General features: G+C 41.2%; 4 protein-coding genes across 8 annotated transcripts; 1 reads left to right on the plus strand and 3 right to left on the minus strand.

Annotated features, from left to right (window-relative positions):
• Positions 1-246: 246 nt before the first annotated feature.
• On the minus strand, positions 247-45,548 carry esamb (endothelial cell adhesion molecule b). 3 transcript variants are annotated; one of them, XM_028970554.1, is made up of 8 exons: positions 45,360-45,548; positions 13,420-13,565; positions 12,532-12,733; positions 11,955-12,110; positions 7,271-7,315; positions 4,517-4,639; positions 3,670-3,799; positions 247-3,075 (listed from the first exon to the last, which is right to left on the minus strand). In XM_028970554.1, exons 1-8 carry the CDS (start codon positions 45,430-45,432, stop codon positions 2,721-2,723), a joined length of 1,230 nt encoding a protein of 409 aa, XP_028826387.1. In that variant the 5' UTR covers positions 45,433-45,548; the 3' UTR covers positions 247-2,720. The 3 variants fall into 3 exon arrangements, with proteins under 3 accessions (XP_028826387.1, XP_028826389.1, XP_028826388.1); XM_028970556.1 differs by lacking the exon at positions 45,360-45,548 and adding an exon at positions 14,065-15,381; XM_028970555.1 differs by lacking the exon at positions 7,271-7,315.
• A 3,496-nt stretch (positions 45,549-49,044) lies between these two features.
• arl8 (ADP-ribosylation factor-like 8) lies at positions 49,045-56,283 on the plus strand. The gene is made up of 6 exons (XM_028970052.1): positions 49,045-49,353; positions 53,232-53,292; positions 53,370-53,517; positions 53,595-53,678; positions 53,931-54,082; positions 54,765-56,283. Exons 1-6 carry the CDS (start codon positions 49,308-49,310, stop codon positions 54,811-54,813), a joined length of 540 nt encoding a protein of 179 aa, XP_028825885.1. The 5' UTR covers positions 49,045-49,307; the 3' UTR covers positions 54,814-56,283.
• A 3,238-nt stretch (positions 56,284-59,521) lies between these two features.
• grik4 (glutamate receptor, ionotropic, kainate 4) lies at positions 59,522-203,863 on the minus strand. 3 transcript variants are annotated; one of them, XR_003742932.1, is made up of 22 exons: positions 203,288-203,863; positions 154,815-154,924; positions 132,880-133,014; positions 121,668-121,832; positions 114,127-114,224; positions 108,291-108,456; positions 103,733-103,911; positions 100,474-100,527; positions 96,819-96,980; positions 92,720-92,872; positions 91,473-91,577; positions 85,834-85,941; positions 82,394-82,597; positions 78,814-78,927; positions 71,773-71,882; positions 71,273-71,446; positions 69,656-69,821; positions 66,897-67,122; positions 66,637-66,765; positions 66,114-66,232; positions 61,366-62,375; positions 59,522-61,132 (listed from the first exon to the last, which is right to left on the minus strand). XR_003742932.1 is itself a non-coding variant. In XM_028959152.1 (21 exons), exons 3-21 carry the CDS (start codon positions 132,959-132,961, stop codon positions 61,995-61,997), a joined length of 2,895 nt encoding a protein of 964 aa, XP_028814985.1. In that variant the 5' UTR covers positions 132,962-133,014; positions 154,815-154,924; positions 203,288-203,863; the 3' UTR covers positions 59,522-61,994. The 3 variants fall into 3 exon arrangements, 2 of the variants coding, with proteins under 2 accessions (XP_028814985.1, XP_028814997.1); XM_028959152.1 differs by having other exon boundaries at positions 59,522-62,375; XM_028959164.1 differs by lacking the exon at positions 203,288-203,863 and adding an exon at positions 202,259-202,531 and having other exon boundaries at positions 59,522-62,375.
• Positions 203,864-258,821: 54,958 nt separating this feature from the next.
• Positions 258,822-260,398, minus strand: LOC114768880 (uncharacterized). Its single transcript, XM_028961318.1, has 3 exons — positions 260,061-260,398; positions 259,835-259,956; positions 258,822-259,610 (listed from the first exon to the last, which is right to left on the minus strand). Exons 1-3 carry the CDS (start codon positions 260,396-260,398, stop codon positions 258,835-258,837), a joined length of 1,236 nt encoding a protein of 411 aa, XP_028817151.1. The 3' UTR covers positions 258,822-258,834.
• Positions 260,399-288,358: the final 27,960 nt, after the last annotated feature.

A 288,358-nucleotide genomic window follows, 5' to 3' on the forward strand; every position in this document is an offset into this window, starting at 1 on the left:
CACCTTGGTGGGGCCACTTCCTTAACTGCTAGGCCACCACTGCCCCATGTAATGAAAATGTAATGAAATTAATTAAATGTAAATGAAGTGCTTTGACTGGCACACATATAACCTCTTGCCTTCTGCCAATCTAGGCCCTGTACTGTACTTCTGAATGTTTCTCAGGACAGATTGCATTGTTAAACTTCCCTGTATTTGTCCATAAATTGTAATAATACATAAAAGCAACACAACCTTTTATAATAACATAACTTTATTGAACAAATGTTTAATGAGTGAAGGCCATTGATAACAAAATATGTGAAGTGTAATATATAATAAATACTGATATCTTTCATTGGCAATAACCTCAAAATTGCTATAATGACCAGATGGATTTTGTTCCATTCTACACACACACACACACACACACACACACACACACACACACACACACAAGAAAATAATAAAGTAAAATGAATGGTAAAAGAACCCAGCGAAACAGTCCATGTCACTTTGCAATAAAGTTGTGAAAACCCACAGATTAACAATCTGCCTGTGCTATGTGCAAGATATGATCCTGATTAATGTATTGGGTACGTTAAATACAGTACAGAAGATAGGTAGAAACATTTGGTAGAAGCCCATGTGGGAAATCGGCAGCCAGTGTGGCTCAGAATGTACTAGTCCTGAAGTGCTGTTCTGTGGTGTCTCCATTAACATCTCCTTAAATGTTTCAAAGGCAAAAGACAACCGTTTTGAAAAGGAAAGTCAGCTGGTGTGATGAGAGCCCACAACTTCCCATGATGCAGGGGGAAAATAAAAAGTCTAAAATGTTCTGGCAACTCACTACACTTGACCTACATCTGACCACAGAGCATTAAATTTGAAACAGGCCTCAATGCTCAGAGGCTCCCTGACTGGTGATTCCAGCAAACTCAACACTTTCATCTGAAGTATACATGAACGGTGCTCACTTCTGTGATCCTGCGTGTGAATTCTTTATATGTTATGCAAACGTTTGCAACTCTGCAAAACAAGTGCCCCGTTTCATCTAGAAAAGTCTTTTAAAATGTTCTCCATTCCCCAGCTGCCAGACCAACAATGCAGTTTTAAGAGACCAAAATCAAACCAGACACTAATTTATAACAAAAAGAATGTTTTAATGAATACCTGCCTACATATCACGATCTGTCTCCTGATAGGAAACCAATAACATGGCAAAACCATATTTTACCCAATGCTATCAAATACAATAAGGTAAAGCTACAGAAAATGAATTAAGATTTCAACAAATACAAGAACACGTCTCACTCCCAGTCTGGATGTTCACTGCATGGAGTACGTTCTCTGTCCACCAATCAGTAGAAGTTTCTTTTACCATATCTATCCAGTACAAAGTCACAGAGAGAATGAAGCCATTCCCAGGAATCGATGTGCATAGGCAGCAAAAAGCCCTGGAATGTCCATCACAAATCAGCAATCAGCAATATTGGGAAGATTACTTTGTAATTTGTTACAATTACAGGTTACCCTATTTGTAAATGTAATAGTACTGCAACTTTTGCAACTACTATAATAAAGTAATGCAAACAATTACAGTTGATAATTTTTTCATTAATTTGTATATTATGAATGAATATTCTTAACGGTTAACCAACTTGAAATTTTGTAATCTGGCTGTGTTTACCTTATATAGCAGTATTAAGCACTGAATACTGTCAAACCTCTTTCAGTATATGAATTTACATCATTATAATTGATCAGTTTAGTAAAGATCAAATAATAACAGCCACCAGAAGGTCAGGCTTCAGACTTGATCATTCAGTTATAAAACACTGCTAAATCAAACATTTAACATTCAAGAGCACTGAATAATGTGAAGAACTTTATGGCTGGTGGAGGATTCTCCCCTCTTCTTCACCTCCGTCCCAGTAAACCGGTCACTGTCAAAACACCTGGCCGGCCTGTAGCATCCAACGTTTTTTCACCAGAATATATTTATGAATAATGGACACAACTGTTCAAAGTGAAATTTAGATTTGAGATTCAGATTTAAAGAACACTCACAGTGATGAGGAGCAAGAAATGGGTCAATAAAATACTGTCGCAGCAGTGGCTGTGGGCGGTGAAGCAAGACTTGACCAAGCTGGCAATCATAATTAACTGATGGAACAATGTTTAATTTTTTTTTTCGATTTTAAAAGTTTAACCACCAACATTCATGCTATTTCAACAGTTCACATTTCAACATGGACCATTCAAGGTTTTGAATAATAATAATAATAATAATAATAATAATAATAATAATAAAGTTTACAAAGTGTTTTGTTTACCCTTTAAGGCCTTTAGAGCTGTTCTATTCATGACAATGAGTGCCAGCCACATTTCCATAATACAAACCCCGTTCCCATCTGACATGCTTATATTTGCTGTGGTCATCACAAAAACATTGCACATTTTAGTGATATTACACAAGTACTACTGCTACACAGCATTTGGAATTTTTGGAATTTTTTGGAAAAGAAATAAATAATAATAAAAAGAAATTTGTAGAAAGACACTGCAGAGTTCACAGATATGCTGTATAGAAAACTATACACATTAATTCATCTTCGGTACAAAAGACCACAGCATGTGCTAGAACACTGCTGCTTTCTGCTGCTTCCTGCAGCATGTAGTCATGGATTTGCAGCGAACCCAGCTTCACACTGGTTGGTGTATTCAGTGTCGAGTCAGTGCTACACCAGTGACCCTGCTTGATGGTGTGCAGGCACAAGGATCGGCAGGGCCCCTAAGCGTGCCATGCTAGCATGGATTCGTGGGGTTCGAGGCGTTTGTGGTTGTGCACCATCAGTCCTGGGGGAACGGGGTGAATGCCTGGTGGCATTGTAGCCTGGAAGACCCTGCAGCGGGTCAGTCACAGCAGGGTCAGGGGCGGGGCTGAAGCTGTAGTGGTTATTGAGGTGCTGTTGGAGAACAGGGTGAGGGGTCGGGCTCATGGTGATGGACGACAGCGTACCATTCTTTGAGATGATGTCCGAACCGGTCCCACTTTTGGCCCAGGAAACGCGCTTTGGGGCCTGAGCATCCTCCCTGAGAGTGAAAGAATCAGATTTTTGGTGTTTTATTATCAGGGGTGTGAATGCTCCAGGGTGTGAATGAATGACTGGAGCTTTTTTTTCCGTTATATTTCAATTCATTCTATTGTTTGAAAATGCAGTAGGCAGAAGTTTACATTAATTTGGCCCAACCCCTTTCTAATAGTATAATTACTTTAAAATAATTATTTTATCAACTAAATAATATGTTTTTTTAGCCCGGCATACCTTAAAACTTGAAGCCAGTTAAGTAATTAAAGATAAACTCCATCTGTCATGAAACTGGAATATGATCAGGATAGATAGATTGGCCAGGATATTAAAAGCACCTGCATCAGTTTGAGCAGGTCCAACACATAACAGCTCTGATCACCAAGGCACAAAAGTGTTCAGGTACCAAGCAGAATCCAGTCTTTTCCCCCCAAGCATTATCATGACTAGTACTGAGAGTTCCAGTGAAGACCTAGTCATTTGGTCTTAATCATTTAGACCCTTAATCATTTCGTCCAGCTTCCCATACATGTACACAACACATCCCACACGATGCAAACATGCAACAATGGTAATAATGTGAGTGTTCCTTTCTCACTTGATCTCATTGGCTATTTCCTCCTCTGTGTCATGTTGCCTTCTAAGGATGAAGAGAAGGAAGAGAACAATGGCCACAAGGCCAACAACTGAGCCAACGGCGGCTCCGGCAATCATCCCTGCACTGGTGGCTGCAGAGGGAGAACACACACACATGGTCAGACCTCTGGATGTACAGTCTGCTCAAGGAAGGAGTAGAGAAGAATTACTGGCATAAAAACAAACACCATAACCCACATAAATGTTAAAATGACCATTATAGTGTGTTCAAACAAAATTTATTTTTACTTTTTACAGTACATTTTCATGTGTCGGGCAAGTTAACATGTTATTATCAAATTTACACCAATAATTCTGTTTTTTTTTTTTAATTGTTGTTTGATTATTTCTATTATGAAAGTCTGGCTCAATATATACATACAAATAAACCTTGGAGCAAAATTCTGTGTTTAGTTAAGGTGACCAGACCTTTAGTCTTTTTATGACCTTAAGGTTGCTGTCTGACCCCCTACCCATTTTACTTTAGTTTGAACGTTTTGAGCATTTGTTTTGTTTTTATTTTATTTTTGTGCACTGGAAAATTGCACCACAATTAAATTGCACCAAAAATGTTATTGTATGAGGTCTTAATGTTACAATGACAAAATGAAAGAAAAAAAAATTAAGAATTTATCACTGAATGATATGCACAACAATACAATTGATTGCAATTAATCACAGACACTCGATAAACAGTCAGCACTAGTTATAGCACGTACATACAGTATGTTGTAAAACTGTGAAAGACGATTAGAAGGTCCCAAGCTGAAGTGACCGCAGTACTGACAGCTGATGTTCCTGATACTCACGAGCTGAGACATCCAGGTTGATGTAGCAACTCTCTGATCCAGCAGTGTTGCTGGCCCTGCACACATACTTGCCAGACATGCTTTTGGTGAGGTTACTCAGCCTGAGGGTGCCCTGTCTCTCATCTGTGAAAATGGTGAAACAAAAAAGAAGCTGCAAGACAGTAATGTTGCAAATAATCCATATCAATTTTACAGTCTGACCCTGCTAACAGGTCAACCAGGGGTGAGGGAACAAAAGGTCATGGAGAGGGAGAGCCATCGTTGTGTTTACTGTTCCACTCATGGCCTGCCAATTAAAAAACACAAAATGTTGATCATCCTCTCCTATCACCTCTTGAGGTACAGAGTGACATAGCTAGATAGTGAGAACACTGTATTTCAAAACGCACCGTTAATGAACTTAAATGCTGAATTTAAAATAATTTTGTGCTCAAGCAGCATTGTTTTAATGTAAAATACCTAGCTAAAGCAATCAGTCTATGGCCTAAGTCAGTTTTATTTATACAATTTCAATAAATAATTGAAAAAATCTGCTTAAAATTAATTCAATAGTCAAACAGACATTTTTGCCTTTTCTGATTGAAATCTTATCTTACATCAGTAAGTGTTCAAATCCATGACTCCCTGATTGTTAACTCAAGGACTCCATTTGCATCAGTGTTTCTTTTATTTCTGCTTATTTCCGGTAGACAGGGAGGCTGTAAACAATGCAACCTATGATATTATCATCATAAAACCTGTCAATCTGTCAGAATTTGAAATCGATGAAGAAGAAAAAGTAGCAGCATAGAACTAGGCTCTATGTTGCCTGCTGCAAACTTGAGCAATAAACCGCAACATACAGTGATGACAATTTGTTTGAAAATAATATAATGTACTGTGTCTCAATAGATTACGCTGTTATCTTTTCAACTGCTTTCCACTTTAAAAAACAGCCTGCTCGTGAACTGCGGCAGATTATTCCAAGTAGAGCTTAGAAATGTGGTGATTCCTGACCTTCAAAGCAGTCTGCCAGTCAAACAATATTCTAAATCTGTGCCAGTTTGCTATCTGTATTACCGCAAAGATTGGAACACTTGTCTTTTTTTTTTTTTATGCATTTATTTTCAACACGTGGAATAAGCACAAAATAAAAAAAACACAAGCCTACAGTTGAGTTATCTCAATCTTCTCAAGAAAACAACAGGCAGTCAGATGCTTTCACATGCATTCAAGATGCTCCCAATTTCTCCCCTATTTATTTATTTAAAGCTGTGATTAAAGTGCTGGCACAGACTCTGGCAGAATGTTTTTTCATTTTGCACCATCTGCTTCTGTGCTGCCGACCTCAGAAAGACCAGGGGTGCAAACTGGCCTATGAGGGGCCATTCAGGGTCTAAGCCATACTAGTTTATATTTAGTGGTTTACAGGATGCAAACAGATGCATGTTTTCCTCATTCTGCTTTCTTCGTCATGCACATGAATGGTAATTTTCAGATTTCACTAATGTCCTTAAACTGTTGACTAAAAACTGTTTTCTAAAATCCACACAAATGTATATATTAATTTTAAAATAAATGGTGCTGAAGGTTCGACAATGTCTTAAGTAGACAAGGCCAATGTCTATTAACATGATACACACCACAGAAGGGGGACTACGTTGACATTCTTCAACAGAAGACGGCTGAAACTTGGACATTAACTGGGTGTTGTAATGGGACAATGATCAAACCTGGCTGTAGAATTGATAAAGCAGCGTATCATGAAACTTTGACCAGGGTGTCTGAAAATCTAAGGAGCCAGCTTCCTGGCAGGAAACAAACTCATTTAAGGGAACAAATTTCAAATATCCAAATTCAACCCAAAATTTGTTTGTATATATTTAGGATTATGTCAGCACACAGCAGTGGTTTGGAAGGCTTTCCTTGTTTGGAGATATTTGGTTCAGTTGATCTAATCAGCCTGCAATGTAGAAGTGTACATTGTTGTCTGAATTCAACATGTGGAGTTAGTTTTTTATTCTGCACATATAAAAGATTTCAACTGGAAATGCATATTTTGTTCAGTCCTGTTGCACATTGTTGTATTGGTGACATACTAAAAGAGGGCACGTAAACACTGCCATATGCTTGCAAGGTGAAAAGGTGACTTCAGGCTTAATGGCAGAGAGGATAATGTTATGAGTACAGGGGTTTAATGCACATGATAAACAGAAATATGGTCACCAGCCGCCACAGAGAGAAAGGAAATCAATCTCACGGAACCTCCACTGCCTGAGGTCTGTGTTTAATCCAGGCTTTGTTGATACAGTAGAGATATTGAATAGTAATGAGGGTATCAGAGCAGATTGGAATGGTACTGATGTTCGTAACTGCTGAGAGGGTGGATTGTTGAGTGTAGCTGTCTGGGGTGTGTTGGGAATGAATAGGATGTTGTACATAGGAAAACTATTCTGCATATCTGATAATAATCATCTACATCTATGGTTCTCTTATAGGCACATGGATTTGTGGGAGAAGGTTCAGTTCTCAGTTGAGCCATGCCAAAAATGTACCACTCTATCCCTCAAAACATCAGCAGAGAGCAGAAGATCCCCTCCCAAAAAATTAACCAGCATCTCCTCAAACATGGCAGAGGGAGAATTTAGACTTTTTGGCTTTCTGCATCAGCTTGGATGTAGTGTGGCTCAAAGAGCAGGCATACGAGGAGAGGTTACTGTGCCTACGGGAACGTGGGTTTAACAGGGAAACAGGGATGGAAGCTTCAACCCTTACCCAGGTACCCGAGCACAAGCAGGGGCTGAGGACAGGCTCTCCAGGCTGTGAGCAGCAGACAATGGCAGAGACAGGACAGGGCAACAGATATGATAATGAAAGATTCCATGTACACACAGACAACCTAATATAGCTTCCCATTTCCAAGAACCTCTCCATCAGACAGGAATCACATCACACGTGATCAAGGATCAGGGAGGGAAGACTGTGGCTCAGCCAGTAAGCTATGAGCCAGCTTGAGACCAGCCAATGAGGTTTAAAGGCATGTAGGGTAAACAGCTGGTAGGTGGAATCAGCAACATGCATTCTTATCTGAGCCATACATCCAAAAGATCCCTAAAAAAAAAAAAAAATTCATCTCCGGTACATCATCCAAAACATTGTCATCATCCTTCAAGATGGTTTGAAAGGAGAACTACAATAAAACTGGATTAACAGAGAACAGACTACACAAGACAAAGCACCAGACAGAACTGTAGAAAATGACATTCCAACCCAAAACATAGGAAGTCAGACAGATTCTGAGCTGCTCAGTATGGTGCTAAGAGCACAACTGTGGATTAGTTCAGGAAACTGGCATTACAGTCAAATGTCAAAAATAGTTCCTGCCAACTGATTACTGGTATCCCACTCAGAAATAAAATATAATCCAGTACACTCAAATACATAACAATATACTACAATCTACTTACAAATGTCAGTGTGCAGATATTTATCCAGTATATACATGCACAATGCAAGTTAAAATAGTAATATATATTGTTATATGTGAAATATGTCACTGCTCTAAAAAAATAAGGAAACACATACATTCAATTGGGGAAAAAAACAATGCTGGTTTATTAATAAAATAGTGATTTATAATTAATAATTGTGCTGATATATTTATTAATAGTGTGCAACCTTTGTAGGGTCCAGGTATGGCCTCATGCTACTAGGGTCAGACACTGACCCTAGTCAAATGCAAAACTACTGAAAAGCAGTTAAAAAAGATGAGGAGCTCAAATCTGTCTGTGGCCTCCACCTACAAAACAAACCCTGTTCACTCTAAGACAAATAAAGTTTTTTGAATTGCCATTAACACCAAAAAAGCTGACGCTGATTTACAACCCTTTTTTACAACCCCTTCTGCTACTCAACTGACCAGATGAATATCCTAGAAGTATACCTAATTTTTGACAGCGTATTATAAAAAGCACAGTAGTGTGTAAACGGTTTAAGCAGGTGTGAAAAATGCTCTAAAATAAAAATGGTTTTAAAAACTGAAAACTGTTAAACGTTTATTTTCATCAGTTAAAAAATGCAGTGAACAAACAGAGGAGAAATTGACATCAAATCAATATTTGGTGTGACCACCCATAACCTTCAAAAGAGCATCAGTGTATACTTGAATTATACCTAGCACTGGCTCCTAGAACGTCTCCATTCCTGGTAGGCTAGCTGAAATAGTTTAGCCTAATTGTTGGGTTGTTGTGTACTTCAACTGACTTGTTAGTTCCACTGTTAGTTTGTTTGTTCATGGCTTCACTGATATTACTGTTAATTATTGTCAATTGGACTGACTCAGGTAATCAGGGTGTGAAGAGTGTGGTAGTAGCCTAGTGGGTAACACACTTGCCTATGAACCAGTAGACCCGGGTTCAAATCCCACTTACTACCATTGTGTCCCTGAGCAAGACACTTAACCCTGAGTTGCTCCAGGGGGACTGTCCCTGTAACTACTGATTGTAAGTCGCTCTGGATGTAAATGAATTGAATGGATGTGGCATTCACCCTAACAGAAGATAAAAGGACCAGCTACAACATTGCTTGAATAACTGCTTTACTAGGTGTATTGTATCCTAAAAATGTGTTTCATATAGCCCACAGATAAAGAAGATACACCCCTCATTTCAAATGGGGAAACCGCAGGAAGCTCTCACAGCCTCTTCTATCCCCAAGGCTCTCCACAGTGGTCCATGGTGCTTTATGGAACTTAATGGAACAGTTTTCATTCCAGACCACTGACGTCATCTCTGAGTTGGTATCTCTTCACTCTTTTGACTTTTTGGCGCTCATCGAGAGAACACTGCTAGCCCGGCTGCACTTGCCTCTGCCTGCTCACACTCTCCTCGCACTACTGGCATCTCTCAAAACAATGTCATTTCAGGAAACAATATATTCCTGAGTCTAACGTCTCTTCCATCAAATACCACTCTGTCACTGTTACACATCAAAATAAACACATCATCTCAACTACAACTTTCAAGAAACATTCAAGAGTTGGATATCCTCCTGGGCTTGATCTCCTCGATAACTTCAACATCCCTAATGACATGATGCATTCTAGTGGATTTAAGATATTCCTGTCACCCTTTGACTTTCTCCAGCCCTTTTCAGAACAGTCTACAATCATTTCTTAGGAATCTCAGCTCTGTTTCTCTACCTTATCTCTCTTCCACAGCCCTTGCTTCCATAGCAACCCCTACCAAGTCAAGACCCTCAACTGTGGTTTTACTACCTTTTCATCACTCCCCAAAGCCATTACTGCCCCTGCTTGCTCTCCTCTCTCACCAGAGGACTTTTCCACCTTGATTACAAGATATTTCCCTCCAATCACACCCAACTTCCTGACTTCTCACCACTCTGTGACACTACAGACCAGTATATCTTCTGCTATTTCTTTCCAGTCCTGGAACAAGAGGATGATTATAATAAGCTCAATTAATTTCTGTCCTAGCCCTGAGTCTGCATATCCCACTGAAACTGCAGTACTAGCCCGGTCAGAGGAAACACTAACTCTTATCTTCAAGGTGAATAATGTACCTGCTCCTTCTTGTCTTTATTTCTCAGCATTGAAGATACCATTAATACTGTCTCCAACTCCATTTATAAAAATGCTGCCCCATGGAACCTCCACCATGATTCAATGTTGTCTGTAGGCACACAAAAATTGTATCTCTCTCCAGGCATCTGGCAAACAAACTGCCTTCTGCTGCAGCCAAATAATTAAAAATTCAAATCATCAGTCCAGAGCACCTGCAGCCATTTTTCTGAACCCCAGGTCCTACTTATTCATGCACAGTTGAGTCGCTTGACCTTGTTTCCATGTTGGACGTATGTTGGACCAGTAGCATTATAATGAACATGCAATGTACATCATGACACTGCACTAAACAGCTACTCTGCATAGCACAGTACCTCCAAACATTGACAGATGATCTATATTATACTTTGGACTTTTCCACCACTACAGTTGTAGGACTTTTTCTCTTCTTGGGCAAATCCTCACAAACCCTGCACTGACACCAATTTCAGGCTTACTGTACCCTTTCTTTTTTTCTGTCTCTCCTAGAGTTTTTTTTCTTGTGTGGAGTTTTTGGGGCAGTGGTGGCCTATTGGGTAAGGAAGCTGACTCATAATCAGAAGATTGCTGGTTCGAATCCCAAGCCGCCAAGGTGCCACTGAGCAAAGCACCATCCACACACTCTCCACGGGCGCTTGTAATGGCTGCCCATTGCTTCCTCAAGTGATAGTTAAACGCAGAGACCACGTTAACTGTGTGCTGTGCTGTGGTGTGTCACATGTGACAACTAATGACTTTCACTTTTTCCTTGTGTGCAGAAGGGTCAAGTGCGGGGGGTGTCAACTGTAGGGCCTGTCAAAGCCCATTGAGACATATTGTATGTGATTATGGGCTATATAAGAAATAAATGTTGCTGATGTTGCATGGCCTTTTGGCTGCAATTCTTCCATGAAGACCTATTCTGGTCCTAATTCTCCGGACAGTACATGTGTGTTCCTGGGCTCTGCTGGTTTCTGCCAGTTCTGAACACATGGCACTGCAGGCCATGTGCAATACACTTTGTGTTTTTATTTTACTTGGCATCCACTGAGGGTACAATACGTTTCTTTGTGTTCCTTCAAAAGAAACCCCAGACTGATTTGAAATCTGTGCCTGTGAAAGACCTTGCTGACACAGTATAACTACCTTGTATCTTGTTGCTGCATTCAGTCTTGCCATGGTGTCGTGAAACTATCATCTACAACCTCACTTTGGTAGCAGAGTTTAGTGGTTTTGTGAGTTTTAAGTCTCCTACACAGATGTTTCTCCTTCAGTAAATGACCGGGTTTCAACTCATGTTGATGATCATTAGCACATGTTTGGTATAACTGACTGATCATACACCTGAATATAATCCCACTAAAACCCTGCCTTTGTGTAAGTGTACCTATAAGAAATGATGCTTGTTTAAAGGCAAAGGGTAGTAAAACAAAAACATTCCATCTGTTTGTGTCTTCCTGTAAACTGGATTGGAAAAAATTGTAGCTTCATGTCACACAAAATGAGTATTAAATGTAAATAAGTCAGTAGCTCATTTAGTAGTCAGTGATGGATTTGTCGATGGATTTTTAAAATTTTCAGAGACGATATATTTCTAACTATTTTTTTTTACAAATGTTTGTAAAAAATGCAAATAATTGTGGTGTAATAGTAACATATTAACACGTACAGTAATATACAGTAAATAAATACAAATAAACCAAAAAATGACTTTGGGATTAAAAATCCTGGCATATAAAATTGATGTGACCAGGTCATATCTAATAAAATGATTAATGAACTAATTAACTTGTGTTGAAATGCGTTTGAAATAATGTTGGTGAAGGCACATAGAAGTGTTTGGAAATGAACGATACTCACTCTGCATGGGAGAGAAGTACACTTCAGAAGCTGGGGCTGCTTTGGTCCACTTGTACTGTGGGACAGGTTTGCCCATCTGAGACTTGCAGCTCAGGGTGACGTTCCCTTTGAGCACTGGCCGGCCTGTCATACTGCATTCAGGAGTGGATGGAGGAACTGAAAAAGAGACAGAGACAGACGCTGAGGTAGCTCTGGAAGCACAAAGGGATGAAAAGTTAATCTTCACAGTGATACTGCCCATGGCACAAAAATGATGAAGTACCATGCTGGTCGGCTCATTGCACAAATGGGCTGCATGTCATCTGCAAAGACTGGGCATGGTAAAAACAGGGCTGGTGTTGGTGGCATTTTAAATGACCGCTCTGACAATACACAAAAAGTACTACTTTTTCAGCCTGTGTCACAGTTTTGACTATAATCAAGTGAAATTTCAAGCTACAAACTTAACATTTAAATTCTAGATAGGGAAGTGTCTTCCAAAACAACAACAAATCCAGATTCCTTTTGGAGGGTCTCATATCATCAGTGTAATATGGAGGTCAACACTGGATCAGATGGGTGTAGCTGTGTGTCCTACCCTTTACATTGAGACTCAGTTCCCCAGACAGTCCTGGTGCTCCGGGGATGATGACATTGCACAAGTAGCGGCCGGAGTCCGACTCCTGAGTGTTGTTGATGTAGATGGAGAGGTTGGTGGATGGCATGGAGAGGGTGAAGCCCACGCGCTTCCTGAACTCAGGACTCCCCATCCCAATCTGGCCTGAACTGTAAGAGATGATCTGACCACAAACATGACATATGTTTTAGAATGCTAGTGGTGGTGGTAGTAGTTGAAGTTTTATATATAATTCACAATTAATCATAACCAACAGAAACCATTAAAGGAGAACATTTTCATTTATGATTTATGATATATCATACATGATTTAGAGGACTAGCTCTGGCCTCAGTTAAAAACTAGTGATAACATTCTAAATTCTAGTTATTTTGTAGCATAGCATTGTTATTAGAAGAATTTTAGTCACTTTGAAATTTATTCAAAATAAAAAAAAATAAAAATAAAAAAAAAATAATGTAGCACTGCCCTTCATTTCTTAATAATTTACTTTGGTCCTGGTTCTCAGGGCTGTTCCCTCTGCCTTCAGCTGATATCTAACAGATGTGCACTGAGCAGCTGATGAATAAACTACAGCTCCAGCCAACACATCACAGCTGAACACAGCAGGTTTATGGAGGTTTCCATAGTGAAAGTTGTCATTAAAAGGGAAATCCTCCCCCTTGTGATAATCCTGACGCATGTGCTAATGGACAGGGATGGCTTTCTCAGATTCTCTGTAAAACTTCAGAGATTATGATTAGCCCAGCACACATGATGGGAATGGACCGGAAAAGATTTTCTCCCTCGGTCCCAATCTGGAATTCCCACAGTGCAGGGCAGACAGGACCAAACATGGAGAACACTCACTTGTTTGGAGTCATTGGCCATGAAGTTCCAGATGACCGTGTTCCTCTCGATGTCAGACGTTGGGCTGTACCAGGCTTGCAGCACCACAATTTGCCCCTTGACAACCTCCATGTCCTTCCGTGGCATCTCCACTCTCTGAGAATCACCTGCGAATGAGTCCTGGATCTTTAGAGAAGCCATGTCTCATGAGAAGAGACAACCATCACCGTGCGTCTTCTTCCCCGCCTCGCTCAAACGCTAAAACATCATAATCCAGCCCAGGCATAATTTCTAATCCAAATAAATACTTTCAGAGGAGACGCAAAGCCTTTCGGGCTCTAAGGGATAAATGAGGGGGAGCAAGGAAGAACCCATTTAAAATTGGGATTAGAAAAGAGTGAAAAATAACATAAAGCTGTCTTGATTAATAATGCATTACTGAAGCAAACAAACCAGAGATAACAACCAAGATAATAATAATAATAATAACAACAATACTGCCTTTCAGCACATCAACTCCATCACCTTAATTATTACCTGGCCACACGTTCTAAAGTGTCGTGCAAGAGCAAAAGTTCAGAAATGCACAAAACTTCAGAGCAAACACACTGTTCTCTAGTCTAACCAGCCAAACATGAGGATGTGTGTGAGGCGGGACACACTTACAGGGCGTGTAGTCCCCTGAGCTGCTCAGCTGGAGGTGGATCAAGTGATCCCAGCACGCAGCGGCGTCGTGCTCAGCCAGCTTGGTGGTGGGTCCCACACGCAGACAGCCAGAACGCAAGCTGCCCTGAGCTCCTTCCCTCGCCTACTCACCTACCGGAGCCGAGCACATATACAGCGGGGAGACGAACCAGAGGGGCGCAACTGTGCATCTGTGTGACGTCACCAGCTGGCATCTTTCACCGGGCTTAAAGTTGCAGCGACTCCATGTCTCCTTATTACCCAGGAGAGTATCTGACCCTGTTGCCGCGCTGCAACCCCCCCTCCACTTTTCATGTTGTCAGGCTGGTTAAATCCAAACCAACTAATCCCAAAACAATCCCCAACTTCAATCTGGAAAAAAAATTCTATACGGTATTTTAGTGAGAGTAGAGACATTATCTGAAGAAGATCATTCATAAAAATATGAATTATTAAATTAAAAACAAACCAGACTTCAGACAACAGCTAGAATTCATGTGCATTCAGCAATGGGACAAACTGAAGGAGCCACCTTTAGTGCAAATGATGAGCCAGTAGATGATTAATTTCCTGGATATAATAAAATGTATATACAATCACATGTATAGTGCAGTTAAGCCAATCAAATCAGTACTAAGGTAGAAATCTCTCTCATTCTGAGCCTGGAGAATTATTTTTCACATTTCACTGGGTCTGTCAGCTATAAAGTGAAAATCATTCAACAGAATCATAATCGACATAAAAACAGCAATAATTTTCAAGTGATACAGGCTGGGGTTTGCTCTGATCTGCGTCATTCTCCAGATTACCACCCAAATGAGGCAGAGCGAGCAGAGCAGGGCCCAGAGTAAAATAGAGTCCCCTCTGTCCCCAGGGCTACTTGAGGGTCTATAAGTACAAGGGTAATTAATGAGCTGCCATGCTGCACTGCGCCACTCATCCTGGGTTTATCTCAGCACCGCTGTGTGACTCCGGTGTTTTATTAAATCAGGAAAATCTTCTTTAATCTCTCTGCACTCATCCTCCATCTGTGCGTTGCGGTGCCGCTGCACACTATTACGCCAAAGGTATGGGCACAGTACTGAATCATCTAACAAATCTTACTGAATCACACACTGACACACAGTCATACATAAGGATGTTTTATTAAAATTCCTGGAGATTCCTAAAATCCTTAGTTTCACAGAACGGTTCTATGCTATCGTTCAAAAGATCAGGGTCACTTAGAAATGTCCTTGGTTTCATGAAAAAAAATCATGAAATTAGTTTGAATACAAAAAAGAATAAGAAACACTCAACTAGTGTGATTGTTGTGTGGATTATTTATTCCATTCCAATGTACTAACTATACTATGACCATTTAAAATACATTTACATTTAGAGTATTTATCAGACGCCCTTATCCAGAGCGACTTACAATCAGTAGTTACAGGGACAGTCCCCCTGGAGCAATTTAGGGTTAAGGATTTGAACCTGAGCCTTTTGGTTCATAGGTGAGTGTATTAACCACTAGGCTACTAAAATAGATTTCTAATTATAAATTGATATTTTAAAGAAACAGACTTGCATTATTGTACACAGCATCCTTTGGAATTCAAGACCAACTCTTGCAGATAATGGTCCTGTCTCCACTTACATGTTTTCAATAAATCAATCAATAAATTTTTATTTGTTTGTCCCATAATACAGTAATATGAAAAACTGTGTTTTGTTCAAGCACCTCCCCTTCCTTTGTAACATGACAATTAACAATGTCTACACAGGATGATTAATCTGATGTTGGTTTAAATGGGAAAAAGACCCAATTGTTCTTAACAACAAAAAAAGGATATTGTCCCCATGGCTATGTATTGAAATGATCCATGGCAAGCTGCCTCGTTATTTCATTAACATTTATGCAGATGAAAGGTGTGGAGTTGATTACACAAGTGGAATTTGCATTTGAAATGTGTTGAGGTGAATGCACAATATGGCACTTCTCTCTTGGGGGCATGCCATATGGAGAGACTGAATTCTAATGGACTCTAAAGTTGACTCCATTTGCATGTTCAGATTCAGTCAAGTACAGCAAAACTCACAGGAGGCATTAAACAGAATAAAACCCAGAACTGTGTGTTCTGGTGAGTACCATCTCCCTGATTCTGGGCTAATACTGATGTTTACAATGATAATTTTGCAGTAGCTTTTTCGGTTACTGTTGCCCATGCCAGACTGTAAATAACCAACCAGCACAAAATTATCAATCCATCAGATGTCCTTGTCCAATGGAAGGTTTAAATATCATATTTGTTTTGCTAAAATGCTTATCAAAAAGCATAATATGAGCTGTACCGATGTCTGGCTGATAAATCAATCTTTAGATCGAAGCTTTAACAGAAGATTTTTATAAGTTGGTTCCGCACTCATAATGGGTAGCTGCACTGCACTGAGTATAAAGTGGGTATGGAAAGTATTCAGACCCCCTTGCATTTTTCACTCTTTGTTATATTGCAGTCATTTGCTAAAATCATTTAGTTAATTTTTTCATCATTAATGTATACACAGCAGCCCATATTGACAGAAAAACACAAAATTGTTGAGATTTCTGCAGGTTTATTAACAAAGCTCAGTATTTAGTAGAAAGACCCATTTGATCTAATACAGTCGAGAGTCACTTTGGGAAAGTTTTTCACACTGGATTTGGGGATACTCTGCACTCCCTCCTTGCAGATCCTCTCTTGTTCTGGCAGGTTGAATGGTAAATGTTGGTGGACAGTAATTTTTAGGTCTCTCCAGAGATGCTCAGTTGGGTTTAAGTCAGTGCTCTGGCTGGGTCATTCAAGAACAGTCACGGAGTTGTTGCAAAGCCACTCCTTCATTATTTTAGCTGTGGGTCATTGTCTTGTTGGATGGTAAACCTCTGGCCCATTCTGTGGTCCTGAATACTTTGGAGGTTTTCGTCCAGAATATCCATGTAGCCCTGGCCCCATTAATCTTTCCCTCAATTACAACCAATCATCCTGTCCCTGCAGCTGCAAAACACCCAACAGCCATGCTTCACTGTTGGGACTGTATTGGACAGGTGATGAGGAGTGCCTGGTTTTCTCCACACATACCGCCAAAAAGGCCAAAAAGTTCTATCTTGGTCTCATCACACCAGAGAATCTTATTTCTCACCATCTTGGAGTCCTTCAGGTGTTTTTTTTTAGCAAACTCCATACAGTGTTTCATGTGTCTTGCACTGAGGAGAGGCTTCCGTCGGGCCACTCTGCCATAAAACCCCAACTGGGCTGCAGTGATGGTTGACGTTCTACAACTTTCTCTGTCTCCCAACTGCATCTCTGGAGCTCAGCCACAGTGGTCTTCGGGTTCTTCTGTACCTCTCTCACCAAATGGGTCAGTTTGGCTGGATGGCCAGCTCTAGGAAGGGTTCTGGTCATCCCAAATGTCCTCCATTTAAGGATTATGGAGGCCACTGTGCTCTTAGAAACCTAAAGTGCAGCAGAATTTTTTGTAACATTAGCCTGATCTGTGCCTTGCCATAATTCTGTCTCTGAGCTCTTCAGGCAGTTACTTTGACCTCTCATTCCTTCTCATTTGCTTTTACAAGCATTGTGCGCTGGAAGGTCTTATATAGACAGGGGCGTGGCTTTCCCAATCAAGTCCAACCAGTATAATCAAACACAGCTGTACAATGAAGGTGTAGAACACTCTCAAGGACGATCAAAAGAAATGGACAGAACCTGAGTTACATATATGAGTATCACAGCAAAGGGTCTGAATACTTAGGACCATGTGATATTTCAAGTTTACTTGGTTAATTAATCTGCAAAAACAACTTTTTCTGTCAATATGGGCTGCTGTGTGTACATTAATGAGGAAAAGAAGAAAACTTAAATGATTTCAGCAAATGGCTGCAGTATAACTAAGAAAAAAATTTAAGGGGGTCTGAACTATAACCACAAAGCATGGATTCAGCTATTTATATTTCAACAAGATCATTGTATTTATCATTATACATGTATTGTACACTATTGTAGTGGTGTACAGAACCCAAATGTCCAAAACCTAGAATAGGCTTCTTTTAATTAAAATGGAAAAAAAATTATAACATCATGGGAGAACTAATTCACTGCAGACTATAGTCTCTGCTGTGATTCATGTCGACCAAATGGGGGCAGCAAAATGCAAGGATTGTTAAGGAGCAACATCTCTCTGTTCTTAATGATCGCGAACAATCTGGAAAAATCTCAGTTTGAGGTTTTACATCCACATGCCTAATTTTACAGAGTGATTTCAAGACAGGGATTTTATGAAGACATGACATAAGCTTTGTTCTAGAAATAGAGTAGACATGGTATAACTATTTTTTGTGGTTAAATAAACAATCAAGTTGTAGTTGGGTCATTACGGAATCAATATCCATTATTTCTCCGCACTAAAACATTTAATTTATATTATTATATAATGCTTTGTATAGATATACAATGATGGGTACTGACAAAGAATTGATAAAGAAATTTTATAAGACATATCATACACTTACTTTATTTGACAAATCAAAGAAGCATGAATGCCATAAATATAATAGTGCAGCATATACTCAGGCTAAACAACAAAGGCTGTATTCAGGTCCTACATAGATGTCCTTGCTAAGTGACATTTTCCTTCAAAGAGTGAAAACAATAATAAATTGGGGCCAGCATCTTTTAATGGGATTACTTATCTTAACCCACACTGCTATTTTAAGCAATATTTGCGTGTGCAGCCTCATCAAAGGACTTTGAAATCCTTCTCTCCATTCCAAAGTCTTAACTGGTTCTAACCCCTCACCCAACTGTTTTCCACTCCCACAATCCTGACAGGCATGTTAAGAAAAGCTGCCGTGACCACTACACCATAGACACAGATCAGATTATCTGACAACTTTGAATAGGGGATAAAATTAATCAGAAACACAGACATCATCTGATTATCACAACCCCCGCCCCTTCCACCAAGGCAATTCCAGGGACAGTATTTTTTGTTTCAATCGGCAAAGATCTGGGACAGGAAAAATGGTTAAAGGCAACAATACTTTGCTGATCTAGAATCATGAGGGTGGAATCATCCCAGGTCTACACCCTCAGCAATTACAGAAAGAAATAAAAGAACTAACGTAGCATCTATAAGAACTAATGAAGATGAAGCCAAATTAAATCCATGAAATATTTGCAGGAGCTAGTCCCAGGAGATGTGGCAATTTAAAAACACTACAAGTACTAGAATTTCAAAACTATGGAGAAATTACTATAATGATTTTCTGGTCCATGGAAACCAAGACAGGTTTCTGAGAAGGCACCAGCACAGGACCACCGCCTGATTCACACTCATGCACAGCTTGCACTGTTTAGTTTGAATTGTTTTTATCTGGCTTGCAACAGGAGTTTGCAGTCGTCTGTTGCATCTGTCATGTGTTGCATGTGATGGGAGACCTGATAAACTGCACCTCAACTGGCACAATTCTTACCAGACTGTTGCCAGATACATGATTGTTTCAACTCCAACTCCATATAAAACTGCACTGTCCTCAATTATGTTTGAGAAGCCTTTTGCCAAAAATATATCATTTAAAACAGACCAATCTGGAAACAGGAATTCTGGTGAAGACTTCACAGACTGAAGGTGCATTTGCCCTGATGATGTTAGATTATGAGTGTTGTGATAGGTTCCCTATGCTGGAGTCCACACGAAAGGAAAAAAATTACACATTTATCATGCAAATGCTTCACCAGCAAGGGCTTCGTGTTAGCTGTGCATGTTTTAGGGCAATAATACACGCAGCTCATCCCCTCTGCTGCCTGCGACATATGGAATCAGTCTCATCCAACAAATCTCAACAAATATGAATTCATGCAACAGCCAGATGGATGGGTCTTAAATAATATATTCCATATGATCCACTTCTGAAACAGTGGCACACTATTCCTTTACTGTCTGACTGTTAATAACCAATTCAGAAAACCATGGCTCCTTAAATTTTGATCTATTTTCATAAATATATTAACATTTTCTTATTCTTGGGGGTGAATAATCAGTTCTACTAGACTGCCAATTGATCTCATTTATTTTTTTAGAAACAATGTATTCAGACAGAAAAAAATATACATGTGCTAATTCTGGTATTTCCTAATAATAATAATAATAATAACTAATAATAATTAAAGTACGATTTGTAGCATTTTACGGACTAGATCTGAGAGAACAAACTACCTTTAATTATATGTGTTAGTGTTGATATTTTAAATAAAACAGCTTAACGATAACGCTAATTCTCTCCACTATAGAAAATGTATAGTGGTCTACATGGCTCATGACATCATTTAACAAAAAGATTACAAATGCTACAAGGGTATTGTACGAACAGTTTAAAATTATCATATTTTGAGAAAAATTATGGTAGACATGCAATTTCCATTCTGATGTTGCTCAGAAAATGTTAGGGTTAGTTACAGGCTTTAACCAGTAACACCCATTAATTTCTGTAAGTCTGACGTGTTCATACTCATTGCATCTTCCGTAACAGCAACTCCACCATGCAACTCCTCTCTCAAATCACTCATCATTGTCTACTTTGTGCATCACCACGTGTTACATTGTGTATTTATTGGCTGAAAAGGCACATAAGACGAATGCCCATTAACAAGTATGTCTGCACAACTTGTACAGTATAGGATTGTATATTATAGATTGTATATTATAGAATTATTGATTGTAAATCGTAGTTTCCATGACATACTTTTGCACGACCAATAGAATCTAAGTGTGCGAGTTTTCTTTCTGCCACTTTGAAACACACACACGAAGGGCTATAGTTACAATTACAAATGTTATAGAATTTAATCTGTAAAGTGTGTAAAGTGAAGTGATTGTCACACGTGATACACAGCAGCACAGCACACGGTGCACACAGTGAAATTTGTCCTCTGCATTTAACCTGCATCACCCTGAGTGAACAGTGGGCAGCCATGACAGGCGCCCAGGGAGCAGTGTGTGGGGACGGTGCTTTGCTCAGTGGCACCTCAGTGGCACCTTGGCAGATCGGGATTCGAACCAGCAACCTTCTGATTACAGGGCCACTTCCTTAACCGCTAGGCCACAACAATAGAGGCCTTGAATGGAATCTTTGTATTGTTCTCTTTCAAAGTGATTGCCTATAACCTTTTTCAAAAGAAAACATACAATTTCTATTCTGTGACTGAGTTGATAAAACACTGAAAAACTGACATTTACTTATTCATTGTTGATTTGTATTACAGTAGAACAATAATGTCAGTTCAATTCTTTACCTTCTGTCACTGCAGTGAAATTAGACATTTTGTTTTGAAAAATTACTACAGGGCACCATCTCTTCACCAAGAGAACAATACAAATTTTATCTGCTCATGGTAGCAAATCAAAGCATCCACAAAGGTGTATGAGACTTTAACTCTTGTATTTGAAAACATCATGTGACCATGTAGGAAATTTATGGCATGCATCGTGATTGGATAGAAACATGAGATCGGTGAAGGTTCACACCTCTAGTGTAGAGCAGAATTCTTTGATAAAAAGTGTGTAAGTTCTGGTGCCAGATTTTAACACTTATTTAAATACTTTTCTAGATACAGCAATCCCCTGAAAACTCCCCTGAAAATAAAAAGTTGTGAGCTAAAATTTTCAACTTGTTCTATTGTGTTCACCCCTGGTGTGTAAATAACTTAGTTATATACTGTAAAAGTTCCAACTATATGAATTTACACTGACACACTTGTCAGTGTTATTGTCATTACTATATTATATAACAGAATTCAGCATGGACACTTCTAATATCAGATTAGCAGTCTAATCCTGCTCTTGGAAAGAAAGGCTGTCTGAGCTGGTAAATCAATCAATCAGTCTAAGCAATTTATAAAAGGATGTCACAGTTTAGAGCTGTGAAGTTGGTGATGAAAGAGACAGCAGTTCACAAGTGCTCTTATGATGAATGCAAACTTTGGACAACATTTTCCCTCATCTGGATGTGGGTCACCGAGGTCTCCCTGTCCCTCGGGTTTGATTCTCTGCTACAGAAACTGGCTTTAGGGACGTGGGGACCTCTCTGGTGGGGAAGGAGCCTGAACTAGTGCGTGAGCCTGAGAGGTTCTGGATATAGTTGGAATCGCCTCAATGCAAAGTTCGGGCTCTGGAACCAGTCTACTCGAGAGGGGCTTTTCAAGAGAGGCGTTGAGCAGGTTTGGGCATACTTACTGCCACCCAGCTCTTGGCCAAACCCCTACATTGGGATTTGAGGGTTCACTAGAGAGCATACCTGCTGGAGACTCCCCCTGCTGGGGGAGTAATGACAGTAAGACCTGGAAGGGTGTGATGGGGATGAATTCCCCCAGATTTGAACCAGAGTGGTGTTTTGTTAATGGACTTCTGTGCTCATCACGGATTGTTCGTAACAAACATCATGTTCAGACATAAGAGTGTCCATACAGTGCATCCGGAAAGTATTCACAGTGCATCACTTTCGCCACATTTTGTTATGTTACAGCCATATATTTCCTAGAAATTCTACACACAACACCCCATAATGACAATGTAGGGAAGTTTACTTGAGGTTTTGGTAAAATTTATTACAAATAAAAAAAGAAATTACTATACACAGCCTTTGCATCTCATTCCCCCTGATTATCCTCCTTGAGATGTTTTTGCAGCTTTCCACCTGTGGAAAAAAACAGTTGTTTGGACATGATTTGGAAAGGCACACACCATCTATGTAAGATCCAGAAGATGACAGTTTATGTCAGAGCACAAACCAAGCATGAAGTCAAAGCTGTCTGTAGACTGAGGCAGGATTGTCTCGAGGCACAAATCTGAGGAGGATTACATAAACATTTCTGTCGTTTTGAAGGCCCTGATGAGCAAGGTGGCCTCCATCATCCGTAAGTTCCGTAAGTTCTAAACCACCAGGATTCTTCCTAGAGCTGGCCAGCCACATAAGCTGAGTGATCGGAGGAGAAGGGCCTTAGTCAGGGAGGTGACCAAAAACCTGATGGTTCTGTCAGAGCTCCAGAGGTCCTTGTCCTAGAAGGACAACCACCTCTGCAGTCTCCACTATATGGTAGAGTGGCCAGATGAAAGCAGCTCCTTACCAAAAGGCACTTGAAGGACTCTCAGACCATGTAAAACAAAATTCTCTGGTTTTATGAGACAAAGACTGAACTCTTTGGTGTGAATGCCAGGCATCACATTTGGATGAAAACCAGGCACTGCTCATCACCAGAAAAAATACCACCCATACAGTGATACATGGTGATGGCAGCATTATGCTGGTGGGTATTTCAGCTGCAGGAACTTAGAGAACAGTCAAGATAGAGGAACTCGGTGGTTCATTTTTCAGCAGGACAACGACTTACAGCCAATTTATCCAAGAAGCCAAGAAGGAGTGGTTCAGGACATTTCTGTGAATGTCCTTCAATGGCCCTACCAGAGCCCAGACTTGAATCCAATTGAATCCAATTGAACATCTCTGGAGATGTTCAATTGAAATGGCTGTGCAAAAACACTTCCCATCCAAAGCTGATGGACATTGAGAGGGGCTACAAAGAGGAATGGACAGAGGAGGACTGGAAGAAGGTGTGTCAAGCTTGTGGCACCATATTCAAAAAGACTTGAGGCAGTAATTGCTGACAAAAGGTGCATCGACAAAGTATTGAACAGAGACTGTGAAGTCTTAAGTACATTTGCCTAAACCTGTTGTCATTATGGGGTGTTGTGTGTTTCTGAGCAATTCTGAGGGAAAAAAAAGTATATAATCGATTTTGGAATAAGGCTGTAACATAACAAAATGTGGAAAAAGTGATGCGCTGTGAATACTTTCCGTACGCATTGTATGTGCACATAGCATCAGGACACCCTAGGTTGAGGTTCAATAAACTTATGGTTGTGTCGTCAGACTTGCAGTCACATGTCTTGGACACTTGGCTAAAGATAGTGGTGATGCGGTCAATTGATCACCACCTGGTGGTGAGTTAGTTTAGTTGGTTGGGTAGGATGCCGGTCAGGCTTAAACCACGTCTCAGGGGAGGTGTGGGAGTCTGAATGGACTATGTTCCATGCCTCCATTGCTGAGGTGGCTGACTATAGCTGTGGCCGTATGGTGGACATGCCTAACTATGCCTCTAGTCTGGCTTGGGAACGCCTTTGGAGGAGCTGGAAGAAGTGGCTGTGAAAAGGGAAGTCTGAGCATCCCTGCTGAAGCTGCTGAATACTGTTGTCCTAAACACAACCCTACTGAACATAAAAAAGAACATTTAAACCTTCTGTGCTAAATTCTATAATGAATTACTTTGTTTCTTGGCATGAGTGTAGTGGGCAGTTGGTATGACACAAAGTTTGGGTGAACATGCAGTGCAGACAGCTGTGAATGTGGGACTCCAGGCTCAGGTGCAGCATGGTGATGCCAGGGCTCAGGCCTGCATGTGCAGACACACACACATACACACACAGACACAAACCCCAGAATGCCCAATGCAGACTCCTCCTGCACAGGACAGGCTTCACAAAGATCATTCGTCCATCTGAGCCCGGCTCACTAGCCCCATGTGGATGGCTCAATTCACAGTCCCCAGCTGGCTGCAAGAGGATGTCTTTTTATTAAATCTTTCTACTACTCTTAAATGTGCCTTTGTGTAGTGTGTTTTTTCAATTTAAATGGGCCCAAACACTCAAAATAGGAAGGGCAACTAACCCTAGGTAGTTTAAAGAGTCCTTAATGACAATGGATTGAAAACACTTTAAAATGACCCATGTAACAGCATATGAATCAGTTTGTTAATTAATAACCTATCTTCCTGCATGATCACAAAGACAGTTCAAATTTGCTGTTGTTTTCTCATAAAGTCACTTATTGGTTTTCTATTATGCACAAGGTCATATGGCAAATGTGTAATTAATAGGATGTTAAAGTTAATGTAAAATGTTAGTAATCCTGGTAGGGAACAGCAACATCATTACCCACACTTTCAGTTTAGGTCTAGCTCTCAATAAATTCGTCCTAGTTAAAATGCTCCTATCTATGTATCTTTTGTAATATCCAGATAGTGGGACATTACTTCCCATCATAAAAAGAATCCAGAAACTGTGCCGATACAACTGATTTCCAAAAATAAATCAGATGGAAAGGACCAGAAGAACAATGTGCACTTTCAATTTTTCAGTAGTGGCCGACAAAGTAAAAAATCCTGTGGATTGATCACCCACTGCTGAAGACAAGAGGGTGGTCGGGTTCGAGGGGATGAGATTGACTCATCTGGTCTATATACAGACAACAGATGGCAGCATGTCAATTTTATGGATAACTGACCATAAAGTCAAGCTGTGAACACCTGCAGGCCCCACCCATCTCAATGGTGGGATGAGGTCCTTTGTAACAGCAGGAGGCCTTGGTGAAACGGCCTCCAGTCTTCAGGCTATTTAACACCTTAACAGCACGAAAAGAGCTTGCTTAATATGGTCAGTATGGTGTACAGCGGTCATTACTCTCTCTTCGGCTGAGCTGTGGCAAGGTCATGCTTGCTTTCCCTCACCCTTGTTTATTTAATAGCACATTTGGCTTGTTCATTTCTGAGCCTTTTTACTCTTAATCCTATCGATGTAACCAGTCTGTTGGAAAATACTAGTGAACTACGGTCAGTCAGGATTTAATGCCGTTAGTGCAGAGTGACACTTAGAAAGTGCCAGTAAGTACCACTTCACTCAAAGCTCTTGTAAAGAGAAAAAGCACCATGTTTCTCTCTGATTGTGTGTGTATTTTTTTGGCCTTGGCACAGGTAACAAATCACACGCTAAGAAAAGCCAGCAAGGTATTTCATAGCGATAAAATGTGTACACACAGCATTTAACAATACTAAATAAATAAATATATTCTGTAATCAGGAGACTGCATCAACGCAGGTAACTTTCTCAACACTGATCTGCCACAGATTGCACTTGTCATGAAGTCTATGATATCTGATGTAATATCTGATGTAATATTTGCAATATATGAGTTTTGTCTGTGTACTGTGCCAGCTGTGTAATGGTTTGGGCAAGCACTCAGCCAGCCTTCCAGTGAGGACAGAGAGAGGAGTTAGAGGTTTTCTATTACAGAGCAGTTGTCATTTTTGACTGATGTGTATGTATGTATGCTTCACATAAGGATGATTTATACACCTTGCCAGGGATACTATTTTTGAGTTAAAAAAAAACTTACACTTGTAAAGTTCTTTGAACTGAGTATGGTAGAATTCAAACTCCTTGGGGGATGTTGAGGATTTCATTTTCAATGAATACAGCTAAATAAGCCCTCAGTTGTAATTACTTTTACTACAGTTACATGTAGTGCTATAATCTCACTAGTCTGTTTAATGAGAAACGTGATTTGGCTAAAAATTCATTCATTATATGAATGAATGAGGTCTTTTGTTGGTGGTCATGTATACACTCAACCTGTGAGATTTGTGAACATGACAGGAGGACACAGTGTATTTGGTTAAACCTTTGTGGCTCAGACACTTATCCTTTAGTGATTTGAACTTAGCAGCAAATTGTTGAGGGTGGTAGCGTGATAGTAGCCTATGAAGCAGAAGACCATAAATTCACAGGTTCAAAATCCACTTACTAACATTATGCCCCTGAGCGTCTCGAGGGGGACTGTCCCTGTAACTACTGATTGTAAGTCGATAAGGATAAGGTCATCTGATAAATGACCAAATTTAAATGATACAATTTAAGCTCTACTCAGAATGTGCCCAAATGTATCATATTATATATACACATTTTTCCAAGTTGTAACTTTTTGTGTGTAAATAATGACTCTGAGAAGTCAGTGGATGTAAGCATGTGCCTGTGTGAGTGGAGTCCCCTGTGTGTATGTGTACATGCATGTTTCTGTGTATGTGCCTGCATGAACCCTGCAAGCCCCTCCCCCACACTGACTGTGTGGTACGGTGCTCTTTGAAAGAGGGATTGGATGATGTTTCTTATGCCAGGTCTCTAAGCTGTCTCTTCACACCATAATCTTATTATCAGACCAAGCGTCTTTAGAGAGAAGGAGCCGAGGACAAGCAGATTAAAAGCCATACAAAGAACATGTTGTAATCTGCTGCCATTCTGCTTCCCTTCACCACACAACTGCAGTAGTTTTATAAAGGTCTAATAATACTGAGAGTATATGGAGTTTCCACTACAGCTGACTAATTTACCTTATGCAAAAAATTGAAATTTTAATATCAATTATTACCTTCCAGTTACAAAGTGTCACTGATATAGACAACAAATACCACTCAACTGCTCAAAATATCCAGCCATAACAACCAATACTCATACTGGACCAATAACTATGATCATACATACATCTTCTAATATGCATTCTCCTGGGAATTCTCCTCTTTGGCTCACTCCACAAGTTTTCAACAGGGTTCAGGTCAGGGGATTCAGATGGCCATGGCACAACCTTGATTTTGTGATCAATTAACCAGGGTTGATTTGGAAATATATTTCTGGTTATTACCCTGCCTGGAATATTCAACGATGACCCAGTTTTAGTTACCTGTGGAGGCAGCCTGGCATTAATTTAAAATATCTAATATTTCACTGAATGCATGATGATGTGTACCCAAACATTGTTTTAGGGGCCTTTGAAAAAAAAGCAGCCCCACAGCATCAGGGAAGCTCCACCATTATTTGACACCTTTCACAGGGTCTTTTTCATTATTGTCATTCTTCATGAAGCATTGAACGTACCTTGAAAATTTTATTGTTATTTATTATTATTTTATTTTTTCCGATATGGTTCCAAAGATGTGGTTAAATTTTACAAACTCAAGCCACTTTTGTTTCTAAACAACTAGGAGAAAATGCTTTTTACTGGCATACGTTCCAGATAATCTGTGTGCATGAAGGTGCCATTGGATTGGGGTTTGAGAAAACTTCGGATTTCACTTCTTGCAAAGAATTATATATTTTTGGCTCTTTTACCATCTTAAGTCCAGTTAATAACCACTTTTTATTGTTGCAGTAGAAACATTACTAACAGTAATGTATTTTCAGTTGCCATTTTCTATAACCATTCCATAGATTATAATGAACACACATCATCTGGCTCCTCAGTATTCAATCACTCTAACATAATACAATTTAAATTGTGAACATGTCAACAATTGTGTCAATTGTGTTCACGACATTTATTTATTGATGAGGGACTTGGTTGTGCTTTGCATAAATGAACATGAAAGGCTTTGCTCTGATGGGCTGGGAAGCATGGGAAGGTAATGAACGAAACAGTACTTATCTGAACATTTAACATCTTAACATTACATATATATTTGTGTGTGTGTGTGTGTGTGTGTGTGTGTGTACTCTTGGGGGACATTATCCCCCACTTACAGCATGAAACATGCTTGTTTGTTAAAGGTCAAACAAGAAGCTTTGATGACAATTTACCCAATGGCCCTTTTTTTAAATGCATTCCACAATCATTACTTACCCTAAGACCTGTCAGCTTGTGTATTGATGTGTTCTGAAAGGCCAGAGAGGTATTCTTGTAATCATTATTTACTAACAAATCCTGTGTAAAATGTGTATTGATGTACGCTGAAAAGGCCATCATGGATCTGTTGATCTTCAATTCAGCATCTACTGCTTCTGTAGATAAAGAGATATATTGCACTGGCAACCTCGGAAATGCAGGTCATGGGTCAGTGCTGTAGGGCTGTAAATTCTGTATGCCTGTATTGGATCATGTAAGTATACTTAAGCAATGAAGAATTAAAGAAACACACTGTCCAGTCCAAGATATAGAGAAAATCAATTTTAATTCAAGGGCGAGACATTGTCACCTGAAATGTAAAAAAAAAACCTGATTGATTTTCAATACATGTCTGATTTGTTCTTTAAGCTCCAGGACACATATAGAATCAAAAAGCACACATATATTGAATATGTATGTCTGATTTTTAATATAAATATTTTTAAATATAAAATGCAACTTCTTAAATTAAATTATAATTGTAGCACATGAAAACTACACTGATCACAGGCTTGTATGTTTAAATCTTTTAAGGAAACACTCATAATTTTATCATGATCAATTTATTTTTAATATACAGACAAAATGAAACTGAATTTATGCATCCATCCATGACATATTTGCTCTTTATTCTTCAGTAATATCCTTGAGAATGCAAGAAAGTTGCATTTCCTAGTTATTGCATGACATATCTGTGATTCTTCTATAAAAATGCCAATTTACCACCGTTCATGGCTGCCTACTGCTCAAAACAAGTCATGAGTTAAATGCAGAGTGCACATTGTGTATACTGGCTGCTGGGTACAATCATTTTCATGTTATTTCCTTTACCTAGTATGGTCATTTGTTTAGCAACGACCCAAACAACATGCATATGAATTCATACATTTAGTATATTCACATATACATACAGTACAAGCCAAAAGTTTGGACACATCTTCTCATTCAATGTGTTTTCATGACCATTTACATTTTTTAGATTCTTACTGAAGGCATCAAAACTATGAATGAACACATGTGGAGTTATGTACTTAACAAAAAAAGGTGACATAACTGAAAACATGTTTTATATTCTAGTTTCTTCAAAATAGCCGCCCTTTACTCTGATTACTGCTTTGAACACTCTTGGCATTCTCTCGCTGAGCTTCAGGAGGTCGTCACCTGAAATGGTTTTTCAACAGTCTTGAAGGAGTGTTTAGCACTTGTCTTAAACACCACAGTCTTAAACACCACCCATAGGTGTTTGGCCCCTTTACCTTCACTCTGCAGTCCAGCTCACCCCAAACCATCTCGATTGGATTCAGATTCGGTGACTGTGGAGGTCAGGTCTCCACTTTTCGGAGATGTCATGTAGTGGTGGCTTGAGACATCATATCTGGGCTCCAGAACATGGAGGAGACGCAGTGTTCAATCATAGTTTTGATGCCTTCAGTGAGAATCTACCAATGTAAATGGTCATGAAAATAAAGAAAACACATTGAATAAGAAGGTGTGTCCAGACGATTGGCCTGTACTGTATGTATATGTGAATATACTAAATGTATGAATTCATATGCAATTGAAATGGTAGCTTAAAGTGTAGTGAATGTGAAGTGATTGTCATTGTGAAACACTTCAGCACAGCACATGCTGACACAACAAAATGTGTCCTCTGCTTTTAACCATCACCCTTGGTAAGCAGTTGGCAGCCATGACAGGCGCCCGGGGAGCAGAGTGTGGGGGGGGGGCGGTGCTTTGCTTAGTGGCACCTGAGTGGTATCCTCACATCAAAGATCTAGTCAGCTGACAACCATTGGTTGCACTTTTAATTTTTGTCAACCCACAGTCTACACAGTATTTATTCTTAACTGAAATTGTATCCTGGGGTCTTTATCTAACAAAGCAGAACCAAAAAAGTTGATGCAGTTATAAATCACGGCTAAATTATTTAACATTCAAGAGCATAAATTTTATAGTTTGTTGGGGTTCCTCCACCCTTCTCCTCTCCATCCCAGTACACCAGCTGTCAAAACACCTAGCAGGTCTGTGGCATCCAGCGTCTTTCTCCAGCAGACCGCCTTCCTCACAGTGTTGTGGTAAGACAATACAAATCAGCACTATAATCACTGCTATAATCATCCTCTCCTCAATCTTGGTTTTAGAGCTGCTTCAACAAAATATTAAAACATTTTTTATTTTGACTGCAGTGTGGGGTAGAAGCTCTATATGCCAATCATTTTATATTTATATTATTTTGAGTTTTTTTTTCTTTTTCTGACATCTCCTTACTTTATAATGGCAGACTTTTCAAAACTTTCGGAACAGTTTCGTTGTCAAGACCAGCAACTCGTCACATTCAAAAAACAATGTCCGCTTCACAGGGATTTTTATAGGCACAGAGTGCTGATGGGCTGAAACAAATAACACATGATTCCCGCTACACCACTATTAAGCATATAGACAAGGTTTTGTATACAATATTAAGATGTAACTAAAATTGTAATCATGAATCTTTCAATAAGTAATTGTAATTTCTTTAGACCTTTTCCTCCAGTAACATTACATTTTTAATTAATTTACTGGCAACTCACATAGCATGGTGACAATCAAGGTGTGTTCCTTAATTTTGTGGTAATATTACTTGTCATTAAAAGAAGAAAGAGATATTTCTCTACTCCTAATCAGTCCATACAGGAAGAAAACAAATGACTATTTTTAATGAAAGAGTATGAAGAAATTTAACAACGGCCTTATAAGGAACATGTGCTCAGTCCTTTCAGCACCATTACCGACATGTTAGTGGACATATTGCTACACTCCCCGTAGGAATACTGGAAGGATTATTTCTGTTCCTGCTGTTACCATGGGGATCATTTTAACAGCGCATGTCTTGGGAGCTCTCTTTTCTTGGCACCAGCTCCTCATCTGCCATGCTGCCAGGGCAATTAATTGTTTACAATGGTCATGGAAGATTCATGTCATATAAAGTGAAAAAAGTGAAGTGACTGTCATTGTGAAACACATTGTGAAACAAGCGCAGCACACGATGACACAACAAAATGTGTCCTCTGCTTTTAAACAATCACCCTTGGTGAGCAGTGGGCAGCCATGACAGGCGCCCGGGGAGCAGCGTGTTGGGACGGTGGCACCTCAGTGGCAGCTTGGCGGATCGGGATTGGAACCAGCAACCTTCTGATTATGGGGTGGCTTCCTTAACCACTAGGCCACCACTGCCTTGGGAAAGCGTTCCTTTAGTTTGTTGGTTTAGTGTGGGTCCTCCTTATTCCTGGCCAGAAGTATATGAAAAGATCATAATTCCCTAATCAAAAGTGTCATTTGTGATATTACCTGTGTACAAGTTGTATTAAGAGAACAAGTTCCTCAACTCGGTATCACCAACAAATAATAAGATGTCCTTTCTTGCACAGAATTTATAGCAGCTAGATTTTTTTTTCATATAATTTGCCTTCTGTGGCTGTGTTCTGTGGCTGTGGGGCTTCGGATATTTCCATTACTTGGTCATACGTCATTATTTTAAAGATCGTATTGCAAAAGCCAAATGAAGCTATTAATTCCAAAATTACTAACAGAGAATAAATTGTGTTTGAGATGAGCGTGGCACATAATATGTCTTTCTGGAGGAAAAGCCACTTTGCTCTTATCAGCTCAGAACAGGGCTAGTCCTTAGGAAAAGGAAAGTCAACTGGGTAATCTTTCTGACTGAAATAGATGGAGGGTAAAATTCCAGATGGTACTCGATATGATAGCCACTGCCAACTTTGATTTACTGCAGCCTCATGTCACAGCAGTTCAGTGGCAAGCTAGCCACTGTGGAGTCATATTCCAGCAGAAGCACTGGAGAACGTAAGGCTGTCTCGGTGCAGCTCACACCTGAAGCCTCATGAAGGTTGGACTGTTGGCAGCCCGTGCAGTTACCATGATGGGATCTGGTCCTTGGTGACAGTTAATAGACAGGTTGAAGCCCTTTTAGTGCTCTGCTGAGGAGGACTGTGAGATTAGGACATGTCCTCCAAACGCTCGAGCCGCCTGAAGTCACTTGTGATAACAGCTGTGATTTCTAGCCCAATTACTGTGGAGTATAAAAGTGACACAAGGCAATGAGCAGCCAGCAGGGTGGAACGTTTACACTGACCCCCCTTCTTCACCGCGGACTCCTTCCATCGGCCCAGGTTGGCAGCAGGGAAAATGAGTGCCGGCCTCTGGCTCTTCCACAGGATGAGATCCAGCTCTGGTCCATGTGGATAAATGAGCCAGGAGATAAGATTGCCACAGTTGCACAGCAGGTCTGTCCAGATGAACTGGGGGGAGTGGGAGGTAATGAGGTGGCAGTGGTGGGGGGTGCAGGTGACGCTATAGCTGTATGCATCCGAGCAGAAAGGGAAGGAGAGCGAGGAGACATGAAGGTGAAAACTTTCCTGCTGTTAATACGCAGGACGCAACAGCTGCAACCTCAGGTGCCTCAGTGAATCGGATCTGTAGGCCCAGATTAACCTCACGAGACTGGATCAGATGCTTAGCATAATGCCCCAACAGACAAAGCCCAGAAAGACTCCAGTTAAATCAGGACCACCTCAATAAACCATTGAAAGCAAAGTCCTTGCAGCACAGAAAGTCCTGAAAAATCTCCTTTAACCACGGGCAGGAGAGTAGTGTACACAATCAGCAAAGTTTTCCCTATGAACCCCTGTTGCATTCTTAAATTCACCATCTAAAATGACAATTCTGTTGATCATGAAATAATTGAAATAACTATGCCATAAAACACAATAAAAGATTCAACCAAACGCATAGATTCAACCAAAAGACATTTCATGAAAAGTAGTCAGCACTATTCAAAATTTTCACAGGTAGATCACAAATAAGACAAATGTCAATATGCGGTGAATATTTCGTTGATTAGAAATGTATTGGGATCTTGCTGCCCTCTGCTTGTAGTCCTTCAAAGATTTTCAATGAACACATAACTAAAATAAGTGCATTTCATAAATGGATGATACATAGAAGTTTATATGCAAGTTATGCCAGAACCGCATTCTTCTTTAACCTTATCATGGTTAATAATCATAATTTAAATCAATTCACAAAAGTATCTATATTTCTACCAACAGTGACTGCGAACGTTTGTAGAACAAATGTTGATATTAGAGCCAACACTGCACCAGTTCCCTTTTTCACCATTGACGTACTTTCAACAACATGCCAACATCACTATAAAGTGCATAGGTCCTCATTTGTTAAATATATATTTAACATTTAACAAAGTATACTTCTTTGATCTGGTCATGTTCCACTATATTTAAAGATGATGTAATTCAACTACTATTGAAGAAAACAAACCTGGGTAAGTCTATATTAAGCAATTACAGATCAATCTTAAAAAAAACGAAAAAAAAAACTTTTGTGTTCTTTTAGGAAACACCATTCGATTGAGAAGGTTCTTCTTAACGCCTTCAACCTTCTGGTGGTGCTTTTTTGGTGCTTTTATTAGTTGATCTCAGTGCAGCATTCGACACAGTGCACAGCTCAGAGCGGGGAGAAGGTCGAGGCGAGACACGTCAGCCGTTTATAACTATTTCAAAGTGAATGAAGACAACAAAACCAAGGCGGACTGCAAAATGTGCTCAGCGAAATTGTCCAGATGAGGTTCAAAAGTGTATTTAACACAAGTAATTTAATCAAGCACCTAAAATACAAAGAGTTTAACCATGCTTCTAAACCAACACAACCCACGCTGCAGGAAATGTCCAGACACAATCCACGTGCTGTGAAAACAACACAGGAAATTATCGAGTACATTGCATTGAGTGACCAGCCACTCTCGGAGGTAAAAAAAAAAAAAAAAAAAATGCCCAGAAAAGCCCAGATATGATGTCCCAAGCCACCGCTACATGACTGACACGGAGCTGCCTAAACTACACGACTCCATAGCCTACTGAAAGCCTCCTCTGCTTCACCGCGTATATTTGGACCAGCAGTGTTGGCCCCGTGTCTCTAATTAGCATAACCTCCCAGTGGATAGACGAGAGTTGCACTGTCACTGTGTAATTTATTTTTTTTAGTTAATTATTCTGTAATATGTTGCATACAACATGCTTTTCATTTAAAATAAATGTTCTTGATTCCAAACTTGTCCCTTCTTTTTGATTTTTTTTGTTAAATTATATGACTATATAATTTCAATCATGTTTTTATTAAGTACTCTGTATCGATATCGGCGAGTACTGAAATGCAAGTACTCATACTCGTTTTACAAAAAAGTGGTATCGGTGCATCCCTACCCTAGACCATTACTGTTTTCTCTGTATATTCTTCTATTTTCACAGATCATTCAGTGCTTTAACTTTTTGAATGTAGCAACAAAAATATTTTGGGGGTAAATGGTTTAAATATACAGTTTCTTAAAGTGCATCTTAATCCATAATTTTTAAATTTGTCATTTAGCTGAGATTATTATCTTGAATTAACCTTCTTATTACTATTTTCTTTGTTCAGTAAATAAAGAAATCCAGATGGACTGAAATGATACCATACTTAACCCAACCCTGACTTCAAATGTACCATTAGATGTTATAATACTTTTTACTGCTACTGATCTAGACTAATGCATTTGACATTCTTGATATTTTTGACGCTAGCTTTGCTTTAACACCGTATCTTGGTCAGATGCTTCATGTAGACATGCATTCAATATTTTATTGCATTCCTTTAAAAGGAATCTATGATGTGTGTGTGTTTATTTAGGTTAGTGTGTGTTAATTAGGTTGCAAAAAGTTGCTGTTTAAGGAGACCTGATCAGTTGTTACTCTGTAAAAACTATCATGATAAATAAAACTACTCTCATATAGGCAATGGTATAATGAATTTTTCTGAATCACACAGCTTGTTCCTGCACATCTGAATAATGGTGCCTCATTAGTCCTGTGCTGTTCTGCTCATCAAAAGCACCTTCCTAACAGCCTGCCCACCCCAGTCCACCCACTGTCACGTCTCTGACCTCATTTCAAGGGGGAGGCCGCCTCATTACCAGCAGCTGTTCTAAAGAGTCCCACAGACCCCTCGCCCACGTGTCACGACCGAACTGCACCTCCAAGTCCTACAGGAGATGGGTAAATGACAAGTGAACAGTTTCATTATTAAAAAATCCCCATGTCTCTGTGCAGGACAGTGTATGAAGATCACTGGATTCCAGAGGAGCTCAACTTGCTTGTGCCTCTGCACACAGGACTTGGATGTGATGCTTATCACCTACTCTGTAATATCACCCACAAACTGCATAGGGTCTCCTCTGGAAGTCTGTATCTTTCAATTCCGTTACAATTAAGCAGTGACTAGCACCAGGATTGGACATTTACATTGTAGTGCATTTACAGCGACACCTTTAAATAGGACAAGATGGATCTGGTCCTATCAGTTCAAGGCGAGACTGTACTGACTGTACACAAGGTCGGCCTCTGCTGCCCTCGGTCCTGGAGCCCAGCTTAGCTCTCCCAGAGTGGTGAAGCATTATTAACCACTCTCTCATCTTTGAGTTGCAGCTCAAAATCCCAAATCGCCCTCCTGCTCTCACTGCTGACCGAACTCGCAGGCAGTGGCAGAACCTGGCTGCCAAGACCCAACTGGACGCCCACACTCTCCGGGTGATCTACTACGAAGGCCTGGCTCCCAGAATTTGCAGAGGAAATGCCCTTCGACATACCAGATCGATTGTCACCATTTGGCACAGCCGAAAACCGCCAGTTCTACCACCACTGTGCACCAAACACCATGACCTCCAACATCTCCGCCCAGACTGCCCCCCACTCATCCAGACCATCAGGGGAGCCCATGCAGCTTGGATGGACCTCCCTCACTGCCACTGAGAGGGAGCAGTGGTCTACGTGCATACTGTGCTTCCTCATCTCACCACCACGCCATCTGCCCGATCCGGCCGGAAAACGCACCCCCCCCCAGCTGATTGGTGTGACGTGATCAGCTGAGAACCCAGGCCACACCCACAAAAACCACTGCCTCCCTGCTCACTCTGTCTGCCATTCTGGAGCGGGATTCACAGTCCATCACAGCATTCCGACTATGTCTGGACTCCCACACCGAGACCTAGTGGTGACCTTCCTAGTCACCACCATCTTCACCTCACCTCTCCTCCTGGGTTTTCCCTGGCTTCCCTCTTGGGTGCTTCCTATTCACAAAACTGGATCTACCCTCTGCCTACAACATGATCCACATCCGTGAGAGCAACGAGTGGAATACCGCTTTCATCACTCCCACCGCTCACTTCGAGTCACTTGTCATCCCCTTCGGACTGTACAATGCATGCGCCGTCTTCCAGCAGTTCATCAATAACACCTGGAGAGTTTATGCGTACCTGGATGATGTCCTCATATACTTACCATCCTTCAAAGCTCACGTCTGACATGTGAGAGAAGTCCTCAAGTGATTGCCCACTGACTGTATCGTAAGTTGGAAAAATTAGCTTTCCACCAACGCTACACCACATTCCTGGGTTTCTCCATCTCGCCCCAGGGTGTGGCCATGGAGCCCAAGAAGCTCGAAGCGGTGGCCCCTACCCACGATGTTGAAACAGTTTCTTGGGTTTGCAAATTTCTTCCGTTGTTCATTCCGAGCAGCAGCAATACGGGACCTTAAACTGCTAGTCAAGTGGGTGCTGGATGAGTGGCGGCACTGGTTACTGTAAAAAAGACCATGTGGTGTGGGAGAAGAGAATAGAGTGTGTAGAAAAAACTCTTTCTCCCTCCACACAAAGCACTGTATTCAACCACTCCAATTTGATGTTACCTGGCAGAAAGTGGCATGGCACAGTAGAGGTTAAAAATGAACAGTTTCTAATTTATTAACACCGGTAAATAATTATTATAGTTACATGTGAATATTGAATGTAAAAAGGTACCAAGGTTACAGAGAAAGTAAAAATGAGAAGAAAGAGTAAAGTGGGAGAAGAGAAAGAGAGGGGGAGAGAAAACCCCCTGAGCAAGAAGCTCAGAGGTCCTTTTTCCACATGTGAGCAGACTTTTATACCCCTGGCCTACAGGAAGTTGTCACTGGCCTACAGGAAGTTGTCACTGGCCTACAGGAAGTTGTCACTGACCAATCCGAACCTGTTGTTTCTGATGTCACGCCCCCGGTGCCTCCCATTCGGGGAAGACAAAGAGGGTGGGCGGTCCTGACGGCTGATGCTTCACATGTAACCGTCAAACAAAAGACATGCAAAACAGAGGTGTCGAATCTTCACACACAACCATCGACACAGGAATGTCACACTTCCCCCTGCAGACATCTGTTATGCAAGGCAAAAGCAGGCTCCCGTGATGTCCATTCTTACATTACAAAACAGTGATACCCATTTTCTGGTCTGGACCAACCACCAGAACCTCATATCAATCAGTCAAGCCTCACGAAAGGTGAGGTGGCAATCTTCTTTGAACAGTTCCATTTCACCCTTTCTTACCGACCCGACAGCCAGAACACTAAAGCAGACACCCTTTCACGGCAGCACACCTCTGACCTCCAACCACCTGAATCCACACCCATCCTGCCACCTGACTGCATTGTGGGACCCCTCCAGTGTTCCCTGGGAACCCCATGTGGGTGACCATGGTCCATCCAACGTCCCATCAGGGTGCCTTTATGTCCCTGACTCCTATCGGTCAGCCATACTCCAGTGGGGCCATTCCTCCGCCCGGGCCAAGAACCCTACCACTCTGGCTGTCAGCCCATCCTCTCCCAGTTCCGCCACACCCCTGGACCCACCTCACCTTGGATCTCGTCACCAGTCTCCAAGAAACAGAGGGACTTAACACCTTACTGACCATAGTGGATTGCTTCTCAAAGGTACCTACTGTTGATGGTCGAATTAACAGTTCATTGGACATGTTTTAAAAAGGCACACACCTGTCTGTATAACGTTCCACAGTTGACAGTTCATGTCAGACCACATACTAAGCATGAAATCAAAGGTATTTGAACTCTTTGATGCGAATGCCAGGCGTCACATTTGAAGGCAACCAGACATGGCTCATCACTGGACCTATAACATGTCATATTGAAGCATGGTGGTGGCAGCATCATGCTGTGGGATGTTTCTCAGATGCAGGAACTGGGAGACTAGTCAGGATAGAGGCTGACTAGTCTAATAGAAAGATGACTGCAGCAATGTATAGGGACATCCTGGATGAAAAGCTGCTCTAGAGAACTCTTAAACTCAGCAGTAAAACGACGCTAAGCACACAGCCAATATTACAAAGGAGTGGCTCAGGACAAGACTGTGAATGTCTGACTCTGAATCTGGATAGCTCTTAAAATGCCTGTGCATGAAGGTTCCCATCAAACCTGATGGAGCTTGAGAGGTTCTGCAAAGATGGGTGTAACTGGCCAAGGATAGTTGTGCCAAGCTTGTAGCATCATATTAAAAAAATGGGGCTGTAATTGCTGCCAAAGTTGCATTGACAAAGTATTGAGCAAAGGTTGTGAATACTTATGTACATGTGATCTCAGGTTTTTCATTTTAATACAATTGGCAAAACATCAAGTGTGTTGTGTGTAGAATTCTGAGAAATCATAAATTTAATGCATTTTGGTATAAGGGTGTAACATAACAAAATATGAAGAACGTGATGTGCTGTGAATACTTTCCGAATGCACTGTATATATCAGAGTTTAATTGGACTGGCACATATATTAATCTACATCTGGAACACAGTGGCTAATAGAGATAAACTATACTGGAACATGTACGACCATCTCAGTACACAAACACCCCAAAACTGCCACTGTGAGAAGGAATAGTGCATAAATATGGAAATTTTTATATATTAGTCTGAGCCACTCTAGAATAGGTAAACAGATCATGGTGATCAGGTTTTGTTTTCTGCTGCAATAGCAACAAAAATATTCAGCCATGTCAACAATTAAAATCATTTTTAAAATGGGGTACAAAAAATTATTATTATCAATTACTAAATTAATCAATTACAAAAAAGATGATCAGTTTCCACAGATCTTTACTCGCTCCTCAGATCCCTGCCTTTCTTTTAACTGCACCCCTGCAGTAGTGCTAATGCACCGCTCATTACTCTGGGGACATCTTTCTCTCTCACTCTCTCTTGCTCTCTCTCTCTCCACCAGCAGGAAAGAAAGCTTCACACCCACATGTCTTACCTAGTGATTGACAGCATATAACAAGAAGACAAAAAACAAAGAAAAAAGATACATGAAAAGGGCATGCAACCTGCTGCTGGCCTGTGTGACTGGGGTTACAACAGAAGTGAACGCACTCCAGCCTGCAAATCAAACACTCAGCCCACATATTCCATTCCCAACTGATGAATTCTAAAGATTTATGAGAAAGAAATGAAAAATGACATGTCAGTAAATTCTCTTTTTAAAATAAAAAAAAAAGATCATAATCAACTTATCTAAACACACACACACACACACACACACACACACACACACACACACACTTCAATTCATCTTTATCATCTCAGTATGAGCAAGAATGTTGACTGCATAACTAAACACTGTACAGCAGTGCAAAATTGTTGTAGTATTAATGATCACTGTGATATTTTATGCCGAAATAATTTATCATAAAATATCTGCTAATTAATCAGGCCAATTAATAACCATTACAAAAATACACAACAATTTAGAATTTATAGACATTGTCTAAATACCTTTTTACTTTAAAGGAATCCAGATCTCAATGCAGACAATTAACATGCTCAATGTCCAGTGTAAAGTGATGTGCGACTGTTTATTATTAAATTGTTGTATTTTTGTCAGAAAAAAGCTCTCTAAATTCTGGCATCTGCCATTGGAAAATCCATATCAGTCAACGGCTAATGAAAATACCAACCCGAGTCCACACGGCCGCAGCAGAGAAAAAAAAAAATCTTATTTCCCAACTCTACATGCATGGCAGGCATGCAATGTGGGACAGGAAAACCTGTGATACGTGTAGGTTCTACATCCTGCCTAAGGCACATTCTGAAATAAAGCTATGACACAAAAGTGGCTGTAATTTGTCACTGTAGACCTTGACTGTTAAAATCTCTCTTAGTGCTTCTGCCGCATAGTATGTGCCACGAGAGGAGGCATTGACTTCTAGCCACACGAAGCCAAGAGCACAATCAAGGACTGATAATTGATCATATATAAGCATACTATCATTACCTGAAATACTAATTTTTCCTAAAGGTATTAATGTTAAGCAGCATTTCTCATTTCTCATGAGGGAATCTCTAAAACATCATGGCTTCCAAAAATGCAAATCTATATTTTTTAATTCCGTCACATGAGACTCGTGGGTTAATTTAATTTTTTTCTGGAAAAATGGAGACACGACTTCCTGTCTGCAGCAAACATTGTGGTTGGTGAATGGTGTTGATGATATAATTTCAGCGAATGCTGACTCACTACCAGCGTTTAAATAAGGGAAGACACTGAATAATAATGAGAAAGGGCCACAGACCATCATAATACTTAAAAGCGTAGGTCTTTCCAAAAGAGTAAAGAAAAATGCCAAGGTGCTAGTGAGTAAAGTCTCGTCCTGAGTATCAAAAGACACTCAGAAACTGGGAGGGGGAAACCACAACAGCATCAGAAGATGCTGTGATCTGCCTGTGTGACAGGCAGATCACAGCACCACAGCTTCATACAGCTTCAGCTTAATGGTAGTAAGCACGATTCCATGTGTAAAGGGAACACCTTGAATTGAAGGTCTGATCGGCCGAGTTACAGCAAGAAAGCCATTGGTGAGATGCCAGAATAAGAATAAGAGTCTTGCATGGGCCAGAAAACACCACAACTGGACTACGGAAGACTGGGAGACGGTGTTACGGATCACACAGGATTGTTGTACGCGGTCAGTAATGCAAAAAAAAAAACGTTCTACAACAAAGGATTTGACCTCAACGGTCAAACAACGAAGATGAATTCTGCATTCATCCTAGAGCAAGAATCAAATTCATTTATACAAAAAGCAAAAACAGCCAAACCTTCGGGTTTATTGCCACAACTCGAACAGAGTGACTCTAAGAGCCTGTGGCGGGGACTACAGACAATAACGGACTATAAAGCACCAACATCTGGTTCGGCGAACGCGGACGTGTCTCTGGCAGACGAGCTGAATATGTTCTATGCTCGCTTCGAGGCTGCAGCTAAAGGCGCTAGCGATGCTACGGCTAGCGGCTCCAACAGCTGCAGACGGGAGGACACTGCCAGCACCGAGAACGCGTTCGTCATCACCGAGCATGACTTGAGGAGAGCCTTCAAGAGAGTGAACACCAGGAAGGCAGAGGAGAATCCTCAGAGCCTGCGCGGACCAGCTAGCACTTGTGTTCACAGAGATATTCAACCTCTCTCTATCTCAGTCGGTGATCCCCACATGCTTCAAGGAGTCCATCATTGTTCCGGTCCCCAAGAAAACCCATCCTGCCTCCCTCAACGACTACCGCCCTGTAGCCCTCACCTCAGTAGTGATGAAGATCTTTGAACGGCTGGTCAGAGACTTCATCATTTCTTCACTACCAGACACACTCGACCCACTACAGTTTGCGTATCGTCCCAACCGGTCCACGGATGACGCCATATCACATCTCCTCCATACTGCACTCACCCACCTGGACACTCGGAAGGGAAATTATGTTAAAATGCTCTTCATTGACTACAGTTCAGCATTTAACACAATAATCCCTTCCACACTCACCACCAAGCTGGAGCACCTGGGACTCAGCTCATCTCTCTGTCAGTGGATCTCCAACTTCCTAACTGGGAGACCACAGGCAGTAAGGATGGGTGGACATGTCTCAACCTCAATCACCCTCAGCACTGGAGCCCCCCAGGGCTGTGTTTTGAGCCCCCTGCTGTACTCCCTGTACACCCATGACTGTACAGCCACTACTAACTCCACCACTATCATCAAGTTTTCTGTAACACTCTCGTGGTGGGCCTGATCTCTGACAACGACGAGATGGCCTACCTGGAAGAGATTGGAAATCTGCCGAACTGGTGCCAGAGGAACAATCTCCATGAACGTCAGCAAGACTAAGGAGCTAATAGTGGACTTCAGTACAATGCAGGAGAGGACCTACCAGGCCCCGGTCATCAACAGGAGCCCAGTGGAGAGAGTGGACAGCTTCCGTTACCTCGGTGTTAACATCACGCAGGACCTGTCATGGTCCTGTCACATCAACACCGTGGTGAAAAAGGCCCGGCAGCGTCTTTACCACCTCAGACGCCTGAGAGACTTCAGACTGCCCTCCAAGGTGCTCAGGAACTTCTACTCCTGCACCATAGAGAGCATCCTGACGGGAAATATCTCAACCTGGTTCGGGAACAGCACCATGAAGGACAGGCGAGCCCTACAGAGGGTGGTTCGATCAGCCGAACGAATAATCCGTACCAAGCTCCCTGACCTTCAATCTATTTACAGCAAACGGTGCTGCACCAGGGCCAGGAAGATAGTGAAGGACCTCACCCACCCCAACAATGGACTCTTCTCTCTGCTGCGATCAGGGAAGCACTTTCGCTCCCTGAAGTCCAACACAGAGAGAATGAGGAGGAGCTTCTTCCCGCAGGCTGTCCAAGCTCTCAACAACAGTACATAGAACTCATGCACTTTCACCCCCAATCACTCCGGACTCTTTTGCACAAAACCACTTTGCACAAAACCACTTTGCACAAAATGACTCTGCGCTTTTAGGTCCTTACTGCTCTTTCTTTTATGGCTCTTTCTCTAAACATTGTAAAAAACTAACTCATTTGCACACCTTCACCCTACCAGTTACACATATTTTATGTTAAAGACGTAAAAATGTAATACTTGGTTATGTTTGCAATATTTGCATATTGGTTCATTGTTTACTTGCAACATTTGCAATACTGTGGTCTGTAGCAGTTGCAGAAAGCATTTCACTGCACATCATACCGTGTATGACTGTGTATGTGACAAATAAAATTTGAATTTGGCAATGGCAATGCTGCTGTTCAGGCGCTCAGCAGACACGCCCACCAACAAGCACCAATGAGATTTGTGAACGCACAACCTGGTGCTGGAAAAGGTAGACCCTGATTGGCAGATGTGCAAATTTCCGACGTGTGTGACAGAGTAAATCATCCTGAATTTGGTCACAATCAATTAATCGCAATGGCATCAGTCAGACGCCTGTTGGCTAAAAGCTAACCTCCAACCTGAAACATGCACCTACTAACTGGTAACCCGCCTCACCACAACCATAAACCTTCCAAGAGTAATGAGGTCTGGTGTTACGGCTTTAACACCCGACAATGAAGGTGGGAATCAGAAGTTGTTGGTCCGTCTATAATCTGGGTACGGATCCTGCTTTCTAGACCACATTTCGATTCCATAAAAATCATCCCATAAAGCCTCGGATTTGCTGGAAAATGTTAACATGAAGACAGACCCCGCAGAAACATTTTATCATGTTTTTTAGGGATTACTGCAGCAGATATTAACAAGAGCACACAGATGCAACAAAGCACCTGGACGCACCATATAACAATTCACTGAAAAGCAAGCATGAAATAAAATTGAAATGCTGTTGTGACTTTTACAAGACTAATGAGGAGCGTATTCAAGGACCCAAACACCGACGGAATGGGTTATTACCTGACGCAGGTCTGTCACCAGTTCACCAATGCTTGGTTAATGACAAACCTTTAAAATTGCAAACTGGTTTTATATACTGTACACAGCGTTTGTACATATGAGTTATCTGCAACCATCCACCCAGTTATTATTTATGACATCATTTTAAAAAATGATCATATGAGTATGTTGCAACAATTTAACATGTATAAATAGTAGAACATTGCGATGGCAAGTCTTTTTTACCATCACAGCATACTGAAGCGCTTTTACCCGACACAACAATCAGCCACCTTTCTCAAAAATGTCGAAAACCTAAAAACGGACCCATTGGCCAGTAAACGGCCGAGAGCAACGGGGAAGAGGGTCTCAAGCCCTGGCGGCAGGCGCAGCGTAACAATGACTTACAATTTAATCTGGTCAGGCGGGGCTGACAGCGAATTTGTGCCTCGTCCTTGCCTGTAAAAATGCCAGGGCAATTCATCGGATTACAAGCGTCCCCGACTTGGGCTGCTTCGCTCGAGATTAGACGTGTTCATGCCAGGGCCGTCATGCAGCAGTCTCTCCTCCTGCCAAGAAACTGGAGCAGCAGTCAAGTGAGCAATTTCGTCCTCTTCACAAGCAAAGCTGCTTCCATTCATGTTTTTTTTTTTTTGTTTTTTTGTTTTTTCCATCGGTGAACATGAGTGGGGATTCGTTTATTTGAGACTTGGACGTGTGCAACTGTGAGAACTTTTTTTTTTTTTTTTTTTTTTTAAACCACTGACTGTTTTACTACTACTGTTTAGATGACATATGAATATATGTGTACAGTTTTAAAAAAGAAAATGTGTTCAAGATTTATAGATTTATACCAGTCCAACACGCAGTGAAATGCATCCCGAACCGCTCTGCATTTTTCGACTGAACACCGACAGTTATAAAATAAATGAAATTGAATAAAAAGACCAGAGAAAAACAATGAACAAATATTTCTGTTGGAACAGAATAAAGAACGCAGGCGTCGCCTGGCAGTGGCTATGGATTGTGCACTGAATGTGAAGTAAAAGTAACTAGTTAAGATGAAATGGGTAAAAGAGTGAACTCTGAAGTCTTTACCTGGAGAAAGCCACAGCCAGAGCAGGACCACCGACACCCAGGCTTCGGGTCTCCCGGAAAGCCCCCCCTCCATCGCCCGACATGAACCGACCGCTGGGGCCACAGAGGCCGCTGCGGCTGCCTACATCCGACTCGCCTGAATCCTCCGTCCGGTTCACGCAGCCCCGTCGTCCATGTCGCGCCTCGGCTTCTCTGTCCAACAGGTGACACGCGCGCCGCGCGCGCCCGCCCGCGGCCAATCAGGGGGCAGGGCGCGGGTGACGTCAGAGTTTCGGGCGTCAACTCAGTCAAATTCAGCTGTTCAATTCATATACAAATATGATGCAGAGGAACATTTCTGTGTCTTCTGCTTTGCGTGAGTATCCAGCAGAAGAAACACTTGACATCAAACTACTTGCCGAACTCAATTTGTCCAGCTCTCCGGGACTCTACATTTTAATCTAAATACTACTGAGCTGACAGAAGATGTTTTGCCCACTTTATATCTGCTTATCCTCAACCAGAACCAGTCCTGCCATGAAGCCCCAGTACGACCACTAATCCATCACCAGCACAGTTGGGCAGGGATCTGTCAGGGCCATGTTTAACCGAATCAGGTGTGTGTGTGTGTGTGTGTGTGTGTGTGTGTGTGTGTGTGTGTGTGTGTGTGTGTGTGATTAGAAATGGCCTGGGCTGCTATAGATGGGGTTTTAAGTGAAGCCAGGCTCTCAGCTTGTGCAAACCCTGCTGCTTTCATAAATATGATGATGCAGTGTAAAATATTAATGTGAAGGGTGCAGTGTTATTTTAATAAACCAATGTGTTTTAACACATGATAGGTTTATAACGCCATGCCAAGGGCAAGACATTGCAGAGAGTTTGTGGCCTCGTCGGTGCTCATGTTCCAGCCAACCGGCTAACCTACTGATATTTTTTTTCCAGATCATCCCTGACTGATTTTGTCAGGCCGCAACAAGAAGTTAATATTTGACTGGCAGTGGTTTGAATTTTTCATGACCCAGTATTTTGGGAGCAGTTTCACCTCCCTTTTGCCCTTTCAGGGAAACTGGCTCCGTCTTAAGCCCTTAACTTCCCTGAAACTGTTACAGTTCTGCAATGTCGACCTCTTATCATTTACCATAAATCCCCACTTGGGTACTGAGAGCTGACATCTACTGTATTATCTTTTTCGAGTGGGCAGCAGAAAGAAACTATAAAAGCAAAGTCACTACCTCATCATGTTAATAATAACTGTTAATAATATCTTTTCCAAGTTCCAGGACTGCCCAAATTCCCAGGATTCATGCCACAGTGGAAGCAGAGGAAATCTGAGAGTGATGGCCATAATGAATAATTCAACAGTAAAATGTGCAGTTGGCACAAAATTCGTCTCTGCACAACCGCTACCATGCAACCAGGCTGCCATTCCAATTAGGAAAAAATATTAAATGTGTGTTATTGCTACTTGAAAATGTAGTTTCCGGAAATATTGGAGTCTGAAATCTTTCATTCTAATTTCCCCATTTTTATCTGTTTAGCTAAAACAGATCCAGTCAAATATGTTATATTTCATGCATCCATTTTCTAAAAATAGGTTTACAGCACTATGTGGACATTTCAGCAAGTTCGCCATTTCTCTTGGACTGTGATAGGGACTGGAAAAATAATTATTTGCATCTTAGTTCATGAACACAATCTAATGTGGCTCTGCTTGGGTGCCATAGATGGGGCAGTGGTTGGCCTAGAGTGTAAGGAAGCGGACTCGGAAGCTTGATCGTTCAAATCTTGAACCGTCCCCACACTCTGCTCCCCGGGCACCTTTCATGGCTGCCCAATGCTCACCAAGAGTGATGGGTTACAAGCAGAGGAAACGTTTAGTTTGTGTGCACCGTGTGGTGTGCTGCAGTGTTTCACAATGACAATCACTTTCACTTCACGTGCTGCACATCAGACTGCAGTAGAGAATTTCTACAGGACGTACTGCCATCTAGTGGTTAATAGAATTACTGCAGCGGTCTCTAACGAGAGCAACTACTGTTAGGTGAGGAGACCTTTATATGTATGAGGTGCAAGGGTGCACTACTTTACTTACCCTTTTACACACTTCATACTTATTGTGTTAGTCTTGAGTTAACCTATCACAAAAAAGGAAACAGGGTTAGAAAATCCTTGCTATATAGTTGTCTGGTCTTGAAATCCTTTTTGCTGGGTGTCCATCATTTTTATGATCATCAGCTTCTTGGTCCATCTTGGTCAACTGCACCTTTACACGCTGCTGCACTCTACATGTGAGGAGCGCAGTGGCACCTGGGCGGTTCGTGATTTGAACCTGCAACCTTACGAGTCACTTCCTTAATGAATTACATTTACTTAGTTACTGCCCACCCCTGATCAGAGTGAATGGAATTTACAGGACCACAGAACTATTAAGCACAGATTGTCCTGGGGTGGACCCTGATAAGTTATGAAAGTGAGTGAGTGAGCGAGTGAGAGACAGAGAGAAGGCTTCATGAGTGCAGCTTTGCAGGTGGCATCACATCCTGAAGGTGGCGGCCTGGTCCCCAATGTCAATTTGATGGTGGCTTGCATGTGGTTTGTGTAAGTGTGTGTGTGGGAGGGTTCCTCAATGGCTGCCAAGTTGACTTGCCAGTGCCAGTCCATGCCAGTTTGTGCCAGTCCATGCCAGTTCGTGTGTACGTGATTCTCTGGCAAATACTGGACAACACTGGTTATCTGGAGGCTGAATGATGGAACTCAGTTCTTGCAGTTTTTTTTAATAGTGAATAAAGTAAAAGAAAATGTAAAAAATTTATTATTGCATTGTGGTAGGGATTCGGGTGTTGAAGGCTGAGTATTGGGCAGGGCACTCTCTGTATTCAGGATGTCTTGTTTGCTTAAGATGTATTTGAGAGAGATGTGCAGGGAGGAGCTGCAGAATGAGGATTTATTTGAATTTGACTTGGCCACACCACTGAAAACACTTTATTGACTTTTCACTGGAATGTAAGGCTTTGTTCTCTATAATTGAGGCTATGGTAGGACCACATGTTTCTCTTTCAAGCACAACCATTGATTGTAAAAACCAAATTGGCTCTAAAGAGTGAAGCCATGACAGGTAAAGTGACTGTTGTTGATTGCAGTACAAGTTTCATCGAAATCTGATCACTTAATATATATTTTTTTGCTTCTAAGAGTGCTCCAATCTTGCATTTAGAAGTTTTAGCACAATAACCTTACACAAAGTGACCTTTGCAATGCAATCCAGCCATTCTGGTCATATTTACTCCCAAAAATCCCAATATTTCAAAATGTTCTGGATAAAATATTTTGAGATGTTCAACATATAAAAGTCACCCCCGATGCAAAAGTCACTACTCTGGCAATGCTTCATGATAGGTCAGAAGTGGTCTTGTTCGTTTTCTGATGATTAGGGAAGTGTCCTATATGTAATCGTTTTGGAATATGTTCTGGTATGAATGTTTATTTATATCCCTTAAAACGTTTTCTTTCGCCATCGTGCACATTAAAGCATTTAAATTGGTAATTTAATTTAAATATTTTTTAAAAAAATGTGCTCAGTCTCGCGCAGATTTGTCTCAGGATGAACAAATTGGCTCCGATTCGTTCCCCGGTGCTGAATCTCGATGTCCGACTCTGCAAGACTCAGATGGACTGGCGGATATGACGTCACCACGCCGCGTATCAACTCTGCGGAACCCGAACGCCGCCGGGCTCCTGCGCTTGTGTGGAAGTTCGGGTCGGGAGTATGAGAGCTCCGCGCCGGCGGCCGTTCTAGTCGGGGCCCGCGGTTCACGCTGCAGCGCGCCGGAGCTTGCTAGAGGGCGGAGATGGGGAAGTGAGTGCGGCCGCGGAGCGGTGACGCCGGCCAGGCGGCGTGCTGCCCATCAACGTGGCGGAGAGAAGTGCGTCGCTGTTCTACCTACCTCAGCTGTTCACGCCGGAGCAGACATGGGTCTCATATTCGCTAAACTCTGGAGTTTCTTTTGTAATCTAGGTACGTATCTTTTTTTTTAGACGACGACGACGTCTGTAGCTGGACAGAAACTGATTAAGTCGGAAAATTTGTTCCAACTTTTCAGTCAAGTGCACATCTGTGTTGCGTCCGCGGCTAACGGGACTCTGCAGCTAACGGCTAACTAGCGCGTCGCTAACTAGCCGTTAGCTGCCGGCTTTGATTGTTAAAATCTACCGACATCTCCGTACAACGTAGTGCGCGCTTTGGCATATGCAGGAGTGAATAATGTAATACAGTTGTTGATAAACCAACTGTTCGGTTGTATCTTGGACGCGGTTGATGTAAGCGAACAGTCGTCTGTTTTTAAAAGATGTTCATTCTCACGAGTAACAGTTCGTCTGCATTCTATTTAGAGCTAAAATTAATAACACATGCATACGTTCATTTATTCGCCGCTTAAACGTGAAAGTCCGTCTGAATGTGAGTTTGCTGGCGGGGTCTGCAGCAGGTGGCTTTGTGAGGGACACGCACACCCAGGGGTCCCTCTGTGGAAAAGACTGCAGACGGACGGTCGGGGGACAAAAGAAGCCCTTTTCCTCCCATTGTTGCTTGTGTTCAGAAGTCCCAATGTCCGGTCGGATCCGGGATATCATTCAGTCCACAGCCAGCTCCGACATCATTCTGTAGCATTGTGGATGTGGAATATGTTTTTATGTAGCCTGAAGCATGTCCCCAGCACAGGATGTATTTATGGTCTTCAAACTACAAGTCCCCAAACGTTTCCGTTGTCCAATAAAGACAGACAGAGAGTCTCAAGAGGGGAAGTGGTGGCCTAGCTGGTAAGGAAGTGGAACCAACAAGGTGCCACTGAGCAAAGCACCGTCCACTCACACTGCTCCCCGGGCACCTGTCATGGCTGTCCACTGCTCACCAAGAGTGATGGTTAAAAGCAGAGGACACATTTTGTTGACAATCACTGCACTTTAATGAATCTGTTGTTATTGTGCCACCTGAACCATAGCCTTATGGTTGAGTGTGGCATGATTGTTGAGTTCTTCTTCTCCAGATTGTGCCAGCAGACCCTTGTTTAGCCTGAAGAATTCGACAGGTAGCCTGATTGTTGGATAACCGTGTGGCCTAAATCCTGTCTGCAGGTGGAGGATTGTACTCGTGGCCTGCTCAGTTGTGGCTTCATAATCCCATCAATCCTAATCACTTGGAGTATCCTGCAGTAGTAGTGTTCTGTATAATTGGTGATGGTTGTAAGATGTACATGGTCTTTGTATAACTGTATAACTGAGTATGACTTCTGTGAAGTCATATAAATGACACATTCTTCGGTCAGATGTACATGTAAATATAAATCACTATGGTACCAGTAAATTAATCACGCAAGTGAAATGTATTTTAAATGCAGTCCTTGTTGTAGTGAGAGTGAGTCATTGTGAAACACTGCAGCACCCATCACCCTTAGTGGGCAGCCATGACAGGCACCTGGGGAGCAGTGTGTGGGGACGGCGCTTTGCTCAGTGGCACCTTGGCAGATCGGGATTTGAACCGGCAACATTCTGATTACGGGGCCGCTTCCTTGACCACTAGGCCACCACTGTCTCAGTGGTGGAGGAGGAGCCATCTACTCCTGTGAAGGACCTTCAGAAAATAAGGCATTGTTACCCTGGCTCTAGGTTTTGGCTAGTGCTGCACGATTAATCTAATTGCAATTGTAATAGCGACGTCAGTCTGTGCGATTTACATGAACGCAAAAAGCTGCGATTTAAATTATTAGTACATGGATTGGATCGGCAACATTTCACTCATTCTCTCAAAGTTTGCGAGCTGACTGAAGTCTCACGTCAGTCGAATGTGACGTGTTTGGTCACATGACTTTCGGTTCGGTTCAATGGAGACCTCAGATTCGTGACTCGCATAGACATCTGGGTAGACGCCGCATGACGAGCTGCATTGTACGTCAACGTCGCCGCCATATTGCGATAGGCTCTGCTATGGAGAGAAGTGCATAAAAATGCCTCACTCTTGTGCTGCTTGGGGCTGTACAAACCGCTGTACGCTCCAAACCAGATCCCGGGGGATTACATTTCATAGGTAAGGCTGGACCATTGTTTTGAATATATTTGGTCATTATAAGTCTTAACCTTAGCTAAGATAGCGAAGCTATGCATTCCTGTGTTCAAGTCAGCCTCTAAACAACGTTTTGGCTAAACATAGGCATTAACTATTTAGACTGTTAGCTGTTTAGTTAACTCTTCTCAAACTTTGAAGGTTTCCTAAAGAAATTCACCTCAGTTTACAAATCTTAACCTTAGCTAAGCTAGCAAAGCTATGCATCCCTGTGTTCAAGTCAGCCTCCAAACAACGTTTTGGTTAAACGTAAGAACTATAATACAGGATTTTATAATGGCCAAATATCATCAAAACAGTTGTTTAGCCTTACCAGGGTTTGTCATTCGACAGTAATGTAAAGAGTTTTTTGTGATTTATTTAATTTTGTAGAATATTGTATGAAAGCACTGGGCATTTCAAGTTGTTATAAGTAGTTTGTATGTTTCACTTTGAAATTAAACATTTCACTATTAGTAATTTGTATGCGACTTTTCATTGATATACAAGCAAGTGTCCTTTATCATATCGCAATCGCATATAATAATATTGATCTCAATAATTGCAATATGTGTGTTTTTTTTTTGTTTTTTTTTCCCCAAATCGTGCAGCCCTAGTTTTGGCTAACTTTTGGTTTATAGATTAGTCTTGAAGTCTTTGTCCTGCCTTTAAAGCAGTTTTTGAGAATAATTGAGAAATAATTTAACCCCATGCAATTATATGGTTCATTTATATATATATATATATATATATATATATATATATATATATATATATATATATATATAATTATTGCACTAAATGATTTAGTATTCCAATTTTGATTATAGAATTATTATATTGTAAACCCCATAACAGCTGTAATTGATGGAGTGAATAACTATAGTGACATTTTGAGATTTTATTTCTCTGCCTTGATCCGTGTTGACCTTTTCATCAATATTTTGGTGCATGGTATGGTAAGGTTTCTTCCACAGCTTATTTTGCATGAATAATCACTAAGTTGTAAAAATTTTAGGCTGCCAAAATTAAATTGATAATTTTCCTTCTGTGTTCAGTCATCATTTATTCTGACCCAGTAACACACATGCGGTTTCTACACCTCTGCAGTAATCTCAGAATTTGTACCTTTATTATTGTCCTTATGCTAATAGACCTTTTACTTGCTAAGATGTCTAAGAAATTGACTCTGGGATACCAATTCACTATAAATCAGATCAGCGGACTTGCGTCTTTTCAGTTAGAACGGTTTTCCATTTTGCTTCATCCCTGTCTCTACAGCGGAAGCGGAGATGTGAACGTCAGGTTAGGTTAAGAGCACAGTCATCTGATGACTGACTGAAAAGTTTGTTTTATATGGTTGTGATCATTTTTAACACTAGTTGCTGAGGGTGTCGGTGCATTTTGTGAACCACTGGTGCAGGGTGTATGAAGGGTTTATCATTAATTGCTCATTATATTTTTCTCCGCAAATGATCTTTATCAGTCCCCAGCAGTGAGTCTTCTGTACCAGTTTCTCAGGCTACTTCCATTGGCCAGCTCTGATGCTGCTGACCCAAGCAGTGCAGGCAACTACCACAGCATGCTTACAGGAATCAATGTCCTGCCTTTTCCTGGTCTTACTGTACTTAAGCTAATGAATACATACATGCACATAAACCCACACACACATATGTGTGCATGCATGTTTTTATGAGCTTAAGTACAGTAAGATATATATATATATATATATACATACACACACACACACACACATACATATATATTGTGTAACATGTATTTATTTTCTTCCCTTTCAGAGCACAAAGTGATCATAGTTGGACTGGACAATGCAGGGAAGACCACTATTCTCTATCAGTTGTAAGTATTGTAGGAAGAACCAGAGTGTGCTGTGAGCTGAGGCATGGCTCTGATGGTGTTAAAATGCTGTGTTGCAGTTTGATGAATGAAGTGGTGCACACCTCACCCACCATTGGCAGTAATGTGGAAGAGATTGTGGTGAAGAACACACACTTTCTAATGTGGGACATTGGGGGACAAGAGTCACTCAGGGCATCGTGGAATACGTACTACTCCAACACGGAGGTAGGACAGTGCTGGCTTGTGGAACCTCTTATGATCATTACTGCTTGGCATGATGTATTGATCTCTCTCTGGATCAGTTTGTAATTTTAGTGGTCGACAGCACGGACCGAGAGAGGCTCGCAATCTCGAAGGAAGAGTTGTACAGAATGCTGGCACATGAGGTAACTGAGCACATGTTGAGAAGATGTTGGAAGCTAGTATTCTGACTGTTTACATTTACGGCATTTATCAGACGTTGTTATATAGAGCCTCTTTCAATCAGTAGTTACAGGGACAGTCCCCCTGGCCTGGGGTTAAGTGTCTTGCTCAGGGACACAATGGTATTAAGTGGGGTTTGAACCTGGGTCTTCTGATTTTATAGGCGAGTGTGTTACCCACTAGGCTACTACCACTACGGTTTTGTCTGTTCTCAGGATCTTCGAAAGGCAGCAGTATTGATCTTTGCCAATAAGCAAGATATGAAGGACTGTATGTCAGCAGCAGAAATTTCCAAATACCTCACACTCAGCTCCATCAAGGATCATCCCTGGCACATCCAGTCCTGTTGTGCCCTCACTGGGGAGGGGTAAGTATTCACCCAGTGGAAACATGTGAATTTTGTGATGCCCGAAATGAGCGATTATGTTTGTGCGTTTGTTGGGGTTGGCATGCAGCAAATAATCATTTTAATGTTTTCGTCTTTTTTTTTTTTTGTTATTCATATACATTAAGGGATTTGAAATGAATCATATAATCGATGCATCACGATGCAGACGGGGACTATCGCATCAATGCAGTGCAGAACATGATTGATTAAATCATATTGACGTTGCTTGTTGATTTTCTGCCGGCGTTATACAAATTCTCATTAAAAAGTAGTGCCAGTAGTGACAAGACAGTGTACAGGTATGTAGAAAATGTATGCCATGCATCGTTAATGAGGCATTGATTATTTTAATCAAATCGCGAAACTAGAGACCTCTAATATGCATATTCTTTCCAAATTCAAGAAAGGTCAGTATATTAATTCATGCCCTTGTTTCTATTTTTATTTTCAGCATGGACTGCAATAACTTAAAAGAAAAAAGCTTGTTTATTTGATCAACATTTGAGATATACACACATACTCTCAAACACCACAACACGTTACAACTTGTATAAATTTTTTTCACTTTGTGAAAGAAATATCTCGTCTGGCTTCTAACAGAGCAATGCATTGTGCTAAAATGTCATTTAATTTAATGCATGCATTCCTTCCTTCCTTGCAGACTCTGCCAGGGCCTAGAGTGGATGACTGCTAGGGCGGGACTCAGATAGCCCTGCTACCTGGTCTTTTTGGACTAGGTTGATGGACATTCTCCTCATCCCAGACAGATCACTCACATGCCCTGTCTGGTCTGCTTTTTTTTTTTTTTTTTTTTTTTTAAAGATTATTATTTTTAAATTCACCCGTGTCTTTGCCAGATTTTTTGTGAGGCCTGAAAATACCTGGCTTTTAAGTGCAGTATTACTGGTTGCACACAAAGTGAATGCTGGTAGTGTCAGAAGCTCCATATTGAAAACTGTCAGGTGGATGGAGTGAAGTCATCATTTCAGATTCTGAAGGGGTTTGTTTTGGGCTATCTTAGACCATCTGAGCAGGAGGGGGTCAAAAAGCAAGTTGGTAGTCTGGGGCCAGACTCCTCTTAGGGCAGAAAACTGCTGCTCCTATGTGAACTGTTTACAAAATTTCAGGTCAAACGAGATCATGTCATATAAAATGGTTTTGGGTTTGTAGTGTGTCAGTATTGCCTGTTATCAGGCATGGTATTGTAAAATAGGTCAATCTTCCAGCTGCATGTTCAGCAGCTGGCAATTTGAGGGAACAAGCAGTACGACCCATGTTTCGCTCAACCTGGTTAAATTACATTAATAATACTAACACCAGCATGGGGGGGCATGCCTGACTTTTCTTATGTGCTGAGGTTTTATTTTACCGCTTCAGCTGTATAAAACATGGAGTCCAAGGCTCCTTGCCCTACCATTCTATAAAACATAAAGCAAAAAAATTATTTCTGCTTGTTTATTTGCTTTACCCCATGATATGGCTGTCAATCACTTTATTCCCATGCATATTTGCAATGAAGCAGAGTAACTTTGTAACTACTAATTATGAAAATTGTCATGAAAAATGTAATTTTGGGTAAAGTACATGTGAATCGTCAGAAAATAAATTGCACCGCAATCTGCCACCAGAGACATGCAACCTTATTTGTGTGATGATTGGTTTGATTTTGCTGTTGATGTTTCCAAATCATGTTTAGAGGAAATCAATTTTACCTCTAAAGATCAGTTCAGACAGTAGGGTTTAAAAAAAAAAAATAAAAATATTTTTTATAATAAACCTAGCTGACTTTTGATCCTGATTGTTGCTATGAATCTCTGATTGGGGTGTACTGTTTTTTTGTAATAATGTTTTGCGTTCAGCCTTGTGCATGTTCAGGCCTGCAGAGGTTGGTTTATATTTTTGCTGAAATTCAGACTTGACATGATTGCACACACTTGTTATGCACACTTCATACATTGCTGGAGAATCATGAATTAATCCCAACAAAAGTTGTTGGTCAGACCAGGGATTTGTATGTATTAGAACTCTCAGCCTGAGCTGGATGTCTCTGGTTTCAGATACTGAATCCTTGCTTTCTTGCTATGACCCCATAATTCTTCTTTTTTTTCTTCTCATTAGTAGTTCTCTCTGGGGATATAATTTCATTTTTTTTTAATAAAGGTATTATTTTTTTAAAGGTTGTCTTGATATAAGACTGATGTTTATTTGATGCAGGTTGTCAGGCTCCCTCTTGTTGTCAGGCTCCCTCTAGTGGAACCCCAGGTTTTTGTGAACCCCCAGCTGTGAAGGGGTGTAACCATGCATGTAGGGTTAATAAGTTCCAAAATATATAAATAGATCAATATTAAAATGACATTAATTTCTCAAAATTGTCAAACATCATTATTTAATTCAATGTAATTAAATTAAATGTGTCTTTTTCACTATTTATTTAATCTGGGCAAATGACAGAATTACTACTGTCAGTCTGACCCATCAAAGTAAGTGGGTGGGGCTAATGCTCATGTAGCCTGTGTTTATACCAACATGATGCCACCATTCATGGTTGCTACCATATTGGTCAGAAAGTGATTAAATAACTCAAACCACCTTAATAAATTCCTGTGGAAAGGGCACCAAATCACCCAGTAGGCCACTACCATGATTAAGGTGAATTACATGGAACAATGAAGCATTGGCTGAAATCAGTCATGACCGCACTGTTGGTACTCTATTCACTAATAAATACAATCTCACTATCCTTAAATGCTTAGTCCTGGAGGGCAAGGACTAAGTCCAGGCATGGTGTCTGCTCACCACTGGATGCACACACACACACCAGTCACTCACACCTACGCTCAGTTAAGAGAGGCTAGTCCACTTAATGTCCATATTTGGCTGGCAGGATGGAGCCCTGCGGAAACACAGGGAGGGCATGCAAATTCCGCCCACACAAGGTCACAGTCTTGAAGAAGTGAGGCCACGTCAAAACCTGCCGAGCCGCTGTGTGGCACCTCATAAATACAATATTGAACAGACCTTGGGGAAAATTAAGATGTTTGCCAAGAAGCGCAAATGCAAGAAAGGCAGGAATAAGGTCATGCAGTTCTTCAGCAGCCCATTTGAACCTCCTGGTTCTACAACCTGCACTGGCACACTACTGCGCTCTTGTTGCAGTTCTTTATGAAGCTGTGTTTTACTTGTTACACAATGTGGTTGTGCACAGCCGCAGCAATGATCCAGCAGAGCCACCTGCTTCTCAAGTATTCCCTTCTGATCCACCAGCAGCCTGTCTTGTTTTAAGGGAATACTGTGGAGAGAACTTGAGAGATGCCTCCACAGGACCTAAATAAAGCAGCAGCAATGCTCCTCCAGACCCACCTCCTCCTCGAGTGGTCCCATCTGCTGTACCAACGGGCCCTACTTTTTTAGATGCCTCACCAGGACCTTCACAATGTAGCAGCAATGCTCCTGCAGACCAATCTGCTCCTCGAGTGGTCCCATCTGCTCTAGCAGCAGGCCTTACTTTTCTAAACGCTTCACCAGGACCTTCAACAAGAAAACTTAATCACCATAAAATATCTGAAGAGTCAAACTTGAATTGCAATCTTGGAGATTGTTTCTAATTTAATTTAGAACACTGTCCAACAAGACACAGGCTGAACTGCATGAACTGATAAACTATTTGAGAAGAGTGTTCTGTCTGAAAAGGATAACAGCATCTTACAAAATGTTGGATCCGCCAGGAACATTAGACCTCTGTTACTTGCTTCCTGTGGCTTAAGTTCAAAATAATATTATATTTTTAAGTTCAAAATATTGTCTATCTCTTGGCATCATGAAACTAGGACATTTACATTCCTTTATTTAAAGATCATGTTCATGGGAGCATTGTGCACGTAACAGGTGAAAATCTTGCTATTCCTTCATTCATTTTTTGGATTATTGAATTCTTTGGTGCACAATATTGTTGCCGTTTTTTTTCTGTGAAAGGAACGTTCCTTTCCAAATGGAATTCATTGTTTTAAGAACTAAAGAAATGCACGAATCACCATCAGCTAATTTCTGCAGACCCAACCTTGTCCTCCCTGTTCAAATCATTGCAGTATTTTCATCCTTCTGATAATTCCTCTGTAGATTTCTTGCATGATATTATTGAGGGTATTGGTACGAGACCACTGTTGGAAGTACTGTTGCACTATTTGCAGAACTATGTTGCACCCAACAATTTGGCCGTATGAATTCAAAGCTTCAGTTATGGCTTTATTGAATGCAACAACAACCCCCTGCTCTGAATTTGTCAGAAGGCTCAAATGATTTGGGGCTAAATGCTATTCAGAGTTGCCACTTTCTGCATAACATAATTTTTGGCGATTTGGTAAGTACAAGTGATGAACATTGGCGTCTTCTTTTAGTATTGCTACAAAAAGTTAACATTGTGTTTTCACCAAATACTCTGCTGGGGTACCATGATCTACTTAAAGCATTTGATAGAAGAGCATCACAGACTGTTTAAGAGTTTTTTGTCAAAACACCATGTAATGATACACCACCCTTGTTGCATTAGCTGGTGTATGTGATATATAAAGTATAAAAAGTTTAAAACATAACTAAAATTTTATCTAATCAGATGGCTTGTAATCAGGAACTATTGAAAATGAATAAATGGAATATTGGGCTGGAAAAAATGGTGTTGGATGTGATAGAAGGAGGCAGAGAGGTAGCAACTTTGCTACCTTGTACTATCATTATGCATGTCAGATAGCAAAACACCATAGGTTTATGATTTGCCCAGGTCTAGTAATATGAGGGAAGGTTGAGCTTGAGAGGATTCAGTTTTATCAGATATCATCATAGATTATTTAGGATGATATTGTGCTTTTTATTTGAAATAGTGTTCAAATGAACTCTTTAACTCTTTAAATCCCAGCTCTTCTGTCTGGAATATGCAGGATCACGGAACCTGATTCTTCCATTAGCTCTTACATAAAACCTACCTGCCCACCTCCAAAAATCTCTGCACCACCTTTCTATGTCTCATATACAGATGACTGATTCGGAGAGTTCAGTGGACAAGTAAGAGCTGGTGGGAATTTCTGACCGTTGCAGTGATAAAAATCCCCACAGATACAGGAATACAGGATCTGGTAAGGGGGGGGATCAGCTTGCATAGTGCAAGATGAATGGATTAACATTACTCAATGCTTCATTGTAACTCATATACAAAAATCTCCCCCAATGTATTATTTTGACTTGTAAGAGAAATATTTGCCAAAACCACCAGCCTTTTTATTTGTTATCTTTTCTTAAAAAATATAAAGATTTGTGGACTATTTTATATTATAGTAGATCATGTTTTAGATTTATATTGGTTGATATAACTAACATGTAATATAATGTAATAAAAATAACCTTGAAGTAAAAAGGAACATTGTGGGCTCAGTAACGTGTTCTAGTCTGGCAATTAAATAGCTCAGACAAAAACCCTCATGACAGACTGGATTTAAAAAAAAATCTATTTATAGTGGAATTAAAAATTACAACATAAGAAAATAAAGCATATAAAAATATAGCAGCCTTATCCTGCTATTCACTGCAAGACTCCTCAGTGGTGGCCCTGGAACACCAGCATGTGCTTTGTCCTTTTCCAACCATTCTCTGTTAAAGAGTAACTGGAACTACACTTGACTGAACTGTTCTTGAACTTTTCCCCCTTCTGGGGTTTAGAAATGTCTTGCGCTGCCTGACATTTCATGACCTCAGCGAGAAGTGGTCGTGAGTGTTTTGTGGCGTCGCCTTCACTCAGGACCAACATTTAGTGGCTACAGAGTAATTCCAGTGTCAGCACTGAGAAACCTTGCTGGTGTGAAGTAGATCTACACAGCAGTAACAGTTTATAATAAAGACCGAGCGCGCACACACTGGAGCCTCCAGGTGGACTGTGACACAGTTGAACACATTTGCACACAGCGTCCTTGCTGGTTTTCATTTTCATCCATTTCATGCTTGACCTATGGCATCGGGCAGAAGACCGAGTTCAGTTTTCAGGTCAACAACAGCGCTTCTGGCAGAACAGACACCCCACTTTGGGCTGAACTAAACTCGCCATTGTTTATTCATGAGTATTCAAACCTTATGCACAGAAGTATCCATTCAGAAAAGTACAGATGTTTCAACGAAAATCAAGATATCAGAGTTGCTACATTACTGTGTCTGAGGTGTGTATTTCTGAAGGTAAATTAAAAAAAAAAGAGGAGTGGCCGAGAGAGAGAGAGAGAGCCAGGGGTGAAATAAACAATTACTGAAGATTCACTGAAGATTCCTTCCAAACAGAAGATTTCCTGCATGAGAACTATGTGCTTTGGACAATCTGTTTTCTTTCAACGGCAACAGTTACAAGACCCTGGTTCGTATTCAGCGTAGCAAATGATGTTGGTGTACAGAAAATAGCATGTATAGGATGAAATCGAACCCTGTGCAAGTAATCACAGTTGAAGAAACGTTGAACAATGTGACTTAAGATAAAAAAACGCTGAAAAACAGTAATTGTTTCATTCTAACTAAATAATTCATACCAATAGTATCCCAAACAAATGACATCTGAATATACTTGCTTACAATAATGAGACTGAATGTAAAAAACTTCCTCAAAACAATGAATTCCAACAATGAGGGATTATCTCAAAATAATACCATAATAGCGTTATCAATAATGAGCAAAAGCGTATTAAATCTATAATACATTTGCATCGAGTTTCTCATTATTTTGTGATACTCTTTGTGAAGTCATTTTTATACTGTCACAGAAAATGGGATTCCATTAGAGGTTTTGGGTAACAACGTCATAAAACTTCTACTTGAAGTATATTAAATATGGAATAAAAATGGGACTGCAACAGACTCTAGAGAAATTTCCTGAGAGCTCACATCCAAGCCAATGAAACCAAACCCTTCCAACATGCAGCTTCATCTCTTCCTGCTTTAATTAGCCCCTCATACTCAGTCACCCAGGCTGTCAGAGTCATCCTCCATGCCTCCGTCTCTGTGCTCCTATCAGGAGGAATGAGGTGCAAATGAGTAGAGAGTAGAGAAATTATGCTAAAGGGATTGGACTAAGACTGAGAATGTGATGGAATGGAGAGTAAATTCCTGGCATGTGCTGATTTGTCCAAAACAGAGTGGGGTGGGGGTGCTGGATCTAGGCAGATTTGAATAAAAGCGCTGGTAGGACTGACAATGGATGAGTGTTTAAACAAAGGCATAAAAAAATACATTAATATTACCTCTCTTGTCTGTCTTCCTTTCAGCAGAAACTGCCTCAGCCCTCTGATATGCATCGCACCCTCTCAGAAACATCTGACATTAGTGTAGATATCTCCAGATATCTGAGGTGTCATCATTGTGTTAGCTTCCTCAGCATGTCAGCATCACTGTCAAGTTTTTTGGCACTTATATAAAAAAAATTATAAATCAGGAACATTTGCAGAACGGTGCTGCAAGTCTCTTCAGCTTGGTGAGGAACGTTCCAGTTCATAGTATCCCTCATTTCCACCGGTGTACTATAACCGAGCAGGACTTAATAACAACATTGGTAATATTGGTATCACAAAAGAATGAGAAATAATTTAAAGTTAAATCAACAACACAATAAAATACCAAAAAAGGAAAGTAAAAAACAAAAACAAACAAAAAAAACTGCATAGTTCAATGCCCTTCTGTTAAGGTCCACAGGAAGCCGGGGGCCCGGTAGAAGAAGAGCCCATTCTCCTGGGCACACTGGCGCCAGCAGCTGGGCAGCAGTGAAAAGCTGTCCCAGGCCGTCTGCAGACGCGTGGGGGCCTCCCAGCAGCAGAAGCACCAGCCTGGCCCGTCCCGACAGGGCCGAGCAGTAGCGTTCAGGGGGCAGCAGGCTTTATTCGGGCTCGCTGCTGTTGGTGGTCTTGTCCCACTCGATGCTTTCTTCGCTGTGGGCAGGCGAGGTCCCGGGTCCGGGCGGGCGCATGTGGAGTCCCTGAAAGCGCCGGCACTCGGGGCAGATGCGGATGTGGCTGCAGCCACGTGCCACCAGGGTGGCCTCCTGTGGCAGTCTGTGTGACAGCGGCTCTGGAAGGCCGGTTCCGGCGCACAGCTTCCCGTTGCTAAGGCTAGCAGCGGCTGCCCGAGCCCGTCGCTCATCCAGTGTCAGCGGCCGCGCCCTTAGCATGCTCGCCCCTCGCCGCCGTCGCAGCTGCAGACTGTCACGACACAACACAATGCCCTGGAGCTCACGCAGCATCTCCTCACACACCGACAGCTAAGGGGACGAGAGACAGAAAGATACAGAGACAGAAGAGAGGGGGGCAGAGATAAAGAGAGAGAGACCAGGAGTCTCACTGACAAAATGCACAGAACATGTACTGAGTTCAGACTGCTGGGCTACTTTACTAAACCTTTCTCAGAAGTTCCTTCAGATAGGCCAGACCACATTACATGATGCATTGTCTATTATGGACATAATAGTGAAGTTTTACGATTATGAGCAATAGTTTGTGCCTAAGCTTTTTGACATGGTCTGGGCTGTAACGTTTGTGTCCCTGTGTCCACCAAGCATCTTTTTAGGTCTACTTTCAATACCAATTCTCATTGCCATAAGGGCAATAAATTAAGAACAATGTTTTGAGCAATGGGGCATTTAGTGACATTTTTTTCATCACAAGCAATAGTACATTAACACATTATTAATTTACCGCACAACAGTTTTTGCCATTCAATATTAAAACCTGGCCAGTGGGTCAATAATATAATTGCATATTGACTTCAGACGGACAGGTTGACACATTTCTGACATCCGGATATACATATTAGCATTCTGTCATTTGTCAGACAAAGGGACTGGCCTAACAGAGTTCATGTGTACATTTAAGAAGAGCATTCTTGTTAAGAGCTATTTTGAGACGTTTTAATAGCATTCTAATTTCACAACAGTGACACCACAGATACAAGGGCATCACCAATAAAAGACAAGTTAAAAATGTGATACTATTCTACAGGGCACTCAAATTTCTTTTTCTTTTTTGGGGAAAATACCAGCAACCGAATGAACCGTTAACTCTGATAGTTGCTATGACGATTGGGAATTGATGCCAAAATGAAAATGTATTTGAAATGAAAATAAATTACAAACAGAAAAGGGCACTAAGCAAGTAAATGCACTGTAAGTGCAATGAAGTTAGCATAAAAAAAACGAACTTTTCAATTGAAAAAAGTTGCAGGTGGGGCAAATATAAATATAGACAAAACTTATTGTAATTTACTCATGCAGAAGACATTCATACACTATTCGCACACAAACATAACAAATTAAACACACACAGGGCAGAATGCCCCCTCCCCATAAAAATCACATTGCTGGAGTTTTTCTACAACAAGCTAAATATTTATTTATCAAAACACAGCTTTAATAACAATCAATCCCTTCCCTTCTTTGTCATAAAAAATACTTTATTAAAAGTTGGAGGCGTCTGCAGAAACATAACCGACATTCGTAAAAATAACAATTAGTGTAATTGAAATGTCATATTAAATTGCTGATTCAACTTTGTTGTTTTCTTTATCCTTTTTCTATAAAATTAAGTGAGACAAAGCAATCAGTTGTACATGAAAAAGTAATAATTTAGAGAACAGCGGATAGTCACTTGAGAGAAAGATAGAAAGAGAAAGAATGCAATTCTGATACACTGATTTTTTTTAACAAAAACGCAAAAAAAAAGAAAGAAAAAGAATTTGAAACAGACATGTCACATTCAAATTCTGAATTCCACCATGTGACATTCAGAGAGGGTTCCAGCATGGGCAGATGGGTCTATCGACAAAACGAATATTGGAAAAGTTGGAATGTTTCTTAAATTTGAATAAATTGAACTACATGAGCAGGCATTTTATTCACAACAAATGTTCAAACTGATGAACTGTAAAACCCTATCCACTAAATGAGCTCATTTCAAATTTGACACAGGTTGGCATGGGGTCAACTAATAGCTGAAAAAGCAAGAAGGTTTCGAAAGTGTAAGCACCCGCCTATCAGCCCAACGACGGTGAAGAACTTAGCATGTATGCAAAAGTCACTCCAATATAGCTACCTTGGTTTCTCATTTATGTAGTCAGAATGAAGAGAACAATAGGAAAGAACTTGGGAAGAATGTAGAACTTTAGAGAGGTTATGGGGAACCAAAGACTCTCTTGATCAGCAAAGAGTAGTTGATTAATAAATCAAATACAATTAATAAAATAACTTTCCACCATGTAGATTTGCACAGACTGACAGGTTGATGGCAGAATCATTCCAGAGACAGAATAACTAGAACTCTTTGTAGTTAACAACATTTCTGTTTACGTGCTATAGGATCAAGAAGTTCTATATTACACAGAATTCCAGCTTATTGCCATTTGATCAGAAAGTTCCCTCTATAACCAACAATTTAAGTTAAAAGGATCTTCTATAATAAGACTTGAGATTAGAGGTATCAATATTAATATTTATTATAATACATAATATTCACAGTTTTTTACAGAGGTGGTATATATAATCTCCAAGTACAAGTTTACACATTCCAATAAAAGAGTATTGAATTATAAAAAATCAATCCGACATACCTAACCGACGTTACACACAGAATTTGGGGGAGCAGAATTCTTAATAACCACAGCATGTGTGGGAGAAACTGAATACACTGACTCCCCGAGGGGTATGTTACCTTCCCTTTTATATCCTCAACACTTCCTCACTTTGAAACGGACCATTTCAAGTCTTGGTAAACAGGACATGACGGCACTGCTGTATGGCAGGTGATAGAGCAGTGGCAGTGGTATCTGGAAGTATCCCTGGGCCCGTTTAGTAATGTCATGCTGATAAGTGATGTAGCGTCATCTGAGAAGGTTAAGGCCACAAGCATCCTAGTTACATCCAGTTTCTCTGAATCTTTTAAACAAAAAAAAAATACATCAAAGGCGACCACAAACTCTTCAGCAGCTTAAAACCTACATCAGGCAATAATGGAACCAAACACCAAAACTCCAACAACTAAAACCAATGACTATACAAAATAAGAGGAGCTGCTGCAGCATGGTAAATATGCCCCTGTCCCAATTATTTTGAAACCTGTAGCAAGAATAATATTTCAAATGAGCTCATTTTGTGCATAAAATGTTAAAATTTTAAGTTTAAACATGTATTATGTTTTCTGGGTTCTGTTAACACAAAAATTCCTTGTTTAATTTGAAAGTCTTTTAGCATTCATTTTATTCAAATGCAAAGAATGTGCAAACTTTTCTGGAATTCGGGTTGTAGGTCAACAGAGACGTGTGTATAGTAAATGTGTATAGTAAATTATAGAATGGTCTGTAATTGAGTAATAAGAGATCTCGCAACATCTAGTCCTGTGGTGCATCATTTTATACATGTAAAACAGGCCAGCAACTGCCAGTCAAGCTGTCTAACGCAGCATTACCAAAACCCAGGCTCCAGTTTGTTTTACTTACTTTAAGAGTAACAGCTCTCTGAATGCCTATGATATGGGCAGGTCTAGAGGGGTGGCTACAAGTTGGTTAATATGACAAATCGTTTTATAAATCAGACATTCAGTAGAAATATACTCACTGGCTAGACTACAGCCCAGCTGACACCAGTTTATGCATGCACACATTTTGTTTTCTGGCAGGCAGACCACTCTGTATCCAGCTGGGAAATTGATATGTTGTGACTGACACTCACACCAACACAATCCCAAGGACGTCAATATGTCTGCTGTGTTGAGATTATAAGGCCATACGTAAAGTAAACCGAGGTCCACCTGATAAAGAGTGAGGCTTTGTGTACATGTGGTATTGCTTTTGCTTCATATTTGTACTATAATGTAACTAAACTAAACTTTCTAGTAAAAGATGGGGGGCATCCTTGAACCCCATTTTATCACAGTTTCCTGTGGTGGTGAGAGTTCCCCCTGCTAGGACATATTGAGACAAAACAGATGCAGGTTACATGTTCCTGGCTCACCTCTGTGCCTGGCATCTGTCGCAACATCCAGACAAATTCCAGCACCGCCATAAAGATGGCCACCAGGAGACCACACACCAGCACCACAAAGATCCCTCCAATGTTCTCCATCCCTAAACCTGAATGAAGAGAGAGAAAACAGAGAATTGGTCTAATGGTTTTAGATATTGTCTACACACCAACCTCTGAATAAGGCTGCAGTGCTACTACATACAGTCGGCCTTTAAATTTGATGTGTATCTATGGGGTTAAGGTTATCCTTAATCTGGGAACTCTGTTCAGAGTATGGAGAAATGTAATGTCTTCAAAACAAATATGGAGTTGAGCAGTATGGATGCTTCTACTCTTACTCTGGAATATAAACAACAGAATTAAGTCATGTTACCATGTTAGTCTCTGCAATTATTTTTGTTCTGGAGCCGAGATTACCCTAACTCATAGAAGTGTGGTTTGAGCATTATTTTAAATTATATTACAAAACCAGCTATGCTTTCAATGTATTTGTTTTGAACTAGATTTTCACCTTTGGCTCGATGGTCCTCCTCTTTAGGACACTTGCCACCATCCCACCACTTCCGCTTGAGGATCTCTAACCGGTTGTCCTCCTGCAGTTTCAGGATCGCCAGGTCGAACTCGTCCCTGTACACTGAACCTGGAGCAGCATTAGAAAGCAGTGAGTGTGTAAGTTGGGGAAAACCTTGGGTCTGTGCAGGCATACACATGATAACCAGCTGACATATTGTATGTGGTTAGCACAAGTGAAACATAACATTTCAGTCTTACCTAGAGGCATACCAATGCCATAGCCTTTGGTGTCCAGCAGGCCACCAATCTGGGTGAGGTTGCAGTTGCGCTGGCGATAGTACTCATTCATGGTGCTCTCCAGCAGGTAGGCGTAGTTGGAGTTGAGCACACGGGCAATGCCCTCCTCTGTACTCTTCACAAACACGCTGGGCTGTTTAGAGTACATGAAGTTCCACATGCGCTGGTACGTCTGGTACCGTGAGTTCTATATAAATTCAGAGTGAAGGAAAGAAAAAAAGGTACAAGAATTAGGGAGACAATTGAAACATCATATTGCAATTGAATAGCCAATTCAGTAATGCATTAGGTATGAATATGTAAAGTGTATTTATTAATTTGCTGCTCTTAAACAACCATGTTGTATAGTGAAGTGTATAAAACACTTTATTTTGTGAAAAATTCGCAGCTCATTCAAGCAAACAATGCCAATGCTCATGGCCTCATGGTGGCACATTAATGCACTGTTTTACATTTTGACCCTTACATTGAAGTCAACGAATTCATTATTTTTTTTATTACAACATTAACATTTCATGCATAACCCAGCCACTGGAGATGCATGTAAGTGTATGGGGAGGGTATCAAGAGATACACTTTTACCAAATAAATTGTGCATCCACAATTTGTGACAACCATCCACTGTGGTAACGGGAGCTATAGGCCTGACACGACCCAAGCCCGACCAGACCCTTTACTTTACTTTCCTTGACTTTACTTTACTTGGCAGACGTTTTTATCCAAAGCGACTTACAAGGAGGAGACACCAGCATAAACTGTGAGTTACAAAAGTCCTGATAAGGCCTAACTTGTCAAGAAAAAGAACATGCTTGGGAATTGTTAAGTGCTAGATGATTTTTGTGTTTGCGTGTGTGCGTGTTAGACTCATTTGAAATACTTTTTAAACAAGTGAGTTTTCAAATGTTTCTTAAAGGTAGTAGTAGTCTCGGCTAGTTGAATGGAGCAGGGCAAGTCGTTCCACCAGCCAGGGACAACAAAGGAGAATTGATTCGATTGGGATCGGAGACCCAGTGAAGAGGGAATTTTTAGTCTCATTTCTCTTGCAGACCTGAGAGGGCGTGCAGGAATGTAGCTAACTAATTGTGTGTTGATGTAAGAGGTTTCCCTTCCATTTACAGCCCAGTAGGAAATCATTTGAACTCAATGCGAGCAGCTACCGGGAGCCAGTGGAGAGAGGTGAGAAGAGGCGTGACACGGGTGTGTTTTTGCTGATGGAAAATGAGGTGGGCTGCCACATTTTGGACCATCTGGAGTGGTTTTATGGTGACTGCAGATGCTCCAGCCAGGAGAGAGTTACAATAGTTGAGTTTAGAGATGACCATTACCTGGACAAGGAGCTGTGTAGCATGTTGTGAAAGAAAAGGCCTACTCTTGCGAATGTTGTAGAGAGTGAACCTGCGGGATCTGGAGATCGCAGCAACATGATGGTTCAGACTCAGTTTATCATCAATCCAAACTCCAAGGCTTTTTGCAGACGCCATTGGTGTTAGCAGTAGCCAGACAATTTGAATTGAGAAGTTTTGCTGACGGGAGTTGTTGCCCAGAAACCCCATTGATAAGTATATATTTTTAAAAGCTTGGCTTTGTTTGCACGTGCTACGAGTGCTAAACTAAGAAGCAAAGGAAATATACGACAAAATGAGCATGTTAAAAGAGTGTTTAAGGCTAGCTATTTAACTTGCTCAAGATCAATTTTCACATCTCTCTCACAATAATTAAGACAAATTCCTTGACGACGGTGGCAGAGAATTGCAAATCATATTAACATTTCATAAAAAATGTACATTTAATAAAACAACATGTGAAACAGTTAAGACCATTTATGTTATTGGAAGTGTTGCATAAATACACTGCTCAAAACATAAAGGGAACACAAAATAAGACATCCTATACCTGAATAAATGAAACATTCTTATTAAAAACTTTGTTCTTTACATAGTTGAATGTGCTGACAACAAAATCACTTTCATTAGAAACAATGGAAATCAATTTAATCAAGAAATGGATGTCTGAATTTAGAGTAAAAAATTAAAGTGGAAAAACACACTACAGGCTGATCCAACTTTGATGTAATGTCCTTAAAACAAGTTCAAATGAGGCTCAGTAGTGTGTGTGGCCTCCACGTGCCTGTATGACCTACCTCCCATGCCTAGGCATGTTCCTGATGGGGATGGGGTCTTCTGAGGGATCTCCTCCCAGACCTTGACTAAAGCATCGTGGTGTTGGTGGATGGAGCAAGACATGATGTCTCAGATGTGCTTAGTTGGATTCAGGCCAGACCTTAATCCAACTAAGCACATATGAGACATCATGTTTTGATCCCCTCCATAGCATGCTGTAAGCACAACCCCTACCTGTGGCTGTTGGGCCCTCATAACACCCTAATGGAGTCTGTTTCTGACCGTTTGAGCAGACACATGTACTGGCCTGTCTCCCGGTAGCACCCCCATGCTCAGCACACTATGCTGACAGACAGCAAACCTTCTTGGCACAGCTTGCATTGATGTGCCATCCTGAAAAAGCTGCAGTACCTGAGCCACTTGTGCGGGTTGTGCGGGTTGAGAAGTGGTCTGTGGTCACCACCTGCAGAACCACGCCTTTATTGGGGATGCTAATTGCCTATAATTTCCACCTGTTGTATATTCCATTTGCACAACAGCATTTGATATTGGTTGTCAATCAGTGTTTTGTTAGCCCTGATTTGTTAGGACCTCACTAACCTGGAAGAAGGTCATGGTGGAGCCTCCATGCATGGTTCCATACTCAATGGCGGTCTGGTCAGCCAGATCATCAACAGACTCAATGGGAACATCCATCCTCTGCACAGTGAGGAAGGCAGCTAGGTTGGCAGTGTATGAAGAGATAATGATGAGGGTAAAGGCCCACCTGTAAAAACAGGTTCATAATTATCAGTATGATGCATTACTGCTGATTTAATACAAATATACAGTTGAGGCCAAAATGATTAATTTAGACAACTCTCTTATTTTCTCCATGACAATGACCATTAGACATCCAAAATGGTTACAGTGTACCCTTTCTGAGCCACAACTGATACCAATCTCTTAAAGTAGTTCTTTACTAGGTTGACACAGGTCTTCTGTGGGATTGTGGTCCATTTGTCTATTGCAAATTGTTCTAGATGGTCCAAATTGCATGGTCTTCTAGCATGGACATTCACTTTGAGTACCAGCCACAGATTCTTAATAGGGTTTAGGTCTGGGCTCTTTGTGTCATTCCAGGATCTTGGTTTTGGGATCCTTAAGGAACTGTTGGACTAATTTTGAAGTATGCTTTTGTCATTGTCTGGTTGGAAGACCCAGCAATGACCTAAGCCTCGACTATGAGCAGTTTGCTGCATATTCTCCTTTAAATGTCAACATAATTTTCTTTTTTTTATGATGCCATTGATCCAAACAAGGTTCCCTGTGCCTGAGGGACAGCCCCATAGCATGATGCTCCCACCACCATGTTTAACAGTGGGAACAGTGTTAATAGGGTTGAAGGTTTGTCCCTTTATTCGCCAAACATAAGCAACATCCATCAGACCTAAGCACAGACTTCCAAAACTCATCTGCACCTTTCCAATGTTCATGGGCAAATCTCAGTTGGGCTCTTTGAGTTTTTCTTAGAAGCATTGACTCCAGAAGAGGTCAGGACAGCAACAATCATCTTGGCAGATGTCCATGGCTCCTTGCTGACATCTCTGACTATTATCCTTTCCAGAGACCTCAGAAGCTTGAGCTTACGGCCACAGCCAGGTTTGTTTCTTATAGAATTTGTCTCCTTGTACTTGGATATTATGCAACGTACAGCAGCTCTAGACACTGTGAATGGATTGAAGATGGCAGTGTAGACGTCCCTTAACAGGAACCTCTACTATCTTCTTTCTGAGCTCCAGACTGATTTTGTCTGTGGAATGGTGAGTAACAGTAGTCCCTCTGATGTGTTCTTTATGCTGATTGAATGTTGTTAGCAAGCCAATTGATTGTACAAGCTGATTGGTCAATTACTACTTCTACTAATAATACATTTTATTTCAGGGCACCTTTCTAAAACCCAAGACAGAATACAGAATAAAAATAAATAATTAAAAAACACAACTAAAAAGCAGCACAATAAGCATAAATTGACAACAAAAACAGTGTTAAAGCAATTAAGCATGAGCTGACATAAAAAAACAATCAGCATGAGTGAATAGCCACAACAGTATTATAGAGTTTACTGACATGTCCTGCTTGGCTTCTAGTCTTCACAGTTTGTCAAGTTTTTACTTGTGCCTTAGTGGTCGTTCTCTGTGGTGTTCTGTGTGTTGTAGTTATGAATCAGATACTCACCATACTCCACTGACACATCTGGTGGATAGAGCTCGGGGGGCAATGGTGGAGCCCTGCTGCATGAACCCGCCCACTGGAAACCAGAAGCTATTCCCCAACGAGTACTGGTTTATCAGTAGGCTACAACGCCCCTTTAGACAAGGGTGGGGATTATACCACTCATATGGCGTCAGCCTAAAGTAGAAGATAAAAAAAGGGTTATTCTCTAAAACACATACACATTCACTCTCAAAACATGACCTTCTATTTCTGCAGGAACAGAACAGGCATTTGCACAATTCCATTAATGAACAACATGTGCACTTGAGGTTATGACAGGTCTCGGAAACCAACAGCAAACACTCTTACTCGGCCTATTTTAACTGACATGATGATATCCTTCATTAGTCAGATCAGGTGGGCACTTAAAAACAATTATATTTTTATAACCAGAAGCATCTGCATATTTCATCATCTATATCACTAGTCCTTTCAAAATAATGACCATCACTATGACTTACCTTGCAACTAGAAATAGAACACAGCTAACTGCCAGGTATGCCAACAGCATGAAGAGCCAGACGCCTGGAGAGAATGGATCCAGGAAGGAGAAATAGCCAGGCCTCCGTCCCTGAAACCCAAACTGGGCATGAATAGTAATCATCCATACAGTCCTGCACCCCTGGTATTTCCTGGCTGCACTACCCATTACAAAGTAAAGGGGAATTACCTAAAATAATTAAAACGTTATCGGAACTGCACGGTGTCTATTCAACCAGTCATTGGAGTTGCTATTCTGTTACTGCCGATCTCATACACCAGGTGGTGCTAAAGACTGGAATATAGCCAGTCAATACAGCCATGCCACCCTGCTTCTGTTTGCCCACTATTCACTGTACATCTCTACATCCTCAGCAGTCACCTGAGTGAAGTCTTTTGATATGATACTGGTCTACTCTTTTTTTATTTCTTTTATATCATTTTATATTAATATAAATGATATAATGTAAATGTAAAAAATTTAATGTTTATATATTTTTAGATTGGATAAGGGCGTCTGATAAATGCTGTAAATGTAAATATATATTAATATTTATACTTATTAGATTTAGCATATCCTTATCCAGAGTGACTTACAATAAGTAGTTACAAGGACAGTGAGAAGGAGCATGAATTCTGTGCATACACCAATTTCAATATAAAAAAAAAATATTACTCACGGGTGGCTGCCGTGAGTAAATAAATAACACTCAAAAAAATGATCAGATTTGTGGAAGCTCATAGACTAACTCTGGACTTGTAACTCTCCACCCCTGGCAAGACACACAGATCCAGACCCAACTATGAGTTGAAATTTCATTGTAGGTATGTATGTTAGTGTGAGAACGACAGGTTATACTACACAACACAACATGTTTCAAGATTCAGTGGCAAATCTTTCTAATGTAAAAGCTTTATTCATTTACAATTTACGCATTTATGAGGATTTACAACCAAAGCCAGTGTGGTGGTTGAGTGCTTGGTATGTTACATGCAACAACTTTGTATTTTTAAAATCTATTTAATCACTCTTTAAACTATTTAATAATTCAACATTTTCTTGAATTACATTTGCTGTGCTCAGGTGATTTTCTTTCAAATGTTGAACTAATAGACAGATTAATTGAAAATGTACAAGATTGGCTGTAAAATTATTCGAAGGAACTGGCCCTTGTGAACAAGGCTGCTCAGACAGTTTGACTCTGGAGGCTGTGGTCCTTGAGGTTTTTTGACAGAAGCATGTCACAGACACTTAATTAAACAAACTATGAAGACCTGTGGGTACAATACATCATATGCAATTAATGTACAATGCACAGTTGCTGGGTTTTGCTGAAATCAGTTTGACTTGCTTTTGTAAATTACTATTAAGGTTTACACAAAGACGCTGACTGCACAGCGTGAAGCCCCTGGTGCAGACAGAAAGGGACTTTCTGAGCAGAGGGGTGTGGAGAACATGCTGTCTGCCTGACAGCTGTATTTCAGTGGTTATCAGCAGGGACATGAAATTCATCCAATTAAAAACCAACATGTGCTGTTTCTCGCTCCACCCATCTCTTTTTCAGTTATGAATGATGACAATGGATGCATTAACACTTTAAAATGTGTTTTGGGGTGAAAACATAATTGCATGTGTGTACGGTCCGTGTGTTGCAGCGTAGTATATGGGCTGACCTATTCTCTCATGCTTCAACCTAGTCCTGAAATTACTGTGAAATAGGTCTTCATTATGGTGTTACGATGTCTTACATTGACAACAACATCAAACAATTTTGAGATGTATGAGCGGTTACTCTAGAGCCACACACACATTTGAAGATTCTGCAGCGAGCCTTTGAATGAAGAGTTGCGTCATTTTGATGATTTTCTTCCTCAGTCATCAACCCATTATGAGCATTGATAACCAAGGCCATTACCTTTCTGTCCAGGTAATCTTCCATGAACTGTATAAATTGGTTAAAATAAAGTGTATGTAGAGAAGAATGTGTCTATATGACACATTGTGTCTTCATGGCATCTACCCTATTGTGCCCATATGTGTCTGAGTGTGTGTGTGTGTGTGTGTGTGTTTGTCTCTGTGTGTGTTTTTGAACCACATCCCAGGCCTGCCCCTGCTTATTGTCCCTGTCTAATTAACTAATTCATCAGATTACTTGTTAGCTCCTCTTCCCTCCTCTGCTCTGTCACCCTTCAGGGAGGTCCTCAACAGGGAGTCGTTAGTTGTGGCAGCAGTCTGTGATCTTTTCATTGGCTCATTAACAAGCAGTGACAACCCACAGTAGGGTTACCACAGAGTCCCAGAAGAGTCTGTGACACTCATTTACACAGAAATAAACTCATGTCAGATTCTGCAGTGCTAAACACACAATCAGGTTTATGTCATTGTGAATGGGTCTGTATATGTTTCAAGTTTTATATATCCAGATCTTAATTCTTTTTTTTAAATGAGATTTAAAAGTTTCCAATGAAAAGAAGATCTGACAAACACCGGGAGCTCATTTGAAAGGTCCGGTGCAACAAACAAAAAGGCCCTGTCACCTTCTGTCAAGTCAAGTCCTAGGCACTGACAGCAAAAAGTCTGCTTGAGGACCTAAGAGTCCTTAGTGCAATGAATGGGTTGAATAAGGTCACAGGTGAATGGGTGAATAAGGTCACAGAATAAGGTCATAGAGGTACATTGGGGTGACCCTCTGTCAGCCTTTAAAAATAAACAACAGCATTTTAAAATCAATCCTGGACTGCACTGGTGGTCAATGAAGGGAGGCCAGAACTGGTGTAATATGCTCCCTTTATCTTGTTCCAGATAAAAACCTGCTGGCTGCCTTATGAACTGCAAATAAGAAAAAGTGCAGAGGCAGATCACTGTAACAATGGCAGCAGTTGGCCTAGCAGGTATGGAAATGGACCTTGTTGAAAACTGGCTGGATTGATCATGTTTGCTTGTGTCCTGCTGTGTGTGTCTGCTTTCCTGACTCTCTCTCCCCCTGTGTATATTCCATGCAGAACTGAAGGTTATCTCAGCCTGATTTACTCCTCTCACTCCTTGTTGTGACTGGCTGCCTAAAACAAAGCAGAAGATTTATAATGGCCGAGGCGAGGTTTGCTTTGACAAGGGAGGGCAAAAAGGAGAGGACCGCACTGTCATTTTGTGGCGGCCTTCCAAACCATCTTATAGGTTCTGTTTGTTTTCACCTGCGTTGTTATTTTATTTAGCATTTTCATGTACCATAAAATCAATAAAATGCTTGCGCATTGCTCGTTGTTGCCGTGTGCTCCTCTCTCGTGTGTTGCGTCCCTTTCCCTAGATCCTGGGATGTGACATTGCTAGAGAGCTGTTGATAATGGCCAAAACATAGAAAATGTGCTAAAAAATGAAAATAGCTGAAAAAGTGAAATATAACAGCATAAAGGAGCTGGGATATGAGGTTAGAGCAGTGTTACAGTAAATATTTTCTTGTAAATTAATTAAAAAAATGCAAATTTAGGCATATGGATATGCATATGGAAAGTTGCATGTAAAAGTGTGATTTGATCTGGCAATTTGCTGCTCAAATGGCTGATTGGTAAAATTCTAATATGCTCCTGAGAATCTCAAGGGAGATCTGAAGTATGTCCTTAATTCAGCTCTGCTCTGCTTGCCAGTGAACCTTGGTTGACCTTAGAAGTTGGCTGTTTTAGGGTGGCCACGTTAGGGCATACCACTACGTTGTTTGTGCATGCCAACTCAAATAGATTTACTAGATCTTCAGCATCTGAGCAGGTGGTGAGAGCATCCATGAAAGGAGGGTGGTAGACAAAACTAGGCCTGAGAGCCTAGTTTCAAAAGTGACAGCATAATAGTCCGAGAGCCCAGCATCAAAAACATTCATATTAGTGACAGAAAAACTGAGAGTTAAAATTAGATCCAATGTACGTGATGTGTTCAATTAAGTTAAATGAATGAATAAGACACATTAAATCTTGAACTGACAGCAGACACGAATATTAACATTTCCTAAAATTAGCTTCATCAGAGCACAGTGCCATAAAAGATAAGAGCTCTGCAAATAGTCACTCATTAAATTTCAGAGGCCTATAAAGGAAAGCACACAGAACAGGGCTGGTGCCCTTGATTGTAAAAAGCTGGCCTTCAGAAGAACTGAAATATATATTTATATACAAGACATTTCTATACATTAAAACACTTAAAACATTAAAACAATATGAATATAAAGGGTATTTACCTATTGGGTACCAAAAATGTGTTATTTTAAGAAGAGTAAGGTGAAAGTGAAGTGATTGTCATTGTGAAACACAGCAGCACAGCACACGGTGACACAACAAAATGTGTCCTCTGCTTTTAACCATCAAACCCTTGGTTCTGATTACGGGGCTGCTTCTTTAACCGCTAGGCCACCCCTGCCTCAAAAAATGACACACACACACACACACACACACACACACACACACACACACACGCATGCACACATTCCACATTTACTGCAGCTCTGCTCATTCTCATGCATGAAAGCACACAATACAATTTGCTAACTGAAAGACACACTGGAGGTTCTGTAGCAATCTATTTTCAACTGCTATTGATCACTATGTGAACTTTTCATTTAAAGTTGGAGCTGAAGCTGCTCTTTGTCTAAATCACTGGTTGTGAAATCGATAGGTGTTGGATTAAGACCTAAAGATGTCAATTCAGATTCCATTAGATTCCATTATTGAACAGTGAGGTATATGGCTTGTGGTAGGAGTGCGGTGGGCGTAAAATTTTATGGGGCAGTACTGTGGAGAGAGGGGAGAAGATCCAGGACATGACTCCTCATCCTGCTGGAACAGATGTATTAGTGAGGAAAACCACAACAATTTAGCTTTTTGTGATTAACATTTTGTGTTCCATACACATTGCTACTGTTCCTGATGATGAGATCACAGTTAAAATAAAAATTAATTAAGTGATCTATGTATGAGGACACTGATGACATAATTGGTTCAATATATTAACTACACATACCACAGATATTTTTGGGATAAATCATGTGAAATTCAATAAACGTTCAAGATGGTATACTATTACTGTAATCTAGTTATGTAAAATTGCCTGATGTGGGCAATGTAAGTGTTTCACAAATTTTATGTGCATGCAATGTCTTAGCACACATTTTTAGGATGCATGCATTAAAATGAGGATATAGATCTGCTCAGAAGCTTCCTTTTATCTCTCAATTCAGCATTAAGATCCCCATTTGAAAATTAAATGCATTTAATAGTCTTTGTTCATTTCACCAAAAATGATTGTTCCTCCCCGCTGAGAAGGAATGCATTTTCTCTGTCGGCTCTAGCTCATGGATTCTCTAATGCTTTCTTGTTGCGACAGAAGTGCTGTGGCCAGTGGGACAAAGGGGCTCTAGATGATGCTACAAGAAACGAATGCACCAGATGGAGCTAGAACTACAGAAAAAAAAGATCATCCTTCTTGCGCAGAATTTTTCACGCAATCTGTTCGGTTCAGTTTCAGAATTTGAAGTCACTGCCGTTCAGAGGATAGTGGACGTGTCAGCAGGAGCAGCAGTCACAGTTGCTGGTGGCTGTTGGGGAATACAGATGAGGTTCATGGGTGGCAGCAGACATTGATGCACCTGCCGCTTAACGCTCACACCAACCACTCAGCAAACTGACAAGAGAATGGGTGTGTTGTGTGTGCCTGTTGGGGGATTTTGTAGACAGTCAAGCACCTACATTAATGCCAACACACACAACGCATAAGTGTGTCTTCCGGCCGCAGTCCAGCTGAGGCTGCAGTGTGTCACCTTGGCTTGGACGTGGGCTGTGATTAATGGCCCCCCTGCCTTTAAAAAATAAAAGCCGTATTGAATTTCTGGTGGATCTCTTTGTGCCCTTACGTGCAGAGCGTTATTGGTGTGAACACAGCCACCACACACTTCATTTATCAGCTGATTCACACAAGAGCTCACCATCTGTTTCTGTTGCAGAGGAGATGCAAACAGAGATGCAAAAAAAGGACACATAGAAATAGATTAGGCATAACTGAGCCATCAGTCACAGCACGTTGAGTGTGTGTTGAGCAAACCACATGTAGTACTGCTTTTTTTTTGCAGTACTATGTTTAACATTCTATAGTTCTTTAAAAAAGCAGTGCTCACTGTAAACAATAATCACTTTAGGTGTTACATATAATAAAGACAGATACATGTACATATAAGAGCCAGGTCATGTCAGGTACGTTAACTGCCAGTCACAGTTTGCACCAGTTTGCATGCAGATGTGAGACATTTTTGAGAACCTATTAATATTAAACCAAAGATATGGATACTGGTAGGTGAATAGTGCAGATAAAAGAACAGATCCAGTAATCCATAAATTGCACAAAGGCTTTTCTTATAGTAGCTATGAAGTAGAGAGCTACACAGATATGATTTCTATCCTATTCCACCCCCACATGCACAAAAACCATCCCACCCCATCTTACTCGTGAGTAAATGACACTGACAATAAACCACTCAGACACGTTTAACCTGTCCAGATTCCAACAAATTCAAATATTCTATAAAAGCAATATGATAAATTACTAAAGAAACCTACAAAATAATTACATCTCAGGGTACACCGAACACCTCATTATATAAAACACATTAACCAAAAACATATATAATTACGTCATGTGATTATATTACAAACCATTATTTAAACATGCTTTATGAAGACATGTAGTGTCAAATTTAGGCCAAACGTTGTCAAGCCATGGTAAAAACTGAACTGTTTACTCCACCATGCGCTTGGACCACCGCTGTGTGCTCCACCAGGCTGCCGACCGTGAATGCGCTCTCTCCCGAACTCCTGCTGATGCCAGGCCCAGCATCCCTGCTCACCCTCCCCCATTTGCTGTATTAATATTTTTTTCCATTTCATCTTTAAAAGCACTGTCCAAGTATAATTTATTAACAGTGTTTTTTTGCATGTCAGTGAGCATGTGCTGCGGTCAAATCTGAGTGGGCGAGAGTGTGCATACTCACCAAATGTACTCGGTACATGATGCTAATTCCAAGTGTCATGAAAGGCTTGGAGAAATCGATGACCTTTTCCCTCTCTGCAGTGATGGTCAGTCCTGCCACGGCCAGGTCAGCTTTCTGTAACAGGAGCCAGAGGATCAACTTCAGCTCAGAAATGCTGCAGTCATAGCTACTCAAAGGTACAAAACTATCCAACTCTAGCTACAGCAGAACAACAACACATCAAATCAAGAACAAACATGACACCCAAACTCACATTTCCTATACACAGTAAGTAACAAAGATAAAACTCAGCTGTAATGCTGTGAACATTTTGCTGTATTGCACAATTGTGTTTCATTCTGGTAACTGCAAGGACCTGCGTAACTGCAACAGTGTAACTGCAAGGACCGGACTTTAGGAAATGAGGTTTCATTCACAATGCAAACACATTCAGTACAATAAGTAATAATCAATGATGGGTTCAGACAGAGGACATCTTCCACATAGACATGAAATGAGGTGGTTCTCATGAGTTGCAGCTTAGTGGGTAACACACTCGCCTATGAACCCGAAGACCCCAAAACGACAGGTTCAAAGCCCACTTACTACCATTGTGTCCCTGAACAAGACACTGAACCCTGAGTGTCTCCATGGGGACTGTCCCTTTACTGATTGTAGGCTGCTCTGGATAAGGGTGTCTGTTAAATGCTGTAAATGTTTGCCTTGTCATCTGGCATTTCAAATGTGTGTGCATTACCTAAAGTCTCTGTGTGGAGACTTATTTCTTCTATTAAAAGACAAATGTGTCTCATGTTCCTGACAGGTTTGGACCTTTTCTGTATTTTGTAGTTTGTGTTTTGAGAGGGTTGCATGAGTGTGTTTGTTCCTTTTGTGTTTTTTTGTTAAGTATGACAAAAACAGCCTTTTGACCTTCTGAACTTGTAGAACAACAAAAAAAAAACTTGTAGAAAAAAAAGCTCTTGTTCAAATCACACTTATTACAGCCTGAGCAGAGCAACAAATCACTTGAAACCACATGCACCTCGGCAGGCCAAGAGCTATGACCACAACCAGTAATTTAAACAGCACTGGAAGGTGCACGTGTGTGGGATGTCACACAGAGCAGCCCCACTGCACACTGTCCCCAGCTAAAGGAATAAAAAGGACTGTGTGAATAGAGTGGGTAAGGTAGAGGGAATTGGATCCACAGCTCCACAGGAGATTGACAGAGAGGACTGACCTTTCTGATAAAAGGATCCAGCTGGTTTAGGAATCAGCCACTTCTCTTTTTTTTATTGCTTTTGTTTAAAGTTTGGCCAGGGTCCTAACAATGTCATGTCATCTGGTCACTCCCTGCACGTGTCACAAGCTGTTATACTGGATACAGAGTGGGGACGTGGTAACGCCACGGGGACGATGGGAAATGTAGTCAGGCATCAAGGCTTCAGTCAGCAATGGCAAGATCAGTCAGGAAGAATCACAGAGAATAAAGTGTGGTTGAGGAACAGGGTCAAGCACAGCGAGGACATGTCAGACAGCAATGGTAATATGGGAAGTGTGAGTCGAGGGTGAAAGAGAGTTCAAGGATCATGGTTCACACAAGGAAACAGCTAGTTTAAAAAAGCAATGCAGTGAAACAAGTACAATAAACCACATGGTCGGCCGCCATTTTATACTGGTCTTTGAGGGCTGGTCTGCTACCACTGGCTCTTTTGACTATGAGCCACTATGACAAACGTATTTTCTCGGTTCTCATCCTTGGATTCAGACAGTGTTGCACTTGAGTCCTTATAGCCTTGAACCAATAACAGACAGATATTTATTATCCCCAAGCAAATATTGGTACACTAATTTTTAATTTATACATTATATATATTGCTTAGGGTGAATAATTCCATGAACCCCATAAATGACACCCCTTGTCAGGCATTAATATCATGCATATCAGACCTAATGCTCTGGATGACTAATGACTTTATCAGGCTCAACACTGAAATAAATGTTATTTTGCTTCTTGGTTCAATGGCCTATTATCTGATGGGCTGGCACTTTACCCCAGTGACTGATCAGGCCCACGTGCTCTGCAGTGGCTCTGCACTACAACAATTCTCACATACAGCTGGTATAAAGGGAGATTTAGTGGTAAATCCCACAATGGTCATTTGTAATTTATTTCTGAATGTTACATACATTAGACTTCCATTACAGATTGAAATGTGATATTTGCAACAAACAATTATACTAAGACAAAGTGGAAGATAGGAATTGGTCTCCCAATGCACAGCATGATGATGTTTGTTTTTGCCTATATCAAATATGATACAAAAAACAGACTTGCAAATTAATTTTTTTTACATTTGTTTAAAGGGCCTAATTAAGACTAAATATAAAAAAAATTGAATTTCTTGGTTATGGCATTAAATCACCTAAACCACACACCTCTTTAGTATTTGGAATGCAGGTAGAGGCGGAAAAGAAGAAATAAGTGCCATTGTATGAGCGAAATTGCTTGGCCACGCCTACTATTGCCTACTCACGGCCACGCCGACTAACACCTCACACTATTTTGACATATAGTTTGCCAGTATGCGCACTCATCAATTGCTGAAAAACGCAAACACTATAATAATAAGTAATAAAGAACACCGAACTGTCTTGCTGCACAGTCTGAAAAAGTAGATTTTTGGACTAGAATAAAAAAGCGTTACGAAAACTTTTTTTGGGAATTAGGAAAAAAGGTGGCCAATAGAGTGGCCAGGATTAAGCGTGAGGCCACCCCACAGCTTCACCACTGCTGCTGTGGATGGAGAGGGCTCAGGACACTAATACCCCTGTTACACGAGTATTCATGGCCCTGCTTTACCATACATTGGAGTAAAAGTACAGAATATCTCACCACATTTTATGTGAAAAGTCACTTATGTCACTCTTGCCACAACAATCTGATTACTCTGATGACTATTAATTAGGTTGATCAGAAACACAATACATTAAAGGCTTACAAGTTCCTTGCTGAAACATAGTGATCATAAAAAAAACTGACTCTGAGCAAGCAAAGCGTCATTTTAAAATGTATTTGTAGTCAATATTTTGTTGTCAATAATGATCAATAAATATATTCATATGAAAACAACAGGATAATGTCAGGTTTATATCTGTTCTTTGTATGTATCTTGATACACTGCTGCAATCATGTAAGGATCCCACATGCATGTTTTTTTCATTATAAATACATCTACATTTATCAACCTATCCAGTCAAATATATGTCTATGCTTGGTTCCTCTCCAGGTTTCTTCCTTTTCCAGTTAGTTTTTCTTGCCACTGTCACCTTGGCTTATTCACTAGGGGTCTTGAGCGCTTTTCTAATGTGAGGTGCTTTGTGCCAATGTAGACTGTAAAAAGTAGCATATAAATAATAACTGATTGATGGTTAAATTGTTTGGCAGGAAAAGTATTGCCTCTATGTTAGTCAGTGAAGTGTTATCAGGGCTGAATGAACATCTTCATGGTGGCAACCTGGCAAATGTACTAACATCAAATGTAAATACTGCATCTAATGTCATGTAATGAGATAACAGTGTGATGGAGATGCCACTCACTCTGGTCATCAGCTCCCCAACCATGCCGGTCCAGGTGCCATTAGTCCCTGATACACCATAGACTCCGTCCCCAACCAGCCGAATTCGAAACTTGAACTTGAGGATGTCAGCTAGCTCCTTCAGCATGTCCACACAAAAGCCCTCATAACGCTCATTTCCCTCCAGCTCCTGATGGTTCGTTCGCAGCATCACGTAAGGATTTTCCTGACAATAACAGAAGGGACAATTAGAGAAAAATATCCTGATTCATATAGTTCAGCCAATCTCATTAACAGCTCAATAAATCATTATTTATGTTTTTTTTTTTAAACTTTTTTTATTTCTGCATTTTTTTCCAATCATTAAAAAAGAAACATATAACAAAAGGAAAATCAAAGCGGCAGGTTGTCAGAACATTACGATGATGACTTGATTTCAATCAATTTAAATGCTCTGCAGCTTCACTCATTGATTTGCTCCACTATTCATACTTTAGCTCCCAGTTTATCATCTGAATAGAAAGTAACCCTTGCCATGGCAACATTCATTTTTAATTGTCTTGTCTGGCTTTGGATTCTAGAAACTTGTATAGCCTTAAGGCAATGCTATACCTGGCCATAGTTCACTACTAATTGAATTTAAAAATACTTTCCACATGTTAATGGGAACCAAGGCCAGCAGAACCAAAGGCAAAAATGTTACATTATTATGTTTTCCAAACGGACCAGAAAATGATTTTCCGTTTGTAGAACCCATTTGTGTGTGGTATTGTCTCTTCTAATGTTGTACCACCATCCTTCTTTGCAATGATGCAATGTGTCAAACCATGTATTGATCTTTTAGCTTCATTTGCGGAGAAGAGACATATACTATAATCAGTAAACATGGACAAATCGTTACATGGAAATGTAGTAAGTTGGATTTGAACCTGGGTCTTCTGGTTCGTAGGCGAGTGTGTTACCCACTAGGCTACTATCACCCATAAAGCATAAAGAAAGAACATGGAGAAAATTCCAGATTTAGAGCAGGAGCCAGAGAGAAGAAGCAGGGGGGGGGCAATAGACCATTTTGCTCACCCCAAAAAATCTTGCCACAAACCAATCAGAACGCCCTTTGATGTTTCAGCCTTAACCAGATGGAAAATTTGTCATGGCCATGGTATTTCACACCATACAAGTGCATGTGAATTCTGTGCATAGTCTTGTAATGAAGGTTGGTGAGGATAGAGAGAGATGGATCTTTGCAGTACACTTGATTCCTTTATATTGGATGGATCATTAATCAAGAGGTGAGGCAATCACCTCAGATCACAACACAGCCCCTGCCTGCTCTAACTAGCCCATTTCCAGACAACAGCCCAGTAACTCACCCAACACTCACCCTAACGGTGAGTGGAACTCACCTCGCTACCCTTAGAGGCGGCCATATGCAAATAACCCCAGCCTTATTGGCTGCAAATGCTAAAATATGTTATTATTTCCCTATCTTTAGTCAGGGATAAAGGATATTTTCTCTGCCCTGCAAAACTCTTGAAGAAGCGAAACGTTTGACTTAATTTAGGCCCATTCCTCGTGACCAAACTGGTGTAACTGAGCCAGGTTTGTTGGTTGCACACATTTGCTCACACACATTTTTTCAACTCTGCCCATACATTTTCTGTGTGGTTGAGATCAGGGCTTTATGACTTTGTCCTTAATGAATTCATTTAACGATAATTAATTTGGTGGTATGCTTAGGGTCATTGTTCATTTGGAAGACCCATTTGTGGCCAAGCTTTAACTCCCTGGCTGATGTCTTGATATGTTGCTTATGTTCTTTCCATATGATGCCATCTATTTTGCAGTCCCTCCTGCAGAAAAACACCCTCACAACATAATGTTGCCACCTCCGTACATCAATTCTTGGAGATTTACAAGATTTCCCCTTTAAATTAAATTATGGTCATTATGGCTAAACAGTTTCATTTTCGTTTCATCAGACCTCAGGCTATGTCTTCAAAATGTAAGGTCTGTGTCCCTGTGTTTAACACCTCACCTTCATGATGTATAGTCAGGAGCAGATTTGAACAAACTGTAATCTGGCTTTTTTATATTGCTTTCAGTGCATGTCTGTACAGGACTCATTTCTCTGTGGCTAATGATGCTCTCTTACCAGCTTCAGCCAGCATCTTCACAAGGTCTTTTGCTTTGTTCTGGGGTTTATATGCACATTCCGCACCAAAGCACAGAACACAGAATCCATCTGCTTCCTGAGTGGTATGATATTCTGGGTATTCTCATGGTGTTTACACTTGCATATAATCGTTCAAACAGATGAATGTGGCACCTTTGGGCATCTTGAATTTGCACCCAAGGCAGAACCAGGCTTGTGAAGGTGAGCGATTCTCTTCCTGATATTTTGGCTGATTTCTTTTTAATTTTCCCATGATGGGCACACAAGGACAAGCACATTGTATTTGAAGTCTTTTTGTACAGTGTAAACTGTATGGTTCTTTTGTTTTGTATAGAAAGGGAATGCAGAGTGCTCCATGGGAGAAATAATTACACAATATTACAGATAATGTATAACATCAGAAAAGAGGAGGAGCCTATTCATAAATGGCCAGGACATGGATTTTGAAAGAAATCTAGTATTTGGACAGCTCAGTAATGCAGTGGAAACAACATCTGGCCACTGGAAACCAACAGATTAGTCAGCAATTTGTGCCACAAGACCTTACAAATTCATAACTGGATTTGGTGCAAAATAGTTTTATTATGCAATTATGCCAGCATCCTAATGTGAACGTAGGTGTGGCTGTTCAGACTGCATAATGTGCTGGCAGAAAGTAAATAATCAAGTTTCATTTAACCAGTGGCCTGTTATTATTACATATTAAATCTGCATTTTGTAGCCGTTATGGTGTCCATTAGCATACTGCTTTTTCTGCTGTTAATGTAGAGAAATTCGATAGGCAGTCAGCACAGTTTTTGACAGTAAAATATTCTGATTTAAACGTGAAATGTGGTCGGACTGCAGGCAACCAAGGTCTACAGTAGCTTGTGCTCCCAGTAGCTTGTGCTGATTCTGGCAGATAAACTGGACATTCCATGTCTGTTTAAAGGACATGAAAAGGTGTGATGTCACACTGTCTTTGATCATGTGTACAACCAAACCAAAGCACAAATAAATTATATTATGTTCTCTACAAAGACTCGGAATGTCATTCGGAATGTCACAAAGCCATGCACAGCCAGATCAAACTGTTGACTGCTTGCATGCAGCTTCACAACAATGGCAATGACTGAAAATGTATATTTAAAAGTTCAGCTGAAGTCAGAGTTTAGGCTTCTACTCTGCTAGTGCTTTTTCACACAATAAATTGGCAGAAAAAAACACATATTAGTTATAGTTAGTGCTATTTTAGATATCATATTCTGAGGAAGAGATGCATTGAAGGGAGGGATCTTGCTTTTACTCACCAAGATGGTAGTAATTATGAGGGTGGTGTTGAAGAGCGTGTCTGTTACATTGAGGGAAGGGAGCTTCCTCTCCATCGACAAGCCCTGCTCAGAGTGCCACTGGCCAATCTGTGCAAAAAAAACCCCGACAGATTACATTAATTGCATTAAATTACATGAATGAATAAATATGAATTGAAATAACACAATGCACAAGAAAAACATGTAAACAGTGAAAAACAGAACAACACATCTCTGAATATCAGTCAAGAGGGAATCAGACCCCCAAAACACCAGAATGACCAATAGTGTCCTCATTATCACTAGAGCTCTAGCTGGCTCCCACCTCAATGTGGTTACCACACACTGGTCTTGGTTACACAGTAGGTTGTTTTCTGCTTAGTTTCCTGCTGCTTTGTATTTTCTGGAGTTACACCCCAATTTATATTCTACTGCGAATCTGTCCCCTGTGAACATCTAGGCAGAAAAAGCAGAATAGCTCTTGTGTAATCCAATGGTGCTTGTGGTCCATGAGGTGGCGCCCTATGCTTGTCTTGTCTGCCGATTGTCCTCATGTGTACCGAATTTTCATGTATTCATATAAGGTCCTACGGTGTCGCCAGTCCTGGTTGGATCTCGGTTGTGTTGGTTGCAGCTCTGAAGACCAGATATGGATATCAAAGCACGCTATGACTTGACTTCTTGCAGGGAGGATAGATTTGCTTTCTCTGTATCTATCCATCATTTGCCACCTGCCCAGATATGAGAGTTGGAGCCCAACCCCACTGTACAGGGCCCTCGGCCAGGGAAAAGATCCTATCCATCACTGGCCTCATTAATGTCCAAAAATTCATCTAGCCACAGTGGCATTTCGGAAGAAGAAGACCAAGCGTGTAAAAAGTTGACATGACACAAAGGGCTATTTTTATAACCAAATGCCAAGTTCAATCAAGTCAAGTAATATTTAATAAAGACTTATCTTATTATGTGAATCATATTTCGAAGAAATGAAAAAAGGCTAAAGCGCAATTTCAACAAGCATTGTGCAAGCACTGATATGATGTCCTTTTACCTTTAACAGTATGAATGTTCATACTGAAAATGTTCAGTTTACAGCTTCGGCTTCTTCAATACACATGTACACAGATGTGTCACTGATTTTGTAGAAAGAATGAAATGATCAAATTAAAAACAGGCTAAAAATGTTCAAACTCATATATTGATTCACCCTCACAAAAACTTGGTATTCAAACTGGAATATTGGTTTTCAAGGTCTTAGTGGAGTATTGGTGGAGTATTGATGGAGTATTGGTTACAGTGTGTTCAAACTGTTCGTTTGGCTTTCGCAATAACTTTTGTTACAAAGTCAGAACAGGGTCTGATCTTTTTGGACATTTTAGATGGACTGTGTTAAGAGAAAAATGCAAAAGGACTCAAACTCAGACTAGAGCAGGTGTTTGCAGATATAGGTGTGTGTACTGTGTGGATATGGATTTCTGAGCAAATTCACTGGAATGCAAGGTGTTTGTTTTTGGCTTTATTTCTGGGTACTCGTTGCTTTTATAGTAGAATGTTAGGATGAACGTAAGGATCAGCAGTATGTCACATGTCACCACTGCAATAGTCTCATAAAGACACAAATAAACACTGGCACAAACCTCCTACTGCTCCCACAGTGCAAAGAGAGTAGCAGTTGTGTAACAAGCAAAAAGCCAAGAACCATGTCTAAAGGCACACACTCACATGCTTTTGGAGCTAGCACAGGCTGTGTTTCATATAATCCAATTCCCAGGATATGTATCTGGAGAGTAAAAAACTGAAAAAACTCATCACTATCTCACACCTATAGCTACACACAAAGTACTTTGTGTTGTTTGTTCTGCCTGCACAGTCATTTGGTGCCTTCTACACCAGTGCTTCTGAAAATGGAATCCATGAAATGTGGGCAGGGAGGGGCCACAGAAATTATTTGACTAAAATTTGTCTTCAATTGCTTGTGACAAATGAGGTCATGAAGCCAACCAACATCTAACTATAAAACACAGAGAGCATAGCAGCAAACATAATTGATCACTAATCTATCAAATGCATTACTATTATTATTTATTTTTACAGCTGGAGGTGCAGGAGCAGGACATCTTGGATAACAGGGGACTTGTGAAGTGAAGTTATTGTCATTTTAATACACAGCACATGGTGCACACAGTGAAATGTGTCCTCTGCATTTAACCCATCACTCTTATTGAGCAGTGGGCAGCCATGACGGGCACCTGGGGAGCAGTATGTGGGGACGGTGCTTTGCTCAGTGTCACCTCAGAGGCACCTTGGCGGATTGGGATTCGATCTGGCAACTTTCTGATTATGGGGCCGCTTCCTTAACCACTAGGCCACCACTGCCCAACTGGTGCTGCCCCAGAGCAGTAGTGTCATGATCTGGTCCGAAAGGGGTCCGGGATCCGGACCGGAGTTTCACTGTTGTCCTGTGTAACGTTCCCTAATTGGTTTCACCTGTGTCAATTGTATATAGCTGCCCTGTTTGTTTCTGTTCGTGGTCAGGTCTATGAAATAATGTTCCATGTTCACCAGTGTCTTGGATGTCTCCCCTGTCTTGTGCTTCACAATTAAACCCCGGTTTCGTGACGTCAAGTGATTGTGTCCTTCCTTCTTCGTCATCTTGTCACCTCTTCATCCTCCTTTCCAGTTACCTGCCTCGTCATGCCAGCATGGTTGTGACAGTAGGAGGTTTGGACGCCTAATCAGCAGCAGCGGCCCATGATTAGAGCCCTGCTGCACAGAAACTTGATATTCTTGGTCCCTGTCTCATAATTTTTTTGTTAGCTTTGAGTTTAAGACTTTTGGAAAGACACTCGAGAGATTCAGGAAACAACTGTAATGATACCTTGAAAAGTAAATCTAAAGTAATCAGTTCTGTTCACATACAGTATATTGTCAACAACAAGCAAAGTTCACTGTCATAGCATTCATAGTGTTAATTGTCTCTAAAGCTATTTTAATGGCCTAATAATGGACTAAATGTATATGTACCTGTCAATGTTGGTTTTATATACTACACAACAGAGTGCTAAAGAGTACCAATTCTCAAATGTGCCATTATTCCTGGTCCATAAATGCAATGCTTCAAATAGCAATCACAGCAAATACTGCACTTTGGGCTTTTCCGCCACTACAACTGTAGGACAAATCATCACAAACCCTGCACTGACACCAATTGCAAGGGTCAAGTGTGAGGGTGGCAACTGTGGGGCCTGTCAAAGCCCATTGAGACTTACTGTATGTGCTTATGGGCAATATAAGAAATAAATGGTGTTGTTGTTGATTGCAGCCGTGAAGCACAGTATATACACAGAAAACTACACTAAAAGACACACAGACAACATTTTTGTTGTGATTTGCCAGAGTAAATGCTTGGCTTTGGTTGGGGAAAAAAATCTCCAGGCAATCTTATCAGCATCTTGAGCCAAACTGCGAGAACACCCACTCTTTGTCTTCTGGCACGTGCTGTCAAGAAGCAGTTGTTAACTATGTACATTAGGAACATTTTATTAGAAATGTGCCTCTGGCTAGTGTGTTTCTGAGAGGAACATCAACCCTCGTGGCAAAAGGGACAGCAGAACAAGCACAGGTGCCATGGCAACGTCTTACTCATGGGCATACATTAGTCTACGATCCACTGTGTGTAATTATTAGCTGCTGCGCTGTGGGGTTGGGAGAGAGGTCATCTTGGGCCCTGCTGGGATCTGAAGGTCCAGCAGTCAGATGCTGGCCAGTGGACATGGTCTGATCTTTCGAGACAGATAAGCAGAAGAAGCAGAATGAGTGTGCAAGTTCACTGATCCTGTATTATTAAAGCAGAATACTATTACTCACATACAGTGAATTTACATTTTAATGCTGCTGAAGAAGGCATCTGTTGGGACTCACCACATTGACAACGCATTAAGCTTCGTTACTTACTTCATTACCCTGATTCATAAGGAGCTAAAACACTGGGTGGGCACAGGGTGAAGCCTATATACACAACTTCTATGTTACTTTATGGGCCATTTAGGGATGGTGGCGTGCAACGACTGTGTGTGGAGATCTTTCAGTGCACAGATACGGAGAGGATCAGGATAGTTTTTATGTCTGCAACATTTGGTAAGCAGGAGCCAGTCTTAGCATGGGTGAGGTTTTATTTTTTTCGTCTAACATTCTTAAGTTACTGGAGTTAGGTTTAGGGCTTGGACTAGGCTCAAACATGTCATGACTTTAAGAGGTAGTTTTGTGTAATACACGTGATAAATCATTAACTCCACACAAAACCACAGTGTGAACAGTCTCCGCAACATAGCATGGTTTTCATTAATACATTTATTTTCCAAGAATTTCATTAATATGTAATCACTTAGCAATTCAATCAGCTTAGTCAGGAAACATTATTGCATCCCTCTCAAGGAGTAGTGAGCATGTGAAAAATGAGAGTGATTGCCATTGTGATACACAGCAAGCACAGCACACAGTGCACACAATGAAATGTGTCCTCTGCATTTAACCCATTGCCTTTAGTCAGCAGTGGGCAGCCATGACAGGCGCCCAGGGAGCAGTGTGTGGGGATGGTACCATGCTTAAAAGAATCTCAGTAGCACCATGGCGGTTTGGTGATTTGAACCCTCAACCTTCCAGTTACGAGTCCCCACTGCCCCAGACCAGTTTATCTACATTGGGATTTCGGCTGGATCAACACACCTCAACCTCACCGGACTCTAAAGCAAAGATGTTTTCAGTGCAAATATTTCTAAAACACTTTCTCCTGTATAAAGTGAACACTACCAGGTCCGTATCTATAAATATATATGTCACGTCCAACACACCTCCAGCCCACCAGAGAGCGCCAGACCAGCCGGGGAGACAGCGACCCGGAAGCGGAAATAAAAAAGTATAAAAGTCAGGTGAACCCGAGGAGATGCTGCCCGCTCTTTGTTGAATTTATTCCCCAGGGACGCTAGCCTGCTTTCCCACGCCAGATTAACTAAAATACTTGATCACAACCTTTGCCAGTCCCCGACTTTGAGATTTGCCTGCTCCTCTTGATACGACGATCGATGAACGGATTGAACCTGCTGACCACGACTTTTGCCCGTCCCTGACCTTGAGATTGCCTGCCCCTTTTGCAAAGATGCTAATTCATGCTACCCCACCTTCCTGCCGCCTTAGACGTCTTCCCGTCCAGCCCACGCTCCCGAACCATCCTTAAACCAGCCGCCTTCCTGGTCTCTGCCCTGGTGCTTCCCACGGAGCCAGAGCTCCCTCCCCGTCCTCACTCACTGCCAGTCTCCCCTTCACAGACCCAACGCCTCTGGTCCTCCTCCCCAGCTGGTCCAGTGTCCTCTCCCTGTACAACGACTTGTCCCCTCACTCCAAGCATGTCTGCAATGCTTCACTGAATTCGCTCTGTGACGATATCATTTACCAACTTTTGCTATTCTGTGTCCCCAGCACTCTAGGTTTGTTCAGTTCTGCCAAAATTTTTTTTTTTAAAAACAAACAGAGAAATAAGATGTTCATGCACCACTCAGATTAAAAGGAAGAAGAGAGAGCCCAAGCAGGTCTTACACTTGCCATGGCCTGATATTAATGGCTGAGAGGTGCAGTTACTTTACCTGCCTTAGGCCATCTCTGCTGTTCTGCATGATCTGAAGCGCATAGTTCGACCTCTGGCCTTTACTGTTGAACTCAATGTGTCCCGTTAGGCCATCCAGCTCTACCTATCCAACAGAGATGAGTACACCATTACTGTCCAGCAACCATACAGCCCATATAATGCTAATGCAATTCGATTTGTGATCTTAATAAATTATTATATTTAATAGGTTTAATTTTCTTTGTATAGAAAATAAAATGTAGAAAACTGAACTAAACCTAGAACGATTACTACAAAAGCTGTTATTGCACATACTGTATACTTTGTGTAATAGATTAAATTTAATAGACAAAAAGTTTACAGATTGATATGGTGACTCAATGTCTATCAAGAAACAAAAATGTTAGATACAAAATACATTTTGTCATAATTTCTTACAATTAGGTATACAGTATCAAGATCACTAATTGGTATTATAGAAATTTTTCAAGTTCTAAAACAGTCAGATAACTGAATTTTGTTATGATTTCCATATGGATGAATTTAAAGTCATACTTTTGGCTAAACAAAGGCAATTTATTTTTGTATTTCAAGTGCCAATTGTTGGTGGGACACATTTGATTGGTAAAGGTGACCAGACAATGACATTGCACAGTTTAAACCCTTTAACATTGTGTATTTTAAATCAAGATTTCGATTTAAATGTAATAATTATGCAACTCAGTACAAGAGTGTACTCAAAAGAAGTACAACTCAAGTAAAAGTGCACTGCAAATTCTGCACTAGTGCATCTTTTCTGAATGTGCCTGAATGTTGGACTGAAATAGATTTAAATGGCTCATTAAAGCTCTTCAGATTAGTTGACCTTGATACTGTGATACTTTACATTAATATAATTGGAGCATATGTATAAAATGTCAATGCTAATCATAACTGTGCATTTAAAAAAATGCAACTGGATCTACCTTGCCTGAATAGGGGAGAGATGAAGATGAAGGTTAATTAGAAGTACTGAGAGGATTTTCTCCACATGTATGACTCCTTTTCCAAGTGTTCAAATGTTAACTTATAACACGTTACATCTTGGGCTGTCAAAGGGTCATTGTGTTCCTGAGCACTTAAGCCTGGGTGTCTCCAGGGGGACTGTCTCTGTCACTAATGATTGTAAGTCGCTCTGGATAATGGCGTCTGATAAATGCCATAAATTTAAATGGATGATTCCAAGCAGTTGGAATAACTTCATTTTTTTCTTTTACTCTTTCTTACCATTCTCAGGTAGTTCATGAGGCTGGTACCATGTTCCCAGATCTTTGAAGATTTGCAGGAGAGCTGAGTTGCTCCTACGCTCTGGCTGCGGTTTAGTTCCTGAACCGCTGCTACAACCGCATGCACTGCATCAAAGAGCAGAGCTGAGGAGAGCTGCAGGCACACACACGCCCCCACACAGACAGACAGACATATTACTATGACACAACTGGTAAGAAAACATTTGGTCTGTGTGTAGAAGAACGTTTTCAGCCAACAGTAACAATATAACCTGAGATATTTGTAGGAACAGAATAGGTTTAGTCATACAGTGCTCTCAGACACTCAAACCTGAACAAGACATGTTGCCATAAGTTGCCTCCTGATGACAGAAAATATGCCACTGGATCAGGAACTAAGCCTATACTGTTTGAAAGACAGGGCTAGGGCCCTCTGTGTGGACTTGGGCATTAATAGAAAAGCTGGTTTGTCGACACATCGACAGAGGCATAAGTCGGTGCACCCTGTCGACAAGTTGTGTTTTTTTTTTTCTTGTTTGCACCTACAGATGTAATGATGAGAGTGACTTCTCCCAGCAGTGTGCACAGCTGAACCCTGCCTCGTGCGGGACTGAACCTGTTGAATGGATTACATCATCAGAGGCTAAAGTCGATTCACCCTGAGAGAAGTCAACAAGTTGTGTAGTTTTTTTTTGCCTCTCTGTTTGGACCTACAGATGTAATGATGTGAGTAACCCCTCCAAGTGGGTGTGCTAAGGTATCTTTGTTTTTATTATATTAATTTGTGTACCAGGACATTTTTAAAGCACTTCATTAGGAAATGTGCATTGAAACGTGTAGGTTGATGTAAATATTTTATTTTTATGTTTTAAGATGTGTGTTAGATGGGGGTTGAACACAGTTTTTTTTTTTATGTGGGTGGTTAGGCATAGTCTCTTGTCTCTTAGAAGCCCGGTTCTAATAAGTCATTAAGCTAGAGTGGGTGTGTTATTCTGCTGACGCCGCCTACCAAGCTGCATAAATAAAAAGCCCTTGTTCTAGTCAGAATTTCTTCCACCTGGTGTGGTGAAAGCTCGCTAGAGTAACATAGTATTTTTGAGGGGACATATGAAGGACATCTGGAGATGGGCATGTCAAATGCAAAGGCTGCAATTGTGCATGCAAAGATGACATCAGGTCGACTTGTCAACTCAACGTTGACTTTACTGACAGATGTGAAAGTATTCATTAGACAAACATCATGTATCTAATGGATATTTTTTTTGTGGCAGGAGTTGATAAAGTAATGGAGAAACATCACTCCCACTAAAAACAATATCTGGTATATTCTGTCATTCTTTCAATACCACTTCATAATTAATTGCTACCTGCTGTCTATCAAAAAGTATTTTTTCTTTGCTAATCCACTACAAACTGTTATTTTGTTTCATGAAATGTATTTTTATATTCTCTGGTCCTGACACTGTGTTGACTGTCTGTTGAGCACCATCACACCACATCTGAATTCACTAGACAATCAAGCAGGGTTTATTTCACACACAGCAAACACATCTTGCTGGAAATAAAAATATGTAGTCATATTTTTTTATACTTGTCTCCATAATTTACCACATAATAAATAAAGAGGGATATTCATGTCAATGAGCTTGCAAAGTGGATCAATAAAAAAAAAATGACCATAATTGCAGAACCCCAGAACCAAAACACCATAACCCCATCACCAGAACCCCTGTTTCAATATGGCACAAATGAAGGGGATTCATTATAATCCTAATATATAAAAAAAAAACAACAATACTAGCAATTAATTAAATTAGCTTAATAACATGATAACTGGAGCCTGATGTAAGTATATAAGTGAGGTTATATAAATATTATGTGAGGTTATATAAATGTAAATGTCCGTGTTTTAACGTTTTTTTTTTTTTATACTTTTTGACAGAAAGAATTTTAGTTTGTCAGATGTTATTATTATTAATTGTTTGTCTGTGTTAATATGTATGTATATCTTTTTTTCTTTCATCTAATCTCTAATAGTCAGTCTTTCATATCCTGAATAAGGCTAATAAACTGTTGATTTCAAAAATCCTATTAGGGAAAGTTAAAGTAACTTAAGTGTCACGATTGGGTGTGGCTGGGGACGCACCTGGCATCAATCTGATTGACATCAGGGCTCCAGCCATGGAACAGATGTGAGTAATTAGGGACATGGCTGGTGCCTGGTTATAAGGGGGTGTGATATTTTTATGTGGACTTTTAAACTTTTTAAATTATTTTTTATGTTCTCCCCTTTTGTTTCCCCTGTTTTTGGCCCTCGTGCCTGTTTTGATTTGTGTTTAATAAATCCTTGTTTCCCAGAATGTCCCATTTCTGCGCTTCATTCCCCCGTCAGCTCGAGGACGTGACAGTATGTCATAGCCCACAGATGAAGTGCAGAGCAAAAAGGCAGAAGAGAACCACGTGAAAGAACTCAGCCAGTCATGGTCAGGAATGTCCCCAAGGACGCAGAAGGGGCTGAGCGGATGGTCCGGCGAAGCCCCCACATGGGCACCAGGGATGTGCAGCAGGAGGGACTGCATTTGCCCAGAAGGCACTGCCCTAGGGTGCAGTAAACGGTCGCCAGAGGTGAGATCCTCCAGTGGGGAGCGCTGGAGTGGGCGGAGTGAGGATGTCAGCAGCAGCGAGGAGGTGACGTGGGCAGCGAGCGCAGAGGATGCGACCCCCACACTCTTCGCCATGTTGGGCCAGGACAATCTCCAGCAAAGTGCCCAGCTCCCTGTGGGAAGTGCATAGGGTGCCTGGACCCTTCTCAGGTGCAGCAGGTGCATGCCAACCCTTCCTAACATTCTGTGGTGTGTACTTTGCTCTCAGATACGGACAAAATCACCGCATGACAGACAAGATGGGTTACCAGTACTTCCTGGAGCTGCTGAGGGCGGAGTTCGACCAGAGCCCGAGCCATGGATCGGACCCTGCCCCACCACCACACCCAGAACCAGCCAGGATCCAGTGCAGGAAGACCCCACGGTGTGGGACGCAGCACTGGCGGGTGGCCAGAGGGTCACGCCTCCCGTGTTTTTGGCTGTGCCTCCTGAGGAGGTCCCAGAAAGCCTGAAAAGGGAACCAGAAGACTCTCTCTTTTGTCTGTCTCTGTGTGTGTGTGTTTGTGTGTGTGTGCATGTGTGTTGTGTTCATATGTCGCACCCCATTGCTGGGTCCTCTGGTAGCCGGTACGGAGGGCCTGGGTCCACCTCCAGAGGGGCGGAGCACCACAGAGCCCCCTGGGTGGAATGAGGATCCAGCTGAGACATGCAGGAAGAGGGCCTGCTTGTCCCAAAGGACGCAGGGCTGTGCAGCGGGAGGGACTGCATTTGCCCAGAAGGCACCGCCCTGGGGTGCTGTAAACGGTCGCCAGAGGGTCCGGGACTGCCTCCCTGGACGGTGCATGGAGGGGAGCTGGTCACACTGCCAGCATGGCCGTGCAGCGAGAGGGACTGCACATGCCCAGAAGGCACCACGCTGGGGTGCAATAAGCGGTCAACGGAGGGTCCGGGACCGCCTCCCTTTATGGGGCAGGGAGCGACACAGAAATCGTCAGAGGGGACGTGCAGCGGCAGGGGCTGCCCGTCACCAGAAGGCAACAAGCCCTGTGGTTGCTGCCGTCCACGCCACCTCCTCCACTGATGGTGCTGCTTGGGCTCCAAGGACGTAGCCAATGGAGGGGGGCTGTGTCACGATTGGGGGGGATTCCACACACCTGCAGATTTGTTTATGTTCTCCCCTTTTGTTTCCCCTGGTTTCGGCCCTTGTGCCGGTTTTGATTTGAGTTTAATAAATCATTGTTTCCCAGAATGTACCGTTTCTGTGCTTCCTTTCCCCGTCAGCTTGTGGACGTGACATTAAGTGAGTCTTGGCAACTTTGTTTTGTGTGTGCATGGCACAGTACTCAGCCCTGCCTTTCTGTGTAATGTGCAAACACAACCAACCATGTCAGCACTTGCTGCCATATCCTGTACATGCTGCATGATGCGCTTGCACAGTCAAAATAAGGCCCATTAACTGAATGATCAAGGACTGATCAGAAGTCTCTTGTAGCTCACCGGGGTTCCAGCAAAAGGTGCATGATCACAGTTCTCCTGCCATGAACGATTGAGACTAAGGAGGAAGTCCTGGAAGAAGGGGTGTGTGTGGTTGAAAACAGAGAAACCAAGTATGTTGACTCGTTGGTCAGCTACATCATCCAGCCTCAGCATGGAGAACTCCTGAGAAGAAAAGAAGAGCTGAATTATGCAGGGGCAGACAGTGAACACAAAACCTATGAAGAAAATCAGAATTCTTCTAAAAGTACATTTGAAGACATTTGAATGCATTTTCAAATCTCCAGAAATACACCCTTCTTTCTCCATACCAGCATTTCCAAATTATCAATGAAGGCAAAGCCTCATTGGGGCGATGGTGGCCTCAGAAGGAAGTGGGCCCGTAATCAGAAGGTTGCCGGTTCAAATCCCGATCCGCCAAGGTGCCACTGAGCAAAAGCATCGTCCCAACACACTGCTCCCAGGGTGCCTGTCACTGCACACCCAAAAAACTCAGCCATAAAATGTGAGAATGCATTACGTCTTCAGTAAAGCATATTCTTTTTTTAAAAGAGGAAATAATAATAGCTCAGAGAACATGAAAATGAAAAGAAAGGATAGATACAGCACAGCACACGGTGACAACGAAATGTGTCCTCTGCAGTGGGCAGCCATGACAGGTGCCCGGGGACGGTGCTTTGCTCAGTGGCACCTCAGTGGTTTCTTGGCGGTTTGGGATTAGAACCAGCAACCTTCTGATTAAGGGTCTGTTTCAATACCATATATACCATATATATATATAGTAGCGGCCTAGCTGCTAAGGAAACAGACCTGTGGCCTGAGACACTGTAAATCCATAAAAAATGTTCAAAAACTCAAACAGATCTCATTAGTAACAACTCTTGCACCAAAAAAAATTTCACCCAAATTTTATTTTTTAAAGCTGTAAACACAGTTAGAGTGGTTGCACCCTGCCCAATCCTATTATCTTTATTCTTCCATATTGCCAGCTTGGCTGGAAAATATATTAGCACTAAGGGTGTGTATTGGCAAGGATCTCATGATACGATACATATCATGATACATGGGTCATGATACGACTGGGTCACGATACTTCACATATTCTACAGTTCACTGAAAATGTTAAAACAGAACTGAAAAACAAGATGCTGTGTACAATCTGCATGGATAATGTTACATTAATAATTCAGCCAAAACAACATGACTCGGAACTGAATTTTGGACTAACTTTGTATAAAAAAAAAATGTATATTTGATGTCCCTGTATCAATAAAATATCACCACATAAAATATCACAATATATTGCTGTATCAATATTTTCTAACACCCCTAATTAGCACTCTTCTGTGTTTCTAGCCCAAGGTAGATCCGGCCTGCTGTAGATTGGTACAGAATTGCCCAAATATCTGCCCGTAATTATAACTGCATCTGTTTTCCTGAAGATGTAACTGAAGATCTTGTCCCAAACCCGTTGAGGTTTTACACTGGCTTTCGCGGTAAATGAGCAGTCGCGTATGGCAAGCAGTCAGGGCCAATAATCTCCAGGTTCATGATGCGTTTTTATAGCTTGCAACAGAATGGCATAAAAGACATCATGAGGCGTCCATGTGAAAGCACTGCTTCTTATGGCATTGCGTGTTTCAGAGGACAGCGTAAAAACACAGTTTTTCTTGTATTCTAATGATCTCAGTCCTGTGTGCTTCACAACAAATAAAGTTGAACCGTCAGGACCGAATCAGTAATGCAGGAAGTCAGACCACACCAGTCAACGCCAGATCTCCTGCCTGCCAGTAATGCACCCAGCTACAACACTACTCCTGTTTTTAAGAAGCCGCCTGAACAAAGGGATTCACTTGTTTTGTTCTCCTTAACAATCCAGCAATGAGTACGTATCATGAAAAATGATTGGCTTTAGCACTTAAAACCTTTGTCGACGTTCACTAGGTGGCACATACTTATTATGTGATGGAAAGAGGCTGTATTTCATACATGCATTTTCATCCCTTTGTACTACTAGATATGAAGATCAAATCATTAAATAAATAATGTGCCATAAGCCTATCTGGACTGTCTACCCTCACCTGTCTCCTAACTCAGCTGACATATTTGCCAGATATGCAAAATTGCGAATGCGTCCTCCTTCATCGCCATGTCCAGCCCACCTGTGACAGATATATATAACTGTATGTTATGCAAGAATCCACAGCTTATAGCTGCCTTGCCCTTGATGAACTGCTTGCAACTGTGCCATCATAAGAGTTCGTACTTTTATTGCACAACTTTAAAGGATTCATTTTGTGCAGTGAGCATGGGTCACACAGGGACCCATATTCCCAGACAGGTGATTTTTTAGGAACATTTCAAAGGGATGAGCCCACATCCCATTGCCCAATCCATATCCTACCACACAGGCGCTGCCCACTTCAGGTCCTATCACTATCACAGTCGCTTTCCACTGCATCTCTCTCAAGTGTGGGGGTACCAGTAATACTAAAAACAAACAGCATATGTAGGTCCAACACATTTGATCATTTTAAACTGTACAATAGTCAATATTAACTTTAGTAATAATTAACATTAATTGCCATAACATGTGTATTGAAGTCAACACAATGTATTATGCTAGCACTCACATTTGTGACCATTAATACACCAAATATGATTTTCTGTAAACTAAGATATTTAATTGCCCTTTTTCATAGCACTCTGAGGAAGGCATTCCCCTTCACAGGTGCAAACAGGAATTAATGACGTCCGGTCAGGTGACCTTTTTGTAGGTTTGGGTTAATTAGGATGGTAATTTAAGTTGCCTTTGTCCTTACTCCCTTGTCTTGCTTAAACCCATGTACGTTCTTTTGTTAATTAAACCATCACCATTTAGGCATGAAACCATTGTGGTTGTTGTATTATAGCAATGTTGGAGGGTGAGGTCAAGAACACAACACAGTCTTGACAAATGTCAATTCAAATGAGTAGCAGAAAATGCTGGCAGCATATGAACATCAATGAGCAGCATAGAGCTTATTTGAACTCATGTGCTGATGCCTGTTCATTCCAGCAAAAATGCCATTCTGCTTATTTCAATCCTAATACACCTAACCTGATACAATATATCATTCTTTTCATGTATTTAAATGAATAACACCTGAGCATCAAAGGACCTTTTTTTAAGATAAACTCTCTCCACCAGGCTCCTCTCATCAAGAAGTCATAGAGAATCCAGTCATAATGATAACTGAAAAAATATTTTTCTGATTCAAAATTTGTTTAGATGTTTAATTGTTATTAGTTATTAATTCAAGATGCATAGAGTTTACTTAGAGTTAAACTAAGTAATGTATGTAATTAATGCCCAACTGAGAGACATGGGTTACTACTTCAAAACTGAATTATGATATTTGCCAACTGTAAGAACCCTTGCAGCAAAGTAGTTGTACTCTTAACACTGTAGAAATTCTTGTGGATTTATTTCATTCTAAATTGTTATTTTCACTCAGGGTTGTATTATTTGCTTACTAAGATGGGTACCATGACTGCATTGTCCTGTTTCTGACTGTGGAACATGATATTAAGAGAAAAATGAGAGAGAAAGAGGTCGAGCTGGAAAGATGCTGACTTCCCTGAGCAGGTTACCAGAAGGTGACACAAAGCAGCTTACCAGTGAAGTGAAGATGTATGTGTAGTAGACAGACAGCATTCCCAACTCTGAAGCCTGTAACAGTCAAAGAAAAGAATGGGTTGCTTGGTTACTTCTTTTATGGCTGTTAAATTCAAGTGTTAATAAAGTTTGTTGACCTTTATTTTTCATTCACAATTTACTCTGTGCAAAAAAGTATTATTTCAAAATTTAAAAAAATCGAGGAATCATAAATGGATTAATTCAATCGTTACTTTGTGGTGTATTGAGCTCATCACCGATAAACTGACCAGGTCTCTTCACACCAAAACAACCATGAAATCCTCCACTATGCTGAGCAATCTTACAGCTTTGGTAATTTTTTGCAAAAGTAATCCCCTCCAGAGAGTGGTGCAAACGGTTTTTTTATCCAGGACTTAACCTGTTTACCAGACTGCCATTTATTAGACGGTACCAAAACACCCCACCCAAAACCAACAGCACAAAGAGCATAACGGAGTTAAAAAAAAAAAAAAAAAACTCAATTAACATGATGCACTTACGGCTGCTCAAGACTCATTAGAAACTTTTCCCTTCCCTTATATATATATTGTAGTTTCTTCTATTTCAACGTACAACCATCTAAGACAAAAAAAGTGATCTTAAGGATGCTTAGGAAATATGCTAGTGCTTTTATTTTGTTGATGACATCCACACCAGTAAAACACTGTTAAGGCTGAAGGGAACAGAATTTGGCCATGGCACTGCACGTTTACTGTACCAAGTGGGATTCCTTTCGTAATGTGAACAGCAAGCTCTGTTCCATCGGCTGACTCTGGTGGGTGAAGTGCAGTAAGCAGTCACAGAAGCAGGAACAAATGCAACAAATCCGCTTCAGCCTCAAGGCCACGCTCGTCACATTTCCGTTTTCAACTGTTAGAAAGCTGAATGAAAAGAAAGGGCACGGAGCATTCTGCTTGCTCAAGAAAGACAAAAGGTTGTGATGCATTAAGTCATACCTATTCAGTAACACTGCATGGTCTCCATGGAAACAGGAATAAGGCTCGAAAGCATCCGATGTTTTTCTAATTGGCAACACCTGTGTGATGAAAGGTACTTCAACCCTCCTACAAGTTTCTGTTTGCATGTTTTCTGTGTGAGTCTTACGAAGTAAAAAAGCACATGTATCTGTTTCAATGTTTGTTGTGCCGAATACTGAAAATTATGAACTTAAATTACATTGTTTCACAAGTGTTCATTTCAGCTCATAGACTACAGTCAAGAATCTCATCAAATAGACTGAATGCAAAGGTAGAAAAATATAGGAGCGCAGTCGAGAGAACAACCATGTTACCAGGGTTAAACATAATCCACAGAGATAGTAACGTACAACAATGTGTTATAAATGAATACATATGGCTTAACAAAAAAGGTGAAATAACTGAAAACAAGTTTTATATTTTAGTTTCTTCAAAATAGCCGCCCTTTGCTCTGATTACTGCTTTGCACACTCTTGGCATTCTCTCGCTGAGCTTCAGGAGGTGTCACCTGAAATGGTTTTCCAACAGTCTTGAAGGAGTTCCCAGAGGTGTTTTGCACTTGTTGGTGACTGTGGAGGCCAGGTCTCCACTTTTTTGTTAAGTACATAACTCCATATGTGTTCATTCATAGTTTTGATGCCTTCAGTGAGAATCTTCCAATGTAAATGGTCATGAAAATAAAGAAAACACATTGAATGAGAAGGTGTGTCCAAACGTTGGTATGTAGATGACATTTTTTGTGTCCTCACATGATGAATGAGATTACATCAAACCTCAGATGTGTGTTGGTTCTACCATGTGTATCTACCATGTAGTGTCCTCATGTCACTTGGTTCATGTTGATATAGAATTCATGTCTTAAAATCCTTCAAATTCTTAATAGAAACATTTTATGCGATTAAACTTTTGTGTTCTTATGGGATTGTTAGGCAATCGTGTATGGATAAATACAGTGTCTCCAACACCCTTTAGATGGCAAATTACAAAGAATTCTATGCAAAGCAGCCTTAAAAGGACACTTTGAGACAATTCCTGGCTATACGTGTCATGATTAGGTGCAGTTGGAGACTCCCCTGGCACCAATCTGTAAGGCAGCAGGGCGGTTATAAGGTGCGTCTGAGCAGCCATTCAGGACTGTGACATTTTTATGTGGACCATGCAACATATGTATAGTGTTGTTTTCAGTTCTGGCAATCGCCACACGCGGACGTGACATTATGTATGAAGCTCTGTGCCATTCCTAGGGCTACAATGCATTGTCTTCATTTGTATATTGCCTATCACATCACAAAATGTAATAATAACATGATCACCTGAAGGAAGAATTTAAACATGGAATCAGCTTACTATGATACTGAAATGGACCATATAATCCAAATGTCACAATGCTGAATATTGTTGAATACCCTGTCATTGTGTATCTTACTGTGTCCTGCTGTGAGTCTCTTTGTACTTTTCTTCCACAAATCCCATTTTCTGAGTCATGTGAATGCATCCTGTTCCCCTGCCATGCTCCGATCCATGACACGAACACATGGAAGCGTATGATTTCTACTGCACATACCGTTCTGTGCAAAATTATAGCCTCAAGTGAAAAAATACTATAAACGTAGAACGTAAAGTGTTAATCCTGACCAAATATCCAGTGTAGCCCAAAACCTGAAAAGGACTTCCAATATGCTTCACTATTGCCTCAGACACTTGCTTTTGTACCACTCTCCAAGCCGTCAGTGAACACACTGCTTTCTTGTTGCTGTATTCAGTCTTGACATATCATGAAACTGTCATTCATGACTTTCATTTAAGCCTTCTACACAACTATTTCTGTTTCAGTAAAATACTATGTTTCAACTTATGTGGGAAACAGAAACCTTCTAGATCATACACCTGAATTTACAAAGTCCCTGCATTTGTTTAAATTTACCAATGAGAAATGATGCTGGTTTGAAGGCAAAGAATAGTCACTTCAAATAATTCTTTGATTCAGATTTTCTTTTGTTTAGTCACATTGTGTTTTGCAAATGTGTTAAAAATGAACAGTTATTCTTTAGAAGGCATTCCTAGTTTACAGCATTGTGCTTTTAGAAGTGTGAGACAGCCTTAGTAGTTACTGAAATCAATACGTAAAAGAGAAACAACATTACGACACCTTTTGAATTCAGAAAAATATGCTTATTTAAATAATTTGACTAATTATTAGTGAGCAGACAGTAATGTGAACACATTGTTTTTTACACCACCACTGGAGTGCTCATACTAACCTTCTCTAGAATGATGTGGGACATGGTGGCATTAGCATCCACTATGATGGTGGCTGTTTTGTCATCACGGATCTCTTTCAGGAGAGGAGTGGGGTCCTGGCTCTCATCCAGCATGCGTACCGAGAGTGTGTCCTTAGAGATGAGAAACTGGCGCAGTAGCCTCTCCAAGTTCAATAGGCCTGATGAGCAGATGGCGAACATCATACATTTATTGGGAATGCAGAAAATACAGATCATTCAGTTCCTAAACAAAATAGCTGAACCGCTCTCCTGTATCAGCACTCATTCATAGTCATTTATGGAAATGGTCGACCAACAAATAGTTATAGTTGACCTGCAAACACTGAACCTGTTCCAAATGAACAAAGAGCAATTCCGTTTTTCATCCGTAAAACGGTCATTCCTTTTTATCTTGCAAGTTTGTTGTTCAGTGGTTCTAAAAAGGTCTCTAGACTTGAATCATGTGTTGCGGTAGATTAACATCAGCAAAACCATCCAGATTGGGTTTGAAAAGATTTTGCCCACAACTTTGGTCTTTGACCTTGAAAGAATCTGTTTTTTTTTTGTAAAGGACAGGCTGAGAGAGTCGGAAAATGTCTGGCTTCCATTTCTTGCCGTTCTGAAGAGATATGCTCTCTAATATGTTTGCGCTGCATTTAACTTGTGGTAGACCTGCTCATGGGTGCTGGGTTGGTTGGAAGTCTGATGGAGAGGGGTATTTTGTTTGTTAACACGTTGTCATGGCCAACACACATCCAGCCCACCAGAGAGCGCCAGAGCAGCCAGGAAGACCACGACCCGGAAGAGGAAACGGAAGCGTGCAGCGTCGAGTATAAAAGTCGGGTGACCCCAAGGAGACGCTGCACGCTCTTTGTATGAGACTACTCATTCGAGACGCTCGCTCGCTTAGACCACGACCTAGATCTATTAATCCATGAATAACGACCTTCGCCTGACCCCGACTCCGAGAATTGCTTGATCCTTTGGCCTACGACGAAATCCATGTTCCCCTGCCTTCCTGCCTCCCAAGACGTCCTCCCGTCCCGCCCACATTCCTGGACAACCCTGAAACCCGCCGGCTTCCCATTCTCTTCTGCCCCGGGAACCCCCATGGATCCTGACTTCACTTCCCGCCGCGCTGCAGTGCGTCCACTGCTCCCTCCACGTCCCCATTCCCCGCCAGCCTCTCCCCCACAGACCAAACGCCCCCGATCCTCCTCCCCAGCCCCTAGCATGTCTGCAAATGCGTCACAGAACTCACCGTGTGACACATGTCTTGGTTGTTTTATGTGTTCTAAAAAATACACTACAAATACACTAAAATATATGAAGAACTTCCATAAAGGCATTCTTGAGATATCCCAGGCAAGCAGAGGGATGGACAACCTGAGAACATAAAACCTCTGCTCATCGCTCCAGAATAATCAATGTACTGGTTTGTACTTTTTTATTACCCCGTGGAATGTAGCAGCTGTTTGTAGTGTCCATTTTGCCTCCTAACTGTTTTTGCTGGCAGCTTCCCTTCCAGCTGAGTCAATGGCTTCAGATACTTCTTGTCTCGAATACCATCAGGCTATCTGTTTTATTCCTTCCTCAAATGCCATCGGATACAGTGTTATGCAATAAATCAGGGACAAAGGTCATGAATATAATGTATATCCTCCAGTGTTTTTGGGGTAGTAACTGTATTTATGCTGTCAACACAGAGAGCCTGGTATCTGGATACAAGCTGAAATGTATATATATATATATATATAGTTAACATAGTAATGAGTTGATCCGTAACATAGGCCCAGGGTTCAGACCGGAGTTTTGTGCTCACCCCGTTTCTGTCTGTTCTCCATCGGGTCATGTTTGCCCCTGTCTCTTGTATGCATCCTATTTCCTCATCTCCCTTTCCTGTCTGGCCACTGTGACACTTGAATATGGCTACAGCAACAATCTGAACAGTTTTCTTTTTATCTTACCTTGCTTATTTGAAGTGAATAAAAACTCTGTCACTTTACAGCTTAAAGCACATTTGTTCTACAAATCTCATTCCAGCAACATTTATTTAAACTTTTCATTCTCACTAGGAAAAACTAAATTGGATATAAAAAGAAAATGACTGAAGATTTTTTCTTTATTCTCCAGCACCAAACATCAGTCCTATTAGACAACTCAAATAATCAACACAGCATAGAAAGGAAAGCCTTACAGTTCATCTAATGTGCTTTTAGTGAGTCTTACCATTCAGACTCTTTTCAAGTTTTTACAATTTGAAGGAGTGAAAATTATTCTGATGTATCAAGCTGCAGCCATGAACATTAACCTGCTTGCTTGTTCTGTCCACACCTAGCCAAGAACCTGTTTAAACAACAAAATGTGGGTACATTTCATAATTTGTCAATTTAATACACTGTACATGTGTTTGAGAAGCTGTAAATTAAACCAATCATGTTAATTCTTTGTTATTATGTTTCCTGATTGTGTTCACCTGTGTATGATTTTATAAAGCTGCCCTGTTTGTGTCTGTTCGCTGTTGAGTCATTGTCTGGTGATGTTTCCCTTGTCCTGTCCACCATGTATTAAACCAAGGGTGGTAGTAGCCTAGTGGGTAACATTGTGTCCCTGAGCAAGACACTTAACCCTGCGTTGCTCCAGGGGAGCTCCCTGTAAATTCTGATTGTAAGTCGCTCTGGACAACGTCTCTGTGACGTTGTGCGTATGAACCCTTCTTCCTCGCCATGTTCAGCCATCATGACATTGATGTATGAGTGTCTTAAAATGTATAAAATTATACTCAAATATAAGGAAAAACTTATTAAACTCAGTATTTCAGCATAGCTTTGTGTTCTGCGCTTTATTCATCCTGCTTGATGTAAAAGTTTTCTTGCATGACAGATAGAAAACTGGGAGCTCTCAGGGCACTTGCACACTGCTGCATTGCTATTATAGTGGCAGATTAGTCTATTAGTGTAAGAGTACAGAACACTTTTTTTGCAGAGGAAATGCAGAGTGTGTGAAGTGAAATCTCAGAGCAGAGCAAAAACAGCAGGATTGCACCAACATTTCCTGAGGTGAAATAAGATGGTCCTTATTTTCTGCCATGAGCAGATAGCTGCACCCTTAATACCCTAAGGGGTGTATCAAGGAGACCAGGAAAGAAAGGGTGGATTCTAAATGGGAAAATGTCAGTTTCAGACACTAAACACTTGCATAGCACCAGACAAATATCAAGTGTTAAAAGAAATGTTTTTGTATGTGCCCTGTATGCGAATAATGTATTATTGTAACAGTGAGAGGTCCCTTCCTCATCGTTTCTGCCCAACAGCAATATTTATGAAGCAGTAAAATGATTAATGAGGCCAACAATTGTCCCCAGGCATAAATGACATTGACAGTGCAAAACAAGCATATGTGTGTAGTGCCTGTTTGTGTAGACTGGTCATGCACCACGGATCATCACTGCATTGCCTGCCATTTCCTGATGACACCAGAAACTCGGCCACATTATCCCCCTCAAGAGAGAGGCAGAGCTCTGCCTAGGCCCTCAGATGTTATTTTCTCCCACCACTGCCTTCAGGGAGAATGAGCTGTCAGAGCATTAATGCAGATGATGAGTCCTGGCTTTCACCCCGACTGCACCAGGGCACACAATATAATAGGGACTGCTTCTACCTAGTCTTCTGCCGAATGACCTGTGGCCATTATAAGCTGCCAACAAATAGCTTTTAATATGTATCAAGTGTTTGTGGATTCCCTGTTAAGTTACTGAAATTTACTCAGTGGTCTATGCTGTTCAAACTGTAATTGATGTTTTTTCTAAAGTCAAGGAACATTTTCAGGACAGGTAATTCATCAGACATTAGTTCTGTAATAATAAGAGAGCAACATCTTATGGAAGCTGGAGTCCTGGTTAAAACCCTTAGTCAACATATCTGTGGCTAATCTGAATTAAATACATGAAATGTTCCAAACACACCTTTTTAAAATGTTCCACTTGAAATGCGAAGTAAGAATTTGTGAACTCAGCACTAGTCAAAGAGAGGCGAGTGTGCAAGCTCAACACTTCCCTGTAACAGGCTAAACTGGAGACCCAGCCAAGCACACCTCAAAGCTCTAAGCAGATTAAAGGAAAGGTTAGCCAGTGGCAGAGGTTCAGATCCTTTAATCAGCTACCATGTGGAAATGAACACACTTCTCTTTGAAAACCACGAGGCTCCTCTCCAGGTCGTCTGTCAGTACCATTCACCCTTTTCATCCTCCCAGACGGGCTTGATCTGTGCTTCCCTGCAGTAATGTACGCTTCTGTTTCATTGTTACAGACAGCGAGGTGCAGCATTAGCCTTGGCAGGGGAGATTTGAAATTAAATGCCTTAGACTTAAGACAAGGGAAGTCAAGCAAGGACTCGCATTCTAATGAAGTAATTAACAATTTCCCTTTGTAGTTTAAGCATCAGAATGTGCTTTCATGATAATAAAGACATTTTTTACTCAGAGCAAATAACACAAGGAGAGAAACAACAAAAGGGAAACAAGCATCAGAGAGCCAGGGAAAAGTGAAAGAAAAACTCACAATCAGCTTGAGCACAGATGAGACAGGATGTGGAGCTGTTAAAGAATGTTAGAAGACCAGCCACAGCCAGGCTGATATCACTGTTGGTTGGCCGCAGGTCAAGGGTTGTGAAACGGGGAAACTGGACCTTCAAAATGTCTTCTGGGGCAACCTTCACAAACGGCACCTGCACAGGGGAGAAGATGCTGAAAATACCAGAACAACATATTCTTCTCTACCTCATAGAACATCAAATATTTATCCTTCTATGACTATTCAATGTGTTTGGTCTCAAAGTGCCACCTGTTCAGGTGATATCTGTCCAGTCTCACTTCTGCTCAACCGATTTTCTGGACAAATAAAAAATGTGCATGTTCTGCTCTCGTAGATGTTAGTGTCATTTACAACCCATACAACCCGTAAAATGAACACTAGCACTTTCAAATCAGATGAACCAATATTTTATTCAGAACAGAATACAGATAACATAACACATGTTGCACATTTTATTCACAGAATGAGCTTTTTTCTAACTTGATGTCTGCTAACAATACTTGTGACAGGGGCATGTTTACCATAATGTAGCATCTCCTCTTGTTTTGAAACATTTTGAAGATGTCTTGGCATCAAGGTTATGAGATTCTGGAGTTTATTTTGGAATGTGGTCCCTTTCTCGCCTGATCTAGTTTTCCAGCTGCTGAAGATCTTGTGTTAACATTTTTTTGTTTAATGACGCGCCAAATGTTGTCTACAGGTGAAAGATTTGGACTGCAGTCAGGCCAGTTCAGCAGGGGGACTCTTCTCTTGTAATAGCTGCAGTATCTGGTTTTCTCTGAAATAGACATAGTCTGGAGGGGATCATATATTTTTTATTCTTTTCAGCATTCATGGTTCCTACCAAATCATGCAAGATGCCCATAATTTATGCAGCTCGAAAACATCAGAGATTCTGGCCTCGGAGGACAGCTCTGACATGTCGTCCATGAGTACCAACAATAATGTCACATTTGGATTCGATTGACAATAGAACACTTTCTTACTCCATTTCAAATAAGTCTTGGCCCATGGGACATGGGACCATGTTAAAATATGGCTTGCATGATAGAGCTTTAGATGACATCTGCAGATGGCAATGCGAATTGTGGCCCATATAGTAATGTCATTGACACAATCATGCCAATGTTTCTTTGAATCTTTCGATGATATTATGCACTGTAGATGATGAAATTTGCCATGTATTTGTAATTTGACACCTCAATCTTTTTACACACTCTTTAACAGATTGGAGAGCCACTATCCATCTTTACTTCTGAGAGGCTCTCTAAAACATCACTTTTACAGTTAATCATGTTAAAGTCTGTGTGCTGACCTGCTGGGAGGTGATGGTGCGGGTGGTTGTAGTCAAAGATGTACAGTAGTTGACCATGAGTATGGCACAAAGCTCCGAGCCAGACAGCATGGGTGTTGGTGGGCACACCACTTCTATAACTTTTTCCCACCAGTCTTCTTCTTCTGCCTGGCTTACCATCACTCAGCCATCAATCTCTCCAAATGGGCCTGCAGCTCCAGGACGCAGCACTGTGTGGGCACTAGGGCACATGCTGTTTACGCATCTTCATCCCACCAGTCATCCTCCTCTTCACTCTCCTCCAAAAGGACAATTCTCAGGGCTTGTCTCGGCCTTCGGGGAAGTAGCGGAGTGGCTTGTCCAAGGTTCCTGTCGCTCTCATCTTCCCTACCCCACTTGAGGAACGTAAGCCCACCCGTTGTGGGTCCAGGGAAGAAATTCTGAAACTCTCCCAAGTTTGACGAGAGGTTGATTGAAGCAGTGGTTATAAGCTGATTACAGCTATTTATTTCTACCATATAAACTTTGGAATTAGATTTGTGAGACAATTATTGCACAAATCGTATCTAATTTCTACATTATATAACAAAACTAAGGCGTTGAAACAGAAAAAAACACTCTCTTCACCAGTTTAGGAGCCATGCAGCCTGGTCTGGAAAAATATCTCTTTCCATGCCTGCTGACATGACACAAACTAATCAAACAGAAATTACACTAAAGGTCTCCACATATTTTAAAGGGCTTATCCAAAGATCCTAAACAAATCACTTGGGGATGGTTTCTGTACAAAATTTGGACTTAAAATAAGTTTGATAGTTTGTCAGGAGTCTCACACGTTCCAAATTCTGAATGCAAGGGGGGGGCACAATAACGGCATTAACCATGCCTACTTTTTGCTCTAAACCCCATGGCGCTTTCACTGGGTGTTGCATTCTGAAAACAGAAGCGCAAACCCTGTTGGGCACAAAGCACAGGCCGCGTTCAGTCTGAAACTGGCTGAAAAAAACGTGTGGCAGTATGGAAAGTACAGCTGCTATAAAAATTGTGCACAAGATGCTGCCAGAATCTGCGTTTCACTATGGCACAAATAAAGAGAATTACTTATTACAGTAAAAATGGTTTTATAACCGATATTTAAAAACATTTAATAATCATACTATTAAATGTAATTTAGTGTATGCAGGGCACAACTGTGTGTGCGTGTGTGTGTGTAAACTCAACAGGGCTTGAAGGACATGGACTGAAGAGAAGGAGAGCCTCCTCCATCATGGCAGATTGGCTGTCTGCTGCACTCAGGGTGACGGTGCACTGCATGCACCCTGTTTTCCCCACTGGTTTCCCATCACATTCCATCAGGGTGTAATGGAGTCCCAGGAGCAGGGGGATGGATGGTCTGACAATCCCAGCAGAACGGGGCTCAATCAGCCCAACAGGAATGAACAGAAGGGAATGACTGAGGTTGCTGTGGCACTGGGAGGTCAGACCAGAGGATTACATATAACTGCTGGCTGCTCTTTTCCCTTCTTCTGCCCAGTTTTGATCATGAAATTAGTGTTTCTATAGTAAATTTTTGTTTAGTTTTTTTGGAACAGTAATGCTGTGTGTTTTGTCAGTGGATCTGCGGGAGGTTCTGCATTACAATGCTTTTTTAGGGGTAATGAACCAGTGATGTGCTTTATGCAATGAGTGACTAATTGGGAAAGAGACAGCCTGTCTCTGAGTGAAATAAAAACAGCTGCTGTTAGCTTATATACGCAATTTAAGCTGAATAGAAGTAATCCACTTGGTTTAATTAGACATGACATTTTTCAATGAGATTTATTCAGTTATATTATGCTCTCAGAACATAAAATGAATAAATCAACTTAAAAAATTCTCATTCTATGTTCACAGAAATGCTATTTAAACTACACAAAACTTTTTAAATGAAGGACATAAAATCTTAATGAAACAATAGAAGAAGGTTCTGGTGTATGATTCTACTCCATGGTGCCAAGATCCTTCCTGCTGAGGGCCTGTCAGGGCTGCAGACAGACAACTAACCAAACAAAACAATTCATTTCAGTCTATAGGATTTTAGAATTTATATAGAATTTCAGAATGTTGTAACTAAACTGGTTAGTTACAGGTCTTTTATTATTTTACATTTAAGGCATTTAGCAGCTGATCTTATCCAGAGCGAGAATTTGAACCTTCCGATTACAGATCAGTTTCCTTTCCCGCTAGGCCAACTACTGCCCCTGGGTTTGAAACTGGGTCTTCTGATTCATTTACATTTACATTTACATTTACAGCATTTATCAAGACGCCCTTATCCAGAGCGACTTACAATCAGTATTTACAGGGACAGTCTCCCTGGAGCAACTTAGGGTTAAGTGTCTTGCTCAGGGACACAATGGTAGTAAGTGGGATTTGAACCTGGGTCTTCTGGTTCATAGGTGAGCATGTTTCCCACAAGGCTACAAGTACCACTTACAAATCTCGTCATATTGATGATGACTACAGGACATAAATTACTGCATTAATTTGCATATTACCATCTCTCAATTTGTTTTGAAGGTTTTCACTCGATGTAACATAACCCACATGTGTTGCCATAAATGTATGCTGAACACAAAACTAAAACTGAAAATAACTTCAAATATAATTGTTTTTTTTTTCAGATTCATGTAAAAATCCCTCATACCACAGACTAATTGTTGGAATAAAGCTCATCCAATATGCTTCTGGTATTAATGCTAATCTAACCAGAATACCAATTTTACCTACAGCATCTAAAACACTAGCATATGGGTCCATATACAAGTGCGCAACTTTATATAAAACAGGAGGGATTGTTCCCATATTATAGTGGGAAATATATAAAATGTGGGGCACATAACACATTGACCAACGCAGGTTTAAATCATCCAGAATAAAGAAGCAGTGTTCATGTGAGCTGACAATCATTGGGTTCTGGTGTCAGAAATGAATCAAAGGTGTACAATATCATGTTGTCTTTATATTTATTCAAGTTATACAACCAATTAAAGATGGGATCTACAGAAGATTTCGTCCTGCTTGCACTAGTAATTTTGTGATTTTATCTCCGGTTGCCTCATTTCAACCAACTTGGACTCATCAGACTGTCAGCTTCAGAATCCTTTCAAAAACTGACCGCAAAGGCACCCGAATATTTCAGAGTCTTGGTGGGGAAAAGATCAGATCAGAATATATTTGCATTTCAAGAAATCTCAGGAAATAAATAGCAGTGAATTCTCAGTGCTTCTTAATAATGTATACACATGTATATTTATATAACATTGCAAGGAGCATCACAGTAAGCAATTTTTTATGCCGCTTGTTTTTGTCAGTCATTCATTATTAAAACCACTACACAAGGTTTATGATCTTTTAGCCATGTCTTTAGTTGTGGTCCTTTCATCAGACATACTCTCTTCCTCAGTGTCATTAGTCCACCACCTTTGATGAAAGCAGGTCAAATAACCTGTTGTCAATGCGGCCGTCTGAATACCAATTGAGACTTCAGCTGTCCTTATCTTTAATTGTCCCTTTCACTCAAATTTCATAAATCACATTATTAAGGCTGAAACAATACCCAACAAAACAGGCGAAATCCTGTTAAATGCCATAGGTTTGAATCCATGCTTGGAATGAGAGAGGTGTGGCAGGGGGGTTTAGCTTTTTGCTAGATGGTAAAGTGCAGGGCAAACGTTTGGACACACCTTCTCATTCAATGTGTTTTCTTTATTTTCATGAACATTTAAATTGGTAGATTCTCACTGAAGGCATCAGAACTATGAATGAAAACATGTGGAGTTATGTACTTAACAAAAAAAGGTGAAATAGCTGAAAACTGCTTTACACACTCTTGGCATTCTCTCGATGAGCTTCAAGAGGTGTTGGTTTTCCAACAGTCTTGAAGGAGTTCCCGGAGGTGTTTAGCACTTGTTGGCCCCTTTGCCTTCACTCTGTGGTCCAGCTCACCCCAAACCATCTCGATTGGGTTCAGGTCCAGTGACTTTTGTTAAGTACATAACTCCACATGTGTTCATTCATAGTTGTGATGCCTTCAGTGAGAATCTAACAATGTAAATGGTCATGAAAATAAAGAAAACACATTGAATGAAAAGGTGTGTCCAAACTTTTAGCCTGTACTGTATACATTTGCATGAACTATATACAATGTAGCAGGATGCTTTTTATGCCTGTGCACGAATGCTAATATCCAGCATGGCTTAATACATGCTGCAATAGCACTGCTTAGAGATTAGAATACAAAGAAGCCGTAACTTAATGATGCATTATGTATTCTCTTAGATATAGTCAAAGCTGAACAGGGGCAGACTGTGGTATATCTGTATAAAAGTGTCCACTGGCATTTTAGCAGAAATGGCCTATATTACTTTTTGATAATACACAGCTTGTAAGAAGCACTGGGGAGAGGAGAATCTGAATCTGCTGTGCCTGGGAAGAAAGACTGTGATGTACCCACAACGAATTACTTACTTCCTTCTCTCCACAGATATTGCTAATGATCGAGTTGGAAGCTGGACTAGCAGAAGGACCCAAAACTGCCACCACTCCTTTAGACAGGATCTGACACACTGACAAGACAGAAAGAAAAAGAGAGATCAGTATTTGGATTTTTTTTTTTTAAGGAAAGACATGAAAGATAACTAAAAAAGCAACAAAAAGAAGTAATAAACATCTGACTTTAATAAAAGAGTTAGACTAGACAAACATATAACTCATAGCACCTTGAAACTTCAAATATACCAATGCAAGCTGTACAAGATTATGGACTGTATTATGTACCAGCTTGTTTCCTCTAGTTTGTTAAGAATTTTAAAGAATTTGTATTTCACAACATGAACAATTAAGAAAAAAAGAAGAAATTAAGATCAGAATCGCATGATTGCTTGCCGTAGTTTCTGTGATATTTTATTCAACTTGCGGGCATCAGGGAGCTGCTATTAATTTACGGGAAACTTTTGGGAGACATCTGGCACCAGCCACAAGTCTCCATCGCGAGATAATAATAAGCGGTAAGGCTAAGCGCTTATACTATTTTATTTAAATTTTGCTGTGCACAAAGATCAATAATCAATAAATATCAGTCAGCATCATTCATTTAAGTGATGCAGATGGTGAAACAGAATGCAAACATTCAATAATATTATGCATGTCAGTCCACTCAGATTGACATTAGGAGCGCGACTTAAGAAGCATTATCTTCAGTACAGTAGCCTATTTAGATAATACATTCAGTCAAATCATTTGATACTCATATTACAAAAGAGATGCCTTCTACCTGCAAAACCCTACCAAACTTCATACTTTGAGACCACAAGCTAATTAACTAGTTCCTAGATCTCATAAAGCCACAGCTGGATACAGAGCACTGTCTTACAGAGCTCTCTAGATATATATTAATCTGCCCTCAGATGTTAGAGATTCAGACACTTTATCAGCATTCAAATCAAGGCTTGCATGTAAGACTTTAATTTATTCCACTGCTCAATACTCTCTCTTATCTCTGCTGGCTTCCACTACCACATTAACATTGTTACACTGATTTATTTTTCCAATCCAAAATGGACCGAATCCAAGGCCTTCACTGTGAAACCACTATCATATCCCATTTTCTGAGTACCATTGACTATTTTCCTTCACTTTACATATTTAATTAGATTTAATTATCAGGTAATACTTGATCAGTTTTTTTATCAAAATGCTACATACTTTGTATTAAAAAAAAAAAAAAAAAAAAAATTTATATATATATATATATATATATATATATATATATAGAGAGAGAGAGAGAGAGAGAGAGAGAGAGAATATTAATGCAAAGAGAAAAGTTAATGCACAAGCCTCTTTGTAGCTTTGATTGGTCAGTTATCAGATCAGCAGTGTCATGCAACAAAAAAAAAGCACAACTAAGGATCTGGATCTATTGAATAACCAGGTTATTGCATAATCTCTATCATCAGTTCTCCAACAAAAGCATGGATATATTTCAGAATCAGAATGAAAATTAGGTCACCTCTGCACTGAAACTATGCTTCAATGAAAGGTTGGTAGGTAACCAATGCTACAGTAAGTACAGGAGAATATCTCCTAACATTTCTCCCAGTTTTGAATGTCATTATCTCATCTTTTTATTATTTAACTGTATGTCTATTGTGTAAAGAAAATGCAACAAACTCAAAAAGTAATGATTGTCATCAGCAGAGTAATTGCACATCATACCAGTCAGCAGTCAACAAAAGTCAATATACAATAAAAACATAAAAAGGACAAATCACCTCCAGAAGTAGTGTTTTCTGAAATTAGCATAATTTCCTCAAATCATAAATCTCTTGAAGTGTAAAGCATTTTTCACCCACAAGCAATGTAGCTGAGCAAACAATGAAAATAAATCACTGAAATGGTAGAAAATAAATAAACAGTTAAAAAAAACACTTATTATGTAAAGTTTTTACATAAGACCGCTATGTCAAAAAAAGCTTTTAGAGATTCAGTCCATTCAAAGGTCTCTTCTGTAACATTGGGTGAGACAGTAAATCAGTTGACAGCTTTTCTTTATCTTTTGACTTTTCTTTTTCCAGTTTCCACCCGGGTGGTTTTGAGCCTACATCCTAGTCTCCCATACATATTTCACAATCAATACAGGGCAGCAGAAACTGCAGAAGTTAACTTAATGGAACATTTCTCTTTCCTCATCCTTATTTTATTTCAAGCAAATGAAAGTAATGTGCCACAACCACTGCTGCAATTGAGGGAATTAAGTCTAAATGAACTTATCAATTGGTTCCCTTGTCATTTAACAATGTGCCTGGAAAATCCACTATTGGCAAAAAAGTAAAGTGATTGGCAATAATCAATATGTGAAGTGATGTGAATTCTGCCATACAGTTTGGGGATTTGTTCTTCAATGTCCTAATAAATGAGGCAAACATACAACCACCATGACCAACCTAACAGTGATCCCCATTCAACTACTAAATATTACTGATAATTACTGTAGGCTATACTGACCTACAAAGCCATACATGGAGTAGCACCATCCTACCTCACAGCCCTTATTACACCACGCACTGCACTTCGTTTACTCCGAACCTCCAGTACTGCTCGCCTGGTCCCTCCATCTCTGAAGGTAAAAGGAAAACACTCATCTAGACTCTTCTCCGTCTTGGCCCCTCGGTGGTGGAATTAACTTCCCCTCGAGGTCAGAACAGCTCAGTCACTGAGCACCTTCAAACGACAGCTCAAGACCTTCCTCTTTAAAGAATATTTAGATTAAATTGTAACTTTCTTGTTGTCAAACTTGTGTACAGAATCTACAACAGAGTGAATAAAAAGATTGTATTCATAGTTGGGATAAATGTAATGTAAATGTAAATGTACTAAATCAACAAGGTGTAATTTCGCCCAGCTTGTGTCTACAACAGTTTCTCAACCCTGTTCCTGGGGGAACCCCAGCCAGACAGTTTTTATTCTAGCCCAAACCATTCACAGAGTTGCATGTTATTAAGATATACCTGAGCCTAATGTCAGGATGCAGTTGAAAAGATCTGACAGTTGGCCCTCCAGAAGCTGTTCTACAGCAGAAACTGTAGACTACAACTTTTAACAGATTTCACCCATGTGCACACAGATCCAATATATATGAAAAAAAAGTTCTGTTCTTTAACATCCATTTGGGTCTGTTCTACCTCTACCTGCACTGTAAGTTTGACTTCAATTGAGCTTCTTTGAGTCTGAAATGGTGATGGTATATACGTATGTATATATGACATATATACTAGACGTGTGTTTGTGGAAGCCACCATCTTTTTGTAGAGCTTTATTCCAATTAGTGCAGTCATGGCTGGTGAATATGTCTTCACAGTCCGAATTGGAAACACTAAATACGTGGAAGGCAAAGCACATTTCTTCAAAACTGATAAAACTGAGTGTCTTTATGAATATGTGCTTGGGATAATTAAGTAAAATACTCTTGGATGGGCTATCCATATTTAAGTCAGGCAGACTGGACTGTATATTGTGTTTAAGGCAAAGATTTTGAGTAGCCGACATGGGTGTAGGCTTATCTTCATCTTGTGGTGGTTCAGTTGCCGACGTAGGTGTGCTGTGCTCCGTGTTGGTAGCAGAGGTGCTGGGCTTAGCCATGGAGAGACAGAGGTTGACAAGATGTCTGGTTTTTAATAAGTCACCTCTGCATGGCTTTTGGTACAACAAATCATGAAATAAAAGAAAAATGGACCATTTACTCTTGTTTTAATTGAAGGATGCGATCCAAAAGTTCAAAATATGCTACAAAATACATGGCGAAGTGAACTGTCAGCAGCACAATGCAGTCTAGTGGAGGTGGCACTGATGGGGGGCAGTGCCATCCTAAGCACCCCCCCTCTTGCTATGCCGCCAATGCCCTAGTTCTGGAGAGATGAATTATAATGTAAAACAGCCTGTTCTGAGAGAGACTGAGAGGTTGGCAAAAATACCCAGCAAATTATTTAAATGAGATCATAGACCTATTTTCTCTTTTTTAAAAAGGATATATGGGACATATATGACCTGTGTGTGAGTCAGGAATAGGGAACAGTAATGCCCCTAGGGGGCGCTCAGAAGCCTTGCAGATGACAACCCAGAAGCAGTCGCAGACGATGTCGGGGTAGGATATAAAGCTGGGCCACCATATTGCATTCTCACCCGCTCAACATTCATGGTTTATCCTGGTGCTGCTGCAAGCTACAAATCTAGAAATCTCATAATGAACGCCTGTCTAGACTTTTGGATTGCCCTTACCTGTACTTCTGCATGTTTGTTTGCTCATTATTAACCTGCCAGAAGGCCCCCTCTGGTACTGTTCCTGTACTGTCACGCCTCTACTGAACACTCCCCCAACCAACTACGCTTGCTGAACCAGTGCAACAGCACACGTACCTGCTGTAGCCAGCGACCTTCTGCTTCCACCTCCATGCTCACCTCATGCTCTCAAGCTCTCCCCTCTGTTCTCCTACTCCCAGTGTCACAGCCCCACCCAGAGGGGACGCCAAACTACCCCCAGGACTGACCGTCCTGAAGCTGGCGAGGACAAGTTGGTATAAACGTCCTGCCACAACCTTAGCCCACTCTTCAGTGTGAGCTCATTCCGTGTCATTGCTCCCTGGATTGCCTGTTGCTGATTAAGCCTTGTTTGACCTCTTTTTTTGGATTTGCCCTCATCTGTTCGTGGTTGTCCTTGATCTTCCCAAAACCTTGTCTGAACCCTGATGCCTCTTCTGACCAAGCCCCAATCTGGAGCGTATTGTTGACAACCCATGACTGTAGACTATTGTTCTGCAAGCACAACTCCTTTTTCCTCCAGCCATAGTATAGGCTGTGCCTTCTCTATCACCGTGTTCTAACCCTGACGCCATGCGGGATCCTGAACTGCTGCTTCTCCCTGCACCCCTGTCTTCCTGCTCCTACTCACCCCACTTCCTGCCCCTTCTCCCCAAAAGACCCCATTCCATGTCTCCCTGCTCTCCTGCTTCTTCTCCTGCTTCTTCAGTCCGCGAATGCACTGCTGTACCCTTACATTATAAACACAAATTCTTCCTGTATTTTCATATATAAAGAACACAATCAAAACCATAATCAAACCATGTTGCTAAATAAACTATAGTTCAAAACAATGGACTGAAAGCTGGTAAAAAGAAGTTGAGTGGAATGAAAAAGTTTGAATGAAAAAAAAGGTTGTAATCCACCCACCTCAAGATCATATTAATCCCCTGTAGAAGAGCAAAAATGCACAGAAATGAATTCAAACATTTATTAATTGCAGAATGTGTTTAGTCGAATAGGATTCAATTCTCTACAATATCTTCACTGCATATGAATTAATCATAAATGTTTGATGTTACTTTAGACTGCTGTGATAATGTCCTTAGACATTTGAGATTTTGGATGCATTTACGCAGCCTGTCTCACAACTGTATAAATTACAAGATTCATGATTCTCAAATGTTTCTCATCCAACGTCTACGTTGTCCAGTCTCAGGTGATGTTCTCCAAAGCCTACAAAGATTTGAATAAAACAGCAACATATACAATTTGGATAGTCAAGCTATTTTAACCATAAGTTTGAAATGTAAATTCGACTTTTACATCAATGCACCTTAACAACTGCTTTGCCTCATATCTACTCCATGATCATTACTTCTATAAATCAGAAAAAAAATTCTGTCATGGCTGACCTTCCACCGCCGGGCATGGGGACGTCCAAGACGACAGCCACTCGGAAGTAGACATAAGTATCCGGCAGCCATCTTGGACAGTGAGTGCTCATTGTCATTCTTTCCTTTGCTGCAAGCGTTCTATTCCTGACAGATACTGCTCCACGCTGACCAATTGCCATTCGACCATGCCTCTTGGATTGTCCACGTCTGTACCTGTTCTTCACCTGCCTCAGACCATTCCCTTGTCTCGCCCTCTGATGTACCTATGTTGCTGATGTTGCTGACCCACACCACCCGACTCCACTACAGCCCCCGACCGTCCAGTACCACTGCGCCACAGTAACCCAAGTCGCTCGTACTGCACTGTGCGCTCCGCCTCCCACCGTGGAGTGAAAACCCAGACTGCACCACCAGCACCTCATCTGCTGTTCCACTGCTGCATTACAAACGCCCTTGCCCTTCATTCTCCAGTCTATCATGGCCTCACCTTGCAGTGTTTAAATCTCTTTAAATTCATTTTCTTTAAATTACACCACTGGTTTCAACTTGTTAGAACATATGCTTTCTTATAATGACTTCTTCCCATCCCAATAGTAAGTGTTGTTTTATTGCTAGAATTGGATGGGTTTCCGGTCTGATTCAGTGTGTTACCCAAGATGCTGCACTTTCCACTACTGTGTGGTTAAATTAAACCCAAATATAGTCAGACCTCCTGTAATTCAGCAACTGGGGAAGAATGTGACCATGTGTTTGTAGGCCAATTTATATATGCACTGCACATCGTTTTGAAATTTGCACTCACACTGTCAGAGCAAATATACAGAACCACTGAGGATTCATTTGCATTTTGAAAACATCACAACTTCCCATTTTTATGTATCAGAAAAAGATTAAATCACTGAATCAGCCGCAGCATGTCTTGCAGCTGAAAACAATGCAATAAGGCAGAATGGTTCTCGGATTCCTCTCATCCTGTCAAAACTGTAAATATAAAAATGTGAAATATAAACTATTCATGAACGACAAAGAGCCTAATTGCTATAGCTGTGAGAATTTTCTGAAATTTGATATTTTGAATGCATCAATTTGAAATAATTAATAGTTTCTTACTACTTAATAATGGGCCTGTTTTTACTGTAGATCTTCTGTAATAAACTGATCTCCTAGTGCTGTGGACTTCTTTCTAATAGTAATCAGAACCACCAGGCCTATGTTGGCATTACAAAACACAGCAGACTGAAAAGGACTCAAATATTCCTGCCTTTAACAATCCTTCTTGGTGGACCTGTTGGTATTGTGTTCTGTACACTATGCTGCAAATAGTTTTTCGCCGATGCCTCTGGATTACAAAGTAGCCTTTATAGATTTTATATGTAATTTTTTATTTCTAAACATTTAATTGTATTTCCTAATATACAAAGTGTGGTAGTAGCCTAGTGGGTAACACACTTGCCTATGAACCAGAAGACCCAGGTTTAAATCTCACTTACTACCATTGTGTCCCTGAGCACATTTTTCCATTATATTGGCAGCAATGCATTTTTGACCCATAGAAATACTGAGGCAATCATAAATCAAGTGGTGTCAGTTGTGGTTATACCAACAGCCATCAAACTTCCCTCACATAACACACACATGTCCAACTATCCTGAGGTGAGATGTGTCCCATTCAGTCATGATTCTTCTAACAGCCATCAAATTTCTGTTCACAGCTCAGAGCATCTCAGCCAACTCACACTCATCCATCACCAGCCACACTCATCTACTGATGGCATCTCTCTATCCAGTTATAGGTGGCAATGCATGTGTGTGTATACTTACTTGTCTCTCCTGTCTCATACTCGCTGTCTCTGAGAAGCTCAAAGATGTCCACCTCCAGCTTGCTGGTGGTGGAGCGGTTGCTGGAACGGTTGATATTGTCTTTGGCCAGTGTGATGGCCAGGCGCTCCCCACGACTGCACTCCATCGGGTCATCAAGAATGGCAGCTAAAGAGAAGATGAAATAATAATGTGACAATCCTGTAGCACTAAGTTCTTTAAAGGAATTTTGGTTTTGTTGTAATGGGAATTATGTTGGTTACTGTAAATGTAGCTGTGTTGATTACAGGAGCTGTTCAGCATTAATTATGAGATTTAGCCTTTAGTATGATCGTTCAGAATTCTGAAGGGAGCATTTTAATGTTAAGTTCATGGTGCTGCAGAACATGGCTGCACTTTAACACTCAGAACTCTCAGCAGGATGCACAGTTTATTATTAGAGCTGGGGCCATGCAGGCACTGCACTCCTCTCTCAGGCAGGAATGAATCACTTGAAGAGAGTGCAAACTGCATTTGTGTGGGATTTAATAATGTTAATTATTTATTTATATGTTTTACTGAAAAACCTCCACAGCAAAAGGTTGATATCTGACTCATGCCATCTTAACACCTACATCTGCCCTCTTCTACAAGAGGCTATTGAAATAATTACTAATTTTGCATTGCAATCACAGAAAAAAATGTTAATATGATTAATGATTGTAAGGTTTGTATCATGTGATTAATTTTGTATCATTTTGGTAACATCAGCATATGCCCACTATGTTTTTATTCTAGTGTCCATTCTTTCTAGTGTTGCAACTAGTCCTGAAGATGCTAGAGGAAATCTTTTCTCCCCTCTAAAGAGATCCTGTTTACACATAGCATGAGATAAGATGCTAAAGCACAAACAGGGGACTCACAAACAGGGGAATTTAACATGTCATAGGGCCTCACACTGACATGAAACAAAAGTAAAAGACTAATGACAGAATGAGAGCAGGACACAGCAGTGAAACCCTTATACTGATGATCGCAGGTGAAAACAAATCATGGTAAATCGGGGCACCAAAAGACAAGGCAAATACAAAAAACTCATCTGGAAACACAGAAATGTTGAGAACGTAACAGGTATGGGTTCAACACATAAAAGAGGCACAAGGCAATGTGTCCACTACAGTATCACAATGGTGTGCATCCATTACCATTAATCTTAGATTAGGACATGTTACATTTCAGATCTTTCACAGTGCTCTAATTCAGTGTCTTTCTGACTGGAGGTTTGCATTTGCTCTTGTAACGGAGGAACCAATAATGAGATGTGAAAACAAAACTGAAAATATCTAAACCAAAAACCCAGGGGATTGAGATCCTAAAGAGATACAAGAGTTTATGCAATAAAACTGAGTGGCACAAAGCTACAGGTTGTGATACATGTAATGAATGGCAGAGACACGAACACAACACAGTCATTTTGTACACTTGGAAGATACAAGGAAGTGCAGGTGATCAGGATGGAACAAGACTCAGGGGTAGACACAACAGGAACAGTGAACTTGGGTGAACTAGGGGTGGTAGTAGCCTAGTGGGTAACACACTTGCCTATGAACCAGAAGACTACAGAGTCACAGGTTCAAACCCCACTTAATACCATTGTGTCCCTGAGCAAGACACTTAACCCTAAGTTGCTCCAGGGGGACTGTCCCTGTAACTACTGATTGTAAGTCGCTCTGGATAAGAGCGTCTGATAAATGCTGTAAATGTAAATGTAAATGGGTGTGACAGCCCTGATTACCTGGTTGTTTCTATCTATAGAATCTGATAAATGCCGTAAATGTAAATGTAAATGTAAATGAACTGATCACCTGCATCTGCTAGGGTGGTAGTAGCCTAGTGGGTAACACACTTGCCTATGAACCAGAAGACCCAGGTTCAAATCCCACTTACTACCATTGTGTCCCTGAGCAAGACACTTAACCCTAAGTTGCGCCAGGGGGACTGTCCCTGTAACTACTGATTGTAAGTCGCTCTGGATAAGAGCGTCTGATAAATGCTGTAAATGTAACTGTAAATGTGTGTGACAGCCCTGATTACCTGGTTGTTTCTATCTATAGAATCATTATAAGTGCATCCTTGTTGTGTCCTGTTCTGGTTCTGTATGCATGTCTTGTGTCTATGTATAGGTCCTGTCTGTGAATCGAGTCTGTGAAACTGTCTGCCGAGCCACCAGAGTGCGCCAACACAACCTAGACATCGGCGATCCATCAGGAGGCCACGAGGAAGACATCAGACACCATAAGCAGGCAGACTAGATAACAAACATCATGAACTCATACAGCAAACTTGTTCCTGTGTGATTTTTGGCCAGACAAGCCGACTGCTTTGAACTTTTGAAGTTTTTGGATTACGCTCTTGCCTTTTGTTTGACCTCAATGATTTCGGTCTTTGACTTGCACGTCTCTGACACCCCAATCGACCCTGAGAACCCTGAGTCTTCTGGTCTATAGGCAAGTGTGTTTTCGGAGGCTCATTGCTTTTAACAAAATATGTCAACACTTTTGCGATGCCCATTCAGAATGTGCTCTAGGTCATTGGGATTAAACTCAGGACACTTCCCTCGCTGCCATCATTAAACCCAGTCCCCACCCAACTCAGTGCATAATGCTCGTAACATTGACAAAAAATTCTGATTGAACCTTTCGAGTGCTCCCTTGGCATGATGTGTGTACCATTGGTAGTGACTAACTTGAAGTTACCTGTTTACCTGTTTAAACATGTGGGAGGAAAAGGCACCTGAGAATACCAAAAATGGGAATAAACTGTGAATGTTTTAACCGCCGACCTAGTAGACTGCGCAGCATATCTAGTGGCCCTGACACATAACCATCTGAATATATTTTTCTCCAGAAAAAGTCCAACACAACAGTCAAGCACAATCAAAAATGGCAAGTATTGGATACCTGGTTTGGATTGCCAGTTATTTGTGTAACACTCCCTTTTTAGTAGAGGCCAAAATAAATAATGCAAAATATAGTCATTCAATTTGTCCATATTGTCCTGACTAGTTAAGAAAATTATTCAAAATCATGTTATGAAATTTGATTGGTACAATAAGCTCACCCTTTCTCACCAACAGTTATTAAACACCCATTAATCAGGAATTTACATCAAACAAGCAGTGATTTGTTAAACCACTCTATGCACATAGTAAAAAAAAAATTTCCCAACAAGCCAAATTAATTATTGATAATAAGTCATATTGAACAGATTTGCGGTTTGTATGATGAGTAATTCTTTTTCTGCATGGATCTTTAAAAAAACACTAAAAATAGTACAACCCTGGCTTTAGAGAAACTAAACTAACTGTGAAACACAAATGATCAAATCCAGACAGCGAAGCACAGTATAGTAATTCTAAGCACCAAAGTCAGGTCTACTCTAACACTAATATTAAGTATTTTCCATTGTGCCACCAAAACAAACCTGATCTATTGAGGCATAGACTCTACTAGACATCTGATTGTATGCTGTGGTATCTGGTACCATGCCATCAATAGTACATCTCACAGATGATCAATGCACCCTCTGCCAGGGGTGAGGGAAGATAATCAATGTACTAATTTCACCTATCAGTGACCATAATTTTATGGCTGGGCAATTTTGTTTTTCACACTTTTCATTTTGATAGTAGCCTTGTGGATAACAAATGAGCCATAGACCACAAAATCACAGGTTAAAACTCCACTTACTACCACTGTATCCTTGAGCAAGGCACTTAGCCCTGAGTGTCTCCAGGGGGACTGTCCCTGTAACTACTGAATGTAAGTCGCTCTAGAAAAGGACATCTGACAAATGCTGTAAATGTAAAATGTAGCAAATCTAGCAGTAGTATACTTTAGTACATCTAAAGTCAATATGTCTTGCTCAAGGGCACCTCAGAGGCACCTTGGCAGGTCAAGATTTGAACCCGCAACCCTTTGATTATGAGTCCGCTTCTTTACCCGCTAGGCCACCACTGCCCCACCACCTTTTAATTTATGCACAAAAGCAGAAATCACACATGGAACCTATAAAAGCAGGACATTTTATTATAATTAACAGGTGTAATTAGCATTATGATTTATTTGGTGATGAATTGCAGTGCATATTGAAAGCATGTTCAAAAAATCCCCTTAGACCATCTTTTAATTAATCAATTGACATAAAAGCTGGTTACATGACGTTTGAAGACCTAATTAGTTTTAGACAAACAACTTTACAGCACTGCATTAGCAATATGTCACATTGTCTTCAGCCTCTGATACAGAGAATGCTGACTGTTCATTTCGATCTTCATATACCAGGCCGCCAACCCTGCATATATTACCAAAAACTCAACGAGATCACAGTGAAGAATGAATACCCGTTGTTACTCCTCAGCTCTGCTTCTCACCTCCTGGTTAGGGCCACCATCTCCACCAAGTTGGACATACGGAATGCTTACTATCTTGTAGAGAGATAAATGGAAGACTCCCAATGGCCAATATGAGTACTTAGTAATGCTTTTCGGACTCTCTAACAGCCCTGCTAATTTCCAAGCCCTGGTAAACCACATCCTGAATGATTTTATCTCTCTGTCTTCATGTAACTGGATGATATCCTGATATTGTCCCTTGTCCCCACCACCCACATGAGCCATGTCCGCCCTGTACTGCAAAGCCTTCTAGGAGCCCGTTGTACATCAAGTAAATTTCAACATAAGCCTCCTGGGATTCCACCTCAGTCGGGGGGGCATCATCATGGACGGTGAAGGTGTCCAATGTAGGGGATGGACCAACCCCCTACAGATGCTTTATAAACAATTACACTCAGCAAGCCACAGCAATTGACTTTCCTAAAGGGCAAACCAGCCAGGCTCCAGTGGAACCACTGCAATCCAGGCAACTTTCACCCAACTCAAGACACATTTCACAACTGCCCGTGTCTCCCTTTTTGTGACCAAAGCATACTCCTCTAATTTGGGGGTGGGTGGGGGGGGTGGGGGCTATACCAGTGTAATACCCAAGACCAGAAACTCCACCCAGGCTCCCTCTTCACCCACCAAAAGACAATTTGTGAGCAGAATTATGATGTGGGCAACCGAAAGCTGCATGCAGTGAAGCTGGCCCTGGAAGAGTTTTGCAACGAGCATCTGTTCATGGTGTAGAATCTTGAGTTCATTAGGGAGGCCTGCCAGGCAAATCTTGGTCGCACGGTCATGGTTGCACTCCCTCATAGCTGAAGTCCACCAGAATGTGGCCACGTGTCCCATAAGGTGTTGACTGTATGGTGTTGAATGTGCTGAAAAAAATCTAAGAACATGATGCACACCACTACCGGCACTGTGTAGCAGGAAGATGATGGCATCCTCCACTCCATTTTGACCTGATATGCAAACTGCAGTGGATCTAATAATGGTTTTACCAGGCCTTTCAAAGGCCTTCATAATGTGTAAAGTAAGCACCACTGCCCGTAAGTCTGATGGATCACTGGAGCGTGTTTTCTTTGGCACAGGGACCAAAGGTTTTTTACATTTCTGGAAACTTTCTTATACTGAGGCTCAAGTTAAAGATCCTCAGCCAACTCCACAAACCTGAGAGGCATTCAACTTGAGCACCTGTGAACTTCTGGCCCATCTGGGCCTGGTGCCTTGGCCAGATGGAGTCAGCATAGTTCTATTCTCACTTGGTCTACATTGAAGGCTGGTACCAGGGTATACGAAAAGTTATCAGAAGAAGAGTGAGAAGAAGAGTGAGTGGGAGCACCAGTAGGTGGAGAAAAAAGAAAGGTAAGATGTGGAGAAGCATTCAGGAGAGGCACTGGCGTAGGAGGCCAGTGAAGTGCTGTGTATATTGGTACACATATTGCATAGTCCTAGAAGACTGGTTACTCCATTGCATTACATATAGAAAACCATCTTGGATTAAATACTTCACCAGAGCTCAAACAGACATGTTTACTCCTTGCAAAATAAAAACGGGTTCTTCATTACATTCAGATAGGGTAGAAGTTTGACAACTGAAGTTATGTCACAGTGCTGGTTGAATTTAAAGCAATGCTCCTTTAAAGCTCCTAGGCAGGGGAGTAGTCATGAACTGCTCTGTGTGACTGCCACAAGCTGCAAGGTAAAAATAACAAACCCACAGACATGAGTCTGAAGGCATGTTGAAGCTCTGCTCTCTACCTGTGAACCCATTCTCAATGCTCTTATTCTAGAAGGTTGAACACCTGTTTGAAATAGAAAAAGCACTGGAGTCTGAAATGAAACTTCTGGGCATTTGTTACTGTAAAACTGATTTTGTGATGCTGCAGGAAGAAATACATATTTTTTTCTACAGAGACAGACACTGTAAACCTTGGGATACTGGGATTTTTCCTGAAGCTTCAAGCTCCCCACTCTGCCCTATCTTAAACATATTTAAATTTTAATGAGGGGTTAGACTTAGATATCAGACTCTGCTCCTATGCCTGTAAAGCTCTGAACTAGAGCTCCAAGTTATATTTTCCAAAATTAGCTTTCACATGTTCACAATGTGATGCTTCATATTCATATTCATATTCGAACCAACTGCCCCAACTGGGATACATTTAATGAACAAAAGACAGAATGAACACCTTGAAACGTATTAACTGTGATGGTGTGGACACATATTCCACAGTGTGTGAAACACTGTTCCACACATCTGTTGAGACAGCATTGAATTATTAACAGTCTGTCATAAGTCCCTCCTCTGAGAGTCAGAAAACCATGAAAATGTGTCTCACTGGGACAGCTAGTGTTAAATGTTAAACACTAGCTGTTTTCAGTCAATGACCATCACACGTAGGTGTAACACCATGTAGGTGTCAAAAGATTACTAGGTCTACTAGGAGTGGTTGCATGGACAATATTTATCAAGCAGAAATTTCATTGTTAAATATGTTCAAATTCTGTTGTTAGTAAGTTTTTTTGTTCACAGTATGTTTTTAAATTACGGTCATGAAAACACTTCTGAAACTACATAAAATATTGTGTTTTATGAATTATGATAATGAGTGTTAGAATTGGCATTACATCACTCCCCATGTCAGCGGAGAAAAAACTGAACTTCAGAACTTTTTCCTAACTAAGCACCACAGTCAATAACTTGTCATATACAAGACAGATGGATTAAGTGGCGGTAAATGAGGATTGTGTGAAAGTGAGTGCTAACATGGTTATTGTCCTTTTCATGGCAGTTTTTGTAACATAAATGAATCTCAGTGACTCTGCAGACATGCTTATGTATCTTACATGCTTTCCGTGTCTAATATGTCTTGCAGCTATTCATAGATTGCTACTATTATTAGTGATACCTGTTAGTGCACCGTTAGACTTAGGTCCATATAGGCTGGAAACCGCTCCGACAATCCCACAATGTGTACTGGTGAAAGTCATGTGCAAGGAAAAGGTCACCCATATCACTCATAGGTAAGTGTCTGTTAAGACCAGTAGTGATACTCCAAAATAATAATACTCAAGTTCAATTAAAAAGTAATCATTCAAAAATGTACTCAAGAAAAACTATGGAAGTATTAAGGATTACACAAGTACTTTTTAGAAACAATGTATTCAGACAGAAAAAATATAAATGTGCTAATTCTGGGATTTTAAAAATAATAATGAGAGACAACTGAGCATCAACATGCATGTCTGTGCAGTATGTTTATTAAGGCATTATTGGAATTATTGATTGTACATTGTACAGACTGTAAAATTAGAACAAATATGATAATTATTGTACTGTTTGAACCGCTCTGCCCGTCTCAGTTTGTGTGTGGCCATGTGACTGCATGGCTACATCTGAAACGTGTTAGATCTACTGGCTTGTCAGTCTGGCAAAAATAAAGCATGTAAATGGTTTAAAAAAGTAACGAGTCAAGTGTTGCCCAACGTAGTGAAGTAAAAGTACAGTTTCTTATTCACAAATGTACTCATGGTAAAAGAAGAAAGTATCGTTTGGTAAACCTACTCTTAGAATTATATTTTTTCAAAAAGCTGCGCAAGTACATTTAACTTATTACTACCCACATCTGGTTAAGACACACTACGAGTAGCAGAGGGTCGCACACCCCTGTCAGCCAGTGTTAGTCAGCCAGTGTGTTACTAACAGTTACAGTTAGCTTTGTAGGGCTAGTAGTATTGTTTATTTCTTTCTTTGCTTTAGCAGTAAATGGTCCCTGCCCTAGTAGTTTCACTTGTGTATGAATACAATGTATATATTGTAAATTAACCTCTGTCACTTCTTTTGTACACTTGTTTCCCCTTGTTTACCCACAACACCTACAACACTCACATCTTCACCACCTTTGTTTCCCCCAACCCTAGACCAGGGTATAACAGATGGGGGCTCATCCGGGATCTTTTTTTTATAACCTGGCGATCCATTTTATGTGTTGCATTTAGTTGTTGTGTGTGTCTTTGTCCCTGTGTGCTTTTTGATTGTAGAAAGGGTGAGAATGTTGGTGGGTTGGTTAATGTTTGGATTGTATTGCTGTGTGCTTGTTTTACCCTCTGTTTAGTGGGTAATTTATTCTAGTGGGAGCTTTTCCTTTATGTGAGAAATCTTGCGGGATGTTTGCTTTGAAAATGGGATACATAAAGGTTCCTCTTCATATGTTCCACCTTAAGTCATCCCTGTTGGAAGGATCTTTTGAGGTTAATTTTTGCAAATAGCTACCAAAGGAATCTCATTTTTCTTGGAAATGACATTGCAGGGGGTAAAGTGTTAACCATATTAGAAGGCTAGCATAACCCTAGGGTGGTAGTAGCCTAGTGGGTAACACACTCGCCTATGAACCAGAAGACCCAGGTTCAAATTCCACTTACTTCCATTTTGTCCCAAAACTAAGTTGCTCCAGGGGGGGACTGTCCCTGTAACTACTGATTGTAAGTCGCTCTGAATAAGGGCATCTGATAAATGCTGTAAATGTTTATGTAAATGTAGCATTTCAGAGAACAAGGAGGCCACCCACTCTGTCTTCCCAGCCTGTGTGCTCACGCGTGCATAGTCAAAAAGGTTGAGAAATGTTGTGATCACATTCATCACAACTGAGAGAATTTTCAGTGCCTGACACTGCCACCCCTGTTTCTGGAAGTGGTGCTGCCAAACCCAGACCTAGACCTAGACCAGACCAACTATAATGTAATATAACTTACTAATTAGAATGTGTACGGTTACTCATTTTCCCTTTTGTGTTGTTTGGCTCTCTTAGTCAGTGAGCTTGTCCTTGCTGTTCTGAATTTCGCCTTCCTTTTAAGTAGGAGGCACATGCAAGTGCTTTGGGGGCTGTTGTGGTCCTGATCCAGGAAGGTGAACATGGAGTAGATCATCCTGTTAGTTACTTTTTTCACAAGTTCAGCAAGTACCAACTGGCTTACTCCACTGACCTTCAGTATGCTGTGGGCATTTCAGCATTTTGATGTGTATGTTTTAGCTCTCCTCTTATTGTTGTGTATATGGACCATAACCCTTTAGTGTTCTTGTCTAGAATGTACAACCACAATTATCGGCTATTGTGCTGATCCTTGATGGTCGATAATATCCTTCTGGACACTTACCATAAAAATGTATTGACAATGTGATTGCTGATACCTCCATGTTTTTTGTTTTGTAGCAAACTGGTTTTTATGTGGGGGATGTTACGTGTAGTGTCATGGGCACATATTGGTTTTGTTTTTGCTTTGTTCTCTTTCCCCCAACTAGGCTGATTACAACTGGCAAAACCTGCGCCTTGTCAGGAGATCATCTGCAGGTGGAGCAGGCAGGAGCTGCATGTTTATTATTGATTATATTGATAACTGCTTATTGAATCTGATTTCTGGTAAGGTTTGACTCCCTTTGAGCAGTCATTTTTCAGTCATTTACTGATATTATTCTGAAGACCTGTTTTGCTGCTGTAGTTCGTAACTATTTTTGAGCAATGTACATGTATGTAGAAGTTAAGTACTTGTATTTGGAAGGGTCTGGGTTCAAATCCTGAACTGCCAAGGTGCCACTGAAGTCCCCTTGAGCAAGGTCCTGTACCCACACGCTACCCACTGCACATTAAGGGTGATGGGTTAAATGCAGAGGACAAATTTTGCTGTCTGTTGTGCTGGAGTGTACCACAATAACAATCACTTCACTTTCATGATCAACTATGGAACTCTTTGGCAAAATGGAGCTTCATCAATAACAGAAAGATAGAAATTGTGAAAAAATGTGGAACATATCCACCAGTGTGCATGTAACATGTAACCAGTAACATGTTGTTTAAAATTGTGTGACACCATAGCATAAAAAAGAATTCTGTGTCTGCTATTCTGTGTCTAGATGTATCATCAATGTGAAGATTAAAATCCCCAAGCAGTTTTTATACAAGAAATGAACTCGAATAGATACCCACACTCTTGACCAAGAAGTCAATAGAAAAAAAAACACAGTAACTTTTTTTAAACCTGCCAAATTTACTAAACTTGAAGGTGGAATACATTTACTAGCTTATCATCTTCCAGTAAAACCAATTCCTCCACAGGACTGCTAAACCTCCACCATGGCCTGATAACTAGAGGCAACCAAAGTTCTTTCTGTTCCTTCTGTTTCAGTCCAGGTTTTACTTGGAAAACTGTTTATGAGCATTGTTCACCACAGAATGGGTCTTAATTAGGCACATCTTCAGAGAAGGAATGGCAATAACATCTGATCTGCTGAAGCAGGTGCACTCAATGTGACGTACTACTGTAACTCCTAATTCATCGCCGAAATGTAGGCAAGGAAGTGTCCATCAAGAACCATAGCGTGTAGGTACGATGATCTAGTAGCATCGCATTGGAGTGAGCAAGCAACTGGTCCAGCCTGGCACCAGTGTGGCCTTACTTGCTCCTACAGTCACACCGTAGCGATAGACAGCAAACAGAAAACAAGTCTTGGATGTCAGTTAACGATCCCGGTGAGGTGGTCCATATTATTTCTAACAATTCATGCCGTGCATAAACAAAGGCAGCCAAAAGAATTACAAGTGTCAGGCCTTGAAAGCAGCAAAGGCAAACACAGGCACCATCTTACCCTGACCTCAAACACAATAAACGTCCACTAGGTATAAACCACACATTCACTCACATAGTTTATTATCAATCTGTCGTACTCAGGGACAATGAGCACAGAGTGGGGGCCTTTTTTGTAGGCTTATATGTATGTCGACCAACAGTGTCACTCACCTATTCTGAAGGAGAGTGAACCACTTGCGGTGCTTCTCACCAACATGGTTAAAAAGAGCAGAGGCGCCCAGACTGCGAGCATCTTCTACGTCTCCTCATGGGTCCAGCCCTGGGGGTCCCCCTGGTCACAGCCACCTGCAAGTCATAAAAAACTGTCAGAATATACACCTTGTAAACATGTGTAATAATAACATACATTTAAGATTATACCTAAATGAGGTGTGTGTTTTTTTTTTCAGAAGACAGATAAGTGTAAGTAATATTTGTTACATTTAGTCAGATAAGTAAAAGGTACAAAAGAGTGGTAGTAGCTTAGTGGGTAACACACTTGCCTATGAACCAGAAGACCCGGGTTACCACCGTTATGAATCGAAACCCACTTACCACCATTGTGTCCCTGAGCAAGACACTTAACCCTAAGTTGCTCCAGGGGGACTGTCCCTGTAACTACTGATTGTAAGTCGCACATTTATAAATAAACATTTAGCAGTTCTGAAATCAGCTGCTTTCATACTACATAGTTTTATTAGTTCATAGCACATCTGTAAACCGCATTCAAGGAAGGATGTACATAAAACTACATATTTTTGACGCTCGGAAGTGGAGAGTCATGTGTTATTAGACTAAGCAGTCTAGTAAATAACAATGAATTCTGTATTTTGTTGAATCTGTCTGCTACCAAGATGAGTACCATTTTACATACAGTATTTACATTGAACTGCAATAGTAATCTACCCGTGTAAAATTATAAACAGTTCATGCTTGTAACCTCTATTATACCATGCCTCTTTAATGCCAGGTAACATTCGATTAGTTTGAATACATGACTAATAGTTAATAGTCAGATAAACAAGTTCAGTGCAATTCTCTGACGCCCCCCTTCATCTGCAAGATCATCAACGTCAACGGGCACGTGAGACGAAATTGTACTTGACTTGATTTAATGCCATGATTTTGTGCAGATAAGGTAGATATGGTTTTTGAAACATTGGAACGTCTGGTGCGTGAGCAGGAGTGGCCAAGGGATCTTCCCCAGTTTGGCCTTTGGATTTACCTCATTCCTACCAGTTAGTTTGTTCAATTTGGATGCACAAATTCAGGTTAGGACATCCTAACAGTGTGCGGTACAATAGTAATATTGTTTGCTTAAATTTTGTAGCTTCTATTGGCAAGTTTCTGAGTAGTTTGGTGTCTGGTTTGTGGTAGCGTTAGCAAGTGGTTGACTTGCTGTTGTTAACAGATTGTCGGTGTACTTTCATGTTTTTATATTGTTGTGACTGATGCAGTTTGTGTCTTGTTCTGTCTAACATGAATGGATTGTGATCCGTTAAACTTTTTGGAGTGACAATGTCTGCCTTTAATGTGGAAGAATTTGTAGCTCAGGAGGTGACTTGTGCATGTTTAGTGGGCTTTCAAGGGCGCATCTCTTTAGTTTAGCTGAGTTTTGTGAGGCTGAGGTTTTACCAGACTCTAAGAAGACTGACATTATAAATACCTTGTTATTATGTTTGGTGTTGCAGGCTAAAGCTGCCCAACGAAGACAGCTAAGTGGGTCTGGTCAAGTTAAGTATATACGTTACAAGATTTAAGACAGCTACTGCTTCTTGAGCAGTTTAAAACTAGTGTCCCACGGCAGCCCTGGGTTTGACCAAGAGGATATTCGGTGTCACTGATGTTGAAAGCCAGGAAACCTTAAGTCTTGTTGGCCAGCTTTACAACGGAAGGGCTGTTTGGGCGATGCTCATGGGGGGAAGACCGTTATGTTAGTCTTGCCTGGTGCCATGAAAAGACTACCTGTTAACAATGACCTTGGGGTATCATCCTGTGTAACGGACCCGGTTTTTAAAGGGTTTGTTTCAGAGGGGTCGAAGGGAGAGCCTGAGGTGGTCATTACCATTTTGAGAGACACAGGAACGGCACAGTCTCTGCTGCTTGCTGGAGTGCTAGAGCTCCTTGAGTGTTTTTCCTTGAAGTCAGTGTTGGTTGAAGGTGTTTGAAGGAAGTATGGCTCCGTCTTACTCCACACTATGTGGCTTTAGTCAACACACTAAGTCAACTGTGGTTACTGGTGCTGTCACTGCACCAATAGTAGCGAAACCCTTTTCTCGTGTTCTGATTTATTGTGTTGGTCCATTACCTAAAACCAAGAAAGGTCATTAGTATTTGCTCACAATCATAGATGTGAGAACTCTGTTTCCAGAAGCATTGCCGCTTTGCAGCATAAAGACTCTGCCAGTTGTGGATGCGTTGCACATTATGGGCTGCCTAAAGCGGATCAGATCGTGGCACTAACTTTAGGTCCGGGGGTTTTCAGCAAGAAATGGTAGAGCTGGATATAGTGCAGGTTGTGTCCTCTGCTTACCATCCTCAGTCCCAAGGGGTTATTGAATGGTATCACCAGACGTTATGAGAGCATATTGTGGGCAGTTTCTTGGGGATTGAGATTGAGCAATCCCTTTTCTCTTGTTTGCTCTTCGGGACTTTGTGAATGTTTCCACTGAATTCACCCCATTTGAGTTGGTTTTTGGTCATGAAGTTTGTGGTCCAATAAAGCTAGTTAAAGACCAAATGTTAAACCATGACAGAGATGGCAGTCTGTTACAGTATGTGTCTCATTTTAAAGAGCGTCTGGTGGCTGCCTGTGAGGTAGCACGGGGCAATTTGGAGGTTTCTCGTAAGCGTATGAAACATTAGTATGATTAAATGACTGTGGCTCGATCTTTAGGTAGGAGACTGCCCATTTTATGCTTAGCACTCCAGACTGTAGGAGAAAGACAAGGCTGTGTCACTTGGAGACTGTAACAGCTCACTTGCACAATGTTGCAGCACTGGAAGAGCAGTTGTCCCATTTGTCTGTTGAGCACAGGGGTGTTAGGATGTGGAGTATACACCTTAGCTAGAAAGAACACTTTCACAATAACATCCCATCCACAAGCTTGCTTCCAGGTTTTCAGGTCTGCAAGGTGGGCCATAAAAGAAGCTGGAGGAGAAGCTAAGTTGCTGCCTGGTTTATGGTGAAGCATTGGTTGTGGATCTTCCACAGTATGTTCCATTTCCATTTCCATTCCGTTTTTTTCCCCTTTTTGGTTTTCTTTCATTTGTGGGGTTTTACTTTACTTTACTTTACTTTACTTTACTTTACTTTATTTGGCAGACGCTTTTATCCAAAGCGACTTACAATGGGAAGACACCAGCAATTCTCGTTCGATTTCTATAGAATATCAAGTATACAAACTAAGAGCCCTGATAAGGCTTAGACTTGTCATTGAAGAACATGCTCGGAGAGTGTTGGGTGCTAGACTAAGAAAAATTATAATGTATTTATACATTTTGTATTTGTTTGTTAAATGTGTATGCATGTGTATGTGTTAAATTTGTCTGTAATATTTTTGGAATAAGAGGGTTTTCACCTTTTTCTTAAAAGTGGTGATAGTCTTGGCTAGTCGTGTGGAGGAGGGCAGGTTGTTCCACCAGCCAGGGACAACAACGGAGAACAGACATGATTGGAATCGGAGACCCCGTGAAGAAGGAATTTTTAGTCTCCTTTCGTTTGCCGATCTGAGAGAGCGTGTAGGAGTGTATCTAGGTAGTAGTGTGTTGATGTAGGAGGGCGCAGTTCCATTTACAGCCCTGTAGGCAAGCGTCAAGGATTTGAACTCAATGCGAGCAGCTACCGGGAGCCAGTGGAGGGAGGTAAGAAGAGGTGTAACATGGGTGTATTTTGGCTGATTGAAGATGAGGCGGGCTGCCATATTTTGGACCATCTGGAGTGGTTTTATGGTGACTGCAGAGGCTCCAGCCAGGAGAGAGTTACAGTAGTCGAGTTTGGAGATGACCCTTGCCTGGACGAGGAGCTGCGTAGCCTGTTGTGAGAGAAAAGGCCGAATCTTGCGAATGTTGTAGAGAGTGAACCTGCAGGATCTGGAGATCGCAGCAACATGATGGTTCAAACTCAGTTTGTTATCTATCCAAACCCCAAGGCTTTTTGCAGATGCCGTGGGTGTTAACAATAGCGATCCAATTTGAATTGAAAGGTTTTGCTGAGGAGAATTGTTGCCCGGAAAGATCAGAATCTCGGTTTTGGATAGGTTGAGTTGGAGGTGTCGCTCAGACATCCATGCCGATATGTCTGAGAGGCAGGCCGAAATTTTTGTTGCTATAGTAGCATCTTCTGGTGGGGTTTTCCCCCTATGTGAACTGGTGGGGTTAAGGAGAACAGAGGACGCTCTGGCCCAGGTTTTAGGCCCAGGACCGGGTTTTGCGCTGAGGCCTGGAGGTAAGTGGTTTCCCTTTGGTCAATCATCCATTTAGATTTTACACGTGCCGACTACCACGTCTATCGCACACATTCAGGTTAGGGTTTCAGTTTGGGCTGACATCCAAACACAGTGCTTTCCCCTACACAAGGTCCTCCTTTTCCAGAAACAATCATTTCAACACAAAGCCACTGGAGAACCTAAGATTTAGCTAATTTGCGGTTTGATAGCTAATTTGAAAGCTGCCCCTATAAAGTCTGTGGTCTCCCTAAAGAAGATCATTCAGAGTGCATTCATTTCACCACATTCACCACAATGTGTATTGGTGTAATGAACAATAACCAAGCTCTATTGTTTATTTTTAAGTGTTCTTTTTTAAAACCAGCAAGAAAATTACATTTGTGATATGTGAATAAATTGTAAACACAGGTGGAGGTGAAGATATGTCCAATGTCTCAGTCAGCATTCCAAGTAAATTAACAGTAGAAAAGGCTTATCTCGTCTCCCATGCACTCTCTGTTCTCAGCGGCACATCTTCCTGACAATTAAGACTGTCTTGTCAAGCACATTGTTGAAGACATGCTTTTTTGCCATTAAATAGTGACAATTTTAAACTCACTATCACAAAATGTGTCTCCTACCTATTTTGTAAACTGAAATAAAAACTCAATAAAATGGAAAAAGGTCAGCCAAATAAATACCTGGGACCATGCCTTTCCATTGCAAATTTCTCATATCTTTAGTAAATCTCAGTGACCACAATTTCAACACCAAAATATTGTTATGTGCTGGTTAGTAAATGTGGGCCAAGATTCAGTCATGTGGAATTTGGATTAAATAAATCCAGAGAGTGAGCTTTTAGATACACAGTCCTCACACCAGTAATGCCCAGTGTGTGTTGTGTTCTGTTGGCCTTAATGTAACCAAAAACCACAGGATCTAAGTAGAAATGATCGCACAAGATGCACAAGAGTTTTTCCGATTTCTTTTACACTTCTGTTCAGGCTGATAAAATTAGTAGATACAAAAAGTATTCAGAACCCTTAAAATTTTCACTCTTTGTTATATTTCTGACATTTGCTAAAACCATTTAAGTTCATTTTTTCCTTACTAAAGTACACACAGCACCCCATATTGACAGAAAAACACAGAATATTTTTTTTTAACAAAGAAAGACTGAAATATCACATGGTCCTAACTATTCAGTATTTAGCACACTTTTGCTATTCACAAGAGCTTTGGTCTTATCAGGGTTTAACAGAAGAAAGTTGGTGAGCATCTACTGTCTAATGTCCTTCAGACAATTCTCTATTCTGTTCAGCTGTTGTCTCACATCTGGCAATGCTTATACAATGTTGTCAACACAACATTTAAAGTTAATACCGTGTTTATGAATAACGTGACCTAAAGGTTACACCAAATTATACTTTACTATGTGAGTAGGAATCACCATTAATGTCTACTAACTGATTTGACCTGAACCAGGAGAGGGCTATTCCCTTAATCCCAACAACATTCTTGAACCTGTAAAGGAGGTGTGTGATCAATAGCGTCAGGTCAAGCAGGGAGACAGGACAACGGGTTGTAAGACATTTTCCTATGAACCAGATGACCACAAAGTCATTGGTTCAAACCCCACTTACTACCATTGTGTCCCTGAGCAAGACACTTAACCCTGAGTGGCTCCAGGGGGACTGTCCCTGTCACTACTGATTGGAAGTCACTCTGAATAATGATGTCTGAAATCACAAAACTAATTACAATAAGGACAGCGAGAGAGGCACCACAAGACACACAAACACCCATCTGGGCCTAAATGCTGCATGCATCACTGACACACTTCAGCATGAGGGGAAAACTGTGTGGCTCTACTTTCTAGTGCTGGCAGCGCAAGATCAAAAAGATTGGATCTGAAAATACCAGGGGTATTGAAGACACTAAGCAGGATCAGACAGCCCTTCATAAATAGGAAACTAGAAAGAGGTATTTGGAGAACAAAGCAATACAAGGTATCTATCCAGGGTTTACAAGAATATGGAACAAAGTGTTCAACAGAGAAGGCTGCAGTGGTGGTAAAAATTCATAGCTGAGAGGCTCTTATCTGCAGTCACACAAGACCTACTACTGTTAATACCTCACATAAACCTGACTGCTGCATGTGAGCATACAGATTAATATACTATTGATGTCAATTACCATGGTATCTGCCGGGGCAGTGGACTAATAACTAGAAGGTCACTGAGGTCCCCACGCACTGCTCCCCGGGTGACTTTCAAGGACACATTGTGTGGTGTGCACCATGTGCTGTGCTTGCTGTGTATCACTCTCACTGTCATTCATCAATTCACACATGAATAAATGCTGACATGATACAGAAGTAAACTTAGTCATTTTTTTTACCTTGACACAAGCCAGTTGCAAATCTGATTGTAGATGCATTCAATGACTGTGAAGGTCTCAACTGCTTTGCCGTTATCTGCCTGTTGGAAAGTTGCAGCAACCGAAACCATTCTGAAGCAAATGGACCATCGATTAGCCTGAGGAAGGCACTTAAGTGTCCCACAGCCTTTATTCCTTCTGTAACACAGACCCTTCTATTACCAGTGCTAAAAGGCATCTCCAGCATCCTGTTAGATCCCCCTGCATATGCACAGAGGCTTTATGCACTCTGTGTACCTTGCATTTCCCAGGTCAAAGAATGCAGGGAAATGTGCTGTTCCATTCAGATCCATTCAGGATCTGATTTTTTTTTTATTTTGCCTGCTGCGCAATTGCAGACTTATGTTAGCAAGAACTCATATTCTGTTTGTTTGGTTGTTTAGAATCATGTACACTCAATACAACATAATTTCAGGAACTGTATGAAAATGGTATGAGATTGGTATCGGCAAGGTATGAAACACCAGACTGAAAAGATGGAGCTCTGGTGGATTTGTGCTTGTCTTTTCTCCTATGATGCACATATCCACTGTCTCATTAAAACCATACAGGATATGGGGGGAAGGGAAGCAGATGCCAACTCGCACACACTGAAAATCATAAAAACTCAGAGCAGCAGTCAGACCAGGATTAACCACCCACAGGAAAAGAATGACATGCCTTAAATCTGCTCGCAATTAGGTCTGAGTGAAAATTTTATGATTGGGTCTAGATTACACACCAAATGTACAGCAGTGCTTCTGAAGATGTGAGCAGATGATGTGGGGCTTGTTTTCTCGCCCGTTTTATACTGTTCCATTCTGGTTTCATCATGTTAATGCTGGCTCTCAGGGCCTAAGGGATGAGTGTGCAATGTGAATCTATAATAATATTACCATGAAACTTTACTCTGCAGATTGATGGCCTCATCCTATCCAGAACATCCTTTCATCTTTTTTTTATGCCAAACTTTCATAATTTTTTATTCCTACAAACTTGTGACTTTGGCATCAGACCGTTGTAATTAAGCCTTATAGGGACTGACACTTCATCTTTAAGAGTGGATGAGGAACTAATTGGCCAATTAATTAGACTGAGAAAATGCTTGAGAATGGAAGCTGGGAAAAAAGCATCTTGTGGCCAGATCAATTTGATTAATAAGACGCGCAGCTTTTAAAAACACTCCCGCAGTAGCAGTGCCATCATTGAGTTGGCTGATACTGACTTGAAAAACTACAAATCAAATGATCCAATAGTGAGAAGGGTGAATGAGCCACAGCAGGACAGAGCCCCCTTTAGCAGTCAGGGTCTGGGTTCAGACCTCCGAGCAGTAAAGACTCCTCTGCTCCATTCCTGGATGGCATCTAAAGTCTACATGTAGCAGCTGGTGCAGGGGTAATCATTCATCACCGCAGATCCCTGGGAAATTATCCAAAGTGATTACAGCAGCTATAAACTAGAGAAAACTGAGACAGCTGCTTAAATACCAATGAAACCTCCGTAGGTAGGTTAGAGTAGAGAGTAGTGAGAGTAGAAGGCAGACTGACCTGAAATTAGTGAAAGCTGCTCATGAATAGCAAACAAATGTGCATATGCAAATGTGCATATTCTGGATTTTGTAGTACATCAGATGAGCTCAGCAGGAGTATAACACAAAATACTGGGTCATGCATATAAGCAGTCTCTCTGGGTCTCATTCCTTTCAAGCCAGTTGGACCCTGGGTAATCAATCCCCTCTGTCCCTTTTTACAACAATGAACTCAAGGATAAACCTTTTTTTCAGGATCTTTTCATTTATTGTACCTAACAATTAACTTCTGCTCATAATAGTGTTACTTGGAGAACAACCAGGCATGGGATCTAAAAATCCATCCATTCCAGGCATCTATATTTAGCTGACAGTGCTGTCTGAATCACCAGCATTAAATACGTCAGCTCCTCCTTATTAAACACAGAAGCCATGCTTGAAAGCACCATGCCTCTTGAGTACTGTGCTAATCAGTCTGATTGGGGTGGGGAGCATAATATCCATGCTGAATACTTAGAAAGCACCTAGCAGGCTTACAAGAGGTTTAAGCAGTAATCTTGTGTTTAGTTGCTTCTCATTCTTCAGACAAATGATTGAATCCTATAATTAAATCCTAATAAAACTGTCTGCTTTTCAGACTGAAGTGAAAGTACCTGTGATCACATAATCTCATATTTCACTTTGCTTCATTCTATTTCTGCCAAATGCTAAAATGTGGAATGTGGAACATCATAAGAAACATCCTGTAAAGTTTATTACAAATGTTAAACATGCATTATATGGACCGCATTATAGCTGATTGAAATAAAAGTGGTTCAATGCATCATTCAGAAAGTATTGATTCCTCGTATGGGGCTCAGTCAAATAAGTCTATGGTTTTTAAATTTTGCAAATTTTTATTCCACTGCTATCAATCCTCATCTGAGACAGAACACAAAATGTAATTATTTCTTTAGATTTTCATTGTTTTATAAACCATTGAGTGGAGGACAAAAGAGGCTTGACTTTATTACAGTCAGGCCATTTTCTGCTATAAAAAGTGTTGACACTAAAGCTTAGTGGACCAGGATGATTTTTAGTGCTTATCCAGAAATAATTCCCAACCCTGCTGCTGAGTAGCATTACCCAGGTGATGTCAGTCGGCCTCTTCCCTACAGGAACGTAGATCTGCTCAAATGGCAAGAGGTTTTGCCAGAAACGTAAACAGATCGCTTCTAAATCTCATTCTCACACCCACAAACTCTCAAGGTGCTGCAATTCTGCCAAAACCATTGACGCAAAAGCCTTGGGGGTCAACTGTCTTCAAAACGTTTTCAGATAGCGAGTGTACATTCCGAATTGTACTGGATTTCTGCCAGCTACTAGGGATTGCGCCCAGCATAGTACTGGCCTGGGGGGTATCAAATATAAACCTGCATTTAGGGACCTCTGTAATGCCATGACAGGGTGAAGCAGAGGCGCACACCCTGAACATTTTGGTGAACAAAGCCTTTTTTTAATAAAATAAATTTGCACGCATAATGAGCGGTACCTGTGAGTGATCCGGAAGAAACTCTAATGTGAAAAGATGGGTGAGCCCAGCAGCACCGGAGCATCACAACATCTGCCAGAGGATCTGCAGATTGCATCTAATCGAAGTCTCTTTCAATGCAGACTTTTTTGTTTTGTCAAAATAATAAATACTAAAATACTTGGCACAGACTTTATTATTATGCAAACATATCGAAATGTTCTTTATTGGAGTGTAGTACCATGCTCTATCATGACAGGTGGGTAAAAATATATGTCTTTTTATTCCAGCCAATGCAGAATCAAGTCAAGTTAACAGCACATTTCATGTCAGTAAACAATTTACTCTATACGGTTCCAAATAATGTATAATATTAACAAATTGAGTGTCACAGCACAATAATGTCATTAAATATTTACTGTTTATGGTTCAATATATATGGTTGAGATTAATTCTATAAACATTAGATCTAAATTGCCTTAAAATATGATTATTATTCTGTTATTTATTAATAGTTTTACTAAATTAGAAATGATGTTCCTCAAATCAATTAAACAATTTTTTTTTCTGCCAGGATTACTGGATAAGGCTGCTGTGGGTATTGTGTATTTTCTATATAGCAACACACGATAGCTGACATACTACTGTTGGCTCTGAACATTTCATGTTAGTAATTTTGTGTAAAACTGAAACAATTAGGAGTCAATTAAAATGAGCACTTTTTAAAAAAATATATATGCTTGTCATTTTAGGTGCAGTTACAATAACATGAAAATCCATGTTGGGTGGAGATTTTAACACAAGTTAAGACATGAAAGCTACAATTTCTATGAAAAGCAGCTAGATTACACCTGGCATATGTGACGTCTGTTTGTCTCTCTTTTGCTCTCTCTTTCTTTCTGTGTATGTTCTATGCATACAGGTGGTCTGTCTGAGCATGGTTGACACCTCCCACCCCAGATTGTGATTGGTGGCCTGAAACAAAGCAGAGGATTTAAAATAGCCGCAGTTTACATTTAGACAGGGGGTGAAGGAAGGCCAGCTGGAGAGGACCACGGTATCATGTCTGCACCTATCGCCAGCAGAGAATTTGTGCCTTCTGTGTTGTTTTTGTTTAGGATTCGTCCAAGTTCAAATGTTTAAAATCTTTAATACTCTCTTTGGCGTGGCTCCTCTCCACTTTGTTGCATCTCTAGATCCTGGGTCGTAACATCATATTAGAGTTTTGTACCATGCTCCATTAAAGAACAATGGCAATTGGTCCATCTACTCTAATCTTAATGTGTCATTGGTGTCACTCATCTGAATGAATGAAAGTTTTTTAAACCAGTCATTGGTTTTAAAATTGGTTTAATTGCATTAAAAAGCATTATACATCTACTTGTCCAAAAGTACCATATGTGTGGTACGTGCTATGGCTGGCCATATTATATCTAGCAATATTATTTACATAAATAACAGTATTAATTAGTGTTAATCAACGTCTTTAAAGGCGTGCATTTAGATTATTTTACTACCGTAACATATATTAGTATTGTATTAGAGTATATCTACATATACTCCTCAGATAGTATTGTTCTGTTAAACGCTTATTTCAAAACATTTGTATGTGTAACATGTGCAGTTGTCTGTAAATCCGTGGCAAAGACAATTACTAAACTTAGTTTGAAATTAACTAAAATAATTATCAAACTCTAAAGGACAGAACAAAGCAACATTTCAATAAAACTGGAGGTCAGTTTAAATGAAATCCTAAATAGCTTGCCAGACTTTTGCTGACTTTCACAGACTTTTTAAAATTTGTTGGATAAGGACACTTGGACTTAAAGATTAAGCTACAACTTAGTTCTGTGAAATTTTCAGATACAGTGCATCACTTTTCCCACATTTTGTTATGTTACAGCCTTATACCTTATATCATTTTTTCCTTTGAATTCTCAACATAACACCCCATAATGACAAAGTGAAAAATATTTACTTGAGGTTTTGGAAATTTTTTTTCAATAAATAAACTAGGAAATTGGAGTCCAGCTGTGGAAAAAAAAAAGTTGATTGGACCCGATTTGGAGAGGCACACACTATCTATATAAGTTTCCACAGTTGACACTTCATGTCAGAGGACAAACCAAGCATGAAGTCAAAGGAATTGTCTATAAACCTCTGAGACAGGGTTTTCTCGAGGTCCTCTGTGGACAGAAGGACAACCATCTCTGCAGCAATCCTCCAATCAGACCTGTGTGGTAGAGTGATCAGATGGAAACCACTCCTTAGCAAAAGGCACATGGCAACCTGTCTTGACACAACCTGTCCAGAAGGTCGAAGGACTCTCAGACAATGATAAAGAAATTTTTAGACAAAGATTGAGCTATTTGGTCTGAATGCCAGGTGACACATTTGGAGGAAACCAAGCACCACTCATCACCAGGCCAATACCATTCCTACAGTGAAGCATGGTGGTGGCAGCATCATGCTGTGGGGATGTTTTTCCACTGCAGGAACATGGAGACTAGTCAGATGACTGCAGCAATGTACATAGATATCCTGGATGACACCTGCACCAGAGCACTCTTAAACTTAGACTGGGGCGACTTTCAGCAGGACAACGACCCTGAGCACACAGCCAAGATGTTAAATGAGTGGCTCCAGGACAACTATGTCAATGTCCTTGAGTGTCCCAGTCAGAGCCCAGACTTGAATCCCATTGAACATCTCTGGAGAGGTTTTAAAATAGCTGTGCACTGACGCTTCCCATCCAACCTGATGGAGATGCAAAGAGGAATGCGGCAAAATGGCCAAGATTGTCAAGATTGTGGCATCATATTCAAAAGGACTTGAGGCTCTAATTGCTGCCAAAGCTGAATTGACAAAGTATTGAGAAAAGGTTGTGAATACTTATGTACAAGTGGTTTCTCAGTTTTTTTATTTTTAAAAAATGTACCAAAACCTCAAGTAAACGTTTTTCAGGTTGTCATTATGGGGTGTTGTGTGTACAACTCTGAGTCCATCATAACAAAATGTGGAATGCGTGATGCACTTTATGTATTAAGCAGTTGTTAAACTGACCAGTTGTTTTCAGGGTTCAGTGAGGACATGAACTTTCCAACCTTATTGCCACTGTTCTGAGCTTCTGTGGCAGAAGCCACTGTTGGGTCCCTGCAGTGATGCTCAGAAATCTGCTGATCCACAGGCACAGTTCCACTGAGAGTCGACAGCAACGCACAAATGAGCAGCGCTGCAGCCAGAGCAATGTTTATAGATGCAGAAATAACAGCCAGTGGAGCACAGTGCCTGGAGCCGGAGGGAGATCAGTCATTAGTACGGAGTAGGTTCTGCTTTCATAGCACAGATCAGCTCTCTGCCCAAAAAAGTGATGAGGCACTCACTTTACAATCTTCATCTCTCTACTGAGCAACACACAGTGTAACAAGAGTCATGGTTCATCAAGAGTCTAGTGTTCATCTGCTGCACTAGAGTACTGTGGGTAATCAGGAAGAGTCGGAGTGGTAAGAGAAGGCTAAGAGAGGAAGTGCTAATTTACTACCTGTTGTCTGTATGTTCATAATGACATGTAACATGAAGTCTTAGCATAAATGCAGATATTAGTCCACCTGAGAAAGTCTCCAGTAATGAAGCAGCATGGCTACATTAAAAAGGCAGGGCCAATGGCATTATGGGCCCTCCGAAATCTGACAGGCATAAAACAGGCTAAAGCATCCTCTGTGTGTGGGTGTGTTTCTTGTTTTTACAATGGTAGTTGAAAGTCTGTGAACCATCAAAAATCCAGTTAAACTAATTTAATAACTATAAAATAATAACTTTGCTATAAAACAGTAATATCCAATAGTGCCATATTGCCAAAATTATTGGGACACCTGCCTTTATGCACACATGCTTGAGACCACATCTGATGCTTTACATTTATACAGAGTAAGGAGTGAACAAGAGGGGAAACATGGCATTTTGCCTTTTCAGATACTGAGTTAAAAACTTTAAGATTTTGATTTAAGTTGCCTACTCTTGCCACAGCATAGTGTTGACCCGATTCTAATGCCAATTAGTACTATTGTGTCCCTGAGCAAGGCACTTAACCCTTCAGTTTCTCCAGGGGGACTGTCCCTGTGACTACTATACGTAAAGTTTCCCTGAACTGTGATGAATAAATACGCCTTATTAAATGTCAATCCCAATCCCCAAAGTCTGAAAAAAAAGTTTGTCTGTTTCACACAGGTAGTCCCAGTTCAATCATTCTGTTTTCTTCATATTAAAGCAGAAAGGTCATAAACCACACATGGAACCCTATGTGTAGGGCACTTGACCTCTCTAGAAGCTCTCTAGAGATGGAAATGAAAAGGTGAGGCAAAGCAATCAAGGGCTTTTAGAAAATGATCCACAACAACAGTGGCTCTGAAGCTGAATCCTGGTTCTTCAGTAAATTTGAGATTTCAGTCAAATGAGTAGAATTAACGATTTACTAAATTCTGAGTAAATTTCATTTGCAAATTTTGTGTAACCGTTTAACAGAGCTAGTGCTGAACAGCCATATAGAGTTACCAAATGGTGTTGGGTCAGAGGGGAACTGGTAACAGGGTGAAAGTCATAAATTTAGTCATAAATTAATGTAAATGTTTTTTTAAATGCATATTGATTATCATGAACTGTTGGAATGATTGATTATTGTCAGTTCAGAGAAATTGTTTGGTCCAGGCGAATAAAGGACAGATGATTGGCGAAGGAGAGAGGCAGGACTTGCTCTTTACCTACATTTACAGCATTTATCAGACGCCCTTATACAGAGTGACTTACAATCAGTATTACAGGGACAGTCCCCCCTGGAGCAACTCAGGGTTAAGTGTCTTGCTCAGGGACACAATGGTAGTAAGTGGGATTTGAACCTGGGTCTTCTGATTCATAGGCAAGTGTGTTACCATCCATCCATTCAAACCATGTAAACACCATGTATTGAGAGATCTGCAATTTGTTATCAATATAAACCATCTGGTGTTTTGTCTATATGCATTACAGTGCATATTCTATGCTGCCTTTGTACGTCCTTTTGTGTGTTCACCTAAGAGTCCATTGTCTGGTGAGCTTGCAGTGAGCTCTGTGCTGGTGTTAGGCCGAGAGACCCTGCTGAAATCAGAGTGACAATTCTGCCAAGACAGCAGCCCAGAGTCTATTAAAAGCCGTTCTAGAATAAATCTGGGCTAAAAAACTGCCTTTAAGCTCTATATAGTTCAAAGCAAATCCAACATCAATTCTATTGTCATTTGAATAGTAATTCTTCTTCAACTTAAAGGAACATGCTTTGTAGAAATGTAACTTATACCAAGTATTGGTGAACCAGCCTATTAAAAACAAATATAATAAAACAACTCAAATATTGTACTTTCTTGATCAAAAAGCCACTTATATAATTTTTAAGCATCTATTAAATCAAAATTATTTTGTAACATCCTGGTTCCTTAGGATGTTGCTTTCTCCCTGAGAAAGTTTGGCACCATGGTAAGCAGGTTTTGCGCAGACAGTGTCTGCTTTTTTCCAGAAAAATATAAATCCTCTTGTGACGACATAAGGGGACAAATTCCAGATCTGACTGTCTGAGCTGACACCCCATTAACAGTGAAGCAGAATGGACAAATCACTCTTTACACCTATCGCCACTATTTACACCATGGACAGGGTAGGGAAACTCGTATTAATGTATTAACTCACAAAGTGAAATTTTCATGTCAGGGTCCCCTTAAAAAAAGTAGAGATTTCTAGGATTTTGTTTAATGAATAAGAGAGAACACAGCAGATGTCTGTAAATGTGTAAGATGGGACATTCTGCAGGACCACGGTACCTCTGCTCTCTATGTCTTTGTCATACAGAGGTGTGAAATGCTAGCCATGTGTCTGCGAGATCCCGCTCTCTTTGTCTGCCCCAGACGGGAGACACCGTTGGTCACTTGTGGTCGCGGAACTTCCATTTTTCTTCCCATCAGTACCTCATGGCTTTTCTGTCTCTTTCGCTACCCTTTCTCCTGTCTTTCATTTTGGTTTTCTCTGTAACATTGGTACCTTTTTTTACATATAATATTCACATGTAACTACAATAATAATTTACTGGTGTTAATAAATTAGAAACTGTTCATCTTTTTAACCTTTATTGTGCCATGCCACTTTTTTGCCAGGTAACATCAAGTTGGAGTGGTTTGAATACAGTGCTTCTGTGTGTAGAGAGGGAGTTTTTTATTCTATTCTCCACAGTTTTACAACTACTAACTTTACTCAGGTCAGATGTTGCACTACTCTTTTTAACAAAACTGCTCTGTGCTCTGGTCCAGTTTACAAAACGAATGCATTGTGATGCAAGTAAGTGTGGTTAATCTAAATCACTCTTGTTGGCCAAATTTATATTGAATCCCGGTAAGATGGCAGTGCGACAGTTGCTCGCAGCGGCCTCTCTGGTTCCACAATGGTGTCTTTTTTTGTATTTTTTTGTTTTTCTGTGCCCGAAAAATATACATGGGCATCGGGGAAATCGATGTCCATGTCTACAATCGAAAAAAAAAAAAGTTTCTTCATCCTGCTGAGATCCAGGACTGCGCACACTCCAGAGCAGGCCTCCAGGCCCTGGTGTCACCTGAGCACGGGAAACGGGCGGGGATCTATGCTAGGCTAATCCTAGTTGGCCGGCTCTCCCGTCCATCCTATTATCCAACGTCCATTCCCTAGACAATGAACTGAATTACATCAAACTTCAGCCATCCTACCCAGTGGGAATATAGAGACTGCTGTGTCTTTGTTTTTACTGAGACGTGGCTCAGCGACAGAATTCCGGATGGTGACATTCAGCTGGACGGGCTTACTGTGTTTGGTGCAGACCGGAATGCAGCGCTGTGCGGATAGACCCACAGCGGTGGTAGGTTGTGTGTCTACATCAACACGAAATGGTGCCAGAACTCTCTAGTCTGTGCCAGCGCTAATGTGAAGGAAGCTCTCTGCGTGCTGTATGGAACTATTAGCGATCTGCAGAATGTACACCTTGACGGACTGTTCAACCAAGCAAATCTCAAGTCAGTTCTCCCTAAATTCCATGAACATGTGGACTTTTTGACACACTGGATCTCGGCAAATCAGACCACATCACTGTTATGCTAATTCCACCATAAAGACCACTCGTCAGACGTACAAAGCCGGTTCTGGAGGGCAGGAGCCATTTCTGCACTACATCAGCAGCAATGACGTTACAGTCTCCAAGTCCATCACAACAAGATCAAACCAAAAGCTGTGGATGACTTCAGAGGTACTTGAGCTGCCCAAAGCTTGAGGGTGACAAGGGGACCCTAAGAACAAACTGTCTAAAGCCATTAGAGGAGCAAAGCATGCACACGGGCAGAAAATTCACAGCCACTTCTAGGACAGCAGAGACACACGGTGCATGTGGCAGGGCATTCAGGCCGTCACAAACTACAGGACTAAAGCCTCTGTCTGTGACAGTGACACCTCCCTACCAGATGCGCTGAATGACGCTTGATTCGACACACAGAACAACGTGACTGTGAGGAAGTCCAACCCTCCTTCCAGTGATCAGGTGCTGTGTCTAACCACGGCGGATGTCAGTGGGGCTACAGAGAATGAAAGTGTGAGTATTCTACAGTTTTAAAAGCAAAAAGTACCTTTGTACTCCCTACAATAGTATTCTTCACTATGCTGTAGTGATATATATTTTTTTATTTACATGTGTGAATAAAGACACAAAGCCCAGCCTTTACTTGATGACATAGCAGAAGTGTTGTCCTGAGGTGAGTGGAAATGGCCCTCTTGCTTCTCCTCAGCAGTGTGTGAAGATTTGCATTTCCCTCCCTGTGTTCTTCCATGAGCCCGTGGGGCCATTTGAACACAACTTCAAACAGCATGTTAGTGCATTATGTGGTTGTCTTTGCACACATTTCTATATTTCTCTGCATTGAAGTAATGTGGCTGATGGAACATTAGTAACATCAGTCCATAGCATAAAGTTACATAGTGATATGCGTGCATCTGAACAATTCCAAAACTTCAATGCTGAAATGTCGATGGAATAATGGTGAATGCTAGGCAATAATACTATTAAATACTAATACTAATAATATATAATACTAAAATTATATAATGAACATTATATGCAAGCTTGGGTTTGGAAATCAATGTTAAAATGACACACTGACCATCAATGAATAATTAATGCAATGAATGCATTTTGGGCTGATAGCTTGTAACAATATTCAAAGGCATATGAGCACAGATTTAATGCTGAATAGCTGAGGTGGTGAAAGAAAAAAGTGTCAGGTTTAATTTACAGTCCAAGCTTTTAAAAGATATCTCTCTTCAGCTCACTGGGGTTGAATCGCTCCTTTCTGAGTCCAATTCTGCTTGCATCATTTGCTGATTTGTTGTTTTTCTACAAAAATTATGATAATTATGACCTTGAAATTTGACCTTGATATATATTTGACCTTGAAAGTCACTTGGGCTACATGCCACTTAAACATTTCAGAGTATTTATTTCCTGTGACAGCTATAGTATATGTGCCCAGAATGGCATTTGATAGAAGATCCAGATGGCCAGGCAAAAAATATTTCATCACATAGGGAATGCATGGGTATAAGGGCTCTATTATCAAGATGACTAAAGCTCAGTACAGTACAGTACAGCATGAGTCGAACATAAACCACTCTTTACTGGTGACAAATAAAAACCTACATTAATGGACTTTCTTTGTTGTCTGGTAAGGGTATGAAGGCATAAATTAATGTCACATAAAATTCTAATATTTATCTTAATACATGAAACACATTGAATGAAATATGAAGTATGTTTGTGACTTATGCACCGCCCCAGTTGCTACACAGTCTATCATCACATGCACCCTATCACCCCCATCACACCCTATCACACCCACCTGACACAGGGGGCAGTGGTGGCCTAGTGGTTAAGGAAGCGGCCCTGTAATCAGAAGGTTGCTGGTTCGAATCCCGATCTGCGAAGGTACCACTGAGGTGCCGATGAGCAAAGCACCGTCCCCACACACTGCTCCCCGGGCGCCTGTCATGGCTGCCCACTGCTGACTCAGGGTGATGGGTTAAATGCAGAGGACAAATTTCACTGTGTGCACTGTGTGCTGTGCTGCTGTGTATCACGTGTGACAATCACTTTCACTTTCACACCCACTTCATGCACCACACCTCAGCACCTCCTGATCACCAGGCTCTGGTCCGTATTGAGCAAAGGCTGTGAATACTTCTGTGATGTGATTTCACAGTTTTCTATTTGTAATAGATTTGTCAAAATATAACAAAATACGGAAAATGTGATGCGCTGTGAATAGTTTCTGGATGTACTGTACTATATGTAACTGTTATACTTCTATTAACAATATTGCTTACAACTTATATAGATAATAACAGTAGAGTGATTATCTCATGCATTTCACTGTCTGTATCAATTAGTTTTTTCCCTTCAACCTTCACTTGGGCACCTGATCTATATGTTCTATTTGTGTAAACCATTTTCAGAACCATGGACAGCATCCTGCACACTGAAATATACACTGATCAACACCTTACATCCTCTGCATTAATTTGTGCATCATTAGTATGCATATCTTTCCTCTCCCTTGGTTAATCGGCAGCAATGAAGAAACGAACACCAGTGGCTCTACAGATCTGCTTTCTTGCTTCTGTCTTTTGCAGGATTTTGTTAAAAAGCTATCAAAATATGTTTCTCTGACATGCATTTTAAACAAGATGTCAGGATATTGAACCTTAATAAAGAATGGAGGGATTAAATGATTGTACCTACAACAATTACAAAGATAATGTGGATATGACATGGACAGAAAAATAGATGACTCAGCCAAAAACAAAAGCAAGACATGTCAGTCTGCTAAACATGATTCCAAGACAGTGCTTTCAAGGGTCAATGATTTAAGAGTGCAACGTGTAATTTTGTGATTTCACAGGAAAACTTGGCACAAACACTAGTCAATGGGAGGATGTGGATTGAGGTTGAAGAACAAGAGACTGAGTAGAACAATTTTGCATTCACCGTTTCAGTCACTGATGAATTTATCAAATGTTACAGATTTCATTGAAGTGTTTAGATTGGTTAAGTATTACAATATAACAGTAGTGAACATTCCTTTAATTTAAAGCCAGTCCTTAATGTTTTGTCTTTTTTCTTTGTTCCAATTTTTTGACTGCTTAGTTGAAACAACATCACTCAACGCTTTCCTCAATCACAGCTACATTTAGGAAATGAAATGAGCCTTAAAACCAAATCCAAGACTAAAACCTCTCAATCTGAAGGAAAAAATCATCCAATTTTTGCTGGCAGGATAAGCCTGAGAATATGAAGATGACTCACAGATGCGCTACAGCCTCCAAATCTTTTCACATTTCACGTTGTATAATCCAATTCCCCATTTTCACTGCCCATCCCTCAACTATAATCTGATTTGTAATGCCAGTTATATTGGCAAATTCAGTTTGAAAATGCAAGTTAAAGCACACATTGCACAAAATGGTGTTTTCTGACTTGTGCTTTAGTGAGTGTGCTCAAAGCCAGTTTTAGAAATGCTATACAACATGGACAACATAAGAGACATAACATTTACATTTACAGCATTTATCAGATGCCTTACAATCAGAGTGACTTACAATCAGTAGTTATAGGGACAGTCCCCCTGGAGACACTCAGTGTTACGTGGTTTGTCTTGCACTACAATGGAAGTCGTGGGGGTTGAACCTGTGAGTTTATGGTCTGAGACAACTATAAAAAAAAACATATGACTCCAGCTTTAACATTTTTACCAGGAGCCTTCACTGAGTTTGACATATTGTTTTGTTGAGCAACAAACCTGAAATGACCCTTCAACACACTACGCTGGTGTCAGCTGTGTTCCTATGAATTCAAAAAACATACTTCCCTGTGAAGACCAGCAAAATATACCTTCTTTTTAGATTCATGTTCCTAACATATGCAAACCCCCGAACGGACATTTCTCCTTCGCATGGGGTGGTAGTCACTTGCCTTTGAATCAGGCAAGACCACAAATTCACAGATTCAAACTACAGTTGTGTCCCTGAGCAAAACACTTGATTGTGTTAATTTGATAAGCGGCATCAATGTAAAACTGAGTCCAAATCCATCTGTCCATCTCTATTCATTCTCTTCTCAACCATCATTTCCCCAGTAACCTGGGGATAATGATAAAGAGCTCCAGACTTATCTCAATCTATCAGCTGCTGCAGATAAAGGGCATCCCTCTGGACAGCTGCACACAGTGGACGCCCAGCATAGAATGCTGACAAGTGTCCCAAAATGTACATTCTCTATGACATATTAATCATGGACTTGGAGACCTCAGAGACACTTTGATGGGAGACCTAACTGTCATGTCAGGGTATCCGTGTCTTTCAGCACTGAATTAAGAATTTCCTGTTACCCAGACTAGGTCCAGTTGGGTTCTCATCCCTAATATCTCCCCTCATTGAACTGGTCACAAAAAAAATTCTCAAATTGTCTCCACTTTATGGTTGGTGTGGCCTCTGCACTTGAGCAAAATGACTGGCGGGAGGGTTACAGTCATTTTGCTGTGGGTTTAAAAAAAATTCTGGGATTATAAAATAAAGCACTTTATAAATGTTCAGCATTTCTTTTAAACTTAATGAGATTGAAGAGACAAGAGGTTTTGCGTAAAGAAATAGCCTCACAAACGGCACATTTATCATATGGCATTAACTTCTATGCACTTTTAGTTTTCTTAAACTTTTTGAAAAAATTGAGAACTGGAACAGGCTAACCCTATTCCTGTCTAGATGGCTGGACATGGCAAGGGACGAGGACACATACACACAATGTCACGAAAAAAAGGGGTTTAATACATGGTAAACAGGACAGGGGAACATCAAGTAAAAATGACAGGGCAGCTTTATACAGGCAGACACAGATGAGGACAATCAGGAAACTTGGCAACACAGGACGAACGCGAAACTCCGGTCCGAATCCCGTCCGAAACCTGGAATTGCCCCTTCTGGACCAGATCATGACAATTCCTTTATCATCCCACATTTACCAAACAGCTTTTCAGACTAATATCTTCACAAAACAGGCTGGAGAAGACTGCTCTATCCCACCTGGGATGTCTCAGTGTGTAATGTCTGCTTGGTGTGGTGTGGTGCTGGTGACCTTACTCACCTTTGATCTGTGGAGGTGTGATTCTCGGCAGGCAGCAGGATATGGTGCCCTCTCAGATTCTACTCCGCTTTCCACATGCCAGGCCGTCTATCAGACTGGGCACAGGTCCACTGAAAAAAATTGAGTGACAGTGACTGGCAGCTCCTCACATCACACAACAGTGTCATGGGGGAACTGGGATTGGCATGGTAGACAGGAATGTTGTGGTAGACAGGAACGGCATACAGGACAACATACAACAACGGGCGAATACATGGAGACAAACAATGACCCGGCATGGACTAGAGACAAAAGGACTACTCATATAAAGGTAACATTAATGAAAACAAATCTGGAATTCAGGCAGACACCATTGACACCACAAAACCCCTGCCCGCCACATGGATCCGGAGTGCCCCCACAGTCACAACCATGACGCCTTATGAAGGCAAATTCTTACAATTTTGCTTCCAAGCTGCACTTAACTTTGAAAGATTTGTCCTCCCTATTTTTTCAGTTGACTGTTTTATGTTTCTAATGCATTGCATTCATAAATTCTGAACTCTTCCAGCCTCTTAACATTTTATGGTTTTATCTGACAATTGGTTTAAAAAAGAAAAACAAGCATTTCTCCTGTCAAAAAATGCCACATTTAAATAGATAATGTCACACACTGCCACAGGATGATTGGATTCCAACTAGGTCCTGAAAATTGCTCACAAATAAAATGTATGTATTTTTTATTTATGAATGTAAAAAAGAGAAAGGTTACGGACACAAGCGCAGTGGGGTGGTCAGGTGACATTTTAAAGCATGCTTTAACATAAGTAAAAACTTATTTTTCAGTGTTACAACCTGTAACCAACCTGTATTTGATCTTAGACTTAATTTAGATCTGAATCTATCGGAAATTAGCACAGCCGAGCTCAGTGGTAATTGTGCTCAGTTGTGACAAGTGACTTCAATCTGGCCAGCAGGAGGGTAAAGTGAGTAATTTGTAGGCCAGATTTTAGGTAACATAACAGTCGACTGTTATTACATGTTGTTACATTGTGTAAACTCCTGAATATTTCATCACCATGTACCCTTTCCCTGCAGAAAATCTGAGGTGCTGTTAAGAACAGAGTAATGATAGGAAGAAATCTGATTTACTATTCAAATTCACCATGACGATTCAGATAAGCCACAGTTTTCAGTATAAAATGAAACTATTTAATCTTTGTTCTTGCTCAGCACTGCCAGTGAGAAACTGTCAAATGTAAAAGCATCACCATGAATGCACAACCTAGGAGATGTAATCAATCTGTCTAAGGGATTTATGATGCAGAGGGGAGGAAGTTTGAAACTCATTAGCATTCCAAATGACATGGTGCAATATTACTAGATAATTATGCAGCAAATGAGAACGTAAATGTCATGAACAAGATGAGCATCATTCAATATAATTCCACGTTAATGAATGTTCTTTCTCAGGGGAGGACTAAATGTTCCCTCAAACTGTTTAATAATTTAGCAAAATAAACAGTCGTGGATCCAGACACACACATTCTTTAATGTGACTTTAAATATTTGAGAAGTTCATTATTTGTTTTCGATTCACTTGCACATGATGTGATTAGAGGTAATTTCTGGATGGAGGTATCAGGTATCAGATGAATGACCCATCTGAGCAAAGATGTGTATCTGTATGTCTCATTAATCAAGTCTACCATACTGTTTGTGTTCTCATTGCTAAGATGAATATCTAACATAAGTGCTCCTAAAATATTGATGATGCAGACACTGGCCTCAAATAGAAACTTACACAGAAGGTTGATCTGTTTGTTTTTTTCAAGGACAAATTTATGAACATAAAAATATGAATATTCCCCTCTAAACATAGCAAGGCCCAGTCCACTCATTCACTCACTCTCCCTCACTTTCCATCACCACTTCCTCCTGGCCAGAGAAAATCCAACATGATTTAGCAAATATTGATGGAAAACCAATGCTGGTACATTTGGTTCAATGAACAGTATTTCCACTTTTATTTATTTCCTTTTGAGATTTTAGAATATCCAAAGGTTTGAGTTTGTAAGTTAGTGATGCCTTGTGCCCACTGTACTGGAATGAAGTCCAACAGTGTGAGGTGAGAATCATAGATTCATTTAATAAAATGCACTTGACATATTGCCAAATACAGAAGAAAAGCATGGTAATGTAGACAGGAATATTGTCTCAGAAATCCATGGAAAGGGTGAACAAATGAAATGTAAAGAGGATGTCCTGCAGGAATCCTGTAAATAAAATGTTCTGATAATTATGATATGTACTGTTTGAGGAGAAATGTCCAACACACACACTTCTTCCCACACACACAACCATTCTTGTCTCTTAAATATGATGGGTTACAAATGACATCCATTCATTAGGAAAGTTTGTGATCAATGTTTTTTTATTAATGAGACATCAGTATGAGGAACATGAGACATATGCAAATCACAATTTGTAATTATGTGTGTGTGTTTTTTATTATATGATTGAATTCTTTTTCTTCAGTTGTTTTGGTTTGTATAGAAAGGAGTGGTTTGTTAGGCCAATTGTAAACATGGAAATCTCTCATTAAATATGGACACATTTTACTAATTCAAGCATTACGGTCAACTCGGTATTGTTAATATTTGGTGAATGCAGAGCCGGGATGGAGACATTTTTGGTGGCATTGAACAGGGATGAACACGGATGAAAATCTGAGACATGGATTAATGGTCTTATTTTTTTAGTTTCTGTTTCAGGGTTCCTCACCCCTTCTCCAATCGGCTACCAGTTAATAAGAAGTTTTTTCATTATTGTAAGCCTTTCAATTTGCTTGAACTTCATGGAGAACAGCAGGGAAACATCTTGCTGCTGCAGATCCTTTTAATGAAAATCTTCACCTCTGCTGCTCTCAGTAGGCTGCGATTTTGTTTTTCCAATGAAACATGCATGTCATATTAGCATTTCCTCCCCTTTTTCCAGGGAGATCTGGAAAAATAGATTAGATAGAACTCTACGTCTTTTTACTTGACAAGTATGCCCTGTTGGTTTATTCATGGTAGGAGCACATTCCCTGGGCTGCTCCAGGGCATGCTTAAAAATACACACACCCCAAGCTGAGCAAATTCTCACAGAGCACCTTCAATATAGTGATCATAAACATTCACCAAACCACTTCAACTGACTGAAAGACACTCATCATTACTATTTTTAAATGCGAAGAAAACGTCAGCTCACACATCTGAATAAATGCTAAATATATAAAAACGGACTCTGTGTCTGCCATTTCTGAAGTGCATGTCACATATCATCACAGTGTACTATAAGCGTAGTCTAATGAAGGGTTCATCCATCATCAAGGGATTTTACATAATCATTTCATAAATCAACCAATCAATGAATCAATCAATAAGGTACTCAATCAAGAGAGTAAAGTGAGAATGACAGTGAGTGTGTTAAGAACATTTAAGTCAGCTTGTACTTTTATTAGTGAAGAAAGGATCGATTGTGGATTGTAAACAAGATCAAGAGCTTTAGAATTTTACACATTTTAAGATTTTAATTGTTTCGGAGAGATGCTAATGCATGAATTAAGGTTTTAGTACCACATGCTGATGGCTGAAAAGCGTCTCAGGAAACATCTGAAAAGCTCTGAGAAGGTCACTGACACAGAGCAGTGAACACTGGCTGCTGTAAGAGGAACTGGTATGATGAGACCTAGCAGTTACAGTTGTCATAAATTTGAGCTGCCTCCTGCTCTGCCGACCCGCCAGCACACACGCAAGTAATGCACTGAACCACAATAAAGCTGCTTCAAAGACATTATTATGTTTTTTTTGCAACAATATAATGCATCTGGGGTTACTTCAATTTATGGTTGAAAAATAAATTGAGAAAGCACTATGCAAAACTTAATCAGTATGTTTTATACAATATGCCAAATATTATATGTAGAGGTTATACAAAAGTATAATTGTAGATTTTATATAGTGATATACTTCTAGTGATATAATACTGATATGAATCTGGCAAATAATTCTATTTTCTTTCCAAACTAAATTTCAAACTACATTTCAGTGTAAATAACAAAGATTTGTTTTCACAGTGCTTCCACAAAAAAAATGACCAACTTTGGTCAGAAGAGGGCAGTAAGTCACAAAATTAATGAAAAGATCCTTTCCTTTCCTGAGCACTATTACGAGGTGTAAGGAAAGACATTGGCGCTTTGGTATACTGCAGGTTTACTGCAGAAGTCTCCAAGAAAAAGGGGTTAAAACTATTCACTGGTTCAGAAACAAAATGAATCTTCGTACATCGTACTGGCTTTTGGTAGTAAATAGACTTTCATTTACCAGCACCGTTGTTAATTTACCTGTAACCATAATAGCCACAAGCTTTAATAGCCATAAGCTTAACAAAGTAAAGATGAATTTTATGTCTCACCTTGAACTCCGCTCGAAACAAGTCATGTTGACAGGCAGGTCTCTGAGAATCCAAAAATACCTACACATTCGCAAATGTATTTATGTCACCTGTCAGAATTCATCACAGCACAGCATCAGGAACGGCTGCCAACAGCCGGTCTCAGAAGGCATGAGGTCTTGGCAGTATGGCAAGCATTTTTTGCCAAGTTCAGTCGGATGAATTGGCATTGAGGCTGGATAATGAGCGCAACCTCGCAGCTTCGCTCTTCAGGCATGCAAATTTGTGCATGAGAAGATCAACATGAGTGAGAAAAGAAGACAGCGACACTGACAACTGTGACAAGAGCCGTCCTTTGTCCATATGCGGCTGTGTTTTATAATAAAATGACAGGCTGGAATTACGACCATTCCCTAACAGTGGAAGAAATAGAAGATACCTAAGTCATTTGAAACAGAACAAAAACAAAGTCTGCTGTCATTCCCGAGTAATGTTTGCTATGTATCAGGGAGTATTATACTGCTGCAAGACTCCACTGCCTTCTGAGAATATTTTACTGCAGCAAAATGGGTATATGGGACCTGCCAAAATAGCACACAGGGTTGGCTTTTCAACGGCCCCTCTGAATGTTTTGTGGCTATGCAGTCACACACACAAACACACACAAACACACACAAAAATGCTGTACTGTGCAAACTGTGTGTTCTGACACCTTTCTACCATGAGCAACATTAAAGGATGAGCAGTTTGTGCCGCAGTAGATCATACGCACTATTACACCAGATGGTACAGTCCTCATTCCCCACACAAATAAATGGCAGCAGCTGTCAAATCCCAGTTCACGGTGACAACTCAATCAGCCTGCCTCCCTTAAAGGTATGAGAACTGTCAACTTCTAGTGAAGGTCCACCAGGACTGAGTTGCCGTTATCTCAGGAAGTTTGTAAACCTATTTATTCTCAATCATTCAAAAAAGAGAGTTCTGTTTCTGTTTCAATTTGATCGAGGTCTTTTTTTATTTGGACCAGGAAGAAAATCATGTGCTGGAGATCCCATCACCCAGTTGAGCATTGAGTCACTGAACTGGTTCACTGGAGCTTTAGTGACTCTTTGCCATTCTCGGCACACAGTTTACCACCTTTTTCCAGATACTATGTGTACTTTTTCATCCAGAATTTTCAGATCATTAATGATCGCCGGCATAAATGAAAAGAAGTGTTATTGTCTCAATGGGCATTAATTGAAAGTGGTATTCCTATGACAACCTGGAACGTTTTTAGATTAAACTTATTTCAAATATGTTTAAGTAAAAAAAAAATGATGAAGAATATTAAGTGTATTTTTGTTTAAAAATAAGCTATACATGGGGCAGTGGTGGCCTAGCGGTTAAGGAAGTGGCCCCGTAATCAGAAGGTTGTCAGTTCGAATCCTGAACTGCCAAGGTGCCACTGAGGTGCCACTGAGAAAAGTACCGTCCCCACACACTGCTCCCCGGGCGCCTGTCATGGCTGCTCACTGCTCACCAAGGGTGATGGTTAAAAGCAGAGGTGACATTTCGTTTCACATCTTCTGGTTGCCTGTTTTTAATGTGGTGAAATGTGGGTTACCTTAAGGAATGATTTTCAATGGATTTGGACTATTTTGTCCTGTCTTAAGCTTTACCTATATTCAATTGAAGCACGTCATTTTAAAAAAGATTAAGCCATCTACAAAATAATTCATAAAACCATCAGCCTTTTCCTCAATTTATGAATAAGTTTGTAAATTATTTTCCGTTCTTTGTGTTATTAGTGAGAAGTGAAGTGGCTGTCATACACTGCAGTACAGCACATGGTGACACAACGAAATGTGTCCTGCATTTAACCCATCACCTAGGTGAGCAGTGGGCAGCCATGACAGGCACCCAGGGAGCGGTGTGTGGGGACGGCACCCTTCTGATTACGGGACCGCTTTCTTAACCTCCAGACCACCACTGCCCCAGTAAGGGGGTCTCAGGGGGTTAGAGGTCAAAGGAAAGGTCTTTTCTGACTATGGGGACATCAGGCAGTTAAATATCTATATCAACACCCAAACATGGCCCTGAGCAGCTTTACACTTGGGCCACTTTACTGTTAGGAGAACAAATAAATGGGTTTAATTATTGGAGAATAAATTCCCTCACTTGGCGGCAACCACTGGGATTCTTCATTACCGTCCAAGCACAATAAACTGATCTGAACCCTCACGGCCATGACTCATAACCACACACACACACACACAGACACACACAATCTAGCAAAACTGCTCTGCAGTGTGTGCAGGGGCATAGTGCCCCTATAAATTCAGGTACCATTGTTTTTTAGAGCCTAAAAAAAGTCATCTCAGTTTGAATTTGAAAATGTTGAGGGTCCAAATTTTTCACACACCACACACTCACACACAAAATGAAGAAAAATATGAAATGTAAACGTCAAGTCAACAGAATTCCTTTGAAAAAATGACAATAGTTTTATTTAAACAAAAAAAGCCAGAAACACGTGGATGCAGGTGAATGAAATTCTCTGTTGGTAGTGTTTTCAATAATAAACATAAAACACAAGTACATACTAGTAGCTGGTGGCCACTGGTGGTAGGGGACAACTAGGATGGGAAGGTCAAAGTCAGTAAGGTTGGAATTTTCAAACTGGTCAGTATTTTTAAAGATTATTGTACACTGTACTACATGAACAGCTCCAAGTCCACTACGTATGAAAAAAAAAACAACCAACCCAAAAATACACGACAGAACACCACACATGCTGAGGTACTTTTGTTTAACAGCCGAAATACTTTAGATCATGTGTCCATGGGTAGATGCAATTTTGGTACTGTCATAAACCAAATAACCAATGAAAATGGGTGATAACTAGGAAGAGCAAGACAGGGTTGACTTTGAACAAGGTAATCACATAGTTCTGCCCTTGGGTAAATCTCTATTTGATTTTACTATTATTTGATATTTTTACCAAATGCATTCAACAGCAAAGCTGCTTAAAACCAAGTAAAGACCATGGCTCTGACCAACATTAAACATATTTAAACCAAGAGTAAATTTGGTATATAGCAAAACAACAGCAAAGTAAATTCTAGTTTTCCAAGGAGATTTTAGAGATTTTAGATTTTAAAGCTACACCATTTAGAGTGGTGTGAAGTAAAATGAGTTGCAAACCTCATGCAATCTGTAGTACATCTTGACCATAACCTGCACCAAAAATAGTAGTTATATTAGTAGAAAAATATCTAGGTAAACTCTCCAAAGTATTCATTTGGGCACAAAAGGTAAATATTTTGCTCATTAAATATTTAGCTACAAAATATTCGCTCATAATGCATTATAAAACAATAAAACACTGCAATAAGATACTATATAAAGAGAGCCTTGTTTTGTTCACTTTTCTTCTCATATGCATGTTGGTAATCATTCTCTTATGTACTGGAATTACTGATCATTCTCGTGGTCATTTTGGATGAATGAGAGCTTGTTTGAATATTCAGAAATAGCACAATTGAAAGGCGGACCCAGCATACACACAAATAGCATCATTCACCAATCACAATCACAAATTTTCCAAGTAGTAAAATCTTATACCCGAACTATCGCAAAAAAACTGACCTTCTCAAAAAATCAAATTCATTAAGCATTGGTCTTACCACCATATTGCTAAGAAATATGCATTTCACCCCCCCAGAAGCTTTTTTTCTGTCCTGCTAAATTACATCAGACTTGCACAACCCAACCCAGCACATTCACCCTCTATCTATATTAAAAGAAAGCTGGGCCATTTTTACACAGAATTACCCTGGGCACTGGGCAAGAAATAAATGTGCGGCTGAAGATTGTTTGCCTAAATGATAGCGTCTGTGAATGTGCAACTGGTTGTAAGTGTTTAATGAAAAGGAGAATCATTAATCTGTTTGCATTAAAGCTTAAACTTTCATCTCAGTTCAAGTTCATTTCATTTCATGAACACCGACTGCATTTATGAGATGAACACAGTCAAAGGTTTTGAATGAATTGATCAAATGTTTTTTTCTACATTTCACCCAACTATAATACATTTTAATCATGTTATTTCACTATATATTTTTTTTACTTGAAAAAGTAATTTTCACATGCATGTGACTGAAATGTCTAACCTCCAAAGACTGATACCAAGAGTCATTTATTACTGACTAGACTAATTCACATCTGCATCTGCACATGCTCTTATCTCCTTCATCTTTTTAGATATGGTGCTGCACTTGCATTTGGTTGAAGAACAACACTATTTCTAGGATTGTGAGGAAATAAAAATGAACTTAAGCCTGGGTGAAAACCTGAATGTGAAGAAAATGTGAGAGTATACATTTGTGGTTGAGGAAGCAAACCTTACCATCATTCATGTTGTTGCCAAGCAACAGTCATAATCAGTGAAGGCCAGCTACACAATATTCCACTTATGTCCAGCTCTTTATTCATAGAACAAGCATGTTTCTTGTAACTTATTGCTCTAGTACTCCATAGCCTGCAGAGTTAACCGGTTATATTGTGGGGTGGGAAACAGTTTTGGTAAAGTGGAGATATAAAAGGAAAACATAAAAGGAAAGCTCCTAATAAGTAATTTCTATAGCCACTTTCTGTCCTTTGCCTATTTCTGCTTAACTGTTTTAGGAACCAGAAATGGGCAGAGTGTTTCACCTCTTGCATCAGAATCCCAGAATACTGACATATGAATTTTGATCCATATATGCTGTGCAAACATCATAACTTCAGAAAGAAAGAAAGAAGACTAGACCTGTTTGCAGACTAAAGCTCTACATATTTCATGTCTGTCTCCATGTCTTGTGTTGATCCGGCATATTAGTTTTTTGTAAATTGCTCAAATATTATTGACTTAGAGTTTATGATTATTATGAATTTATGAATAAAAGCTATAATGTCCCGATACAGTACAATACAGGTCTTCATTTAAAACTAATATATAACCTTAGACATGCACATAATCAATATATGCAAAAAAAATAAAAAAATAAAACAGCTACAAAAACAATGCTGCATTTAAAAAAAGCAAAAAGAGAACATAACATCATAACTTGCTTGATGGAACCATGATTGGAGTGCAGCTCTGGCTTGCAGTGGCCTCTCCGGATCCAAAATGGTTCTGTTTTTTACTATTTTGTCTTTCGGCATTCAAAAAAAGACACATGGATCTCTAAGAAAACGATGTGCAGTGTCGCCTGATGCCGGTGCCCAAGGGAAACGCCGCCGCAAGTAGTGCATGAGACAACGGACAGGGGTCCATGTTAGGCTAAGTGCTAATTCTAGCCGGCCGGCTCTCCTGTCCATTCTACTATCCCACGTCTGTTCCCTGGACAATAAACTGGAGTACATCAAACTTCAGTGGAGAACCCAGCAGGAATCAAGAGAATGTTCCGGCTTTGTTTTTACAGAGACCTGGCTCAGCAAAAGAGTTACTGTATTCTGTGCCAACAGGAATGCGGTACTGTGCGTTAAGACTTGCGGCAGTGGCTTATATGGTTACATCAACATGGAATGGTACAAGAAATATGTACTAGTCTCTAGCTACTGTTCATCACTTTTTTTGTGACTGAGATGCAGACCTTTATATTTACCGCCCCCATCTCGCTCTAATTCCAGAATACAGACTGCTTATCAGATGCACAAAACCAGTTCTGAAGGAGGTGCGAACTGGCCAGCATGAGCCATTTCTGCTCTTCAAGACTGTTTTGAGTACACTGACTAATGTTTAAGGAGGCTGCAACCACCGGAGGAGTTGCAACCATCAACTTGGAGGATTACACAACATCATTCAACAGCCACATCAGCAAATGCACTGTTAACGTTCATCAGCACAAGATCCAACAAGAAGCTGTGGATGACTGCAGAGGTACGTGAACTGCTCAAAGCTCTAGACTTCAAGAATGGTGACGTGGTGGAATTAAGAATATCGAGGACCAAACTGTCTCGAGCCGTTAGAGCAGCAAAACATGCACATGGGCAGAAAATTTACAGCCAGGAGACACACGGCATATGTGGCAGGGCATCCAGGCACATAATCGAAAGGTTGCTGGTTCGAATCCTGAACTGTCAAGGAGCCACTGAGGTGCCACTTAGCAAAGCACCGTCCCCACACTGCTCCCCGGGCACCTGTCATGGCTGCCCACTGCTCCATCAGGGGATGGATGGTTAAATGCAGAGACCACTTTTCACTGTGTGCACTGGGTGCTGTGCTGTGTCACATGTGACATCTAATTACTTTCACTTACAACCTCTGCCTGTGACAGCGATGCATTCCTAGTGGATGTGCTGAATTACTTCCATGCGCTTATTTGACAGAACAACGTGACTGTGAGGAAATCAAACTCCCAGTGATCAGGTGCTGAGTCTAACTACGGCGGACATGAGGAAAACTCTTCACAGAGTTGGCTAACAACGTCTCTGGAAGATGGTCAGAGAATGTGCAGACCAGCTGGCAGATGTTCTCACCGACATCTTTAAAATCTCTCTGAGCACTGCCATCATTCCAGCGTTTCTCAAGGCTACCATCATTGTGCCTGAAGTCCTTACAAGTCTTTAGTGTCATGTCTCAGTGACAAGCGTCTCATTGTGCTTACACCCATTATGATAAAGTGCTTCAAGAGGCTGGTCATATAACATATGAAGACCCTGCTGCCCTCCACCCTGGATCCACTGCAAGTCGCCTCTCATCTAATCCGCTCCAAAGACAATTACATTGCCACCACTTTGTATCTAACCCTCTCCCACCTGGACAATAAGGACACATATGCATGAATGATGTTCATAGACTTCAATTCAGCATTCAACACTATCATTCCTTAGGCACCTGGTCGAGCAACTGAGCCTGCTGGGCCTGAACACCTCCCTCTGCAACTGGATCTTGGACTTCCTGACTGAGAGACCTCAGTCTTTCCTGATCGGGACCAGCATCTCCAGCACCAACACAGAGCACTTGAGCTCCTCAGGGCTGTGTGCTCAGACCAATGCTGTTCACCCTGCTGACTCACGACTGTCCAGCCATGCACAGCTCCAACCACATCATCAAGTTCGCCAATGGCATGATTGTGGTGTCTGTCATCAGCAAGATTAAGTCAGCTTAATGGAAAAGTGAAGTGAAAAGTGTTTGTCATTGTGATACACTGCAGCACATCACACGGTGCACAGAACACAAAGTTCATCAGTGTTCGTCTAGAGGAGAACATCTCCTGGGCTCTCAACACCAGCAGCATCTTTCTGCTTCCCACTACCCATCCTCAACATTTTCCATAGAGGGACTACTGAGAGCATTCTGACCAGCTACATCACTGTCTTGTTTGGGAACTGCACCACATCAGACCACAAGGCCCTACAGCGGATAGTGATAACAGCTGAGAAGATAATCAAAGTCTCTCTTTCCTCCATAACGAACATTTACAACACATTCGGAAAGAAATCAGCATTGTGTAGTGGAAAAAAAAGGCCCTCACTGCCAGACAGTATAACAGCTTCATCCCACAGGCCACCAGACATCTGAACAATCTGGGAGTTTCCCTTTGGACTGACAAACACACAGTACTTATTTTATGTTTAGAAAATACAGTATAATCTATCACTGTTCTATTTTGCACAGCAGTATTCACAGTATTTTTACTTCATTATTCATTTCATTGCTTTTTAGTGCTGACTGTATTTTTTCTTGTCTACGTGTTTGCACTTTATTTAACCAAGTTTGTCTGTGTCACACACGTGCACTTTGTCAGTATGTATCTTTGTTGAAATTTTACATGAAGCACCAGGTTCTGGAGAAATGTCGTATATGTACTGTAATGTACATATACGAGAAATGTACTGTAGCGTCGGCAGCCAATAAGGCTGACCTAATTAGCATAAGGGCCATCTCTGGGGTTAGTGAGGCAAGGTTTACCCACCGTTAGGGTGAGTGTTGGGGGAATTAGTGGGCCGTTGCCTGGTATTTGGGAGTAACTGGAGCAGGCAGGAGGCGAATTTCTCGGGTGAATACCTCCCCTGTTGCCCTGCTTTAGACCTCTTGTGCTAGTACCTGGTTCACAAAGGTGCTAGTTAATGAATGACTTCTCTGAGCTGCTCTGCTGTGTCAAATGTCTCATCTCTCCCCATCACGGAGCGTGAGCGCTACAGTACTGTTTAACATGTATGAAGCTGAAATGACAATAAAGCTTAACTTGAAGATGAAATTTAAAAGGTCCATCTGTTTTTTTGCCATATATGAGGTGGCACTTTTAATGACCAGATGATCATGTCTGACAAGATGATTAGCAATGTAAATGAACCTAAACAAATGGAGGTTAATTAAAAGAGAAAGAAATAACTTAATTAAAGACTGAGTAATTTGAAAAAGAGTAATTTGTCTGCTGGCACTGAAAGTGCAGCCAAAAACAAATGACCCCTCCTCACCTCAGAATGAAAGACTGAGGCCACACTCTTCCAAAGAACATCAATTACTGAAAATCTCAAATCTTAAGTCTGAAAGGAAATATTTGTTTTTTACTGGCTGGGTTTTGTTTGTGACAAATTTCCTCAAAATAAGCAACAACAAGCATCTGATACTTCATTAGAGGTTAAATCTACATGTTAAATTCAGGGGAGGCCTTTCTGCTAAAGGAAGCATCACAGTTTTGGCAGGCAAGATACAAAGAGACAGGGAGAGGTGAAGACACCTTCATTTTAGAACATTGAAGGAGCATGCCAAAGTCACAGTGGCATTGACATTTGACCCAGAAAAAAAAACCTCATAAATTAATATTTGTATGAAAAAGGCCTGAATCTGTTCCTAAGATATTGTGTTCTCAAGATGGACACAATGCCTTTTTCTATGGAAGCAACCAGTGGTGGGAATTAAAAAAAAAAAATAAAATGTATTATAATAGAAGTGCATAATTCGCCATCCACTTCAGTTTGGACATGTTTCTCCATCCCTGTCCCTAGAAGGCACAAGTCCTGCATATATGAGTTCTACCATATGCAAACTATTATCTTTAGACACTAGCTTCAAAATCTTCACCTTGCTTTCTTATTAAGTGAAGTAAACAAGCTTTATGCCTCCATTAAAACCTCAGTGTTGCAAACAAATTGATTGCTGGTGATTTAACACACCATTACTTAAAGATGAAGACTAGATATTTAAAAAAAGAGTGGACCTCATATTTAGACTGTAATGACCTTCCTGGAACATCAGCATCTGTTCTCTGTAAAGCAGGCAAAGTGGTCATGACAGGAAAAACAATTTCTTTCTCGTTGCATAAAAAGAAAAAACACATGTACTCAGGAATTAGAAAAAAAAACATTAAATGGAAGAAAATTACATAATATCCCACGAACAGGAAATACTGAATAAAATCTGTAAAGCTAAAATAGATCTAAATGCAATTATCAATAGAAATCACAAAAAACTATATGCACTATTAAATACTTTTCATGCAACAAAAACACTGAAATGACAATATTGTTCCAAGATGCAGAAAAAGCATTTGACAGAGTTAACCAGAAATTTCTAGCTGCTACTTTACATAAATTTGGTTTTGGACACTCTTCCATTAACTGATTAAAAATATTATACAGTTCCCCAACAGCATGTGTTAGGACAAATGACCTCACTTTTTTGCTATTTTTATCAAACCGCAAGCAGCAGACAGGCTATAGCAATTAAAGGTATTAAATGCAGAAATGTGAAACATAAAGTCAGCCTTTATGCAAATGATGTGTCTTTCTCCAGCATTCACAAACCAGTTTTACTGAGGTAATTACGTTAATAAACTCTTTCTCAAGAATATCAGACTATTCGATAAACTGGTTAAAATCTACAGTCTAATTCCAGAATTCTTCTTCCATCACACTACAATCTGTAAATATAAAATATTTATAAATGTTTCACATTGGCTGGCCCACATAATTAAATTAAACCACATCCCACTTTTAAAAAAGGTAGGAGATGATCTGGCCAGATGGAAATCTCTACCCATATCACTCATGGGAATGGTCGCTTCGATAAAAATGATGGTTTTACCAGGAATGAACTATTTATTTTTAATGATCTCAAGCAAACCATCATCTGACTCCATTTCTAAATTCCTCTGGAAAGATAAACCACCACGTCTTAGCCAACAGGGAACAACAGGTTGCAGGGTGGTTAAAACCTACCCACCTATATGAGCCTTGGCTGGACATAGAACAGGCACTATGGAATAATATACAGATTTCAGACCTACCATTCATTAGCTCAATTATCCAAAAACACATATGCTTCATGTGTTCGTCTCTGACAGCATGGTGGGAGTTTCTAAAAATCCCACGCAAACGCACTCATCTGGAACAATCCGGATATGATATAAAACAATAATATGTTGAACTTCTGAAATTGGAGCTGTAAAGACACATATTCAATAGAAATATTCCCTTCAATATATTAGTTAAAGAGTATGGTATTAAAAAGAATAGCTTCTTAAAATATCAATAGTAAATCAATAGTAAAAATGAAATTCAAGTCTAATCAAATCAACTTGCAAATACCACCAAGTGTGGAAAAATTCCTTAATCTAAAATTCCTAAATTACTGTCTAGAATAGCCAGGATTTTTCCAAAATAGATTACTCAGTCTCACTTCCTATAAATGGGAGGAGGACTTATCAGTCAGACCACAATTTCTAGTCTTATATTTGTTTTAAAACCATTTAGAGTGACTAGAAATACCAATCTACAATCAATACAATATAAAATACGGCAGAGGGTGCAGTTTACAGGAGAAAGGATGTTCAGGATGGGTTTTACTTCTACTAACAACTGCTCACACTGTCAAGGCGACACACCTGACAACTACATCAACGCTCTTTGTTTCTGTCCACCTGTTCAGAAGTTTTTGTGCAGGATTTGTGAAGAGTTACAAAACTGTCTGAAATGTACAATTCCAGCCTCCCCTTCAGTCTGCTTGTTGGGTGTCCTAGACGGTGTCATCACCAAAATAAATATACACCACATAGCTTTCACTGAAACTGGAAAAATAAAAACGATCTGAATTTCAACCAGTATAAAGATCATTTTATGGACTATATTAGTCTTGATGCAGCCTCTGGTGTCACATTAGGTCAATTTCTCTGGGCTCCTTTGATCAACTTCATCACATAGTGGGTGTGGGGGTTGTGGTTTTGCCACACTTGGGTCATTGTTGTCAACATGGGCTTAGGTATGGGCTTTGGGCATCTGGGGGCATCTTGGGTGCTCGGGTTGCTGGGTGTTCCTGTGTCAGTGGATGTAAGTTACCGGCCTGGCAGCTGTGCAGATCCACGGTGGGCTTGGGGGCCAGGGGTTCTGCGGGTGCTCTGCCTCGGGACCGGGGATTTGTCAGGGTATAGGGAGCTTGGGTCCTGTTTAGTGTGTCTCTGGTGTTGTGGCCTGGTGTATAATTCATTGTATACATGGCACTTAGACATTGAGGGCTCTAGGGAGGGGCCGAGCAAACACCAACTGCAGTTTGGCAGAGAGTGGTCAGTTCCATACCTCTCCCTTGTTTTAAAAGCATTTTTCAAACCATACCGCATTTGAGTGGGTGAGGGCAGGCATGGGGTCTTCTCACACCCTCATTCTCTGTTTGCTGCATGGAGCAGGGGGCTGAGAGGACAATCTGGTTGCCCGGTCGGGGTTGGTGAGCTTCCTTCTTGCTGTGAGGACAGGATGGTCTTCTTGCCTCCTCCCCCACGGTGAAGGGAGATATCTCCTGGGTCTGGGGTAGACTGCCCTTCTGGGGCTGGTGGTCCCTGGATCTGGGAGACTAGAGTATGTATGGGGAGTGTGAATATGTATACAGCGTTTGTTTTTGTGTGTCTCCATATGCTTGTGTTTGTGTGCGACTGCTGCCCCCTACCGGGTGTAAGATGGGAAGTCGCAGGTCCATGACATTCTGCACTTTTGTCTTGCGTAGAGGTTCATCACCTCCGTTCTCCATATCTTTGTCAAACGGCCTTCCCCCGAGCAAGAGATGTGAAAGGCCAGCCATTAGTTTGGGGTCCCCTGCTTTGTCAGGCTACGACACCCTACGACACCCCCCAAACAACAACATTCTGATTGGTCTGTGGCAAGTTCCTGGAAGTCAAATGTATAAAAGAATTTGTCTTGTGGACACTTGGCACTTCTTTTTCCCTTCCATCGGGAGCGGAGCTCCCCCCCCCCCCCCGAACTCTGAAGCTTGGCTCAAAGCTGTTCTCTATCTTTCTCTATCCCTTTCTCCTTTCTTTTATTTTGGGTTTATCTGTAACATTGGTACCTTTTTTACGTACAAGATTTACATGTTACTGCAATAGTAATTTACTGGTGTAAATAAATTAGAAACTGTTCATCCTTTTAACCTCTATTGTGCCATGCCTCTTTCTGCCAGGTAACATCAGATTGGAGTGTTTTAATACAGTACTTTGTGTAGAGAGTTTATGCTTCTTTTTACACAGGGTTCTCTTCTGCCCTATTCTAGGTGTGGGCCGCAATTGTTCCGGCGGACTCCCGTGCCCTGTTGGGGTCTTTGGATGTCTATGGCCTGTGTCTTCTACATGTTGGCTTCATGTCCTGGGGCGAGCGGGGCTGTGGCTATCCCACAAACACTATTAACCCCTTATATGGAGAAACCTTGTGGGTGCATTCACACACACACACAGGCTCACTCAGTCCCCTGGTCATGTCTGTCATGACTGTGCAAGTTAAATAAGAACAATAAAAATAATATAATAATTTAAAAAAATTGACGAGAGCACAGATATACATACACACTTTCATGTGTTCATTGTGTTACTGACAGTCCGGGAAAAAATATTTTGGAAACTCAACTCTGTAAGTTAAAAAAATCTAAATAAAACAAAACAAAAAATAATCAAACAAACAAAGAAAAAACATGAAAATACAGGTACCAGGCTTCAGATTTCTCTGCTGAAGTTCATGTTGTCTCTGACTACTTCCCACCATCTGTTTTTTAAACTAGCACTTCAGCATGATCACATCTAGGACTGAGCTGCGCTGTTGTGTTGAAAGCAGATTTAAGGATGAGATCTTTTTGTGAGGAAGACAGAATAGCTGTTTGTCTAAATAAGACAAAACCTTGGCCATGTACAGACAGAGCTACTGAAAGTAGCAGGTAGACATGGTTTCTCAGAGAGCAGAAGCTGTACTTGTGTGGGCACAGCAGATCCTGATCTTCAGCTCTAAATGTGCTGTAATGTGAGAGAAGATTTGGCAACTCTTGAAGTATAATTTATGAAGCTCGCAATGGGCTGAGGGACATCCTGCAAATCCACCCAGGATCATTACATCTTCTGCAGTGTCCATGGTCTGCATTGTGAACAAAAACCTATACTGACAACACTAAAATATCAGTTCAAGATTAAACTCATGCCCCGTCATACTGGTTGCAGCATTTCACAGTTTTTTGGTGACTTCTGCTTATTTCCTGTTTCTATATTTTTCTTTAGTTAATTTAGTTAATAGTGGACAGATCATAATGTGTCACACACACAGAAGGTGTTTGGTATCTTATAAACAGACACAAGACTGTTTCAGTTTCTAAACTGCAGTATTTAAACAAAAACTCAAAAGCTTCTGTGTTTCCTTCCTTCCTTGTGATAAATTGATAATCAAAAATGCATATGAATGGAATGCATATTCTATTTTTACATTAAGTTATATGCTATAAAAAAAAATTGTTTTTTGCAGTGCTATACAAACATTCAAACAGAAGATGAGCAGTATTAACAAAGTGAATTAATTAGCTATGATTTGCTAGTTGCTCAGAATCATATCTGCCAACAAGTTTCATTCAAAAGTGAATTTCCTGCACCAGTTTGAAATAGATGAACAATGTACAGAGCAGCTATGCCATTTATTCCATTTTGACTTCTTATGTTTGAATTACTGAGGTATAATGAGGCCATAAAACACAATTTCGTTAAAATAATCATTATGTGCTGTAAACCACCATCACCATTTTTAGTGCTTCAGCCCTACTTTCAAATTCAGAGACCAACAGTCCAGCCCCCCACACACTGCTACCTGTGGGAGCTGTGCTACAGTATAATTATCGAAAAATTCCCTGGAGGAACCACAGGGTTCAAGCTGAGATGGTGCGCTGACGGACTGTAATGACAGGAAAGAGTTGGCGCAAAATAGGTGAGTCATTCAGGGCAGCACTACACCAAAGCCTGACTCTCAAATGCTCAGGAAAAAGTGCTCAGGCACTCACTGCAGAGCTAGTGGTAAGGTACAAAATGGCCCATTTCTTTTCGCTTTCATTTATTTCTATACTGGGCAACGGTGCTGTACCTCTTGTCTTCATTCAGGTTTTTTGGAAACCTGGGCAAACCTCAGTGACAGAGACTTTTGAATCATGTGGGGGTTATAGCAGAGTGTGGCATTTTCAGGAGAGGTCTGTGATAGGATGAGCGTGCATGGGTGAAGTGCTCTTCTGGTTATGTTCTGGTTCTGGTTGTATTTCAGTTTGTTTCTCTTGTTACGGAAATTGTCTTAGAAATTGTCGGAAATTGTCTTCTACATAGGACAGCTTGCTGAGTGCTCAACTGACCAATTTGAACAATGTTCATATTGTTACCCTGTATCCTGTTTTTTATTAAAAAAAAAAAATGCCTAATTTTTCACAGTAATGGTAACAGAGTTTTCACAGTAATGGTACCTTGTCCTGTGACAAAAGTGATGGAAACTCGTACCAACTTCCTTACAAGTTGTTTTGTTTTCATCAACGAAATTTATGAATATATATATTTGTCTATGAACCTTTAAGAGATGACTGAAACTAGACAAAACACAAAGTAAATGCTACACTGCTCAAAAAAATAAAGGGGACACTTAAACAACACAATGTAACTCCAAGTCAAATCACACTTCTCTAAAACCCAACTGTCCACTTAGGAAGCAACGCTGAATGACAATCAATTTCAAATGCTGTTGTGCAAATTGAATAGACAACAGGTGGAAGTTAAAGGCATTTAGCAAGACATCCCCAATAAAGGCGTGGCTCTGCAGGTGGTGCCCACTGACCACTTTTCAAGGCATTAATGTTCTGGTCTGGCCTGCCCGTTACCCAGATCTGAATCCAATTGGACATCATGTCTTGGTTCATCCACCAACTTCACATTGCACTGAGATGTTGGATGCTTTAGTCCAGGTCTGGGAGGAGATCCCTCACTAGACCATCCGCCACCTCATCAGGTCCATGGCCAGGCATTGTATGGAGGCCACACACACTACTGAGCCTCATTTTTGCTTGTTTAAGGACATTACATCAAAGTTGGATCAGCCTGTAGTCTGTGTTTCTACTTTTAATTTTGAGCGTGACTCCAAATCCAGACCTCCACCTGTCCAGGGCTGGACAAGTGGATGGGGCAAGTTACGGGGGTACGGGGAGCTCAGGGCGGTCGCGGAGGGAGAGAACCGGAGCTTGGCTGACCTGAGAATGATCTGGGGTCGAGGGGATGTGGTAGGGTCAGGATAGCAAGGCGACAGGCTAGAGGAGGCTAGAGGACATGAGGCTGGAAGGAGCAGGTCTTGTAGTCATTTAGTCAGGCATAGGCTCGTAGGTCAATAAATCAATGGCTTGGTAAAGTGCTAGCATCAGAGAAATAACTAAATGACCAGGCAGATCCCAAGATGGCTGTCTGGCTTTTATCTAAGTGAAGTGATTGTCACATGTGATACACAGTAGCACAGCACACGATGCACACAGTGTGCCCGGGGAGCAGTGTGTGGGGACGGTGCTTTGCTCAGTGGTACCTCAGTGGCACCTTGGCGGATCGGGATTCGAACTGGCAACCGGGTGACCATGGTCTGTCATTGTCGCCGGAAATTAATTAATTAATTTTGTTTTACATTACAAGCATTCTACTAGGTCTGTGTACTGTACTGACTAAGTTAAATAGAATTGCTTTACTCAAAACTAGACAAAAACGTAATCGGTTTTCATCAGATATGACTAGACAGGAAATAGTCATGGATAATTCTGACTAAAGTAAGACTAAATGCTTAGACGTTTAATTGACTGAAACTTGACTAGATTGACTAGTCAAGACTAATAAAATGACTAAATAAAACTAATAAAAACTAAAATGACAAATAGATGCAAAGACTAGATTAAAACTAAAATTAAGATAGGCTGCCAAAATTAACAATACTTACAAGCAAGGTTTTAGAGAGTGGATTGATTATTAAATCCTGGCTGAAGCAGTCATTCCCTATTTCCATTAACTATGATTGCACAACACAAGATAAAGCTGTCTAGAACTACTGTATAACTGTCCCTTCTGTAATATGACAGCTTCAGTTTTAGTTTCCTTCCTTCAGAGTAGACGAATAGCAGAATGACCATTCTTTTGAAATGTACCATTCAAAAGAGCCAAGCACCAGGAGCATTTATCTCCTTGGACATTGTTTATCTGAGTCTTCATTTTCTGTGGGAACTATGATTTTGTGAATGGCATGAATAGATGGACATTTAATGTATTCCTCATGAGAGAGGAAAGTGAAGTAAGCAGATCTTTAATACAGATCTTTACTTCACTGATCAATAAGGCAGATTCTGTCAAAAGTGTGTGCAGCGCATGGCCAGTTTGATTAATTAACAGTGAATAAATGCATCTGATTAATATATAAATATTTTAAGGAGGGTCGTTCATTATTTTGACATCTTAAATCACTTCTGATAGCTCCTGGCAGACATTAGTGATGATGTTTGGAAGACTTCAGCTGCACAATGACATTAAACTTTGGCAGAGGGCTAATCGCACACACAAAAATGCCAAATCCTTGAACAGAAAGTCACATGAGACCAGAGTCAAAATAATGCATGCTGGAATCAATCAGGCCACTGCTTTTGTCCTTCTAAAGGTCAATCCATCCTTCTCTGGACACAATAATTTATGTTTATCTACCAATGCTCCTTTTATCCAGAATTTTGAGTATTTTTATTGTCACGTTTAATTTCAAGGGCATTACTAGTCTGAACAAGAGCAGGAAACAACACGTATCAGGCTTTAACACAATTACAAGTGTTCTTGCTTTTTTCTCCTTACAGCAAACAAAATGGTTGAACTTGGGATTTATCAAAAGTCACAGCATTTAAGTTATGGCGTGCTAAAAATGTCAATCATGAGCTTTGATATTTTTTAGTTGACAGCTGTTATTTTGTTTTACTTTCATAGCCAAATTGGCATAAATCACCTGTTTGCTGCTTAAAGCCCAGTCTTTATAAGTACCGTACTGCCTCATAAAAGGCAATAAAAGTCTACAGGACTAGGGTCATCATAAATATTATCCAAAATAAACCGCCTGTTGAGGAATCCTCAAAGTAATTAATCCGCTGGTATCTAGTACATAATGAGATGCTGCCGTGTCATTTTTGGTGCAGCCCTGTGGTGGCAAGGCTTTTTTGTCTGGGCAGGCAATGAGTCAGAGCTTGGTACAAAGCCATGCTATCAGCCAGAGGGGTCTTTTGTCCAGTTTTTTTCTTCCTGATTATCACTGTTACTGCCACCTGAATCAGACTCCTCAGATGACAATATGAGTGGGTGACTGGGTCAGAGAGCAGTCCCTCTCAGGCAACACTTCATATACATTTGATCACAGAAATGACATGCATGATTTGTTCTTGTAGTTTGACTGAGATGGAAACTGATTTCCCTGTGATAATCATGAAGGTTGGGTTTATTCTATGAGCTGACTTATTTTTCTAATCATAAGTGAAAATTAAACACTGGACATCCAACGGCCTCTCCACAGAAAATTGCACATGCAATCACACACACACACAAACACACACAAATTGTATATGTGTATTTGGAAGCACCAGAATTGCGTTTGTGTATATTTCTTTATTAAGAATTGTAAATGTATACAGTATGCCTTGTCAGAAACCATGTGGGATGGTAATGAGGAAAACGTAGTAGATGAGCTTGTAGAGAGTGAGCGATGGACTGTATAGCATCCATTTTAAGAACACACATTCATTTGTTCTGTTTTGCCATGTGTTGTTATAAAAAAAAAGAGAATAACAACCAAATAATTGCTTGGAGGAGTATTTTGTCCTTTACACAACAATATCTTTGTATAACATCATTGCATTGTAATTTGTAAGCAAAAAGGCTGAAGATTTGATTGGACAAAAGCTGCACATTAATGCTCCATTGTAGTGAAGTCTTATTTTTCAGTTATTTATGAACAGGCACTTTAATCATCAGCATTTGTCCATCAGCTCATTTGGGTTATGGATTTCTCTTTAAGTGTTTATCAGTGGTAGTGTTAATTATATTCGTCAATGAACCATTTTTCTATGACTTAAATAAGACAATGACAAAAACTCTACACTGGTTGGGAATATATTAAGCTTGAGGAATTTTAAAATCTGGGAAAAACGCCACATAGCAGTTTAAGAGGCATGCTATGGCTAACCACACCACAATTAAGGCATGTTAATATCTTGGTTGCATAATGTTTCATTATTATTAATATCAATCAGACAGTTATGCGCTAAAGCCTACATTATACTGTCTGTTTTCAATGCAACACAAACTTTATTTTATTGAGTCCAGATAAATAAAATAACTGCTGAAGGTGGCCATTTGAAATGTATTCTCATCCTAGATTCCAGATGTGACAATGAGGAGGAAATGGCTCAGAGGATTGGCCAGACAGCAGTTCCTCCACGGATAGTGGAAGATAAGGATTTCATCATGATGATGTAGAAAGTTGATAAAAGACTCACTGTAACCAATACAAAGCCCAAAACAACGGACCAACGGCGGGCCACGCCAGTGGGCTACACTGTGTCTGGTCAGTGGGCTGGCATTGCCATCAGTTGGTACGTGTAGGAGGATTGAGCGTTATAAATGATAAAAAATATTAACTAATAAGTAAATGAATAATAAAAATAATAAGAACATTTGGCATAGGACTAAGACTACATTTTAAAGTAGCCAACAAAAATGAACACTAATCAGTAGACTGTTCATTTTACCAGTCAGCACCACTGTAGAGAGGATATCAGGGCCGATATTCACCCACACCTACAGCTCTTCAATCAAGGGTGGGTGGGTGGCTGAGGTGACAGCAGTCTGTCATTAAGCACAGTTCAAGATCAATCCACTCTCAACTGAGGGAAGGGGTGAGGGGTGAAGGACTAAGAAAGAATATCTCATCATTAATTATAAGTCCATAGTTAAATTGGCCCCTTGGTTGAACAAACGAAAGATCCTTTTTTTTGGAGAAGAAACGTTAATGAAAGCTGATGAAATGCCATGGCTTTGCTGAGCCTCAAATCTCACTTTAATGATCAGCAAAGAGCACAAGAGATTGATCATCGAGGATATGGAGTTTGAGAGGATTTCATTCGCTCTGCTCATTTAATCCACTGAGAAGCCTTAGCTCCTTGTAGACATTTAAATGTGAAATCACCTTATATGGGAGGAGATCAACATGCAAGTCATCAACTGCATTCCGATTTTTTAGCTTGGACAGTTTCTCTTCACTATTTTAGTCTTCACCTGATGTAACCTTGAACAGAGCTTTTTAAAATTACATCACCATTATTGTTTCACTTCTTATTAAATTAAAATGAATGATATAGAATGGAATTAATCATAGTGTTCATTTTAGAAATAGTTAATGTCAATAGTTTAGCACTGCAGATCACTGCAGTTCGAGTTTGCATGGTACTCATACTCTAGTGGTAAACCATATTTGTAATGTCTCTGTAATGAGGCATAATATTCTATTAATGTTTAACATTAATCTGTTTGTCTGTTTAACAGTGGCTTATTCATACAGATGATCAAGCTATTCTAACATTAACCTTAATTAACTCAGTCCTGTTCATAATCCTGTTCAGGGACTCAACGCTATACTCACTGTGACCATCAGCACACTGCAAAAAGAAACCACATAGCCCCAAACAAAAAATACTGCACTGCTAAGTGAATCACAGCTTGTGTTATGGAATGATATGGAATAAAGAGGAAACAGAAGACAGGACAGAGCTTTCATGGCCCGGGCTTCTGAGAGGATTTGTGAGTGAAGACACGTATTTAGCGTTGACCTCCTAAATCTTTACACAGCTTGGTCCTATTGATTCTGCTGCCAAAACGGTGAGTGGGAAATGTCACTAATGAATGTGTCTGCTCATTGGTGTGGTGGTTGCTACCCAAACAAACCCTCATCTATGCCCTGTGTGATATACTGAGAGCACTATTAGAGGTGAGCTTCTGAATGGTTTTGATTTAGGAGCTCTTTTTGCTGATGCCGGAACATCTATGCTGTCCTCACTGTCTTGTCTGATGCAGATAACCCTGTTAATGAGGAGACGGATTACACTTAATTGATCTGTCCACACGTCAGCCCATCTGAAGCCCCATTGACACTGTAATTATACAGACTCTGTGTTAGTACAATATGCCAGCCTCCACGTGCTTTTCTTTACCCTGCCACTCTATTTCACTTCCAACTCACCGACCAACCCGTCACAACTTGTTTCTTCCATTCCATCAGCAGCATTCAAACTAGAGGCAGAATGAATGGAACTTCATAGAGGTCATAGAAGAGTCACTTATCCGTTCTGCTCATTTCAGTTATTTGTTATAAATTTAACAGACGAACCAAATTCTCAGTCAACATAATTCATACAAAAACATGGGAAACATGGTAGGGGATATCAAAATGTAATATAATACTTCCCAGAAATATCACAACACCTAATACTGTAATGAAACTATACATCATGTAGTTCAGGAGAAAGGGAAGTACAGATTGATTTGCAGATTATATTACATATCCATCTAATGAAAAACGGCATGGCTTGGCATGGGAACAGGACACACAACGTAATGAGACAAGGGTTTTACCAGGAACAAAGCCAACAATCACCATAAAAGACAACAATCACCATAACACTCCGCACTGGAACATGGAGCTGGAGAACCCTGTGACCGTCAGAACCGGGACATTTATTTATTCATTTCAAATTAATCAGTATTTTATTTTGTATATATCTCATATGTCTTTATTAAAATCATGAGATCCATTATAACTGCTGTCAAAAGTCCTTTCAGTACTGGTTATGTACAACAACTGAGAAGCTGTAATTATTGCATGGAAGCAATCATTGACAGTGACACAGATTGGTTATTTTGAAATTGATGTATCAGTTGCCATGTCAGGGAATGAGGACCCAGTGGCAAGTGTAACAGAAACACAGGATTAATCCCTTGTGCTATTATGAAAAAATAATAGTTTTTTTTTGTTTTTTTTTTACTACATATCCAAAATAAACTGAGAATCAAATTTTACAACGTTAAAAAAAATCACATTAATATTTTCAGATTTTGTTAATCCACAGGATTCTACACACAAAAGCCCAAAATGACTAATAAAGTTGACTTGAGGATTTGGCAAATAATAAAAAAGAAAAACTGACAAAGTCACATAATCCCAAAACAAATGGTACACAAATACCAAGCAGAACACAGATCACAAAGGTAAATTAAAAAAAAAAACTTTTACAGAGTATAGAATTTATTCAATGGCTGCAAGGCAAACACCCTTCAGATGGCTGACAGATGAACTCATCATTCACTAATTTATTTATCTATCTAAGTGAATGATCAGAAGGTGCATGGGGTGGATGGGCTGGAGGCATGGCATCAGATATACCATAATATGTGAATAATATAATGCCAACTGAGAGTAAAATGTAAAGCTTTTGTAACAGTTACTGATGTTAGGCATTAACTTTAGTGAATTTGACAGTCAGGTCAAATCAAAATATAAACTAATGTCATTTAGTTATTTAAGTCAACAAAGCAGAACTTTTAGAGGGAACGTTAGAATTCATCACTATCCAAGCCAGAAATTGTTGGGAACAAACCAGTTTGTCTAAAATAATCACACACACAGAGAATACAAATTTGCATATTGTTTAACTGAACTGAAGTGATTAACAATGTGGACCCCCGTCGTTGAACAGCACTCACCTCCCACATTAACCGGGCTTTGGCAACTACACGGCTGTATAATAAAACAGGCAATAGAAGCAGAATTCATTATCAACTGGTCAAATCTGACAGGAATGGCCCCCTATTCAGCCCTGTAATCTAACAACACAGGCTGTAATAATACTTAAAATTCTTTTCATACATTAAGGGAGAATCCAATGTGTTTTTCATTGTCATTGTCTTCTTTTCACGTTATATTTGTCTACTGTGTTGAGCAGCCTTGTCATAAACATACAGAGTATCATCAAAATGTGCATAGTAAAGAAGATTAATGGCACTGTTAACTCAGCATTTCTAACATTAACCTGAAATGTGAACTAGTAATTAGAGACTAGATTCCTGTAGTGATAAAGGTGGCATAGTGACAGCTGATGGTTAATGTAGTTCTTCACATATGTCACAGCTGCTGGTTATATTTAGGTAGCTATTAGAATAGCTATTACATATTCAATTTGCAATGTGTCTAGTACCTTTCAATAAGTGACATCAGGACATTCATGGGAAGGAACAGAAAAAAAAACTGCACTGCACACGCTCCACTCTTGGCCAGCTCAGATGGGTTAATGGAATGCCCGGCCACACCCCCTGTGTTTGTCTGGATATCCATCTGCCTTGTTCTCTATTTCCTGTGTCTTTTTTTCTATCCCTGTTGATAATAAGATCAAGTGATAAGCTGTGTGAGTTTTTTGGTTATGTTGCCTTGTTTCGGAAATAAAAGGGGTGATGTGAGCAAAGCATTTTCTATGGGCAAGAACTCTGGCTGTGGAGTTCTGAAGGTGCTGGTGTCTGTATAAATGTTAAAGTAAGGCCAATCAAGAGGAAATAACAAGCATTTTTTTTTATAAATGCATTATAAAACCATGAACCAGAGTTTCATTCAATGAAATAAATGGACAAAAATGTAGGCAATGTCGGATAAATTAATATTTCCTGGCTTATCTTTGATCAGGTCAATGTTATTCTAACAGAACACCTAAATACCTGATGAGAAGCTTTGGTTTGAGTGGACCATCAATAGTAATATAGAAATTAGATGCCTTAGCGAGTAATGAGTTGGAGCTAACCAACAACACTTCAGTTTAATTCCCATTTACCTTGAGAAATTTGAAATTGAAAAATAAGTAACTGTCATTTGTGAAACACTGCAGCACAGCACATGGTGCCCACAACAAAATGTGTCCTCTGAACTTACCCAATCTCTTTTTTGAGCAGTGGGCAGCCATGAAAGGCGCCCAGGGAAGGGTGTGTGACAGCAGTGTGTGGGGACAATACTTTGCTCAGTGGCACCTCAGTGGCACCTTGGTAGTTCAGGATTCAAACCAGCAACCTTCTGATTACAGGTAAGTTTTCTTACCTGCTAGGCTGCATTCAAAGATTATAAAGAAATTAGTGAGTTTGCTGGGAGGTGGGTTTGTGGATGAGTATGTACTGATAACAGGCTTATGGTGATTGATATCATTATATAAACAAACCCTTCTTCAAATGGACAATGATGATGTAAACTATCCTCCCAAGAATGAGTTTGTTAAATAAAAGCAAATTGCTAGGTGGAAGTAAACATACCTTTGGGGCTGTGAGGTAAGGTGGAGCTCAGACCAAGGTTTGGTCACCAGCATGGTGGAGTCAAAAGCTAAACTTACCCCTCTAGACCAGAAAGCTGATGCAGTCAAGGCAGAGATGTGTGGCACTCTGTTTTGGATACCAAATGTTTTTTGGCAAATAGTACTGGAGAAGTTCAAAGTAGTACAAAGATCCAGCATTCACTGCACTTACAAGTGTGAAAGTGATGAAATGAGAACCAGAGCAAGATCTAAACCAGGGCCAAGTGGAGCAAAGAACCTGTAAGATTTATCAAAAATTTTTACTTGGAAGGAATCAAGCTGTGAACAGTCCAAGTGGGAGAAAGTCTCTGCAATAGGAATCATCTCTGTAGGAAGACGCCCTTGGAGATATTTTGCTCACAGCACAAGAAAATGTGAACTGATCATTGCAGAAGCCGATGTTTCCTCCTTGTTCCTCCCCCTGTAGATAACAATGTCACTAGAATCTCCCTGTATAACAAAAGCTTCTTCATTACTTTCCGCTCTTGTGCTGGGTTTGCTGAGGTGGCCCGGGCTGGACAAGCTTTAAATCTATTTTTCAGGAGGCTTCAGGGATAACTTTTAATCTAATCCTGGATACACCATACATTTCAACAAGAACTCACAAACCGACATCCTCTCCAATCCTCTGCAATGAATTTTTCCATCTGAATTTGTGTGTGTGAGAAAATTGATTTTCCTAGAAATGATTCTGCTTTCAACTATTATCAATAAGCATCACTTTCTTACAGGGCTTGATTTGAGAGGGTTAGTTAGGCGACTGTCATAAAGTGGGTCTTCCAATGTTTTCTGGGTGTGTGTGTGTGGTAGAGGCAAACATGCTTTTAATATGACATTTCACAACAAACCAATCCTTTAATCTTAATCAAATTGTAGTAAAAGTCATTATCTATCAAATGTTTAAAAAGACTAATTAGCAGAGCATTGGCTCCATTACATTCTCTCTAATCCACCACTGACAACCATGGGGTAAAGCCGGTTGATGTTTGGTTAATAACATTTAATCTGTTGGGTTTGAAGGCAGAAGGCATTTTGGGGTTTGATCTGCTCTACAGTGCACTGCATAATAAATCAAGGTTTATCTATGTGGGTGTGGTTTTAGATTTAAGACTGCTGCATGTTCATTAATGTCATAGCCCCTAGTCTCCCCAGCCTAGTTGAATTAAAGCTCTGATTGATGATCTGCATCTTTGTATTGGCAGCAGCCATGGCCCTCAGATGTCGGTGAGGAGAAAGGGAGGACATGTTTTTCCATTTACACAGTATTGAAGGTTAAGACTGACACTGAATATGCAGAATGCTGCCAGAATTTACGGAGAACACAACAAAATGTGTCCTCTGGTTTTAACCCACCACCCTTAGTGGGCCGTGGGCAGCCATGAAAGGTGCCTGGGGAGCAGTGGGTGGGGACAGTAGGTAAAAAAAACCTTCTTAACTTTCTTGTGTCTATTCATTTCACAAGACACGCTTGTCTAAAGAATTTTCTGAAACAAAAGTGAAAATAATTTTGTGTGTTCACATAAAAATGGATTAGGGTTGTGTCCAGGACTTTCCTCATTATTCAAAGCGTCTCCATGGGCTCACAGCAGTGGCAACGTTTAAAAGGAAAACTAGACAAATATGGCTATGAAACATTTAAACAAGTGGGACTGCCACTGGCTGATTATTCTCATGGCAAGGCAGGAAAGATCCAGTTGCATCCAGCCAGGCGAATCAGAGTGTGGCTTGTGAACTGATAGCGCAGCATTTTAATAACGGCCGCTCAAAGAGCTGCCTCGGCGGCAGGAAGCATGTGCCTGATCAAAGGGTCGTCTACACGCAGTTTTTAACTGACTTCATTAAAGTTGCCTCGTGCAAAAGGGGCGACGAAGGAAAAGGCGCTGAGGGAAAAGCAGAGTGGAATCGAACAGAAAGGGCTGACAGGCAAAGGGAAGAGACAGCGGAAGCTTGAAAGGCAGCAGAGGTCTGAAGCCGGCCCTGAAGCCCCCTCCTCCGGAAACGCGGCTGCTCTCTGCAGTGAGGCGCCCTGCTCTAATCCCCCTCACCGCTCTTCTTCCGAGTCCAGTGTCTGGGCTGTTCCGACTGGCTGATGTTGTGTTAATCTGATTGAAACACTGCCATAAAGAAACCTCTGCAAGGCTCAGATAATTGCTTCCGGACACGGCCCATTAGAACCATGGGATAATAGTGTCGCTGTTTGTCTATTCTGGGTTGACCTCACTCTGATATGCGTGAATTAACTCCGTTAGCACTGGTGTTGTTGGACCTTAAAACGACTGCACGCTGCTCCGTGAACGGCTAATGAGCAAAAATGAATCGTGACAAACCTTATTTGCCTTGAGATCAGACGGGGGCTTCAGACAGTCAACGTACTCAATGCTAATCAGCAGCACACAGGTTGTCTGGATTCTGACACAAACCCTAACAGCCTGAATGGCGGCATGTCACAAGCATTCGATATGCTTTATTTAGCAAGAACCTGATTGTTTTCCTCATTTTACGGATGGATTCGCTGGTCGTTCAGATCTTTTGTTTGCAAGGGGTTGGTGTCATGCTCACACTAATGCCTGTGACTGTCACAGTTCTGTGAGCATCTGCACATATTACGGTTTTCAGTGTTATGTATTCAAAATTTGCAATGCAGTTAGTAAATTGTTTTTTCTGGTTTGATTCTTTTTTTTTCTTACATTCAACGTACATAATAGAGTAAACCAGACTGAAATCATGGTAGCATTGTACAGGATCCAGTACACACACGGCTTTTTATATGCTGCATGTTTAGGTTCATAATTTTCCTAGATGGTGACAGAGATTCATTATTTTTACAAAACAGATGCATAGATTAATGAAATTTTTTGAATTTCACATAATCATTCTATCTCTCAGATCATCTGTCTTACAAAAGAACTGAAAACCAAAACCACTGGTTCACTCAAACGGCATGGAATTCATTTAATCTGCCTCCACGCATTACACTTTTTAATTTCTAACTATTCATGCTAAACCTAATAAATCACTTTTAATCTAACCCTTTACACAATTATACTTAGCCTTTCTGATAAAGTGTACATATAACGGCAAATGAGTGATTATCCAAGAAAATATTGTAAACTGTTCCGTGACGGTAATAATAAAACGATAAAAAAAATCCACATTCTGGAATTAAAAACAGTCTTTCGAAAGACAAAATTCAACAGGAAAACTACTATGAACACTTGCTTCCATTGTATTTGTTATTAATTGCATTATAATTTTGGTAAAACAATGGTAAAAAAAAAACACAGCAGCACTGCCTGAAATAAAATGTTACAATAAATAAATCCACACAAAAAGGCCCAGCAATGCAGAAATATTATATACACACACACACACACACACACACCTCTTGTCAGTGCACATTAAATACAATATCTGTTGCCAAAACCAATGTGAAGTTTACCAGCACTTTAATTCAGGCTTTCTGATATATGAACTCAGTCTGTTGTGATTTATCTTTTTTTTTTTAGGCTTTTTTAAACCACACATTTCTAAAAGCTTTATGCAGTTTAATGACCGTTTTTAGCTTCATATCAATGCAATGTATGATAAAGAGATATTGTGGATCTCTTTAATACCTGCCATTGGCTAAGAGGAATCTGTGAAGCCTGGGAAGTCAAACATCCTTAAATATCACATCTTCCTTCACGATTTTCAGAAAGTAAAATGTTGCCACCAACCCTTGTGTTTTGAGTCCTGCCTTTGCTGACAGAACATTCATGAAATTCAGGGACAAATATCACAGTCTACCCAGCCGCATGGAGCGAGAGAAACGAAAGATCCTGTCGTGCCCTCGTCCTCGTCCCCATTCAGTAGACTCACATGGGAACCATTTCCCTTTAGACTGTTTGCTCACAACCTGACTGTTCTGCTGCCAAGGCACAAATCCTTATGTCTCGATCACACAGCCCTCTGCCAAGCTGTTTTAGTCTGCGTGTTCGCTTTATGCGGATAGTCCATGACTATCCACATAGTTAAATAAATCCTCTTGCGAATTTCAGTTTAGCAAAGAACCAATAATATTTGTTAAAAAAAAAAAAAATGAACAAGCAGATAAACAAATAAAAGAAAGATGAAAGATAATGGAAGACATAATCGGAGAGCCATGGCAGCCATCCTCTGATCTGCACACCAAAAAAAGGTCTGAGCTGTCGGCTCTAAACTATTTCATCAATAAAACTAGGAAAAGGAGGCAACTTTGCCTAAGAAGGGAAATTAGGACCTGTTGAAATTCACAATGTGGGTGACATCAACACAATTTCCTTTTTTAATCAACGTTCAGTGTCCCTCTTAATGAATTCAATTGCACTCAGAGTGTGAAGTTAATTAGAAAGAGGACATGTCCACATACACATGTAGACAACTTGCAGAAACACAACTCTTACACCTGCAGACATCCCAGCGTCAGAGATGACCGGGCCCTCCGTGCAGCGGATCAGGGACAAGTCGCTCTGGATCAGGATAGGTATGTTTTTTCAGCATTTTGTACCAGCATTTTGACTTTTGACTCTAAAGGTGGAATTAACATAAAGAGCGCAACACAATGACAATAATTATTCCTCTGCTGCACATGGCACTCATTTGGAATGCAAGCTATAACAAATAGTCTAGTTAGCAAAAGCAGTGCAGTGAACCTCATACACTACAACAAATTTAAGTTCTGTCAGCTCAATTTCACAAGCAAGAGAGCGGAGGGAAAGGGAAGAAATTGGCCGTGATATTTGGAAAGGTTATCACTACCGTGGAGCCTTACTGTCTGACACTAAACAACTCCCTTAACATCCTGCAGAAATGGAGAAAACTGAAAAATTAGAAATTACTCAGTAACTCGCCTATTTGTTAAGTGGTTCCAAATATGAAGGCGAAAGGGAACCACAGCTTTAAAATCCCCAATTACTTTAACCCTTTTGAACCATAGAAGTTTGTCCTAAATATTCATTAGCTACAGTTAATTGATGCAGTTACTCACTAGCAGGTCATATGAACTTCAACAAATATATCAATTCTGAGTAAAGTTGGGCCATTATTGGATTTTCTAAACTTTACAATTTCCATTCCTGATTATATGTAGCCCGATGCATGCATGCTACATTACCACTCTATGGCTTAGAGGGATGAATCGGCCCCTCGTGGCCTTTTACAAACTGCGGGACAACTTTTACCATTTTGTCCGCTGGTGTCTGCTGACATCATACACAGACTGGGCCATAAAAGCTTCACCTGGATGGGATTACCTACAGTCTCCCACAAGTAATCATTTCTGCTGAAACTAGCTCCCACAGACCCCACGTGGGAACGTACCAACAACAGAACCAGTCAACCTTCTTTCTCAGAAAGCAACTCAGCAAGGCAGAAACCTGGCCATCCAGCCCATTCATGAAATAATGCATGAGCATAACAAACACTCATCGGGCTCATGTTGTAGGTCGGTGACTGAAGGTGTGCTCAAAACCGCACTGCCCTTTTCTAAGAGACTTTATTAGTTAATTGGAAGAAAGTCATTTTGAACTGCCAACTGTGAAGCAGCACTGCCTGCGGCAATTAGGGTTAAGTGCCAAAGGCACAATGGCACATTTTTTGCTGTGTCTTGGATCCTAATGCTAGCATTAATGTGGTTTTCAGCCCAGTTCCACCACTACTGTTGATTTGCTTCTGGCATTCAGACCTCCAATTATTGGCCCGCACCTCAAACCTGTATGCTGTCTCCTGTAGCAGCTCAAGCTTTCACTTAACCCTTTAACTATTGCCATAGAAAATAATATATAAAATGTATAGAAATATATTCTGAGCCCACACTCTGTCAAAAGCAGGCATGTGTCACTCTTGTCAGATATCAAGTCATGTGTACACAACATGTTCACTCAATGTGTTAAAATCATGACATAGTGAAAAGAAAATATGTCTAACTGACAAACAACTGATTGTGATTGTTTTTCAGTGTGCAGCAATGAAATCTAACCATAGGGGACCAGAACATGGCATAACAAAGAACAAACAATTAATATTTTTGTCATAGCCTGTTGACTGGGGCACATCTGGGGTGTAGAGACATCATCTGTTTTGTGGTGACTGCTGCCTCAGTAGCCTAGTGGGTAACACACTTGTCTATGAACCAGAAGACCCAGGTTCAAATCCCACTTACTACCGTTGTGTCCCTTAGCAAGACAATTAACCCTGAGTGCCTCCAGGGGGACTGTCCCTGTAAATACTGATTGTAAGTTGCTCTGGATAATGGTGTCCGATAAATGCTGTAAATGTTAAATGAAAAAAAAAATTGGACAATAATTACATTTCCTGCTGGTAGGATTTACTTTTCAGATTTTAAAAACATGGACGGCGAAGCAAAAATGGACAATGCATTTTGGTGAGATGTGGCATAATTCCTTTGTTGAACTGTGCGTAATGTAATACTTTTTTTACTTTTTTAAGTTGGTAGATATGTGAAACTTGATTGTTTTTCTTTAAATTTATCACATTCTCTTCACGTCAATAAGCAAAAAGCAAGACAAAAGGCTTTTCATTGTCACACATTCTTCATGTCATGCAGTGACTTTTCAATGGTTCTTGTTTCGGTTTTTACATGTGTGTTTGCATACAATTTTTTATGCAAACCATAAAAGCAGGTTTTGATTGTATTACTGACATTAGCAACATGTCTATTTCCAATTTTGATAATCTAAAAGCAGTGGTCAGTGAGGCCGTAAATGCTCAGTTAATGCCATTAAGACTTAAAGAGCTGAAATGAAAAGCTAATTACACACCAATATAATGCATCATATGCAACATATTAGTTGTTATGTTTCTGTTGCCGGTATGGCTCTGAGCTGCCAAAAACGAGCTGATCCAAATTGGCAGCTCTGCACATGTAAAATGCCAGGACAAATGGACCGTTAATGAAACATAAAAACTAAATGCAGCTCAAACGAGGAGCAGGGTGGAATTGGAGCACCAACATGAAGGCAAAAAACTCCACCCACCGCATACAGCCTTTTCAAATACTTCATGCAAATTGTACAATTATTTATCCACCCCCAAACAGGCATGTGATTGCAGAGCAGGGTGGCAGAGAGAATGAACATCTGTTTTACAAACTATGGCTTCACGACCTCTAATCTCTGACCACCCCACATCCACATGGGTCCAGCTGGTTTCAAAACTGCCACAGCGCTATCAAGATCACCTTCACAGTACATGCGACCCTGACGGTGAGTAATGTGAAACCTGAAACTGAGGGCAATGCATGTCTTCCAGAACAGGAAGGGCTTTGTGTGATGGGAAGGAGCTTTCACTGGATGAGACAGGAGCACAAATACAGAGTAATGATGGTGGGGCCAGCAGGGAGAAAGAGACATCGTGGTCAGTTGGAGGAAAACCCTTCTGGACAGCTGGTTCGGAGGCGAGAGTTTACAGAGCACCTTGTACATCATGACGTTTTGTCCGTGAAGGTTTTTGCTTTACTATGGAATTGATAGAAAGATAAGACAAAGGTGTAGCTTTGTGAGTCTACATTTACAGCTGTGCAATTTCTCTGCTTCAGGACCTCATTGTCACCCTCAGTGTATATAAGCAAATTGTTCGTGCACAAGTTCACCTGGTGCAGCTGGTCTTCTTGTCCAATTTTCTGCATCAGAATCTGTTCCCCTGATCCACCCCTTCACTGTTATAATTGTGTTTGATGTTTGTCTTGTTGAAAATATTTCCTATTAAATGCTTTGAAATGAAATCAAACTGTTCTCTTTGTGCTGATCCAAAAGGCTGAGATGCAGTTTATCCGAGCACTAATAGAGCACATCAATGGTATGAGAAGGAAAAGCTCAAAACACCCTGGTGAGGTCTGTTCATATTATATTGCCACAAGTGAAAGTGCTGAATGGTCTCCATGCAAAAGCCACATTTAGTGCCCTCATTTAAAGCATTCAGTAGTCACTACCGAAATACAATTTCATGCCAAGTTTCACCCAAACCATCATCTCATATAAGACCATAAAATTCTGGCTTAGCACCAGCATGTCATTATCATGTTCATCTCAGTAATGCACAAGACCTAAAGCTTGAGATGTATCACCTAACAACTTAAGCTAGAGCGCTTACAGAGGAATTTACTGCATGCTTCGTTAACAAGAATTTTTATCTAGCAGCCACTGAATTTACTATAGCAAAGGAGTCAAAAGGCATGCTGCTCTCACTTACATTCACATCAAACCTTTAAAGAACCTCATAAAACCCGATTGCCAGCTTGACTTTGCAGGAAGCTAAATCATCTGGCAAAAAAAGGGTTGGGCTGCTGTTTGTGTTGAACTTACATGAAACCTATTCGTTTTACATCTTTACATCGTGGTGCCAGGCTCGGAATAATGGTGGTTTGAAGCTGTTTTTGTGTATCTCTCAGATTGACCCAACACCCTCTAACTCATCTTCAGGAATGTTTGCGCGGGTTCACAGCATGATGAACTGTCTACAGAAGAACAGGGCAGAAGTCTGCACATAAATAAATGCCGGTCTGACCAGAAAGCCCAGAATCAGCACGGATCTGTTGAACAAAGAAATGTGAACAAAGTGAATAATCTACGTTTTAGTCTTGCAACAAAGGGAGAGCATATTATCTACATTCTGCAGATCTGTAGATTTGTTTTATAGTTCTATTGCTGGGACTTTTGCATTTTACTATTCTGCAGTAAATGAGAAAGAAAGGAAATTAAAGCTGTTTTTCTCGCTTTGGTTCTTCAGCTTCTGCACTTTGGCTTTGATGGTGCTGTGGTTATAAATTGAAGGTAGAAGTGTTTGAGTGAGTGATTTGAGTTTGTGTGTGTGTGTGAGAGAGAGAAAGAGAAAGAAAGAGAAATGAAGATCATAACCACACTCATTCTTTAACATTTGCTCTCTTCGTTGGCACATCCACCCACTCAGTTACCTCTACGCCACAGATATATCAGGGAGACGTTACAGGATATTAGACCAAAAAAAAACATACTTCTCCAACACAAACAGGTAAAAAATCTTTGATTTCAGCCAGCCCAATTTATGAAATTAACCGAGGATGATGGTCATTCAATCAGTGTCAATTTGTGCTTGCACACACATATTCAGAAACACATACACAGGGAAGCAACAATATTGAGAAGAGGGATTTTGGCAATGCATATACTTTAATAAACAAAAAGCATGGCTGGCCCTTACATTTGGGATATCTTATTGATCCAGAATTACAGTTATCTGAATAGATTAGGCAAACTGATGAAATGAATCTGCCATGAAAAAATCTCAAAACTGTTTCTCAAAGAAGAAATGCATATATTGCAGGTTATCCAATGCATCATTACAGCACCATGGTCACCCAATGAAACACAATTATACTATATAAAATTTACCATAAATGTTTTCCATAATTATTTTCTGAGTTATGTACTGCTGCAGATACAGATCTGGGGGTGTAAAATGTGAATGGCTGCATTGGGTTGATACAGGAGTCATTTTTTTTCCACTGTCCTATTCTTCTCCCATTCTGTCCAATTCTTTGGTTACACCCCTGAGCTGGAATAATGACTCCTGTTCCATCATGTCCCCATGTTATTACAACTCTCCCCAAAAAAAGCATGTGGGAGCAGTAATCACTAATAATGAACAGGATATGTGGAGAAACCTAAGGATGTCAGGATCAGAGATCGGCGCACTAGCAAACGTAGTGACAGTGGGGCATTGTGCGGCTGGACAAGGAGGACTTGGGCGAGGACACAGAGGCGAGGTTGGAGACGGCACAATGGCATCTGAGATGCTTATCTTACTCATGAGTTCAGTTTGCAAATAAATTAAAACAAATAATACTTCTGTCAGACCACTTAAAAAATGCATTTGCTGGATCTAAAGTGAAGTGATTGTCTCATGTGAAACACAGCATCACAGCACACGGTGCACACAGTGAAATTTGTCCTCTGCATTTAACCCATCACCCTGAGTGAGCAGTGGGCAGCCATGACAGGCTTCCTTAACCGCTAGTCCACCACTGCCCCATAGACTATGTAGGCTATTACCTGGGTTGTAGGGTTCTGGAGAAACATGTGCTGTCAGAAACATTTTCAGCATCAATGCATCTGCTAAAATAAACATTCATAACAGGCCTGTCAACAGTCCCAAATTGTCTGGGAGCTGTCCCTTCCGGGGCAGCTCCAGTCCCATATTCCAGTCATAGACTTTGATAATAGACTACTGTAAGGATGGCAAAACTCACGCAAACATTGCTATGAGTTATAGACTGTTACAGGGTTGACAGATCTATTATTATGGCCGGCAATAAGAAGCAATTATAATACAAGAACTACAGGATCCCATATTGCAGTGCTTCAGTTGCCTTGCCGAACACTATCTTTACACTGCAGTTGAATCTCCACAGGAGCAGTTTCCACTCGGGATGTGCGCAGCCATTGATTTCCTTTTCAATCCAATAGCAAGAAAAATTCAGGTTGGTATCGACAATACTGATGCTTCATACAAATCTAAATGTGTTTGGAAAATCTAGATAAAAAGTGTATGCCCTGCGGCACCCTGGGATTTTCCGGGGGAGGCTTCTCCCAGTTCAACCTGCCACAGTCTTCCCAAAAGAACTGGCTAAAACCACTCACAAGCCCGAGGTGAGGTGCCACTGAGCAAAGTAAGGGTGATGGGTTAAAAGTTAAAAGCGAGTTGTGTGCACATTAAGAGCAGAGCACATTTCGTTGTGGCACTGTGTGTTGTGCTGTGTATCACAATGTCAATCACTTCACTGGCAACATAACACACACACGCACAGACACACAAAATGGACTTTATAACTAGCAGAATACGCACACCCAGCCCTACCTTCTGAATTCAGGATGCACAGGGCAGGGAGTATCATTCTTGCATGGCAGCTCCATCAGCCAATTATCTGACAGAAGCTGGCAGGCAGCTGAGATGGGGTGGGTAACGGGGGGATGGACATTTAGGGTGACATTTACTGACAGCGAAAGAGGACCCACACATAACACAGTGCTGAACCCTGCAACATTTTCAACCCCTCAGCTATCTGGGTTATTTATACACACCCGGCCCCATTAGTCATGATGACGACAGGGAAGAGCAGTGGGGCGGACGTGCAGGAGTTAACACCCAGCTGACACCAAACCTGCTGATCCCCTCACATTCTGGCCCTTACACCTCCACAGAGGAGACTGCAGTGCTTCTTCTCCACAGTCGTGATCTTGCAGCCAACCAGGAACTCGACAAACACTAGCAAAGAAGCATGGGAAATTACATGGTTCCTTCGTGAATGCTTTATCAAGCAGCCCACGGAATCATATTGGTGATTCAAAAATTAATTAGAATTTAAAGACCATTAAAGAGCTCTGTATTTTATGTATTAATGAAGAAAATGTGAGTTTTGGGTTGCATTACATAAATGACCTTAAACAAGCCCCTAATAAACAAATTGCATTCTGTGGAGATTAATTACATCATGCTGTAATAAATGAACCTTAATTAAATATATTTTTGTATTACTGTGATCAGAATGAAAATGCAGCCATGACGACTTATGTGTGACTAATAGATGACAAACGGCCTTTACAAATATAAGCCTCTGTTTTATGTAAATTGTTTACTCATTTTCGTCATGTTCATTCTTGTAGTACCATAAAGAATTATGAACAGATGTCCAGACAAAACAAAATTGACACCAAAGATTAACACTTAGAACCATTGTAATGGTGTAAAATTGTGTTGTTTAGTTTACATCACAACTGCTGTATATCTCTAAATATGAAAATTAGAATCTAACCTCCTGAGCAATTAATTGCAGTATTGTTTTGTGTGCTGCCCATCTTACAGATAGATTAAATACATTTATACTTAGGAATGCATGTATACAAGGACAGCAGATGAACCACAAATATCTCAACCATTTCATGAATTTTTTAAATGCAGAAAGGACTGTGTCTGTCACAATTCTTTTCATGGTACTACAAACCGGATTCCAAAAAAGTTGGGACACTATACAAATCTTGAATAAAAACTGAATGGAATGATGTGCAGGTGCCAACTTCTAATATTTTATTCAGAATAGAACACAAATCACGGAACAAAAGTTTAAACTGAGAAAATGTATCGTTCTAAGGGAAAAATATGTTGATTCAGAATTTCATGGTGTCAACAAATCCCAAAAAAGTTGGGACAAGGCCATTTTCACCACTGTGTGGCATCTCCCCTTCTTACAACACTCAACAGACGTCTGGGGACCGAGGAGACCAGTTTCTCAAGTTTAGAAATAGGAATGCTCTCCCATTCTTTTCTAATACAGGTCTCTAACTGTTCAATCGTCTTGGGCCTTCTTTGTCGCACCTTCCTCTTTATGATGCACCAAATGTTCTCTATAGGTGAAAGATCTGGACTGCAGACTGGCCATTTCAGTACCCGGATCTCCTACGCAGCCATGATGTTGTGATTGATGCAGAATGTGGTCTGGCATTATTTTGTTGAAAAATGCAGCATATGGGAGCATATGTTATTCTAGAACCTGAATATATGTTCTGCATTGATGGTGCCTTTCCAGACATGCAAGCTGCCCATGCCACACGCACTCATGCAACCCCATACCATCAGAGATGCAGGCTTCTGAACTGAGCGTTGATAACAACTTGGATAGTCCTTGTCCTCTTTGGTCTGGATGACATGGTGTCCCAGATTTCCAAAAAGAACCTTGAATCGTGACTCGTCTGACCACAGAACAGTCTTCCATTTTGCCACACTCCATTTTAAAATGATCCCTGACCCAGTGAAAACGCCTGAGCTTGTGGATCTTGCTTAGAAATGGCTTCTTCTTTGCACTGTAGAGTTTCAGCTGGCAACGGTGGATGGCAGGGTGGATTGTGTTCACTGACAATGGTTTCTGGAAGTATTCCTGAGCCCATTCTGTGATTTCCTTTACAGTAGCATTCCTGGTTGTGGTGCAGTGTCTTTTAAGGGCCCGGAGATCACGGGCATCCAGTATGGTTTTACAGCCTTGACCATTACGCACAGAGATTGTTCCAGATTCTCTGAATCTTCGGATGATGTTATGCACAGTTGATGATGACAGATGCAAATCTTTGCTGGGTAACACCTTTCTGATATTGCTCCACTATCTTTCTGCGCAACATTGTGGGAATTGGTGATCCTCTACCCATCTTGGCTTCTGAGAGACACTGCCACTCTTTTTATACCCAATCATGTATAGTGTTAAATGTCAGTGTTAATTGGCCTTCCAGCTCTGATACATTTACTCGGATTAAACGTTTGATCTGTCGTCTACATTCTATTACAAATAAAATATTGGCATTTGCCATGTCCACATCGTTGCCTTCAGTTTTTATTCACAATTTGTTTAGTGTCCCAACTTTTTTGGAATCCGGTTTGTAGAAACATACTCAGAACCCAGTCCAACTGCTCTGCAGACAGATCTCCATGAACTCCAACTCCTCTCAGCTTCACATTATGACGTGCTGTGTATGGCTGCTAAAAAGAACACACAAACTCTCCGGTTTTGTTCTTCCTGGCGACAGATTGCAATGCCAAATCACATGCTAGAGTATCATTCCTGACGAAGATATTAGAACATGTCCAGCTGTTCTAAAGCCAATTTCAGAATTATTCAATGCCATACTAATTTTATGGTCAGATAAATATGTAATTATGGTTATTAACAACTCTTATATGTCCACCAGCATGTCTGGGTGTTGCTAATTGCCCTTGCATAAATTTCCACATTTTGATATCAAAGTTGTTCCATCTTGAAAGATGGAACAATTTAAGCATAAAATCTTCTTTCGCCTGTCACATTGATAACTGTAATTGTGTGATAGCTTATTATTACGAGCAAGGATTTATGTCATTTGTCATGGTAGTGGGTGTCTGCCATAAATGTGCACAGATTAATCACAGCAGTTGTGCTGTGAAATGTGTTAACATGACTGTGTCATTTGCGAATCTGGCCAGGAAGTCTGACTAAGGTCAACATGCCTCGTGAGGCTGGTGTGTGAATAAAGCCCACAGAGGAAAGATTCATAATAATGAATGAATTCGGGCTGCTTGATGAATAAACTGTTCCATGTTTAACAACGCTCCCTTGTGTTGAACTGATGCGGGAGGCAAATTTAACCAGAAAGTACTTGATCAAGTGTCTGAGGAACCAGGTAGCCTGTTAAACATTTTAAAGGTCCCCTGACATGAAAATTTCACTTTGTGAGGTTATTTAACATTAATACGAGTTCCCGCTCGCCTGTCCATGGTCCTGCAGTGGCTAGAAGTGGTGATATATATAAAGAGCGCTTTGGCCATTCTGCTTCACCAATGAGAGGGCGGCACTGGCATGGCACCAGCGTGAGACCAGAACGTGAGCGCGTGTTGCGATTGGATGCAAGGAGGCAGGTAAGTTTCCTCCGAACAAGAGCTGGCATGAGCTGTAACACCGCACGGATGTTGACGTTCGCGTTCTACGTAAAATTGGGGAAGGAACAGGATGAGAGGGAAGAGTTGAGAGGTGAGGAGATGAACATGATAAATCTTACTTAAAAACTTCTTAAAAAAAAAAAAAAGTTAAATTACCAGGAACAAAACAGACATGGACAAAAAGTTGTTCACCGTGTATTAAACGTGGCATCGTGGCTACGCTTCCTCCTCCATCGTCATGTCCAGCTATTGTTCCAGATCCACTGCGTCGCCATGTCAAACCAGCGTGACAGTCACAAGGGAATTAATTTATTTCTGGATAAACGCCAACACGTCCTGTCTGCGCCAAACATTGTGGTTGGTGAATGGTGTAGATGACATCATTTCACTTCTATAGGTCAGTCTCGTCCTTGTCCCGCTACTGACAATGAAACGGCGCGTAGTGGGGAAATCTCATTTCAGAATGAGTACAGTACAGAAATAAGAAATTACATTTCCAGGCTTCTTTACTTTGATCTGCTTGTGCAGGTGTGTATTGCTGTTCTATGAAGGCACCAGTAAATCGAGCCGCGGTTAAACAAAAGGCTTCCCTGCAGCACTTCATACTGACTGCCATTCTGCACTACGGCAGAATTTCGGAAAGAGGGGACATAATAAAGGAAAATAATAGGACACAACTAAGTCTTAATTAAAAAAAAAAAAAAATCATGTCAGGGCATTCTTCACATTTCATTTCATAGCAAAATGCTAACACACATATACACACACAGCAAACAACAAGAAAAAAACAGACCCTTTTGTGGGTCAATGGATCGTTGATGCTGGCTCATTTTTTTGGGAAGAACATGTAACACCTATAATTTAACACTAATCACATAATCACACCAAGAATACTGGTAAATACAAACACCATATCACATGAATGAATCTCAAAGATCATCCACAACATACTTTTACTGTTTATAATAATAATAAATACCTCTAGGACACATTTTTTGTCACATTCCATGTACATTTATCCAGATTGACTGCTATGGGGACAGTGGAGTGTCTTACTCAGGGTCACAGTTGTAGGAATGCTTTAAAGATTATTTCACAGATACGAAGTTGGTAGTGTGATGTTGTAGTTAATGTTCTGCTGGGAAACAGCAGCAACCTGACCAAGTACAGGCCTTCGCAGAAACACTTTTTCCCTGATGACTGATCCCAGATTTTGCATGATAATATTCTGTGCCACAGTCCAAAAAAAACACAAAGTGGTCTCTAGCCAGAGGTACTAGAGAGTGGCACTAGAAGGTGGTTGTAGCTTAGTGGGTAACACACTCACCTAAGATCCAGGTTCAAACCCCACGTCCTACCAGTCAGTCCCTGAACATGACACTTGCTCCAGGGGGACTGTCCCTGTAACTTTTTGTGCTCTGCCACTGTAACTACTGTAAGTCCCTCTGCATAAGAGCGTATTTAAATGTAAATGTACATCTGATCCACTGTCTCACAATTTACACAAAACACGGACAACTCGGTCTAGTGGAGTCCCTGCCTTGATGGGTGACTTGAAGGGGGACTTGCACATTACCAGGCAGGTTTTTTTAATGTGGTAATGTATTATATGATTAGAATGTCATTTCCTTGGATTCATTAGTATATTCATTGCTTATTTGCTTAACATGATCATAGTCATACTCTTCATTCTGAACAATGGCACAGTTATGCAACGTCAATGGTCTCCCGAGAGGAAAGGAACATCAATGACTGTTTGAAGTGAGAACATTTTCCATGGTCCACATCCCTCAAAAAGACCTTCAGCTGCCACCTCCCCACCCCCTGGGTAAGACGTCAGCTTGTGGCTCGAGCCGAGGTTAAACGAAAGGCTTCCCTGCAGCACTTCATACTCCCACATCAAAGTATGCATGAGTGCAGACATTTAAATGAAAACCAGACATATTATTTATTCATAAAAAAATAAAAACAACATAACCAGGTCCCCTCAAGCCAGATCCTATGAGCCTGTTTATGAACAAAGACCCCAATACATTTCATCACTTCTCAACAGAGACATAAGCAAGTAAATCAAACCCCAAGCCCTTCATTAAGCCCCCCCTAGAGTGGTGGAGGTGAAGATGGTGATACAGGCCTGTTCCGTAATCCATTTTACCCAATTCTGTCATTAGATAATTATCAGTCCCTTCACCAGCCTAATGATCACTGCAGGAGGTAAACCGTGTGGGACAGCGAGGTCCTGTGAACAGAGTGACTGTATTTAACCAAGCATGGTACAGCTGCCATAGAAACGGCTATCAGGCCACACAAGACAAGCGTGTTCTCTCAAGAATTTCCTAAATTTTACTGCTTGCTCTTAAAAACAGCATGAATGCTCGGTGAAAGGTGACAACGGTCTAATGAAGAGAGTTTTAGGGCACTTGGACACTTTTTAACTATTGTAGTAGTGCTGCACGATTAATCTAATTGCAATCGGAATCGCGATGTCAGTCTGTGCGATTACATGAACGCAAAAAGCTGCGATTTAAATGATTAGTACATGGATTGGATCAGCAACATATCCGATCCATTCTCTCATCCTCAAAGTTTGCGAGCTGACTGAAGTATCACTTCAGTCGGATGTGACGTGTTTGGTCACATGACTTTCGATTCGGAGACATATGGTTAGACGCCGCTGCATAGTACGCCAACGTCGCCGCCATATTGCGATAGGCTGTGCTGTGGAGTGAAGCATATACATGTCTATGGAGAGAAGTGCATAAAAATGCCTCACTCTTGTGCTGCTTGGGGCTGTACAAACCGCTGTACGCTCCAAACCAGATCCCGGGGGATTATATTTCATAGGTAAGGCTGGACAATTGTTTTGAATATATTTGGCCATTATAAAATCCCGTTTTATAAGTATTAACCTTAGCTAAACTAGGCTAAGCTAGCGAAGTTATGCATTCATGTGTTCAAGTCAGCCTCCAAACAACGTTTTGGCTAAACATAGGCATTAACTATTTAGACTGTTCTTAGCTGTTTAGTTAACTTTTCTCAAACTTTGCTAGCTTAGCTAAGGTTAAGATTTGTAAACTGAGGTGAATTTCTTTAGGAAACCTTCAAAGCTATGCATCCCTGTGGTCAAGTCAGCCTACAAACAACGTTTTGGTTAAACGTAAGAACTATAATACGGGATTTTATAATGGCCAAATATAATCAAAACAGTTGTTTAGCCTTACCAGGGTTTGTGATTTATTTAATTTTGTAGAATATTGCATTTTGAAAGCACTGGGCATTTAAGGTTGTTATAAGTAGTTTGTATGTTTCACTCTGAAATTAAACATTTCACTATTAGTATGCGACTTTTCATTGATATACAAGCAAGTGTCCTTTATCATATCGCAATCGCATATCGCAATATTGATCTCAATAATAGCAATATGTATTTTTCCCCAAATCATGCAGCCCTATATTGTAGTTAAAAACATTTAAACTTCATTTAAACCATTCACAGACTTCCTTAAACATGTAGGGAACGTACTGAGAATACCCCACAATGTCTGTTGTTCCGAAGGTTGGATTTACCAGAATTTCACCCTTGTTGCCCACAGATCTGCTACCAACACATCAACGTCAAGAACTTTTCTTTTTTACCTGTTGCCTATTAATATAACCACCAGTTGCCACTGTTACCAGATGAGCGGTGTTATTGTCTTCTGCCACGATTTTAGCCCTGATTATAATGATTTGCCACAAAAGAAAATAGATAACGGCACTTCCAGAAAAAACACATCCATCCAGCCTTGCACAGCTTCATAGTAAAAGGGCTGAACAGGAGGTTGGCTTTGATGGGGAAATATGAAGCCATTCTCATTTTCTTCACAATCCCTGTACCTGCCTGAGGTCATTTGCTCTCCGTATCTTTAAACACGATGCAGCAACTTCACTGCCTTTTTATGTTGAGTTCCACGGAACCGACTGCGAGATCGATATCAGCACATCTGCTTGGGCTCAGAGGAGAGATCACAGGGAGTCATTTTTACAGATGCTCTGCTCCACCCTTCACATTGCAAACTGCTTCCATTAACAAATAGTTTTCTATTGCGCTTGTTTCTGCACCCCGGGGATCAAGAAGGGCAAGACTGAGAAATTTGTGAATTGCTGCGAATGTATTACTCTAAATCACCACAAATGTGGGGACAAAACACAGAAGATCAGCAGATGCTGTTCATCAGTGTGTCAAGAAGATGTGCGAAGTCATGTCGGTACTGAATTAATCCCAAAGCTTGGTCTGCTGCATTACTTAAATGCATGTCATTTTCTGCAGATTGATATCTCAATGTTAAAATTGTATTTAACTTATTCCTCTCACTGTGCCGAACAGCCCCTTCTCGCTTACACTTTCTTTGTGCCAACAGGCCTTCCTCTTGTAAATATCAGTTAATGTTAATGTTAATATACTCTTTCCATTGTAAATACAAAGACATGCACACTAAATATAAAACAGAATGGAGATGGGTCCTTAATTCCAACAATAAACCCTTCAAACAAGACATTTAAAGTGCATTAAACAGCATTTTCAAAATAAGTCCTAGTTTACTTTCAATGTCATATATTGTTATGTTATCAATAATTATGAAATGTTTAAAGAAATAATATATAACTGCTGAGCTGTTGAAAGAACCAAGACGATTTTGATCAAATTTTTACATTCACTCACTCACTTTCCATAACCGCACATCCCAGGAAAACTCATGTCCATGTAAACACTGGAAGAGCGTGTAAACTCCCCGAACACAAGGTCCAAGCCAGGAGCTCTCATTTAACTTTTAAAAACTCAGTTGCGACTGACCACGAGGAACTGAAATGACGTCCTTGCAAAACGTGTGCTAAATGAGCTACTCACTGTTTGCTTGAGAACCGAATTTTTAACATGTTCCGAGTTTGCACAGCATGTGCCTTGGCCAGGTATCTGGAAACCTCCGCCTCTCCGTCCGTTCCATCAACTGATCAAACGGCCGGTGAGGTCAGCGGCTCTTCCTTCGCATGTCTGTCAGCAGCTGCCATATGCAGGATGTTCTCTTCTTCTGAAGCAAGAATGCTGGTTCAGACCTGCCACTGCTCTGTCCTCACACAGCCATGTTCAAGAGCATCTGAGCATGAGCGCTCTCAGAGAAACACAGGGGTACACATTTCGGGGTGTCACCGAATCACATCACTTTGTGTTACGTTCAGCATTTATAGATGGCACTGAGATCCAACCATTTGTCCCACGTCTAATATTTACGCAGACTCGAAATACATTCCAACTGTGTCCTGGTGTCTGATCGTCTAACCGCATTCGACGCAGCAGCTGCTGGTGCGCCGCGATTTCCACCAGCAGGGGGCAGAAGACGCAGCATCCGCGTCCACGACCGAAGCCGCGTCACTTCACCAAGATCGAGTTGAAAAGGCAAACGCACTCCAACAAGTGACACACACACACACACACACACAAGCATGAAGAAATTCTCCAAAATGGCATCACTTCCGCACGTTCCTATCGATTTATCTATCTATTTATCTATTTCACAAATGCAATTCCATATGCTTCATTCAAAATAATGACAGAACAACTTTTTTTTTTGGGGGGGGGGGGGGTTCGAATAAGATTAAAAAGCGCGCACTTTTTGGAGAAAAGGTGACATAAATGCACTACTTGGAATGCAGATGATGTGCTGCTGCCTCCGGTACGTGTTGCACCGAGTTCGTAAATAGAAGAGACGCGCTGCTGCTCCTGCTGCAATTCACTTTTATCGTTCTTATTATTATTCTTAATTAAAATATCTGCACCGACCACGCTGATCCTTCATAATAAACGATAAGAACGCATCCCTCGCATCGAATACGCACGGGCACGTGGAGAAAAGGGAAGAATTTGGCATTTTCTCCTCACCTGCACCCAGCCCCCGTCAGTCCACGAATCCGCTCCCGTCCCCGATATGCGCCGGTCGGATTAAAACAGATTAGGAATCCCGGTCTTGAAAATTCCCGGCTCCGCCCGTCGGAGGCCACCGTCGAGACCAGGTCCCCCTCATCCGACCCGAGGAGCGGGCGACGCGCGGTTCGATCCCTCGCCGAGAACGCGTCCGAGGCGCGGAGCTCCTTCATCTCCCCCTCATCATCTCTCACATCCGCGACCCGTCACCCCGCCGCAGCCCCCTCTCCTCGTCACACGACGCGCGACGTGACTCCAACATGGACCGTCTCAGTGTGTGGCTCGCGTGGGCTGCCCCGTCACGGGTTCTGGATGAAGAAAGCGGAGGGTTTGAACCAGGTAGGGATCAGTCTCGTGATCGGCGACTCTCCCGTCCTGAGCCACGTCGATAAAAACGTGCTACGATTATTAAAAGAAAAGAAAAGATCTAATTCCGTGTTCTTACTGAGCAGCACAACGAAGCAGTTTATGTCATATGGTGATCACCAGCATGATCACCACCACAAGGTGAATGAGCGTTTTTCAGCTTTTAGAAGGGACCAGCACTTCTGAGGAGATGGAAGATCTTCCCCAGTCACCAGAATTGGCAAGTCCCAAACACACTGCAGGTGGGCACAGCTTGGCCACAGTTACTCAGCATGTCTGAGTCAGAGGCTACCATGAGCTTTATCTTCACATGTCCATAAAATTGGTCTTTATCTATCCTGGGTTAGAATGCTCCAATGCTCCATACTGTTTACGCCCTCTCCAGTTATGTTCTCTTTTTCCATGCTGATTCCTGGACAATCCAGCTCGGATCAGTGGAACAAATCACATATCACACTGATTTAACATGGGACTCCCCTTTCCCCTTCTCTTTGCCAGGCTTGAACCTTTTGCCATAGCTCACGGGTTGCCAGGTACGGCTCTTGTCCCCGCTCCCTAATGCCCGACTCTGCCCACCGCCATAGTTCCAGGTCCATACAGGTCATACAGTTCTGGCCACATCTGCGTTGTGAAGGCCGTCTCCTCCTCTCTCTCTTTTCCTCCGCCTCACTCTCTTCTCTCTGTGTCTCCTTTTCTGTCCCTCTCTCTCCCTCTCTTGGGTACCCATGACCCTGTTGTTCGTTCGCTGATTGTCTTACTTTGGACTGTGCTGGATATGTTTTGACCCAATCATCCTGCTTCCAACACAGAAGAAATGACTTTCGAGTTTCTGCGGAAAAAAGCCAGCCCATGACACGTCTTATTGCCACCACGTAACAATGTTATTGCCTTCACGTGTCAGCGGGTTTTTACTTTAGTCATACATTTCAGCAGTGCTTGTCAGTATCACATTTTCACAAATTTGAAATATTTAGACACATTATGCTCACATTATCAACGCAAGCACACTGACAACCTATTAATAGCCTGATTATTCAGACCCCAGTGGCTGCATCTTGCAACCCTCGCATGGTACTCAATAGGCAACGTGTCAGCACATTTGCATAGCCATGAATGAATCAGCACATCTTCAGCATTGCTTACTTAGATCCTAATCATTAAAGGATTAGATATTAGTTCACCCAAGGGTCCATTATGGCTACACGATGTGGATCCTTGAGACAGGATGCGTTTATAATAAAGTTCGCAGATGGACACCCCCCCCAAAGTGCACTTCTGATTTCAAGAGTTGAAAGAGCTGCTAATTTATATGCAATGGAGGTCTCATACCTGGGGCTACCACACCAGATAAGATCAGGAAGGGATACCTACTACACAATAAAAAAAAATATATATATATATATATATAAAATTTATAATTCACATTCCGTAACAGTTTCTAAAATGGCTTTAGAGAGAAAAAGAATCAATATTTTCAGAAAAGAAGAGCAGAGCTCAATAACTGACTCATTCATTCAGTGAGAATTTAATGCAGGAAGAGTTATGATGATTAATAACCCAAAGCTAATATTGATTGGGATTAAGGCTCTACAGGTGACAGTCAGCACAGTCGTGATGATGGGGAACCCTTTTCCAGAGCATTGGCGCCTCTTCTCTAAGCAGATGTCAGTAAAGCCCAAGAGCAAACCGATTTGTTCTTTTTGGTTAAGCAGGTGGTTGTCTTAATCTTACCACAAACTGTATGTATGAGGTATGAATATCTGGGTGGTTACCACATAAACTCTCTACCTCTCACTCACTATTCATTACTGCCTCGGACTGTGGGAAGAAAACAGGAATGCAGAGCCAAAACAAATCTACACACACCCGCAGCCCATATTTGAACTCACAACCATGGGGGCGTAAAACTGGTGTGCCATTGTGAAGAAACTATAAAAAGGCAACAAATCTTAACACGACTATCATAAATTCTGGCATATAAGCCTCTGCTTTTTTCACATGCTTCGAGAACTGCAGCTAATTTACGGCTTCCTGCTGCCAACACATTTAACCTCGTCATATCAGACCAATGAAATTACCGAACAGGTCAAGGATGACCAATGAAACTGTTTCGGCAAACTCACTGACACTTAATTCTTCAGATCAGCCATTTTGCGCTTTGTGTACAGACCCACGTCATGGAAAAGGCAAAGAAATGTATATGATGCGACTGACAAGCGAAAAGAGTTTAATCTGGCGGTCGAAGAAGGAGTGCACAGGAGGAGGATAGCGATAGCGAGGAGTGACTTTTCTTTTCCTGTACGAGGCCAGTTTCATTCTGATACTGAAGGCGGCAACTTCAGTTACTGTTCTGAAAAAAAGCATTTGCAGTATGTATGTAGTTGTGGATATTAATGGCATTTATTCAATAAAAAAAAGCATATAGACATTTACATTTACAGCATTTATCAGACGCCCTTATCCAGAGCGACTTACAATTAGTAGTTACAGGGACAGTCCCCCCTGGAGCAACTTAGGGTTAAGTGTCTTGCTCAGGGACACAATGGTAGTAATAAGTGGGATTCGAACCCAGGTCTTCTGGTTCATAGGTGAGTGTGTTACCCACTAGGCTACTACCACCCTATAGACAAATGTGACTTATTTATGTGCAATTTTTTTATTCTTTTAAAAATTTGTAGATGCAGCCTATATCAAGGTGCGCTTTATAGTTCGGAATTTACGGTAGTCCTAATGTCCCATACTCCAGCTCCCTGCTGTCAGATGACAGATAAAGGAAACCTTACTGCTTGGAGGAGTTTAAGAACCTACAATAAATATGTCATATGTCAACTCATTTGCAAGCCACTTTTTATTTACTTTTCGGCACTACGGCATGGCACTTTATGGCAAAGTGATGAACTGCTATTGTCTAATGCAGTTCGACGAATTCTTGCTCCTCCCTGCAACCTATAAACAACTGATTAATTCAGTGTTAAAATGCATTTGCATGGTCACATACCCTGCCATACCCTGATATCCATTTTAAGGGAATTTCCTCTTCTACAAAAGCTGCACAAATGGCAAAAAGATGCTTTTGGAGTAATCAATCTATGAGTAATCAATCATGTATGCTTTTTACATACATAATTGTTGTGTAAATGGAAATGTCTATACACAAAATAGATTATAAAAAATCATCTTTGTACACTATACATCCTAACAGGCCAATCAATAAAATAATCAGTATTCCAATTAAATGAACAGTGTTAAAGGCAACAAATGACAGATAATGACTGGGGACACTAGGCATAGATACATAGACACAAGTAGGAATAGACACATAGACACCTCAAAATAAAGTTTTGCTCTCTTCTTTTTTTTGTTCATGCTCCTGGACCCAGACTGGTGCATGGGAACACATGGTTACCAAAGAGGACATTTGATGCGATTCGGTCTCCAGTCTTCACCCATCAACACGAGACAGGGGAGAGGGAGGGAGTAGGGAGTATTCACGTGATTTACAACGCTCAGTCTCCAGCTCAATATCTCCTGCTTTTTGCTGGTCATTCTGCTTGTGCTAGTAAATATTCATTAGGAACAGATCGGCCTGCAGCAGCGCTCTGGCTGTCTGGTGCTTCAGCAGCAGCTAAATCTATAGATTCCTGCCCTGTTTCAGACAGACAGCTGGTTAATAGCCCTGGCATGTTCCCAGGCACAGGGAAAGCGGGGAGAGGGCAGACGTTCAGAAGGAAACCTTTAGTTCAGTGTCTTCCGCCGTTCACCCACCACAGGGAAAAAAAAAAAAAAAAAACGATAATCGTGTAATATTTTTGGCTAACCTCCACTGCTCCGGATATATGAGTTTTTTTTTTTTCACAGGCGGCTGCACTTTGACCTGCCTGTTTTCCTGTTGTGCAGAGGGAGCTGCGGAACTCTGCTGCTGAGTCAGACGGGGTGCTCTGGGTGCTGATGCTACCCATGGCTCTTACTGCTCAAGCGAAACATCTGTTCATGAGCCTAGAAAGCACTGCCTCAGAAAATATTTACCAAGATGTGCTGCTGTTTGTTTCTAGTGTCGGTTTTTATCAGAATTGTGAAATTCTGATGGACACATGCAGCAAATTGCTAAAAAAAAAAAAAAATGCTTCTGAGTAATTATAAGCTATACTGGTTTTGGTTACCCTTTGGTCATCATGCCTTGATGTGTGAACAAAGTAAATACGACAAAGTCCACTTTCTATTCAGTTATGACATTTACTGGCCCACAGCAATACCAGTTCTGATTAAATGAGTGTAAATGAGCTCAAAGTGACCTTGACCTTTTTCCACCAGAGTGTAAATTGCTGAAGGCATTGCAGAATGGCATGGGAGGATGGTCAACACAAGGCCACGTGTGCTGCATGTCCCAGCACGTGGTTATGTGTGTGCTGTGTAGCTTTAGTAGAAAAGCAGTTATGAAGCTACCTCGGTCTGCAATGTGCCCAAGTAGGAAGAATTGTGCCATTTTGTGAACGGGTTAAAGACATTTCTCCATGGCAAGAAAACAGCTGACGTTATAAGCAGGTTAACCTGAGCAAACTGGCCCTTTCTCCCTACCTGCGATTGAGTTGGTGCTAAGTGCAGTGGTAATCAGCCGAGTGCATCATAACCCCTAGGCAGCAGACGCATGACTAGGTGGCCTTAAAAAGCAGGAGGAAGCATTGATTAAATATAGACATCTCCAAAAGCTTTTCCAGGGGGATATTCAGTGGCATTTCCAAAAGGAGCCCAGTATTTATTAGTCTGATGGCCACAAAATACCAGAGGCTTTGTGGCTTTTGACAAATACTCGGTGAAATAATGCAGTAAAAGGGAGGTTAAGGTGGGCAAAAATCCCCTTGATCTCAGAAAAAAATTTTATAAGGCTTGCCTGCTGCCGGAGGCAGCTTAGTTCCAGGGTGCCAAAGCTTTTGACTTTATAATTGTCTCCACACGACACCGTGAACTTTTCATGAGAGGCAGCACAAAGGCGAGATAAAGACAGCCAGCACATCAGAGAAGTGTTGGTGTCCGCTTCAACAGGTAGAATGCCACCGCAATCTGCTGCAGTGGCCTCCAGCTCGCGTTGTATTTCTGCTTGAAAACACAGATGTTGTGGACGATAGAACAAAAAGGATGCTTTCATTCCTGCCAGACATTATCAGCCTCCTCTTTTTTTTTCCTGACATACCATGCTCTTATTTGTGGTCTCTGATATTAGCATGGTGGAAGGTACTGATCATCTCCTGGCGACAGGCTTTTAAATCAGGTGAACTGCATTTGTTTCCAGTGAGGTGTGAAGCCATCATGAACCAATATAATCTGGACAGTGGAGAAATTCATGGGAGGTTCTACCAGAGGCTTTTAACCAACAGAACGCTGAAACAGGCAGATTGTTGCGCTCTGGAGAGAAGACAGTGCAGATGCCACCAGACTTTCACATGTATATGCATACACATAATTTTCTCTCTCTCTCACACACGCACACGCACACACACACACACACACACACACACACACACCCAAGCCTCCCAGTGCCCCATACTTAATTATCACTGCTCTGCTGTGTGCAGAAGGGAAATGACATTGATTTCTAACAAGTCGCAATTCAACTAGAGGAACCCTGGAGATGCAAAACCCTCACAGGAGCTTCATTGAGTTCCACAATTCTTTACATCTACCGAATCAGCTCATTCGTTTGTTAATTCAGGCTGTTTTCTCACTTTTGCTTGTCTGAACATGGGTGTGCTTAGCCCACCTTCAAATCACCACAATCAAATCAGATTATTTGAACCTTGTGCCTTTCTGTATGTTCTAGTGAGAATAAAGAAACATGTCATGCCATTTGTGCCTTGTACCCTCGATATATGTGACAGAAAGACTGAACATAATAGGAGACACAGTCGATTGCCTATGCGTGTACAATGAGCCATAAAAGTTGGTATTATCATTTTTATTTATTTTAAATGCTTCTTCATCCTTCTTAATTCTTATTTTTGTGTAAAAGAAAAGTGGTTCTCAGTCCAATATTTTAATTACAGGTATTCATGTTGAAGTAATATTCTGAGACAGTTACACAAAAGGGAGCCAAAATGGGAGCCACTCTATGTTCCTATATATAGCCAAATCCAGCTAAACAATAGCTCACATCTCCGTTTGTCACCAGGAATCCACCCAAACACTATCAATCATAAGTGCCTTTGCCTGTATCCTGCAGTGAGCCCTTGTTGCTCAATGCCCCATATCCCCAGCCCCCTCCAGATACCAGATGGTTGGTGTATGACTTACAGCAGCTTGGCATCAACCACCTTTCTCCGGCATGTTCATCTGTGGTACATCTGATCAATGGTATTGATTGGTTGCTGATGCTCTGACATAAAAACGATTGGCTTTGAGACTAAATAATTAAAACTGCATATTGTGCAGCTCTGTTGGATTCCGAACCGGTGCTGACTGTGTACTTGTCAGCAAAAATGTTGTTTATAGATACATTTTTATTAAGTGAAAATTCAGTTAGGTATTTTATACATCAGTTTCTCTTATTGAATGAAAATATTCGTCATTATCTTATTGAATCCCTGTCAAATATTCGTCATTACCAACAAGTATCCTGACCCAACAGTTCATGGTCTGTCCCACTCAAACCACCAAACTCTTCATGCACGATGGCCAGAGCGCCAAAGGTAACAATTCGCAAACTTTCACCCACCGCATTGTTTTGTTTGATTTTATTAACTGATTTTTTTTTTTTACTTTAACCTTACATTGCTTACATGGAGAATGTACATGAACCATGTCAGGTTCTTGTTCTGGTCAATTCATAATTTGTTTTTGTTTTGGGTTCCCTTGCTTATTGGAAGACATGATTTCATGGTGCAGTAAACATTGTAGCTATGATCTTGGAACTGTTTTGTCTTGGATCATTGTCAGTCTGGTTGTATTCTTCTCATCCTGTCTTCCTCCCTTTCCCTTATTGTGAACTTGATCTGAGAAGACGGTTTCAGATCCTCTGTAAAACAACAGGTAAACGTTTTAGAACACTCCGGTTTACAGATTTTTAAAAATTTTTTACACAGCTTGGGTAAGTGATAAAATGCCAGGGGGTAAAAAGGAAAGATTATCCAAACCTGAAAATGTAGATTTCAGGTAAAAAGAAATATTTTAACTATTTAAAACTGTTCTGCAGCAACTTAGGTTGATCTGACTTTGAATCTGGTTGAACCGATTCCTACCAGTGTACCAGTTTACACCCCACTGACAGTATAAAAGTAGTGCTGGAGCAGACTGTGGTACCATGTCCTGATGAGCAGAAATCAAACAGCATTGTACAGCAGAAAATAGTGTTTTGATATAAAAAAAATGACAAGAAAAAAAAAAAACTTAAATGTGTAGATCATTCCTACAGAGGTATTGTGAAGAAAGTCAGAGTGTCAGTCAGTACACTTTTTTCACCATCAAAAGGCAGGCAGATCTTCTACAACAGCACTGGGAAGAACCTTCTGAAGAATATTTGATGTCCACTGTAGAAAGAATGTGTTTTACACAAAAGTGGCTGCTTTAATGTTTAGAATAGATTTTGATTCATATTTTTTAACTTGCTTATTTGTTCTATGCTTTCCTTTCAGAGTAAAATTGAATTTCAGTTATAAACTTGAAATATTGGGGTGTAAAATCAGGATGGGGTGGAGAGTCAAGTCCAAAATTGTTACGCAATTAAAAATGTTAGGGAAAAATACATTTCAGCAGTTGAAAACAACTTTTCTGTCCTTACATCGCCTTAAATTGACATAAAATGCCTGTTATGAATTTCTGCATGGAATTTATTTTGACAATTGTGCCAACAAGTAAGCAAACTAAAGACTAAAAATAAAGGATGTTACATCCTATCTAGATCTTGGTAATTAGTGTGCCCTTCAAGTGTTCTTCACCGATGAGAACCTGTTACCTCACGTTAACCTTGAAGTGTGGATGAGGGTGGAGAGCAGCCTGCTGCTGTTAAACTCATAAATGTGATGAGAGCTAAGACACGCTGATGGAATTGCCTTCTGATTTAACTCTCACGCTGCTGTCATGTCAGAACTGTATGAGCAGTGTGTCTGGGCTCAACTGTCCAACTGCATGTGCTTTTTCATTCCAGTTTTGTATTGGCAAGTTGGATATAAAAGTGTTGTTTTCATTAGTTTTCTTGTCAGACTTTGATGTTGAGGGCATCATTTGATATTCGATTCCCAAATATTATATGCCCAAAACATTATAACATTATAATATATGCATGGCCATGTATTGCCCAGAGGACCACAACATTATAGAATTAATTTATTTGCACAACAAACAGCCATATACCTATATTCTCAATACATTTTCTTTCAATTTTAATTTTAACAAGGTTTCCTGATCAATATCCTCAGCTATGTTCTCAGATCAGCTACAGGCTCAAGAGCCAAGCTAGTGCTTCTGCACGATAGTTACAGAATCCAGAAACCGCAAAATAAATCAACTTCCGCGCTTCCCCCACCCAGGCCCCTATCATCAGGAGGCTCATATGCAGAGTTTTGAATTCTGTTTTTCTTTTTTATTTCTGCATTGCTTTCTGACAAAGACCTGAGAGACACAGATAAAGTGCTCTTTTTAGCAAGCACTTTTCGGTACCTGACAGTGGTGAAAGAAGCTCGAGTTGAGATTGTATACACGATGCAGAAGGAAGTTGCTGACAGAAATGTAAAGTGAGATCTATGACCTCATTGGCTGCTTGATCATTTGATGGATTGCAGATGGAGGTAGATGTTTTCATTGGAGGAGAGGTTAAGCAGCGTGGGGCAGGGAGAAGCAGCAGAGTGGGAAACATTTCCACAAATAATTATTCAGTTGGTTGAATTAGAAAAAGTGCGGAAAATTAACTGATGGGTGGATATATTCTGATTTTTACACTAACATTAATTATTAATTAGGAAATGTGCATTTATCAGTATTGGGTTTTAGTATGTCTTGGTATATTCATTGTGCTCACAAACGTTACCAAAGATTAGCAATTTACATGTGTATATATAATCATAGGGGCATGCGCATGACTAATTAAGACAAGGGTTTAATGACAAGATCATGACATAACATGGTAAAGAAACACATACCATGGACGATCACTGCACACATTCAGGTCATATTTCTTACATACAGGTGAGCCCAATCAGGGCATTCAGGGTACAAATGATTGTGGGCTCTAATGTGTTTTGTAAATGGTATGTTTGTGTGTCATGTGGTTGGTTGGCCCTAATAAAAAGGGATGGACTGCGGCACATAGCGTCACCCCAGTATAGATCAAGTGATTATTGAGTGAGTGAGTCAGGCAAAAACATACATTGGCTGGCCAAAACATTAAAATTCCAGCATATGATCGTATTGATACCATTGGACTTCACAAGACATGTGAAGGTGTCCTGTGATAGCTAAGATCCCAGACAGTAAATCCGTACAGTTGGTTTTTTTAAATAAATGTTTTTTGTTGAACAGAGATCTGAGGAAAAGTGAGAACAAGCCAATACATAGAATTTCAATGTTGTAGACATTTACCAATCAATGTAGCTATAATCTGACAAAGAACACTCTTTTTTCATCATATGAACAGTGACTCTGTGCACATCTAGCAGGGCTCAGGAATGGGGAAAACCAACGATGTCTGGCATATTTCTATTAAAGGCTTGTATGGTATGTTGACTGCTTCAGTATTTCTACCACTTTATTATTGACTCAGCATCCCCTAGCAAGCTTGCCTTACTTGCTCACCATGGTAACGGTCTCATCACCAGTCACTATGCAATGGTATTCTCTGGCTACCTCATTAGCATACAGCACATAAAATTCTATCACTTTTAATGTTTTTCAAGCAAAGTAAAGGTCTTATTAGCCATGAGTTCATGAATCATTCAGATTCCAAGGTAATTTCTGTCAAAAAAAGTATTTGATATTCAAAGCATCAGAAGGCTGACCTTCCAATAGACACAAAAACCAGACCATCAGTCTATGATCAAAATGACATTAGAACATCAAGCCAGTATGCTGCTTTTATAAAGTTTGTACATTTACAGCATTTGAAAAACACTCTTATCTAGAGTAATTTACATAACTGTCTATCACTGTTATCATTGTAATCTCACATTTGGTTCACTAGGACCTGATTTGCGAATAACATTAGTTTAATAAATCTGAACCCAACTCAGGGGTTATAAAATAAAATAAAGATTTTAAGTTTTAAAATCATTATTAACATTAGTGAAGATCCTGTTGAAGCTGCTTCCACTACCTTGGAGCCAAGACAGCCAAAAAGGAGAAAAGGCTTTTCCTAGAAGTGTCTGCGGTGTGAATGATCATTAGGTTTGGTCAAGGTTTATTTTATGGTTGCAACAGTATTATTAAGTAAAGGACAGACATTTTTTTTTATATGAAATTTTAATAAACCAATGTCTCATGACTTAAACATCCTAAACAACATCCTACTGGAGAACCTTTACAGATAGTGTGGCAAAAACAAATGCAGCAAGACCAGGAGAACAATGAGTTAAAGGAACCCTGACAAATTTACTTTTATATACAGTCGTGGCTAAAAGTTTTGAGAATGACAGAAGTCATTCTAATATGAATAGAAAAGTCCCTCGTTAACATGAAAATAAGTTTAATCCCAAAAAACATTAAAACAAGTGAGAGTGTTGAGAAGCAGAAGGCTGGAGATCATTCTGTCATGCTGATTGAGTTAGAATAGCAGACTGGATGCTTTAAAAGGTGATGCTTGAAATCATTGTTCTTCCTTTTAAGATTGCACCTAAATCAACTATTTATTGGATCATTAAAAACTTCAAGAAGGCTTCATGGTGCCCAAAAAATTCTTCAGGCAGGTGTGAGTACATCTGCATGCACAATGAGGCAAAGACTTATGGAGGATGGCCTGGTATCAAAGAAGCCACTTTTCTTCAAGAAACAGGACAGGATATTCTGCAAAATGTACAGGGATTGAACTGCTGAGGACTGGGGTAAAGATATTTTCTCTGGTAAAGCCCCTTTCTCGTTGTTTGGGGTATTTGGAAAAATTATTGTATGAAGAAGAAAAGGTGAGTGCTACCATCAGTCCTGTCTCATGCGAACAGTTAAGCATCCTGAGACCATTAATGTGGGGCTTCTTCTCATCAAAAGGTAGTGGGCTCACTCACAATTTTGCCTAAGAGCACAGCCATGAATAAAGAATGGTACAAAAACATCCTCATACAGCATCTTCTCCCAACCATCCAAGAACAAGTGAAGAACTGTTCTCTAGGAAACTCTGTTCTCGAGTAAACTCTCTGGACCTTAATCCAATTGAGAACTTGTGGTCAATCCTCCAGAGGCAGGTGGACAAAACAAAACCCCACAAATTCTGAAAAACACCAAGCACTGATTATGAAGGAATGCGTTTGGCCCAGAAGCTGTCTGACAGCATGCCACGGCAAATTGCAGAGGTCTAAAAAGGACTAACACTGCAAATATTGACTCATTCCATAAACTTGATGTAATTTTAAATAAAATCCTTTGAAACATATAAAATGCTTGTAATTATACTTTAATACACCACAGAAACTGACAAAATGATCAAAAACCGCTGAAGCATTTGTGTCATTCTCAAAACGTTTGGCCATGACTGTAGGTATCAATACTGTATCTGAAGTCTCTTTCCAAAATTCAGCTGGGGTGCAGAATTACAGCCACTTTTAGCCAGTCACACAATGAGATCTCCCCAGGATGCTCTGTTTTGGGGTGTGTAATGCTAATGAGGAGGATGAGTGGCCTATAGAAGTGAGCGGGTGATGGGTTAAATGCAGAGGACAAATTTCACTGTGTGCACCGTGTGCTGTGCTGCTGTGTATCACATGTGACAATCACTTCACTTTACCATTCACCAACCAAAATGCTTGCTGCAGACAGGAAGAGATGTTGGCGTTTTTTCAGAAAAAATAAAATTAACCCATTTTTTAACCCAGAGTCCCAGGTGACAGAACTAAAACAATACATTTTTGCTAATTTTTTCATCCATCACTGAGCAGCTCTAATGCTTTGCACATTTGGAACCATGACGGTTGGTGGAGTTAATGTTTTAGTGGAGGGGTGGGAAATTCTCTGGTGGAAAAAGCATGACAGACGGAAAGTAACATTTTCCCTTATGACGACCGTCTGAGCTGCCACTCTCTGAATGGCGAAACAGAATGGCCAAATCATGCTTTACACCTATCGCCATTTCTAGCCACTGCAGGACAATACACTGGCTATGGCAAAGGTGCGCAAACGATGGTCCATTGTCCACATCTGTCCTGTTTGTCTTTTTTGTTACGTCCCTCTGAATATTGGCATAGAATTGCGTAAAATAAAGTCATAATTACGACGGCTCTAATTTGAACTCGACCTGTAATGCCTGTTTTTTCACAAGGTACCGCATTATGCGCAGATGGAGCTGAAGGGTTTTTACTCTGACTTGCATGGTAAATATGTGCTAAGGTGATGCGTTATGACGAGCGAGAAATCTGCAAAAATGAGACTCTGGCAATTATGTTTTGGTTGCACCGGCAATGAAAGCAACATCTGGGGTGTGGGACACATTTGCAGACATGACAGCGGTAGCTGCTGAGACAGACAGTTCAGTGTAGCAGGATGAGCGAGGGCGTTCGTGCATGCAAGCACGGGAGGTAGAGGTACAGAGGACTGCACGGCAGCGGTGGCAGCACACGACGAATCAGGGAACTCAGTCTTTACTGTGGTTGGTTGGAGGCGGAGCTTGGCTGGCGATAGAATGGTCTCCGGGCAAGGGTCAGCATCAGTGAGGGCAGAGGTAGATTCAGGCAGGAAGGCGAAAACATTGAGGACTGATGGCAAACAGGTAAGGGCAATTCCATTGAGAGTAGTCATTTACGTTTACGTTTAAGGCACTTGGCAGATGCCCTTATCCACAGCGACTTACAACGTGCTTCCATGTTACCATCAGTAGTAGTATGTTTTAGTAGTAGTCGTACAAATAGCACTCGGCGTGAGGCGTTATCAGTCAGAACAAGGCTAGCAGCAACACAGGGACGAAAGCACAATGATGAGCAGGCGAATAGGAAGATGGCCACCGGATGTTTATGTCTGCTTCTGGGTGGCTGTCCACGCCGCAGTGGGTGGGGAGGTGGAGCGAGGGCCGTGACATTATTATAAAATCATAAATACAATAAAAAAAAAATGCTTCACCGTGGAGTCTGATGAACAGTTTCATTTCAAGAGTCCTGTGCCTAGGATAACTGTAATCAAACCCTAAACAGAAAACAGCAACGATTACTGAGTGAGTGAAACATTGGTAGGGTTACACATTGCTGTGTAATCGGTCTTGCTTTCAACAAGCAACACATTATGTTTTAGTGTTAATGGGGCATCAGGAATGAAATACAGCCATCTTCACACATTCGATTAATAAATTAAAATAAATATTTAAGAATGGACTCTGTGCCATGGTTTGCCTCATTAACAACGTTTTTTTTACATTATCTGTGTCTGCTATTTGGAGATGAGTGTGCCCAGCAGGCTGGAACTAATGTATGCTACACACGTTTGACACAACAAGAATTAATTTTTTACCTGCCATGCCATGGTTTGACATAAAGACCAGCCCCTGGCGTGCATCTCTTTGTACAAGTCAGCAGCCATGTCCCCCTGAGCACAACCGGTGCTAATAAATAATGCAGTCCTGAAGAATTGCTTTGATCTGTTTGTGTAATTTAGCTTTTAAGGCCATGTTCTTGTTAGGACAAACATATTTCAAGTGGAAGAATGGGTGCAGCCCATTTAAGGATTCTGCGCAGAACATCTTACTTAGAGCTTACTTTAGCGTCTGCTAAAACGAGCAGATGCAACTGCTGGCTGTTCACACCTTAACGTCTCTCCTTCCCTCATGAGAATCTCCGGCATTCATTCCTAATGTCACGGGGTGTGTAAATAATCCATAAATAAATCCATAGCAATGCTGCAGGTTCCAACGCTGCGTATTTGTTCTTTTTTCTGTCAGTAAATGTCATAATAAATGTCCACTGTCTCCCTTATCCAGCCACTGCTACCCCACCGCACTTGTCACCCCACTTGTCAAATTCAGATAGCGATGCAAACATAATATTAATCAAAACGAAAATAGCACCCTGCATCTCAGAGCATGTCAGCAACTGTAAGTCTTTTTGTGGGTATGATCACATCTAATAGAAGATGTTTTGGATTTTCTAAAGAAAAGTATAATTTTGTTTTTATTTCCATGTGGTTGTGTACATAGATAAACATAGAAAGTATTCTAGTTAGGTCAATGGAACGTATTCTAGACTGAGAGCCACACTGACAAAATGTATATAGAAAGGACACTGAAAGCAGATGTTATGTGATAGATATAATTGTGAAAAAGAGTTTGCATCATGTAGTTGTATCCCATTTTAGGCATAACATTATTTGTCTTTTCATCCTATTTCTTGTTAGCATTTAAAGCTATTGCACAATGAATCTTTGGATGGACGCTGAACCCCAGTCACAGCACTTCCTGACATGCTGGACCACCTGCAAGCGTTGTAACCGATCCACTGATGACGCCATAGCCCTAACACGCAACACTGCCCTATACCACTTGGAGAAGTGGGACACAGAATGTTGTTTGTAGATTACAGTTCAGTATTCAATAGCACTGTATTCTTGATACTAGGGTACAGGAAACTTCTGGACCTGTTAATAAGCAGGTCTCTGTGCAGCTCTCAGACAGACACCAGATCTCCTCATCCTTCGTGATTCTGAACACCGGCCCTCCTGAGTACAAAGTACTCTTCTGTACTCACTCTATACACAACTGCATAACCACTAACAGCTCTTACATCACCATGAAGTTTTCTGGAGGCACTATAGTGGTTGGTCTCATCACCAACTGCGATGAGACGGCATACAGGGAGGAAGTCACAAGCCTGAAACAGCAGTGCTGGGAGAATCACCTTATCCTCACTGTGCCTAGTGGACTTCAGGAAGAAGAAGGGAGAACACATACCCATCACCATAAACAATGCTGCTGTGGAAAGGGTGAGCAGCTTTCTTGGACCTTACTGGGACAGTCCCCACAGACAAAAGAGTGAAGGCCCAGCAGCATGTCTTCTGTGCTGTGCTTTTGAGAGCATCCTAACTGGAAGCATCATGGCATGCTAAGGAAAAAGAAACCGACAGTTTCTTCCATCAGACCATCAGACTGTTAATGTACATTGATGTATACACAACTATATATTTATGTATAGGTCTATTGGTAATGATTCTATATATAATTTATTTATTATATCTTTTTATTGTTTGTTGTAACATCACTGCTGTGTGCAGCTTTGCAGACAAGAATTTCACTCCCATGCACTGTCCCTGTATGTTAGTCATGTGATGTGACAATAAAAGTGATTTGATCTGATTTGGTGTTATGGCATAGACAAATATCTTGAGATTAAGAACCAGCTCAAAGATGCCCATCAGACTGTGTTGATGGAAAATATCTCATATTATCTCATAGCACCAAAACTGCCAAGCAGGACCAATTATTGTGTTTTCCATTTTATTCTGAAAGTGAAAGTGTAAGCTGTATAGCCATTACTCAGCACTGCCCACTCAAACAACTCCACACTCACCTGTCAATCAAATACAACTTCAGTCAGCGTGGTCTGAAAAAAGCATTCTGCCTGCACCTTCACCACCTAACAACCCATCAGCAGAGTCAGGAAGCTGCTTTTTCATCACGGCAGAGAGCAGCATTTAAATGCTGTGCTCTTAAATGTAATGGTCCCAAAGCTGTTATACTTGGCTTTAACACTTGAACCAGTCTCCAAGCCATTGTTGGACACATTTTATGTTGCATTTTACGGCTTGTTATAGTATAATTATATTCATTTAACCTAACCTTTATATTGCAATAATGGCAGATTAGAGTACTTTCAAGCATATATCTGTTGTTTCTCTGATTCTGGATCAATACAATTACCCTGGTTTAGGCCCAGCTATGCAGTCTTTTTATTGAAATAATATGGGAAGCGGAGGGGGTGTACAATTACCATGTTTACAGTGGACAAAATGCCAAAAAGCAATTTGTGACTCAAACTCATCAGTGTATCAGCTTTGCCAGTAGATCACCAACCACATATTGTTCTACAGGGCTTTATTCAAGCAGGAGCAAGAGCTGATGAATTAGCCACCAGCTCCAGTGGATCACAGTCAGGCTCCCGAAGCCACACAGTCGGTGTTTGTTGACTGGTGCTGAAAACAGACGATTGATTTCCCTGGTGCTGACGGGTCTTGGTGGTCGTCAGTCTCACTTCTGGAGCAGTAACGTGGGTGGGTGCTGACCTGCATCGTCACACCTTTCTCTGCCATAGAGAAACCTGGCTTTAGGAAAAATGACTGTATTGTTCTCAATGAAGATTAACAGTAAATGAATTTTAAAAATCTACAGTAAAAAAAAACTTTAATGATATGTATGTGTAATTGATAGCTTTTGGAAGTATAATTTGAATATATGTGGCAGTTAAACCCACAATGACCTGAAGGTTTCAGTCCAGCTCACCGACAACAGGGAACAAAGGTGAAACACTGTGATGCAGCCCAGATAAACAGGTTGCAGAGATCACATCAGACTCCACACCACCTGTAGGACTATCAGTGTGATTTGGAGAGGAGCAATGTGGTGGCAGAGTCCAGCCAACCTGACTACCAAAGAAAAAATTAAATGTGTATTGAAATGCATGTATTGGTCAAAATACTCTTCCCAGTGTGCAAGAGATTGCCACATAACGGCACTTCAGAATCTAACAGCAATACTGTTATAATCACTGTATACTGTACAGTTTATAGGTTTTAATAAAACGTGGTGGTGGAGTGGCAGCCATATACTCCCAGCCACATGAGTTTTCATATGATTCATTTTCATATGATTTTTTTTTTATTGGAGAAACTTTACTCAAAGTGTTTACTCAAAAAAAATTTATTTAGTAATATATTGTATTTAACATAATTCCATTTTATCTTCCCCTATAGAAACATGACACTAAAAACTATTGATTGGGATGTATAGCTATCACTGCATCATTTTAGGGTCAGTGGTCCTCCAGTTAGGATCGGACAGAAACATATGGCCTGTGCAGTTAATGGCTCTTAGTAGCAGTAGTTGTTTTTCAGATTTTATTGCAGGTTCCTGAGCAGATTTTTATCAGAGAACCAATAAAGAATTCCATTACTGTTTGATCTCCTCTAACACTCCTCTGAGATTGACAAAGCTAAAGGCAGCTAAATGGGTGGGTGTATGAATGCAGGCAATGCATGATAAAGAATGAGTGTGTGCTGTGAGTGCCTAGACCTTCCATCTCTCATTCATTGCCTGTTCTCATTTTGTCATGCAGTTTTTCCTCCTAACACCATCACTTATGATCACATATTAAGTTAAGATCACAGCACAGCTCAGTGCTGAAACCTCCCACAACCTCATATGTACATCTGTAATTCCACCCACACACAATGCATCCCTTACAGCAAGATTCCAGCTGTTATGATCCACACTAACATCTTGATTTAGATACATGGCTTACACAACACCCATATCATTACAGATACCACATCTATTATCACCAGCCACAGCACCTGTTTTGAAGATGCATGATAAAACCTTTGTCCATATAAATAGGTTTAAGTTTGTAAACCTTTGTATTCTAGATGGACAGAGGTTATAAAAACAGGAAAGTACAGATAAGCAGGCACTATTCAGCTACTTTCATTCAGAGGCTATGATAACAGAATTGTCATGATGGCTGGACATGGCAAGGAAGCAGGACGCATACGCACAACGTCATATGACAGAGGTTTAATACATAGCTGACAAGACAAGGGAACATCACCAGACAATGACCCGATGGCGACCAGACACAACAGGGCATTATACAACAGGTGAACATGATCAGAGAACATTACACAAGACTAACATGAAACTCCGGACCAGGAGTAACCCCTGCCAGACCGGATCATGACATTACCCCCCCTCTTTTGCTCGACTTCTGGCGTGCCATCAAATATGGTCCATGAAAGGGGGGAGGAAGTCCATAAGGATGAGTGGTGGCTTTCCTGCACTGGCAACTTGAGGCCCAGGCCAAAGCATGGCTCATCCTTGGGGAACCAGCATCCTGTCCGCCGTCTGCAGGCACCCGCCACTCCATCAGTCTCCATCTCGCCCCACTGCTCGCACCACTCCGCCACTCTCCTCATCTTGGTTATCGCCGGAACTGTGCGATGGGTCTCCTCGACCATGCGCAAATTCACCGGTACGCCCCACCTCCGGACTCGCCAGGGGCAACATGGACATGACAGATCCTCTCGACCCCACGGTACCTTTCGTAGGCCACCGAGAGTCTGTCACGCTTGGGGAAACGATAAAAACATGGCATGGATCTTGGCAGGGAACTGGCAATTACCGGAGGTGGGTAACTGGAATCCCGACTCGCCAGGGGGAACATGGACAGCGTGACAGATCTTCTCGACCCCACGGTAGCTTTCGTAGGCCGCCGAGAGTCTGTCATGCTTGGGGAAATGATAAAAACATGCCATGGATCTGTCGATTACCGGTGGTGCGTAGCCGTAATGGTGGGGGAAGTCCTTACATGGACTCTTGGAACACCACCAGACATGGGACTATGGGGCAGGCATCCTCGACAGTCCGGAAAAACCATCGGGCTGCTGCCTCCTCTGGCGAAAAACTACGCGGCGCAGGATAACGCTCTGTGGGGCGGCGAAATGCGCGGCCAATTTTGCGACGCCGTCCGCGTACGTTGTGTCGGCTCCCAGGGTCCTGAAGATCCGCTGCCCTTCCGTGCCCAGGTTATGGAGCAGCAAGGCTCGCAGACGCTGGTCTGGAGAATCCGCGAGGCCGACGGCCATGAGATAAGTCGAAAAGGATTCAAACCAGCGGTCCCAGGGCCCGCTCCATCCTCGTCGCCAAATGTTATGTTTGCTATTTGCGAATAACCACGCGGACTCTCGACACGCGGTCTGCTTCTTTTCTCTTTTATTTCCGTATACCCAGAATCCCTTACAGCAACACCCACAAGCTGGAACACACACAAAACGCACACTGCCCATGTGCATATGTAACACTTGTACCAAGAATTGTGCCCACAAAGCTAAAAACAACTAAACACACTGTTTCCATCATTTACAGACTACCACTCAAAATTGAAAAATGTGTCCAATCAATAAACCCAATTAGTAAACAGTATATGAGCCTAGTCAAATGCAAATGGAATGCATTTGCATAGGGTGGTAGTGGCCTAGTGGGTAACACACTCGCCTATGAACCAGAAGACCCAGGTTCAAATCCCACTTACTACCATTGTGTCCCTGAGCAAGACACTTAACCTTAAGTTGCTCCAGGGGGACTGTCCCTGTAACTACTGATTGTAAGTCGCTCTGGATAAGGGCGTCTGATAAATGCTGTAAATGTAAATGTAAATGTAAATGAATGAGTGGATCCAACAATTAAGATCCAAGAAGAAGACCTGTGATTTTCAATGCCATTCGAGCGACTGTCATAGATCATGTTCTGGTGCATGGCTATGAGAAACAAGGGAACATGTACAACCAAACCTAAGCAGGTTCTCAGTGACTACTATAATCCAGACTTTCACTGAAGAAAACAGGTAAAAAGTATATTTGTCTCAGTAATTTTTCCATGGTACTGAATAACATTAACTGAATAAAATTAGTTATGCCACCCTGTGGTATACTCAGAGGATGTCAACATGAGGTTCTTTTCCATTTTCCCCAAAAAGTAATATCAAAATGCAAATATTTACAGGTGAAAAAATATAAACAACATATAAAGGGTTTTAATCACCCATGCCAAATAGGCATCAGCAACCCAAATTTACTGAATACAGTTATGATCTGGCCACAGCACATACATCACAAACACTGTTAGTCCTGGCCAAGCAGCGGGGGAATGGCAGTAAGCAGTGGGATGGCAGTAAGCCAGTTATAAACCAGAGGTGCCCGGTGGAAAATTATATTGTCCCAAATGAGAACATACCTGAGCATCTCTGGGCCTTCTATCTCATCTGGTGGAATGAATGTGTTGTGTAGGATTTCCAGAAATGTGATAATATAGGCAGTGTTGTAGGGGCTAAGGGTAGCATGGTGATGGATTACACCATGGTTGATAATTGCTGCATACATTGTGATGTTCCCACCACTCTGGCCAGGGACTTCATCAATGGCATGCTGACCAATGACATTCCTTCCTCTACCTTTATCTTTTTGTGAGGCTGAATCAAAACTCATTAATGAAAATTAACTGGTGCTCCACTGCTGCTATCTCTAGTTCTGAAACACACATGACACGTAATATAGACTTGGAGTGGGCACTGTTGTGAAGTACCAAAATATGTATACTGTGATTTATGCAGTGTTGAGAGTATGCATCAATTGTGGGAATGTATGGAACCTATTTACAAAGTATGCAAAGTAGGGCAGCTGACGTTACACTTCTGATTATCAGCGTTCCTTTTCTTCATGAAAAAATGTGACAAATGGAGAATATTGCGTGTAGTGTTTTGTTCTCGTGTCACTCCCAAAGCCTGTCAATACTCACACAATGTTTTAATCCATTACACACGACTGTAAGAAACTCAAAACAATTGTCAGAGTGATTTATTTTATTCAGAAATATAGAGCAACTGTAATCATCTCTCCATCTGGCTGGATTACATTTACATTTAAGGCATTTAGCAGACGCCCTTACCCAGAGTGGCTTACAATGTGCTTCCATGTTACCATTGATGAAGTGTTGAATAACTATGAATACAATATTTTTATTCACTGTGTTGTAGTTTCTATACACAAGTCAGACTAAAATAAGGTTACAAGTTAATCTAAATATTCTCTAAAGAGGAAGGTCTTGAGCTTCTGTTTGAAAGTGCTCTGTGACTTTGCTGTTCTGACCTCAAGGGGAAGTTCCTTCCACCGCCGAGGGACCAAGACAGAGAAAAGTCTAGATGAGTGTCTTCCTTTTACCTTCAGAGATAGAGGGACCAGGCGAGCTGTACTACAATTTGGAAGCAGCATTGTAGATCTGAGGGAAGAAAAGAGAAGATGAGTTGTGTGAGCGAACCAGCATAGCAATGGTAGGATTATCCAAGTGAGGATATTACCTCACCAAATGATCTCATGTAGAAGAAGAAACAGAGAGGACCTAGTACTGAGCCTTGAGGGACACCAATGGAGAGTCTATGTGAGGCAGAGGTTGATCCTTTCCAAGTCCCTTGGTAAGATCGCTCATCAAGGTAGGAAGCAAATCACTGCCATGCTGAGCCCCGAATTCCAAGCCTCTTCAGGATAGTTAACCAAAAGACTCTCTTGTCTGTGTCAAATGCTGCAGAGAGGTTGAGAAGAATAAGTACAGATGACAGTTTTGCTAATCTGACCGCATGTAGCTTTTCAGAAACAACCAGAAGGGCCGTCTCAGTAGAATGAGCTGTTCTGAAGCCAGATTGGTTAGGATCCTGGAGGTTGTTCACAGCGCTCTTAGATTTTAGAAAGAGATGAGAGGAGGGAAACTGGTTGGTAATTGTTGACATCTATAGGATCAGTGGTGGGTTTCTTTAGGATTGGAAGAACCCTGGCTGTTTTAAAGGCAGATGGTACATGGCCAGATGACATTGAGCTGTTTATGATATAAGAAATGAAAGGGATGAGGTTATTAGAGATGGTTTGGAGCATTGCGGAAGGGATTGGATCTAGTGGACAGGTGGTTGGATTGCCTGTAGATATAATCTGAATGATTTCATGTGATCTGACCTTAGAAAACTTATTTAGAGAAATTGTAGAATCTTCAGAGGATAGAGTAGGGTTTCTGGTGTAGAAAGTCTTACAGATTTGTTTGATCTTCCCTGTGAAGAAGTGAATAAAATCTTCAGCAGTTAGGGAAGATGGGGTAGGGGGAGTCGGAGGGTTGAGTAGAGATAAAAATATGTTGTGGAGTTTTTGAGGGTTGTGGCATGAAGCTTCCAGTTTTGCCTTGTAGAAAGCAGTTTTAGCAGTAAAGTGAAGCGATTGTCACATGTGATTGTCACATGTGATACACGTGCACAGCACACAGTGAAATTTTTCCTCTGCATTTAACCCATCACCCTTAGTGAGCAGTGGACAGCCATGACAGGCGCCCGGGGAGCAGTGTGTGGGGACGGTTCTTTGCTCAGTGGCACCTCAGTGGCCACTTCCTTAACTGCTAGAAGTCCTTTTGGGTTTAGAAGATAGAGGACAGAGGTGATCCATAGAAAGGAAAAGTGAGGTGAGGAAAGAGCTGGTGGATCAGGCCATAAGATTTCCTCCACCTCACAGGCTATGTTTTCATTAGCGAAGCATCTTTGAAAGAATTGCTGTGTGTGACAAATCCAAACCTGCACAGAAAATGCTGTCGATGTCAATAACATCACAGGTCTACTCCACGGCCTGAATGAGGGGTACTGAAGATACTGAGGTACCTTATACCTTCTACTTCCACCTCCATGCAGAACAAAACTATTCTGTTAAGGAAGGGGAAGTATGGTGGAAGGTGTAGTACTGTGAATAGAGGGTGCCGACGAAGCCAATTTTGAACCAAAGCAGATCTGTGAATAGATCTGTGCACTTACAATTTGAAGACTTTACATGCTTTTCCAGATTGAGTGAAATCCTGAGGAAGAACAAAGGATGTGACGCGAAGCGGCGACCCGGGGGAAACCAGCCAGCGTCAGGAACCGGCTGAGGGCCCGTGCACACAGCACACCTCTACCTAGCATCCTGCTTGCCAACGTCCAGTCACTGGAGAACAAGCTCGATGACCTCAGGGCCAGGGTAACGTTCCAGAGAGACATCCGGGACTGCAACCTCCTCTGCTTCACCGAGACATGGCTGAACCCAGCGGTGACGGACCATGCCATCCAGCTGACCGAGTTCTTCTTGATCCACCGCATGGACAGGACACACGACTCAGGAAAGGCACAGGGAGGCAGTGTGTGTTTGATGGTAAATAACAACTGGTGCAAAACCGTTGTCCCTCTCACACACTCATGCTCACTGAATCTGGAACTATTGTCCATCAAGTGTCGTCCCTTTTACCTTCCTCTGGAGTTCACATCGGTCATCATCAGCGCCGCTTAAATCCCACCGAAAGCAGACACGGACACTGCCTTATGCGAACTGCAGGAGGCGCTCACACAGCACCAGGACGCTGCGCTATTGTGGCATCAGCACGTCACCTGCCCCACCAGGGGCGAAAGGACACTGGACCATTGTTACACGACAATAAAGGATGGATACAGGGCACAATCTTGTCCACTGTTTGGAAAATCCGACCACATCAACACCGTGGTTAAAAAGGCCCGGCAGTGTCTCTACCACCTCAGGCTTTAGACTGTCCTCCAAGGTGCTCAGGAACTTCTACTCCTGCACCATAGAGAGCAACCTGACGAGAAATATCTCAACCTGGTTCGGGAACAGCACCATGAAGGACAGGCGAGCCCTACAGATTCGGAAGATTCAGGAAGATAGTGAAGGACCTCAGCCACCCCAACAATGGACTCTTCTCTCCGCTGCAATCAGGGAAGCGCTTTCGCTCCCTGAAGTCCAACACAGAGAGAATGAGGAGGAGCTTCTTCCCACAGGATATCCGAGCTCTCAACATCAACACTACATAGAACTCCAATACACTCCAGCACTTTCAATTTCACTCACTCTGGAATCTTTGCACAAAATCACTTTGCAAAAAAGCTTTGTGCTTTTTACTTTACTGCTCTGTTTTTTTTTTGTCTTTCACTCATTTGCACACCTTCTCCCTACCTTCTTCACATATTTTATGTAAAAATGTAATATTTGGTTATGTTTGCAATATTTGCATATTGGTCTTCATTGTATACTTGCAACATTTGCAATACTTTGGTCTGTAGCAGTCGCAAAAAAGCATTTCACTGCATATCATACCGTGTATGTCTGTGTATGTGACAAATAAATTTTGAATTTGAATCTACATAGTGTCCAAGTCATCAGCCAGATCTTTTGACGGTGGGGACTTGGTTGTTGATGTTTTGCAAGCCTTTCTAAACTGACATAGGGTTGTTGATTGAAAACAAGTTTTTCCAGTTTTCCAGTGTAGCCTCAAATGGATCAGCCATTTTGATCTCCTTGGTCCGCATGTTCATGGCCTGCTTTACAGTGCCTGGTCCCAACATTTCCAAGCATCCTCCTTGGTCTGACAAATTTACATTAGCCTGGCTATGAATGGTTTGCTAATACTGTATTTTCAAACAGTCTTGGTTTGCTCACAAATGTCTTAGCAAAAGCTGATGTAGGATGTCATGGGGTCAGTCAGTTTGACTAGGTAATTGAATGCAGCTTCAATGCACAATGCAGTACAAAACACTCCAATCAGTGTAGTCAAAACAGTCTTGCTCATTGGTCCATTTCTTCACAGTTTGAACTACAGACATGGTCAATTTTACCATCTGCCTATATACTGGAATAAATGAACCAGATATTGATCAGAAAGCTGCCTGGGGAACAGAACAACAATCATTTTTCAAAATGGTCGAGTTTGTTATTATCCTTAGTGGAAGAGTTAATGCGCTTTTGTTTTTTTGGTTTAGTGTTTATGCTTTAATTTTGCCCTCTTAAGTCCCCAATGATAATGAAAGTGAATCCAGGTGTTTTCATTCCAGGCCTGTTCAGAAGAAGTTGCTTGACCACTTTGTAATTTGTTGTGTGAATTTATAGAATCTATAGACCTCATAATCAATGAAAGTAACTGTGCCTTCATTGCGATTAGACAGCGCTATGTAAGTCTTTCCTTCTCTAACTAGAAAAATCTATTTGTAACACACTTGGCAAAATCAGTAACCAGTGCGGGAGAGTGTTGGGTTCGTTCACTCCTTTATTGCACAACTGCAATCACACACAAAACTCAAAATGAACAGCACAAACCCAGCATGCACGCCCTGCCGACTGCCTCTGCTCTAATTCAGCGGCTGTGTAGAGCACTCGTCCTACTGTTCCTTCAGTGCCGCCCTAGTGGTGGGTGTTTGCTTTGACATTTGCAGAATACAGGAAATATACATACAGTTTTGCCATGACTCTGTGCCCAAACATGCAGGATACTAGAAAATACAAAAAAAATAAAATAAAATGGGGGAGGCCCAGAATGATACCAAACAGTCCAGATCCCTACATATTTATTCATGTTGACTAGAATTTAACCATATTGCATATCTTCAGCCCAGGGAAACTATATGTAAAAGCAGGACGACCAGATCCAACTGTGACTAGGAAATGTACTTGTTATCACAATTAGAATTATTATTTTTCAGCAGTAGCATTTTGCTTGTGGTCTTCAGTCTTTATGACGGCTGCATGAACCAGGTATTTAATTGAATAATTACTGAGTAATTCTTCTACCCATGGCTTTCCATATAACCCCTTCTGTCCAATATTGCTCCACTGCTCCAACATATTAAGAAGCTGTTTAGCATTGTAAGTTAATCTTTTTATGGGTGTTAGAACCTTTGCAGCATGAAATTGAGTTTTCTGAACTTTATGGTTGTGACAGAGTTATTACAGTGTAGAATTTAAACCTCACTGCTGTTTTGGCAGAGAATTGACATGCAGTCTTGCACTAGTTTAGCTTAGGATACAAGGCAGTGCACAGCAACCGGTCCGTCAATCAAGATCACATTATCAACTTTGAATGTAGTGATAATTCATTCAAGAAATCAGACTGAGCTCTTGGATGTCTATCCAGTGTAAAAGACTCAATTTATTGACTTAAATGAAGCCAGAATGAGTCAGTGTTCTTCCTTCAGGCTGGTTACAACAGCATTGTTATACTGAATTAAGTGACAGTGATGGAAAAGGGGGCTTTATAATATCTTATTATTTTACAATACAAATATTCAGATATTCAAAAACGTGTGATTTGGTGTAGAAAGTAAATATTTGAAGGATATCTTTAGTTTTCATCCTGAGTACCCCACAAAAATATGTTCTTTGATTTAGTCCATTCATAAGCAGACAGAACAAGTCAAAATCTGACCCACTTTCTCAAGTTGCAAATCAGCCCTTATTTTCTGAAAGACTGCTTAGCCATATACAGAAAACTGAAAAAATTACTTACTCCAAGATTGTGTTCAGCAATAGGCACAGATCCTCATAAACATTTCCTGGCGCTCCTTTCCTATTCCAGAAAAGAATTTTTATTCGCTTTGTCTTGTTATCCCTGATTACATGATTGTGTTATTATATGTTATTATATAAAATGTGTTCTTGCTGTGCCCTGTCCGTATTCTGTAAATTGTCATTTCTACCTTTGTTATGTGTGCGTATGGTGTCCGTGTGAGGAACCCCGTACCTTGTTTAATTTATTAAAACCCTCAGTGTTTGTTAGCCGTCTGTCCAATATCAGTCAACTTTTCTGTGCCATATGTCCGTGGCAATTTTTAATTGCCTCATGAATCTCTGTCAGTCTTTCCCATTTGACAGTGTTCTGTCTGCACTTCTAAAATGGTTTCTTAATCATGTGCAAATTGCAGATGGTTCAAATAAGGAATTTGATTGTTCACTGGGAAGAGAATGTGACTACCCCAGTACTGGCCTCTCTGCACTCACTTCCTCAGGTTTCATTACATATGAGACACTTTAAAAGAGTTGTTGCTCCATCATGCTCCAGTCAGAGCACTGAGGTCAACATCTCAACCAGCTGCTTCTGGATGTTAAAGCTTCCAGATGAAAAACCAGATGCTTCCCCTAGACGATGTAACAGTCTGCTTCTTTATATTGCTGCCGCTCGGTTTTAAGTTATTGGTTGAAACGCACTCCCTGTGCTGGCCCTAATTACTGGCCGTGCTTGACATTTATTTCTTTTAGTTCACAGTTACTTTTATTTGATCTTAAACTGTAGTGTTGAACATATAATGCACTACAATTACAACAAGAGGGGTTGTAGAGATGTAATATGTATGGAAGAAAGTTGCCAATGAGGCTGCGGTGCCAAGCATCAGCTCCACAGAACCAAAAATGTAGGCGAGTCAGTGTAGTGAGGGTGCGAGTGTAGATGATGATCTTGATGTGGATGATATTTCTTTCCCTCATGTCTCTCATAAGGATTTCTCATTCATTTTTCAGACTCATTTCTCAATTCATTGTCAATCACGTGGTGTCTTCATCTTGAATTGCTTCCCTGACTGTTCTCTTCTTCTCTTCTCTCTGATGGAGATGCTTAATATAAATGGTTGGAATTATAGGCATAAACGTGCTCTTGTTTGTTTTATTTCTCCAGGGAACGTGTAGTTATGTGGGGAATGAGGATGAAGGCAGATTATTGTTTTTACTCACCGTGTTTCCTTTTTCAATATTTTGAATTATGTTTTGAGACCGTGCCAGCATGATGGGTGTATGGTTGTGGGGGGTGACTGGCATTGTGCCTTAGGCTTTACTATTGACCGTAACACTGAGAAACCTCATTCAGTTATCTGTTGGTATCTCTAGTACAGTATGGATGTTCAACCTCTGGTAAAACATACCGCAGTGAGGCAATATACAGGCAATATGGTTTTCTGACCACGTTTTGGTTATTGTAAGCCTGAGCCTGTCCACCACTACAAGGCGGGTCACACTGGCACTTAAAACCTTAAACTGGCAGTTTAAGGTTTTACATGATACTTCTATCTGTGACATTCTGGAGCAGAATATATACTAATTAGAAGCATTGGAGGAGTTTTTAAATGACCCGGTGAAGGGAGCTTTGATGCGGCTACACTTTACATCTTTGTTGGAGATGGATGTGCCTACTGCCTTCTTCAATTTGGAGCATTCAGTGGAAACAGAGGAAACAAATGGCCATCCTTTGCCTCCCTGATATGAAAATCACCACTGATACTCTGAAAATGCGTTGGCATGCTGTGGATTTTTATTCTGCATTTACACTGGGTGTGTGGTACATCTATTACAAGGTCTCCTCCGTCTGAATATATTCTCCATGGTAGACTTAAATGCTGATGCTGATACTGCAGTTGGGTGTGATTAGGACTTTTTTGGTCTCTAGGGGTATAAAGCAAGGCTGTACCCTGTCAGGGCTTTATGCCATGGCAATTAAACCTCTGCTTGTCAAAGTAATGAAACGGTTTGGTTGAGGGAGTGTCCTCAAAGGTTAAAATGGAGCAGGGATGGAGTGAAATGTCTGTTTTTCTGCGGGTCTGGGATCTCACTCCAAAGGATTTGGGAGGGACTATTGGAGAGAGTGTTTGCCTTATTGTCTAAATGGCAATGGGTAATATCTTTCTTATAGGGGTAAAGTGTTGGTGGTTAACTAACTGATTTGCATAGTCCTTGCAGCCTCCATCAGGACTGGTACGGTGGATCGAAAAGATGTTGGTGATTTTTGTTTTTGTGGTCAGGGCAGCAGTAGATCAGGTCTAGATCCTCCAGTGTTACTGACTTTTCTGTCTGGTGTGGTAAAGCAGTTAGTTTGGGAAAACACTGAAAAGTAAAAAGATTGGTTAGGTTTCAACAGATCCCACTGCTGTGTTTAAAGGTTTAGCAGCGGCTTTATTGTCTTGATATCAAAAGAACAAAACCACATGAGTTTACCTGCATAGCAAAGCCTTTTAAGTAGTACTAGTATTAATAATAATTAATAATACGCAATTTTCCTATGAGGACACTGCAGTGCACACCATCAATTGAACAACAACAACAAGTTTTAATAATGAAACTCAAATTTGGCTTGATGGCATAAAAGAAACATACACAAAGGAAAACATGCAGCATAGAATCTAGTATTAAGGCAGACAAATTTCACAAATATTCAAAACACCACAATAATAAGCAGCTATAGTGGAAACATACAATATTCAAATATTCAGAGATCATTGCTATGAGAAATAAAGATTCTGTCCAAATCCTAAAAATGATGCATTACATTTACATTTATGGCATTTATCAGACGCTCTTATCCAGAGCGACTTACAATCAGTAGTTACAGGGACAGTCCCCCCTTGGAGCAATTTAGGATTAAGTGTCTTGCTCAGGGACACAATGGTAGTAAGTGGGATTTGAACCTGTGACTCTGTAGTGTTCTGGTTCATAGGCAAGTGTGTTACCCACTAGTGTGTTACACTACTACCATCTATGATGCAAACCATTGCAACCTTGAAATGGAATATAGTTACACAAATACAGTCAGAGCACAATGCATGTGCCATTTCTAGAGGGCTCTCAAAGGGGATAAAAATTCCCAGGCTAACTGACTATTAATAGTCATTCACAGAGCTCAAATTAAATTAGCAAAATAACCAATATTGCATCTCACATGAATACAAAGGTGACACTTTTGTGGTCTTAGCGGGGATGCCAGATACACGCGCTGTAAAAAATAATAAAAAAAAAAACATTGTGAAAAAAGGCCATGAACTTGAGGGAACTTAAAAATGCTTCCCAGTTTGTCTGGTTCCACAATGTTTTTTTTTTTCAGCGCACCGAAAAAGACACATGGGCATCAGGGAAACTATCGGTAAAAACTCTTCCGGCTTTGTCAACCTGCTGACATACAGGATGGTTTACGATAACAACTGCACACGCTCGGACAGGCAGCTTGTGTGTTTACAACACGGAATGGTGCCAGAACTCTGTGCTAGTCTCTAGCTACTGTTCATCGCTGGTGGAGTTTGTGACTGTAAGAGGCATTTTTTAATACTGGTATGTACATTCCACCCACCGCTAATGTGAAGGAAGCGCTCTGCATGCTGTACGGAGCTGTTAGTGATCTGCAGAATGTACACCCTGACTGACTGTTCATTATCGCCACAGTTAACCATGCTACCATGCAAATCTCCCGGAATTCCATCAACATGTGGACTTTGCGATGAGAAAGGATAGCACACTGGATCTCGTGTACACTAGCGTCGCTTGTGCAGCCCCCATCTCTGCCAATCAGACCACATCACAGACCACATACAAGTGAAGCAAGAGACAACCTGGACGGCCGCAGCCACTTCTGCTCTTCAATACTGTTTTGAATGCACTGACTGGCAAGTGTTTAATGAGGCTGCAACAAACAGCGACAACAACAAATGTACTGATGACATCACAATTTTCAAGTCCATCACAAAAAGACTAAACCAGAAGCTGTGGATGACTGCAGAGGTAGGTGAGCTGCTCAAAGCTCAAGACTCCCACTTCAGGAAGGGTGACAAGGTGGCCCTAAGAACAGCGAGGTCCAAACTGTCTTGAGCCATTAAAGCAGCAAAGCATGCACATGGGCAGAACATTCACAGCCACTTCCAGGACAGCAGTGACACACAGCGCATGTGGCAGGGCATCCAGGCAGTCACAAACTACAAAACCTCTGTCTGTGACAGTGACGCCTCCCTCCCAGATATGCTAAATGACTTCTATGCACGATTTGACAAACAGAACAACGTGACTGCAAGGAAATCCAACCCTCCTTCCAGGGATCAGGTGCTGTATCTAACCATACCAGACTCTTCACAAAGTTAACCCTCGAAAGGCTGCTGGACCAGACAACCTCCCTGGAAGACATGTCTCATTCACTGCCGTCCCTTTGCACTTACACCCATCATGATTAAGTGCGTCGAAAGTCATTTACATTTACAGTCTCCCTGGAGCAGCTTAAGGTTAAGTGTCTTGCTCAGGGACACAATGGTAGTAAGTGGGATTTGAACCTGGGTCTTCTGGTTCACAGGCAAGTGTCTTACCCACTAGGCTACTACCACCTTGAAACATATGAAGACATATGAACATATGAAGACCCTGCTTATCGTCTGAACTGCTCCTCAATCTTTCCTGATCGGGAACAGCATGTCCAGCCGCAATACACTGAGCTCCTCGGGGCTGTGTGCTCAGTCCAATGCTGCTCACCCTGCTGACCCATGACTGTGCAGCGATGAGGTCAACAATCTGCTTCGTGAACAAAACAAAGGAGATGATTGTTGACTTCAGAAGACAACAGAGGGGCCACTCCCCACTGAAAATCAACGTTTTTTTGTGTGGAGATTGTCGAGAACACAAAGTTCCTTGGTGATCATGTAGAGGAGAATCTCTACTGAAATCTTAACACCATCTTAACAGCCAATGAAGCCCAGCAGTGTCACTACTGAGGAAAGCCCATCTCCCACCAGCATTGTGAAGGACCCTACACATCCCGCAGATGCACTCTTCACCCTCCTACCATACAGAAAAAGTTACCAAAGCTTTCGGGCTATCACTGGCAGACTGTGTAATAGCTTCATCCCACAAGCCATCAGACACCTGAACATTCAGAGACTCACCCATCTGGACTGACACCCTCATACACACACACCTCTTTTATATTGTATGATTATTGTATGATTATCTATCTGTAATATAATCTACTATTGCACTGTTCCATTTTGCACAGCAGTACTTGCGCTGTCTGTCTCATTGTTGTCTACATGTTTAATGTTATTTTTGCACTGCTTGTGCCCCCTGTTTGCACCTTATGTAGCCCATTTTTTCTGTGTCGCACATATGCACTTTATGTCAGTATGTAACTTTGTTTAATCGTTCAAATCTAGCACCAGGTTCCAGAGAAACGTTATTTCATTTCACTATGCACCGTCTAACGTGTATATACCTGAAATGACAATAAACTTCAATCACATGGAAAACCACAAATTGCATCATGTTTCCACCTCCCTCTCCCTCTCCTCCTAACCGTACACTGGTCCGGCGAAGCCCCCCTACTGACAGAAGGGGCATGCAGTGGCAAGGGCTGCACATCACCTGAAGGCTCAGCCCTGAGGTATGGTAAGCAGTGCGGTGCAGGGAGGGGAGCAGGAAACACCTTCAGAGAGGCGCAGGAGCAGGGCCTGCACGTGCTCAAAAGGCACCTCGCAGGAAGCGTCAACGGGACGTGCAGACACAGGGCCTGCACATGCCTTGGCGGTTTGGCCCTTGGTTATTGTGTGCTGGTTGCTGGTGAGGTTGATGCCGCCATGCCAGATGACGTCTCTGTGTCCTCTGGTGTCAGGGATGACCACCAGCAACAGCAGTGCCAGTGCCTTGATGGGGGGTACTGTGACGTCATGTATGTTGGTTTTGTTCCTGTGAAGTGACACAAGCCTGTTTCAGTTCCTTTTATCTTTTGGCCATCGTGCCTGCTTTTTGTTGTCCTATATAAATCCCTTTATGCAAGATGTCCTGTTCTTGCACTTAATTTCCCTTTGTGCCCTCAGTCGTGACAGCTGGGGTGTAATAAGTTACAAAGATACATGAAAGATACATGATTACAATTTAATTGTATTAATATTAAAGATGCCACCGGTTCAGAGAAGGGCGAGAACTACCCCCCATGGAATTGTCACGTCCACGAGCTGACGGGGGAATGAAGTGCAGAGGCAGGGAAACATTGATTTATTAAACACAAAGAAAAATGGCACGAGGGCTGAAAACAGGGGAAAAAGGGAGAGAACAAAAACAAAGCCGAAGGCGTGTGGCGATTGCCAGAACTGAAAACTACACTACTCATATGTTGCATGAAAATGTTGCAACCAGCTGCTCTGAACATTCTATTAAATTGTTAATTGTTTAAATTGTAAATTTGTACATATATACAGATACATATTTATCGTATTTTTTGTGCTGCTATTACCTCTGTTTTTTGCTTCTATTACCTTCTGCTTCTATCCACTTTTTGGAGTGCAATTTCCCACTTGTGGGACTAATAAAGGTTTATCTTATCTTATCTTATCTTATCTTATCTTATCTTATCTTATAACCAGGCTCTGCTGTCATGCAGATAGGTGCCAGGTGCACCCAATCATGACACGAAGCCACAAAAAAATGCTGAATAAAAATAGCGGAATTTTACGCTGACACTACTTGTTCATTTTCTCATGGATGAGAAGTGCTACTGGAATTTTTTTGACTTCCTTACTGTGTATTATCATTTTTTGGCACTTTTTGGTGGATGGGAATCCTGGTTCACAGACACGCATGCTCCACTTGGCCTGACTTATTTATTGGACTTTGACCATTGCTTCCTCCAGACACATCTCTCTGCCTCACAATTTCAGCTGACTGTTCTTTTTGCAACGACTTTTGCCCAGCCCCGGCTCCACACCCCAGTCGCGTTCATCTACATGGACATGGTCATCCATCTCATACTGGTTCTGTAAGCAGCGCTGACCATCACCTGTTCCCATTGGTCATCCTTGCACTGCACATCTTGTCTGAGTGCAACCACAGCCAGTCGCTCGAGATCACTGCTGTGCTTCACTGCATCCAACAAGCCGCACAAACACCACATCCGAAGGTTTCAAGTTCATGGACCATGTCAGTGAACGCACCCCATGGAGCCAATGGTGATGTTAATTTAGACTTCCAAAATTCTCTCCATACTGTGGCCAGCCCCTTACAAACAAGGAATTTCACCAGGTGACCAAAAGGACAACAAATGGTGTAAAATTTCCAGAGGGGAAGAATCCTGTGGGGGAAGATAACCACTTAATTGCATTTGTGGCCAAAGCGACTTAAAACGTGTTTTCAGGTTACTATCAGTACAGTTGTCAGTTCTGTTTCACTAGGACCCCATCTAGGAATACAATCATTTTATTCACTCTGTTGTAGTTTATACAGACTATAAGTAAGCTAATCTAAGCATTGTCTAATTATGACGGTCTTAAGATGCCGCTTGCAATTATTCAGTGTCTGTGCTGTTCAAGACAGAGAAGAGACTATGTGAGTGTCTTCAAAGGACATCTGATTGCTCTCTAGTAATCTTTTTGGGAGCCAATGTCCAATATAAAAGACATGTAAGATCTCCTTTGAGAGGTTGTTGTCCCTTCTGTGCTGCTGCTTCATTCCTCCTGCTTCTCTGAGGCACAGGCTCACTTTCTCTATCGCTCCGATCATTTCTCCCTTTCTCTAATTTAGGCTTTTCCTGTAACATTGGTATCTTTTTACATTCATGTAATCTGTGTTAATAAATTAGAAAATATTAATTCCTGTAACTGCTATTGCTTTTGTGCCATGATTCTGTATGGTATCTAAAGAGGTGTAAATACATTTATAGCAATTAATAGACTTAGATTAACAGGTCAATGCAATCTCTGATGTCCACATTGGGAATTGGATTTACAAATTAAATACCCTTACGGAAATCAACACGGAAATCAAAATATAATTACTGCTGTAATCAACCTCCCCTCCATCTTGGTTTCAGAACCTGCTTCAATTCTATGCTTTTAATTGTCACAAGAAAATGTCTCACAGCACGTAAAGGACAGCATGTAGAGGTCAAAGTTTAACATCAATTAACTTGTTGAGTGCTATGGTGCCTGTCAGGATTGGCTGCAGCTGGGCTCATCACCTGTACCCAATCCTGACAATGCATTAAACCCGGAGATTTCCACCCCTTCGGGATCTCTGGCTTTTTTGTGAACTTGACTTTGCAACCATGTATGTGTTTGGATGTTGAGTTCTGGCAATTGCCACACGCCTGGGGGTTTGTTTACGTTGTCCCCCTGTTATTTCCCTTTTCAGCCACCGCGCCATTGTTTATTTGTATTTATGTATTGTTTATTTATAATTAAAACCCTGTTCCCAGCATGTCACACCTCTGCGCTTCCTTCCCCTCTAAGTCCGTAGACGTGACAGAGCTGCACAGGAGCAGACAAAAAGTTGCATGTGGCTCCCAAGCCACATATTTTCACCCCCCACTCTGTCTAGAGCACAGGTTGCAGTCAAATCTGTTCAATGAATATTTGGTAACCATACATATCAACAACACAGACAAATATCAATTTTCAATGCATCAACTCTATTAATTTATAGTAATGGGTTAACTTTATTATTTATGTCTGCATGAAATATTTTTGAATGCACTGTAAATACCGATTTACCAACTGAGCATTCAGATCCACCCCACTCGAAAAACACGACCAGTGCATCCTTTATCCTTTGAATTGTAGTAAGAGCGATAAGGCTCCATACAATGCAACTATACTCCTTAGGGAAGGGGTCTGGCTTGCTGCTGTCTTGGTAGCACGAGGGAGTCTCAATTGGGACAAGCAGCGGGGCTGCAATGTTCAGTTCTCCAGATCAGGCAGCTACTGATGTTCTCGGACATGTTGGCCCTTGGGACATTAGCTGTCTCTTAGTCTTCCTGCTTTATTTTGCTTGGCTTTTATGGCCCCAAAGTTTTTCTGTTCACCCACAGTGTTGTTAGTTTAACTAGATAGAGGTGCCTGTGTGCATAGGCAGCTCATTGAATGAATGCTATAAAAATGTCCTCATATCAGTTTAAAAAGGAGACCATCTAGTTAGACTGACTTCGCTGGTCAGTCGGGGACATTACAACTTTGCTCTCATAATAAGAGTAACATTTTGGTGTCTGATATGTTGTGTGTGTGTATATATACACTGATCAAGAAAAAAAATAAGACATCCTAAAACTGAATGAATGAAAAATTCTTATTATATACTTTGTTCTTTAGATAGCTGAATGTGCTGACAACAAAATCAAAAATTATTGATGGAAATCAAATTCAACCCATGGAGGTCTGGATTTGGAGTCACACTCAAAATTCAAGTTGAAAAACACACTACAGGCTGATCCAACTTTGATATAATGTCCTTAAAACAAGTCAAAATGAGGCTCAGTAGTATGTGTGGCCTCCACATGATTGTCTGACCTCCCTACAATGCCTGGACAAGCTCCTGATGCGGACTCACAAGGGTTCTGATTTCATGTTGGTGCCTAATGACAGTCAGGCTTCCTCTGGCGAGCACATGGATGGCTGTGCAGGCCCCCAAAGAAATGCCACCCCACACCATTACTGACCCCCTGCCAGACTGGTTATGCTGGAGGATGTTGCAGGCAGCAGGATGTTTTTCATGGCATATACAGACTCTGTCACGTCTGTCACATATGCATGTGTTTTCATCTGTGAAGAATACAAGGCGCCAGTAGCAAATTTGTGTTCTCTGGCAAATGGCAAACATTCTGCATGGGATTGGGCTGTAAGCACAACCCCCACCTGTGGATGTCAGGCCCTCATACCACCTTCGTGGTGTCTGCTTCTGACTAGTTGAGCAGACACATGCATGCTTGTGGCCTGCTGGAGGTCAACTTGCAGGCCTCTGGAAGTGCTACTCCTGTTCCTCCTTGCACAAAGTTGGAGGTAGTGGCCCTACTTCTGGGTTGTCAGTGTTGGCAAGGTTGCTTTTAAAACGTATTCCGTTACAAATGACAGAATACATGCCCCCAAAATGTAGTTTGTAGTGTATTCTGTTAAGTTACTCAATGTGAGTAATGAATACTTCTTAATATATTGTCATGCTTTTTACAACTACATGAATGTAGCAATCACAGATAATAAAAAGCCCTGTTTATCCTTAACCATTTCTTTATTTATAAAGCTGAAAAGTCGAAGAGAAACATTAAATATGCCAATGAAAAGAATTTACTGTTATGGTCACTAACATATTCAATCACTTAGTTAAAATAAAAAGTAGCCTTGTACAAGGAAAATGACCTTTTTGATTTTGATCGTGGCGGAAAGAAAGGGGCTGGCGCAGGCGGGCGAGCCAGTTACAGCCGTCTCCGTTCCGCGCGGCCCTCCTTAAACCCTCTGGGCAGCGAGCTTAAACCAGGTGATGGCACGTCACCTTACTCACACTCAATGTGCACCGTAAGAGTATAAAGATCATGGTGTAATAGTAAATTAAATCATATTTATTTACAATTTCAGGCGTAGCATGGATTTATGGGCGCTGAAACAGAGCGCAAACATGAGGGACTGCGCATACGCATATCCGCTAGGTAGCACAACTCGATAGGCAGCATTTTCGACAGAACACCTGTGTTATGTGTGGTCCACACAGCGTGGAATTACCAGAATTAGAGAGGGTATAGCCTAACATATGAAACGCCGTGTAAAAAAAGTAACTGTATTCTGATTATCACTCATTTAAACGGTAACTGTAACGAAATACAGTTACTTGAAAGGTAGATTGTGTTTTAAGCAGCACCAAGTGTTGCCATCATTATCATACTCAGCTGGTCAATTACTGATAGTTTTGGGTTCCCTGAGTTGTAAATAAGGGGGGCTGGACTTAGGGATTTATTGTGAAGGTCACTCTGACTATTTCTGTTGTGGAAAAGCAACAGCTGTCAAAATCCAAACCTAGCATCTTTCCTTAATCCTCCTTTTCCATTTAGCCTTTTTCTTCACAGTAACCATGTGTCTGAAACCTATCCCAGTAACCATCTCTTACAGGCCCAGGAAAACTTACTCACGTAGCAGAGGCTCTGTTACACACAACCTCATCTACCACACCCTGTCATCTACTTCTCAAACAAGTGTGGTAGGTGGGCTCTGGAACTGTCAATCCGCTGTTTAAAAAAGCTGACTTTATCTCTGGCTTCACTACTCTCCACTCCCTAGACTTCCTGGCGCTAACATTGACCTGGATATCCCCACAGAACACTGCTACACCTGCTGCCTACATGTTCTCCCACACTCCTGGGAGAGGAGGGGCTACTGGCCTTTTAATATCAATAAATTGGTCCTTCACACCAATGCCTCGCCCACATCTTAACATCTCTTCTTTCAAATTCCATGCAGCCTCAGTTTCTTCTCCTGTGAACATCCTTCTCATTGTCTTAAATCACCCTCCAGGGCCATATTACCTCTAGAGACAGCTACTAACTCTTTCCTCACCTCACTTTCCCTTTCCATGGATCAACTCTGTCCTCCATCAACAAAACCCAAAAAGACTTCTCCCCCTGCGCCCTGGCTCTCCAATACATTGCGCAGCAATCGAAGAGTACTTCAAGCAGCGGAGAAAAAATACAAGAAATCATAGCTTGACTCAGACCTATTGTTGCTAAAACTGCTCTGTACAAAGCAAAACTGGAAACCTCTGCCCACAACCCTCCAAAACTCCATCTTATCTCTACTCAACCCTCCGACTCCCCTTGAGCGCTGTGTCTACAATCAGCTATCACTTCATCTATCACAGAACAGCTCATTCTACTGAGACTGCCTTTCTGGCGGTTACCGAGCAACTACATGCGGCCAGATTGGCAAAACTGTCATTATTCTCTTTGACCTCTCTGTAGCATTTGACACAGTTAACCACAAGACACTTGTCAAACCTGAAGAGGCTTGGAATTCAGGGCTCAGCATGGCAGGGGTTTGCTTCCTACCTTGAGCGATCTTACCAAGCGACTTGGAAAGGATCTACCTCTACCTCACGTGGACTCTCCACTGGTGTCCCTCAAGGCTTGGTGCTAGGTCCTCTCCTATTTGCATTGGAGAGGGACATTGCGGAGCCATGACATGGATCAAGTGATGTCTCTGAAGCTTGGTTCTGGCTGTACTGTCTTTTTCTCTTTTTTTTTTTTTTTTTTTTTTTTTACAGCGGGATTGCAGGTGCACAAGCTCAAGCACTGCTGAAAGAAGGTATGCAATATATGTGAATCCATGACCCATGTTATAAAATAAACACTGACTTCCTTTATTCTCTGTGTGAAATAAAGCAATTTGACACTTAAATCCATTCAAACGATTAATGTATTCTTTATATAACAGTAGTGACAGTCGATCCTTCTGCTGCACCATCGCGCACAACAGCTCATGAAGCTTCGTCCAGCCCCTCAGTCAAACCTTCTCTTTCACCTGGTCTTATCCAGTGTGCACAACCCCTTGACTTTTTTTTTTTTTTTTTTTTTAAATGTAAAAAATTTAAATTCGAAATAAAGTTAAGTACCAAGAATGAATATTATGCTCTGAAACTTGTTAGATTAAAAACACATGCTGAATACTTGTGCTATGGTGCTCCAAATAAAAGAAATTGGTAAATCATGTTTTGTGTGGTGCCTGCTTTACACACCAAAAATGATCAGAAATACTGTCCCTTACTGATCTTTCCTAAACAAACTGCATATCGTAGTTATTATCATTACTGCCATCATCGTCGTAACAAACTGGCAGTAAAAGATACCAAACTTTGCACATATTGTGGAAAATACCTGTCAGCAACCTGTCAGGATTGACTGCACCTGTGCACAATCAGGACGTTGTTTGATAAGGCGCTGTGTTTCCGCCCTTCGGAGGCTCCAACATTTTCGTGACCTTTTTTTGGATCTCACAACAGTTTGTGTTAAGTAGTGTTTTGAGTTCTGGCAGTCGCCACACGCCTGCAGGCTAGTTTTTGTTCTCTCCTTTATTTCCCTGTTTTTGGCCATCATGCTTTATTAATTTTTTTAATAAATCCTTGTTTTCTGGATGTGCAGCCTCTGCGCTTCCTTCCGCGCCGACGTGACTATACCACAGGCTGGGATGACTTGACTTGCACGAAAAGGGGAAAGTCTTTTGTAAAGAAAATTATCACCTTTTCAACTGTCTGATTCCTTTCTCTACCACAGCTTTTGTTACTTTGTGTGCTCAATATCAGTGGTTCCCAACCTTTTTTCCCTGAACCCTCCCCTGCTTGTGTCCAAGAAAAGCCAGGACACCCCAAACCCATTAAACGAGTTAAATGATTAACAGCAAACTTTTTTTGCAAAAAAACAGCAGTTGTAAATTTTTTTTTGGTTCTTATTCAGTCATACAGTCAGTGTTTTTACTGCTCCATTTTCATAAAGCCAAGTGAGGTCTTACAATGTCCAGACATTTAAAAGGCTGACTTCCTTTGCATGTGCTACAAGCAGGAACATGAAATGTGTGGGATTAAAATATAATTGCCAGCTGCTTGTGTCCGTTTCACCTCTTCAGCATGTTTGAATCTCTCTTGCTTGATAATTAAAATACATCACCTGATGACGGTGGCCCACAATTGAAAATCAATAGAACATTTCCTTAAAAATATAACTTTCAATAAAACATGCAAAATACATTTAGCAATCCACGAAACAAATTTACAAGCAAGGAAACATGAAAAGGATAGGTCTTATAATGGAAGTTACCTTAACAAGCCCGACTAAAAGGATAGAGTACAAACCAAGATTTACAGCTCTAGTTTATATAGCATACATGATTATAAAGAGTTTTGTTTATCCTTTAAGGTGTGTTATTGTTTACAAAATTATATATGTAAACATGTATATGTATAAACAGCGCAATACAATTCTTTGTGCAATGTCTCCATCTTGGTGCATGTAGTGCTGCTTCCATCGTACAACTGGTTTAGGAGTCCTCTCTAGATGTCTTAAGATTTGGTCTCAGCTCCTAAATTGTTTAACACATAATTATGTTTCTGCATGGCAGTTATTAAGAGAGTAAGAGCAAAATCCCATCACTCTTAGAAATGTGACACATTAAAGTGTTAAACTTTACTCTGAGGTGTTTTATGATCTACTGGTGCAGATCTCTCAAGGCTTGAAGCCAGGCAAGGCAACATGAAGCCTCTTACTGTTGATTAATGTGAGTGCTGGCTGTGGTGCTTGGTGTCATATAGAAAGTGCTGGGGGCAGTGGTGGCATAGCAGGTAAAGAAGCGGCCCCGTAATCAGAAGGTTGCCCGAGCACCTCAGTGGCACCTCGGCTGCCACTTAGCAAAGCACCATCCCCACACACCGGGTCATGGGTTAAAAGTAGAGGAAACATTTTGTTGTTGCCATGTGCTGTGTGTTTCACAATGATAATTGTTCATTAATTTATTCAAGTGAGCAGTTGCCAGTGAGCCAGAACGTTAAATTCATGTACAGAGTTGGTTGGGTGCTCTGATTTTCTTCCCAGAGGCTTTAATAGGGAACTGACAATTTAAAATTGGCTGTAAGTGCAAGAGTGTGAGTGAATTGTATGTTTTGTCATGCAGTGGTCTGGTGTTCTGCCTTGTGCCGTGACCCCAGAGTGGATTGTTTCTGAAAGGGAGTAAATGTGAGATATATATATTACAATACAAAATGCAAATAGTTGTATTCAATGATATTAATACCAAGGTCTATCAGAACTTTAACCACTGTAATAAAAAAAAAAATCTATTTGTCACATAGTCATATATGGTATGATATGCAGTGAAATGCTTTTAGCGACTGCTACAGACTAGATTATTTCAAATATTGCAAGTAAACAATGAACAAATATTCAAATTTTACAAACATAACCAAAACATAAAATAATGTGTAACAGGTAGGGAGAAGGTGTGCAAATAGGTGGACTCAAGTATAAAGTGACTAAGTATAACAAGGTGTGTGCAAGGTAAAGTGTTAAACATTTATAGGGGGATTGAGTTCAGAAGTGATTGAGAGTGACAGTGAAAGTGCTGGAGTGTATTGTAATAGTGTTGTTGAGAGCTCGAATAGAAGCTCCTCCTCATTCTCTCTGTGTTGGACCTCAGGGAGCGGAAGCGCTTCCCTGACTGCAGCAGAGAGAACAGTCCATTGTTGGGGTGGCTGAGGTCCTTCACAATCAGGCCCTGGTCCAGCACCATTTGCACCGTTCAGCTGATTGAACCACCCTCTGTTGGGCTCACCTGTCCTGCATGGTGCTGTTCCCAAACCAGGTTGAACTGTTTGCAGTCATGATGCTCTCTATGGTGTAGGAGAAGAACTTTAGAGGGCAGTCTAAAGTCTCAGGTGTCTGAGGTGGTCTTTTTTTCACCATGGTGTTGATGTGACAGGACCATGACAGGTCCTGCATGATGTGAACACCGAGGTAACGGAAGCTGTCCACTCTTACCACTAGGCTCCTGTTGATGACAGGGGTCTGGTAGGTCCTCTCCTACTTGGTACTAAAGTCCACTATTAAGTTTTTTTTTTTCTTGCTGACGTTCAGGTGGAGATTGTTCCTCTGTCACCAGTTCACCAGATTTCCAACCTCCTCCAGGTAGGCAGTCTTGTCGTTGTCTGGGATCAGGCCCACCACGACAGTGTCGTCATCATGCCGGAGTCTTGTTGGGGAAGAATGAAGGATGGCAAGGTATCAAGGGGAGAACAGTTTAATCACGAGAAAATAAAACTGCATGGGAAAATGCTCAATAAACCAATAAACAAAACCACCGCGCCTTGCGCTGAACCAAGGGAAGGGGCGGAGTCCCACTCGATCCTCAGGCTGGTGCGGCGCTCATCGGCGGAGTCCTTCCTCACGAGCGCTCCTGCGTAAAACGGCCAGGCAGGATCGTGAGACTCCACAGGGGTCTGGGGCGTTTGCACAAACACGCTTCACAGACACAACGGGGATAAGAATTGCTCTGTAGACTCTGGATCACGCGGGTCTATAACGAGGCAGATTAGACGAAACCAGACGCACCTGACACTCGTTATCCTGTGAGGATCACTAGCCGTGCCGAAAGGAGCCAGGAGAGGGAACGTGTTGAACCAACGAGGTACTCTGCCCAATCGTGTTGGTTGAACTGGCAGTACGCCCTTAAAAACCTGCTTAACTCCTGCACCATCCTCTCTGCCTGCCCATTGGCCTGTGGGTAATACAGCAACCTCTAGCCTCCTAAAGAATGCCTTCCACACCCAGGAGGTGAATTGGGGGCCAGATGCCCAGTAGCTGGTGTCGTATGGGCCCATTCTATCACCCTCCCACGAAAGCGCTCCAGTACATATGTTCAATCTGGAGGACATCCAGGAGGTGCCGGGTGGTTCCGGGTCTCCTGAATGATCTCCTCGCCGAGATCCCACATGACCGGGGCAACAATCATGGAAGGACGCAGAATTGGAGCAGGTTCTTTTGTGACCTCACCTGCAGAATACTGTGTCCGTTTAGCTTCCCAGGCCAGTAGGTAATTTTGAATGAGAAACGGGAGAAGAACAAAGTCCACCGAGCCTGACGAGAGTTCAGACGTTTCGCCTCCCGGATGTTTTCCAGATTCCGGTGATAAGTAATGACCTCGAAGGGATGTTGCGCTCCCTCCATCAGATGGTGCCACTCCCCCAATGCTGCCCGTACGGCCAACAGTTCCCGGTTTCCCACATCATAGTTAATTTCGGCCTCAGTCAGCCTTCATGAATAGAGGGGCCAGGGTGAAGCTTCCCGTGGTTACCATGATACTGTGACAGCACTGGCCCCAATCCCACCTCTGAGGCATCCACCTCCACAACGAATGGCTTCGTCGGATCGGGAATTTGTAGAACCGGTGCTGTGACAAAACCGCTCCTTCAGGGCGCAGAACGGCTCTTTTGTAGCATCGGTCCACTGGAGCATCTTTGGATGCCCCCGGAGGAAGGATGTAAGTGGCGCTGCCACCGTTATGTAATTTCTGATGAAGCGGTGATAGTAATTGGCAAACCCCAGAAAGCGCTGCAGCCCTTTGACAGTCACCGCGGTTCCCTTAGATTCCTCCATAGCGATTCCCTCTGAACTTATGTGATACCCAAGAAAAGCACTTCTCAGCCTTCACATACAACTGATGCGTAAGCAAGGAGAGGACCGCCCTCACATGCTGGAGGTGTTCCTTCCGGGTTTTGGAGAACATCATCTATGTCATCTATATACACTACCACAAACCTATCCAGCATGTCTCGAAGGACGTCGTTCACGAACCTCTGGAAAATGACCAGAGCATTCGCAAGCCCATAGGGCATCACCCTATACTCGTAATGCCCTGACGCGGTGTTGAATGACCGTTTTCCATTCGTCTCCCGCTCGAACACGCACCAGATTGTAGGCACTCCCGAGGTCGAGCTTCGTGAAGGTTGCCCACCGGAGCCGCTCGATGGTAACGGGGATCAGTGGAAGAGCGTATGAATACATCCTTGTGATCTCATTGAGCCCCCGGTAGTCAATGCATGGGCGCAGACCCCCGTCCTTCACAAAAAAGAAACTGGCGGAGGCGGGAGAGCGTGAACTGCTCCGGTTCAGACAAAGGAGTAAATATGGGAACGAGGAGGTGTTTCCCTCGCAGGAGGTCGATCGCGCAATCCCAGGGACTGTTTCCGGCGGTAGACGAGTCACCTTATCAACAGAGAATGCTTCGTGCAAATCTTGAAATTCGGGGGGAATGGTGTGTGCTTCCTGTGCCCGCGGGACGTACATGTAGGGGACCATGACAAAATGGTTTGTGTTCCAGTTTATGTGTGGGTTTGTGTGTGTGTGTAACCAGAGCAGACCTAATATTAGTTGGTGGGGGGACTGGAGTAAAACCATAAATGACATCTTCTCTGAATGAAACGGGGGAATAGAAACAAAAAGGGGTCTGTTGCTATGGATAAGGGTTTATCCCCCAACGGTCACTCGTCCAGGACCGAGACAGGGGACTGCAGAGGATGGGTAGGGATATGACAAGTAGACACAACAGACTGTGCAATGAAATTACCCGCTGATCCAGAGTCTACAAGAGCAGGGAGAGAAACACAAGGTTGGTCAGCAACACAGACACTTGGATAAGAAATTGTCCACTATTATTAGGGGAGAGAACCTTCCTCACTTGCCCCTCTGATCGGGGGTGCCGTGGGCAGCTGTCCCTCCAGTGAGCTGGACTCCCACAGCGAAGACTCCCACGCTGGCCGTGGCGACCTGCATCGCCTCCGGGGATGGTGACCGCCTGTCACCTCTCATCGCTCCAACCCAGAGCCTGACAGTACCCACCTCCCAGTCCACTGTAGCCATTGGAGCATGTTGGGGGGGAGCACCTTGTGCGCCTCTCACGAAGGTGGGCGTCCAGGTTGATGGCGAGGTCTATTACTTTATCCAGGCCCCTCCCAGCATCCCGACATGCCATCTCTAATTGGATTTCGGGCGCAAGCCGGCCCGGAACATAGTCAGCAGCGCGTCCTCCCCGCAACCGCTCTCTGCGGCCAGGACCCGGAATTGTAGAGCATGCTCCCTCGCGGAAGACCTGCCCTGCTGGATGGTGTGGAGGCGCTGTCCCACGGACCGTCCCTGCTCCGGCTGATCGAACACCACTTTAAATTGGTGTATAAAATTAGCATACATCCTCACCTCTTTGCCCCCCTTTCTCCAGATGGCCCCGCCCCAATCCAGAGCCGGTCCGGATAGTCTCTGCAGCATGGTGCTAATCTTTTGTTGGTCTGTGAGCCCGGTAACATCCGCAAAGTACAATTCACACCCCAGTAAAAAGTTCTTACACTCTGTGGGGTCACCGGAGTATCGCTCAGGAAGACTAGTGATCCGTCGCAGGGGAGGCTCTGGAACCCAAGGGCCTTCTCCTGGAAGGTGGGGGGCTGGAGCTAGGGGAGGAGCCGCTCCGCTGGGGGGCTGGGCCAGCAGCTGCTGGACTGCTGTGGTGAGCGCCGCGCTCTGGTCCCTCTGTGCCACCACTTCTGCCAAGGAATGAGTCAGCCTACCCAACTGGTGGTGATGCGTAGTGGCTGTACAGTCGTGGGTGTACAGAGAGTACAGCAGGGGGCTCAAATTACATACCTGGGGGGCTATTTGTAGCAAATTTCCTTACAATGTCTGCACAATCATGGATTGTGCCTCTGTTCCTGAATTTAATGTGTTATTCTACATAGTGCCTGTGTTTTATAATATTCATGAAAAAAGTGTGAGTGTAGAAACCCAGTCTAAGGAATCGGAAAGTAAGTTTAATGTAGAGCACTGTTAATGAGTAAAGATATTATTATGAAGAAACAAGACAGTAAATTAGTGTGCACCCTGCAGTGCCCTGCAGTACAGAATAAACCCCGAGCTGTTCTCTTTAGTGCTTTTATACATAACAGATTAAATGTTATTACACACACATTGCTGTTTCAAGGCCTTTAAACTAGGGGAATGGGGTAGATTAGGGGGATGTAATTGAGCCTACTGTTGTGCTAATTAGACTTTTTTTTTTTTTTTTTTTAATAGTTTCTCTGTTTTGATAATTACTTTGCAGCTCATTAAAGTGTTGGATTCATCCCCTACTGTGTTAAACGTTTCTAAAAAAAATTGTTTAGTGTGTCAAAAATGCAGAACAATTCATGAAAAAACTATGATAATATAGCATGCAGTGTAGATATGGTATGGTCATGTCCTTGAAAATATGTAAACAACTGAAGAGTAAACTTTTTTTTTTTTTTTTTTTTTCCCTGTTTAAAGTAAAATATATAATTGTGCCTTAATTGTGTAGCTCTGTAAAATAGCACCATTTAATGCCAGCCAACACCAGCCGACTCTCCTACTCCATCCTTCAATGCTCAAGACATTAGTGCTCTGGAGCACCCTCATCCTTCCTTCCCTAAACTTGTGCAGGGATCTGACAGGATGAAGGGAGGGAGGGGGGGCAGCTAATTAGCCGGTATAATTAGAACAGATGTAAAGCATTGCTAACCAGATTAACTAATTGAACGCATTGTAAAATACATAACATTACATTAAAACCCCAACTTTTCTTTTTTACACTTTTTTTTTTTTTTTTTTTGTACAGGGTGGGCCATTGTTTTTCTTGTGAAATTACCAATAAATCTGATGTCACATGACCCTCTTCCTATTGAAAGAAAAAAAAAAAAAAAAGTTGGATCCAATGGCCGACTATGGTCACCACCCATCACAAATACTAATGTGCAACAAACAGGACGTTAATATCACCAAACATTCCAATTTTATTAAGGTGTATCAATACAAATTGCCCACCCTGTACAATCATTCCAGCCCAGAAAATGGATAGTCAGCCTAAAATACTTCTGACCACAAATGTAAAAATTTTGTATTTGCCATTTTAAGCAAATCACATTCAAAAACATTTTCAAACATCAAATTCAGTTAAAATTTGAAATAAAAATGTAATATTATTAGTTTGACAAACATTATTTGACATCCCTTTTGGGCAAATTCGGTATAGTTCATTTGAACTGGTTTGTTTCAAAGCCCAAATTCAGCTATCAAACATAGTTCATGGATTTTAGTAAAGTTGAGTGGAGTTTTGGGAAAATTATTTTAGTTTGCTTAATCTCTTCCTCATGCATTGTTGACGTGTTCAGCACACCGTATTGTGTCCAAGATCTGATTTGCCACTACATATGTATTGTCTGGTTAAGATTCTTCAGCATGGCTAATTTAGATTTTCATCTTTCAATGCCTTTTTCCACAACTATTTTCTTAACTCTCCCTTGACTTAGAGTGCCAGTTGTTCTGCTCATCTACCTGTCTGCCGGCCTGCAACCTGACTGCCTTTTTGTCTGACTTGTGCTTCTGCTTTGCTTATCTCCTTGACTGTTTCTTCATGCATCCACCCATCTGTCCTTTCATTCACCCACCACCCATCCATCAATGTATGATTCACAGTTTTCTTGGATAACCAGTAAAAGAAGTCTTGCAATGTATGTCTGCATTGAGTGGCTATTTAAATTAGACAGTTTGAAATATGCCACAACACATCCAATCAGCAGCTCATTATGTTGAAAAAGGTGGTTCTAAACCAACGAGTAAAGTAAACGTAATTCTTTTTCCTGAGTAGTATCTCAATATTTTCAAAGCTTTATTTAATTTAAAATTTTTATTATTAAACCAGTTATATGCTCTGAAGACTGCAAGCCATGAATCAGTCAATTACTCATTGCTGAAAATTTTTAATGCTGAAACCACTCACCTCATATGTGTGACACTCACATGAGATGATTTATTGAAGATGTCATTTACTGTTTCACAAACAGCGCTGAATACAGAGACCAGCTCCATCTGATAGAACTGATGTCAATGATGCTCATTTACATGATGCTCCAAACAACACAGCTAACAAATTTGCAAGCTTTTCTATTCGTCTCTCATTGATTAGAGAATTTCACAATTAAAGATCTGCCTACTGCTCGCCTCTAAGACCTCTGAAAAATCCAAGCACCGGAAAAAGCAGGGAGAAGCTCCATTTAGAAACAATAGTCAATCTTGTGAATTGTACTTCATGTCTTCAGTGCCTTTGTGTGCCATAAAAATTGAGTTTTTGATAATTTCAGTGACATCTAGGTTATAATTTTTTTACAGTTACTCGTAGTTTGTAAGTTGGGAAGTCCCAGGTACTTGGCATTTTGTGCTTTTGTCTTTTGTGAAGGTCCCCCCATCTTTGTCAAGCTGTGACATCCCCCAAACAAGAGGTGTCAAAAGCCAGCAAATTGCTTGAGGTGTCATTCGCTCTTCAGCTTGGTTCCTGGATTTTTTTTCCCCTTCCTCTATCCTTTTCTCCTTTCTTTTATTTTTGGTATTTCTGTAATATTGGTACAATTTTTACATACAATATTTACATGTAACTGCAATAGTAATTAGTAGTAACCTCTATTGTGCCATGCCTCTTTTATGCCAGGTAACATCAGAAGAGTGTTTTTTAAACACAGTGCTTGCGTCTTATTTACAAATGATGACCCCGACATGATACACTGTACAAATTGTTCATGATAATTTTAGCTGGCACTATGACTGACCATTTATTCTTTTGTTTTTGGCCCCCTGCGGGTAGCCATTAAAGCTAGTGACCCGGGAGTTTCTTATTCTAGTCGTACCGGAGCACGCACACCGGCAAGCTATATATCAAAAATTTGCACTCTATTGTGTGAGGTGTGTTATTACTTTTGTAAGCAACTCAAACAGGATCAAATCCCCATAGGAATGCATTAAATGCTAATTTTAGGGGTCCTACAAGGGGTACTGCTACAGAATCATTGCAAACACTCTCATTAAACACAATCTTAAACCAGCTACTTCATTAGGATGCATTGCTCAGTCACTTCATTGTGACCCTATGCTCCTTCAACCATTTCATTGGGACCACCTGGTGTTTCGGCCACTTTATAAAGACCTTCATTTAACGTTACACATCTCTTAGCATTTTTGACATAAGATTCAAGATTCAAAGAACTTTATTAATCCCAGAGGGAAATTGCTCAAGCATGTCAAATGAGAATGCTAATTTCTGAACATGTCATCAGCTTCTCAGCAGCAATACAAGCAGAAATCTTTTTGGACTAGACACTTCTCTGTACTTGGTGTGCTGGCAGAACACTCTCTCTACTTAATATAAGAACACTAATGGGCATAAGAACAGTCACATGAAACACTATCCTAAAATAATAATAATCTTATACTTCCTTTTGGCTTCTCCCATTAGGGGTTGCCACAGTGGAAGCAACCCTCAACTTTTTTCCCTGGTTTGGGACCAGCACCAATAATTTTTTTCAGCCTAAATAAAATAAAAAAAACTCAAATTACATTTAACACAAAGTACAATTTATTTTAATAGTTTGTCCAAGACTTTTTTTTTTTTTTTTTTTTTTTTTTTTTTTTTTTTTTTTTTTTTTTTTTTTTTTACATCAAATTTGTCTCCAAACCAACTTCCCACCCCTCTACTTTAACGAAGTGTAATGCTTACTGTGTCTGCTGTGTGTTGGGTAATAAAGAGAAAGCTGAACCAGAGTGCTTGGGGCTCTGTCTCCTCTGGAGATTTGTGAGCGAGGAGACTTATTTTGTGTTGACCTCCTAAATCTCTGCTCAGTTCGGACCTCTATTGATTCCGCTGTCAAAATACTGAGAGGAAAATGGTGAGGACCAAACACAGTGCTGATAAATGTGTCTGCGCTGTGCTCTGGTGGGTAAAACATGAACACACTCTCTGTACGCTTATAATTCAAAAATGATGGGCTGATTTTCCAGTATACATACAGTATAGAAGGAAAAAAAAGTCATGCACACATTCCATGTGTGTTCACAATGTTTATAAGCACATATTTCAAAACTGAAAAATCTATTCAGTAAATTGTCTTTTATACTTTTATGTGTGCGCATTACATCCTGAGCCTGGTGCTCCAATATGCATAAGCAGTGCACAGGTCTAATAAAATGTCATCAGTAGTAAGGTATTTCATGCTTGCCACACCAACATGTTAAATGACTACTTGTAATATCTGAAGTGCTAATTTTTTGAGGGGTGGCGGCATCACTGCAAATTGGCTAATATTGAAACACCAGGTAATGGTATTGTAATGCACACAAAATTACAGTATTTCACAAAGGTTACTACACGCCTCACATTTTTTTAATTATCTTTCCTGAAGATGACACTTTGAGACAATTTCAAGTAATTAGTGTAGAGCTTGTATAACAGTGTAAATTTGCTGTCTCCTTAAAATAACTGCACACAGCAATTAATCTGAGCACACGCCCAAGTGAAAATGTCCAAAGTTTCAATATTTTGTGTGGCCACCATTTTTTTCCAGTGCTGCCTTAACTAGCTTGGGCATTGAGTTTTCAAGACCATAATAGGTTGCTACTGTAATCCTTTTCCTCTCCTCCATGATATCACTGCACTGGTGGATGTCAGTAACATTTGCACTGTCCATTTGAGGGTTTAGGTGGGGGTTAACATGCTTGGCCAGTCCAGCACATTTACCCTTGGTTTTGATAGAATTAGGAGTCATTGCAATTAGGGCTAAGATTATTGAGCAAATATTTTTATGATGCATTGGTTAATCTAAAAATTAATTTGTCCCAAACTAATTAGATTCGATTAGATTAGATCCAATTCTCCATTATTTTCACATTTATTGACTAATATCAAAATTTATACATTCTATTTTACATATCTGAATCAAAATAAAAACAATCATTTCATAACATCTCCAATCTCAATTTTTCATGGTAAAGGCTGTGTGCATGTATACATTTATGTACATTTGATGAATTTGCCAAAACCTGAAGTAAACTTTTATTCGTGTTGACTTTTGGGGTGTTGTGTGTACATAAAAATTGGAATAAAGCTGAAACATAAGAAAATGTGGTACAAGTGATGTGCTGTGAATTCTGGATGCACTGTATGTTACACAGAGCTTACAAAAGGTTGAGAACCCCTGGCCTAGGCAATCATTATGTAGAGCAGATTTTTTTTTTTTTTTTTTTAATCCTCAAAGAATTCTATGCCATCAGGTACCATGTTGAACTTGTAGTAACCAGAGTGTGAGAACAATAACACCTGAAGTTTCACACATGCTCCCCATTCACACCTTCCCACTTGACACTGGGGATAGAAAATCATATCTCATACTGCATATCATATTGCATATATGCATTGCTCAACACAGTTTGTGATAAAGGGGCTGGAACGCACATGAACAGGCCGATATTGACACCTGTGTAACAAATTAGCTCAAAAGGAAATATCTACTGGTTTTAATTAATAATAAACATTTAGATTAATTCTGCTACAGTTTATCCCAAAATCTAATGTTACAGTTACTTGATCTGTCAGTCCACGGAGCAGATAATATAATTATTTATCAATTCTGGGAACGATTATCCCCCCTTTTGCCAGGAAAGGTAGCTTTCCCACTCTGCGTGCTAGCAGTAATTTAGCATGTAGCTTAAAGGGTCAAACGTTCAGTGACTCCAGATGTGCGCAGCACACAGAAACAAACGATTGTGAATTTAAAGAATTTAATAAACACGGCTATAGCTAACATACAACAATTAGACAAACATATACATACAGGGTAAAGGAAAGTGATGAAAAGAGAATGGCAGTATTACACATCAATTAACCACAGCCTAATAAGAATCGTCAGAGAATTAAAGTTCACCTTAAAAAGGGGTTTAAACGTGCATCTAAATAGTTACTTGCATTGGTCCTTGTTTCATGCAAAAGAGTTCTGATGCGGTAGGGTCACGATCCTCAACCTTTAGGTCTTGAGCTGGAGGTCTGCCTTGAAGGTAAACTTGCCAAAGAGTAAGCCCAAGAGGTGAGCTTAACAAAGTGTTGAAAAAAAGTGTCTCAGGAGAAAGAAAAAGTTTCTGAGCCATGCATGGCCTGTGCGAAGTGTTTTTGATGCTTTCTGGCACGCCCATCGTGTGGCCTGAATGGCCAATCACAAGTGTGAAATTTTGGCGGGAGAAGTTTCCTTTGTCTGGGTTTACGACTGATTGGAATTTTTATGGCTGGCCCAGAGAGAAACTGTAGTTCGTTGCAGTTACAACTTCTACCTTATAGAAATTGTATGATGTATTTTGTGATCACATAATATGCACCACTGTTTCAGTAGTAAAGAGATGTTCCTTCTGATACCAAGAAAGGGGCCTTTAGGAGGTAGGAAAGTGGAAATACACTAGAGATACAGAAGTATAGGTAATTAGAGTTTACCTAATGCAAAATAGAAAGTTGTAACTAGTATAATTCATACAAGGGAACGTACACACAACGCATGCATATACGGGATCCACTTATAATCACATATTCCTAGCACAAGATACAGAGAATGTGTTTAAGTGTGTGCGTGATTGTGTATTGCAAGGGTGGAGCCCGACAGGAGGTCTTTATGGAATGCTTTGAAGCTTCGAACCCCAATGAGCAGTTTGCAGACCCAGTCTGTTTAGCATGTTTGTGACAGTGGGGGAAGACGGGACAATCAGGCTGAGGGTCCAGGTTTGTAATTTATATGTAAATGTCAAAGGTTAAGGTTCTTTGAAGATCAACCATCTGTGATCCTACGCAGACGCTACAAATCCCCCCTTGTGGCTGAAAAGTGTTCAACTAGAAACTTTATCAGACACATTGGATCATGAAGGTGGGATGACAGATGGATCCTGTAAGTCAGATGGCAGGTCGACCAGCAAGCCTTTGAGTGTTCAACCTGGGTTTTCCCTTTCTTCAGCACTGTTCCAATTCAGGCTCCAGGGTGAGACTGTGATCCTTGAAGACGGATGGAAATTCCACCTCAGACTGGTACTCGTCGCTTGGAAGGTGGTACCACGCCAGGTATACTTGAGGGTTACGGTCGTTGGTGATAAGTCCATGTTGGTCCCTCAGTGCAATGCCGGATGCTGGACCTGGGGATGTGATCTCAGGTTGTGGTTGTCCTCTGGTTAGCTGGAGGCATAGCAAGGACAGCCACAGCAGCACCCCCCCTTGTCTTTCCCTGCCAGAAGCCACATGTCTCTTGATCTGGTTGCAATGGAACCATTTGAAAGCTGGTTCTTTGTCCACGGCTTTGCTTGATCTGGTATGCGACAGGAAAGAGTTTGTCCATGATCTCATGCGGTCCAGTCCAGTGTGGAGGAAACTTCTTTGACAGCCGATGAGAGGATGTCTGAGGCGGTTGTATGTAGCGGTAATACCAGACCTTGTCACCCCCTTCCAGTTCTTGGTGTGATGCCTTCCGGTTGTAATATGCTTTCTGGCCGTCTGCACTCTTTTGGAGTCGTTGTTGGGCAAAAGCAAATGTGGTTCTCAAATGCCGGTGCAGTTCCTCAAGGTACTGGTGAGTGGTGTAGGCGTTGACAAAGTTGGTGTCTCCTGGCTGGTATAGCAGGTGTACTTGTATTCCCCGAAGTTTCCAGGTTCGCTGCATAATCTCAGCTGTGAAGTTGGTGCCCTTGTCTGAGTTGACTCTCAGTGGCAGCCCGAACTTTGTGAACTGGAATACAACTGTGAGGATATACTTGTAGCCTCTAGTTGACCTAGGCAGGGGTCCAACCCAGTCACTTTGAAGGTCTGACCAAGGAGATGTGACTCCTTTGCGCTGCAGTGAGCCTCTGTGGTTTGATTTTGTTGGTTGGAATTGGTAACAAGGAAAGAATCCTTTCACATACTCTGCCAAATCTTGCTGCATGCTGGGCCAGTATGCCACTTGTTCTAGTGTCTCATACATGGTACTTGTGCCGTGGTGTCTCGTACTTGGTGTGTCGTGAGCATATATTAGCATAACCCCCCTTAGGCACTGTGGCACCACAAGCCTTGGCGCAGTGACGTCATCAGGGCAGTACCCAAGAATATTGTGCGTCACACACAGCATAGGTTTCACGTTGAGTAGTGCTTTGAGGGTTGGCGTATTGGCCATTTGTGCAGCTGTGATAGGGTGGTTGGAGGGGTCAGAGAGGTGGTGAGGGATAGTGTGTATAGCTGGGTCAGAGGCCTGCATGTCAGCAATGCCCATAGTGGTGATTTGAGGAGCCAGCGTAAGCGGCTGTGAGGTGGTCATTGAAGTGGGCTGAGTCTGTTTGCTGCAGGTTATGGCTGCCACGTTAAGGGTGGGTGGGTGGTCAGGTGGAGACCATAACTCACAGTGTAGTGCAGCTGCTTTAGCTAGCTGGAAAGTGCATAGTGATGACCTTGAACCTTGCTCTTGGGTCGGTGTGTTCCTGCAGTTGTTGGCGAGACCTTCTGTGGCCTTTGTGACCTGGCAGTCTGTCTGGCGTGATCTTGGTGACTGAGGAGGCAGAGGTTCTCGCACTTGAGCCCAAATTTTTAGCTGTTTGAAGTCCAATAGGGGCTCAAAGCGGTCTAGCAGGTCTTTTCCAATAAGGAGAGGGTATGTGTCAACTGTAGAGATGTACACAGGGTGTACTAAGGTCATAGGGCCGATGGTTAGGTAAATGGGAGCTAGTTGTTCTAGTTGTACATCATTTTGGCTGTATGATTGTACGTTCAGTTCTTAAAATTCGAGAGTTCGATTCTGTCTCTTGGCAGCAATCTGAAGTCTAAGCTGGGCTGACACCAGAGTCAGGTCTGCTCCCGTGTCCACCAGGGCCTCTAACCTCACCTCATTCTCCAATGTGATGGTCAGGTAGAGTTTCTTGGCCACCCCCCTTTCAATTAGGTTCCCCAACAGTCTTGGCATTGGGGCTTGCGTGGTGATCGGCAAGCAGTCAGGACCAGTCTCACGTGACTCTTCCGGAAGGCAGACCACCAAGACAGCACTCTCAGGTACATCAAGGTCCTGGCTTGAGGCGTGATGCTGGAAATTGGCTGGCTCTGGTGGTTCTGTAATCATCACCTGGTGGTGGGGCCTCTCGTTCTGTGGTCAGCAGAGGATTATTATTGAGTTGGTTGGGAGGATTGTTGAGGGGACTTTGATTGGGTGTTAGGGTCAGACTGCACGCTTAGTCATGCCTGATCTGACTCATCCTTTTTGTCCCCCCTGTGGTGCCTTTCCTGGAGGAGTTCCTTCAAAACTCTCATAATCTCTGCTGCTTCAGATGTGGCTTCCCAGTTTGGCCCTGCTGGTGATTTAAACCTGGACTGATCCAGAGGGTGTTGAGAAGGGTTCGGCTGCTGCCAATCTAATCTTGACGCTTGTGTTGCTGAAAATTGGCTCCTTCTGGGTCGTCTCTTTGCTTCCCATGTGGCTTCACCCCTTGGGTTGGGGGGTGGTTGTGACCTGTCCCAGGATCTTTCAGGATGACCAGTTTGGTGTTTGTGTCAGGCACCGTCATGTCCACGCTGCCCCCCGTTGGCTGGAAAGGTTCGTGACCATCTGTTGTCATGGTGGCTTTGCTCGGCGCCCTCTAGAGTGAGTTCTGCACTCTGAGTGGAGACAGGATAGATGGTGTGAGTGTTCGCTGTCTTTTCAGAAACAGCTCTTTGTTTGGCGTAGGCCTTGTGGGCCAGGTCTCTCAGCTGTTGGGTGGACATCGTCCGTGGGCATGCCAGAACCCCCAGATAGTGGCTTACTGTGGGGTGCAGGTTCCGGAGGAACAGGGATCTAAAGTTGAAGTAGTCCTCCATTCCTGGCTCGTTGCGTGATCCGAAGTAGGCCTGTCGGAGTCTGTTGTAGTAGGCTTGCGTGGTTTCCTGTCTGATCACTGCCATGGACCTTAAACAGGGCAGTCCATGCTCTGACTCTGGGTCGGAGAACTCCCTGATTAGCGCTTGCTGCAGTTGCTGATAATCCCCTTTGACGCTCTCTGGCTGTCGGTCCAGGAAACTGCGCACCTCGTGGCTAGCAGTGATTCTGAGCAGATAAAGTCTGTCGCGTGTGGTAACGTTAGCCACAGTTTGCAAGTGGAAGTCCACATCATCGAGATATGAGTGGACATCATGGCCTCCTGCAGGGTTGGGAGTGAAAATAGGAATGTTCCTCGCCAGCTTATCCAGTTCTTTGGTTGACACGCCATGACTGGAATGTAGTCTTTGAGAGGGTTCCCACCCCCTTGCTGCTGGCGGGGGGTTTGGGATGCTGGCAGGTGATGTCCTGAGCACTGCCCCCCACCCCCCCCTTCCCAATCTGTATATTTAGACTGGGAGCCAGTAGTCTGCTGGTTAGGGGAAACTCTGCGGGGTGCATCTCTCTTCTAGGGTCATCGTGCAGTCTATATGAGTGCTTGAGCTCTCTGTGAACTGTCAAGTTCATCTTTCAAATAGTCTCTTTGTTGGGTCAGAGTATTGACTTCGGCCCGGGCAGTTTGCAGGTGGCCCGCACAGGCCCTGGCTTCTTTTTCTTTCAGTTCAGTCTCTGCTCTCATCAGGAGTGTCTTAGCCTCATTGAGATTTTCCCTCAGCTCTTCTCTGGTGTCCTTTCCTGCTCTTCTCGGTGTGCTGTATCTGCACGGAGATCAGTCAAGGCATTCTGGAGTCTCTCCAATTCCTCCTGTAGCTCTGGGTTCTTTTTGTCTGTTGTCCTGTCCTGAGTCTCCAGTGTTAGTTGCTCCAGTTGTCTTCGAACGAGCGTCAGATTCCTCTGCGCTTTCTCAGCCTGAAGCTTTAGCGCTGCCGTCTCATGTTCCTGGTGGTGGATCGTTGCTTCACTCAGCTTTGCCTGGCCAAGGAGGTTGTGAGCCAGTGACGCGATGATCTTGCCCAGTTCCTTGTGGCTGTAGTTCTGCGTCGGATCGCGGGCCATCAAGATGCTCAGGTTGTCGTCAATCTGCTTTTGGCTCAGGTTCTGCAGGTCCCCGGTGGGTTTCTGAAGAAGGTTGTTAGTCAGGGCACTAAGCCAGACTTCTAGACTATCCCAGTGGGCCTCAGGGCTGGATGATCGAGACATGTTGGCTTGCTGGTTAAGCGAGAGAGGGAGAGATAGAGAGCGAGAGAGAGGGACAGCACAAAACAAAACCAATGCCTACCAGTGTTAACGACTGCGCCTATAGTACTTAGATTTGACCGCGTGACAGTCTTAAGACTTTGGCAGCTTGGGTTGTCAATCTATTACTCGGCCTTCTCTGATGATTCTCAAAGGTTTGGTCTCTAGGCAAGCAAACAGAAACCAGGTGAAGACAAGCAAACAAATACGCCAAACACAGAGGAGAGGTATAGGATGGAGGGGGAGCACTACCTATAAGTAAACACACAGGTGTAGAACATAGAAATCGATTCTAAATTTTAAATTCAAAAACTGTTTAGACTAAATTTAAATAAATCTAAACAGGAGAGAGAGAGGCTTGACTCCGTAATAACAAGAATCAAGTTAAGAGGCAAAGAGCCTTTCAGATAAACTGGCAGGCTTAGGCCAACCAACCAAGAAAACCCACCTACTGAGACTGGCCACAAGGTGGCGTGGGTGAGCCCCAAGGGTTAGAACAGAGGGGGTGGAGTTGGAATTTAGGAGTGTTAGACAGGGTGTGGCAGGATTTCTTCGCTGCCTTTCACACACTAACAATTAAAAACAGGATTTCTTCGCTGCTTTTAAACAAATGCAATTTAGCTGCACCAAAAGGGTGTGTGTGGCAGGATTTCTTCGCTGCCTGTTACACACTAAAAATTAAAAATAGGGTTTCTTCGCTGTTTTTACACAAATGCAGTTAGCTGCACAGCAATGTGTGGGCAGGATTTCTTCGCTGCCTGTTACACACTAACAATTAAAAACAGGGTTTCTTCGCTGTTTTTGCACAAATGCATTTAGGGCTCTCATTTACGAATAAGGCCTATAAAAAGATGACTAGGAACGTCGCTCAAATCAATCTTTATCGCGATGAAGGAAGATTTCTTTATTCCAACAGGCGATTTGATAATATTAAAATGTACAGCAAAGAGATTTCTTCGTCTTTACAGCACAAATTTAATATTATGAACTAATGGCTGTGTACTTTAACAGACAATGGCTGTTGAAGTACAGTAATGGGGGTGGTCTTGAACCAACCAATCACGAGAGTGAGACTTGCCTCACTTTAAGCGTGCATAAAAACACAAAAAGTTTGTTACTGGGTTTGCTCACAAAATAAGTTTGAACGTGCCCGCATTCTCCACCATTATGTAACGAATTAGCTCAAAAGGAAATATCTATAATTAATTATAACTGGTTATAATTAATAATAAACATTTAGATTAGATTTTGGGATAAACTGTAGCAGAATTAATGTTACAGTTACTTGATCTGTCTGTCCACGGAGCAGATAATATAATTATTTATCAATTCTGGGAACGATTATCCCCCCTTTTGCCAGGAAAAGTAGCTTTCCCACTCTGCGTGCTAGCAGTAATTTAGCATGTAGCTTAAAGGGTCAAACGTTCAGTGACTCCAGATGTGCGCAGCACACAGAAACAAACGATTGTGAATTTAAAGAATTTAATAAACACGGCTATAGCTAACATACAACAATTAGACAAACATATACATACAGGGTAAAGGAAAGTGATGAAAAGAGAATGGCAGTATTACACATCAATTAACCACAGCCTAATAAGAATCGTCAGAGAATTAAAGTTCACCTTAAAAAGGGGTTTAAACGTGCATCTAAATAGTTACTTGCATTGGTCCTTGTTTCATGCAAAAGAGTTCTGATGCGGTAGGGTCACGATCCTCAACCTTTAGGTCTTGAGCTGGAGGTCTGCCTTGAAGGTAAACTTGCCAAAGAGTAAGCCCAAGAGGTGAGCTTAACAAAGTGTTGAAAAAAAGTGTCTCAGGAGAAAGAAAAAGTTTCTGAGCCATGCATGGCCTGTGCGAAGTGTTTTTGATGCTTTCTGGCACGCCCATCGTGTGGCCTGAATGGCCAATCACAAGTGTGAAATTTTGGCGGGAGAAGTTTCCTTTGTCTGGGTTTACGACTGATTGGAATTTTTATGGCTGGCCCAGAGAGAAACTGTAGTTCGTTGCAGTTACAACTTCTACCTTATAGAAATTGTATGATGTATTTTGTGATCACATAATATGCACCACTGTTTCAGTAGTAAAGAGATGTTCCTTCTGATACCAAGAAAGGGGCCTTTAGGAGGTAGGAAAGTGGAAATACACTAGAGATACAGAAGTATAGGTAATTAGAGTTTACCTAATGCAAAATAGAAAGTTGTAACTAGTATAATTCATACAAGGGAACGTACACACAACGCATGCATATACGGGATCCACTTATCACATATTCCTAGCACAAGATACAGAGAATGTGTTTAAGTGTGTGCGTGAGTGTGTATTGCAAGGGTGGAGCCCGACAGGAGGTCTCTGGAATGCTTTGAAGCTTGGAGTCCCGATGAGCAGTTTGCAGACCCAGTCTGTTTAGCATCATGTTTGTGACAGTGGGGGAAGACGGGACAATCAGGCTGAGGGTCCAGGTTTGTAATTTATATGTAAATGTCAAAGGTTAAAAGGTTCTTTGAAGATCAACCATCTGTGATCCTACGCAGACGCTACACCTGGAAAGGGAAAGGTAGAAGACAAAGTCAGCAGCGATGAGATGGGGGAGGATGGTGCAGAACTCTCAACCTTGGCGCCTTCCTCAACCTTGCCCAGGTTGATGGCAACAGTGGGATAATGTCAACAGTGATGACGACAATGAGTGGTGGGGGCATGGCGCAGAAAATGTGCACATGCAATGAACCATCCTCACTTTTGCGTAATTCTCTGCGACCTCTCTTGACCCAGCCTCTTGAGGAGACCATCAACAGGCCAGTGCCAGAGGACCCAATTTACCATTGGTCTTTGTCTGTATGTGTGTGCTGTGTTTTTCCCCCGTTTCCCTCTTTTTGTCCATTTGATTCCACTAATGAGATGAATCCCTGGTTGGAGGCTCCTAACTCTACTGTACTCTCTGCTGAAACCCTCTCACTCTGCTGGAGGCTGGGCCTGTACGTGTCCAGATGGTGTTACATCCCTGGTCTAGGGTCAGAAAAGTAGTAAATGGGAAAAGGGAGCAGAAACTCCAAATGATGCAAATGCACATATGGTTGACTGTTTATAATAAACAAACAAATAAATAAATTACGTTAAAATATGTTTTATATTTTCAGTTTTTTGGGCACTCTCCCTCTGCCATAATGCTAAACTAAACCAAGTTATAATTTATCATAACTTCGGTCCTTGAGAAGTTAAATAAACTGAAATCCGATCGATAGCCTGATTGATAATCTGATAGCCGATCAGGATCTCTTCGGGCTAGATGAACAGGCAAAAAACACAGTGAACATAGAGAGTGAGAGTTTGTCTCTTTGCGTGTCTTTCTCTCAATCTGTCAGGTGCCGGTTTCACTCAATGATGAACATGATACTGTCTTGTGTGCATGTTTATATTTGCTTGCACTAGTTTCAGGGTTATTTTATTAAATTTGCAGCATCAAGTAGCCTCCACCAACACGTAGGAGACTTCTGGGACTTCTGAGAGACTTGGGATATCTGGCATCCACCTGTTTCCATTTAAAAGTAATGTAGACACATACACACAAAAGATACTAATTTCTGCCATTTTTAAAAAATGTAAAAGCTTAGCATTCTATATAAGGTTAATGTACAATAATGTTCAATACAATGTGTTCACAGTGAGAGAGAAATTCAAAAGCGAAGGATACTCCGCCTGTCCAAAAAAAAAAAAAAAAATCTCCTTTGATTCACAAAGCAAAAAGACCAACATGTTTAAATTTTTACCATTGCCTACCTAAAGGACACAACACCCGTAAAAAACAGAACAGAACACATGCAGGTGTATGACAACACAAAGCTAAAGACTGGTGCTTTGTCCTGACACATAGATGTAGAAAGTTTGCATCGGCAGAATAGAGTTTACGTGAAGGAGTGTGGTGGTCTAGATTATTGCGGTCTAGACATGGTAAGATAACAGTGGACGCGGGGGTTGTGACATCAAATGAAAACAACTGAAAACAGCTATGCTCAGAGTGGTTCATGGTTCAATACCAGAACCCGGAGCACTGCTGCAGGCACACTTAAACACGGAGGATAATAGGTGCTGGAAAGGGCCGTGGCAATGAATCGACAGCAGTAAGAGCCTCCCATTGGTTTTCAGCTCATTACAAGTTGTTTAACCCTAACTAATGTAGTGACCAGCTTCTCTGAAAACCAGCCATTAGTGAGACTATTTGGGGAAAAAATTGCCCCCCGCTAAAAAGTCAGAATCACCCCCCCTTCCAAAACGAACATCCTACAAAAGGCTTATAATGTGAGATTAGCAGGTTGTTTTCTAATAGGCTTTTAGGAGTACCAGAACCTCTTTTGGACATGTTCAAAAGACTTATAAAAGTCTAAAAGGTGAGTTCATTTATTACGCTTGTATCCTTGTATTGTTTAGGAAGAAATAATTTAGGGAGAAAATTTGTGCATCCATCAAACTTAATGAATAAAAACAATTAGGCAGATATCACAACAGAACAGGAGTCAGAAATATGATGTTGCCCACATAAGAGAGACCATGTTCAGCAACCACCTCTCTCTCCTCCAAACAGCTCCTCCAATTGCAGTCCTGTAAATATGTGTGGAAGACATCAAGGTTGAGTTCAGTCACTTCTTTTCTTTTGCATCACAATGGTGCTGAATAGTGAATGCTGCTGTCCACAGATAAGGGCTGAGTAGGGAATCAATCACTTAAATGAGCTGGAGGACAAACACTGATGATTAAAGTGCCGATGCTAAATAAGTGAAAAATAAGGAAATAGCTTGTTCGCTCCCATGGAACATTAATCTGCAGCTTGCTGACATTTTGCTCCATCACGCCTTCAGCCCATTTGCGGACAGATTGGATCTAGTGTTTATTTTAGTCAAATCAACAAAAGTTCTAGGATGAAGAATCTGATGTTAAATTGCACTTTCTGCTATTGAATATGAAGCTCTGATCTGCTTTAGAAGTCCTCTGCAGAGCTGGAATGTGTAGCCTGATGGTGATGAGTTGGATCCATGCATGTTAAGATTTGGGGAAGAATTTTAAATATACTGAAGGGATTTGTAAGGATCTTGCTTTGTGCATTGGGGTGTAGTCATGTCGGAGCAGAAAATTGCTTCCCCTACATGTCCAATCCATGAAGATTTTTTCGTGCTTGCAATAATGCCAGTGGAAGTTTAAAAATCCTGTGTTCTGACACTCCAACTGGATAATTTGATAGTGACAAACAAGAAAACAAATAAACAGGATCATCTAGCTGACACCATGCCAGTGCACCCATCCTAAGCTCATTTGCTCAAAACAAGAACATAACTTTCCACTGCAGGGTGTACCAGAATGTTGGTCCAGAAAAGACACGTCTCATTACCTACTACATACCAGAAGATTAATTACACTGACAATGATAGATGGCTCATTATTGCATCATTTGTAGGGGTTTCATTGACATTATAATACAGGTAAAGAATTGTTTTTCACAAATCCTCTCATGTCAAGGTTGTTTAGTTTTTTTTTTTTTTTTTTTTTTTTCTGAATCCCATCTGGGAATCCCAGATTATGTGTCAGTTAAACATTTTTAAAGACCTGGACCATGTCCTAATGATGCTGTATACATGTACAAGGACTCCCCTAAGCCTAAAAAATTTGCCATTCCACATTCAGCCTGTCCTGCCAAGGAGAGAAGCTGAGCTAAACTGTTATGTAGTCTAGGAGTGAAAAGGATGGAAGAAGATCATTCAGATATTATCTGCTCAGGATATTAAGTGCTTGACATGGAACCAATTTCAAAAAGGACAATCCTGCACCTCAAAACAGACAAATATTGGTCAATAAATGTATACTGGGACAAGAAGAGTAGTTTATCAGGATTTTAAGGATACTGGCTAAATAAGCAAAGATAGCAAATAAGGCAAATAATAATTATCTTCAAAGGAAAGATCCAACCTTCAAAAAGCACAAATCAGTGGACTCCGATATCATAGCATGTATTAGTTTGACTTGTCTCATGTCATTTTTTTTTTTTTTTTTTTTTTTTTTAAAGGCTGACTTTTTCAATTCAAGGATTAGCCTTATGGCAAAGATGAATGTCCTCATGTAGCACAGCACTGCAGTCTTCCTAACAGCACTGCTGCTGTAAAGACATGTAAAATCCATTTTGATATTAACAGTTCTGAATTAAAATGGGTGAGGACCTCTAATTAAATAATGTTATGTATTATGTTATGTACTGAGTGCCCATGAGTACCAATTTGACTTTATTTATTAAAAAATTCACTATTTATTCATAAATAATAACAGTGCGAAAACAAAAGTATTTGATATACTGTAGAATTTCTCACTTACAAAGAATGAAGAAATCTGTAAACAGAGACGCCTGATTTTGAATATGGTTTTGAATGATTCTAAAACTAATATTTTGCATTTTATTACATGAAATATGTATTTGATCAGCTGCCAACCAGCAAGCATCCAGGCATTCACAGGCCTATTAGTTTGTCTTTAAGAAGCCCTCTTATACAAAATAGAATTGTTGTAATGAGTGGAGTATAACCCAAAATCACAAACAGTATGTCTTAACCACTACATCCCTCATACTTCTACATACATGTAGAAAAAGAAAAAAGAAACCTGTGATTGACCATTTTTGAGTTGGTGGGACCTGGAGTCATGTTGGAGGTAGAAGTCCATGTCCACACCTGTGTCTCTCTGGTGGACTCATCTTTGGAATCTGGACGTGGTCCGTTAAGAGTGTCTCTTAGAGAACAAATAGCGGCAGACAGTGGCATTACATTTGTCCAACAGTGGCCTGGTACCCTAACTAGGACAGCCTAACCCAGGTGAATTAAAAACTCTCCATGCTTGACTAGGTGACTGTCTATTAAAGTGGACTTAATAATTGACACTATGTAAGGGATTTTAATAGAAGGCTTGAATAAACAGATGTTTTCAGTTTAGATTTAAACACTGAGACTGTGTCTTAATCCTGAACACTGACTGGTAAGCCGTTCCACAAACAGCAGAGCTGAGAGAAAGATGTGCTCCCAGCTGGGACTGTACTTTGTACTTCTGTACTCTGTGTACCCACAGTGACCCCACACCCTTTGAAGGCAGATCGTAAATAACTAAAAGTTTATTCAGGTACTGCGGGGTGAGACAATTAAGTGCTTTATAAGTCACAGGCATTCTTTTTTTTTTTTGTACATAGTTCTAAATTTGATGGGTAGTCAGTGCAGCGACCGTAAGAGCTTCTGTCTTATCAGGATTTAACAGAAGAAAGTTCGTGTGCATACTCTTTCTAATGTCCTTCAGACAATTCTCAATTTTGTTAAGCTGTTGGCAGCAGTATGGCCTGTAAAACCCATTGAGATATACTGTATGTGATTATGGGCTACATAAGAAATAAATATTGTTGATGTACATAAAATGAAATGTACATATTTGCCCTCCACTTCCTGCTAGTTCTCATTCATGTCCCTGTTTTGGCGACCATTAAATCAATAAAGTCCCTGTACTAAGCTACTTCTCTGGCTCTTGTTAAGCTCATGGCAGAAGTAATTGAAGGGCAGTTGCATTCTATTCTTGTCCACAGTGGTTCTAATAACAGAGGACACTGTTGTAGTATTGAGTTGTTGAATGAGTTTTTGGACCCTACCAGGGACCTGATATTTAGTATAAGCTGCACAAGTTTGTATGGAATGGAGCAACACACATTCACCATATCACACCACAACACAGCCAGCCTGATTCTGTTTTCTCTGGCTTACCTGATTAGTTGTGTTTCCATTCCATGCATCTTCACATTCCTGCAATGCAACCATTCTTAACAGATGTTTGTCAAGTTCTCAGTCGCCTTTCTGTAGGTGCTCAGTCAACTGGAAACCACATTATAGAAGGTCTTTGTTTTAACAAAAAACGTGAAGATGTTATGGAACTGATCTATCTCAGTGTAGTTTTCCTCCTCTGGGAGCAAAGCAAGAATTTTGGACTGTTCTTGTACACTGTAGTGCCACTTGGTGTTTGAGTAGAGCTTGAGCATGCTTTTCAGATTGCCTCTCTGACATCCTTCAACCAATGCTCACTGCCAAAAAAACAGAGAATTTCAGCATTCTGCCTTCCTGACGCATATACAGTTGGTTTATTTCTATTTGGTTCACGTTAATGTGTGTCACAGCTGCTGTTCCACCTCCATTCTGTCACACTGGTTTGACATGGCAAGGCAGTAGATCTGGAACAGTGGCTGGACATGGCGAGGAAGGACTCATATGCACCACATCGCGAGACAGGGGTTTAATATATGGTGAACAGGACAGAAGAAACATCAAGTAACAATGTCTCGACGGTGAACAGACACGAACAGGGCAGCTTTATACAATCAAGTGAAAACAATCAGGAAACATAACACAGGACGAACATAAACGCGAATTCCAGAACTCGCAGTAGCCCCAGCCAGATCAGATGATGACAGTGTCATGAAAATTATGAATTAGGCATTATGAATTATGTAAATACAGCATCATTCAAACATATACTCTCTAAATGCCGATTCCAGGTGAGCATCACTATGAAGACGAGCACCATGGCTGCTGTGGACTGAATGTGTGACTGAATGAGTTGCTGCCATGGAAACACAGCTCTGCTTCAGACAGAACAGCCCGGTGCATAACAGAGAGGCTCACCGAGTTTAGAAGAGATGTATAAAGTCAGATGGGATATGGCAGAAGAGATAAATGTGTCCCAGAACTGTCCCTTTCTGTAAGAGGTACTCAGAGGTGTAATTTTGATCAGAATGAATTTGTGAGTTACCTGTTTTATTCAAATTTTATTTGAAACTCAGCCAAGGGTACTGCTACTTTTATTTTATTTATAGTGTGAAATACAATTTTAGTTGTTGACTCTGGGCCACATAACTACAAAAATTTAACAAGTTTGGTAAAAATCGAAAGAAAAAAAGCACCAAGTGTTGGACAATTCTAGTATTTACTATGGAGGGCCCTTACTTACATTTAAGGAATTTAGTATAGTTGACTTTTGGAGAATACTTAATCCCTGTTAAAGGTTTTATACACACTACCCCTAACAAAAGCTACTCTAGAATAGACTATTTTTCGTGAATAAAAATGATTTATATTGAGTAAACAAATCTGAAATTGAAGGAGCAGATGTATCAGATCATTGTGCAATTTGTATGAAAGTCCAACTAAAACCACAAGAGCAAAAATGTGGAGATTAAACATTGGGATTTTAAATAATAAATCTGTTGAAGAGATAAAAGAAGAGATCACAAATTACAAAACTGACAATGTGACACGCGAACCGGGATCAGAATGAGAGAGACGTGTAGGAAGAGCTCAGAAAGACCTCAGTGCAGCGGGACGCACGGAGGCAGGTAAGTTCCTCTGCGTTACTCTGCGAATGCGGACGCCGCGAGCCGCAACACCACGCTGATGTGGTCATTCACGTTTAAGGCACAAAGACAGGACAGGACAGAATGGGGCGACAGGAAGGAGTTCAGGTTTCGGGATGACAGATAATACAGGAACGATCTGAGCCGGGTACAGGTTTCTGAGCCGGGTCTGACAACGGGTGTCATTCAATGACCCAGCAGCTGGCAGCTGCTCTCTCATCAATTTATAGTAGTCACATTACCTCGTTTCCGTGTTGCTCCTAGTCACATGATGGAATCATGTGACAGTACCTCCCCCCTCCAGGGCCGACCCCCGACGGCCCCGAAGTGGAGGCAGTACACTGCCGGTACTCAGTCACCAGAGAGGGGTCCAGGATGAAACTACTTGGGATCCAGGACCGTTCCTCAGGTCCATAGCCGGTCCAGTGTACCAGATACTGGACCCCCCGACCCCTGCGCCGAGAGGCAATAATGCGCTCCACTGTGTACGCCGGTCCCCCGTCGACGATGCGTGGCGGTGGCGGATCCGGAGGATGAAGGGAGGATCGGACAAAGGGTTTAAGTTTACTGATATGGAAAACCGGATGGACACGGATGGCAGGAGGGAGTTGGAGACGGTAGGTGAGGGGGTCCAGGGGCGATGAGGAATGGGAAAAGGACGTAGGGGCCCAGCAGTCAGTGTGGAGGAAGAATGGGTTCGGGGTCGGATGATTGTGAGTCTGGAGCGTGTTGACGTGACAGGGCATCGGATTTTTGGTTTTTGGAACCGGGTCGGTAGGAGAGTTGAAAGTTGAACTGTTCAAAGAATAGTGCCCACCTCGCCTGGCGGGGATTGAGTTGTTTGGTTGTTTTGATTGATATGAGATTCTGATGGTCGGTCCAGACATGAAACGGGGTGTCACAGCTTTGCAGCCAGTGTCGCCACTCCTCGAGGGCCCACCTGACTGCCAGCAGCTTCCGGTCCCCCACCCCGTACCGCCGCTGTGCAGGGGTGAACTTCCGCGAGAAGAAGCAACACGGGTGCAATTTCCGGTCCAGACCGCGTTGAGAGACGGCGCCAGCACCCACCTCTGACGCGTCCACTTCTACAACAAATGGAAGGGAAGGATCTGGGTGTTGAAGAATGGGGGCTGTGGTGAACTACAGACACAAGGATTTAAAAGCTTGAACGGCCTCCGGGGGTAGGTGGAACGAACGTGATGAAGGTTTGGTGAGAGCAGTGAGGGGTGCTGCGACTGTACTGTAGCCATGGATGAAGCGACGATGGAAATTTGCAAACCCAAGAAACCGTTGCAGTTGTTTCAGCGTCGTGGGTAGGGGCCACGACGCTACTGCTTCCAGCTTCTTGGGCTCCATGGCCACACCCTGGGACGAGATGGTAAAACCCAGGAACGTGGTGGAGCGCTCGTGGAAGGCGCATTTCTCCAGCTTACAGTCGATGGGCGAGCAATCTCTTTAGTACTGCTCTCACGTGTTGAATATGTGATTCCAGAGTGGGTGAGTAGATGAGTACATCATCCAGGTAGGCATACACCCACCATCCCAGCATGTCCTGGAGAGTATCGTTGATGAACTGCTGGAAGACGGCGGGTGCGTTGTATAGACCAAATGGGATGACCAGGGATTCAAAATGACTAGTGGGGGTGATGAAGGCGGTCTTCCACTCGTCGCCCTCTCGGATGCAAATCAGGTTGTAGGCTGACCTGAGATCCAGCTTTCTAAAGTATTTTGCTCCCGAAAGGGCGTCAAGGGCAGTGTTTGTTAGGGGTAAAGGTGTTTTATTGAGTCCATGATAGTCAACGCACGGTTGCAGGCCACCATCCGTCTTGGTCACAAAGCCGGGGAGGTCGATGGGCAGATGGTGCCGTTCTGAAGCGCCTCTGCCACAAACCGCTCCATGGCCAATTGCTCTGCCCTCGAGAGGGAGTAGAGAAGTCCTTTCGGGGGAGTGGTTCCCAGCAGCAGGTCAATGGCCATGTCACCTGGTCGATGGGGAGGCAGCTGGGCAGCTTTGGCTGGGCTGAAGACTGTGGCTAGGTCATGATAACAGGAGGGGACTTTGTCTATCCCTGGACGAGTCGGTTCTGGGTTCGTGGAGACAGAAGGCAATGGCGATGGCAGTGTGCTCCCCACTCTGCCACAAACCTTCCCATCTAACACCATGCCTGACAACCCGGAGAGATGGGGTTCATGTAGGGACAGCCAGGGGAACCCGAGGAGGAGTGGTGAGGTGATAATCTTCGTCACAAGAAACCGGCTTGACACCGGATGACCATCCATGGAGGTGATTGTGAGAGGATTGGTGAGGAGTTCCAGGGGAATGTGATGGAGTTGAACGAAAGAGTGGTCTATGAAATTTCCAGCCGCCCCGGAATCCACAAAGGCGGTGGTGGAAATGACTCGCCGGTTCCATTCCAGGACAGCCGGAAGAGTGAGTCGGGAAGTTGGCGTCATCAGATGCTGAGGAATTGACCCAGCCGACCATGCCGTACCGATCAGCTGGGACTCCCGTTTCCCGGGCGAATAGGGCAGGTCAGGCGGAGGTGTGAAGGGGAAGCGCAGTACGCACACAAACCCTCCCGAAAACGCCGCTGCTTTTCTGCGGGCATGAGGGTTGTCCATCCCAGCTGCATGGGTTCCCCCCTATGGTCAGGAGGAGTGACAGTGGGCTGAGGTGGTGATAAAGGCGGTCGTGGAGTCCGGTGCAGGGTTGGAATGGGGGCCGCAGTTTTTGGGAGTGCCAGCAGGTGGTGATCAATCCTCAGCGCGAGTTGAATGAGGGCCTCATATGTTGCTGACATCTCCCGGCTGACCCTCTCCCCCCGAATTCGTGGGGCCAGACCTTCATAGTAAATCATCCGGAGGGCGTGGGCGTCCAGCGGAGTCTTTGCAGCCAGGGTCCGGAATCTTGCGGTGAACTGGCTGACAGATGAGGAACCCTGGCGCAGATGGTAGAGCTGCGACGTGATGTCTTCCACACCGTCCGGATGGCAAAAGGTGTTTTTCAATTCCTCCACAAATTCGGAATATGAGAGGGACGCAGAACTCGGTGAGCTGATTCGCGCGGCCACCCACTCCGCCGCGGGACCCACGAGCAAGGTGAGTAGTAAGGCGATTCAGGATCGGGAGCTGGGGTAGCAGCTAGGCTGCAGCTCGAAAATTAACGAGAGAGTGGTGAGGAGCGCCTCGCCGCTCCCCTCGGTCCCGTTCCAGCGCTCCTGGAGCGCCAAACTGGGTTTGGGAACCGCGGGGGGGCGAAGGCTCTGCGCAGCGTTCGCCGCTTCATGCTCTCGGTGCGCGACAGTCATCTCATGTAAATGCTTCCGCAGGAAGCGAACCTCCTGCAACAGACATTCAATCAGATTTTCCTGCCGCGCTACTCGATCACAAAGACAGGACAGGACAGAACGGGGCGACAGGAAGGAGTTCAGGTTTCAGGATGACAGATAATACAGGAACGATCTTACTTTGCTTGAAGGTTTCGGAGCCGAGTCTGATGATTGGTGTCATTCAATGACCGAGCAGTCGGCAGCTGCTCTCTCGTCAATTTATAGGAGTCACGTTACCTCGTTTCCGTGTTGCTCCTAGTCACATGATGGAATCATGTGACACAATGACAATGGAGAGATTAACCCAATCATTCTATGGGATGCTCTTAAAGCAATTTTGAGAGGAAACTGCTAAGACAGCTATTAAAACAGTTAATGAGGAAATGTATAGGAAAGAAAAGATAAAACTATATATTTTATTACTCTTTAAAATAAATGAAATTAGAGACAATATAGATAATCTAGCCTTTTTCTATTTCTGTAGTCAAAACTTTAAGTCATTCTAATTGTAACATTGGACAAAGGGCATCGAAGTTATTAGAAAAAAAGACAAAAAAAACAAGCCAATAAGAATATCTACAAAATTAGAAATATAACCACCAACCAGATAATCTATAAACCTAAATAAATTGAAACAAATTTTATGAATTATTATAGACATTTGTATACCCAGCCTAACAGTGACCAGATGGGAACATTTGCAGAGACTTGTAGAGTGTAACCAGCAATTGGAAAAATCAGATCTATCTTTTGACTTCACCCATTACAAAAGAGCAAAAAGAGAAAGCAGTGATACTATGACTTTACTCATCATTTAATTATACTCTTGAACATGGAGGACTACCACAATCCTGGAAAGAAGCAGTAATAACAGTAATTCCTGAAGGGAATAATAGTGAGACCTGCTCAAGTTACAGACCTATATCAATACTAAATGTAGACTATAAACTATATTCTTCTTTTATAGTAAAACGATTTTGAACACTTTATGAATGACATGAATGACATGCTAGATCAGAAAGGCTTCATCAGTGGACAAAAACCCAAGATAATATTAGAAGAACCTTGCATATTATTGACCATGTTAGACATAATAATATCAGTGCAGCCTTAATACGTCTTAATACTAAAAAGCCATTTGATACTGTAAGTTGGAAGTTTTTATACCAGGTACTTAAAGTAATGCACTGAATGGCTTTCTCATTAAATCCAAATTTATCAGGGACCAACATGCCAGAATAAAAATCAATGGCAGTCTGACTGAGAGCATTTACCTAGAGTGGAATACTATGCCAGGCTGCTGCCTATAACCTACATTATTTGCAATCTTCATAGAACCCTTAGCACGAATGATTAGGCAGAATAAAGATCTTACTGGAATCAAAGTTGGAGAAAAAGAACATGTTATTGGGCTTTTTGCAGATCGTGTGATCTGTTATTTAGAGGACCCTGATCAATGTCTCCCTACATTAATCAACCTTTGGGGTTTTATTCAGGATATAGACTGCCAAAACACATTATGTTGGTTGCATTCCAATTTAAATTATATTTTTGTTGCACAATTTTGGAGGGGACATAGTCCCCAAAAATCTAACTCCAAGGTATTTAAACAAAGACAATGGAGGATTTATACAAGGCCAATTATATAAAAAAGGATAAGGACATCAGGAACGATCTTGAGAGATGGATTAGATTTTACATTGGATTTTAGTTCCCGAATAGAGGTGATAGATGAATATTCTCCCACAACTCCTTTATCTTTTTCAGTCATGATTTTATTCCAGTTCTAAATTGTATCAAGGTTCATTTGGAATGGCCAAAGGCCAAGAGTCAAATTGGCAACCCTACAGTTAGGGAAATATAAAGTGGGAATTTCAATGGCAAACTCTAGGGAATATTTTAATGCAGCATTAATTAGACTTATTCATTGTCACACCAGCAAATAATATGTTAATATCAACCTTGTATCAGCAACCAATGGAAAAGAAAAGGGCATACAACACTATATTTAAAGTAACAGTTGGAAAAATAACTGAATGTACATATTTTGGAAGAAGAATGTCTGAATATTTGGAAACTTTAACAATCTACAGCATCATCAGATATTTGGAGAGAGCACTGTTGGAAAAATATAGTAAGATTCTTTGTCACTCCTAAGATTAGGAGCAAAATTTTATCCATGGTTCAGCCATGCTGGGGACAGTGTGGAGCAGTAAACGCAAATCTTCTTTGTATTTTGGTTCTGTCCCTACATTGTAAAGTTTTGGGAGTATTCATATGACCATTGTCAAGATTCTAGGTTACCAAATACCTTGGTAATGTATGTTGTATTTTGGTGATGTGACATTTATCAGTTTTAACACAACTGTTCTTATCTATCTTTATCTATAAATATCTATTTAAAATTCTTGTAGAAGCCTGTAAAAAAAATATTACAAACTGAAAGTGAAGTGATTGTCCCACGTGATACACAGCAGCACAGCACACAGTGCACACAGTGAAATTTGTCCTCTGCATTTAACCCATCACCCTGAGTGAGCAGTGGGCAGCCATGACCAGCACCCGGGGAGCAGTGTGTGGGGACGGTGCTTTGCTCAGTGGCACCTCAGTGGTACCTTGGCAGATCGGGATTCGAACCAGCAACCGCTTCCTTAACCACTAGGCCACCACTGCCACCAGTAAGGTCCACCAACACTGGAAATGGCTGGAAATAGTGAAAGGAATATACAACATGGAGCTATTGACCTACAAGATCAGAATTTAGGAAGAATAGTGTCATGAGAATTGACTTTATTTTGGCAACAATTTGAGGAATGGTCTATATATAGAAATAGACATAGGGTTGGATAGTACATGGCAAAGGTTTGGACACACCTTCTCATTCAATATGTTTTCTTTATTTTCATGACCATTTAAATTGGTAGAGTCTCATTGAAGGCATGACAACTATGAATGAACACATGTGGAGTTATGTACTTAATAAAAAGTGGAGACCTGGCCTCCACAGTCACCGGACCTGAACCCCATCGGGATGGTTTGGGGTGAGCTGGACCGCAGAGTGAAGGCAAAGGGGCCAACAAGTGCTAAACACCTCTGGGAACAACTTCAAGACTGTTAGAAAACCATTTCAGGTGACTACCTTCTGAAGCAAAGGACGGCTATTTTGAAGAAACTAGGATATAAAACATGTTTTCAGTTATTTGACCTTTTTTTTGTTAAGTAAGTAACTCCTCATGTGTTCATTCATGGTTGCCTTCATGATGCCTTCTTTGACAATCTACCAATGTAAATGATCATGAAAATAAAGAAAACACATTGAGTGAGAAGGTGTGTCTAAACTTTTGGCCTGTACTGTATATTCATGATAACGTGTGTATATATTTTGGGTCTGTATGTATATATACAGACATCTGTCAAATAAGGCAATGCAGACAATTTAACTGTTCTTGTTTTTTGTTTGTTTAGCTTTTCTGTGTGTGAATGTGAAAATGAAAAAAAACAAAACAATAAAAAGTAAAAAAAAAAACAAAAAAAACATCTTCTCTAAAGACCTGTCAAAATATGGTTTGTTCACCCTGAAACCAAAGTAGTTTAATATTTAAAGTAAGCTTGAAAATACAGTTGGAAACATGAATTAGTTCATTTGTTTTACTGCTATTATTACGATCTGAGTTTACACTTCCTTGTTCATAAAACCTACTGAATTGCTCAACCTGGGGTCAGCATATGTTTAAAATGAACCATTAAAGCAGAAGGAGAGTGGATCAGTCAACCATCATGACTAACGTACATAATATTGTTTTTTCAAAAGTGCATAACGAATCAAGCAAATGGTACAGACACGTGATGCAAGTAAACTCATAAAATGAGAGCATAAACTTATTTTGTGAGTGCAGAACTGAACGAACATGTAAATATGTGAATGTGTTCACACGGACACTGTTCATTTCATGTGTTCAGGCACAACATTGCTGTTGCTACAGCTGAGTGTAACAGTAGACATTTATGAAGTTTCAGAACCAAAATGACCTGCAGATCACAGGACATTTAGACTGCAAAACATCAGTGCCTATTACAATGGTGTCAGGAGACACAAATTAAATATGTGCGCATCCTAGGGCAGCAATAAAGATAGACTTCTGAATTCAGAGTTTTCATTTTGTCTTTTAAGCACCTAGTCAGTGACTAGAATTTAATTATCCTTGAATAGAGCACAAACATGGCCTGAAGCGCATCTGAAAAGGGATGAGTGAACTCAAACATGGTCAGATTTCAAATTAGAAACACTGGGATTGGGAAGTCTCTTGACATTGTTCTGTTAATATAACTCTCTAGTAGAGAGTGTGTCACACTATCCGGCCTCACAACCTCATTCGCACTCCCCCTCCTTCTCGTGACACACAGATGCTCCACCAAATCACCACCACCAGAAAAATATTCTTTAAAAGAACTGTGTTCAGTGCCTATCTTCAGGCTGCACATTGTGTTGATTCCTAAATTTATTTTGCTTAAACATGTTCTCATGTGTGTCTTTTTGAAGGTTCCAATACCCATTATGTGTTACCCTCTTTGTTTCTCTTATGTGAAAGTGAAAGTCAAATCATTTTATTATACATGTGTCCTCACTTTAGTCTGTGCTGTGACCAAAGATAGGTCCCAGGAAATGGACCCAGTGTACACCTGTGCCTCATCGCCTGCCACAACCACCCCTCCTGCTCCTTTTTCAACAGCCAGAGGGATCTTATCCTCAGTGGTAAAGTTTACAGACTATTACAGTTGTTCCCCCAAGGGATGCTCTTTTTTTCCTTTTACTACAAACTATTTCTCACTAAACCCATGCACTGATAACAAGGTGTCTGGTGCTGATTGGGGGACATCATGCTGCTGCCGATTATGCTATCGAATTCCACGCAGTGCCTCTAGTGGAACAACAATCATTTACAAGACAGATGAATGCTGACCTACAAGCAGAACTGACATGCCGAAATGAGAATGAGACCTTGGACAAACTCATTACCATGTCCATTCAACTAGATCATCTGGAAGGAGCAGGACGAACAAGCAGATGCACAATCATGAACCATTTGTGATCCCCATCGACCCTGAATTATCCCCCGAATAATCGAGCGTTGAAGGGGATCAAGCGGTCATCTGTAAGATGGGACATTCTGCAGGATCACGATGTTTCTGCAACTTTTGGTCTTGTGGAGAGGCCATCACCTCTTTGTTCTCCATATCTTTGTCAAACGGTATTGCAGTATTTAGCAGCCTTCCCCCGAACAAGAAGTGTTAAAGACCAACCATTTGTGTTTTGTTGGACTGCGGCGACACCCCCAAGCACGAGACGACAATGGCGTGACAGGGCTGAAACAACAAATTCTGATTTATCTGTGACAACTTCCTGGCAGTCAAATGTATAAAAGAATGTTCACTTGTGGTCTCGAGACTTTTCAATCGGGAGCTGAGGGGAATCTTCCCATCAGTCCCTGAGTCTGGTTTTGGTTTTCTCTGTAACATTGGTACTTTTTACATACAATATTCACATGTAACAGCAATAATAATTTACTGGTGTTGATAAATTAGAAACTGTTCATCCTTTTAACCTCTATTGTGCCTTGCCTCTTTCTGCCAGGTAACATCAAGTTGGAGTGTTTTAATACAGTGCTTTTGTGTATAGAGAGAATTGTTGTACTATTCTTCAGTTTTACATGTTTTTTCCAGCTGTTCTTGTATGCCCCAACCAAACACTTCCTGATGCCCTGACTGCCTGTCCCTGCAGCCCACGCAGCCCTGCACCTGCGCCACCTGTTTTGCGCCGTGACAGTTTTTTACAGTGCCGTGCCAAAGAGCCAGCTGGGGGTGGACTTAATGAGCACCCCCGTAATGAGTATACAACCACCCACCCCTCCGGTGCCGGGTGCTGTTGGCCACGAACTGATCAGCTGGGGTTGTCTTTTCAGAACATGTCAATCAGAAGCAATATATTGCTCCAGTAGGAGCAGTTGAAAGGTTTTGGATTTGTGCAAAAATACATTTCTTCAAATCTACTTATGAATAAATGAATTTACGCGCATGGCTCTGCACTGGGAGGAACCATTTTATCAGGCTCTTAACCCCAGGGGAAGCTTATGACAGGTAAAACTTTTGCAGGGAAACTGGTGAGGCAAAAGCAATTAAAATTAATTTATTAAAGAGTTTTTATTCATATATTAAAGTTTACTAATGTGCAATTAGATCAAAATGAGTTTAAGCACTACATTTACGATGCTACAACTGGATGCTGAGATTAATGCTAACTGCATTATAATGGAGGACCACTGGAAATTATATCACTGGTAACAATGTTACTGCTCTCACCCCCAGAGTGTCGGCCAGAACACCACTCAGGCCAGGATTCAAAGTTCGGAGGTTAATATCATAATGGAATGTGGATGGGTGTGTATGTCTGAGTGTGTGACCTGGAACAAATAAGCATAAACAGCTATAAGAAACTGATCAGAACATCCACATAAACAGATCACTGTAGAGGTTCCAATGTTAATACATCCCACTACTAGGTGGCGGCATCCAAGCCGTAATGGCGAACGCCCAAGAACAACCAAGTTACAATGAACGGTTGCAGGTTACAACTTACTATGTCCTAATGATCCTGCCTAACATTACTGCAGTAAACTACCCAACTTTAAAGTTGTTTGTGTGCGTAAATGCATAATGTCTCTGTAACACGGAGTAACAGAACGGACATCTTTGTCATTGTGGGCTCTGCGCTTACCGCCGTTACACACATCCAATCGGAGCATCCCAACGAGATCAAGTGACTCGATGAATGATCAGGTCTCAGTCCTATTTCACAAACACAGGCTCCAAACTAAACAGAATTAACTCATCTAAATACCCCTTTTACATTTACATTTAAGGCATTTGGCATATGCCCTTATCCAGAGCGACTTACAACGTGCTTTCATGTTACCATCAATGAAGTGATCAATTCTGGTTCACTAGGACCCCAACTATGAATACAATCATTTGTTCACTATGTTGTAACTTTCTTATTGTCTAAATTATGTATAAACTACAAGTTAACCTAAATATTCTCTAAAGAGGAAGGTCTTGAGCTGTTGTTTGAAGGTGCTCAGTGACTGAGCTGTTCTGACCTCGAGGGGAAGTTCATTTCACCACGAGGGGCCAAGATGGAGAAAAGTCCAGATGAGTGTCTTCCTTATACCTTCAGAGATGGAGGGACCAGGCAAGCAGTACTGGATTTTCTCGGAGTATACAAGGTGCAGTGTGAGGTATGATAAGGGCTGTGAGGTAGGATGGTGCTACTTTGTAGGCCAGCATCAGTATTTTGAACCTGATGCGTGCAGCTACTGGGAGCCAGTGGAGGGAACGTAGCAGAGGGGTGGTGTGGGAGAATTTGGGATGGTTGAAGATCATGCGGGCATTTTCTACATGCATCACAGCATTATATGTTAAACCGGGCTGGTTATCAGGTGCAGCAAGTATATTGGTCCAGCAGGAGCTTTTGAAAAAAATGTCAGATTGCGCCAAGAAACTGAATACATTTTGTAATATTACCGATTAGCATTTAAAATTAGCGATTAACAATAGCTGCCATTCATGGACTGTTTGTAGCAGAGCATAAACTGGATATCTGCCTCGAGCATATGAATATTAATGAAAATCCTGAACAGTTTGATGTACACAAAGTAATTGATCTGGAAGTACGTCTGTCACGTTCACAGGCTGCCGGGGGAAGGAAGCGCAGAAACGGGACACACTTGCAAATTGGTTTTAATAAACATAAAACAGAAGGAGGGCCAAAACCGGGTAAACAAACAAAGGAACAAAGTGGACTCACAGAGTTCAATGGACTCGGGGCGTCTCAACGTCACTATGATAAAGTGGTTTCAACTTGTGATATGTCAGTTGGGCTGAGGCAAGCCATATGTCAAACGGCGGTCTTTGCATGTTCTACAAGTCAACAATTCATCTTTTTGGTCTAATTATGTGTTTGCAAAAAACCCCACAAATGTAGTGGAATGTCACTCTTACCTGTCTTCCAAACTTGAAGGCCCTTCGTCTAATTATTTTTTAACAAGATCAAGTTTATAGTTTTTTGTGTTTCTTTCAAAGCATTTGAAATTATTTAATAATGAATGGCAAAAAAAAAAAAAGCTTTTCCGTTTCTTGTGAGTATATCTACACTAGAAATGGGCTCCTAAGGCTCCATATTTGTTAGAGCCAGGACTGTGTGTGCCGCAGAACAATTGTAGCATGTTTTACCTGAAACATGTTGTGGTGAACAAGTCATGTGCCAGCCATGCCAATCCCCACATTACAGCCTTCCACTGCCGTGATGGAACACCATGTGAGCTGTAGTTTCATGCACGAACAGCATAGCCTTTGCCTCCACGACTGGTGTTCATCCAGTGATTTGTAATCATGTTCCGATTATGGTCCAATTGCACAGTCTTTTCCACTAAATGGTCCCAGATCTGTCTGTAAATCACAATTTAGCTATAATTCGTGCAAAGATGCCACATATTGAACAATAGATTCACTAAATTCACATGTGACAACAAAATCTACGTAATGTGATAAGCGCTGCAGTAAAAAAGGCACAAGACACCTTCCCATCCCAAGCAACAAAAAAAGCAAAGCACAGTTCTGAGGTCTGAAAGCTATATGTCTGAATGTCCAAAAATGCTGACTGGCTTTACTAGGACTTACTCTACATTCTTATTGCCAATATGTTGTAGCCATAGATGAATAAAGATACACAGTTGAGGCAGTTAAACTTTTGGTTTGAGCTTTTCTGTTGGACTAACTCAGCAGCTCTGACCACTCATAAGGCATGTAAATCTTTCTTCTTCACTCATACACAGTAGGTCTTCATAAAGAACTATAGCAACACCTACTGAGCTAAATACCACAATCAATTGATACCTCTAGATTGAATAAATAGTTACATCTTCACAGTGACTCATCCATACATGCACACACACTCACAAATGCACACAAATGCATAATCTCCTCTAGTTATACAGAATTAGTCTTTATTTTCATTTACTGTTCTTTGAAATACCCAGATTGAACTGGAGCAGAACTGCACACTCCTGAAAGATCAAATTTACATTTTATATTCAGGTGAGGCCTTTCAGCTGGAAGGAAACATGGGAAACATCAAAGCCATGCCTGCTCAGATACACAGGATGTCCTCTTCGAGAGAAAAACAAAGGAAGGGTGATAAAAGAGAGTAAAATACGCAATATTGTACTTTCCCAGGAGATCTGCCAATGAGAGCATATCCGCTTCCACGGCAAGCCAACCTCACACACCTGACACAACTGCAGAACTTGTCTCCCTAGCACACAAAGAAATGCTTGACTGTCAATGATTCCATTGATTTGGTTTGCAAGAGCATGTAGACAGAGCATGACATTATAATGGACATATGTTGGCATGCAAATGTTTGAGCATCTATTCTTACATAAGTGTCAGCTACTCCTAAGAAATAAGTGATTAACTGATCACTAAAAAGCAGAGTTGAATACACATTTATTAAGTAGATTAAATAAAAGCCTATTATTACAAAACGTATAAAATACAAAATAAAGCCTGAATCAAAAGTTTAGGCATCTGACATGACCAGTGCTGAATTAAGTAAGAAATAAGACTCTTATTTAACTCGTAAAAGGTTTCAAATTTTCCAAGATTCTTTGTCTGTTTTGGATGTACTGCTTATTTAATATATATCCATATTGTGACGAGCCATCACCACAAGGTCAGGAAAGGAGAAGTTGGCTCCATCATGAGGGTTCCTCCGCCACCACATTACCCCCCATAAGCCGTCGGGCATCCCGACAACACAATTTTCACTTAATAGTCCAACAGGTGGCGGGGAGGTCTGTGTGACCGCCATGGCCAAGTCGCACTTAGATCCCGCTGCGGGGCCTTGCCCTGGTTCTCCATGCACGGGGTGACATCGGGAGATGGAGTGTTCTCAGTCTGTTCTCCGTGAGGGTGGTAGGGAGCTAGCCGATCGCGATGTAGGACTTTCCGGTGTCTGGGCTGACTCACCCGGTACACCACTGCCTCTGAGATCTTGTCCTGAACCCCACCAGTGACTGGCCAATTTTGCCGTTTTCCAGGAGGGGCAGTAAACCCAGACCTGGTCGCCAGGTGCAAAGTCCCTGCCACGGCTCCGCGAGTCGTATGCTCCTTTTTTTGCTTTAGCTGCCCCCTGGTGTTGTTGCGCCAACTCGTGCACAACACTCATGCGCTGTCGCAGCTGTGACAGGTACTCCGACCCAGCTGCACTGGCCACCTCAGGCTCCACCAGTCCATCACTTTGTTGATGCCAAGCCTCCAACACACCTCCAAAAACAGAATCCGAGCTAAATACCACAATCAATTGATACCTCTAGATTGCGTGTATGGATGAGTCACTGTGAAGATGGAACTATTTATTCACACACACTCACAAATACACACAAATGCATAATCTCCTCTAGTTATACAGAATTAGTCTTTATTCTCATTTACTGTTCTTTGAAATACCCAGATGGAACTGGAGCAGAACTGCACACTCCAGTTCTGCTCCAATTCGTTGAGCAGGCAGGAGTAATCACGCAACGTGGACCACTGTCTGTGCCGGGCTCCACCCGTTCTGCCACGCCGCCAGCCGAACTTGGGAAAAGTAGGGTTCCAGCGATTTACGGATGTCGTAGCGCGGGAGCTTCACAGTGGAGGGCGCTGCTGTTGGCCATGAGGATTCGTTCTCCGGCTTGAAGTCGCTCGGTCAATGCTAGGCCACTCCTCCACCGCTCGCTTGCTCCATCGGGCCAGCCAGGTAGGGTATAAAGCTCAGCATCCTGGTCTAACCCGATTTGGACTTCTTCCATTTCCTTCAAGGGCGTGGCTGGCAATTCCACTTCTGACACCAATGTAACGAGCCGTCGCCACAAGGTCAGGGAAGGAGAAGTCGGCTCCATCATGAGGGTTTCGGAATAACACTTTTTATTGAAAGAAAACCAGTAGGAAACTATTTAGAGTCCCCGCGTTCCAGTCCCGTCTGCATGAATCTCACCCACTATTCTTATCCCCTTTGTGTCTGTGGAGTGAGATTTGTTTGTTAAACGTCCAAGACCCCGGTGGAGTCTCACGACCCTGCCTGACGTCTCACACAGGAGCGATCGCGAGTGAGGACTTCCTGGACGAGGACCATGTTCAGTGCATGGTGTGGTGGCTTGGTTTATTGTTTTTTGGACATTTCCCATTTTTTGTTGGCTTTTTGTTTCCTTGTAAATAAACTGTTCTTCCCCTGACACCTTGCCGTCCATCATCCTTCCCCAGCAAGAGTCCGGCGTGACCGAATAAACCCATTTCTACACAAATAATTATCTGATTATTTTATGTGTCTGTGCATTATGGACCATAATTACTGAAGCATTCATAGCAATAATTGTTCTTCTTTCTTCAGCTGCTCCCATTAGGAGTTACTACAGCAGTCAACCAGTCTGGTTGTCCCCACAATCTACATGGCTAAAGACAGAATCCCTGTCCTGTGAGTTCTACAGGCCCCATTCCACACAATGCATTCTGGACACCTTCATAACTAATAGTTATTAATTTTAAATAGGTTTGACTGCTGTGAATCTCTTTTAAGAAGCTGAATTGTATGTAATTATGGGTGTGTGTGATTATGCGTCACGACCATGAGGGTTCAATTGAGTTTACTGCACCTGGACACTAACGAAGAAACATTGTGACATCAGTGATGGAATTTATTCCACAATACAAAAAATTGGGTAATCTACTCCTTAGTAAACCATCTCCAGTGCACGGTGGGGCACTACAAAGGAGTGACAAAAAAATACATCAATAATTAAGTTAAAATTAATTAATTATTAGAAATTTTGAATGTTTTAAAAATAAAGATGAGATCTGGCAACTCTGCTTTCAGTAATGCTCATTTATGCTGTGTCTCGTTTTCAGTTATAGAGTTGGACATAAGGATCCATAAAAAAATATTTTCAACCAATCAGTTTGGTAAAGAGCTAAATTGTGGATACGGTACTGTTTGGTTAATCTAATTTAGATTACTGCTTCAGTCAGTGAAAGCGAAGTGTTTGTCATTGTATAACACAGCACAGCACCCGGTGGACACAATGTGTCCTCTGCTTTTAAAACCCATCATCCTTGATGAGCCGCGTGCAGCCATGAAAGTATTGAAAAATGTGTGTCCATGACTATTTTTACTCCGTGTTTAGCATTGTTTTGCATCGATTTACCTTCCTTATACCTTACTAGATGTATTGCAATGTTGATTTGGGTCTCACATCAGAGAGGTTGCTCATGCAGAAGTAAGTTCATGCTTGTTAGTTAAGTTAGTATTTGGTTTAGTAGCTGATCTCTGCTCTGGTCTGGATAACTTTGAGGATTTTTAACATTTAGTTGACAGGAGACTGGATCTGCAGTTGAGACTCTGCTTTAAAGGGCAGCTGCTATAGTTGTCCGGATCTAGCCAATATTTTCTGATTTAGGGTTTCCCAGACACAGGAACTGGTCACTCAGCACTCCAGACACGTTGCCACGGCTACAACCAGAGGAAGCAGTATTGCCATTCAGTAGTGCAGACACCTAAATGAGCCTGTTCTGTTCCTGCAGGAGGCCTGCTGGCATTTTTCCACCACCTACCCCCTCTCTCTCCATGTCAGTTCTCAACTCTTTCCATTCTGTGGCACTTCATTCCCTTGGTTTCCTGCCCCACCATTAGACTGTGATAAATGTCTGTGCCTTGATTCTGTCTTATCCTTCCTGGCCTGACACTGAAATTGACCTCTTCATTTAGGGTCAGAGCTTTGGCTGATAGCAACTGCAAATGTTACAATTAATTATTATGTCTCATTACACTGGGTTACAATTTTTTTTTTGTGAGTGGTCTAATATATTTCTGCTGATTTAACATATTTCTGGCCCACAGAACACGAATATGGCATCAATTTTTGTAGATCAGGTCAGGTTTTTCATCCAAGTTGATTTTATAATAGTGTGATTTTCTGTCTCGAAAAAAAAATATTTACCACAAAATTAACCTTATATATGCAAATTGTATGTTCACTGTTCATCACTGTTCAAAACTTGGGGCTTAAATTTCCTTTTCTTTGAAGTTCTGGAATGTCCAGCGGCAGGGATGTCTCTAGTAAGATTACAACAGTAGTCCGCCATCATTACTGCATCCCACCAACCTTGGTGCCTGTTCTCCATCTCCTTCATCTCCTGATGGAAACACTCGCCCTGTTCATCACTCATAGATCCAAGATTTTCTGGAAACCAATCTATATGTGAGTATAAGTAATGCATTTTGATGCTCATGTTGCATTTGAGGTTCCTGAAAGCAGTCAACATATTCGTGACAAGTTCCGCGTAGTTAGGGGCCTTATTGTTGCCCAGAAAGTTTTTCACAACCATAACAAAAGCCTTCCACGCTTCCAGCTCCACTTCGTTCATTGACTTTTCGAACTGAGGATCTGTGATGAGCTGACTGATTTGAGGACCGTCAAAGACGCCAGCCTTTAACTTCTCAATGGTCAATCCTGGAAAAGCCTGGCACAAGTAAATGAAGCAGCCACCAGCTTTGTCCAATGCTTTGGTGAACTGCTTAATCAAACCAAGTTTGATGTGCAGTGGTGGGAAGAGTATCTTATCTCTGTCCACCAGAGGGTTGTTGATGACGTTCTCTGCTCTGCAAGGCACCAATTCCTTCCGTTCAGGCCAGTCCTTCTGTATGTAATGATGAGTTCTGTCCCTACTGTCCCACATGCAAAGGAAGCATGGGTACTTGGTAAACCCCGACTGCTGTCCCAACAAAAAGTTCACCATCTTTAAGTCAACACAAATATACCAGTGATGCTGATCATAGCAAATTTTCTCCAAAACGTACTTCACTGCTTCATACTTCTCCTTCAGTGTAGTCGAGTGTGCGAGGGGTACAGAGGCATAGAGGTTGCCATTGTGCAGCAAAACACTGTTCATTGACAGCAGCAAGCGATCACTGAAATGTCTCCAATCTGTGGGTTCGTATTGTGGCACTCCAAGCTTGAGTAGAAGTTGTGCAATATCTGAACAGTACACTAAATCCTTCTCTTGAGAGAAATAACATAGGTAGTCACGAACTAGATCATTAAGCTCCATTTGAGAGAAAAACTTTGGCGCACCGCTCTCATCAACCACATATTCTTCTTCATTTTCTTCAACACTGGAAGAGTCTTGGTCGCTAATTACAGGAAGTTCTCCAAAGACAGGTATTGGGATTTCATCGCAATGAGCTACAGGACGACGTGCTGATTCAAGATCAGAATTTGTCAGGTTGTTCTGTTTTTTTCTGTTTATCCCAGTCACATCAATGGCGCAAAAGTAGCAATCACTGTCATGGTTTCTCGGCTCCCTCCAGACCATGGGTATTCCAAACTTCAGACAACTCTTATGACCCTTGGTCCACTGACGCAGATGGTATGCAGTTTTTGCATACCATGTGTGCCATACTGAAATAAGCAAAGTATGCACGCTTTACGAAACTTGTGATTGGTTTCCTGTTATGAACAAGAGTGTATTCACCGCAAATGTAACAGAAGACATCAGGCTTATTTCTGCAAGATCTTCTTAATGATGCCATCTCATTAACTTTGAAACTCTAAATAACAATAATTGTAATATGCAGCAACAAAATTTTAAGTATAGGCCTATAAATGAGAAACACACACATGCACACAATGTAGTTTACGTAATGCTTTGCATAGCATCTGTTTATCAGTTTAGATCAAAAAGTTGACCAGGTAGCGCAAAACCAGAGTTAGACCTTTTTTTCACTGTTGACCAGTGATATTCTTTGATTTCTGGAATGACATATTAGTAAAATGCTGCATGTTTGCATGTTTAAATAAACATATGAATAGATGTATTACCTAGGGTGGTAGTAGCCTAGTGGGTAACACACTCGCCTATGAACCAGAAGACCCAGGTCACTCAGTAAGTCGCTCTGGATAAGGGCATCTGTTAAATGCTGTAAATGTAAATTATGATTGCTACTTTTCCATTCTGTTTACCTTTTGTTTAATGCTGTCTGGAACAAAAAAAGTCTTGTCATTAGGGAGCCACCCCTTGCCACAAATCAAT

This window comes from Denticeps clupeoides, chromosome 2 (assembly GCF_900700375.1).
Source record: "Denticeps clupeoides chromosome 2, fDenClu1.1, whole genome shotgun sequence".
Lineage (NCBI taxonomy): Eukaryota > Metazoa > Chordata > Actinopteri > Clupeiformes > Denticipitidae > Denticeps > Denticeps clupeoides.

Bases quoted from the DNA above. Each gene is read 5' to 3' on its own strand.
- esamb (XM_028970554.1), bottom strand. From the start codon at position 45,432: ATGGAGGGGGGGCTTTCCGGGAGACCCGAAGCCTGGGTGTCGGTGGTC. The intron at 13,566-45,359 runs GTAAAGACTTCA...ACTCATTCGCAG, and splicing joins CTGGCTGTGGCTTTCTCCAG to GTGATTCTCAGAGAGTGGAG. The intron at 3,076-3,669 runs GTGAGAAAGGAA...TTTCACTCTCAG, and splicing joins GAAATAGCCAATGAGATCAA to GGAGGATGCTCAGGCCCCAA.
- arl8 (XM_028970052.1), top strand. From the start codon at position 49,308: ATGGGTCTCATATTCGCTAAACTCTGGAGTTTCTTTTGTAATCTAG. The intron at 49,354-53,231 runs GTACGTATCTTT...CTTCCCTTTCAG, and splicing joins GAGTTTCTTTTGTAATCTAG to AGCACAAAGTGATCATAGTT. The intron at 53,518-53,594 runs GTAGGACAGTGC...TCTCTGGATCAG, and splicing joins CGTACTACTCCAACACGGAG to TTTGTAATTTTAGTGGTCGA.
- grik4 (XM_028959152.1), bottom strand. From the start codon at position 132,961: ATGCTCGCAGTCTGGGCGCCTCTGCTCTTTTTAACCATGTTGGTGAGA. The intron at 103,912-108,290 runs GTGAGTTTTTCT...TCTGCTCATCAG, and splicing joins CATCTGTGCTCAAGCTGATT to GCCTATTGAACTTGGAGAGG. The intron at 71,883-78,813 runs GTGAGTATGCAC...TTTGGGTTTCAG, and splicing joins TCATGTACCGAGTACATTTG to GGACGGAGGCCTGGCTATTT.
- LOC114768880 (XM_028961318.1), bottom strand. From the start codon at position 260,398: ATGTCTCGATCATCCAGCCCTGAGGCCCACTGGGATAGTCTAGAAGTC. The intron at 259,957-260,060 runs GCAACTAACACT...ATCTCCGTGCAG, and splicing joins CTCGTTCGAAGACAACTGGA to ATACAGCACACCGAGAAGAG. The intron at 259,611-259,834 runs GTGCGGGCCACC...GGGGGGCAGTGC, and splicing joins AGAAAAAGAAGCCAGGGCCT to TCAGGACATCACCTGCCAGC.